The sequence below is a fragment of the Chelon labrosus genome (genome assembly GCF_963514085.1).
Source record: "Chelon labrosus genome assembly, chromosome: 14".
Taxonomy (NCBI): Eukaryota; Metazoa; Chordata; class Actinopteri; order Mugiliformes; family Mugilidae; genus Chelon; species Chelon labrosus.
The window spans coordinates 25,740,428-25,993,024 of record NC_140347.1 but is presented as its reverse complement, the minus strand read 5'-3'; the positions used below and the strand labels follow the sequence as shown (position 1 = coordinate 25,993,024).

Below are 252,597 nucleotides of genomic sequence, written 5' to 3'. Positions count from 1 at the left end.
AATCTAATGCTAATGTCATGAAACGACATTTTCATCATTTAAACAGAGAAGTGAACATAAAACAAAAGTAATCGCTTGTAATAGTTTAAAACAGATTTAAGTTTGGGAGACAACTTATTATAAAGTGACAACGTGTAGAACGAGCTAAAAGGCTAAAGACATAAATCAAAGGGTCACTAAGTTGATGAAAAGTCAGTCAAACAAGATTACAAGACAACAGGAAGGCAAACAAAGGGCAAATCTACCTCTTGTTGGTCACTTAAGATAAACATGCAATCAGTACAAGAAAATAAGAGATTGGTAATGATCTGACAGCGAGGCTCCTCTTCCTTGTTCAGGAGTTTCCAGAGAAAACCCGACCGGTGAGCTTCAAACATCCCGCGTTCCAGTGTCCAGACATGAGCCCTTCTCCGTCTGTCCCCTCCTCAGGTCTGCCGAGGTCACACAGAGTCATTAACACCAAATCAGCTGTTACATTCAACCGACTCACTCTGTCTTTCCTTCCTCTGTCTTTGGTCCAGTTGAGTTTGTGAAGGCGGCTGATATCAAAGTGATCGCCGCCTTGGGGGACTCTCTGACAGTAGGTCTATTTATTGTTCTGTTTTTTGTTTTATGTGGTGTAATCTCACAGAAATAGCTACAGCTGGATGGTTTATTCATCTTGCATAGATTTGGCATTGGCACACGGTACATTTGTGCAGTGAGGTTAAAACAAAGATGGACTAAGAGGATCGGGAATAAATCATATAGTGAAGACATGATTAACTAATACATGACTGCACCGATTAGTTAGATGGATAACCGGCAAGGGATTGTTAATCTGGTTACTTCACACTAAACTGGTGTGCCACAAAAATTATCTCTGTATCAGTTACATAACACTTTATTTACTCAGTGTCCACAGAGCACTTACTGTTCTAATAGAAGTCTGAAGCTGTATTTATGATCCAAACTGGTAAACGGATAAAAACCTTTATATTTTAAACACAAATCTGTTAATGCAGTTACATAAAAAGGTTTTATCTGATCGAAATCCAGCAAATTTGGTCACATATGTAAAGATCGTATGTTTTGTCCTTCCTTCTCAGACGGCCATAGGAGCTAATGCCACCACTGTCCTTGGGATTCCTATTGAGTTTCGCCACGTGTCATGGAGGTGACAGAAATCAAGTGTGAATCTGTCTCACTGATGATAATGGTGGTGTGGGATCCTACATCTAGACAGTACATAATACCTAATATAGAGTGGATTCCCTCTATAGATCAGACTATAGATCAGACCGTTAAAGGTTGTTTTGTGGGTGGTCCGCCTTGTAAATAACAGTTTTAAATTTACATTAAATCTAAATAAACATAAATAATAATTTCCTTTCTTTGCAGTATTGGAGGCTATGGGACATTTCAAGATGTCATCACTTTAGCAAGTAAGGTGTCACTGGTGTCATATTTGAGCTATTCCTTGTCATTATTGTTCAAAACAAACTCAACTGAAACACACGCTCTCTGTGCGTTTTAGATATTATCAAGCTGTTCAACCCCGCTCTGCTTGGTGCCGCTCCTGGGAAGACAGTCCACGGGATGCAGGCTCATATCAGTGAAACAGGCTTCAACCTGGCTGTGACTGGACACAACACCTTGTGAGAGCTCTCCACAGTGACCAGCGCCGTTTGTAATGACTGAGAAACAATGAAATAGTCGATTGTTTCAATTTAATGCATCCAGTAATGGCAGAAACTTTCTGTCTGACTTTTGGTTCTGTTTTGGCTTCAGGCTGATGCTGGTGTGAAATTGTGTTCTAAAAACCTTTCCTCTTGTATTTCTAATTGACATTTAGAACGACGTTATGCTTTCTTTTCCAGCAATCTCCCCAGCCAGACGAGACATTTGATCGACACACTGAGAGGCTATGAGGTGCGGTCACGCCACGCTTTCTCTGAAGTGTAACAACAGAGAGATGATAGAGTTAACAGGCATGTCTTTTTATGATCCTCCCTCTGTTTCGTCTTCCCTTAGGGTCTGAACTTTGAAGAGGACTGGAAGCTTTTGACTATCCTCATGGGCATGAATGACATCTGTGATTACTGCAAGGATAAGGTCTGTCCTCCCTTTTCTTTAGTTCAAAAGAGAAACTTTTGTCCTGCCACTGATAAATCATGCATCGTGTTCTTTCCAGGCTCTTTTCTCAGTGGACAACTTCATCCACTATATGGCTGTCTCACTGGAGATGCTCATGAACGAGGTAAAGTAAAACAACTGGAAACTAGACGTTTTTGCTCACAGCATGGTGCTGGAATTCACTCCCCGCTGTGCCGCAGGTTCCCCGTATGATCGTCAACGTGGTTCAGATCCTGCCCATGCAGACTCTGAGGGAGGTGCAGAAGCCCACCCCGGGGTGCCTGCTCCAGAGGTGAGGTGCTCTTTCTCAGAATCAACATCACAGGTTTCTCTGTGCTCATCTTAAATCTGTGATTTTGTGACATAAGAGCTGGAAGCCTCCAAGAAATTCTCCAGTGCACACACACACACACACACATAAATGGCAAGGGTTATAACATGCACAGAAAGGTTTTAGTTTTAGTCGCAAGTGTGAGGAAGCATTGCTGTGTATGAGGACTCGTCTGCATTACCAGCCCAAGTCATGTTGTTCCACACAATTGCCCCCATATTTTAATTTAAAGAAACAACAAAAATAATAAAAACTAAAATGAGAAAACCAACTCAAGTAAATTGAAAAATAATAATAAAAATACTCAAAGTACGCAGAATTCTGCTCTGGTGAGAATCTTTAAAGAATAAGTAGAACAAGCCTGCAGCAGATGCACCACTGAACATGTACTTGACTTGTGGTGACATGAGTCTTACAATGTTTTTTTATTCATGTGTACCATTCTTTCTTTCTTTCTTTTTTCTCTGAATCAGGTCTTTCTGCTCGTGCCTGATAGAGCCAGTAGCCAGGTCTCCTGAACTGCAGGAGCTGGTGGAGGTCAATCTGGAGTTCCAGGTGCCACTAACCTCTGTCACCTTTTAAGATCGTGTTTTCTATTCACGTCAGGCTGATTTATTATGTTATTTTTGAAATTTTAAAGGAAAATGGCAGATGAATGTTTTTCGTGTTAATCCACAGAAAAGACTGGAGAAGCTGCTGTCCGGCGACCGCTTCTTCAGGGACAACTTTGCCGTTGTTCTCCAGCCCTTCCTGAAATACGCCGACCCTCCCCGCCTCCCGGTAATCTATCTCGCTCCATAGGCCGCATCATATCACCGGGGCTTCGGCGTCTGCTTCCAGGGGATGAATCAGTGTGAAACATTGCACGGCGAGCTTGAATCATTAGGATCCCTGGTGTGACAGCTGCAGCTTTTGGCCTTAGAAGTCACATACATTTCAGCGTGTGTTTCGTCTCTTTGAGCAGAACGGGAAGATCGATATGACCTTCTTCACTCACGACTGCTTCCACTTCACCATAAAGGGACACGAGGAGCTGGCCAAGGGACTGTGGAACAACATGGTGAATAATGACTTTCAATCACTGTATTAAGTTTAAAGGCACGGTGCGATTAGTGGTCAACAAGCCATTCAAAATTATTTATTGTGTAGAGAATAGTAATGTTACATGACAAAAGAATGTATTATAATGACTTATATGAGATGAAAAGGTGTAGAACCCAAGAATAGCCAAGTGAAGGACGTTGGTGTATTTTATATTTCATTTTCTAAAGGAAGTGTGAACATATTTATAGCTACAGTATATATTGTTACACAAGCTGGAAGGGATCAGAAAAAACTCCACTTAAAGGGTGATTCTGGTATTTTTAAACCTGGGGCTCTTTTCCATCTGTTTGGGTCTAAATGATTAAATCAACAAAAATGTTTTGATTCTGTCCACAATTCCAACACATTTTAAGAGGACTGAGCGCAAATACCCCATTTAATTACACTGCATCTGTTTCACAGTTGCCAGTTTGTGTTCTCGTGCAGAACTGGACCAATTAAAGACTCTCTTCTCTTCTACCTAGTGCTCCTTCATGGAGCATAGGCCGTTGATCATAGTCCGCCAGAGTCTTCTATCCTGGGCCTTCTTTTCCAGTCAGGCCACACTGCTTGATGTCAGCCTCCAGGTCCCTGTGCCAGGTGTCTTTCTTTTGCCTTGGGGGTTCCATCTGAGGTCTCGTCATGTGATGCTGGAGTTGTGCTTTCAGAGTGTGTGGCTGATCCATCCCCACCTTCTTCTCTTGATCTCCTCTTCCACTGGTGGTAGACCGGCTCTCCACCAGAGATCTTTATTGCTTATGGTGTCTGACCAGCGGATGCTCATGATCCTCCTCAGGCATCTGTTGATGAACGTTTGTAACTTCATCATTGTGGTCTTTGTTGTCCTCCACGTCTCTGCTCTGTACAGTAGTACCAGCTTGATGTTAGAGCTGAAGAGTCTGAGCTTGGACCGCTGGCTGATTTCTTTAGAGCTCCAGATGTTCTTGAGTTGGATGAATGTGGCTCTTGCTTTGCTGACGTCTGCATCCGTGCTGCCGTGACTGTCTATGACACTGGGTAAGTATGTAAAGGCTCTAACTTCCTCAAGTGTTGCTCCCTCCAGGGTCACTGGATCTCCGTGAGTTGTGTTGACCATGAGGACTTTTGTTTTCCCTTTATGGATGGTGAGGCCTACTTGAGATGAGGTGTCTGCCAGCACACTTGTCTTCTCTTGCATTTTCTTTTGGTTGTGAGAGCAAAGCGAAAAGACTGCTGTAAAGACTACTATAGTTGATCAATCTATCGACTAGTAATCAATTCCTGGTTATCCTGGTTGGTTAATTAACAACTAAGGAATAAACTGTTACTTATACCGTTAATCTTTTCACATTTTCTCAGACATTGTTAGGAAACGGGTTCTGCAATTAGTTAGATAGGGTTGAGTATGATTTCATTGGTGCTGATTGCAACTGAAAATAGTCTGTGTACTTTTTGGTATTTCAAGTTTGGTTTTAGATTCTAAAATGAAAAGCAAAAACAAAAAATGCTGAAAAAGTAAATTTACTTTATATAAAAAAGAAAACAGAAAATGAACTAAATGAGAAAACAGATGTTATTTGAGTCATAGAAAACTGAACATTTTTGCAGGAGAAGAAGAAGTTGTTTACAGTCAATGAAACACTTTTCTGTTGGTCAAAATGGACCAAAGGCATGAATCTGGAACAATATTCAGATTTATGACAAGGTGTGTCACCTGACTTTATCTCTGAGCGTTTGTCTTCTGAATATGGAGAGGCACAAGATTTTCAAAACAAGAAGCATCTGTGCATTGATCCATGCCTGTGAGAGTGCTCTAAATTCCAGATGTAGACTACTTCCAGGTTCATTCATTCATCTTCTGTACCCGCTTATTCCTGTTAAGGGTCGCGGGGTCTGCTGGAGCCTATCCCAGCTGTCATCAGGCGAGAGGCAGGGGCACACCCTGGACAGGTCTCCAGTCTATTGCAGGGCTAACACAGAGAGACAGACATTCACACCTACGGCCAATTTAGAATCACCAATGAACCTAATGAGCATGTCTTTGGACAGTGGGAGGAAGCCGGAGAACAAAGAGAGAACCCACGCAGACACAGGGAGAACATGCAAACTCCACACAGAAAGGCCCAGTTGGCCCATGGATTCAAACCCGAGACCTTCTCGCTGTGAGGCATCAGTGCTAACCACCTCTCCACTGTGCCGCCCTTCTTCCAGGTTCATTGAAGGAAAATACGGCTGTTTACTGTTTACTAAATTATGTTAGTAGAAGGAAAATTAAGTCTAATATTAACTTTCCCTTTTTCATCACAAACTATGGAATAAAGGCAATTTTTATTTGCCAAATCAAGTCAATTTTCCAGTTTCCGTTTCTGGTTTAAAAGCAAACGGCAAACGGCAAAAACTGCACAAAGTGAAAATGCATGTGTACTATTATTATTATTATTATTAGAGCGTAACATTAATCAAAATCATTGTCTTACAGTTTTCTAAGTTCATATGTGTATAAACAACACCTTACTTGTTTCATGTGCACTAGACAACAGTGTTTCCATACTAGCCAATAACATCTTCTCCAGAGAGTCTTCACTGAAACACAGCTACCCAGACAACAACTACTCCTAGGCACCGACCACCAACAAAGATCAGACAAAAATCACTGCAACAGCACAAATACCGATGCTGCTGACTCCGGTGGACGTTCTCTGTTGAGATACTGGTGTATAGTGGTTGTGCTGCAGTGGTTGCCTGTGTCCTTTTAACAAAACATCCATTTAATTGGGCTACTTTTAAGGAATTCCCACATTCTTGGCGATAGGTTTTGGTTAATTTCAGCTGCCATAATTGGGGATGAACATAAATATTGGAGTGCATCGTTGCAGCCCTGGATGGATTGCAAATATGTTTGTCGCTATTAATTATTTAGACCCAGAAAGATCTGGAAAGAGGGTCCAGGTTGAAAACGCCTATTGATGCAACAAATGACTGTATGCTCCTTGCTCTGATCACAGTTCCAGCCTGAGGGAGGAAAGTTGATGGTGAGCAGTTTCTCTGACCCCATCAGTCTCATCTGTCCACCTGTGGTAAGACCAGTATCAGTAACGTTTCAGAATATGATGCTGAGTAAAAAATAGACACCTGCCAAGCTGGAAACCAAATAGATTGTAACATGAAATGGAAATCAGGCAGCTAGATAATCATACTTACTTAGCTGGTGCATTCAGGCAAAGCTCAGACTTCTGAGGTGTATTGATTTTTAACACGCCTCAGTGCAGTGGTTCTGATCACACCTTCTCAAAACAGTCCCTATTTGCACCCCCTTGTAATTATGTATGTAAATTAGATCAAAATAATAAAAATGTGAAGAATTTGCATTGTGTGACGGATCAATCACAATAAAAAAAAACGGTGTGCAGTGTGGTAGAAGATGAACATCATAATCAATGCCCCGTTCATCACTGTTAGCATTCTGTGTCCCATGTACAGGACCACCCGTATATCTTCACCCGCCCGAGTGGAGCCAGGTCCGGCCAGCCTGCCCTTCGGTGTGATGCTCCCTCACTGGCAGCCGTCTTCTTTCTGCTCTCGCTCCTTATGGCATCATCACATCTTGGATTTATGTAGCTTTCACCCTGCTGTTCTAACTCACTAGCTATCCGTTGGTTGTTACTGAGACAGGCGACGCGGTGGCCATGAGGAACTCTTGAGCCAATCTGCAACTTTCAATCCCTGTGGCCTCGAATTCCAGCATGAGGGAGGGACATACTGCGGATTTAACATGTGAAAAAGTGACAGCACAAATCTTTAGAGGCTGTTGGAGAAGATGGTGAGCAGCTTACTCTGGAGAAGATGGCTGCTGCTCTTCAGTAGGAAGTGTTGTATTGTTCTTTAGAGATTTATTTAATCATTCATATGCTGCGATGATATACCAGGTAATGGGAGGATGTTTTCTCACACAGTTATAATGTACTCTAATAGCGTACATGTATTTTTACTGAAAGGTTTGCAGGAGTCGTAATTAGCAAAGCATAAAGTTGTGACATTTATACATTCATACAGTACATAAAGTATTAAACTAATTAACTGCTAAGTGAGTGTCTCTCCTTTCCCTTGTACATCTGTCTGTTCTGGACACTCCTCAAATATTCAGATAAAGTTTTGTGATTTTACCAAAGACTCACATTCTCATTTACAACTAAATGCAGATTACATGTGGAGTGGCACTGGCAGGCCCCTCTAGAGAGCCTTGATCTGCTCAGTAAAAAGATTTAAAGATGGAAATTTGTCATTCGTATTATCCACTGCAGATTTCCCCAGACAGCTTTGACTTTTCAAACTGGAGAGGATTAAGTCTCAGATCTTCAGGCTGCTACTGCCCCACTTTCTCTTCTCCGTCATCCAGTACCTGCAGTGTTATGCATTGAGCTCTGGAAGAGGGAATGTAACCCAGCCCTGTGAATAAAACACTGGATATTGTACTTTACATGCTACTAAGTGGTGCGTTATTGTTATCCATACACACGACCATTCAGTGGAATGGTATATAATCGCCCTCAGTAGATATCGTTCCTATTTTGGTGCTTTATGGTTAAACAGAGCACACAGCACAGAATATATTGACTCTGTTTAATTAGTACAATCACAAAGGCAGGTGGAAGCTATATTCAGCTCATCTCAGGTTACCAGGGTTTGCTCAGAAATGCTAATTTACCCCTTGAATGGAAAAAGAAAACCATATGTATGTACTCAACATGGGATGTTTCAGCTGGATGAATTTCAATCAGTACCCGGCAGTCGGATTTCATAATGACCTGTATTCAAAGAAAACCCTCTTCATGTTTAAACAAAGCTGCGGCCAGTTTATGCAAGACAAATACGGAGCCGTCTCTGACGCAGATCGGTCTTTATTGTCTCCGTGAACGCATAATGAGATCTTTGGGATCTCGGTGGATGGCGCAGGATGAAATGTGAAACAGCAAACAGACCAGCACCCACCTTGGAAACCTCTTTGTCATTTGTTTTAATGAATGTGTTACTAACAAAGGAGAAAATGACCACAGGGCCCCGTGTGCATATGGGAGCAAACAGTGTTCAGATGTTCCATAGTGCATACATCTCCTTTTCATAAATAGTTATGTAATGATACTGTAAAGCTCGCTCAGTGGTGGATTTGTTTGATTTGAAGACCTTAAATGAAATTTCAGTGTATCATTTGGTTATATGTAACGCAGAATGCACATCCAGCTGATCAGTCTAGTTTGCAGATGTGACTGTGAGAAAAGTAAAGACCAGAGGGTCGTATAGACATTTGGTACAAGTTTGAAAGCTAGCAGCATTGTGAGGCTTTGAGCTGAACGTGCTAACATGCTAATGTCAACCAGGAATAATGTTCACAATCGTAGCTGTGTATGTTAGCATGTTTTAGCATGTTAGCCTTACCAGTAAAAGTACAAAGTCCAGCTCGGGCAGATGGTACACATTTGTTTTGCAGATATCTGGTTATGAATCAAGTACGGGGTAAATTAAAATGATAACACAATGGCTGTACTGTAAAGTAGAAAAGTCAGGACAACATGTTTGAAATTTATTCTAATGCAAGTGCGGAAAACTTCCTAGCAATCAGTCTAGTAGATGTTTAGAACAAATGTCAGTGTTGTGCTGAGAGAAGTGTCAGATGATTACCAAAGTCAGAAGGATTCATCCTCTGGAAACCATAAATGTCTGTACCAACATTTGAGTCAATCCTTCTGGTAGACGTTGGAATATCTGACAGACTGAGTTAAATCTCTGACCAGCTGGTAGACCTATATGAAAAGCCAGAGGATTCATCTTCTGGGAACATAAATGGAAATGAAAGAACATACAGTATAATCACAGTGCTTCTCAAGGTTGCTGAGATATTTCCGCCTTGGCCAAAATAGTGGACTGTCTGACAGACTGACCTTGTTATCTCTTAAAGTATTTAAGAAACTAGATCTATGGTTAGCATGGATTAAATCAGCTCTGTATTATACACTCACTTGTCATTCATTTGGTACATTTGTGAAAACAAATGCATTCTGAAAGAAGATTCCTGAATTAAATCTTAGCTTCATAAAGGTTATGGTGGAGAGAGCTGTTGATTGAGCTGTGTTTTAATTTTGGACGATGTGGTACTATTATTCTGACAATCCTGTTTTAGTGAAGCACTTTAATGATTCAGTCCATTTTAACAGCACCACAAACTCCATCGTCCTGCATGATCACACAGTTACATTAAAGAAAGAGTTCTTACAATATTCTCAGCATAGGAGAGTCATGAAGGGGGACTTAGTTCTGTCAGGACCACGTAGTGTTTGTTATTTTTAAGTTCAGTTTTCTGTCCTTTTTGTCACTGCCTGTTTTATTTTGTAGTCTGAGTCTTCTGAAGTCTGTTTTCCTGTCTAGTTCTGTCTGTGATTGCTTTCCCTGTCCTCATGTGTTTCACCTGTGTCTCATTGTCTCCCTCTCCCTCATGTATTTAAGCTGTGTTCCCCACTCCTTCTCTGTCAGATCGTCTTGTAGGTTTACCTTAAGCGTTCCAGCCAGTTTCTTCGAGTGATTTCTAGTTGTGACTTTAACTTATCAATATTACCTGAGTTATTTGCCTGCTGGACTACTGTACCTTAGCCTGTATCCTGATTTCCTGGTTTTGACCCTGCAACTGATTACACAACCTCTGAGCTTGCCTGATCCCTGACTCCTCCATTGTGTCCACCTGATCTGTACATGATAAGTGCTGGACCATTATATTAGAATCCATTTGTTTTCCCTAGCGCCCCTAATGTTTAAGCCCTGAGTGTACAAGAAAAGGTACTGTTGGATTGCCAAAGGAGGTGATCAAACCCACTGTCAGTGTCTTTGATCAAATTTGATGGCAGCTTAAATTGTGCAAAAAGTCAACATTGGAGGTCAGGAAACGACATTGGAGGTCAGGAAACGAATTCATTCACATTACTTGTATTCTGCACCCCTAATCTGTACACCATGATGTGTCCTAACACGGACTCTGTTGGAAGAATCCACCACTTCCAAAATGATCATGTCAGATATTTAGTTCTTGTTTTTTTTTTTTTTTTGCTGTTGTCAATATTAACGCATTTTTGCAGCTTCATTGATACGTAGGATGAATTGTCCATTGTAAAATGTGAAAATCTGCTGACATAATCAAAAAATGGCCACCGGCAGTGATAGCAGTCATTTTTAATAAGCTGTCACCTAGCAACACATTCAGGAAGATGAGAGACAGTAAATACAGTAAGAGTACTGCTTTGTCCTGAATGGGAGCAGAGCACCATGGAGACAGAACCTGCCTATTTATTCATGATCCAGCCTCTTTGTCAGATTTATGAATCCATTTTACAGACATGTAGAATTTCTTGTTTTATCTCTTATGTGTGTTTTGGGTTTCTGCACAATGGAGCTCGCTGGTGAGGTGTAACTTATCCAGTGGTAGGGTGAAAGCTTACACTTTAGTAGACTATAGCAGAAGCCAGTCCACGTCCACACCTGAGCCGCCCTGGACCTGTACACGCCCTGACAACCGCTGATCAGGTATAATAGCGCTACTTTGCCCCAGGATGATGTCATTTCCTCCCTCCACCTCGTCCTATAAAAGGTTGCCGTTGCGGCGAGGTCTTGGAGGAGAGATCAGGCAGTCGGTTCGCCGATGCAGCAGTGAATTTAGCTCTCCGGAAGGACCGAAAAGGCGGCGAAGTTTTGCTCAGAATGCGTCCGTGAAGCACCGACATCTGTTTTGAAAGGAGGAGAAATCTAACCTTCTGATACAAACCTCGCTATTTTTCTTTTGTTCCCGGGGAGCTTGAATGCGTTTCCAAACATGATCGGGAGAGGACTGTTCCTTCTGACAATGCTGTCCAGCTGCGGTAAGAAAAACGCCGCCGAAGTTGAGTGATTGCTTGGCAAGAGTGTTTTTGCTGAGAGAAATCTGCATGAAGAGATGTGACTGTCAGGGTTCAGCACCAAGGACAGCGACTAACGCGTCTTTAATTGCAGCGAAGGATGGAGTGAATTCACCTGCACCTTTGGCACATTTAGTCTCGTCTCTAAAACTGTTATAGTAACACAGAAAGAGATAAGAACCTTAAAGCTGCAGGGATTATATATATATATATATATATATATATATATATATATAAAACAAGACAAAGAAATAATGATACATCTTTTTCTTTTCTTGCTTTTCTCGCAGTTCTGTCATTGCCAGTGACTTCAAGTCAGCTGGAGAATGAGGACGTGAAGGTAAGCTCAGTCTTATTGTTTGTGCCATTGCCACTAGAAACAGCAGTGCACATGAGGACCCCTATACGTAATGTATATCTTCTAAATTTGACAGTCTGAGCGTCCCTGCTCCTTCTGCTTGTCACATTCCAAAGTCAAGCAGTGATTTAAAAATACTCAGTCCGAGCAATTTAACTCGTTTGAGATCCTTCTCCACTTTGGGGATCTGTGTTTGGCTTTGGTAAAATCAATAGATGTCAATTTGTGAGGAACGGAGAGCCTCAACCTACCCGATTTGGCAAGATCTATTTCAGAGAGAGATAGATGGAGAGAGAGAGATGGAGGGTGGTTTCTAGAAAATGATTTGGAGATAATATGGAGGGGAAATGTGGACAATGTGTAAAAAAGAAAAAAAAAAAGGACGCATGCTGTGGAATTTGACTGAGTCACTGAGTAATCCAATGGTCTGTCAGGCAGAAGCAGAGCATGAGTGAAAAAGATCCTCATCACAATCAAAGTCATCACTGGCTTGACACCAAAGGCACAACGGCAGCTGAAAGGATTTTGATCTCTCATCTAAAGAGTTTCTTTCAATTAGTGGGCACAAGAGAGACATCCAAAAAGCAGCAGAGGAATTTAAAGCTGGGTAAAAAATATTCCCATCACATGCTTAATTAAGTCAGATTATAGACAGTGTAATGTCACTTGCTTGATGCTTTTCACTCACTCCCTAAATCTGCCAGTTGAAGTGATTCAGTTATATAATTTATTATAATCATTTATTCTGACCATGACTTTGAAAAATTCAGGATGTCACGGTAAAGGTTTTTGAGCCTGGTTCTGCATCTACGGTGTGTGTCCACAGGTCATGAAATGCATCGTGGAGGCGTTGGCAGATGTGCTCTCAAGGCCACGCCTCATGCCTGTCAGTCAGGACTGTTTGGTCACACTGAAGACAGGTGAGGAAAGGAGACAGCTGGTCAACACTGGTAAAATGAATTGGCATGATATAGCCTCAGTTTAATATTGTTAACACAACTAATAGATCTGATGATGCATTTAGAAACAAAATATTTTATTGATATTCCTTTTATGTTTATTTTATAGGGAGCGTTTACAGCCTAAGCTAGATTTTGCTTCCCTTCACTAAATGGGCGTTCGCATAAATGCACACAGCTAGAAAATACTACAGAACAAGACTCAACTGTGGGGACGTCATAAAGCCTTGATACTCTCACAATTATGGATGAGTTGAATAACAGTAAATTTAATAAAACAGTCAAAGAGATCTTGCACTTAGTTTCTTAATGAACAATAAGATTTCTATGCTTTACATTTGAATCTAACATAAGATTTAGATATTTTATGAGAGAAACCTGTACAAAATAGTGCATTTGTAATACCTACAAAATAAAACATTTATGATTATACAATATAACCTCAACTCCAGCTGTTATATTAAAAAAAAAAGTTATATAATAGATAATGCTATTCTCTTTCATTAGTTTTGCACATACATTGCTCAGGAATGTATGTGCCAGGAATGTAATCTTTCCAATTTTAAACTCCTAAATTCCATTCATGTAACGGATAATCAGCCACTGTATAATGCCTTCTCATTGTCTCCAAGTGCTTACTCCAGAGGGACCATTTTTATGGATGGATGGAATTACGATACGATGCGATGCGATGCGATGCGATGCGATACGATACGATACGATATGAAATATATGGAATAATGGTACAGCAGAAATCCATGTGCTGGAGTACAGTTTGTACATATTCATGTGCAATATCTAATGTAAATGCTTTATTTCCCACATTCTCCACATTGCAAGGATTTTGGTAACATTGGTGTTATGTAATTAAGGCCGCTTCTGTAAAGTTTAAACAGTACAGTATGAGCAGCTTTACTTTGACCGTATTCACCTATCAACCCGCTACAAACCCAGCCTTCATCATAATGTTATTGATTGATTCAGTGATTGCTGGGTAAAAACAAAAAATAGTTAAAACAAGAAACTGCTGCAGATCAGTACATACAGCAGGGTCACCAGGATTCAGTGAAGACTATTTGGTTTCATAGTTAGTGTATTACCTTGGTGCTGTCCTTCTTGTAAAAAAAATAAAAAATCAATCAGAGCGTTGCTCATCGAGTTACTGAGTGGGGAGTGAGAGTGGGAAACTGTACACCACCACAGGGATGGAAACAGAGGAGAGAGGGAGTGAAGAGGAAAAGGGAAAGAAAGATCAAATAATGATACAAGAGCACGGTGCGGTCTCTTACTACTGCTGCTGCTGCTGCATACAGTTTGCAGTGCTGTTTGTGGGTCAGCAGAAAGTCCAGTGTTCACTGGTGCTGTTAAATCACTGAGGGAGTCTCTGTTGAGCCAAATGATTAATTGTCCTCTCTCTTTGAAAGCAGTAAATTTCAAGGCAATTAACTCTGATGACTCCACAAAGCAAATCGCTGAATACTATGAAAGAGTGAAGGGTAAAGACGTGTACCTGTGTTTTACCGCCGGCAGGATCGCTTTTCTGCCTTTTTAACTGTGCTTTAATTTAATTTTAATTTTCATCTGTAGCGACGTACCTACTGTATGTGCTCGCATTTTAAAGCGTGTCTCTATGTATGTGCAGATGACAGGCTTGTTACTATTCTTCGTCATCACAACTTTCTGAAGGAGCTGCAGGAGATCGCAGTGCAAGGTGAGTCACCAGATTACTAATGTTTGTTTTAGTGATGAATATGCTTGCTTTTGTCCAAAACAAGAAGGACGGGGCTGACAGAAAGCATGCGCTACTTTTGTTTTAATTTCAGGTGATCAAGAGAGAGCTGAGCTGCAGGAAGACGCTCATACACCTACCGCACCCATGCCTACCCTACAGACTACAGATGATGTTGCTGGTGAATTTTTTTTTTCCACTTGGATTTGTTTTGCTCCATTCTGAGGAATATCTATTCAAAATCTTAAAATGCACCAGGTGTCAAAATGATGTATTACCTCCATTATTTCAAATTTTATGTGTTCAGCAAAAGCAGTGCTGAGAAACGGAGAAAGTGTGCTGAGGTGAATTTTTAGTCATCCAATGTTTTCTGTGGACAGAATCAGGACATACATGAAGGCCCTCCACAGCACTGTTTTTTTATTTATTTTTTATTTTATTTTTTAAGTCAGTGTCAGATTCCTGGTATACCAGACTGTGGGTGTCAAGGAAGGAAAAAGTACAGCAATGGTAATTTTAAAATGGCAGAAGCAGAAAAATATGGAAGGCTAACATGCCGACCAACTCCATCAATCAAAAACACACAAATTTGACAGTTAGGACACAGATTGACTGCTGTAACAAACTGTAGTGCTTTTGTGTAAGCACCCTCTTTTAATGTCACTGGAAAATCAATTGCTTCTAGTGAATTGAATCCTACCCCTCCCTGTTTCCAGATCGATCCATGCTTGAGGCCCTGGGAGGCCCCGGAGAAAGATCCATCTTGTCGCAGAAGAAGAGAACAGGAAATGGGGATGAAAAAGAAGAAAAGGACGGGAGCATGGAGGACAATGAAGACGAGGGAATGCAAGTGAAGAGGGAAAATGACGAGAGCCAAGGAAGTCACGTCTCTGAATCTGGGGATGAGTGGAGGGAGAGCAAGGCTGAAAAGAGGGAGGAAGAAGAAGAGTATGATGAGAAGCGAGCGAACTCACAGGAGAATTCAGAGGAGGAACATGTGACTAAGGGTAAGACACACATCTCTGTCTGTTGTTTGTAATTCATCTGTTTTATAGTAAAATTACAAAAAGGAAAAAGATTAAATAATATGACAGGAAATATACAGGTGCCAGGTCAGGTCAGATTTATTTTTGCTCAGGACATCTTAGCAAATTAAAAGATATGAACATTGATTAAAAGTAGATATCTGAATCTCAGGATAGGAAGTACGCAGAATAATAAAAATAAAAAACTGCCTTGTAAATGAAACCGCCCGTCACTACAGGGCTGGCTAACTGATGGAAGTACTTCCATCTAGTTGATGAATTTCAGTTCCCCCCAGGGGAGTGAGGCTAATATGGCTGGCACACTGACAGCACACCAACAGGAATGATTAAGTATCTCTACCTTCTAAAATTCAAATGAGATGGTGCGTGTGGTTGCAGCTGCAATAATCTCAGAAATCACCCTCTGATCAATCAAGTCGTAGCTTTTTCTGTCTCTAGAACTTTCAGCAGATTAACAGCTATATTATTCTGACTACAATGAAATACGCACACCTATTCTACAAAGGGAGCTTCAGCCAAGTCATCTGATTTCTCCAGCCATGCTGTTAATTCCCATATAGCGGAGCTAGCACTACTGGGGGTAATGTTGCCAGCTGGCAAGAAATAGTTCATTACGAAAAGTGGAATCTTGCTGATGGTGGAGAAGACTGTTCCGTCAGTGGTCTGGTGGAGGTGGTTCAGTATTAAAAATAAACCTTCATTTTTCATATTTCCAGGTGATGTGTCTGAAGAAAAGAGAGATGCACCCAGAAGGAAATTAAAAGAGAAGAAGTCTGATGACGTGGAGGAGAAAGATAAGAGGTCTGACGTCTCATCTCACAAACATGGGGGCAAGGAGGAAGAAGGGGAGGAGATGAAGAGAGGGAGCAGGGAGAGCCTGAAGCAGTGGACCAAGAGGACCAAGTCTTTGCCACTGAAGAAGAAAGCAGTCGGAAAGGAGCAGGAGCAGGAAGTGCCTCATCATTCAAAAGAGGTCATGGAGGAAGAAGAGGGGGAAGAGAAGAAGAAAAGAGGCAAGAGTCCAGAAGAGAGGGAGCTGCAGATGATTGCTCGAAGGACACCAGAGGACAGGAGAGCATTGGAGGAAGAGGGAAGTGCCAGCAGAAAGTCAGAGGTGTGCTTTCCACTCCATTTAATAGCTACATTAACGTATTAACATTATTTTTGCCAAGAATGAAATGAGAAAATCAATATCACTCACATATCTGTTGGGTAAATACAGCACTCATGTTGTTCAGTTGTGCCTAGAATAATACAGGAGAAACGGGTATCCTCACGCTGTACAAAGGAAAACTTACCGACACCTCTGACGCTTAAAAAATTAAAGGATCAGTGTGTAGAATTTAGTGACATCTAGTGGTGAGGATTGCAACCAACTAAATACCATTCCCTCACCTCGCTCATTCCAGCGGAAGGAGCAATTACTATGCCGTCACATACATACACACAAAAAGAAGCCCACTCCAGAGCCGGTGTTTAGTTTGTCCATTCTGGGCCACTTTAGACACATGCCGGTGCGCCATAGAGAGAGGACCAGTTCCCTATGTAGATCTGAAGGACCCATTCTTAGCTAACAAGCTAACATTAGCACAGCAAATTATTGTTACATGTAATTATACACCAATGAAAACATTATTAAGAACACTATATGCTTTCTGCTAATAGATCCCACTAAGACCTACACAATGGTCCTTGAACATGTCACACATGTTGCTGCGTACAGACAAGAAATTGTTTTAACATTCGGGTTAGACAATATAAAACATGCTAACTGTTTAGTTTTAGAGCTGCTAATAGACATATTATGGACAGAACCAAGTTGGATGTTTCTACCTGTTTGATGTCTTTCTATTAAGCTAAGCTAAGCTAAGCTAGGATAGCTTCATAGTTAACACTCAGTCTAAATCAGACTGAGAAAGGAAAAATAGTATCTCGCCACTTGTTTACGTGTCCATAGGGCCATGAAGTCATGCATCTTCAAATCATAGCAGATTATTCATTATCATATTTGCTGAAACTGAGTCAGGTTTTTGTGTTTAACTGTGTGAAGTGAAAGAAAATCAAAACATTGCATCTGTTCATTGGCAGCATGTTCAAAGGAAGTTATTAACATCATGGCAGCCTAGATGGGCTCAAACTGTTACACATTTGTTATATGAGTGAGGCTATTCAAGACATAATGTGCCCTTGCTAATAGCTAGGAGAGCAAGATATGGAGGCTGCACATACATTCGATCATCTGCACTGCGGGTGTGATTTTCCTCACACTCTCTCCTCTCATTATACCTGCAGGAACCTGAGATTGAAAGCCTGGCAGCCATCGAGTCAGAGCTTGAAAATGTTGCCCAGAAACTCCACGAGATGCGGCGAGGCTGAGAGAGAGACTGCTACAAGCTTGACACCGCAACCTCCTCTGCCTCCTCATCCTCCTCCGCTTTACCAGCTGCCTGGTTTTCCTCAGATAGACCGTGTGAATGTGTGTCAAGGTTTTATCTTTTGCTTTTCTTCTTGAGGATGCCACACCACTGCAGCCCCCTTTCGTGACACTTGGCCCCTCACATAGACTAGCATACATTAGGTGCACATTGCAACTAGACGTGCATACTAACATACAGATGCACATGTTTTGTGCATCCTCACATGCATATAAAATGAGAAACACAGAAAGATTCCTAAAGAAATATTTCTGTCTCTAAAGAAAGACAGCTTTTTCTGGATTTTGTCTGACAATCATCGCTCCATATCTGCACATGTATATCGCCTGCTTTTCAGATTATGTTAACAATGCAGAAGGTTAAATCCAGGTATACACACACCAACAAGGTCATGTTGTACAGCAAAGGCATGTATACGTGTACAAAGCCATTTCTGGGATGCTTACTTATTTAGTAAAAGAAGATATACTGTAGATGCTTACCTATTGTTATAGATACAGCTGACTCCAGTCAAGCCAAGGCAATAAGTGGACATTTTTAGCAGATAAATGGCTGGGTTGTGATCTAAACCTGTTCTTCTGAGTTTATGTAAGAAAATAAATAAAATGAATAGTTTGTCTGGAAGTCTAAAGAATTGTTTTTGCCTGTAACACCAAATAAATCCTAGCATCAATGTAATAATGTCAGAATACTAACAAAATTTGACTTTTAATCATTCATTTAACTAGTGCAATCACTCTCATCACAGAAATTTAGGAGTAAAAAGCAGGTAAAGACAAATAAATCAGCAGAGTGAAAACTCATTCAGTACAGTTACTTACATTTTCTGCTACTGTACATATTTACTCATATAATCCATAGTGAACCAAGGAGGATAGTGAACAAATACACGTTGATTCCAGTTTGCACTTGTGTTTGTGGGCGATGAAGCTGACCATGTGAATCATCATGACACACAGGCTGTTGACACAGTATATTCAGTTCCAGCACACATTTTAACCCTTGATTATGGCATCAGCATTAATTATCAGCATCACTGCTACTATAACGATGAAAGATCTAGAGTAGAATCACGTGGAAGTCTACGGATACCAAAGCGATGAAAAAAAGGGACTTGGTATCTTTAAATAATGGCAACTTTTCTCTGAATAATAGTTATGGTATACCACTATATACGTATATATGTACTACTATACAACAACATATATGTAATCAAACCGATCCTGGAGTGGCAGGATGTAAGCCTTTATATGTATGGATGCAAGAATACAGTTAATGACAGACTCAGAGTTGGTGTGTAAACATGGCTGACACAATGTGAGGCTGTTTTTATTTTTCTTACATCTACAACAGTTTTGCACCATAAATACAGACTTTCTGTGCAAACTCCTAGGGTCAGTTTTTGAGATTCTAATTTCTCATTATAATGCCTCAGAGGATCTCTTTTTGGCAGAAATGGGTTTTTGGGTGTATTTGGACGGCGTTGTGTTGAGCGCTCTTCAAACGTGGATTGAAGTGAGTCAAGAACACAATGTGGGCAGAGAAAATGAAATTCGAAAGTTCGGCTTAATATAGCTGTAAAACTGAAACTGGTTAAAAATGAAAGTATCTGCATGTTCAAACACGCTAGAGATCATGAGAACAGCCTCAAAACGCCTGAACACCAGGAGGAATTCAATTAAAAAATCCCATGCCATTTGAAGTACATTACCAAAAAAAGAAGGAACAAATTAAATATATTTTACATGTTTTTTTACAGTTTACGATAATCAAGAGAATCACTAGACAATTCTTCCTGAGACATTGCTCAGACAATGGTTGCAGTTCTTACTGGATATATTACATTTAGAACTTTATAAAACTAAACGGTATGCTGTTCAGCCAGCTATTATAGCTATGACAGATGTGCCCCTTCAGTTATTCACACATTTTTCCTCTAAGAATCTACTTCACTGCTGCACATCTTGTAAAATATTCATTATGATGAAGTGGAAAGGGCACCAGATGGCGACATTAGACTGTATCAGGCCTCGCTTCCAAAGGTGAGTGCTGTCTTAGGGGAGCATTTGAAAGGCCACCACAGTCATTCTGTTCGTTGACGTTAAGGTTACATTTTTCCCACCTTGTCTTGAGTTGATAATCACAGAAAAACATGTAAGAACGATTTGCTACAACCCATATACTATTACATTTCAAATATGTTCTTTCAAATTACAATCATTTTGAAAAAGGCCTCCTGTCCCCTGTGTCATTCTAGTTGTCTGTTGCATATGAACTCATGGTTTTCTTGCAGAGCGTTGCAGCAGTTGCCTAAACCCTGATGAGTGTAGTCAATAGTCACAAACATGTGAGATGTGTATAAGGTGTGTGTACGGATAAATTGTGGAACATATTGTGTTTGTTATCACAGTTTATATCTGTTAGCATAAATATGAAGAAATGTCCTTCATGATTAGCTCATTTTCCATTTTTATTCACTTCAGATGCAGACCTGATATGGTAACTGTTTGACTTTGAGAGATATTTGATTTCATGATTACGTAACCCCTTTGAGATATTAAAAGTTAAAATTAGATAGTGATCTAACTTATGAGTCCTGTCTCTGTTAAATGTGCTTTCAAATGTCAGGTGAGGGACTAAATCACAGTCAGATAACATCCTGTATGTCTCAAAACTGAAGAGAAACCCACTAGAGAGCTCAGGTTTGTATAAAAATATAAGATTTTATTTCCAGCTACAAAGTGAAACATGTAACATTTTTGTCACACTTCTCAATAAAATAGTACAAAATACTGCTGACAAGAAAGAAAAAAAACACTAATGATACATTTTGAAGCACAGAACAAATTTGGCTTTTTAAATTAACTTAAACTGTACAAAAATATACACAATTTACACATCAACAATAAAAAAGGAATGAAATTGCAATTCTTCCAGTCTTCTATTTTTGTACAAAATAGACACTTTGTACCTATAGATGCTCGGTTTCTTCCATCTGACCTGAATCAGTAATAGTCAACACTTGCTTCTTCTTTTTTTTTATCTTTTCTCAGTGCCGTGGCAAAGCCCACTGTGTTCCTTATCTAACCCTAAACTCAGCATGCTGCTCGCTGTTGGGCGGAAACTCTGACCTTTCCTCCACTCTGTAAGCAGAGTGAACCGTGTATACACACACACACACAAGGCTGACATTTAGGTCTGCACTATCAAACACACACATGCACACATGCACACACAAGGACACATTCAGACCTGTTTGGACAGGGGAACACTGGCTTGCTGTGGTCTGCGTGCTCCCTATACAGCTGCTTAGAGTTTGCAGGTCTGGTCTCGGACTTGGAGGGTTGGGGGACTCATTAGACACCTCATTTACAGAGGAGGTCAAGGTCTAGATAAGGTATAAAAATGCATACAGTAAAATGGACGGTTTTGTTAAAAGGATTTCAAGGGATATGGGCGGAAACCTGACAGTAGGTCTGTCATAAAACAAAACAAAAAAAAAAAAAGAAAACAAGAAGTTATAGTGCAGGAATCTTGGAGCTGCTAGGCAACCCTCTGTCTGAGTCTATGTGGCTGACGTGCACCAGCCATACGAAACACACAGACACTAAGACAAGTGTCTGGACTACTTTTACAATGAGAAAATGACAAGATAAAACATTAAGAACATATATACTGAGCTGCAAAATGAGATGGAGTTCTGTTTGTTTTCAAGTTAAAAGCTCTGAGTGTCTTTCAGTGGCTCATGCCATGTCTCCCATCATCTTCTTGTAATACATGGACTCGAAGATGTCGTTCTCCCCGGGGCAGTTGTGGTGGCAGGCACAGGACTTGATGAACATCATGTGCTTCTTCATGACTTGTCCATCAGGGCATTTGAACTCCATGGGCAGGGTGGTGGTCCTGTGGGGGGTGCAGCAGCGGCCATCCAGGCAGACGCCGCAGAACTTAGGCCTGTAGGACTTGGTGGTGGTGCAGCCAGAGATCTCAAACTTCATGGGCTTGGAGAGTCTAGGAGTACGGATGCACTTTTTCCCTTTCTGCAGGAAAGCACATGAGAAACAACGTCAGCAGGCATTCTTTAGTAACTGTGTTCTGATATTGTATCGCTGGAGATCATGAGAGCGGTGCTGTTTAACTAGAACTCACCCTAATGCTTTGCTCCAGCTGGGACTCGCATGGTCGCACCATACACAGCCGGGTCTGTTTCTCTAGGCGGCATTCGCGGTTATCATTGGTGACCCTGGTAGAAATCCCAAGGCCGCAGGTCTTAGAGCAGGCGCTCCATTCAGTCGTCTGAACCAGGCAGTTCTCCCTCATCAAAGAAGGATCTGGGCCATAGGTCTCCTCCTCTCTGTATGCTGTAAACACAGAAGGAAAGACTGGATTAGAAATACTGATTACATCACTGAACTGTTAAACTGTAGTCTCCTTTAAATCTACACTATGATACAGAAGTAATTCTCTTACCAGCCAAAGCAGAGCCCACGAAGCTGTTTCTTTGGGGATAATCACACTCCCACTCCTCGCAGCACTTTCCTGGCACCTTGACACGTCTCGGCATGGGGCAGTCCGGGCTGGGCAGCCGGATGTCCATGGAGCAAAGGGGGACGCAGCCCACGGCTCCGTCCAGACAGGTACACTGGTACTTGCAGCTGCTCTGGAAAGTCTCTCCGCTCTTGTACACCATGCCGCTAAACACACAGGTGGCACCCTCTCGAGCTGTGGGACACAAATTGCAAGGGGAAAGGTCACGATTTGTTTCATCCTCTGATGGTATTTTAGTCTGTAGGGATATACGGTAAGCTCCCAAAGAAGCTATCAGGGGGCTCACCTGTGCACACTCCTATGCGTCTGTTGTTGGGGGCTCCGAAGTCACAGTAGAGGCCTTTGTGTGGGTCACAGACATCTTTCTCAGTGCAGAGCTCTCCCATCTGTTTGGCACAGACCCTGCAGCAGCCACAGCCGTCCAGCACCAGGCTATCTCCTGGTGGGCACTGAGGAGGGGTGGCAGGGCACGAACACTGGCCGTTGCACTCCTGACCAGCAGCCTGAGAAACACACACAGACGCAAGCTCCAGTAAATATCATGCCCACATTGTTCACTATAGTCACAAATCCAGCAGACTAAGCACACAATGTCTTTTAAGGTTAAAATTGATGTTGTTTAAAGTTTACATGATTAAAGATTGACTAAAACCTTCAGCAACACAAAAGTAAGTTTTGCTTACCATGTAAGAGAGCATGATGCACAGAAGAGGCAGCACAATCGTTTTCTTCATTCCAGCAGACATCTTTTCTTCCTTTTAGTTATAACTTTAGTTTCTTCCAAAAGCTTCGTGGAGAAAATCTTCCTTTAGTCTCAGAGTTTGAGCTTGAGAAACTTCTCTGATCAAGTTGATCTCTTGTCTCGTTTGCCTTGTAGAGTTTCAAACTGCCGCTCCGGTCACAGTCTTGTTTCTTTCTTGGTGAAAGCTAGAGTTTAGCTTCGGTAGAGGAGCTGATCTGAGTTCTGACTGCAGAGTTGAGCTCCCTTTATACTCGCTGGCCCTCGCAGCACGTCACTGGGGGCTGAATGGAGAGCCAGCCCTGGACAAACATGGACATACTTGGCATTCTTTCCTCGCTTCCTGACCCCCACTCCAGACATCCCACATTCCTGCCGTCTGAAGGCAAGGCTCTGCTGCTCGGCCAAACAACACCATCCCTCTCAGAGCAGCTTTCATCTGGAATGGGAGGTTAAGTCTGGCTAGAGGCCTGGGACCCCACACTGGGAATTCCTGAAGACTGACTTCACAAACAGACAGTCGTACGTATAAATATTAACTAAAAAAAAAAAAAGAAGAAGAAGAAGAAGAAGAAGAAAAAGGAAAAGTCGGCACAGTTCAAAAGAAAAGCCACAAAGACGTTTACATGAAGAGCAGCTAAAAACAACAGGTAGAAGCTCATAAAAATGCAAAAACATGCAGCGATTAAATCAACTGATTGATGTGTAACTGGCGGTTAAGACTTTAAGCCCACAACAGCATTCCTCAGCTTTGCCTTCAAAGACACACAAACACCCTGCACTTTAGTAAATTAACAGCCAGCGGTCTGGGAGAGGAAATTCATTAACTTGAGCCGGTTATCTGTCAAGGTGCTCGTTCCAGCGCTGCCGTCTTGTAACTTTGTCTTCTGTACCGCTGCGGTTATGTCTGGCACACTGCACTTGCATTTTTGTCCACTGACATCAGTGGGTGAACTGCAGGTTGGTGTATTGTTCATTGAAACACATTAAGGATGAGTTATGATCTAATTTACATGTATGGAGCATTTTGATCAAATTGTGTGAAGCAATAATTGAAGGATTATTATTTACTTACATTGCAAAATCATTTAAATGTTTATATGTAGATTTCTTACAAACTGCAACAGTAGCACTGCTGTAATATAAAAACACACCATTTCAAGGTAAAGTGTTGCAACAAAAACATATTATTAGATAAATGTACTTGAAATTGTTAAAGTGAAAGTAAATTGTCCTTAATGACTGATACAATCATAAACACATTACAGTTTTAGATTGTTAAGCAATAGTAGTTTAAGGTTTAAACAGCATTTTACTAACTGGTTGTGGTGTAGCTTGATTTATCTCTCTGTGTATAGAGTTTGGTAGTGCAGACCAGTGGTACCCAACCTAGGGTGCAAGTCCCCTCCAAAGGGACACAAGATAAATCTGAAGGGTCCTGACATGCTTAGTGAGCTAGAAGAGAAAGAAAAAAAATAAATAATAATAAGTACAAAGTTTCAACTGTAAATACTCAAGTTATGTATACATACTATACTATTTTTACGAACCAGTCAGAAATTCAAACTACTAGACTAATTTTCTCATCAGTACAATGGAGTTTATTCAGATTTTAAACAAATCATCAAAGTCCCTGCCGGTCAATGTTCAACAAACTCTATGTAAATGCACATGTGTGTCTGAAGAAATGTGCTGTTGAATACTAAAAGATGACCCAGATGGTCAGTTGACTGCGTTACCTGAGCTGGATAATCAGCCCAGCCAAGGTATGCAGGACAAGTTATTAAAGGAACAAAGGCTAATGTTCTCGTCTCAGGGGTACTTCCAGAAATGGATGTTTGTCGATTTTGAGCATTAGGCAGCTTTTCTTACTTCCCCTAGACATTTTTCAGAGGATTCTGTTGAAAACAAAGACGGGAGGTTTTCATTTCACATTTGACTGGACATTTTGACTCGGCTGGGTCTTAGTCAGGATAAATGATGATTAAAAATCCTGAGTCGACTTCAGCCAAAGTGCCCGACCCATGAAGGTGTGCAGATATAGCAGGAACAAAGCCTACATGCTCTCTGACTTCTCACCTGCCTAATGAGGTTTAGTCTGTGACGAACTTGAAAGGCCAGGTGTACCCTGTCCCTGGCCGGGCTTATTTTACTACATCAAACCCCAAAGAGGAGGATTGCAGGAAAAAGGCTAGACGGAGGTTTGTGTATTTTTTCAAAAAAAGAGAAAAAAAGGGGATCACACACCAGGCTAGACTCTTATGAAAGGCGGTCCTGCTCTTTCTCCAGCCAGCGAATCGGAAATGAAAAACTCCCAGAGAAACCTGGAGCAGAAGGAATGTGAGTGAGAAGCCAGCAGACTGGGCTCTTACTACAGAGGAAGCTTCCCCATATTAGGGCGTCTACTCTTTTCCTAATAAGGATATGTTCTCTCTGTATGCTGGCTCAGTACAGTAGGGACTCCTACTAGACCTTCTGACCACAGACGTGAGTGAAAGTGTAGCGTGTGTCTGTCAAAACAGACCAGGGAAAGTGTGTGTGAGTGTGTGTGAGTGTGTGTGTTGTCAGTCATTACTGCCCCAGGACCCAAACACGAGTTCCAGGATATCTAAAGGAAACAGCTTGATGGAGGAACGTGCTCCTGCCACAGTGCAAAACAACACTCAGACACTGTTATCTGACACGCAGAGCAATCTCGTTCCAGTCGGGCTGTTTATAAAGTCATTTTCTTTACTTCACAGGAAATTTTTTGCATGGTTTTAGTGAATTTCATCTGAAGATAAAGAAACATCCTGGGGGAATTTGCGTCCTTTGAGTAGTTTAACACAATGTGCCATTGATGACACATTTTGATATCTTTTAGCCACCACAGTAAATCAAATGTTATCGGTTATATAAAACAACTTCAGCAGTTTATCAGTGCTTTGTATCTGATTGACTATGACAAAAGAATCTGCAAGTGAATACCAAAAGATTTAAAATGTCCGACAGCAATTTAAGATGTTTGTCTGGGCGTTGTTATGGTAATGGTTGTTTTGCTTGTGAGTGAATGTTCACTGAGCTTGGCCTGTGAGCCTCAGGGTTTCCTGTGCTGAATATCAGCAGGCTCCCTGGCTGCATACCCACTGTTTTGCAGATCTGGATGTGTGGACGGGATGCCTGCGGTGGCCAAAGGAAACATATGGCTCTGTGTGTGGTAGGCTCAGATATGTCAAGGCTAAGTATAGACTGAGATATTTGTCTAAGACAGTTGCTGTGGGTTAAAATCAGTAATGGAACTGTGGTGATACAATGTCAGGGGAGTCTGTGCAGCTTTGTACTTGTTGGCAGCAGTGCTGTAAAACATATCTGTCTGACCTTGAACCGCTTTTACACACTGGAAAATGTATTGTTCAGTGTATTAAGTCTACACAGTGACATTTAAATGGGATTTTCGCATTGTTGTAGGAAACAAACAGCGCATTTACACGTCCCACATGCTGTATACACACAAATGGCTCTTTAGTTATGTAACTCTCCACTACGTTCACCAGCTTGTTTGTTTTTGCTTTTGTGTCTGTCTGCCATATGGTGCTGGGCTTGTTGTGTGTTTTTCCAAACTTTTTGGGATGAAAACAGCTTTCTGTTGCAGCTGAACGCAAATGGAGAGACTGAATCAAAACAGTACATTTACAGGGCAGAAAACCAAAACACTGAGCTGAAAGATGCTACCACGCCCCATAGAGAACTGAGCAACTATCCCGTTGAGCTTTTCTGTCGGGGGTCTTTCCTATGATTAGCCACTTTCATATGCACTCATTTCTGTGGTATATTGTTAATGTAACAGTACTAAAAGTAGCCACTTTATGACGATCCCTCCGAATAATGTCCCACCACTGAGAGATGGAAAATGTCACTCCTTGATTCCTGTATGCACTTCAGATGTCAAACAGTTTTCCAAACTTTTATCAACAATGTAAAAGTCTGAAACGTGTGAAAATTGCAATAGGATTGCAGTAATATCTTATGCAATCATAGTCTGTACAGGGCCAAGAGTGATCCTACTGTTTACAGAACACTGGCGTTAGTCTGAGTAATAAGGCTGACACCATATTTAAAAGTGGAAATGGTAGGCTTTGCTATTATTTTTAAGACTAAAGCCACACCAACAGAATAAAGTGATGTTCCTGATTTAGCTCTTAGGTCACACCTAAGGTCATGTGACTTGAACAGTAATTCCAGGTCAAGGCCTCCCTCCTATCCTGGTCCAGATTTATGCAACTTGCTGCCTTCTAGTTATAGCCTCATTACGTTAGCGCTGCTTTAATAGCTACTGTGTGACATCACCACAGAAGGCCACAGAAATCGTGTCAGCTAGGAGGAGATGACAAACTCAGTGGTGTCTGACCAGGCTACATTTTTATAGGCCTGCGTCAGCTCCCGACGACAACTCTTCCCTCATGTAGCGTCTCCTTCAGGCACTGAAAGTGGAAATTATTGCCAGTTTTCTTAAACACCTCATGTGTGCGCGCGTTCCATCACACCACGGTTGATGATATCATACCTGACGCCGACGTCACAGAGCAGGCCTCTGTGTGCTTTCGGGCATCTTCTCACCGTTTCCATGGTTGCCGTACACTGCCCACATTCAGCGCGGCTGCAGTCATACCTTCCCAGCACTTTGAAAGTTAAACAGGAAGATAAACAGCAAAATTAAAAGTCGCACCAAACATTCTGTTCTGAGGTTGCATTTTTTTTCCACACTAGGTCAGACTATAATTTCGCTGTGGACGTTTTTGGTACACGCAGTGCTTCTAAAATCGTCTGTCTTTCATTAACTTTTGTGTACTTTCCATAAGAAAAAAGTGTGTGAGGTTTGTGGATGCATTTGTCCAAGGCATGCAAAAGTACTTAGTGGACTTTATTTGTGCACTCTGTTCCCAGTTTATAAGGAACAACCAGTATATGCTAATGCAGTCTAGTACAACAGTCCTGCATTAAATCCTACTCAAAGGAATGTTTAAATCTGTTGATGTTGATCCACTTTATAGCTTCATTATGAGCATACTGTATATGTATATGTATATGTATATGTATATGTGAATGGAAACCCAGCGTGTTTTTCTCAAACTGGGTCCACATTTGAAGCTTTAGTTGTCTTACCTGCACTCAGCTCTCCATTAAACTGGATTCCATTAGTGGTAGCTGGCAGACTATTTGAGGAATGTTCCATGTCTTTAGCCTTCAAACAGACCATCTACGTATATACCACTGTATAAACTGAACACGAAACCAGGATCTCAAAATGATTTTCCTGCCTGCATATTTCTGCCCCTTTGAACTCTTTTGGCTGCCCGCTGAGAGGCAGTGAGAGTGGAAAAGTTGTACGCAACACGGCTGCAAACAGGAGAGAAAATACTGTTACTTTGTCATTTATTAAGATTTCAGACATTTTAAGTGTCTGAAATCTGTGTGCAAGCACAGTGCACATTTTTTTGTGCGTACGCCCACTAATAAGGAATGCAGAACAAGCGAACAACACTGCCAAGACAGTTGAATAAGTGCTCAACATTCCTGTGTCATCTGCTATATGAGTACTTCATCAACAGAGCAATCAGGCTAATGGAGATGTGTTGGGAAAGTAAATTGCTGCCTTCGTCTACACTTTGGAGCCTGTCTGCAAAAACACTCAAGGGGAACATTTTTAAATGTATTGGACGGTGATCTGTTGCCATTTAACAATGGAGAAGGGACGGGTCAATTACTGACAGATGAAAGACTTGGAAACTGATGGAAACTTTTTGAAGCCTGTCTATGAAGAGACAAGCTGTGGAAACTAATAATGGATCTGGAGCCTGGGATGATTTGTTCAGATTTAACAATGGGGTTGGTGGGCAGATGAACTGTCAGGATGGAAACTGTGTCTATTTAAAGCCCAGAGTGGTGGAAAATGTTCAGCCTGGAAACATGCATGAGACCCAATCTTTTTCAGGCACAGCCTGCACAAAATAGTTGGGTTTAAGATTACTTGGGGTAATGGGCCGAGGTATAATACGCTCACTGTTTGCTGCCAGAGGGCCGTACTTGAAAGGTGGATTACATTTTTGGTAAAATTTTCTCATAAATCATTGAGTTAGAAGAAAAGAAAGAAGGTGTATCACTTTCATCTCTTCCGAACAAAGCATTTTTGACTGGCCGTAAAAGAAGCTCACAGGTGGAAACTCGCAATAGACTGAGTGCCTGGGAACATTTGTACGGATATAACGAGGGGAACGGATGCATGGCTGAAACGTTAAAGGCAGAGAGAGAGAGTGGAAACTGCCTATTTAAATCCTGCGTTGCAGATATTGTTTAGACTAGAGACACTGATGAGAATTTCTGGACTGGGACTCTTTCAACAAACAACAGAAACTCATCTCAGCTGTAGATTTACTGCCACACACATGGATCTGGAAGTCAGGTGGTCTTCATCTAAACACAACTTACATGTGGGTCCAGGACAGCCTCTGTTCTGTTTCTGTGACCTCTCAGATGGAGGTCGAGGTGGGGGGTTTCTAATCTTAGACATCATGTCCATACCTCACACTGAACCATGATGGTCAGATGAAACCAAGCAGAGTTTTGTCTGCCTAACTTTAGTCCTTCCCATTCAGGCAGTTCTCCACCATGGTGAAGTCATCGGCATCAATCAAGAGCATCTTTTCACATCTGAAGATGCCCTGCGGTAAATAGCCCAGTGAACTCTCAGGGTCATGAAGTGTCTTTGACCCTAAAGGCGGTCTGCACTTTACAGATGCTGGTTCCTAAATATAGCACGGGTTCGGCCACACACATTGCCTCGGCTACAATAGGAGCATTTAACAGAAGCCCATTCAGGTTGATGATCTTCTTTTAAAAGAACAGTCTAACAAATAGCTTTTTTAGCTTCTTGCTCAGAGGTCAGTGAGGAGTTCTATCTTCCAAGAAGCTTAAAAAAAACTGAAAAAACCCCACTAAAGCCCAGTAATTAATGTCTTAATTCCCTATAAAGCTGAAAAGTAAAACAGCGATTTGATGTTTCACGTGACGTTTCAGTTCAAATTCATCATTCCTTACACCACAAAAGTCATTTGCTTTAGCTTTTGTCTATGGACCAAATTAATGAGACACATAGCAACTTTCAGCAGACCAGGCTTTCAGTTTCCTGCAGCTGTCTTCCAGTCTAAGCTAAGCTAGGCTAACTACCTCCTGTATCCACTTACTTAATGAACACACGAGAAGCCTGTCAGCCGTTACCAACAAAGAAATTTAAAAATGGAGAACCATGAGGAAATTACACAATAATTGCCATTCAACAGAAAAACGGTGGCCCACAACCAATCGCGTGGCAGCATTTAGAGCTGCAGCTTCCGTGCAAGGTGGTAGGTGAATTTTTGACAAGGCCAGCTGTGTGCACTGCAGCAGCTACGGTCAAAAGAAGTTTTTATTTTTGGTTGCATTCCTGTGGTTTTGACTGTGTGATCGTAACAAATTCAATATTGTTCACCAACAGCAGGAGGTGATGCACTGAGTGGAAGTGCATAAGGATGTTGGCCATATGTCGTTGAATGAAGAGTCTCAGTCATTCAGGGTATGGTCTATCCAAAAACAGAGCTAAAACAAAGACAAGTGACTTCTACAGTTTATTTTCATTTCAAAGTGACTTTTATCTTGACCACATCCTAACTTTTTTCAACCCGTCAGTTTGAAAAGACATAAATACATCATTTGTGAATAGTTTAAATTGAACGTCCCGTGGCTCTCACAGATGCAGCTGTGAATGTAAATACATATTCTGTATAGCTTTCTGAGGCCTCCGCTTCCCTGCAGGAGCGGCAGTTTCCCCCTATTAGCTTGGCACACGACTGCATACCTCAGCTAATTAGCTTCCTGTAAAAGCCTTGAATAAAAACATTGGCTTTAATCACACGCTGCTGCTTTGTCTCATTCGCTGCCAATGTAAATGTTCCTTCAAGCAGAGAAAAAAGCAGATATTTAGCTTTGTGGCTTTCTCCTTCCCCCCAACAGGTGTTTCACTCGGTGATGTGCAGCGATGCAGGTCAAGATGTTACCTTAACATTCCTCAACATCAAATAAGAGGAATGTTTTTGTATCATTAGACTTTCATTTAAATTTGTGTGAGAGCGCCCGAGATGTCAAACTGGTTTTCGGAGTGTGTGCTTAGTGTCTGTTTTACTGGATGGTTATTTACTGGCTGTCAGCGGGAGAACTGTGCTGGCATACAGATTCATATAAAGGTTAGTGGCTGCTTTTACAGTTTGTTTGTTTACTGTTAGAAAAAGAGTGTGCGTGCTATAGAGCTTGTTGACTAGTTTCAGATTATTTAGCGCAGCCTGCCAGCAACACAAATCTCCATTTACTGCAACTCAATCAAACATACTATTTTTTTTTTTTACAAGCTGTTTACCTGTTTGTAACTGCCTATTTATCTTATACACAAATAGATCTGCAACTTCTTATAAAACCTTATTCATTTAGATGGAAAGAAGCTTTAAATCGAAGAGGTTATTTCAGGATTCCCTCACAGCTTTAGCTCCAATTGTAGTCGATGCAGATAAATCTGATGTCCAAAGTTGCTTCTTGAAGCAGCTGTTGCAACCAGCCATTGTTAATTTTCAATTCAATTCAATTTTATTTATATAGCGTCAATAACAATACAAATCGTCTCAAGACGCTTTACAAAACCTGGCCTGACACCCCCAGAGCAAGCCTGAAGGTGACTGTGGCAAGGAAAAACTCCCTTTTAACAGGAAGAAACCTTGAGCAGAACCCAGCTCATATGGAGGGACCCATCTGCCTACGGTCAGCCGGGTACAGACAGAAGAAAGAGATTTTGCTGATTATGTCCTCACTTGTCCCCGTTGAATTTATCATTTAGTTAATAAAGCATTAAAACTATTTGTTTGTGTCACATGTCAGTTGTATTACTGGTTCCCATTGGTTGTTGCCTCAATTACATTGCCCCAAAGCTTTGATAAGTTCAACTCAGTACCCTCCTAATTCATACTGCCCAAGGTGTTTTTTTGTTCACCCAATGAAGTTCATTAACAGTACGTGCTGTCTTGGCGCCACAACGCTGGTAATGTCTTACTGTGTGTGTACACTTCTTCATAGTAAAGATGTACAGTACACAATCAAATTACCTTTGCACTTCCGTAAAGTTTGGACTCTTAAAGACTCTTATATAGTATATTTATATACAGCAGATTCTGAGATGACTTATGTATGGTTCAAGCTCCAAAAATGCTTATCCTACATTTCCCATAATACAAACTATATATTTTGTATTATATTTTGTTAGACCCTCCTTGCCTAGTCAGCGGCCATGCCTGTGTGATTTCACCGCCCAGGACTGTAGTGCAGGCTTTCTGTTATGAGTTTGTAGAAAACCCTGACATCATCGCTAAGATGATTATGACCCATCCTAAACAGAGTAGCACTGAATAATGACTTTTCCTTCTAAGGCTAGAAGGAACTGACCATGAAAGCTGACCTTTGTCTGCAAAATTGGCAGAGGGCCCCGTTAAATGGACATTTATCTTTGAGGTTAAGGTGTTGAATAAGAAGCTGTCAGAGCACAAGGCTATCGAGACTTTATCCTGTGTTTCTGTACACACTGTCCAAAGTCCTTACATAACACAGTATAGTAGTAACACTGTATGACTCAAATTCAGAAAGTACAGAGTATTTACTGTGGTTTAAATATAAAACCATCCCAGAGATTCTGCTTCCTATCCTGGCACTAAAAAAAAACTCTTTCAACAATCTTCCAGCCACAAACATTTTTATTAGGGAAGCGTGTGATGAGTGCCTCTCATCACTGCTGTGCTTTTGGCTTTACCAGTGAAACCTGGTCAAGCACTCTGGCACCGATGGAAAAAAAAAATCATCTGTGAGGTGTCTGGAGTGAAAGAACATTCAAAGTCAACAACAGATTTGTCCTTTGACTAATTATATTAGTGCTGAACGCTGCAGAAGGGAACACAGTTTTCAGATGACCAGTGTAAATGGACAAAAGGTGAAACACTAGTTGTATTTCATGAACGGCTGTGAAAATATTGCTTTTCAAGGCCTTTCCCTTTTGCTAAGCTGTCAGTGTAAACACAAATGTGCTCTCAGTGAATTTAAGGAATATAAAGGAATTGTGACTGGTTGTTTTTGGTGAACAAAAGAGACCAAACTGTTCCCAGCAAGCTTTTGACAGGATTGTGCTGTGCCTTATAGAAACGGTCTGGCCGGGGTTCCCATCTGCGCTAATTGTTTCCAGATATGCAGTTTCTGCACAGTGGCTAACGGGACCCCTCCCTGTCTGTCTGTGTGCCTGGAACGAAAGGCCTCTCCCCATATGTCTGCGAGCTGCAAGGTCAGACTGCAGCCTACACCCTCGCCCCGTGTCTGTCTGTTTGTCTGTCGGTCTGGTGGCAATCAGATCCTCTGTGATAGTCTATGTGAATACAAGCTAGAAGGTCACAGCTGGTCTGTTGTTATTCACTGTTTCTCTCCCTTTCGCTAAAAGCAGCTTCTGTGGCAGCCTGTCATGCTCTTTCAGTTATTACCAAGAGCATTTCTTGAATCCTATGATTTACCAAAAATTACTCTTTCTTGTGTGTGGTGCTAGTTAAAAAAACAAAACAAAAAAACAGGAAGTAAGTTCAGGTGCTGAATTCATGCACAAATTAAGAGGGTAGCGTGACATTAGCAGACAACGATATATAGAAAAAAAAAACAGCTGACTTCCATGCTGACTGTGTGCTCTTTACTTTGCAGCATGCCTGCCCACTGAAAACTGGCAGTGGAAAATATTACCCTGCCATCATCCCCTTCACAACAACACGGACTATTCCCCAGCTGGAACAGAGGATGGTGGATTCCTCAGCAAAGTGAGGAGGAAGTGATGACGCAGGATGGAGTTATCACTCAGCTAGCTGTCATGCCGGCAGCAGACAACCCAGGTTTCACATGTTTCTCCTACCTCAGCACAGACAGTTAGACACATGTTTTCCACTCTCCCCACGAGTGAATCAGGGCAACAACGCAAAAGTTATAAAATAGTGTGGTGGTGGTGAATAAGGGTTGAGTAAAATCTGCCTGGGGACTGTGAGCCTGAATGGTGCGCAATGACTGATGTTTAGTTCAGCTTTAAGCAAGTCCAAAGAAATAATCTTACATTTATTTGTTTTCTTGCTGAGAGCTAATCGAGGAGATACTAAAACTCATCAGCTTTTTGCATTGATTTAGTTTCTGAGTTTCTGATTTAGCCACCGTATGTCCTGAAAGCAGATATCTGGGCCAACGCTTCCTGTTACTTGCGTTGCCCATTGTATAAGATACTAGGATGGAGAAAGAGTTGAGAGACTACGTCTAGAACTGGACAGTTTATAACCACTATAATGGCTTTGTTTAAGGTATTTGTATTATTATTATTATTATTTTGTGATTAGTTTTCCTGGGTTTCTGTTTCCTGTTTTATTTTGTTAAGTTCTTGATTTCCTGTTATGTGTTACTCCCTGTGTTTTTCCTTCTGATTAGGTCATTGCTTTCTCCTTGTGCTATGTCTTGATTTGTTTCACCTGTGTCTCGTCTCCCCTCTGTTCCCTGTGTGTATATATAGCGCTGCCTTCCCCTTTGTTCCTTGTTGTGTCATACTGTTTCATTGCCAGGTTCATGTCTTGTTCTTGTCTCCATGGTGTTTTGATTTTTGTTTCTTGGATTTCCTGCCTTAGGCAGCGCCTTTAGTTTCCTTTTTTTTAAATTAAAGGAATTTTTGTTTACTCCTGCCTCGGCCCTTTATGTCCTGCATTTGGGTCCAACCACCATTACCTGCTACCTGACCTGACAGAAAATGTTTTTAGTATACAAACCAGAAACTTTGCCTACAGATTCTGCATATATTCAATGGAGATCAAGCAACATAAAACAATCTGATACAAAACCATAAAACAAGAGTTGCTGGTAGTTTTTTTTTTTTTTTTATTTATTTTTCAGTTGTACAGTGACATGATTCCCTTGATGATTCCCTTTGTCCAGTCTTTATGCTAAGCTAACCATCTGCTTGAGCTAGCTTCATTAGCCTTTTGCCATTTCTTTAACCCCTTTGACCATGGAAGTTCCTGAACTGTATATGTATGCGATAACATCACCAAGAAGCTGTCTAGTATTACAATGTCTAAAATAGACATTACGTAGGTTGTCTTTCATTTCTGTTGCATTGAATGTGTTAGCATTGCCACTGAGAACTTTTAAAGGTTGAATGCATCAATAGTTAATAATTCAATGTTTTAAGGCAATTATATAATCCAAAATCTGTAGGTTTCTATTAAGTGGAAGTGAAAATGTCCACTATGGCCTGGTGATGGGGACAGAGAGACTTACTCCAAACTTCCCCACGGCGTCTGTTAGCCATAGAGTTCTTTTTTGGTCTAACAGTTCTGCAGCTGGTAACAATTTTTCTTTCTTTTTTTTATCAGGTGGTAATTTAAAACAAATGACCTAGTGCTTCAGGGGTAAACTAAACATTAGCAAAAAGGTTTTCAAACACAGTATGCTAATATAATTTGAGAGTAAATGAATCTCGTTTTTTCGACAAACGACAGGCCATTGACAGCATCTTCCTGTAATGTCTGCTTGAAGGATTATAACTTTGTCATATTTACAAGTCTTAATCTACTTAAATGCTGCATCATTGTCCATATGTGTTACCCCCAAATGTGTCTCATGCATCACCAGCTGTGAGCTCATTGCTATTTCTCCAGCTGTTTTCAGTCATGGGTAAGGTATCCATCAGCAGCAGAGGCAGAGGAGGCGATGACGCATCAAGGAACTATAAGTCAGGTATCTGTCAAATCACTGGAAGCAAAAAAGATGTTTAACAACTGATGTAATGCATTTTGTCTACTACACAGAGACCCATCATCATTTATGACATCGTATTTATAGCAAATCTGTAACAGGAGTGCAGCTTGTTCGCTTGTTCCTCTTTCTGAGATCATTTATTTTCAGTCTCAACAAGCATTTGTTATCCAAAGTTAATATTTCTAAACCCAGGAAATAATACTAAAACTTAGCCTTAATCACTTTCTATTGAAAATTGCACAATTCGGAGTCTTCCATGATTAAACATGGAGGCCCGCTGGCTAAAGCAGAGCCTCTCGTGCTATATGGCAATACAGCATTTAAGGCTGGGGTCCCTTGTGAGGTCTCACTTACAGTATAATGATTGAAGGGTGCGACAGTTACGTAACTACGAGGTGTCGTGTGATGCTGTGTGAATATGAAGCCTTGTCCCAGCGAGGAGAGTCTTTACAGGGTACGTCTGACATGTAGGTGTTCGGTCGTAGCGTGTCAATGCGCCGCCTGTCTCAGGAGCTGGTTTCTCACCCTCACTGGTCCCGACACATTTTTCCTTTTACACTTTACACGCTCACCTTGCTTAATTGTCCCCAGAGTTTCTGAGCCGTTGTTCTCACCCAATCTGACTTCAGTTTTTAAGATTTTTTCCTCTTTCTGCATCTCCTCCACCTGTCTGGCTTCTCTTATTTCCACCGATAGCCACAAATCTCTTACTAGCTCTTTGTTTTATATCACACACATGCAGTGTTCTGTATTTTGTTACTCGGTATGTTTTGTCTGTACTTGAAAAATCGAAACCTTATGTGGCCCACTGACTTTCATTAAGCATGTGCAAACTGAAGGTTGTACCTGACTTACCCAGCCTTTTGAAAGTGAACTTTTGTGGTTGACTGTATTCCGTGTTACCTTTGCTTCTCACGGTAACTGTTCCCAGGTATGTTATTCTCCTGCCTTTTGGACATGTGGTTTGGTGTGCCTGGCAGGGCGGCGGGCCACTCTCCTGGCTCGGTGTGTTTATGCAGGTGCAGAACATTGAGGACACACCGCCCTGCAGAGTATTTTGAAGGTGCTTTTCAGAGTAGCTTACCCTGCAGTATTAGAAGGGGCCGCCTATATGTGGCATTTAGTGGGACAGCCCAGAAAAGGCATTTCCTCAGGTTACTGGAAACAGAGTTGTAAAGGGTTTGAAACGGAGTCAAACACATCAGTGCGTGAGAAACGTTTAAATGACAGGGGGGAAATGGATGCTCACAAATATGATGTGATATAACAGGCTTATCAGTTTTAAGAGAGCTGAGTATGCATTGCATCACCCATCCTGTTTTTGGGAACAAATGTCTCTCAAATGACATGCACACACAAAAAAAAAAAAAAACGTTGCTATGTTCCTTGAATGAGTTGAAACATAAACAAGGATAACAATCTCAGCAACCGGTCACTACTTTAAAGGATCAGTATGGAGAACAGAGTGACATCTAGCTGCGAGGTTGCAGATTGAAACAAGCAGAATACATTTCCCTCAACCCTCCCAATCCCAGTGTCTAGGAAGACCTACATGGGGTGCGATAGGGCAACCAAATCCAAGCTGACACTCTAGTGTAAAAAAGCGAAAGATCCTCTGTAGAGCTAGGGACTGGTTTGTATGTTTTTGGTCTACTGTAGAAACGTAGTGGTTCATGTCGGGCTGATTGGAAGAGGGTCATCTTCTTATGTAGATACGGAGGACTCATTGTAAGCTAGTAAAAACGTATTCTTAGTTACAGATAATTAGAGACAGATCCCTCTAAATGCTACATACGGGTCATTTAAAGGAGTCGCTTGATATTTTAAGAATTAGAAATGTAAAATGTCCTTTTACCCATTCATGAATACCCCGTTTTCAGTGTATTCATTTAAAGCATGTATTTATATTATCAGGTAATACATGTTCACAAATACCAGTTGACACGTCTATTGTAAATGGCTGTACTCACATGTCACATAGAGCTTGTCTGCCTTGGTGATATTCAGCGTTCTTTACAATGTTTCTCATTCACAAACACAATCACATAATACAAGGTGCTCACCTGCCAGAAACTTCAGGTCCAGTGTCTTGGCCATGGACACTTAAGCAAGTGGAGGGGCTGGCTATTGAACTGCCAGTCTTGCAATTAGTGAAAAACACAACTCTGCTACCCAAGCCACCACTGCCTATGCTTGGGTTTTTCTGAGTGGAGCTCTCACCCTTCTCTGCACACGTTTCCTTGGCTCAGCACTTTAAGTAAATTGCCATCTTTAAATTGCCTGTTGGTGTGAATGTAAATGGTTGTCCGTCTATAAATTATGTGTGAACCCTGTGACAGACTGGTGACCTGTCCGAGATCAACCACACCTGCCTGCTCAGCATGTGCTAGGATAGGCTTTAGCCCCATATATTGTATAAATACCTCTGGAGGTATTTATAAAAATAATGTTTATCCAATTAAGACTGAGCCGACCAGTCAACTGTTGAAATGACTGCCTCATTTACACTTAATATAGGAGAATGACCTTATTCATAATAAAATATGCAAATACAAGTCCTCTCATCTTTTGTGAAGTTGTCTAAATAAGGATAACAGAGTGTATTCAGTCTTAGAACCAGGATGGCAATGTGCCTGACAGTTTACTTACAGCAAGGACCCTTTTACAGTCACAACCGAGCTGGTCAGGATAATAGCATGGCCTCCTGATAATGGGGGTTACAGTTCACACAGCAAGAGAACATCAGTATAAGTAATGGCTGATTGTTTTGCAATGATTTCATTGTCGGGAAGCTGCAGGAAAGAAGAATTGCTTTGCTTTGCTCGGCTCACACTGTTTTGCAAGGTTTCCGGGATAATGAATTCCTCTGGTTTGGTCAGCCAACACTGAAAATGAGGATAAAGGGGGAGGAGGACTTAAAGAGGGAGACGGGAGACCTGAGGCGCTTGTCCAGTCAGCAGAGAAGGTGTTAACAAGCTCTCTGTATTGTGGATAATTGCAGATTATTGGTTAGATAAGTAGATTGACTGGAAGTGGATGTGTGGGAGTACAGAAATGCAAAACAACAAAGTAAAGTTCAGTTTCTTCATTTTTCTTTTGTTTTTAAATAGCTTGTCTCAGTAATAGAAGTATTCAGGAAAACTAGTATTTCAATCAGACACAGAAAATTACGAGAACAAATTTTGTTGGAAAAAAATGCATTTCATTGACTGAAACTGAAATTAAAAACCAGGCCTGTTGGCCACAGAAAGCTGATTTCAGTCCAGTAGGCATTTATCTGTTACTCTTCACATGAACAACCTACACCAGGGCTGGCTGGATTTACACAGACTCAGAATTTATATATTTTCTCTCTTCAGTATGTTCCACTTTGAAGCATGTGAACTTTGGCACTGGCTTAAAATGAGCACATGCTCAATGAGCCATACTGTTGCAGCACCGGTACAAACACAGATGCACACCTTAAAACACAGTAAGCACATACACACGCGGCACACTGCGCTTCCACATCGGAGTGAACTAGGTTGAGAAATTTGAAAGAAAACAAACAGGATTCCAGAGCGGTGCGCTGTGGCGTGAGGCTGCTGGACTGAAACACAAAGAGAGGCCTGTTTGCAGCATACAGGAGCATTCCAGCTAACAGAACAGGCTCTGGGACACTGTTGACCTAAGCTACTTTAGAATGTTTGTGCAATAGCTTTTGACCACTTGATTAAAAATATCGTTTGATGCTGTAGCGGCCGTGTCCTAGAGAAGGGCAGTTCAGACTGGTCTGAGCAGAGCAACATGTATCCGCATGAAGGCAGGGCTCTTATGAGAAGGTGAGCTCTGAGCCGTTTGACTGGAACACCGAGTGCCTCAGTCAAACCACTGAGGATGACGATCCATGCCGTCTGGCACGGGTTTTTGAATCATAATGTCAAAGTATCTCTTCAGAACTTAATCAGAGGTAATCACAAACAGCAAATTAATTATGATATCTTACATCTGTTTTGGGATAGAAGCCTCAATCTGGTTCAAACTTTGGTCCAAACACTCTCAGCAACTATAGATTGATTGTCAGTATTCGTGATCCAAATTTTGTATCCTAATGAATGACTTTTAATCCCGTGACTTACTCTCTTTTTAAAAATTTCAAGATGAACTACATTAAAGTGATATGGCACGGCGTTAAGTAAAAGGTTTGCAGAATACCTACAAAAATAATGATACTCCCATCAGCTTCAGCTCTGATTTGTGTATGATGCTAATTAGCGAATGTTAGCATGCTAAACTAAGATAGTGAACTTAGTAAGCATTTTAACTGCTAAACAGCTTGGTAGCATGATTATGTTGACATTAGCATTTAGCAGGGCTGCTAGTCTTGGTCTTGTTTCTTCCTAACAGAGAGAAAATTAAACTTGACTATTAATTAGTTATTAATTAATTATGACTTTAATGAGGACTGTCACTGATGACTGGTAGAATATGTTCTTAGCCTACTGCTGTAGAAAGATCCAAATTTTGCTCTGAGAATAAATATTTATATCCACTATATTAATATTTATATGGATTAGTTGCCAAAGCTTTCCAAAAGTCCTTTCACTGAAAGCAGAATTTTTTTCATTAATGTCTGTCATTACACAAAGGGTCCGGTTCCAATATGTACAGACCTTAAGTTTAGACAAGCAGGCTGATGAGAAGATTGAGATGGATCTTGGATTTGCCAAGAAAAATGCAGCGAATGTGACCTGCTCCCCTCTCCTTCAGCTAATGCCATAGAATTGCCCTTGAGCAATTTTCTGGACGTCCAAATTGCTCCAGTGGAGCTGCCCACTGGACCAACAGTAGAAGACTGTGGTCGCTCTGGTCAGCTGCCAGGTATGAATGTGTGTAACTTTGTACGTGTGAAGTAGGGTGTTGATGAAAGAAAGCATGTGTTCTTGGCAAATATTCCCGGGATAAATTGAGGCAAAAAGCAAATGTCTATACTGAGATCTAAAAGGAAAACGTTTGATGTGGAGGCAGATTTTGTGCCTTTGAGGGTCGGATTGAACCAGTCAGAAGAGAAACATGGGGATGGATTTAGCTCTTAGACTTTCTTGATCCTGTTTAGCTTGTTGTGTCTCTTTGTCTGAATTGAACGGCTGCTTGAACTCTGAAGTAAGATTAATAAAAGGTGCACAAAACTGCATGAATAAAATAAAATAAAAATCTTCTCGGTAGAGCCTCCCATGTGGGCCTATACTCGTGGTTTGTTAAACTTGTGAACATCTTCCAAATTTCTGCTGAGTTATGTGTCAAACTTATTACGCCACATTAATAAAGTTCATCTCATCAAGGTAATTTTATTTCAGTTAATCCAAGGTAACGTCTTTTCATCTTGTCATTCAGCACCATGTCATGTTGCCTTGTGAGTTGCCCAAGTTCATCTCAACAGTTTAATTAATCTCATTTAATTACATCAATTCAATTAATCTCATCTCACCAGTAAATAAGCATTTCTGAGCATAATCTCACTTCTCATCGTATCGTATCGTATCGTATCGCATCGCATCGCATCGTATCGTATCGTATCGTAAATGATGGTAGTGTAACTTTTTGTATTGTGTCGCAACTTATCGTATCGCAATTTATCGTATTGTAACATATATTGTAATTTATCATATCACATAATAACTCATGAATCGTTTTGTGCGGTATTGTATCGTATCGTATCGTATCGTATCGTGCCGTGTCGTGTCGTTAGTATCAGAGCTTTATTAAAATCAGCTGCAGCTATATCTTGACAGTTAAGGGGCAAATGCCAGACAGAGAAGCGGAAATAGTCTGAGAATCCCCCCGGTGTGGAAACATGACGAAGATATCACAACACTGTGAGTAAACCGAGGGCCTCCCTCCTTCGCGCTTTCCCTCTCGTGAGCTTTCCATCTACCTTCCCCGCCTTCCCCTGCCTCTCTTGCACGCTCATCCTCCCTCTGTCTCTCCCACAGACCGGTGGCTGTTCACATATCTGGTGTGTTTGTGACGGCAAGCTGTGTTTGCTGAGCACCTTTCACCCGACCACCACGGGCGCCCCACCCATCAACACCTCTTAACCTCTGACCCAAACAGCCCAACCTGCCTCAAACACACTCATGCACACACTTTTCACAACTCTTGCACTGTTAGTTTTGTCCTCCTCTGACGTCAAACACGTTTCAGTGCAGCTGATTAACAGGTATAATTCCCTCAGGGCTCAGGACCAGGATCTGTGAATGATGATTGTGAGTTCCTGCTCATATGGAGTTGTCTAGTCAAATAACTGCAATGAGATAGATGAAAAAAGTCTATGTATATATAGTATTAGTCTTACATCCATATTTGTGCACCAGTCGCATGTAAACAGCATTGGAATAGTAATCTTCCCAGACTTAAACTGTCATATTTAGTCATAAATGTTACATAATGCTCCAATAACATTTTCTGGTCTGTTCTCAAGCTAAACAGCCAAATGAGCTCGTTCATGCACGTAGCTTGCAGCTGGAAAAGACAACAAACAGAAAATGATGTGGATTCGGTTTCCTTATTGCCTAAAATTATGCACTTTGGATGGGAGACCGTCTCGCTTGCCCTGCTGCTATGTTTTTCCTACTTCATCCAGAATCTCTAACTGTGGTTCAACAGGAACTTCTAACCCAGAGCCAAATTCTTCCAGTCCCACCATGACATACACCCACAATTTATTACCCACTATTATAGAAACCGAGAGTCAAATACCTACCAAAGTCCTGATCCAGACTCTAATTCCTATGGTCCACCGTGGAGTTAAATCTTACCGCTGCATAATAATGACAAGAGCTGGAGTTTGGGAGGCCTCGCTACCAGTGTGTATCTGTGTTTGTGTGTATGTGTGTGTGGCCTGACCAGTGCCCACATCCTTCCAGGGCAACAACATGGCCACCTGGGATATATACATCCATTCCTCAATTGCAGCCCTGCCTTCCTCCCTCTTCCATCCTCCATCCTTCATTCCCACCAACGCCAAGGCAGATGGAGGTTATGACGTCTGTTGGGTGACACCAGATCGCTGTAGTTTGTCTTCCAGCATTCTTTCTCCTGGATACATTCCTTTGTCCAAACAGTCTCTGACATATATAGGAGATGATCTGCGCTGAGTAAACCAGGATGGTATTTAACTTGCTCACACAAGACGTAAAAAATGTTTAATGGGGAAGCTGGTGAAAGACTCCTCTACTTTCCCTTTGTTACAAATGAATAAATCAATGTGCTGTCAACTTGACCTGTAAACTCACTAAATCAGAGGTGTCTGCAGGATAAGTACCATACACAATGTTATGGCTCAAGATAAGATACAGCTCATGTATCTTATCATGTATACAGGTCAACATTCATAACGAAAGGCTAAGGATGTAATAACTGTAGCTGACTGCAAAGTGTAGGAGAACTGAGATCAGAGAAAGCTTAGGACTTTTTGTTGAATGCAAACTGGGAACAGTTTTTCACTCTGGAACCCACATATAATCATTAAAATATAATGGTATCCCTGTTATGCAGAGAAGTGGAACACAGGCCTGAGTAATTTTGCAGCTCAAGAAATTTCATCCTAGGAAATGGGAACAAGAGTGTTGAGCTATAAAGCAGCTCTGCTGTATTATAACAGGAGCTATAAAAACAGTCTTACACTGGAAAATTAGTCATGGGCCATCTATTGATTAATGGAAGGAAGTAATACTGTTTGTGTACTCATCAGCATGTTTAATGAATTCTTAAATATGCACAAAGTTCACCTGCAGGGCAGCACAAGAAGCTGTACATGTAAAAGTGATGTATTACTACTATAAAGTTGATATTTTGTAGGCCTGTCTACATGACATGGGTCAGCATTAACATTCATTTGAAGTCCTGTTTCTACCCAGCTGGAGAATATTAAGTTCAGTATTCACTCAAACCACCACATAATATACACAGATCAGACATAACATTATGACCACCTTCCTAATAATGTGCCTCCAAAACAGTTGTGACCCATCAGAGAATGGACATGGGTCTTCTGAGGGTGTCCTGTGGTGTCTGGCAACACAATGTTGTTAGTGGGGGCCTTTGGGTCCTATGGGTTGAGGGGAGGGGCCTCTATGGATCATCTTACAGATACTTGATCAGTTTGCAATCTAGTGAATTTGGAGGCCAGGTCAACACCTTGTGCTGTTCTTCATATTTTTTTTTTTAGTTGTTCCTAAACCGTTTTTGTGTGTGTGCCTGAGTCAGGCTGCATCCTGCTGGAGATGGCTGCTGCCATGAAGGAGTCATCATGTCATTGCTATGTTGCGGGGGTGCCTGGTCTGGTCTAGGTGGGTGGTACCGGTCCAAACGTTTCCCAGCAGAACACTGGATTGTCACAAGATGGCCAATGTTACTTACTTACTTCTCCTGTCATAATGTTATGCCTGATCGGTGTATAACGTTTTATGCAAATGCAGCAGGATGTAAAATCAAAATAAGTCTGTCTGCTATGAGCAACCCTTGTTAAAAAGTCAAGCAGCCTTTTTCACTGTTCTTAATGTAAAATATTTATTGTTGCATCTTTAAGTACAGTTAATCCAAACTGACAAACTCAGATTTGAAGTGGTATACGGGGACGGAAACAGAGATGGAACTTAAGTGGAAGTACCGGTGCTTAAAGTTATTAACTTTTAGTACAAGGTGCAATCCCAACATTTATGACTAAGAAAATAGGTCAGATAAATGTATAGTAAAAAGTATTGACACAAAAATAATTGTTAGTATAACACAAGTAAATGTAATCCATTACTTTCATCCCTCTACCTTACTCGACATTACATGAGGCATTAGTTAGGTTGCTAGTTCTTATTTGTAATAAAAACAAATATACAACATATTATATAACAAAAATATAATTTTGCTGTGTTTTGTAATCGAAATATATAGACAGAAAAAATTTACATCAAAGTTCCTTTAACATTCTTGTCCCTTTGATATCCACTGGTATGAATAGATTAGGACCTTTGGCAAATAAGAACATGCCGTGTGGTGTTTACTGGCTTCACATCATATTCCCTCTGGGTAGTGAAGTTCTTTGAGCATTTACCACAAGCTCCCAGGCCTCAGAAATATGCTATCTGCATTTACTTGATGTCAGTTATATGTTTGTTTTTCATTGCAATAGGCACAAACTGTTCTGCACAGGTGCCCTGAGGCTTTTCATCAGCTAAGCATTTTAACTTTGAAACAGCAAGTGAGTGCAGCGGTTTCCTCTTCGCGTGGAACATCCTGTCACATACCTGAGAGCTGCTTCCTCCTCAGAACAACATCAATATTTACCAGAATACACAGAAGCCTCTAAATCTAAAAAACCCTAACCCACTAGCAAGGTTTTCTGTTCTAGTGCCAGTTGTCATCCCATCAGTGCCAGCTGCACCTCATCTTTATTTATGACTTTTCACTTAATATTCCTGCACCACAGAGAAGACATTTTAGTAGCAAACACTCTGCATTCCTCCTGCTGGACTCCAAAGTAAAGTTTACATTCCTGGGCAGCTGGGAGGAATGCTGCCCTCTGCAGCTCTGGAGCCCCCATAGAAGAGGATGAGAGCTGGGATGCTCCGTAACAGTTAATTACCCAGACTTTTCTACTTTTAATTGTGTGTGCATTAATCCAGTGTGCAGGCTTGATAACGTTTATATGGTGGTGTAGTATTGATGTGTGACAAAATGTCTTATTTAGTATTTATAAAGCCAATAAGTGACTTTTGAACCTTCATGAAGCGGTTTACTTATGGTCATGATGGGTCAATAATCAGGATAATGTGTTCTATAGCACTGGAAATATGCCAGAACCCTTACACAAATACACGCAGAATCACAATGCTGTTTCTGTCCTGTGGGCTTTATCTAGCCCTAAAATCGGAAGGGCATGTGCAGCCATAGAAACAACACTGCCGTTATGCAGTAATGAAGAGGAGAGGAGAGGATGGTTTAAAATAAGATTCACTTATTTCACAAGGTTACCACCAACATGATTTCAGCTGGAGAAATGATGTGATACTATCCATGATGATAACTATTATTGGTTGCCCTGCACCCCATTGCAAGCATGGACTCATGGCCTCACTCAAGGACACTTCATGCACCGCATGCATGAGGAAAGGCTTGAAACTGAGCAGCCACTTTAAAGGACAGTCTGGACTTTGTTCTAAGCTCATTAACATGGATCAGACCTTACAAAAATCTCATTCAAGTAGAGATCAAAGGCATGACTGGCTGTAATAAAGGTTTGATTCAGATTTTATTCTGTTACTACATAATATGAGATGAGGTATTTTATTAATAGGATTATGTGTACGTGTGGACTCCCGCAAATTGTGTAACTTTTATAGGTAGATTTCCTAAAATTTGTATTATATTCACATTACATAGCCATAATAGCCAACAATAATGGCTTTGCTAGTGATATGTAATCGGCTCCATGGTTATGGTAAGTAATAAAACACTGCCCCCTGCTGGAAGCAACAACCACCTACCTTGATCTGATTCCAAAACAAAACACATCATATGCAAACACATCACACAATTAAGGAGGTGGATATTTCAAAAGGGGTCAGTTGAGAATAGTGAGGTCCAAAAAGGGTCTCTTTGGTCATTACATTTGTGATTCTGTGAAAACAAGCTTCTGTAGTAAAGTAAGAAAATAACCCCAGTTACCTAGGCAGGTCTTGAAAAAGATGTGATCAAGTTGTATTATGGGAATTGCAGAATCCAGTGTTTCTCTTGCAAGTCGCTCAACTTAATCCAAGTCCAACACTAAATTGCTGGACTGTCTCTTTAAGATTTGCAATTGATCTTGTAGAATTGTGTGGATATAAACTATTATTATTCAGCTCTATGAAATACTGTTGCTAAGACACATGTCATCCAGTATTTGAGTTTCTGTGATGAAAATGTCTCCTGCTCTCGGTTTCTTGGGAAAAAAAACAAGCAAATATGAAAAGTGCCTCCTTCTTTTAAAACCACATCTTTAGAAGAGCTTCGTTCAGCTCACGAATGGAAAGGAAAAATAATAACAACTTGTTATTTCCTCATTTTCTAGTGACGCACATACAATCTCGAATTCTGTGAGCTCAGTGTTTGCCCAGATGAGTAATTTCTCAATTTCTTCTCCATCACAACAGGCTAATTTAAACTGCTGTATGAAAGAGTGAAGCTTTCATTCAGCATCAGTTGGTCCAGTTCCTCTAAAGTTATACTGACAAAACAACTTCCTTAGACACATTATGTTGTTACAAAGGAGACGCATGCAGTTACTTCAACCTGCAAATTCAGCCTCTGTTCTCAAGGTCTACTGACCGCAAAGCAAACACCTTTGCTTCCCCTGAATTAACTTTGTACCCAGTCATACTTACCTCATCCTCCACAGCTGTGACATTTCTGTTAGGAAGGAAAATCCTGCTCAGCTCTTTGCACCCACCTGCCACTTTCTGTGTGTGTTACCAGCCCAAAATACTCCCTGTCCTACTGACGCTCACTTCAACTCATTCTGTGCCCGAGTGATGTATTTACAACACGGTGTCCAAGTATTCCTCATCCCTTACTCTGCCAGGGAAACTTTTGCCTCCTGCGTCACAACAGTCTGTTACCTCCACATCCCAGTCCAACTCTAACACTGGCCGTCCTGACATATTCAAACTAACTTCCATCTGCTCCCTGATCTCATCCTCTCTTGAACGCGATTTCCGTCTATAAAATAAAGGAGATGACAAACTGTACTCCTTTCAGGTCAGACTTCAAAGTAGTTTCTATACAAAAAAAACTCTCCCGAGGTGTACCGCAGGGATCTACTATGGGACCTCTTTGATTCATATGTTGTTCTCCTTATTGTTAAAAATTATAATTTGTTGTTGTTGACACTGTTATCTTCAACTTGACCCCAACAATTAACGACGCATTTACTAGGTTTTCCATCTCATACGTGTCAGTCTTATTTGGGAGAACTTAGACGGAACCTTATCAGTGAAAAATGCTGAGTTAATGCTGTTAGCAAGAAAAAGGAACAAATTCTTGCATTAAAATCAGATAAAATTGATGGTTTTCTTTCTTTCAAAAGTACATGCATGACAGCTCTGGCTCACCTTTGACTTGACATTTCCTTCAGACCTACAAAGTTCACTCTGGCTACAATCTGCCCTTACATTGTCCAAACATTTACTCTTCTATACTGTTGAACTCTTGACGACATGTCCCCAGTCTGCTGCTTCTACAAAACCATTTGAAGTGTTTAATCTCCAATGTTTACACTCCAGCTAACTCTGGACATGCAGAGGTCACTAGAGCCAGTGTATTTAAAGCCAAAACAAAATGATCGGTACAGTTACCTTTACTAATCCAACTAATGTTATGATATGGTAATTTTGCATCACACTGGATTGTAGTCTCCGCCTTGCAACCTACGATTGTGTCTGTCATTTAACTTTGAACATAGAGCAGAATATTGTTCTTGCAATAGAAACTGCAGTTGTGCTGTAGCACCATTGGAACAATGTAAGTCTAAACTCAAAGAAGTAACATGTCAAATTGATTGAATGAATTCAAATCTAAAACTTGTGGCATGAATCACACAATTCTAGTGTTTAGTAAAAAAAAACTGTGTCTCACTTCAGGTTCAGCAACATTCGAGTTATTTATTCAGCAAAAGGCAGTTAAATTTCAATAATAAAAACATACATGATCATAATTTTACATTTGGGTCAAATAGCTGTGGCACTAGTATTAGTGTTTGCTTTAACTTACAATGTTTGTCTATACTTACTGTATTTGTGCTTTGTATGAGTGGGTGTTGGTTTATGTTATGGATTCATCATCATTGTGAAACTACAAGCATTTAAGTAGGCAGCCACCGAAAAACGGTGACAATCGATTTCACAAGAATGATAAATCCACACAGTCCTGCTCTTATTTCATTTGGTATATTAAGCCTCTCCTGAGAGCTCCCCATGAATGACACCATGAATACTGACTAGCCACCATCAACCTCTAACAAGCTCTAATCTGAAAGAATAATAAAGACATCTGTGTTAATGGGTTTTAAATGAAGCGTATATGAGAAGGTTAAAACAAAACACAGCTCCCAGGAATTAAATGACCCTCGTCCCCGCTGTCTACTGTACATGCTGCACTTACATTCCTTGTTTGACAAGCAACACCATTCAATAAAAAGAATTTTCCAAAAAATACCAAATGACAAAAAAACAAAAACAAAAGAAACATCACCCATAACAAGCATCTCTTCCCCTTATTACTTGGAATGAAGGCCTGCTCCTGGAGTGTAATTTCATTTAGTAACCTAAGAGTTAGGAAGGGTGAGAACATGATTTGTCATCATAATACATGCATTTGATTAGAAATGTATCAATATTTTTGATTAATTACGGTGAAAATAAATGAACGAATGAAATGAACTTAAAATGGAGGAGATTAAAAAGGCTGTATTGTCACTCAGAGTACTGCATTTTAATAAGCTCGCCATGTTATTAATTTGCAGCCAATTTACATACTGCACTTGATTTGTACTTTAACTGTTGATAAACTTATAGCGTACGATTTTCCATATCTAACCTCATAAAAGGAAGCAGCTGCTGCAAAATGAAGGCTGCCACCAACTTGCGGCTTCATTGCACCCAAAAGTCTATACTTTATATTTATATTATCTAACATTCAGTTAGAGACGCTCAACATTGGCAGTAGTTATTCAGCGGCAATGACTGCCACTGAACACAACAACACTCCTTACTCCTTCATCTGACAAACAGGCGAGCAATAAAACGCTTCCTGTCAAAGTAAACGAAATCAGAGATGATTCAATTAAAGCTGATGATAACGATAAAGCTACCAGCACTAGATTTGCTTCACAGTGAAGGAGTCTGTAGTCCTGTCATAGAGGACCGCAGTATCTTTAAAATATAACTGAATTAAAAAAGACAGACAGTCTGGATGCCCCCCTCCCTCCCCCTTTTCATGAGGAGGGTGAGATAAGATGACAGAGGAGAAGAAGGACGGTGTTTTATCCTTTGTCCAGTTTGATGACCAAACAGGAGAGGAAGAGGAGGAGCAGGGGGAGGAGCAGGGGAGGAAGAAGCCCTCATTTTTTGACAGCACCCCAGATGATAAGTCCTACTACAACCATACCTACAGCCAAAATTATCATCAGGATGCATATCTTCTTCCGGGAGCTCCGCTAGAGGGAGGAACAAAAATGCACAAAAATGTTCTGTAAATAAATAAATGTAACATATCATCTGAATTTTAATGAAGGAACAGAATTGTTTTACTCAAATGCATTGACGTTTCAAAGTGACTCACAGTTGCAGCATGAGTCAGATCACCTTGTGATTCAGACTTTATTTTTATTATCATCATTATTTAATAAAGCAAACTGACTAATAAGGTGTTCACGTGGGATTAAGCCCGTGTCCCAGACATAAAGAGTCACACCCACATTCTGCTTTGTGAAAGATGCCTGGAGAGGCTAGTCTTCCTGAGACTGCTTTACTGTTTCAACAGTCACTCCTCTAAAATTTATACACCTTGTGCTCATTTTATCTTTCCTAGTGTATCTATATTTTCTCACAACTTTTCATACCCTGTCTTACCTGGTACTCTGCAGCACGTTGCAGCTGCTGTGTGGCATTCTGGACATTGACATCTGCATTCTCCACATTGGCTTCTATACTGTCTGGAGAGCACACAAAGAGCAGGGGAGCGGACATTTTACAACTATGCAAACTCAAATTTGCCTAGTATTAAATAACATGGGTGATGTATTGTTGACACAGATTGAAAAACAGACACTTGACTGGCCGATAACGATGCGTGAAGCAGCCCTTAAGGGACGTTGCATAAAACATCCACCTGAACAAATTATTGTCTCAGATATCTGCACCTGATCACACACTACCACCATCTCTTATGGGTATATACTATATGTAAGGGTGGCGATCTGAGAACACTACTCTGAAGTAGGCTGGGTACATAAAAGGTTCTTGTTCTTTGGTAAAATGAAAATTGCAGCAGGTGTTTCCATCATACCCTGAACACATGCTGACATTTTTAATCCCCTCAAAATAAAAATATGAATGTCGGCCAATTCCTGCCTGAAGAACAAGAGAATGTAATTAGCTAATATTGTCCTCATTAAGGATGTGGGCCCTTATTTCACCGACCAGCCACAAGAATGATATTTTACTGATGGAATTTATATGAACTTAACCATGGGTTAACTGTAGTGCATCACTACTGAGATAATATCCAGCTGCTTCAATGTACTTGAACTGAAAAATACTGACTTTACAAAGTACATCCATCATATTAAAGAGACAATGCCAAGCTATAATCAGCACTTTTCTCTGGAGAAGTCTTGAGTCGTAAATATAGTGAATAAAGGTGGGGTTGACTGATGTTTCATTGGTAATGGAGGAACAGACAGATAGTGTTCACTATGTGCAGGAGACAGATACTCACCTATCATGTCTCCCTGCTCGTGGACCATCATTCCCAGGTCTTTGAAGATGTCATTGATGTCTGTGATGTCAGACTAAATCGGTGAACATAGAGAGAGTCAGTCATTAATGTGACAGTTATGCACTGGTTCTAGAGGTGCACATCTGATGCTGATTCATACCTCCAACTGTCTGATGGATGACTCTCTCTCCTGGATCAGCCTCAGGTCATCTTCAGTAATAACCTCAGCCTGAGCCTGCGCCTGGGAATGGGAGTCCCTGTAGAAATACATGTACGTAGATGCAATAAGACAAACTCAAATAATAATTATTATAATAATGAGAACAGAAAGTGGACTTACTCATAAAGAACATTGTCAAAGCCGTCATCAGCCTGACCTCCCTGTAAAAAATATTTAACACTGATGAAGCAAAAGTACAGCAGTATTATTTAATTAATTATTAACAATAATTCAGTAATGTGTCATTGAATGTGAGCCCAGAAGCCAGCCCGAACTCCCTCAGCACACAAATTGTGGGGGAACACTGGTCTGGAGTTGCTCTGTTAGTAACTGATTATGCTACAGCAAATATGTGTTTGGCCAATCAAATCAGAAGAACAATTCATAATAAAAAAAACTGCACGATCACAAAGAACAAATAAAACCTGTAGCATTTTGCTAGGCAAGATTTGTTCCTTACCGACAATTTAAAGCAGTAAGTAACTGTTCCTGCTTATCACTGAGAGCACAGCAGATACAGATACTTTTCTGCGCTGTGAGATAAGCAGTGAGGGAACAGAGTTGCCAAGCAGGCAGGCTCTCCCATGGGAATCGGTGTCTAAAACAGTCACATTTGAGAGGCACTGCGTGAGCGGCACACTAATGCCAGAGCTTCTTGTGAAACTTGTAAACTCACATCTGTTGTCACAAATTTAACTGAGGAACGAAACAGAAACCAGTGCATTTCTATATTAAAACACAGAAGTACAGTGCTATAAGAAGACATCTTTATTTTTTCATTTTGTGGCAATAACAGCCAGAATCTACTGCAGATTTTTAATTGATCTTAAATCCAAGAGGAGACAAACAAGATTTTTTATTTTATTTATTTTAATTCTTATAAGAAAAAAAAAAAAGGCCACAAATTTTGATCACAGCACTTTCTTTTTGCTTATTTGACAGCAAGTACCCAGATGTTGATCTATCTGTGATAAGCCAAAGCTCTTTAGAGAAATGAACCGTGCTGTGCAATATGTTGCTGAAAGGAGAAAGTGAGTGAGCCTTGATTTACTGCACATACTTGTTTTGCTGGATTGTCAAGTACACACTCTTGTATTCATTTAACACATTTGCCTACACATGTTAACCAGGAATTTCAACCACTTCTTGGCAAGATCATTTACATTACTTTAAATAAACTTTGATCTGGCAATAGTATGTGACCAAAGCAAAGAGCCTTGACCTAGCATGCTATTTTTGAGAAAAGAGGTGTCCAAGAAAGTCTAGCAGATCATAAAAACTAGGACTGTTCACAGTTAAAACAATGTAATCATGATTAATCACTTTATATATCATAGTTAAATGCAAATTAATCACATTTTTTATTAATATATATCTATTTTAAATGTATGGATAAGTTTGTATTACTCTTATCAACGTCTGCCCAGAAAGAGACAATTTTGACAGCCCTAGTAAAAACTGATGATCTAACTTCAACTGGAATTGAATACAAGCAAATTTTCAAATGTTAAAAGGCTTGAATTCCCTTAACCTGCATAATGACCTGAGGCAAGCTGTGTTTTAAAAACATTATTCAATATGCTGTACGTATTCACTTTTATGGCACTCACAAATTTCTCCCTGGCCATTGGTTTATCACTCACTATCACACTCAGTACTCAGAGACATCTCATTTTATAACATTCTTATCATTTTAGTGCTGTAACCGCTGACCTGGTGACCTCATTAGCAGCTCACTGAGAGGTGAAGCAGGCAGTTACTCACCGACAGCCGGGAGCTGGCTCTGACTCTGGCCACAAACTCCCTCTCTTTGTTGGCTGCCTCCCGCTGCGTCTTCTGGAAACTGTTGAGAGCGGCGGAGAACTCATTCACCAGACGATCTTTCTGGATCTTTCTTTGCCGCTGAAACACACACAGAAAATAATATTACCAGAGAATCCACAAGTACACCTTACATCTATGGTCTGTGGCATTTAATCAGCATGGCGAGGAACATAAAAGAAAAAACAGCCCTTGAACTACATCTAAGGAAGAACTGGAGAACTCAGTACCTGATCAGGACCAACAGGAAGCGCACTGAATGCCTTGACCAGTCGATCTGTGTCCTTCGCTAACTGGCTGCCTTGCTGCCGTTTCTGTTGACTGGTGGCCAAACATAAATATACTTTTATTTAGTTAAATTAGATAGAATTACAAACATGACAACATTAAGAAGGGGGGAGAACCTTAAATAGTTTAAGTGGACATTATAACAGCAAAAGCCTGCAAAAATGTCATTTGCGAGTATAATCTGTCAGCACAAGATCTTTTAGTTTTTAGTCAGCCGTGGTCATGGGGTTTAAGGTGTTCTTCCCCTACATTTTTACTTAAATACTATATACACAAATCAATCTTCTATAACTCACAGTGTCTGTCGTAGCTGGCTGTTGTCTTGATCAGTACCCAGCAGAGACACTCCCCTTTGCAGCTCAGAGGCTGGAAAAGAAGTTCGAGTGAGAAAAACATGGTTTATTTGTACTGAATGTCTTCACCTGTCAACCATGAAAGTGGGTGTAATCTTAATGTTGCAGCTGATGATGAGTTATTATGGGTGTGTATGTAATTACTCAGTAGTGTGATCTTCTGGATATTGGAGCTGATGTTGTTAACCAAAACACTGGGCTCCTCTTGAATCCCAGCCTGGTAGGCCATGGTGAAAGCTGTGAGGACACACAACAACACAGTCTGTCATTTCATTCACTCATCAGTCACACTGAGATCTAATTACCAGAGTTACAGTGGTTAACTCACTGTTCTCATGACTGACATGTGAAAATGCCTTTTGTATTACGTATATTGCCCATACAGTATTTGCTCTTTGTGGCAGCTTTAACAGATGCTATAACATAAAATATAAGCTGTGACACAGTGATTTCAGTGATCCGCTCATCCCACAAATAATATACTGTTCGTATGCTTAAAACATTTTCTACACATTTCATGTCTGCAAATTTGTGATAAGACTGAATGATCTCATCTCTGCCAGTTATTTTATTCTAATAGTACACATCGGGAATGAAAAGCCTGACAGACAATCGATGCTTCAGTTGAGCCAAAAGCTGTTGTATGAAGTTGAGTTCACGGCAGTAGAGGTCAGTCGAGCCCTTCCACATCAAACACAAAAAAGTGTTTATTTTTAGACTGTCTTTTGTATACAGGGACATTGTCAGGTTACCAGTATTGAGAATCCCAAGAAAGAGTTATTGTAACCCAGGAACTTCTGCAGGTGGCAGAAGTTCATGTGAAAATACAAGGAAGTCCACTTACTGGAAATACACGTATATAAATCAGGATTCATATAAGGAAGTTCCGACTACAAACACTGAATGTTTGGGTAAATGTATTCTCTCATCAGCCTGTTAACAGCTATGATATGCAAGAAAAGCAGTTAGTAAGTAGAGATTTCAGATAAAGTAATAAATAAATGTCATAAATAAGGCAGTGCTATGAATTTTTTCAAGGAATTAAAAGATTCTTCAAACTGTTTTTGCAGTCTAAACATCCTTGAAGATTAAGCAAATTAATCTGCTGATGCATGACTACACAGTGACCTGCTCCGGTCCAGTAGGTGGCGCTAATGTGGAAGCCTATACAACAAAAACAATATTTAAAGCTACTATTATTATGATTTACATTTCTCTGCCGAAATAGGGTCCCTGAGTCAAAGCCTGTATAAAGACAGGAAGTAGTAGTAAAGCAGACCTGATGAGTTATTGTGAATAGTGTTACTGAATCAGAAACGTTCATTGCTGCAAGCTTCACCCCCAAATAGTTTGTTCATTTGGAAAGCGCTATCCCCGAGCAGGAACTTTTTGGGTGGTAAAATAATTACCTGGAACTTAATTTAGACCCTGGTCCTTGCTGCTGAGTACCTCCAAAAGTTCCTGGGTTAGTGTGGTGGACATGTGGCTGTTGTTAGAATAGAGTAGCTAATGGACAAAAGTCCTAAGGCTCCAGCTTCTGACAAGTTAACACATATGAAACTTGAGGTCTGTGAAGGGGAACTTCACAAGAGCTCATCTGAAAGGGCCAAATTAGGTCCAAAGTATGACTGTATGCTAACCCAAACCATTAAGAGCATCCCCACACAGACCTGAAACACACATGTCAACGTTTTTCTTTAGTGTATAATGCGTTTCCCATGTGTAGTCTCATTCAGTGTAGGGCTTAGACTAACGCAGGGTTGGGTCGGGAATTTTTACTGTAAGCCAGGCGAGCAGACTTCCTGTACAGATTCAAGGCGACTGAAACCATGAACGACATGCAAATAACCATCTGCTAAGAAACTCTCACACTGGGGGATTGTTTTCTACTTTTTACAATGTAGCGGTGAGTTTAGTTCCTCTCTCGCTTTAAACGGCCCAGTGTGCTTTGAGTATTTGTCGCTTCGCCAGCAAGAAAAATGCGGAAATCACAGTTTGTAATGGCAACAAGACGAACGCTTAAAGGGTCTACATCCACTTATAGACCACTCGTGTCTGTGTGGCTTCTGTCTGTTTTTATGTCAACTTTACAACACTGCTGACTCCAGCATGAAGCGGGTACAAAAGTCACGTAGTTACAATCAAAGCCGCAGAACAAATTTCAGGATGTTTCTGTCTCGCTTTCCGAGAGGTTCTCTCGCGTCGTTCGTTTCAAATGACAAAACTTCGCTGTTACATCGCGCCTCACGTCATAACTACTAGGTACTGTCAACACTGCCGAATATTTCATCTCAGTTTTGCAAAAGTTTTGACTTTACCTTTCTTGTGACTCGCAACCAGCGGCGTTGTGTTTCCTGGTTTTCTGCCACTCCCCCATCACATGATGTCGTCCTCGCTGAGGGGGGCGAGGTGATTGGTGGAAACTACCGTGTCATAAACGGCTCAGATGTCAATAACATACAAATTCAGTGACAAGAAGAATGACTAACCATGTCTAGGTTTAATAAAGACTGAAAACAGCTCTTCAACAGTAGCTTAACAGCGAAGTTTTGTCATGTTTCATCCAAATAGGTTAAATTAGTTATTCTTTACCTGTTACTTACTCTATCTAACTCAGTAGGCTAACAACGTACTAGTAACGTACTAGTCCATGGTCAGGTGAGCAGTCTGATGTCTGATGTATTAATACAAGTGATGCATCATTCATTCATTCATTCATTCATTCGTTTTCTGTAACCACTTGTCCTGTGAAGGGTCTCAGAGGGCTGGAGCCTCTTACAGCTGTCATCGGGCGAGAGGCGGGGTGCACCCTGGACAGGTCTCCAGTCTATCATAGGGATAACACAGAGAGACAGACAACGATTCACACTCACATGCACACCTACGGCCAATTTAGAATCACCAGTGAACCTAACCAGCATGTCTTTGGACAGTAGGAGGAAGCTGGAGTACCTGGAGAGAACCCATGCAGACACAGGGAGAACATGCAAACTCCACACTGAAAGGCCCATTCGGACAAGTTATGCATTCTCTAAGAAAATTTAGTTTTAGAATATATTTCTATTTGTGTTGGCCAATGACAGTTCTATGAACTAAAGACACAAAAAGTAAGTGCATTAAGCGACGATATAAGATACCACACAACGGCGATACCATACAATGCAATGCAAGTATGTTACGAAATGGTGCCACTAAGATACGATACGATAACTTGGATTACTTTTGATAGGTACTGGCCACTGCAGACAGGGAACACCCCACGACAGATGTAGTTTTGGAGATGCTCTTACCCGGTCATCTAGCCATTAAAATTCGGCCCTTGTCAAAGTCGCTCAAATCCTTCCACTTGCTCATTTTTGCTGCTTCTAACACATCATCTCTGAGGGCAAAATGTTCACTTGCAACCTAATGTATCCCACCCACTGACAGGTGCCACTATATTGACATAAACAGCGTTATTCATTGGACCTGTATATGATGCATATATGCATCTGCATCTATGATGTGCATGTGGAGTATTTTTTGGTATCTGTATGTACACATGTCCAATATTTGTGGAAAAAAGAACATTTGACTTTGAGTGGTGTCAGTTTGTGAGTCACAGACAGTGGAGGTTGGAGGTTCCTTGCACGGTGATGTATTGAGGTCAAATGGCGATGGAACCAAGAGAATTCTTTTAAGAAGCAGTGTAGTGTAACTGAAGTCCCTCAAGTGCTGTACATGAGAATTTCAATTTTATACAGCTTTCTACTTTGACTCTACATTGTCTTGCATTACAGCACATTAATAAGGACATTTAGATATCAGTATGTTTTTTCCAGTATTAACAATTGAAAACCTAGATATTCAGTTTCTCTGCTAGAATTTTATTCATGGAAGTGTAGAGGAAGCTGAAAAAAACTGAAAGCTGGAAAAAAAAGCATTTAAGGTTCACTCGATCATGTGAACTCAGTTTTTGACCTTTAACCTCGACTATGAGGCCCTGTTTACAACTTCAACATACTCACATGCTGTTGAGCAAGTGAAAACAAATATGCGCTGTTCCATAGCTAAACCACAGATGTGTTGCACTTGTGAGCACACTTGTGAATGCTTACGACAGTCTAAAATTCTATCAATTTGATGGTTACATAATGCTTCTTTCATGTATAAACAATGCAGCACACAATGTTACCAGAGGTGAGCCAACCAGCTACTGTAAAACACTCCAGTTCATGGCAGCACAACCTTTCACCCACTGCTGTCCATTACTTTGCACAGGCTGTCAGGATTATATTTATTGTGTGCCTTCAGTAAATGATGGTAAAAAGTGACTATTAAGCAGTCAGCCAAGTAGACCCTCAAAGGACTGAACCATATCAGCTTGTTCTAGATCGACCGACCTTTTGTTATGAAACCCACATGGAATATAGACAAATGTGAGTTAGCTGTGGCCCCACTATCTTGAGTGTTCAGTTGCAACATGAGGGTTCGATCCAGTGTTGTATTTGACCACTGAACTGAAAATCTTCTCTCAAACTCTGTTGACCATTGGAACTCAGATTATTTCTGGCTAACTGTCTGCAACAGTTCATGGGGTTTGCTAATAACTGTTTTAGTTATTGAGGTCTATGTACTCAAGTGATCTTATCTTTCTATCAGCGAGGGTCCAATGAACCACATGTCACATGGACTAATACAAATGTGTGTATGTTTGCTTGTGGAGGTCAGAACTTTTGAGCATGAGCAGAGAGCGTATTTAAGCCCTGTATCTGTGGGACAATCCTCAGTCCAGAGAATACGCTCTTGACTCCATCTTTCCCTGCAGTCCCAACGTCACAGTCATGCAGTGTCCAGCGGCCCTTGGCCTCATCCTGGCATGTGCAGTGTCTCTCAGCAGCGCTGCTGTGATTCTAGAAAATGGTCTGCCTATCCTGTGGGCACAAACAGCCAGCCAAGTGACTGAGCTGCCAATGCAGGACGGGATTGTGACTCCAGACCCCTGGCAGTATCTTCAACGTTTGAGCTTTTATCGTCTGATAATTGCTGCAACAGATCCCTTCATGGGATCCATGGGGACAAACGCAACAGACAGTCCACTGTGGGGACTGCCACTGCAGCTTGGATGGATGCTAACTTCAGGTAAATGATTTTCACTTGGTAAATTTAGGGCAAATATCCTCTTGCATATATAATACAAGTTTTTTTACTGTGAATCCTGGAGCCACTGAAACATGCAGTCCCAAACTGAATATAACTTCATAAAACCACCAGCTATCAAAGAATTTATCTGGACACCAACAAATGACGTGTTATTTCTGTAGGGCGTCTCGCTGACCCGACCGGTGCAACAGCTTGCGGTCTGCAAACAGGAGATCCTATGTGCGTTTCTACTGAGAGCTGGTGGAGCTGTAAGTAAACGACAAATATACATATACACACAGTAACAGATACAGAGAACATAAACAACCTCTTAATTTCTCTCCAGGTGTGAGCTACTTTGTCTCTGCTCTTCCCTTCCTGTCTGCTGCACAGCAGGGCTTCCTGGGAGCTGGAGTTCAGGTACTTGTGCAGTCTTAGCCAGAATAGTTACAGTTGTAACTATGGGGAGGATGACTATAATTATGATTTCAAACTGATCAGGTCCAGATGCAGGTGCCTCAAGGTGTACAGGACTACTGCACTACCTATGCTGACTGTGCAGCTCGCTACCCTCTTGCCATGGCTAAGTGGGATGCCTTTTTCCAGGTATTTAATCCAAGATTTTACTCACCATGATTAGGCCACATCTTGTCACGGAGAGCACTTCTCAGCATTGCATTTCACCAATTTAAATCAGCAAGGGAGTAGAAATTCTACGTTTTAATGGTCCATATTTGTGGTTTAAGGGTCTCAAGTCTTCAACTGAGTCTACCTTGCCTGAAAATGAGAAGAAAGACGCTATCCTTGGTCTCTACTGGGAAGCCCAGATGGCTTCAATTTATGCCTCTGCAGCATGCAACGCAAAGTATTACCTATCTATCTATCTATCTGTCTATCTATCTATCTATCTATCTATCTATCTATCTATCTATCTATCTATCTATCTATCTATCATCACCAGGAAAGGTTTAAGTGTATTAGTGTATTAACTAAAAATGCTGTGCTCTCCTTCAGGCAAAGCCACTACTCATCTACAGAGGTGTCATTTGCTAACAGCTGGTTGAACTCAGCTGAGTATGTGTCAGCTGCTCATTTCCACTCCAACTTGGAAAAATCTGCGATGTTCATGTCCCCCATGCCAAGTCGGATTTTGCAGGTACACACCTACAGCTTCATCCATCTGTTAATTAAACATATCACATTTCACAAAGTGTGCATGTATCTAGTTTATGTCCATTCTGTCTTTTAGGATGGCGACAGCGCTCCTCACATTGCCGATCTGAGTCAGGAAGAGAACCACACTCTGTCCATCTTCTCCTGGATAAAGAACGTGAACACTCTGCTCGGTAGGACACACACAAAATATATTATGATACTGTTGTTTTCTTATGGGGATGGTCATGGTCCTTCATGTCATCTATCAGGTGGAAGTTTGGTACGCATGTGGAAAAGCGCCATGTGTTCAGTAACCACAAGAGAGAAAGGCAGAGAACTCCTAGAGCAGCTTCTACTGAATCCCGGCTTCGCCACAAGCACTTTCCTCTCCATCATCACCGGAATGAGTACAAGCTGCTGAGACGAACACACTTAAGAAAGAGAAATAAAGAAAAATAGTAAAAGACAGCATCTCCTGGTTTTTTTTATATACTGAAAAGGAACATTTCTGTTTCACACTAAATAGTTTAAGTAAGAACTGTCTTTGGAGATTGTCAATAGTCATTCATGTGTCTTTGTTCTTTATTCACACTCATGTGAATATGCATCTCAATAAACAACTCTTCGCTTTTACTGTCATTATCAAACTCTTCGTTAAAGCTCTTCTGTCTTTAGTCTTTAATTTTAAGACAGTTAAATTAGACAGTTAAGTCAAGTATTATTTCCCCTTCTAGTTAATAGTTACTTTACAGATTTAAATTTGACATACTAAATATGGTATAACTTTATAAATGATGAAGTAGTTGTAGTGGTAGTAGTAAAGTTTATTAATAGTAAAGGTTATAGACCTTGAATTAATGGAATTTTTTTCTCATGACTCCTAACAGTCTGCTCACTGCACTGTAAAATTTAGCACCATGTTGATTTACATGGAAGGATGCCGTATGTTGTCCAGAGATGTACACTGGTCTAACAGCGCTCCCTGGTGGTAGTATGATATAAGTACTGTCATGTCATTTCTCAAACTATGATGAGATGATGTTATTTGAGATGCTGATTGCAACAGTTTGGACTAATTTCATTAGCTGAATACTGCTACAAACACTACATGATACTGGTTATTCAGTATTCCCGCTATAGTCCCTGGAGAGCATCCATACACCAGAGGTTTCCAGACAGCCTGAATGACAGCCATGTGTCTGGGGAAAATAATGTCTAATCTGCACAGTAGTATTTTTAGTTTATGCACATAGCATTGGGGTATTCTGGTAATAGATACTTAAATGGGAACAACAACACTCAAAGAAGTAGTCATTCATTCAAACTTTCCGTTTGTAGATTACTTGCAAGTGTACAAGAATCCTGGACGAGTCTTTATTTCAACACAAAATGTAACATTTACTTTAACAAAATACAACACACATCTTGTATCACTGCAGGTGATCAAATAACATCCATGACCCTTTTGAACGGAAGACACAAAGCGCGTTTATGCCCGCTGTAGAAAAACACAAAGTCACTCCTCTGTATGTTATTAACATAATGTTATCTATGTTAGCTCATGATTGTCAATGGAAAAGTAAATACAAATACAAAGTTACACTAACAAAACACAAATGCTGAATGTGACATCCTGTCAAGGCTTGCACACTATGTGTACTTTTATCGTGTTTCTATTCTTTTTTTTTTCATATATAGCTTATCTGTGGTCCTTGTCATGATCAGCTTGTTTTAAGAGAGCATTAAGTTAGTACCAAATTATCTGTACAAAACACATGTTACGCTGATGGTATTAGACGTTTCATCACTCAGACCAAATAAACATCAAATGTCTTCACACAGCTATACAAATCCAGAGTTTCCAGAATGTATTCTGGTTTTAACAGTATTAAAGTCTTCTCACATAAACTGTGGCTACTTCCAGACAGGACACGCCAGTAAATACTGCTTCCTCAAATGGAGGTTTGATAATACACGTTGAAATGGTTCACTTTCAGCAGTGGTTCCCAAACTGTGTGGTGGGTCCCTCTGTAGGAGCACAGAGGCATTGCAGGGAGATAGCCTGGGAGTGAAAAAGTGACAACCTTGCCACGTTCCCTGAACAGCAATTTTCCCATCACAGTGTAGCAAACTGGCTAGGCTAGCTTGTCAAACTACATTGAAATGACTAATTCTGATTTCAAATGGGCTTGTGTATACAGTGTACACGAGAAAAAATCCCCATGAACCATCCTCTCTTTTGGTATACACAACCTTGTAAGTGACGTCTTCAGAAAAGGTGGAGGTGCACGGTAAGTTAATGTACCGTAAATCCGTTGTATAGAGATTGTATAGAAAAGGCTGATATTCTCAAAGCCTTTGCCCTTACATTATAACTTTGCTTTTTCTACAAGTTACCAGGTATACATCTGGTATCCCTGCTTGAATGGAAGCCATTTTGTGTACTCAACTTCCTACATTGACCACTTTAATGTCACTAGGCTATTTTAGCTTTAGCTAAATTAGCTTTAAGATGTGATGTATGTAGCTATCGTGTTTTAAAGGTGTTTTCCTTTCATTTTTCTCTACTGAGACACAGCCATCAATTCAATGAGTTAGCACAAAATTAGCTGGCTAGCTAAAGTTGATAAAATCTGTTGAAATTGAAAGACATGAATTTTAAAAGATAGCCTGTTAAATGTAACAATGGAGAGCTTGATGTCTGAAATTCTGTTATTGTTCATTACTGAAATAATTGCGTTGGCCTTTAGCTCCAGATAAGATTGCAAGGCTATCAATATTCAAGTTAGCAAAAGATGCTAGCAGAAGATGAAGAGACAAGAAGAGAAGCATAAGTATCTCATCAACCTGTCAATCACATCCACTATGAGGTTTTAGTCATTAATACACTGGGTGAGCATGTGTGTCTGGCAGTTTAAGCACAGTCCAAGGTGTATTTTTCACTAGAACAACAAAACATGGTACACAATGTGTGTTGTTACGATAAGGGAGGAGGTTGGAATTTTTTTTTGTTTCTAAAGTGAGGGCTATGAGAGAAGAAGTTTGGAAACCACTCATTTAGATTAAAAATGATCCCCACAGCAACACTTTTATTCTAAGTACAGAAATGTTAAATCATTTGTAAAGTGTCGCACCGAGCACCATGGTATCCTAGTAACTGTAAGAATACAGAAAACAGACGTGGATTAAAAACGTCACCACCCTCCAGAAGGAATGACAGTCAAGCCGGTTTTATCGCACCATTTCCTCTTAGCACTGGACATAAATTTCACCAAGCTTGACAAAACCTGTGAAAGATGGCATAACTAACACTGAGTCTATCCAGATATCATAAAGGAATGTCACTGTAAAGTCTAAACACAAGGAGAGCTGGAAGGAGAATTTTAAACAAACGTTCGTCAAACTCACTCAGTTTCCCCCATTGGAGATCTTGAGCAGCTTCAGCAAATACTCGGGGAGAAACGCCTTCCAAATCACGCTCAAATAAATTTAAATCAGGGTGAAGACATCTGAGATTTTCAGACGTTTGGTTTAAAATAAACAGGTATTTCACATGCACATGTACTACACAGTATTCTCAATCTTTCTTTGGCTTCTTGCCGTCTGCTGAGGTAGAGAAAAGACTGGATGGTAGACCTGCTGTTAGCTGACTTACGGATGAGATCGCATGCTGATGGCATTTGCATCTGTTGAGTGTTGCTAGGCTATATGAGAGGTAGAGGGTCTCTGCGCCTCACACAGGAAACTGCCCTGAGTCTGCTAATGCACCGAAGTGTGTGTGAATGGAAGAAAGTGTCCGCACGTGTTTGTTTGATAGTATCTGAGAGTTTTCCGCTAATGCGTGAGTACGTCAAACGGTTAATGTATATGTACAAACATATATATTGTGTGTATGCGTGTTTCCAGGGTGTTGTTAAGCTTCTCCATAGGCTGAGGCCTTGTCTTTTAACAAGTCCAGACACACATGACAACTCCAGCTCCCTGCAGAGAGAGAGAGAGAGAGAGAGAAAGAGACAGAGAGAGAGAGACTGAAATCTTGTCCTTTAGCCATATATAGCCTTTTGTCTGTAGCCGCTCTCAAACATATAGGACATGACATATATACGCTGATGTATAATGAAACCTATCAAGAGTGGCTCTCAGCTGTGGTACCTTCAGGAGGCTGGGTCATCGGAGGCTTCAGGCAGTACATGTGGTATCCTCTGTCACAGTCATCACAGAACAGCAGCTGATCCTACATGAAAAACACACAGAAGTATCTTAAACTAAAATTCCTTGGTATCGTGCCTCCAGCTGCAAATTGCAGTTTACATCTTTATCTGTCTAGACTCATATAGCATACACAGTGAAGACTGTAGAGGAATTTATGATGTCTATTTGTGGAATGTTACGGTTTGACCCTGATATTGAATGTCATCATTTTGTCCGATTAGACATTTATATGAAAGTATGATTTTTAGTCATTTCTGAGCAATCTAATCATCCTTTGTGAAATTTGAAGACTCTATAGCCTCAAAGTGTTTCATCTCAAAACATGCTGTTCCCAAGCTGATTTATGGCCAAAGTGACATTTCCCTTTGGTCTTTGAACACTAAAATCGAATCATATCATCCATAACTCCTACTGGATCACTTTGTGCCAGATATAAAGAAATAGTTTGAAGGGGTTCCTGAGGTTTCAAATTCATTAGAATGGGACAGATGTGAGGCCACAGTGACTTTCACCTCTGACCTTTATCCTTCAAAATCTACTCAGCTGATTCTTGAGTCCTCATGGACCTTTGTACCAGTTTTGGAAACATAACGTCTCTGACCATGGCTGTCATTATAAAAGAAGAGCATATTATTTGGCATATTAAATTATAATTGGACAAATAAACTGAATTGCCATGCATTGCCACAATGTCCCACTGATGATATGGCATTGGCTTTCTGAGTTTTATTCATGGCAATATATTGTCTGTGACAGGCTGAAAACAGGTCGGTGAAAGGTCATGGCGTTAAAAGGGAAACATGTCAGCTTTGGCGGTCCAAGCTAATTCGAAGTGAACAATGACATTTGTGGAGCCGGAGAGGACAGAACAAGGCCTCCCTCTATGATACATACGTCGTTCTCTGAGGTTCCGCAGAGGCTGCAAGACTTGCACTCGATGCACTGCCACTGGTAAGTCCTCACCGCCTGCATCATGTTCTCTGTGAACTGCAGGCATGTCGGGTGGCCTGTGGAGGAACGTTGAGGAGGAATAAAAGAAGGAGGAAAGGAAAGAATGGATAGCCAGAAGAGTTTACAAACCAGTCATTTTAAGAGTAAATTTGGTCATTTCTGTCCTGTAGATTAAAATAATAATAATCAGATTAGCCCAATTTTAATGACCCACTTTAAATAAGAAATAATAAGATTTGACCCTTCACCCAGATTGCTATGTCTTTATAAGAGCCAGTGGTAAATGTTAACTGTAACAGCAATCCATAGTGTTGACAGTGAAAACAGCTGGATGAAATTTTCCATCAAAAGCAACCTAGCCACAAAAGACAAGTAAATATACAATATGTCGGGAAAAAAAAACGCAAGCAGCGGGAAAAAAAACAGTCAAGATATTTCATCATCTTCCTAAAAATCTACATCTGTGACAACACACAAATAAACACATATGCTGTATGTAAAAGTGTCCTCTAGCTGCCCGCATCAATAACAATCAGTTTATAGCCGCTGCTGACGTCTTTTGCAGCCTCCGCACAGCATCGCAGTGCCGTTATCTGTACGCTGGTATCAATGGGGTATCAATGAGCCATGAGTAAACCATAATCAAGGATAATCTGATTTGTATCTGGTCTGAGAAAGCAGCCAGATCCATTGATCACAATCCCTGTCAGCCTCTGATGGGTAATTAAAAACAAACCATTTAAAGCTGAGATGTTTAGGCTGCTGCCCGTCTCTCAAATTAAACTGAGGAATTACAGTCGGGAAGAAGTGTAAGTTGTTTTTTTATAGACATTAGCCTATTAGCTTAGCAGCAGCCAGTGAAATGAGCAATTAGTCTCAGTAACGATCTAATCCTTACAGACAAAGAGGGGCAACAGAGTGGCGATTGGCTCTTACCTCTTGGCTCCCTGTCCTCTTTAGCCATTGGGGTGACTCAAGAGTCCATGTGCATCCCTCCCCCTGCCATGTGTTTAATTTGCCATGGAAAACCCATTTTTATTCCTCATTCTGTGGTCCTCAGTGCTATCAACCTTTTCAGTCCAGCATGCCAGCATGTGGCAGTCTTGATTATTTGACGAATGTAAGGACGTTTTATTTGTTTTCTGTTTTGTTAATGAAAAATGGAGAATGTAGAATCCATGAGCATGGTAAAAAATTGTAGTGATTGTGACTATGGAAAGCAAGATTTTGAAGAAGTTGGCTTTAAGTATAAATATATCCTACATATCTTCCAAGAGTTAATAATAATCTAGTGACTTTTCAGAAGTGTCTTCAAGGTGAGCCAGTTTAGGCCACTGTATACCTTTAAAAGTCTTTCAGCGTTCCATTTATAAAAATAAGAATCTGAGAATGACTTTTATTGCCACGAGGTCCAACTAGTCAACAGGTCCCATTATCAGGTGTCAGCGACATCCTCATTGTCTGACAACAAAATGTCTTCCAGTTCTGCATCTTCAAAGCCATGAAACGTGGAGGCCTCGCTGTCTGACGCGCTGCCGAACAATTCTTCTAGAGCACTCAGCTTCCTCCCATCCTTCTTCTCTCCTCCTCTTCCAGCTACCATGAAAACATCAGCGTCAGAGCAACACAGACAAGGCCACACACAGTCTTGCAGCTGTTTTAACCGAAATGAATATTCTGCTCTCTTATTGCAGATGACTCAAGAAATGCTTTGCTGCGATATCCAGCAGATGTGGCTTTGGCTAGAGTGGGAAAAAAAGGAGGGAGAAAACAACAAAAATGCAGCCGAATGTGCCATAAGGTAATGCATGAGAACTGAGCAACAAAACAGTGAAGGCATGTCATCTAAAGGCAGAAGTCCTCACTGATGGACGAGGCTGACATGGAGAAGCATGCAGGATGGAAGCAAGCAGAAGACTGTATGAATTCTTTCTAAATGGATCATTGCAAAGAGTTCCAGCTGTTTGCTCTGAATTCTTATGGTCTGAAAGGCTCATTGACAACCCATTGAAAAGACACTGAAGCAACACGAAAGCTTAATTCAGTCCACACCGTAAATATCAAATGAAATCTATTTCATCAATTTAAGACCCAGGTTTGCTTTTTTTGTTTTTGACTGAACTGCGAACAATAAACTAAACTTATATCAAAGTCCAAAATTCTTTCCCCAAAGAAATGATGTGATTTTTAATATTTGATGTAGAGTCTTAAACTTTGTGGTCACTAGGTAAACACTTTAAGTCTATGGAGCAAAGATTAATATAAGAAGAAAGCAAGAAGAACACACGGACAAGATTGTGGATAAAAAGGAAGTAAAGGGAAACAAAAATGAGATGTGTAGTAGACACAAAGTAAAGTATGAGTCTAGCAGACAACACATTTCTGGAATAGTTTGACATTTTGGGAAATATGACTACTAACTTCCCTGCAGAGAGACAGATGAGGAGATTGATACAACTCTTGTGAGTTAAGGTGGAAGGTGGAGTTACAGCTGCAGGACAAATAGCTTAGCTTAAAGATGGAAAACAGGGGAAGCTGCTAGCCAGTTTTTTTCCCCTAAAGTCTGCTGGTGTCTCTATAGTTCATATCTTCTTCTGTACAAGACCCTCACAATGAAAACCAAACTAAACCAAAGCTATTGTTAGTTTTAAACAGAACAACGCAAACTGTTTCTTCCTGGTTCAAGTCTATTAGCTAAGCTAAGCTTCTGGTGGGTCAAACTGTCTGGTTAGCTTAGCTTAGCTGGTTTTAGATTTACTATTGAGACATATGAGTGGTATCGATCGTCTAATCTCACTCCTCGCAGGAAAGTGAACAAGTATTCTATGTCTTACTATTCATTTAATGATAGTGCTAACTTCTTGCTGTGTTATGGTTATTACAATATTTTAAAGTCCCCATGAAACAACTAGCAGAGTGCTACTTCAGGATATTTTCATGTTTTCCGTAAAAGCAGAGCTCAATGGGCCACCCCCCTCGAGAAAAGTCCTGTCAGCTGTGATTGGTCAGCTCTAATAGCCTTCGTTTCACTGGACGCAAAATGAATACACGCCCCCAAGTGCATGATGAGTCATCGTTTTGAAATAGACCTACAAATGGACTTGTCAATGTTGCCGCTGTATAGTTGATGTATAGTGCTTCATCATTAATGGTACACATCAAATTTGATTTCATGGGGACTTTAAATCCACTAAGTTGACATGACGAAGAACAATCTGTTATAAGTGATGTAAATGAATGCTTAGGGAAAAAAATCTGAGGCTTTAATTTAACCATTTACTTGTCTGTTTCAATAACTGGGGACTCACCAGAACGTCCACAGTCTGAGCAGGACACCAACTCCTCGGCCTGCCCCGTTTTCCTGTTGGAGTCTTGGTCTCCCAGGCAGAAGTCACAGTAGTCGTTGGGGATAATTGAGCCATCTGGGCCCTTCTGAGCTGTCACGGGAATAGACAAATAAGAACAAGACACATGAGCTGTGGCTTTCAGCTTGAGGTCAGCATAAACTTTGAGTTGGACAGGTTTACGCTTAGGATTGTGTAATTGCGTCTACTGGGGAGTATCTGTGAGGGAATACATTAATAGATTTCCGAGCAATCACTTTCAGTTGTTATGTCATTAAATACTAGCAAGTGCCTTACGTTTGTGATTGTCCGTGCTCTGTGGAGAAGATGGAGACATCTCTGTTTCTTTCTCCTCCTCACCCTCCTCCTCTGCCAGGTGAGTGTGGGTGTAATGGTAGCTCAGACCAGGCCGGTTCTTGTAGCGCTTTCCACAGACTACACACAAAACAACACAGATCCTTTAGACTCATGCAAAACCTTGAACACAGATGGATGTGAACATCAGTTTAAGACACAGATATCAGTTAGACAGATTATTACTATGAGGCTTTATCTGCATCGTATTTAAGTTAAACAAATTGAAATATAACACATACATGTAATTTATATGAACATAGACAGATTTTTAGATATTTCACAAGGACATAGAGTGAAACTAGACATAACTTATGTTAGCTTTACACTAATGATGCTTTTCTTTTTGTAATGAGAAATGCAACAAAAGGTTAGAAGATCAATAGTACTCAAAGCGTTTACATGGGTGATCTAGTCTAGCGTTGCTCTGTGTTCATGGTGGCGCTGTAGCCATTGTAGAAGTTCCTCATTAAGCAGCGTCCAGCACATTAATGCTGCAACCATATCTGTCTGTGCATCTTTGGTGTGACCAAAAAAGGCAGTATTTTTAAATTAAAAAAAATCGTAATTTAAAAAAAAGAAATAATTACGCCCAGTGTAAACACTTCTACAATGACTACATGTGAGGATCACATCACAGCTACAGAGTGATCTTTGAAACATGCATCCCTCAGTGTGCCATTAACTGAGCTGAAGCTTAAGCATCATTTGGTGCGTGCCTTGCAATGAGCCAACATGTAGGCGCATTGCATAGCGTTAGTGTCATGCAGTGCTTGCACTGAATTTAAGAAGGGAAGCCTGGACTAGCATAAAGCATTGAAAGCATTGCACATTTCCAAAAATTAGCATTCAGTCAGCCATTCGTACACCAGACACCCATTTGCAAAAGGTCATTCTGTTCACGGAGCCTCTAGAAAGACAAGATGAGGACAGGGTCAGATACCTTCTTCAGCCTTTTTTGAGTTATACTTTTGTTTGTATCTATCTGGAACAGAGAAGACACAAAAGCAAACAATAACGGAAAGACAGAACAAGACACAAAATGAGGATGACATTCATTTGTTCGAGGCTCAGTCAGCATGGAAATCGCTAGCCACAATCCCCACGGCAATCCATTCCTGGGAGATTTTGTCCAAGGACGTAAGTGGCATGCTAGTCAGGTCTGGATTAACAGCAAACTCTTTCTTCATGCTGCAGAGCACCGCTCTTAGGAACAGACAGTGAGAGGCCCATCATTGGAAGATGAAAGGAAATGACAAACTATTTTCTAAAGGTTTTATTTCAAAACAGACAGATCTGTTACAGGTCCGAGGTTCTCCTCTTGTAGAAAACACTGTGATTTTAGGTAAACCAAAGTGCAAACTAATAGCGCAGATCACAGGATGGCACGTGATGTGGTGTGCAAAGAATGAAGTCGCCTTTTCCCTTACTGTCACACACGTAAGGTTTGTCCTGGTCGTCGGTGTTGACAGGCTCTGTCCTTCTGCGACTCGATCCTCTGCTCTGAAAGGAAACACAGATTGAAACAGCACATTGTGTGCTAACATGCTAAACATACAGTACATGGTAACACTGACAATAAGGGTGTCTTTGTTGTTGAATGTTGTTGTTGAATGTTGTTGTTATGTAGCTGATGCTATTGTGTGTGAGTCTTCATTTGTGGGTATTACCTGGATGTTATTCTAAAAAAGCGAACTCTCTCACACTATCTGGTACTCACTTTGCCTCTGTTTCTGTTCTTTCTCTTTGGAGTGTCTAGTTCAAAGTCGTCATCATCTTGGAAACTGTCCCCGTTTTCCTCTGCCTCCAGTACTCTCTGCAGAGTGCAAACACACAGAAACACATCGGTCTAGATAAAAGTACCAACAGGCAGGAAGACTTTAGAAAGAGGTGAAGAAGAAAACTTTATGGTAAGGCTCTACTTACACTCCTCTGAAATGCAAACTCTGATTGTTAGGTTTGCATGAAAACAGAAGCAAAAACTTACAAACACGTTCAAAAAATACCTGTATTTCAAGCAGTGTCTCCTCCTCCTTATTGATGCTGGTTTTTTTCTCCAGCTGGTTGTCCCCCCTCAGGAGGGCCTCCAATGCTGTGGCCTCCCCTGGTGGCCCCTCACGTTTGGGAGCCAGCTCCGCTTCTGAAGAGACGAGGAGGACAGAAAGAAAAGAGCACTTGAGGTGGGTACGGGTTTGTGTGTCTGTGTGTTTCAGCGTATCATAAGTTTGCCTCAACCTGTGTGTTGTAAGTTTTTCTTCACAACACTACGAGCTTGTTGAAGCGGGCTTATCCTGCAGCTGAAGAGAAATAAGCTTCAAAGAGAAAGCATACTGATGAACTCGGGCTGCGGGACAACTTGTAAAGGAAAGCTCTTATGTTGCAGCATCACAAAGCCAGCAATTGTTTCACCCTGTAGTGCACTGCATGCTTCTTGATGAGCAAGAGAGTTTCATGAATTTCATGACAGAGATGTAGCAATGCGCAGATCTAACTTTAAACTATGCAAAAAAAAAGAAAGTATTTAAGTATTGAGTTACTGAATTTGACTGGACACAGGACACACCTGCTCAGTCAGTACTTTACTGTGCTGTTCTCTGGGTGCACCCTGAGGTGGTACATGAAACCATAGCAGCCTGAAACCGGGGGAAACACGTTGTTTTCATATGTGTCCATGTTTTCATATTGTTGTGACTGCCATGTGTCATTACTTTGTGCCTTATGCATTTGTCATTATCGTGTGAGCAAGTCTAATTAACTAACTTAAGACTGGATACGTTACTATGGCATCACAGCTCACCTGTCCAATGTGTTTTGGTTCAGTTCAAGGCAGCTGATGATATAGTAAAATGATGCCAGACTTCAACGAGGTGAATAAATAAGCTGGGTAAAAGCCATTTTATGAATAATGGTCACGTCCTAATGGCATAATTGCAACTTATCTCCCGATCCATTCGAGGAAAGGGGGAGTGCTTGTATTAAAAAGTAAATATTTATCCCTCTAATTACAAAGGAGATGTTTGGATTAGTTACGGAACATGACGTCAGCCCAGCTGTTACTTACACTTTCATCCATCTTTAAAAAACGAGAGACCCGAAGGCTTAAAATCACATTGGATACATTTAACTGGCAAGGAACTACAGAGCAAAATTAAAAAAAAACAATGGATTAAGTTACAGGTATTCCTGCAATTATAAAGGACATCCAATTCATTTTTGCAAAGTCTGCAAATCTGCACAACCACATAAGTCTTAACAGTTTTGGATGAGCGATCAGGCAATTTAGCAGAGATGGAAGTCCAACTAAATCTTCAGTATCAGTTTTGGTAAAAATGAAAAAGCAGATGATCAGATTGGAAACTAAGTAAAGCCACAGGTACATAAGAAAGAAAACAAACGAAACATAAAAAAAACACTGCTTCTACACTGAGCCTAAATTATTTCCCCCGTTCTTTATTTCTCGCCCCTTCCAATCTTGTTTTTCTGTCTTCCTCCGCCTCTATTCATTTCCGTAGAGATGAACTTGATGCAGCACCGACTCTCTGTCCTCCCCTTTGAACTCTAATACCTGGATGAAAATTGAATGAAAGCAGGGCTGTGATAAGAAAAGGAAGGAGTGAGCACGGCTACCGAGGCTGTAGGACGCATTAAACACAAAGCCGCGCTACCTCTGTGCCTCGCTCCTCTCATTCCTTTGTGTCTTTCTGTATACGCTTCCTGGACTTTTTCTTCATCCACCCCCACGTACACTGAATTCCACTTTAAATTGTTTCGCTCTCCTCTGGTTTCCCTCCTCTTATCCATCCTCCTTCGTCTGTTTATCGTCCTCAGGGCTCTTTGAGTTACCAGCAAAAACCCTCCTCTACTCATAGCTTCATACGAACATACACGCTCACGCGTATAATGCCGGTCTGAATTCACTGCTGACTTTCAAGTTCACTGATTTTACACATGAGTTCAGTTTGCTCATCCTCAAGAAAAGAACTGGCAGAAGCTTTCAAATGTTTGCTCTGGCCGTAGTCGTGTTATCAGAGTCATATGAGACTGGGGAATATTTAGCAAACATGTCATTTCTAAATGGAGTTGTGGTGTTTGAAAAAGCATACATGAAGACATGGATGATTTAATGAAAGATGCGTGCTCAAATAATAATCATTACTTTTCAAACCAGTTTCTTTTGAGGCCCGCAGTGGAGTTGACAAGAACATGACAAGAAATACTGCGAAAAGGTTTGATTTCCAAATGCATGCTTTAGAAATGCTTGCTTTTTGCACGCCTTTAAATGAAGGTTGCTTACAGCTTTTCAGTTCCAGCAGGAGTTTGCACCGAGTTAAGCAAAATGGCTCCAGAGAAAAGGAAAACTATGACTGCGACACAAACAACAAGACCTACAAAAACAAGGAAATCAATTCTGGTTTCGAATTCTTGTAAGCCTGTGACACAGCCCTGTGCGTATGCTCACACACAGAGACTGTTCAGGAAGCATTAAATAAACATAAAGCATTTGCAAAAGCCCGAGAGGGGAGAATTCACATTCCTCTGTCGTGTTGTGATAGATATCTGGGCCAAACTGCACAATTGGATACCTTAAAAACAAAACTGAAGAGTTCTTCTATTTCACTCTCAGCTGCAAAGGCTTTACAGTACTTGTTAACTGCTACAGTGTATCGCTAGTTTTCTTTCCCTTTTAGCACTTCGGTTGGTCAGTTATAGCTCTGGGGACTTCTTTTTTCTTTCTTTTTTTTTAAGAGAAAGACTCCCTGTCCTTTGCTTATAGTGCATCATTCTTAGCAGAACACTCTTGAGTATTATATTGCGTCTGGAAGACAGTGCGGGACAAACAATGGAGTGGAGTAGCAGAAACAAAGACTTGCCTTTATTTCTCCCCCTTATCAGGTTCCTGGGGCATTCCTTTGCTAAAATCCCCTTTAACACACACACAGTATGCATGCATGGATGCACATGCTCATAAAAAAAAAAAGCACACACTTCCACCTCATAAGACTCAGTTACATTGTAATGTCTCATGGACAAATGATTACAGAGGCCCAGTTAGGGTGCTTCTGGGCTGCAACGGGGAGCAAGAGTCATGTGTGGGGGTGTTTGTGTGCCTATGCATGTGTGCGTGTGTGTGTCTGCAGCATGAGAACAGTGAGAGCAGGCATTGATTCAGGGGAGAGAATGAACCTGGAGACCTGGTGAAAGAGAGTGGCTAAGCAGAGCCAGATGGTCAGCTAGAGAGCATTAAAGCCACCAGCTTTGTGCAGGAAACAGCAGCACAGACGGGACAAATAAACACATATATGTATTTAAGTAGTTCAAAACAAAAGCTGATTTGGTTGTATAACTGTGGGCCAGTACGGCTGCAGCCGTGAATCTGTCTGTGACTGCAGTTTGGCTTGTGTGCGTTGTTTGTCCTACCTAGTCGAAGCTCACACAGGCGGAGCTGGGGATCCAGGGGAGGGTGAAGTCGCCTCTTCTTTCTCCAGCAACGGGCAGGGTAGGTATACATTTGTCCTGCTGCCTGGCCTGGACACACACACGTGCACCCATACATATGCATACATACACACACACACGAAGGGAGACACACAGGCACAGAGGAGGAATTTTAACAACCACCGGCAGGCTTAAAACCTTAACAAACCTTGCATTGAGTCCCCTACACACACACACACACACAGAAGTACACACAGCGACCTTGTTTTCCTAACACTTAATATATCCTGATTCGCACTCAGGCTAATGGTCCATATATTCAGAGAAATCCTTCTCTTGTGCTTCCAGAGACAATTTATCACTCAAAGGCTGCCTGTGTTTTCAGGATTCTGCATGTTAGCTGGATAGCAACAACCAAAAGAAATCCTAACTAATGTTGGTTAATGATGTGAAAGTATACTTTACATTATTCCAAAGCATACTGTGATCTCTCCGCCTTTAATCATATTCCACCATTAGACTTGAGGGAAAGGGGATTTTTAAGTCTGCACGAGCAGAGGAAAATAAAATCAAGAGAGGGAGGGGGAGGGATAAACCCAGAATAAATGCATATAATGTAAGTTAGGTCTGCCACAAAGTATAGGGTGTGGCCTGAAGGGCTTTGCATACAAGATGGAGAGCAGGCTATTTGTGTCCAGCTTTGAGTAAAGAGCTGATTTGTTCCCTTTGGCCGTGCTGACGAACCAGATGTGCATAATGCATTCTGACTGCTGGGTTCAGGACAAATCAGCAAGTGGTAACTCATAAAATATAGAAACGATGGGCTGACTGCATGTTTTACTGAGGGAGGAGATCTATAATGTAATCCTTCATAGCTATCATAAATGTGTACTAGATGTTTTCTGTGACATGCTCATTTATTTCTGAGAGTTAGAGGAGAAGATTAATACCACTCTCATAACTGTGTTCTGACAGGTTAGAACTGATGCTGCTTAGCATGTCTTCAGAAGTGTCAGAGGTTAATATATTGTAATTAGTTGTACAGAGTTTTTCTTTGTAATCTTATAGTACGTCTGAAAATGGTGATCTCATGCATCTGTCTCATGTTACCACTGGCACAAAAGGCATTTTTGTGTGCTCAAGCTCCGTGTCAAAACCATCAGCTCACAGAATTCATTTGAAGGCAGCAATAGCTGTATAGGATACTACGGAGGGAGAGCAGCAGCGGAGAAAACAAAGGCCAAAGATTTTTTGCTTTGACGGATGATGAGGTAGATGGTGCACATTTGTCAGCACATTTGATCACTACCATGAGTATCGCGCCTTACCAGAGGAAATCAACAAGTAAGCGGTATTGTAATTAACCAAAAAGAATGAAATCATGAAAGATGCGCAGGCTTAGCAATAACATGTTTGCTCAATTTAGTTTTTAAAAGTCGTCTCCGTTTTGGCCTGTCCTGAGTTTCCAGACGTCTCTGTGTCAGGGGTCCTAAAATGTCACAGTGGTGTGGATATTAAGCATAATTGGAGCAGAGGATATACAAACACATATTAATGTGGATGTAGTCTAAACTAATCAACATGACTTCCTGGAGTTTTCTGACAATCTCATGATAACAAAATTGTCAAGGGAAAGGGAGTGGCTGTTTCTGGACACAAAATAGTACAGAAATAATCCTTAGTAAACACTAGAAGTCTTTTTACACTTTGTACAGATTAAATTAACAACACTGTATATATTGCATTAATTGTTGGATATTTTGTGTATTTTGGAGTAAGTCATCCCTTTATTTCCAGTCTTGATGCTAAGCTAAGCTAATTTGCAGTGGGCTGTAGCCTTATGTTTAACTTACTTACTATGTTGAACTTACTTTCTGTGAATTACTGTGAATTGTCTTAAGTCCAGAGCCAAAAAAGCTGCGCCCCCAAATACTGCTAATAAAAACAGGATTAGTACTGTTTTTAAGCCTTTGCTGTGACTCTCACCTGGCTGCCGATGGCGCTTTTCCATCCAGATGTAGCAGTTGTTCTGTGCCACACCAGTTTGCGAGTCCAAGAAGGGCATGCGCACGCTGCGCTCTGCGCAGAGTCGGGCATTGTAGTTGCGACAATGTTCGATGGCCTCCTTATAGAACTGGTCACCAAGCCTGACCCAAGACAGAGAAACAGACACACAAACAGTCAGGTCGACAGTCACACACAACAAGAATCAAAGACATTTCAATACAATGTATGAGCCTCATTAATATTTGCTTCTACGACAGCTGCCCCATCCCTTCAACATCTGAACTACACTATAAAAAAAATAGAATTAAAATAAAGTTACCCACAAGGAACTTTATAGTCTCATTTTTGTCATTAATTTGGGCGATTTAACCATGCTGCTCTGATTTCTGCATTTTGTGAGTTGAGTCATTCCCGCTGTTAGAGTCACATCAAATAAATGCTAAGGACATTTTTGGATGGTTAATGGCAAGAACATGTGTTGAGGTTGATCATTTGGTATCATCTGGAAATCAAGTATGAGCGACTCTTGAGCAACACACCATCTTTTTTGGCTCGGTTTGTTGTGTAAAGTCTGGCTTTGCTGCGTACATCAGATGCAGGACGAGGGCTGCCGAGCTGAAAAGGAATGTCTGAACAAGCTGAGCGAAGTGAGGACAACTGCGTAAAGCAAACTGCGATCAACCACAAGAATAGACGAAATGTTTCATCCTGTCAAACAGATAGATGAGCGAGCGTGCCAGATCGAAGTCGACCAAACAGATGGGCTACACACTGATGTGCACATTGACAAAGGACAGAGTATAAATCAGGAAGTGAGGCATCAATAACCTCCATAGTGTCAGGCTAGAGGCAGGAGTTCTGCAGCTTAAGTCATTAAACAGACAAGAACAAACCCAGATTAAGTAGTTGTAGCAGTTGGTACGTTCTACGGAATACTTTCTTGATGTTTTTGTGAGAAAGGTGTCTGCTTCTTGATTTTTAAAGCACAGATGTCTATCTGTCTGCCCATCTCCTTGCCTGGCCAAGCCGAGATTGGTGGTCTGTGGATACTCTGCACAGATATGTAAAGAATGCCAAGCTGGACAAAGACCAGCACTCTGGTCGCTCTGAGTCTCACAAAGATGTGCAGTGTTTGGAGACGGAGGGAGCAGAAAGTGGATGAAGGAGGACAAGGATGAGGGGGAAGGGAGAGGCGTGTAAGGCCGGAGTAGCAAGAGGGAGTGAGCCAGGTATTGCATGTAAAAGATGAAGAAGAAAGCAGGGATTACATGTGATTTGCAGGGAAAGAGAAAGAAGAAAGACTGATACTGTTGTATCAGGAGAGAGATCGGTATTGACTACGTATGCTGAATATTTTGCACTGCACAATAAATAATGATTTAATTTTCTCAGATCACCGCAGCTCTCACAAGTGATGTCTGACGAGATGAAAGGTTACAAAATAATGATATACTGAGTAAAAATACATTTTCAATCCCCGGTCTTTAAAAATGAAGTCAATGCCAAAGTGCCAGGTGCAGTTCCTGAAATGTCCACTTGAGGCTGCGTCCTAAAGCGAGTCAGTCTCCGTACAGAATAATGTTTTTTGTCTCTGTAGCTAATTTTCTTAACCATGACACATTTATGGGTGTAGATTTGTATATAACTTAATAGTTTAAGTTATTTCAAGTCCTAAAGTTAGGCATAATTAAAGGCATGGCAGCTCTGAGTGACTAGTTGTCATTTGCCTGCCTCACCCACCACCCACCTTGACCAGACCAGGCACCCCCACTCCATAGCAATGACACTGCACAGGATGCAGCCTGACACAGACACACACACAACAACTCAAAAAACATGAAGAACAGCACAAAGTGTTGACCTGGCCTCCAAATTCACTAAATCCCAAACTGATCAAGTATCTGTGGGATGATCCACAGAGGCCCCTCCCTTCAACCCATAGGACCCAAAGCCCCCCACTAACATCATTCTGTTGCCAGACAACACAGGACACCCTCAGAAGGTCCAAGTCCATTCTCTGGAGGTGTATGCTGTGATGGAAACCTGTGTCAATGTGTCTGGTGTTATATTACACTACAACTACCTTGGTCAATATGTTTAAGTAGTAGAAACATTTAATCTGATAAACGCTGGCATTAAAAACAACTTTGCACTAAGAGAGAGCTGCTTCTTTAAGGAAATGTTCAGCTATGATTCCAGAGCCACTGCTAACAACTAATATGTAGTCCAACACCCTATAAAACCACAAACAATTGTTTTTAAACTGCAGCTTTTGAGTGAATTTGTGTATTTGGCAGATTAAGAGGTGCTGTTGTGTGAACTTTTACCAGTGGACAGATCCAGGTTGGCTGTTTCCCAAGTTTCCAAGCAGAATAACGGTATTTTCATTAATGTCAAATTGCTCCTTTAGATATACATAACTTTTACTAAAACAACCTTTTTGAGACAATTAATAGAGACACTAGTGATGCTGCTTGTAACAATGATCAATTCACGAGTTAGTTATTACATTATAACTGCTGAAACAGCAGCACGGTTTACATGCGCAAAATAGTATTTCTGCTTCCACCTTGAGTGCCACATGTGCATGGGCTTAAATGCGTGTGGCAGCTGTTGGCTGAAGTTTTCAAGAAACTCACGGAAACAAAGAATGCAGCTGGTGCTTTTGGGGACACATGTTTTTACAGTATGAGACCGGCAGTCAGAGCGATCCGCTCAAAGCCAAATCTCCATGAGAGACTTCCTGTCACATAACTCACATTCCCAGAGGTAAAGCGTAATCTCTGCTGTCGCTTTTTTGTTGCCTGAACCTAAGTGTGTCTTTCTTCCGTTTCCCTCCCTCTGTGTATCGTCCCGTGTTGCCTGTATGTCTCTGTCCCGTCTCCGCCAACAAAACGGCCGTGTGACGTCCTGAGGCGGCTTACATAAGTTAGTGTTCGTGCCTGGCCTGTTTGCCCGCTGTGCATTTGTCTGAGTGCCGTATTCATTAGGTGAAAGTAAAGCGACAGCGTATGCCTCCAAGACCATCTGTCTGGGGGTTGTGTGTCCTGAGACATCCTCCCTGCCCCCAAAACCTGATTCTACCATCAGAGGTTGTGCTTTGCTCCTGTTTGTACCCACTACCACACTGGATGACTGATTCAAGTGACAGTACTTATGTAAGTTTTGCATGTTGGGGAACACATTCCTCCTAGACAACTGCTTCCTGGATACTGATGGAATCTGCATTTGTTTTGTGCTTGCCTCTGTGAACCATTATGATTGTCTCAGTTTCTCTCATACAAGCAAAGAGGACCGTTTTTGTGTCAGTGTTTCCTGGTGAAACACGCTCAAAGAGAGGAGAGGAGAGGAGAAGAAGACACTCTCATCATTTCAGTCCTGTCTTTTGTTCTGTGTTCAGACAGATCCCTCACAGGTGCCCATGAATGATTTATTACATACAGAGAGAGACATGTTGGACATAATTTAATTTCCACTGAACTTCAGGTGAGCAAATAGGGACGCATGCACTCCCCAGAAGAACCAGTTGAGTCCCCAAAAAAGAGCTTACGACCATCATGAATATTCAAACGTACACTTAATCCTTATCCGAGGAGAGTGCCGGCTCCATTAATCCGCCTTTGTGTTCAGATGTCTGCTGCCATTCCTCTCCATCAATCTAACTCTCATCTGCCACATATCTCTGTCACTCGTGCATTACCCACGGCACTTTCTCTTTCCCCTTGCTGAGTAGGATAATTAATCACTAAAAGAACTTATCGGCAGCATGATAAATCACTGCCATGCTCCTCTTCGCATTAGCGCTCATCTCCGCTACGCAGCTCACTTCCTGCTCTCAGCACTGAGACGGACCATGCCCGGTTTATGGCGATATTTTATTTTAGAGAGGAAATCATTTTTTGATTTAATCAGTTTTGATAATAATTTTAGCCATTTTTCACACACACAAAAGTTCTAGTTCCGCCTTCTCAGATGTGAGAGTCTCCATTTAGAATCAATCTTACACCGATTCACAACTATCACGAATCAGAAGGTAAATCTTCAGCTGTCGTCGGGCTCACTTTACAAAGCTCACCACTGTGCCGCCCATTTTAATGAGCTCAATGAGCAACATCTCATTTAATGGCTGACGTTATGGGACCCATCAGACCGGCACAGGCTCCAAGGTGGCTGACAGTCTCTTCAGGTGATGACATAATGAATTTTTGTCATTTGCACACACGGCACATTAACACTATCGTACTGTATGTGGTAATCTCCAAACAGCTTTAGGTGCGCTAAGTAATGTCATTTATATTCTCTAGGAGGAGGAGTGCGTCCGCCATGTTTGAAGGCATGTGTGTAGTGGCAAAAATTGTCGCTGAAGTTACTGGCATCATGGTTCCATATTAAAAGTGTTATTAGATGATTTTTTATAAAATTGTCACTTTTAGTTCCACACTAAACTGTCTTCAGGTGTTCTTACTAATTTCTTTGGGAACTTTAAGTAAGTTTAAGGAAGTTTACTTTGAGCTAAGATTTTTAGTCAATGAATATGATTATGAATAATGGTTTTGTAGCATTTCTTGTCGCGAATGTATTAGTTTACCTCACAGGAGAAAGGTTCTGAGATTTGCATGTGTTCTCTGTGCCTGCGTAGGTTTTCTCCAGCTGCTCCAACTTCCTCTTGCAGTCCAAAGACACGCTCATTAGATTAATGGCTGATTCCAAATTGGCCGTAGGTGTGCATGGGACTTCTAATGGTTGTCTCTTTTTGTTAGCCCTGTTATGGTCAGGATCAGACCCCGCCTCGGCCGTCTAAAGGATAAGCAGTAGTAATGGATGGATGATGCATGGACGGTAATTGAATCATCGCTTATGTGCTTATTATGCTACATTTGTTTCTGATGTTCTTGCATTGTATGCTCGCTTGGCCAGCTGCGCGATGTGGTTTACGTTTGCAGTATAGTGTCGAAAGTCTGAAATTGAAAAATCTGCGACGGCACTAATGAGCTGACATGTCACAGACTTTGGAGGCGCAGCATTCCCAGGCATGTAGAACAGTTCTGAGGTTGTTTGCATGACCTCATTCAGACCACTGAGCCAGAGGTAATGGAAAACAGTATAGTCTGTCACAATCCAGCAGTCACAATGACAAGTTCTCACAAAAGTCGAAGATCTGGCCACCATAACAAGCATCTGAAAGGAAAATTCTGCAGTAGTGTAAGAGAACGACCTCCAATGGGGAAAAAGACGGTAGGGAGGAGGTGAAGGTAAAAGGGCCTCAGAGGAAGCGAAGGGCAGGGCAACAGCATGTGGGTACTGATAGATGCTTTTGTGGCACTTTGTAGGCCGAGCAGAGGGTGAAGCCAAGAGGAGGGAGACCAAGGAGGACATGGAGGAGGAGGAGGAGGGGCCAAGGAGACGGAATGGGAGGGAAGAGGAGGGAAGAGGAGGGATCCGATATGTCCCGGGGCACACGTGTTCCCTTTCAAACCCTGTCACACTCATTTTCTCTCAAACACGCGGATGTGCGTATGCACGAGCGCACCCCCCACACACACACACACGCACACACACCCGTGCATGCACAAACACACGCACACACAAAGGGGTATGAAAGGGAAAGGTGCAGAGTGCAGTGAGCAGCTGAAGAGGAAAGGGTGTAGCAGAAGGGAAACCCTGATTCAGATGCTCTTGCTGTTGTTGATAGTCAGAGACGGCGTGAAGGAGGGGGAATCTGGAAGCGATAACTCAGGATTGGATCACCGGAGGAGAATGCGTCTATGAAGGATACCATACATGCATATATCTCCAATTTCCTAACACAAGTCACACACAGAAAGAGAAACATGTGCAACTTTTATGAGCAGTGGAGCTTTTTATAAAAAATGTTCCTGGCCATTTAATTCCCCGTGCCTGGAAACCATTCCCACACATTCCCATTCCCTGGAATAGACAAAGGCCAGGGTTCGCCCCTGTGCTGAGGGTGTAGTATAAATGTATGCAGTACGCCTAAACGCAGCCAGACAGACACCCCCCTCTACCTCCATCACTCACTCACGCTCCCTCTCACACGAACTGGGGGAGGGGCGCACGGCTCCGCACGTATGCAACACAATAAAAACATACAACCCCAAACACAATCCACTAGCCCTCATCCCTTTCGCATTTCCCCTAATCTCAGCCCTCAGCCTCTCTATCCTTGTGCAAACCCAACCACCCCGCTTCCCACCTGAGCTCATTAAAAATCCTAATCAAGAAGGCGAAAGGACACATAATACGCACATCTCTGCATATGAATTACCTATTTGAATACTTCTCATGTCAGCTCCTAATTAAGCCCCATCACAGCGACCCCGGGTTTCAATCACAAAGAAGTCTTTGTAAAAAAAAAAAAAGAGAGAGTTTTTAAAATCAGTCACGTAGATGTGCTAAACATGACTGAATATGCCAGATGTATTTACTGCCAGGTGCCTGTGGTTATAATTTATCTCTCAGAGCCGAGCGCTGGCAGGAGAGGCCGGCTAGATTACTACCACGTCCTTATTGAGCGGGCATGATTTACCAGCCACATCCAGAGGACAGATGAGAAGTTGGGCCTATTGTTTCAAACGCAGCAGACTCAAACAACTGCCTAAAAAGTAGACCACAACGGTTTTCTCTTGTATTTTATTAAGGGCTTAGGTGGAGCCTTCCCTCCAACATTGTATCCCCCTCCCTTTTTTTTTTTTTTTTTTTGTTTTTGCAGATATTAGATGGGGGTCTGCATGTGAAGGGCAGATGGGACTCCCTCCCTCTATCCCTTCTTTCTTTACATGTACCTCTCTCTCTCTCTCTTGCAACAGATGGACCCAGGAAAATTCTGGGACGCTGCTAATCGGCTGCTCTACATGCACAACTGCAGACACACAAAAGCAAACACATATATCTACATTCCCCGCTGCACTAATCTGTTTTGGTGGAAAACAGCAGCTTAAAGCCTTTTATCCACAGCACCATATATTTGGTTGTCAACAAAGAGTATCATGAGTCTGTTATATTCAATTTGACCTTTATTTTCTGTTCAATAAAATTATTCTTCACATTACTGGCTCTGTGTTAAAAAGGATGTACTACTGATGAGGGGTACACCTAGTTGAAAATATGTACTTACACTTAAAAAGCAGATACCACACAACATTATTACAATGCTGTTTCAAGCATGTCCTGTGTGCCACATTAATCCACACCATCAGATCAAATTAAAACTGAAGTTTCTCCATTCCCATCATAGCATGCTTTTATTTTGACCTCTTGCACAATAGATTTTGGGCAAACTGTCAAAACACTCTGCGCATTCCACATGACCAGCAGTAAACATCTGCTGTCAGCCAGCAAGGAAACAAACATGCATTCAGTATAATAGATTCAAATCAAAGTTGGGTTCATCACAATAATCTTCCATCACAATCCTCTCTCGCACAATAGATTTTGACCACACACAACCTCTTATTCTCATAGACTAAATGTTTACACCCAAAAAAAAATACATTCCATGCACATACTGAGGTTTGCGTTGTGCAACAACACACGATGATCGGATGTGCATTGTGTGCATGCAGCTGACAGTGTCGGAAAAGCTCGAGTGTCGCTGTAAAGCGTCCGTTCAGCGCAACTTGCATGAAATTATCTACGCAAATTTAGCAGTCGCTGGCGCTGACAAAGAGCCCAGCATGCAAACTTGTGTCAACCGTTTAACAAAAAGATAAGGAAATGTGGACAACTTTCTGTCAAGTGGAAGCCAAGTGCATGCGAGGGCTGCTTTTTTCTCTGCATATTGTGCATGAGTGCATGCTTTTATATCAGCATTACACAACCCAGCAAGCACTCAGCGGTACCTGAAGACAGAGACTGTCCGAGCGCACGGCAAAGGTGTTAAATGAGTGTTTCTCAGTTAAAAGCGCATTTAAACCCCGTGCATATATAAATCGCAGTCACCGTGTCCAACCAAACGATGCGAATGTTTAATTATAAAAAAAATTACTTACGATTTTAATGGATTATGAATGACAGTCGCCATTTTCCTGTAGGACTGTAACGTAATATTCCAAATCTCTGTGTAGTTTGGGACCCTTATGGAAAAAAAAAAAACACAACAGCCAATGCGGTCCAGTGCACCGTGCTCCCTACCAATGCAACACCAGCGGCAAGACATTAGGCGTGGCTTCAGATAAATCTGTCAAAATTAACGTCCCGGACCCCAGACTGTGATAATAACAAGAAATAAACCTAATTTAGCTTTATGTCAGTGAAAACAGCCAGTCTGAATTAACACAGCAAAGCGTTAGCTGCGCGATAATGTTTTTCATATGCTTTTGGTTTGTATGTTATGCCTATTTTGATATTAAACCACCCGTCTAAATTTCTATTTCTTCTCATTATTTTTAATCCGATGTAAAACATAATCCATTAAGTTCCGGGTGTACACATGTCGAGCAGGTAATTTAGTTTTTATTTGAATGTCCATCATTCGTCAGTAAAATAAACAGAATTTCCTACATTATTATTCCATCGTGAAAGCCAAGGAGAAAATAAACCAATGAATGTTTGAAACGTCACAAATTGTTGTCGGTAATCATCCAATGAACGTCATTCGGAGGCGGGACATCGTGGCAGGAAGTAACTTTACAACTGTTCGCTCCTGAGGGGATCAATATTGTAACGTTAGTGCCAGTTTATTAAGAAAAATGTTTTACCTTTAATCAAAGTGTTGTTTATTAACGTCTTACAAATTTAGTAATTGCATTACCCATGCTGAAAGCCCAGCGACAATACCAAACGTGCCCTGAAAGATGTGTAGCTAACATTAGCCAAAGTGAGCTAATGATAATTTGCTAACTTAGCTAAAAAAGTAAACACGCTGTGTCGCTGTGTGGATGAGCGACAACGTGGTGTGAGGATCCTTACGTCGGGGAACAGAAGAGATGAAGAAGTGGAACTGGCGAGAACGACCGTACAAGCGTCAAAGCTCAGGTCAACAACGCGGGCGGTACAGAGACAACAGACAGAGACCAACGCAGGATGAACAGTGGTACTTAGGTTAAATGAAGAATTGACATACAGGAGTAGTGTGTTTGATGTTAAACAAAGTGACATGTGCCCTACAGTGAAGTCTTTTACTGTTCACAGGTATGGACATAATGATGCAGGACCAACACATAGAAGATATGAAAATCAGTCTGCCTCTTCTTCTTCTTCTTCTTCATCTTCTTCTTCGCCCACACCTTCCTCATCCTCTTCTAAAGCCAGCAGTGCTGCACCAGGTTAGTACCAGACAACAAACTCTCTTTCGTGTTGACTTGAAAGTCTTCTTTCACTACTTAGTGTCATGTTCTTACCAGAATCACACACCTGAAGGCACCAACACACAAAGTAAACCTGGACTTGTGCTCTTGTTTGAAACCTTAATTTTCTTGTCTAGTTACAATGATTTGGAAGCCACTCACATTACACATAAACACTGGGAGCAATTTAAGGTCCGTTGTTTTGCTCAGTAACACCTCAGCAGGACAGAAAGGAAGATGAAACACAAGCTTTCATTTAACCTTTTGTTTCTTCTTGCCAGAGCTGCCGGGTTTTTACTTTGACCCAGAGAAAAACCGTTACTTCCGCCTGTTGCCCGGACACAACAACTGTAACCCGCTGACCACAGAACAGCTCCGGGAGAAAGACAGGGAGAAACAGAGAAACAAGATGCTGGCAGAGGATGAAACGCCAAGAAAAGTAAGTCTGTTACATATTTTTTCTTATATAAAAGAAATCTGAGTCTTTGCCGTAGTCCTTGAGATAAAAGCTTATCAGACGAGTTGCAGAAAGCATGTTGGCCATGGCAGCTGCCTGTCAGGTCATTGAAGCAGCTGCCATGGCCAACATGCTTTCATGCAGTCTGTGCCTTTTTTGTGAATGAATGAGGGAAAAACACGGTTATCCAGAAGATATCAGTTGTTCACGCTATTAAAAGAATGTGGCCACAAGCGACTAAACCACCTCTAAATGTGGTCTGAGTCATCTGGTCTCAAATGCGTCCTCCCGGGTGTGAACCCATTTGTGATCGGATCCCTGAGGACACATGTTACTACCAGGTCTGAACAGGGCCTGTGTGACGATTATATCAGTATATGTTGCCCGTTGTGCTTCACACATTTTATATTAATGAACTGGGGATGAGTCTCAGTCTTAGATAGATTTAACAGTTGTCTAATTGTGGGACATGTTTTCTCTTCATTTATAGAAAGCACCAAGAACAGGACTGAACTCTTCACTGTTGCTGCAGAGAAGACATCTTGGTCTGTTACCTGAGAACTCCTATTGCAGGTATTCTGTGTGTACACACAAACCTGGACATAAAGCTCTTATCCTTCTATCTTACACACATTTCAATATTACCCACAGCTGGGATGCATTACTGGAAACAATGGCCAGCCTCAGTGCTAATCAGTTCTGTATGTGTATAGTGAGTTGTCATCTGAGCTTTGCCGACCACTAATAATGACGCTAATCAGTTGTGGCATGGAATTCTAAATAGTCATAAAAACAAAAAAAGAGAAGAAACAAAAGTAAAAATGTAGTCAAAATATTGTTCTACCTGACAGTTTGAATTTTCCGAATTTAACTCGGATACATTATTTGTAATCATCCTACGGGCAAACATGACCACAAAAAAATAAATGAATGAATGAACGCTGTTAAGAGAACACATGGAAATTATTCTGTTTTAGTTACTATGGTCACATTGTGTCTCCAGGCTCGTCCATGAGGTAAAGGTCAGTGGAATGAGGCGCCACAAACTAGAGATCCAGAGCACGGACAACAGCAGCCCGAACACCGACAACTTCAGACTGATAGTGGTGAGAACACACACAAAACACCCCAGGGTTATGACTTCAATTCAGAATGTCCAAAAAAAAAAAAAAAAAAAAAATTATGTAACTAACTAATTTCTTAATCCCACTTCTTGTCTCTGTCAGGGGGATTCCGCATGTGAGCGAGTGTTCACGGTGAACGATGTCTCTCACGGCGGCTGCAAGTACGGCATCATGAACTTCAGCAGCAGCAGCCGGGGCTCCCTGTCTGTGGAAATGTGCGATAATCTCTACTTCACCAACCGTAAGGTGGGAGTGTTTCTCCAGGGCTGGGGCTCTAGCTTTCTAGAGTTCGGTTAAATATTTTAGTTTAAGTAATTATTTTGCAGTGTGGCTTAAAAAAAACCCAAAAACAAATGGATTTTAATGAATCTCCTCTGCCTTAATGTGTCTCAGGTGAACTCCATCTGCTGGGCTGCAGTCAACCACCCCGACTCTCACGTTCTGTATCCTTCTTCAGCTGAAGTAGAGTTCCAATGCTTTGCTGAGATTCCTGGTGAAAGAGCAACTGACCTTAAGTCACTTTCAACAGAAGCTGGTGATATGAAGCTACAAACTGATCCCTGACCCCTGTGGCTGCGGAACATGCTACAAATCAAACTTCACTTTGTAATTGGAGCGCTGAACGTTTTTTTATCGATCCACTGAAGCACGAACCACTCATATGTGTTTCACCGGTTCATTGTTAAATGGATGACGTCCTGTAAGGTCCGTGACCCCGTGAGCAATACACCGCCTCTTAGATATTGCAACGCTGTCACTCGTAGCAATAATTATCGGATCATTCATATTGTGTAATAATAAGACAGGAGGCGTACATTTTAGGCAGTAGATGTATCATTTCTCAGCTCCGTTTGGTGTATTCCTTGAAATACACTCTCATAGAACCACCCATCATATTCAGGTTTTCTAGTATTTTTAATATTTAGTGTTATATTTAGTACTAGTGTTTGCCTTAACTGAACTGACTTTCAGGCTGTGTCTGGTGGGAGCGGCAGACACCCCTGGCTGCGTCAGTTTACTTCCTGCTTCTCTCTTCAGCAACTCCAACCCAGGTTTGGATGACTTCTCGTGTTCAGTATTAGCATAGCCTTACGATCCGGTCCATCCTGGTCCACAGTAGTTTTGAAATGTTTTTTTACCAGAATAGATTAAAACTTCTGTTCTTATCCTTCATCCTCTTTCCTCAGATCAACCGGGGATGCTGTGTAGCTTTAAGATATCCACAGCCTGGTCTTGTGCCTGGTGTCTCAATCCTCAGTTTGACAAGACTTTCAGCACTGGTCAGTCATTCTTATTAATGCTACTCATCAGATACAAACATTTTAAACACATCAGTAACTATATATACTATACTATATGTGTGTGTGTGTGTGTGTATATATATATATGTTAAATGTATGTGCTGGCAGGCCTGTCTCGTAGGGTGATTATGAAGGATGCAGAGACGGGCCGAACACAAACGTACAGCGTCGGCAGCGACGTCCTGGCTCAGCAGTTTGCCCTCAGGGTGAGTCGTTTGTTACTTTAAAGTGATTCAAGCGCGTGTGAGTCGACCCAAATTGCTTTCACTTTATATGTATCCTGTGTCCCGCGAACGCAACCAAGCAAAAGGGTTTACTTCCATTTCCACAGGTTCCTGTCCTGTTTAACGGCTGCAGATCGGGGGAGATCTTCAGCATTGACCTCCGGCAGCGCGGCCGCAGGGATCAGAGCTGGAAGGCCAATCGTTTCCATCAGGAATCGGCCATCACCTCCGTACGCGTCCTACAGGATGAGAACTACCTGCTGGCTGCTGACATGCTGGGACAGGTCAGGTTATTTTATAGGTTAAGCAGTTGGCCTCTGATTACTACTATGTTACATATTTTTTTGACCCTGAGATGAGGGTATTGGAAAGATTTGGTAGCACCAGTGAACAATGTGGAAAAAGAATAAAGGAAAGGGTCATTTCAAAGGTTCAGTCAGGTAATAATTCAATATCATTCGGCCTTTCTGTTTAAGTGTCATATGAGAATCTTTGAGTGAAAGTTGTTAACCCAACATGCTCTAATATGAGGCTTTAGCTCACCTAAATTATCGTGGGACTCTTCACATCACAAGGTTAATATCATGCAAATATTTCATATTTGAGTTTTCCTTCTTCAGAGCTGCAGCATCTTCAGCCGTGTTTCTCCAACACATTTTCAGACTTTTCCTGTGCTGTAAATGGTGATCTGAAAACAGATGCAAATATGATTGGGGGGAAAAAAAGTCCCAAAACCATGAAACATTTGAATGGGTGAAACTTTATTTTGAAACTTAGGAGGATGCATATATGCACTCGTATGCCACTGCTCTTTCAGAGATGACTTGATAACACCAAGTTTCAGATTTGACCACACGGTTGTGAGCCCTTGAGTCTCGTGACTTTTGTCTGCAGCGTTCGGTCACTACTGTTTTGAAACTCTGACTAAAAAAAAAATTTAAAAAGCTGGGATCCCAGAGGTCTGGACTTTTACCCCTAATCTTTTGTTGAATCTTTGCTGAAGTCCTGTCCAGTTACGTGTGCATTTACCTGGTTAGGTCAGACTGGCATTGCTCCGCCAGTGACTGACACACAGTGGATACGCTAATAGGTTCTGTGCTGTATAGCTAATATATAAGCATATATTTACAGAGATTACAGAGAACATTTTTCAGACTTTCAAAACACAAGAAAAACATTCCAGTCTTGCATAAAAAAGGGAATATTACATCTCAAGCTTTCAGAGTTTCAAAATTATGACATGATCTTAATCCCATGAATGTCACAATTTTATTATTGAACTGTGTCTGTGTGCTTTCTGATTGATGTGCAGATCAAACTGTGGGATGTGCGACTGAGAAAGCCAGTGCAGGAGTACAAAGGGCATTACAACGAGCACGCCTACCTTCCCATCCACGTCAACGAGCGTGAAGGGCTATTGCTGGCAGGTAGGAGAGGAGGAAACGCTTTATCCATACTACAAAACTAAACTACTGTGAAGGAATTCCCCATTTACACTGACTGATCTGTCTCCTTTCCACAGTGGGTCAAGATTGCTACACAAGGTTATGGAGCCTAAACGACGGCCATTTACTTAGGACCATCCCGTCGCCCCACCCAGCTGCTAACGACTTGATCCCGAGCGTCGTCTTCTCCTCTAATATCGGCGGCGGCAGAGGGCTCCCCGGGCTGCTCATGGCTGTCAAACACGACCTCTACTACTTCCCATACAACACCGACTATCAGGAAGGAGGAGACCTGAATGCTGGCTTTTATGAAAATAACGAAAATGCCTCCTCGCCTAGATGACACTTTTTTTTTTCTTTTTTTTTTTTAAATAAGGGTTGGGTAAAGTTGTCGAGTGCAGTCCGTTTACAAGCAGCCGTACTCATCTTCCAGCTGGAAAGACGACCTCAGAAAGCTTTTCAAATCTCAGGGGAATGTTATTCTTGACAGTTTTGTTTGTGCCAAAACAAAATAGAAGTGCAGTATTCACGAGTTCCCGTAACTACTGTGCTTTTTGTTTTAATAGAAGTGCACTTACTTAAGACATGGTTTACCTTGATTTTTAATAAAAATTTAGGATTTTGCTTAATCAAGTTTGCAGAGGAAGACACTTTGTATTGTAAACCAACAAGACATTTTCTAATTGTTTAATCACACTGCTGTAAGATGGATTAAAGATGGTGATCTGCTGCATTTGCTTCTAAATGACTTTAATACATACTGTTTGAGCATACATGAACACAAGGTATTGATCGGTTCAATGTGACGTCTATATTCATTGATCGTCTCTCTCAGGCATATAAGCAGTAATATATGAGATATTTCTCTGATTAAAGGTCCGTCATTTGTTGACAACACAACCACAATTAACTCTCCCACAGTCAGTGAAAAATATCCTGTGCAGTCACATCTCACAGTGCCCAGGCGTTCAGTTGGAAGTGATATTTATCTGATAATTACCAGGTCACATATCCTGTTCCTGGTACAAGCAAACCTCAAACATATCTTGTTGCCGCAGCTCATTCAAAGCTGACGAGCCACGCTGCCTGAGTTGACCGAGTAAAGGATTACTCTTCTGTTTTGAGGGGCCAGCCTCAAACACGGCCTTTTCTGTCCAATATTGCTACTGTGAGCCAGCCACTCTGTAAAAGCAGTTCTGTTGCATTTAATCCCACCGCAGTCTGATTTGTTTCCATTTGCTGATTTGAACATTTAACAACAACGAGGCAATTTAAAAATGTCCCTGTTAGTGTAAACTTTTCCCCTTATACGTACTTAAAATCTAATCAGCTTTTAAAGCCAGCATTATTAAGGCTGCTCTTTTATCATCTGCCATTCAAGTGAATAAACAACCACAAAGGGTCAGTGGGTTATATACAGTGCTGCCTAAAAGTATTTTCACCCCTCAGAATTTTTTAATTTCCGACTCAAAACATAAGCGGATTGTCACAAAAGTCCTGGCAGTGGACAAAGAGAACCCAGTCAAATAAATTAAACAGAAATATTCTGCCTTGGTAGTTGAAAGTGAGCCTGTATTACATATCTGTGAGGTGCAAAAGCAAAGGCACCTCTAGGATTTCAAAGCCAAGTGCTTCCAGTCAATGTACTGAGACTCATGTGCTGATCAGTGCCCTGTTTTGTTTTAAAAAAAACAAAATTCGGGATTTGTCACAGTCTGATCTTCACAACACTGAAATGTTTGGGGAGGTGTAAGATGGCACAGGCAAAGGAGCTCCTTTCTGAGGACCTCTGAAGAAGAGTTGTTGCTCATCAGGCTAGAAATTTTAAAACCATCTCTAAAGTGTTTGGAACCAACAAATGCACAGTCAGACAGATAGTGAAAAAACCAAGGAGATTTAAGACGACTGTCACCCTCCATTGGAGTGGTCAACCAACAAAGATCACTCCAAAAGTAAGACACATAATAGTCTGAGAGGTCACAAAGGAACCCAGGGTCACTTCTGAGCAACTAAAGGCCTCTCTCACATTAGCTAATGTTAATGTTCATGAATCCACCATCAGGAGAACACTGAACAACCATGGTGTGCATGACAGAGTGGTAAAGACAAAGCCACTGCTCTCAAAAAAATATTTTGTGGACGGATGAGATCAAAGTAGAATAATTTGGTTTAAATGAAAGGCTCATGTCTGGAGAGGAAACAAAGCTGCACTCCAGCGTCCGAACCTCATCCCGTCCATGAAACATGTCCTTGTTTGGGACTGTTTTGCTGTATCTGGGCCAGGACAGCTTGTCACCATTAACAGACAATGAATTCTGAATTATACCAGCACATTCTAAAAGAAAATGTCAAGACAGCTGTCCATGAGCCGAATCTTGAGAGAAACTGGGTCATGAAGCAAGATGACGACCCAAAGCACACAAGTCGTTTTACGTAAGAATGGTTCAACAGGAACAAAAAGAATATTTTGTTATGACCAATTCAAAGTCCAGACCTTAATCCAGTGGAAATGTTGTGGAATCAGTTCATGTGAGAAAACCCACCAACATCTCAGAACCGAAACAATTGTGTGCTGAAGGATTGGGCTAAAATTGCTCCCAGCCGCTGTAGAAGACTGATCAGAAGTTACAGGAGACGTTTAGTTGCTGCTATTGCTGCACAAAGGGGGCCCCACCAGATACAGAAAACAAGGTTTCACTTACTTTTGCACCTCGCAGATATGATTCATTTTCTTAAATAAACAAATGCAAAAGCATTATATGTCAGTTTCACTTGTTTGACTGGGTTCTCTTTGTCTCCTGTCTGGACTTGTGAAAATCGCTGAGGTTTTGAGTCATTTTTAATCAGAAATGTAGAAAATGAGGCGTGCAAAGCACTTTAACACTGTAAGTAGTAATTACTAAGTAATTCTATAAATTGGAATGCATCTTGATGCTACAGTAATAATCTTTAATAACAAAAATAATAATCTTGAAGCCGAAGAGTGGCAAGAAAGCTAACGCTAGCAGGGCAAAATCTGAAAAACACCACTGTAGTGATGTTCAAATTTTGATACACGTTTTGGGGTCTCTATTTTTTTTCCTCTAAAGCCAGCTCCCAACGTTATATCTTATACCTAATAAGAAGAAGTACTGACTGGAATGAGTATAAAATCAGTCAGTATTTCTATATTTAAAGGGTTTACAGAAATAGCCCCAAATCAGAGAAAAGGTGCTAATAGTACTATGTCACACTGGGAGAGATTGTCGAAGGGTTGAAAGATTCATGTGCATCAATAAAATTTTGAAAGGATCTAAAGGGGCACGGGGAGATTTACCTGAAATCCATTGTGTTAGAGAATGTACAGTACTCACTTTTCTCATCTCTCTGAGTTTGTTTTGTCTCTCCTGTGTTCTTGATATTCAAGTCTGACTGGTATTCTTCACAGTGTCAGATGTAGCCATATTAAAATGAAATGGGATCGAGGAACTGAAGTGGTGTGAAACCAGCATAAAAAAAAAGCAATAAACGTGAGTCCAACGGTTTATGGAAATATCTTTTGTGATGTTAACTCCCTGTGTTGCAGCTGTGTCAACTCAACTTTCCATTGCGGGGAACCAAAGAGAGAGTACACCTTATCTTAACCTGCCACAGGCTAGACAGCCAGAATACGTGAAGGTTAATAGCTAGACTCAAAATGCTGTCACTTCCAGTTTTCCCAGAGCTTGACGTGTCAGTGATCAAGGACAGCCATTCCCACTATGACTCTATCTCCACTTCCTGCTAGAGTTCCCCGGGTTTTTGGTTGCAGCCGTTGCAGACCCTCACTGGGTGGTCCCAACCACGGGACGGCACGGAGCGCCGCTCCTGGGAGCACTCGTCGCACACGCCCTGGCCGCAGGAACGACAGTGGTGGATGGAGAGACGTGGGGTGAACTCCCTTTGGCACTCGCAGCAGGAGTGGATGTCCTGATCTGGGACCCAGTAGGCTGGGCGAGCAGCGTCCTTCACTAGGCCTGGTCACACAGGAAGAAAATGCAGTTAAAGTCCTGCTGAAGCAGCTAGCAGAGGGCTTTTGGCTTCCACGTGTTATGGGTAAAGACAGAGCTAGGGAGGATTCCCTCCCTTTCGAAATGGCCAGTCTGCAAAATTAGTATAATGGTCTAATATACCATCGGTAGAGCATGAGACTCTTAACCTCAGGGTCATGTGTTCCCTATTGAGACTATTGGCTAGAGGCACACAGATATAACGCTCACCAAGAGGTATGTCGATGGCACCCACTACAGCTCCAAAAGTGTTCTGAACAGCTTCGCCAACCTTCCTTGCTATCAAAGTGCTTCCCTCCTCCTCCAAGGCAGCATCCAACAACTCTGCAACAGTGAAACACATCAAGTCAGACACTTGCGGCACGATGTCAACACATCCAGGAAACTGGATGCATTTCTTTCCTGTTAACTTTGACAGAGGGGCAGAAATGTTTAAGCACACAATGACAGAATTGTGTTAATTCACACAGAGGGACTAATTTGCATACCAGTTGGGATTCCCCTGTTTTGGAAACATGCATCGCAGACTCTGACAGGTGCGAGGCCCCAGCCCCTCTCTGGGACCGGCCTGGTTTTGGAAGAGCAGGCGTCACAGAAACCCTCTCCGCAGGCACGGCAGTGGTGCTTGGTGTCGTTGGGCTGGAACTCCTCCCCACATTTATGGCATTTCTAAAACACACAGAATAAAGATAACACCAGAGATTCCTGACCGTTAACACACTGCAGATAACATAAATATTGTCGGCATGTTAGGTGTTTACGACATCGCCTGATCTGTGTTGAAAAAATGTTACCATCTTTGGGTTGGCACGGAAGGTTTGGTTTCTTTCCTTTGACGTTCAAGAGTACCATGAGTACTATGTTTCCTTGCTTGTTTCCTCTTTATACTTTTTGTTAAATCTGGATTACGTACCAGGATGAGGGAGTTGGGTTTCCAGTAGGTTGGAGCAATCTGGTCGGTGAGCCAAGACGTGACAGCTTTGGCAGGCTTGACGCTGAGTTCGGACACGGACTGAGAAATGTATTTGACTCCATCCAACAACCTCTGAGCAGCATTGTTGTTGTCTTTCAAAAAACCGTCCGACTGGAAAAAAGGCAAAAAAAATAAATAAATAACAGTTTAGTTATGTTTAAGTATGATTTAAAATTATGACTCAATACTGACCAACGTGCTAACAGAAATTCAATTACTCTAAATTACTAATTGATAGTAGACATGTAGCATCACTTTCCCCTAGCATTTAAACTTCTTTACAATGAATTTGTGGCTCAGTGCACTTTGATTTACAAGTTACAGAAAAAAAACTGCATTACTTCACTGTGCATCTGAATAACACCAACTTGTCGACAATACGTTGCCAGTACAGGTCACAGTGGAGGCGACTTAGAAGCGTCGTAATCTTGGCTTTCGACTTTGTTTAATTGGTTTAAGCAGAATCTCATTTAGGCTGTTCCACTGCGGCCTTACCCCAGGCCAGATGTGCTGGATCTCTGTTCTGACCACTGTTTCCACTGGGTCCTGGTTTCCATACCAGTACTGCCTGCTTCTGTAGATCACTGCACAGTTTGGACACTCAATCACATATCTGCACAAAGACAAAAAAAAAAGTGAAAAGAGTGAATAAGCAAATTAAATTTTCAACGTTGCAACGCTGCTCAATTTCTTTCAACTAACTCTAACTTGAATGTATTTTAATTATTAATGCCAGCAAGGAAGACATTTCCAGTCATCTTCAGAGGGTTTCTGTGGTGGCTGGACTCACCCAGACCAAGCATAGATGGCCAAGCCAAACCACGGTGAGTCAGACGAGGCCGTCGTTTTGGGAACCACTATTACCTCCTTTCCTCCCTCATAGCACGCCTGAAAAGTGCAGCAAAGAAGCTCAGAATCTTGACAAGCAAGCACGTATTCTGTTGTTCATGTATGTTTGTACTTGCCTTGCAAGTGTAGATGCGGTTGTCGTACTGTGCCGAGTAGCGGCAGCGATGTTTGGCTTCGTGATCAAGTCCTTCCTTTAGGTGATTCATGCTCCTCTTACAGCCTGATCTGAAAGTGGGAGCACACCATGTTAGAGACAAAGGCCAGACTCTATTTGTTTGTGATCTGTTGTATGTGTTATGTTATATAAGTGTGTAGTGATACCAATTCTACAAGAATCAGACTATATACAACATGGATTTTTCAACATGTTTTAACAGTGTTATTGGGTGTTGGACATTGGAGCATTGCAAATACACCCACTTGGCAGTTCAGTAGGTACACTAGTGAGAAGGAATGCAATATGATATAACAGTCCTGCACTAAATCCCCCTTCAGGACTGTTAAAATGATCAGTATATGTTGGAACAGTGTTAGGTGGTAATTCCACTGTCAAAATAACAGAAACATGTTATAATACAATGTAATAGTAGTACAACTGACTCCAAAATGAAAACACAATTAAATCAAATTTTGCCAATAAAGAAACCCGTTTCTACTTTTTGATACATGGAGCAGAGAGAAACATACCCGCAGCTGAGGCAGATGCTGGAGCAGGTAAAGTACTCGTCTGGAAAGAAGGAGTTACTGGTCATATGGTCGTCTGGAATCTCCCCACTGAAGCGCTCACTCAGGGCCTGAACGAAGGAGCCAGGAGTATATGAGGAGGGCAGACAGTGTTAGCTTAGAGGCTACAATGTCAGCACAGACACATTTGCGCTGTGGATAAGATTACAAAATGTCAAGTTACACAACCAGACAAACAAACACAGTTACACATATCCACCTGCAGAGCCTTGTAGATGACGCTGGCAGAACGCGGTGAGCGGGTGGTGTTGTTATCCAGCTGCTGCTCCAGGCTGCGCAGTAAACCGCTGAAGTCTGTGGGAGGGTTGTAGGTCCGAGTCCCACGGTACTGGATGGAGCTGAATGCTTCTGGAAACAGGCCCAGCTTCCTGAAACGCTCCTGGAGCAGCCGATCGGCCGATTCAGACGGTTTGTCTAAAAATGAACAGACCAGGACAGAGAATGAAGCAGAGGAGCATCTTTGACTAACACTGTGCCAGTCATGCTTCCTGAATTCCTATAAACGTAGTAGAGTAGTTGAAAAGATAAATGAGGTTGACACATCCAAAGTACCTGATCCTAGTAGCTTGGTATGAACAGTCTCATGGAAGATAATCACTGCGGGGCCCAGGGTGGACAACGGGACGTCCAAACCACAGCGGGTGGTAGTCGCCTTCAACTCCCTGCTGAAATGTTTCAAGTAGGCGTCTGATGCATCGCCAAGGAACTTGAAGAGATCGTCATGGAGACGGTCAGCATGTGTTCGGTAAATAACCACATCAGAAATAGCCAGGACCTTGAGGAGCAGGCGTGTTCGCTGACCCTGATTAGCTCCTGAAAAGGGTGTAATGAGGAAAGCCTGTTAATTGAACATAACAGACTCCTGTGCTTGTTTGTTTTATGATATTAAGCAAATAATTTTTCTTGTCCCATACCAGCCCCAAGCAGTCCCTCCGTGTCGAGGACTACGACCCAGTGCAGAGGGTCCATAGCTGCCCAGACACCAACTGTGCAGGACTCTTGCGTCGGAGAGGTCTTGAACACTTCTCTACCAAGAAAGAAAGTGTGGTTGAGGGTGTGGGATTTTCCTTCCCCGGTGTTTCCAAAGATGGAAACCACCTTGAGGAGCTCATCTGGTCTGCAGCCCAGTCTGTCGACGAAGTCCTCCTCATCCTTCACCTGAAAATCGGCACAAGATCAGCTCAATCGTCACATGTCTCTAATAAGGCTTAAAGATTTTTTATCCACCTACCTGCATCTCCTCCTTCTCGTCCACCAACAGGAAGCTGGCCACCCTCTCCAGCTTGGATTTCAGGATCTCCATCTCTGACTCCCCAGACATCAAATTGTTCTCCTGTGGGGTTTTGGCAGGAGGGTACGGTGTCAGAGGGTGCTTCCTCTTGTTGACTCCACTGTGGGTGCGTTTCTGGCAATCCAAGCACAGGTTGATCTTACAGCCCTGGCAGCGCACCACCGCTCTGAGTCTGACAGAGCAGCTGCTGTTCCCTTTACAGGAGTCGCAGAAAGGAACATGGCCCGGTGCGATCCGAACCCGGTCGTGATTCCTCATGCGCTCCTGGCGGTGGAGCTCCAGTTCACAGCGGGCACACTGCAAGCTGCCACATTCATCACATTCAAAGGCGGCCTCATCTGAACCCCCACAGGCGTAGCTTTCCTGACAGACTAGGACTGTGTTCATTCCTTTATCTACTGCTGGACCTTGACCACTCATATCAGACTTGACAGATCAGTCCGATACTCCTGCTGTTGATAACACGTAGGAGCTATGACTTAGTAAAACTGTGAGTAACTGGGATCGCAAACAAATGCAGAGGACACAATGTTTTGGCACTGTCAAGTAAATCTCTGAGACCAGATGTCATGTAACTTTTGTTTGTAGTCCTACAAACAGCCTACTAACTTCAATCTGTCAAATATACTATTAAACGTTCAAATGAGCACCTTTATACTGCTTGAGAATTTCCAGTGGAGGTTCAAGCACTCATCATTTTCAAATACACCTGTCTAGATAAGCAGTTAGCCTACTTTATGATTTGTTAACAGTTTGCTAGCTAGCATTAGCTGCCCTGTGTCTATTTCTATGCTAAATAATAATGTGTCAGTTTCTACATAAAAGTAACCCGGTGTGCTCGTCATATGGCCTAAAAACACACCCCACGAAACAACAATAATAAACAACCGTTAGCTTGTACTGGCCACACAAAGAGAAGCACTTCTGAATAAACAAACAACCTTCATTTCAGTCGACCGACCGCTAGCAGTCCGGCGGACGACTGACTCGTTAAGAAATGCTGCCTCGACAGTCTAAAACTAGACACGCACATTATCTAACGCCACACCGCCGACAGCCACATATAGCTAACGCTGGTCGGAAAGTCAGCTAGCTGGGATGTGTTGTGTCAGACCCTTTGAGATGTTGTTGCTTTTACATCAGCTGATCGGCTTGTTTTTATCCAGGGGTCAAAAGTCACAGGGACGTGATGCATTGTGGGAACTGGAGGATTTGAAGCTGGCATAAAAGACTATTTCTATAAGACGACGTGCTTTTATTAATAGTACATAGCATAATATTCATAGTAAATATACTAACGTATGCGGTTTATATGTTTTCTGAATGTGGTGTGACAAAAATACTTTATAACTTCAACAAGCGAAGCGGAAATATCGTCGAGATATCGACTATTGCCCACAATGCTTTGCTTCTTCCAGCTGCAATTGGGTTCACTTTGATTGCACACCAGCGTACGCCGAAGCTGTACAGTTAAGTTAAACGGAGACAGTGGGTGACACTGATATGTGTCTTCTTTATGTCTAATAACGTATATTGAATATTATATTACCAAGGGTTAGGTGTATTTTAATGCCTCCAGTGGATGTGATGAACGCAGTTCGTCGCCAACGTTTGCACTTTGCGCTTCATGTTTGTTAGCCACCCTTACTGAACCTAATAGGCAAGCTGGGACACCCTGGAGTCAAAAACAGTGCAACCAAATACGGGGATTGATTTTGGCATCACTTTGTAGTGTCTTTGGAATATCTAACTGTGTAGATATTAACACGTTTTTGTAGCCCATATTTAACGGTTGCAAGTTAGCGTCTTGAGTTTTCATTTCTACATTTTTCATCCTCTTTAAGAATGTATCAATTGTTGCTGTTGTCGCATACCGCAGTCTGACCTTGCGTATTGACAGCAGATTAGCTCGGTGCTAACAGTTAGCAAAGCTAACTATATCTCTGAGACTTCACTCAATGCGCATTTTTCTATTTTATTCGTCCCATTTTTTGTTCATTCAAGATGGAAGACGAAGCCTTCACTGACATCAGTGGTAAATCCGTATCTCTGGACTGTCAGAATCACTCCAGCTTTTGCAGAGAGTTTACTGTCAGCTCCCCTAAAGTGTCCATAGGGAAAGTGATGGTATGCACCTGCTGTGTGTGGCTTCTGGCGTACGCCGTTTTCTTCTTCACTGAGGTAAGACTGATGAGTCTTATTCATAAATATTGGCACGATCAAAATCACCTTAATATACTATAAAATCCTTATCCAAAACTTGCCATCGAAAAAAGCTGATGCCACCACAGCCGTTTTCACTGGCAACATAAGAAATATATCCTTTTTGGGAAGCAATTAGAGGGGGAAGGCAAAGGGAAACCTATACAGAAATCAGTACTCTACAAAATACAAGAAAATACACTTAAAATAAATCAGTTGATAAATAAAATGAAGAGAGAATTAAGTATGTTAGTAAGTAGGCAGGTGAAATAATACAAAGATAAATAAACACAGAACTGAACTGAAATAGACGTGCATTTTTGTCACATTTTATAAACTTAGAGGCCGCATTTTAATATTATTTTGATCCATATTAGACTTAGACAGACTTTATATATATATATCCACAAGAGAAATTGCTTGGTCACGGTTGCTCAGTTGCACATAAAAAACACTTTTGAGAATCCCTTGTAAAAAGAAAAATGGGTGAAGATAGTTTAAAAAATAAAAATACTTAAAATAATTGAAATAAATGTGAATACAAAATATGTACAATTATATTACAAATGTATCGATTCATTTATTGAGAGGATTATTTATTTATTTTTGTGATTTTGCAATTTTGTGCTCGATACAATGGTAGTATCAAAAACATTTCTAAACACAACTATTCCTATTCGATCTGTTTTTAATTACATTATTGTCACTTAACTATACTGTACACCCCAGAGAGGTCCAACAGTCACGTTATTGATAACTGATTTGACCACTCTCTTGCAGAACACAGCTGTTTTGTCCAGCGCTATAATCATCACCCTCGCCGGCATGATGCTTCACATCCACTTTGTGAAGGTAGACCACGAGTCCCTTCTGGTCATTGGATCCTTAGGCATCCAGCTGTCCTCCAGCTACGCCTCGGGCCGTGAGATCACCACATTCATTGAGATGAGCAAGATCAAAGATATTGTCATCAATGAAGCTATTTACATGGTGCATAAGTACATTCATGTCTGTTGGGTTAAAAAGTAATTTATTCTTACCATTAGTCTATAGTTGTTACATAGTGACATCTAATGCTTTCATTTCAGCATCAGATCATCTACTACCTTTGTGTCCTGTTGAAGGATCCTTCAGAGCCTAATGCGGTGTCAAGTGTTGTGCCATTGTTTCAGGTGAGGATGAAAGGTGTACCCATATCTCTGAGATCCTACGTGTTTCCCTCCTCTAAGAGAGCTGTTAATACGTTCAGTGTCATTCACAGGAACCCGTTTCTAATGAACATCCTTTCTTTGTCTTTCAGAGTTCAAAGCCAAGGCTGAACTGCTTGGTGAAAGTTTACAAAAGCTGTCAGGAAATTCTTTCAAAGTGCCAGTGACACACAAGTCAAGCAAGCAATGCTTCTGGTCACGCAGCATGTTTTAATTCTTCCAAGTAATTTTCTTTTGTATAGATAAAAGAAGGAAGTAGCTGTTTGATGTGACCGACATTGTATTTTTGTATTTTTCTTTTTTTTTTTTTCCTCATCTTAATGATTTCATGGATGGATGTGGATGGAGGATTAGAAAACTGAGCAAAAGCGGTGCCATGTTTTAAAGACCAACGTAAGTGTCAGGATGCTGTACTTAGCTGTGTAGATAGATAACTTAAAAATTAGCACTCGTTATAGACTACTTGTTAAACCCTAAAGAGCCAAGCCTTTTAACCTTTTTTTTTTACTGACATTGTATTCAAGCATAGAAAATATCTCTGTATTTAGATTTTAACTGACCAGTTGTGTGTATTTCTGTGTTTTATAAACATTCCCAAACAGTGTTTTTGATTAAAAGCTAAATATGATAAAACATAACACAAATAATGGTCTTGAATGACTTAACATCAGTAGTAGAGAACGGTTGCTTGCCTTTGAGGAGCTGTACTTAACTCTCCCCAGTAGGGGCCAGCAGTACACTTTTTGGGAAATCAAATTCATGAATCAGTTCTTACAATCATTTCAGATTGTACTGACAATTTGATCTGTAGTTTGTGCACTAGCAAACTGATTTCAAATTTACAATAAGAAAATCAGACAGCTTTAGAAGAGTTATAGAGAGGTGGACATAATATAAATGTGTAGTGTAAAGACTGCATGTACTTTTATATTCTTGTAAATAAACTTCTTCCTCAAACATATTTTCATTTCCTCATAACTAGATCATCATCTCTTAGAGGCAGTTTGTCATTTTTACCTCACGTGTCTGTCATGTTGCTGTTGATGTAGCAGACCTGTTCTCAGAAAGGTTATTAAAGGTTACCTCCCACATCAAAAGACGATAATGACAGTGTTCAGGATGAGTTTCAGAATGCACAAAAGTGACACTTTGAGCGTTTGTCTTATTAGAATTCATAATTAAGTGCCATAAAACATGAATGATAATCTGTGCATTATAGTCCAATTTTTTCAATCATCACATCTCTACCTCCAGGCTTCGTTTTTTTTTTCCCATTTATTCTAAACCTGAATGAACATCTGCAAATTCTACTCAGGCCTGTGTGCGTGAACTCAACGCTCTGCATGTCAGCTAAACAAGCAGAAGGGTGCGATTTTCACGGGGAGAAGCGTTACGCTCTTGTGAAGAGGAGCCCTCTGACGGGATAATAGTCCCTCCTGGAGGTGTGAAACAGCCAGAGCCAGGAGAAAACCTGGGAGCGACCAGGGGTGACACTTCGGGGCTTCTGAATAGACCTCATAAAGCAGCAGCAACCCCCCCAGAGATAGGGCAGAGAGCCAGAGGTGTGGACTCCTAATTACCCCCATTTATAGCAGGGCAGGAACTTTTTTGGGGGGGGTTAATCTAGTGTATTTTGTGGATCAAAATATTTAGCAAAGAACACTGAGCTCATGTTGCCTACTGTGTTTCTGTTGGCTTTAATCAAATGTGTGTGATTTATAGTTCTCAGTTATCTGATCATTATTATTATTATCTGAGTGATGGATGTGTAAAATCAGCTTACAGGGTTTTGGGTGTGAAAACTTCACAGTTTAGTGGGAGGGGAGGGATTGGAGACCCACTGAGGAGGGGGGTTACGCCTTTACCACCTGCAGTGCACACGTTCAGATTTACTCACCATCAAAGTTAAATGTAAATTTAAGTCTGGGAAGAAAGTTTATCTTTCAAAGTTGCTCATTGGAATACAACATTACACTTATAAAACAGTCCCGCACTAAATCTTAACTTCACAAAGTTTATATCGTTTATGTTGCAACAGTGTAAGAAAGTAGGTAATCTAGTTGTATGATCATTTTGGAGGATGTAGTCTGTGTTGCTGTTAAACTGGTTTGAATTATACACAGTTCAATGTCCCCGTATAACCACAGCCTCCAAAATGACAGCACAGTTGCATCAACAGCTCTCTCAGTTATTTCAAACAAATGCTGAATACCTCAATGTTAATGAAGCTATAATCTAGTGCAGGAGTGTTACATTAGAATACGTAAGTTTTCAACAGTGTATTTAATGGACTGGGAGCTGAGTGTAAAGCTGTGAAATCTAAGGCTAGCGAGTTAGCTTGAAACAGGAGGTTTATGTAACTTTCTGACAGAGCCAGGCTAGCTCTTTCCGGTCTTTAAGGTAAGCTAACCAACTGCTAGCTCCAGCTACACATCGACAATGTAGACATGTAAGTCTGTATGTGGCCTTAAAATGGGGTCATGTATACAATGTTCAAGAGAAAACTCTACATGAATAATCCCCTCAAATCAACGTGGTGACGTTCAGAAATGGCTGTAGGTGGTAGAGATATATAAGTTAATGCATGGTAATATGAGATTAGATTAGATAGATAGATTGATACTTTATTTATCCCGTGGGAAATTTGGTGTCCAGTATCTTCATCGCATCGCAAACAAACAGATATAAAGATTTTTAAGTTATATAATAATATGAATATATAATGCTGAGTAAAAAATATACAGTAGTGGCAGCAATGACCACATTCCAGTTTCCTCACAGGGAAGTGTTGTAGAGTCGTATGGCATGAGGGACAAATTACTTCCTCAACCTGTCCATGGACAGGCTTCTCTGCCTGACTATGGTGTCGTGTAGAGGGTGGTGGACATTGTTCATTATGCACCGGAGTTTGTTCAAGGTCCTTGCCTCTGCCACCGATGTCAGGGACTCCAGCTCGGCCCCTACCACAGAGCCCACCCTCTGTATCAGTTTGTCCAGCCACCCTTCTTCTTAGTGCTGCCTCCTCAGCACACCACAGCGTAGAAGGGGGCACTAGCAACGGTAGTCTGATGGAGTACAGAACATGTCCAGCAGCTTCCGGCATATATTAAACGAGTTTAGCCTCCCAAGGAAATAGAGACGGCTCTGTCCTTTTTTGCATACTGATTCTATGTTAGCTGACCAGTCCAGTTTGTGATCCAGATGTAGACCCAGGTACTTACAGGTCTGAACCACGTTTATACACTCCCCGTTGATGGGTACAGGCTGCAGGTGGAGCCTGGACCTCCATATTTTTATTATATGTCACAAGAAAATTTTAACATTCCCAATGGCTTCATCTTTTCAATACGCCTTTACATTTCCAACAACAAGTTACCCGGTTGTTAGCTTGCTAAACTGTTAGCCTTGATGGCTTCTTGAATCCAACAGTTGCCAAGCAGTGCTGTTCTCATGGCTTATGACTGATGTTAGCATTTGAATGGCAACCATTTTGTGTACACAACTTTCCACGTTGCAGTTCGATCTGAAGGCAGCATAGGTGTTCTCATCAAACTTTCAGCAAGAAAGCTAATAAATCTATTTCCCGCAAGATTTTTACAGGAAATATATACACGTGCCAGTACAGAAATGAACAGTTTGCATGAGTTAGTCTTTGGCTGCATACAAGGCCTTTAGTCATTGTGTTTGTATTGTTATTTTTATGTATTCACTTCCTGGCCGACAGGTGCTGAAAGAAGAAAAGCTTTATGGTAGGCTATTGTTTACTGTGTCAGTTTATCCAGTCAACCTACTGGTTCAAACAGGCAGGAGTAACATGATGTGAGTTCAGGTTTGAATCGCTGAAAAAAAAATAAAAATCCCTCCCTGCCTAACGTCAGCCAGGGTTTTACCGGTCACTTTTCTTCTCCGTCTATTGATGAGACTGTGCAGTACAGCGTGTCATGTGGAAGTGTTCCTGCGGGACGTGTATTCACACGTTTCCCTGACAGCCGTTGTGCCTATTGAAGATTTTATTCTGTCAGTGAAAGTTAAAAAGGGTTTGCTATCTGGGCTGGCAACAAAACTGCTGAAACTGGGGACTGCAACTGTAGAGCCTCATTGTTCAGTCTCCTAATGCTAGACATGCACACGATCACCTCTATGTCCAAACAAATATTTCCTTTTACAATGTGGATCCATTCACATGTTAATGCTGTTTTATATTTACTTTTAATACAATCAATTCCAATTAGAGATGAATAGGTGAAAGACAACGAAGAAAAAACGATTACTGAAAAACTGAACCTAATCTGCTGGGTAACAGCGGAACGGTTCACAGATTAGAATTTATCAGACTCTCTGGAAGAGCTTTTATCTCCGTGGAAAAAGTCGATGATAAGAAACCATGAGTCATTTCAAATCCTCTTCTAACCCCTCTTTGAACTGTACGCTGGTCTGTGGAATATTTAAGATACATATTTGGTAAGTATGCTACTTACGGGTGTCACAGGGGACCTTAAGAATAAACTGCTGGAAGAAAGAAAACACAGTAGAAGAATAGGTTCTTAATTCTTCTCAAAACATGATTAGTTTTGAATTTAACATACTGGCATTTGTCACCAGATAAAACAAATGTTGTAATTTTTTATATTAAGTCTCAGAAAACAGTTACAAAAACTTGGGGTGACATCAAGTACTACAACAAAACACCGTCAATGGCTTTGGTTCCCACCACCACCAAAGTCACCATGCTGATAGGGGGCTTGGAGCATTTGGTGAAGCTGACGGTATTCTCTTTTCAAAGAGCTAGCTCCATCCATGCACTAGCTTGTACTTTTTTATGCTCTCCTGTGAGAAATCTTTGAAAGAGGATTTCCTTGGCAAACAGAGCTCCAAATGTTCACTAGCAACTAACGAGTGAATTACTTTCGTCTCAGAAATATGTGTTGTTCAAGTCTCAGCTCAAAATACTTCACAGATCGTTCTTTCTGCCATGGTCGTATACTGCTGGTTTTTAGCCATGGTCCAAATGAGCTGTTTTGTTGCCTTTAGCTTTGAATGCAATCGGGATGCTGCTCCCTAAGCCCCCTATCAGAAGAGGACCTCCCAGCCATAACATGGACAAAACTTTGACAAAAACATATCCTTAGCAGCCATCCCAACATGGCTGGTAACAAAAACAGGGATTTTCAATCGCACACGTTCAAACCACGAGGTCTTATCCCCTAAAGACTTCATAATTGGCTGTATACGGCTTGTCTAGACACACAAAAACAGAAATAAGCTTCTAATTTTGTGGGCTTTTAGAAACAATGGCGTCACATATTCTGAAACAATGAATAAGTGGATTTTGCATGATATGTCTCCTTTAAATTGGGATGCACGTGGAATGAATGAATTAAATAAATAGTCCCAGCTATCAAAACTACTTAGACCAAAGTGGGTGCTTTTAACTGAGCTACCCTGGTATTTTTAAAAAGTGCTACTTAGAACAGAAAACATGTGATGTAAAGTCATTTGGAACAAAAATTGATTGACAAAGGGCCTGTGAGATAAATATACCTTGCAGGATTAAGGTTACCGGTACCCATTTTGCCATTCCCACCAATATTTTTATCATAAATTAATATTTTGCATTAATGGCTTTAAAGCTATTCATCTAATGTCTCAAAATAAAAAAAATAAACTTTTTGGTAGTGACGTACAGGAAGTTCAAAGACGTATTAGTAAAGTAATCCGTGAGCTCAGCTAAAAGTTTTCTTTGGACTTCTGCCACCAGAGTAATAAATAGTTTGTTTTGTTTTTTTCGTCAGGGGAAGATTTGCTCTTATTTGCTCAGAGACTAGTTTCCTCCTTGGACAGAAAAGTCCAGCACCTTGTTCTGTCCTCTTACAGCCTCCAGCATTGAACGATGAGACTGCCAGAATGTATTTACCCAGGATTTATAGCCTCAACCAGCCCGCCTTCTACTGCTGCTCACTAAAACTTTTAATCATACTGTTAACATGATCCAGTTAAAGCTTTTGGCACGGTAACAGCCCTCCTAAATCTGTGTGTCAGTTGAAATGCAAATTTTTTTTTTTCAAAAGCACAATGAAACAAATGAAACCGACTGTTCTCAGGCCACGCCCTTTCACTGTCACCTGGTGGATGTGAGGTAAGTGAGACGAACTTCTAGTCAGACCAGCTGGCAGCAGATAAGGGAGTAAGAAGCCTGCTCGACAGGTTAGTCCGGGGAGCTGACAGCAGTGAGCTACATGCAAACACAAATCCGTTTGTCTCCGCAGAAAGCCACTGTCACGAGCGCATTCGGGCAAGTGGCTGCTTTGTGTCTGTGAAGGCAGGCCCTGAAAACCGCCACATTCAAATCCCCAGCCCCCATTTGTTCTTTTATTGCTCTGAAAATAAATGATTTGACTGTCATTCTATTGTGTGTTTCTCCTCGTCACATTGCTCCCATATCAGTCATATACCATTGCTGTGCGATGACAGCTCCCCGGTTGCTTCACTGTCAGTGGTGCCGCTCTGTCTGTGACCAGTGACTCAGTCAGATTTACTGTGGTTCGCCTTCACATCTACAGGCAGTAAATAAAAATAAAAGGGCCCATTAATAAACAAATTACTTCAGAGAGTTCTAATTCATGAAGTTTTATGATATTGTATATTAAATCTATCAGAAGTAGCAGACTAAGCATACCAAGCTGTATGATGTTGATGATGTCATGTAATGATTAGGTAAAGTCTGGTGGTGATTCTGATCTTTAACATTTGTGTTCTAATTGTGAATCATCCCATCTCCGAAAACAACTGATGTCATGGCAGGCCTTGTTCCTTCGTGTATTGGTAATAGATAGACATGCTCAGATATGTGTGTCAACTAACTATGCCTGCTCTGTAATCAGCCGTCGCGGAGATAAGAATTATGAAGGCGCGATGCCACTTGCTCAAAAATACCCCCTCGGTGGCCACAAAGTGAGGGGGCATCCTTCACACGCAAAATTACATCACTGCTAAGAGACAGTGGGGGGGATTAGTGAGGACAAGTATGTGACGATGAAAGACTACTGAACTGGAGTGGTTCAGAAATCAGGATTTCAGTGAATGTTTTCCTTTACTGATTTAATGGAAGAAGGTTATGACCGTGTACTGTTGTTTCACAGGAAAAAAAATAAAAAGCTCTGCATTTACACATCCGGATTGAGGTCGAATTATTATCTCAGATTCCTTTGACGAAGAGATGTACTCTCTAGAAAAGTGTTTGTCCTGCAGGCTGCCTCATGATCTTATTCTTGGGAAGCCCTGCAGCAAGTTTCAGTTATGTTATAAGCACATGACGTGTACATAATGTCCAAAAGATTGTCACCTGTATATACAGGATGAGGCTTGGTAATTGGGGCATTCAGGACCAATTAATGAAAAAAATATATATATTACAAATAAACTTTAAGAAGAGAGGAAGATGGTCCGGCTGAGAATTTTGTGTCAGTGCTAATCAACAGCTTGAACTTCCTCTTGTTTTCTTAAGTTGTTGTCAACACGCTCGCTGTACTTTACTACTCTTGTGTTGACATTGAATAAATTAGCACTGTTTGCCTAATGTCACCACATCCACTTGTGTGGAGTCGCCGCTGTACCTTCTCTATTTGAGTTGCTTTCAGTGTTTTTCTCACTTACATAACATGACATGCTCTGAAATGTTATGCATTGTGCAGTGAAAAAAAATCTCCTTATTAAGTGTTTAACGGAGCAAAAACTCTTTTACAACAAGAATTGCTTTGAGAATTGAGTATTTTTTTTTCTTTCTTTCTTCATGAAAGTTTAATTCCATTGTGCAGATCTCTCAAATGTGATCTCAATGCGTCCTGGCAGTGTTCACACCTGTCTTTTACTCGATAGGATTCCCCACATCTGATCTTAAGGCAAGGTCTGGACAGGCTTAATATGAAGCGAGAGGCAGGAGTTGGTTAGTTTAGCTTAGCATAGCAAGATCTCAAACAGAAGGAAACAGCATTTTATTAATGCACTGTATCCTAATAAAGGCTACATTTACATATTTTTTTTCAACCCCAATTATAATCACCCTAATCTGACATTTTAGCTTAGTTGTTTATGCAGATCCTAAGCAAAATGAAATGTTATGTGCGTTTTCATGCCCCTAAATATCAATCCAAATGTAACTTTTTTGACATGCTCAAAGTGGTTCTGTTTGCTGTGGTACGTCAAATCTGGATGAAATACAAGAAGAAGCTTTATCCAAGCTTTATTGCCAATACTGAATTGAAAAAGAAGAAGATGAATGAGATGGGTCCAGATGGGTTCAACACAGATGCACACATCGACTCTGGCTTTGTTCATCTCTTCAAACATCTGCTTGAACACCTTGTTTTGCTCCTCCTGGATATTTTTCACATCACCTGATCTGTACTATATGTGAGGCTACATGCACAGACAGAATGTATTTATTCCAACCCGCAAGGAATGATCAGATGAAGAGTTTAGATGTTATCAGACATTATCACCCTCTCAGACTGACTGAATGTTCCTTTGGTTCAGGCCAGTCTGTTCTGATTGAGGTGTTTGCGTGAGACGTTTTTGTTCTGGTAATTAGCAGAGCACTAGTGTCCATTTAAATTTAGGCTACTCTCCATGAACAGAGATGGTTTACTCCTGTGACAGAGAGCACAACTTTGAAAGTAATGTATTTTAGTTGGCGGTGGGACGTGACCAGATTACAAAATAGTGTAATTCTTGAAAATCAATTGATTTGTGGAAGATAGTATGGACACAAATCCCAGCTTTAACTAAGTGTGGTATTCTAGTCAAGCAATAAGAAGAGACACCACCAGAGTCTGGAGGTAAGTGTCACAGTCACATAATTAGTCTTAATTAAAGGATTATTTTATAACTGTGCCCTGTGTCAGGAAAAAAATAAATAAATCCCTTTTGTCGCTATTTCACAATCTCCCTTAAGACAGTTCTGGATGTTCAGAACTCCTGATTCATATCAAAGTAAACCTATTGCTTTGTTCTTTCATAATAAAAGTGCCCCAGCCACGTAGACTCTATAGATGGTGACACAAACAGGCTGAGTAAGCCGATTTACTCCACAGTGAGTAATCGGACAGCAACCAGCCACTCTCGGTTGAACAAGTCCAGACACAGTTTATTGTCATCTGAGAAAGTTGACAGAAACATACAATATCTATTGCGCCCACTAGACCTCATCAAGTCAAATCAGTGAGTTTTAAAGTGTGGGGATGGTGTGTGCCAGGTGTGTACATGTATGTTTACCCTCATGCACGCTCACCTTGTTTTCATATTCTGACATTTCATTCGTGCAGATCCGTGCGCATGTGCGCGCCTACACGCGTACATGACAGTGTAATTGGTACAGCTAGAGCTGTGTTGGCTTGCATCATGCACTCACTCGCTTCGCTGTCACCGTGCGTGGATGTCACAACACCCCCTGCCTCCACCCCTCCCTCTCTTCTTCTCACCCCCCAGCGCCACTGTGAGAACACCTCACCCCCTTGATTCCCAGACGTGGACACACCCAGTGCACAGACTCACATCCAATCAAGTCACAGGCTTCCCGATACTCAGGATTCCCTCCTAAACAGGGATAACTGTCACTTTCCAAAACTGTGATTTCAAAAACACAGACATGGTAATATTCAATAACAGTCCTCTTTTTACCTGCGTGTCACAACCCCAGACCGCAACAGAAGATAAGGTGCAACGTGATAAACAGCAAGAAACCAGACTTAGTGTTGCAATATACAGTATAATATCTATCTGAGGAGCCAAAATTATACCACATCGGTTAATCTGAATCTGCTGTTTTAATCCACAACCGATGCGTATTTCACACTTAATCGTAATGACGCTGAGTCGCGCCGCTCCCCAACCAAGACACTCAAGACCTCTCACAGCACAGATAGACTCCTTTTAATTTAAATCAGAAGGAAGGCGTTAAGATCACTCATCCATACTCTCTATTCTGAAAGATAGTACAGTCATTTGTTGGCGGTCTTTGGGGGTGATTAGTCTGGCAGATGTGTCCTGCTGTGAGGGGCAGTATGTTGATAAGACCCCACAGACTTTGGTCTTGTGTTTCATCATGGGAGCAAGCTTGGAAACAATAAAGTGCAGCATCAAAGTATATAGTCTGCACAAATGATGAGCAAAAAAATGGCAAAGCACTTTCATGTGTGATGTGCATTATAATATGCACACAATATATATAGCAAGGATTTAATTCTAAATCAAATTTCTGTCTCTTTTTTTAGATAAAGAAACAGAAAGTCATGTATTGATTCTTCTTTGCATTTATTAGTTTGTATCATGTTCTTGCATGGCTGTTGAATTGCGAGTTTTCTATGTATGCTCCCTGTCACTTAATATAATCACTGTGGTGTTATAAAGTCAAGCAATAAATGTCACACTATATGAACGCGCTTAAAACAACTTGCAATACACGTTTCCCACTATAAAGTGAGCTATTGATTTCACTCCTTCTTCCCTGCTTTAGTATCCTTTGGTGACCTGAGCTGTGGAGGGCTGATAACATCCTGCGTCTTTGTGTGGTCATTGGGCCTTGGGACGAGGCCCGTTTGAAGTGGTAATCATCTGATCATTTGTCTCGTCTCAGAAGCTGCGCGTACCTCAGCTGTGCACCACTTTGATCAGGACCAGTCATTGACGGTCACTCTGAAGTCATTATGTGCCTGTTGACGACTGCAGATTAAGATACAGGTCTAAAGTGACCACGATCAGAACTGCGTCTGATAATGAGTTGAATGGCTCACCTGGAATGGCATTAAAGTGCTCCTATGCAAAAATCAGCAGTGGCTTCCGATTGCTCTCGGCGTTGTATGAGAACGTCGGGGGCTGTTTGCACTTCAGCGCCTGCTGTTTCTTATTCAACTTGTGCTGTTGACTGTGGGACAGGAGTAATCGTTGCTGCCTCTAGGCACACTCACGAGCTGGGACGATTCTTGCTGGCTTTGCTTACCATCGAAACTGACAGTTTATGTTTTGACAGAAACACTGGGAGGTTTTTTTTTATTTTGCCAGATGTTCCAATTATTGTCATTGACAGTTTTGTTGTTATAAAAATGAATTTTGAATGCAAGTTATTTTCAGGTGTGGGTCATTTCTAAGCACATCCAGTCATATTGTCATGTGTCATGTCATGGATTCTCAGAAATACACAATCACGTTACAGGGTGCGATACAACAATGACAACAAAATCACAACAGAAAGCTTTTTGTCTGTGAGAATTAGTTGCTGCGAGTGATGCCAAGTCCCAAAGCATAACTGCCAATTCAAATGGCCGAGGAGCAGCAATAATAATATGAGCCAGTAGGCTTTGTCCGTAGCCAGGCAGACCTGTTGGTGCACCTGCTGATTCCCAGGCCTCCTTGCCAGGCTTTGACTGAAACCCAACAAGAGCGAAACTGGCCCAGAGCCAGAGGAAGAGCTGGTTCACTACTTCTGACACAATCACTAGAAGCAGGGGATCCTGGGAGATGGACCTGCCCTGAGTGAAGAGATGAGAACGGTGGATGACTAACCATGAGAAGCGAACGAGAGCAACTCCTGGGAACCAAAAACCTGTCCAACATGGCCTTCATGATTGCTCAATAAGTCATTATAACTACGACTGCACAACCTGTAAATGTCTGTGTTTGCATCAGCCATGAGTGTTTGTTGTCACATGCAGTAGGGCTTGTCCATAACCACATTCGTTTTTTTAAAATTATTATTTTTTTAAACGAATGGCAAGGTTTTATTTGACTTCAGTGTAAGTGAGTTATAAATTAAAACTGACGTTCAAGTAGGTTTTTCAAAGGAGTCTCATGGCCTAGCTTGACCCAGGGCTGCTACCTTGTCTTCATCTGTCCTCACACAGTTATTAGATTTCAGAGTCCTTAGATTCCTGTCAGGGCTTCTGAACAACGGAGAACTTCAGGATATGTTTGTTTACTTTTAGATGTTCAGTTAATTAGATATTAAGTCTTGCTTTCCTAATTTGAGACGCAATGTATACTAGTCAGAACCGCAGTGCACTCAGTAAATTAATGGCTAAATCTGTGTACACGAAAACAGAACAGCAATACAGTCTGTTGCTGAAAGAAACACAAGCAGTCAGGTGATGTTGATGATCAAAAAGTAAATGTATAGATTTTGCATAAACATGCAAAAAAAGAGCTGCAGAATGTACAAGTGTTCACAAGAATCAAGTATATATGGCCTATAGACCAGACCAGTTAAAACAGACTGTATTAATAACTTTATTGGAGGTAAAATAGGTAATCATTTTTTTATGCTGGCCTCTTTTGCAACCAGTAACATCTGGTCATCAATGCGCAGATGCATTTTTGATATATCATTTTTTGAGTCCATGTGATGAGTTACAGGGAAGCACACTCTCTTTTAGCTCTGTTTTGGTCTCCACCAACTCTTAGAAAGGCAAACCTTTGTTTTTTTTTGTTTTTTTGTTTTTTGGAAGCACATTCAAATCAGGCAGCTTTCAATATTACAATATAGGACGTGAACCAGCATGCTACATGCACAGGTTTTCATTGTATTATTGTGAGTATCAGTGCTCTTTATGTGGAACACAGACTGGTCATGACTCACGTTTTAGCAACAGGATTTTCACACCAAAGCAAAGCAGCTAGTCACAGATTGGGCTGTGTGTCTGTTGCTTCCCTACATCACAAAGGGAGGACTTAGGAGGATTTCAAGAGAATTTAAGTTGTAAAGGTATGGGTAACAGCCAATCTCTTCACACAGTGTCTGCTCAAAACAAGCTGTTTTCTGACCGCATCTTCTGTCGGTGCGCTTAAGTAGTTGTCAAGATGACAAAACTTACATAACACAGTACTACTTGCTGACACTTATAAACACACTGATGCAGAAAGCATGGTGTTTAGACCCTAAATGCTCTGCTACTGTGTGTTTTATAGTTAGCTGAGAAATTTATCTGATGTTTGGTGCTGAGCAGGAACCTTACAGGTCACCTTTTAGCACTTCTAGATCCTCAAACGATGTGAGAGTTGGGAGTAAACCGAAACAGTAAAACTAAAACAATGACCTGAAAGACACAAAAATATTGGGTGGAACTAGGGGTAGCTGCAGAGTTAGGTACTGCTTGGTGGGATCTTCATTTGAAGAGAGGTCTCCTATCAGCCACAGTGAGTCATGTTTTGAAATATAAAGATGTTCTTATGAATATACTGTGTGATATTTATAACAGCAGCTTTAAACCCTTACATATGCCTGCTTCCCAGAATAAAGTTGTACCAACTGTTTCCAGTTGTCATGGCTGGAACCAACCCGTCCCTTAGAGACAAATCAAAGTTCATAGCGGGTCCACTTGTGTCCGATGACAAAACAACAGCTCCCTTCTGTGACCTCTCCGTACGAGGTCAGCAGACCCAGACGCAGGATGTCCCACTTCAACTCATTCATAGCAGACGTTCAAACAGAACCCTGACACATCACCACCGTGTGATGGACGACACACTGACTAATGCCAAACAGATTGCTGAGGTATCGGGGGGGGAGTGTGTGTTTTCTTATCCTCTCGCTCATTTGTGACTCATCCCCCATGCTCTGAGCTGTCAGGTCCCTGAATGTTTTGTAACCCCTCTCTGGTCCGTACTTCCCTGTCGAGTTCGCTTCAGTTTTCTGTGCAAACAACCCTCCATCCTTGTTCACCTTTCATTGGCTCAGGCCAAAAACAAACATGACAGACCTTTTTAAAAAGAAGTTTTCATAGTCACACCTTCCGGCCCAAAGCCAGCGATATTTTTAAGTTTAAAGAACAATGTCCTGTACTCCACTGTTGTGATAAACTATCCCGCCGCTGCTGTTTATTCTCAATCAGTGGATTTGACTCAATCACTCGCCGGTGAATGCCACGTCTCCCAGGCCATTCAGAAAAAAAAAAAAGACACAATCAGACACGGCAATCAGTCACAGCATGGCACTGCCAAACCTCATCAACAGCCATGTGGATTGCATTAGAACTGGTCGACCCAGTTCACAGCAAGAGGCTAAGGGTTACTTATCATATGTTTGGACACAGAGGTGGTTCAGGAAAAGTACCTGGTGTGGCGAGGAGGACCATTCAGGCACCCCACAGGGAACGGTGCTTTTTAAAATCTCTTCCTTCGGCGTAAATGAGTTGGGACTGTAAGACGTGATAAGTGGTTGTGAACGGCGCAGTCATAACGTTGCAGGCGAGCTGTTCTAAAAATATATGTCACACAGAAGCTTAAAGTTACACTTCATTTATTTGCATCACATCACGCCGCCATGTAAAACAGACACACAGGTTAGAGCAGAAGATGTTTTCAGATCAGTGACAATGACGTTAGAGTAGTAAGTTAATGATTTTAAATGTTGTGTCTTATCTAATATCTCATGTACATACATACACATTACAAAATGAACTGTTTTTACAAACAGAATACATATTAAGTTGACTTCCACAAGAAGCATAGTACAGTCTGGCCTCATTCACACTTTTATACACACCAGATATGAATACACTGGAGTGCAACATATGACTTTCATGTGCACAGTTTTTTTTTTAAGTGTGTTACTTTACACTTACATTCTCACAGAGGCTGTTTAACGTTCTCTGACTCTGTTCACACAGGGCTGCAGGGGAGATAAGGAGTGTATTGAGCATATAAACAAAGGGGGCGAATGAAAAAGCAAGGCTGATGATGGTGGTGGGAGGACATGCAGGGTGGGAGTCAAGACTCCTGCAGTGCCTGCTTTTACAAATGCAGATCAATAAGGAAGGGGAACAAAAAGCCTGCTCTCCTGCAGCCTTTCACCTCACACAGGAGCATTTTCAAACAAGTTCCTGTGCCAAATGAAAGATTAAGACAGCGCAATTACATTTGTCACCAGCAAATCCACGTGCTTTGTTCAATTACGCGCATCATATCATGACAGGTGATAGAATTATGATTAAAAATAAACTGCGCATTAGTCAGATGACTTACTCGAAGAGCAGAAAACACCCAGCCAAACCAGCCGGGGAGCTTCCACACACAGGTAAGAATGCAGCTCCTCACTCTGCAACCTGAACTTGCAGCTCCTGCATATAAATAGGCTGCAGCAGCCTGACAGCGAGAATACAGCAGAGAAGTGGCTAACGCCCGTCTGCTCAAACACTGTCCTGACACTTTCTGTTTCTCCTCACATTAAAGGCTGCACTTGGTAGCCCAAACACACCATGGAAATTCACAGCTTCTACATGATGGCCTGGCTTTCCTCTCCCCTTTTAGCAGCTTATATGGTCACCTCCTTTAAAGGCTCAATCCACTCAGTGTGCTGTGGAACAATGAAACATTTGAATACAGTGTAAACAACAGAGCTGTCCTGAATGAGACTGATAGAGTGTGAAACCAGACCCTGGCTAAAGATGACGCAGAGTCCTCTCTGCAATACTAACTTCCCAAAGCTCTCTGTACTCATGTCTTTGTGTCCCTCTCCCCATTTGGTATCCCAGACATAGGAAGCCAAACATTTAACAAGGAAGGATGATAAACTGATGGAATAAATGTTAAATAAATAATAAATTTTGTCCACAACCCACAGGGTCAACAATCAGATGAAGCAGAAGAACTTCTTCCAGCTGCACCTGGAGAAGGCTTTAGTGCGCCTGTCAGAAAACCTCCTCTTCTTGCTCTTGCGGGCTTTGTTCTTAATGGCAGCGAAAATGGCAGCGTCGAACGCCTCCTTCAGGTTCTTCTGCGTGAGTGATGAACACTCCACATAGTCCGCAGCTCTGATCTTCTCCGCCATGCTCCGGGCCCGTGAGCTCAGAACCGGCTTGACATTGGATTGGTCCAGGTTGATGAGGATGTTCACGTCCAGCAACAGGTCCGACTGAGTCCCCACGAGAATGATGGGCGAGGAGGGGTTGTAGGCCCGGATCTCTGGGACCCACTTGGTGGTGATGTTGTGAAACGACGTGGGGTTGACCATGCTGAAGCACAGGAGGAAGACATCGGTGTTGGGGTAGGACAGAGACCTGAATCCATCAAACTCTTCCTGCAAGGAACATGAAGGCATAACATGGGTACGTGACCAACAAGCCCTGTACAGGCGTGAAAAAAGAATGAGTGAAAGGGACTGAAACAGTAAAGTGTAAAGGAAAGATCATCTATTAACATTCAAAGTGAAACTAACTTATACTGAGTCACATATTAAGAAAGAATAGAGGCTGTGCATAGGTATCAGACATTTTGAATTTTGGTTAACATTATGTAAAGAATTTAAGACTCTAAAAAAAAAAAATAATCAACCTACATTAATTTTTTGATATCACTTATTATTAAAAACACAAACTAGTCATACCTGTCCAGCAGTGTCCACAAGCTGAACTTTGACTGGGGACCCTTCTACTTGGACCTGACCTGTTGGAAAGGAATCAGTCAGTTTCAATCAAGCGTTTACTTATTATCAAACTTTTAACTTAACTCAATATTAAGATAAACTTTCACAAAATACCATTGAAACAAAATTATGAGTTAAGTTTGAATCACTCACCGGAGAAGACATCAAAGCCAGTCTGTTTGTACTCCGTCGGGTATCCATTAGAGGTGTAGCTGACGATCATGCTTGTCTTCCCGACGGCTCCGTCTCCGACCAGCATACAGCTGATGACATCGGGATCCAGCTCGTCCTCCCGGGTCAGCCCGTAAGCGGAAGGGACTCGGGACTCGTGGTAAAAGTAATCCATGTGAGGTGGCATGTCGGGCAGAGCATTAAACCTCTGGCTGCAAACTCTCCTCCTGCCTGTTTCTGTGTTTGTGAGATAGGGAGTCGACTGAGTAGTAGGCTTGTCTCTTACATACTGTCGGGATGACTATCCTGCATTGACTGACGGGCGACATGTGCGGGGAGGGACGTATTAGGGCAACTTTCTGCTGGACAGGTTGTGATTTGCATAGACACTCCCACCGAGAAAAGAAAGAAAGACATAGATAGATAGATAGATAGATAGATAGATAGATAGATAGATATTACCAGACTATCCATATTTAAACTGAAGTTATTAATATTGTATTAAACTATTATAGTATATTTAAAGTATATTATTATTACCATCTCTTCAATCAAGATTTAACTGTATAATATCACAAATTCCTATTTTTTGTTTTTATAAAATAAAACATATTTAAAATTTATGTATATATATATATATATATATATATATATATATATATATATAATAACGTATTGCGACAAAAAACACGCACTGTAGGAGTTATTTATATTTTGCTCTGCGCCTTTATTCCCAGTGCATGTCACTTTTATTTTGGACGAACTGCGCCCCCTAGCGCTAAACGAAGCACAACACCCAAAGTAGTCACATGATTCCGTGTGTCACCTGATTTCCAGGGTGCACCGTGTTGTGCTGTCTGAAGCTAAGCTAGCTGCTTTGTCAGTGCGAATGATTGAAATGTTGTATTTCCTCACGTTTATGCTGCAGCGCATATGTTGTACATATTTATGCTCGATTTAGACGCACGTGTAGACAGGAAGTGAGTGAGTTTTTTCTCCGCTGGAAGTTGTGATAGCTAGCTAGCCGCTAGCCGTTTGGACATGACGCTCTAGGTTTTCGTCTGTTTGTTTATCTGGCTATCTTGAGAATATTTGAAGCTGTTGAAATAAGGTGGTTTGAGTTGAGTTGAATGCAAACATGGCTTCTATTCTCGACGAGTACGAGGACTCTCAGAACAGCAGGCAAAGTGCACAGCAGCACAGCCGTCTGTCAACTGCTAACATCGGGATAACGCACTCAGGTAGGTTCACCATTCTCTCATTAGCTACATGCACATCTGTTTAATTCATGCGTTATAAACATTGACTGAGGCGTCGTTTAGTTGACAGTGTGCTTTCACTGACACAAGTTTTGTTTCCTCACGTTAGGCTTTGTGAACGTGAGACTTGAGGAAGAGAAGCCGATATTCAACAAGCAGAGGATTGATTTTACACCCCCCGAGAAGATAAACCATCTCTCGGTCTGCAACAATCAGCTCTGCATGAGTCTGGGAAAGGACACTCTTCTGAGGCAAGTTAACACACTGCATTAATGGTCACTGGTGTTGTATTGGTTTGAGTGGATTAGCTCAAGTTAATGACTGTGACTAGTACTCATCTATTGTTGTCTATTAGGAGTTGTAATGTAGATGCTGATACTAATGTTTTCCGGTTCTGTTCTGTACAGGATTGACTTGGCCAAGCCAGATCAACCCAACCAGACGGAGTTAGGGAGGAAAGATGACAGTAAAGTGCACAAGCTGTTCCTGGACCCCACTGGTGAGAAAAGCTTCAATGGCTAGTCAGTTATTCCTCTGACACATTACTAGTAATTACCAGCATTTATATGAGACTTTCTGTGAGTTTGCCTCGTATCGTATTTTATATTATTATATTATAGGCTCTTACATCCATTGATTCCATTTTTTCTTTTATGCTTTGCATTATTTACCTTTAGTGGGTATTTTGAGCTTATTCAGTAGCATTCTGTAAATGCACGGGATTATTACTAGCTACATCACTACCATGATTTAGCCTGGATTAATGCAAAAATATACTGAATACTCATATCACATTTCTACTAATTGCACAACCAGTGCAACTACATTATTTATCAGATTACCGAAGCCGTGTCACTGTTGTGACGTATTAACAACAACAGCTATCTCCTCCTTCATATTTTCCAACTGCAGGCTCCCATCTGCTGATCAGCCTGAGCACCAGTGAGTGTCTGTACCTCAACAGGAACACGCAGAAGGTGCGCAGTCTGTCCCGCTGGAGAGGCCACCTCATTGAGAGCGTGGGCTGGAACAAGCTGCTGGGCAATGAGACCAGCACAGGACCCATCCTGGTTGGCACCAGCCAAGGCATCATCTTCGAGGCTGAGATCTCTGCAAACGAGGGCAGCTTGTTCAACAACAATCCTGATCAGTATTTCAAACAGGTCAGAAAAGTCTGGCTCAGTTATAGCAATGCAGTTGGTTTTGGACACATTTATGAATGTCATTAGACACTTTCTTCACCACTTTGAATAAAAGCCGGAAGCAATTCTGGTGTATATCAGATATCAGAGTTAGGGTATGTAAAATGTCTCAATGTTTTAAATAAGGGAGCTGTACAGTTTAACCAGGCATTTTTAAAACATTAACCATGAAATGGACATTGCTCACAATATGAAGTTCCTCTTGACATGTAACTAAACAACAGCATATTCTTTTTCTGAGGCAGGTCCACTTCCTGGAGGAGGATGGCAAGCCTGCCCCAGTATGCTGCTTAGAGGTGGAGCGGGGCCTTGAGAACAAGTACTTCATCATAGCCACCACCCGCAAACGCCTGTTCCAGTTTGTGGGTAAGGTGGCCGAGGGCTCGGAACAGCAAGGCTTCAGTTCCATCTTCAACCAGAACCAGGACCTGCTGCCTAGTTTCCAGGAGTTCCCAGCCAACATGGGATACAGCGAGATCACCTTTTACACCTCGAAGCTTCGGACGTCACCCAAGGCGTTTGCATGGATGATGGGTAATGGAGTTCTATATGGCCAGCTGGACTACGTCAGGCCTGATTCCCTGCTGAGTGACGTGAAGGTAAATGCCTGTTTGTGAGTGTGAAAGAAAGTTTGTAGTATTTATCTCAATAATAGTTATTCTGTCCTTTTCATATTCACCATTTTTGTCATTGTCTTTATGTTTTACATACTTTCTGCTTTTGTACAGGTATGGGAATTCACTTCGGACATTGACTTTAATCTCAACAAGCCCATCTCCATTGTGCTGACACAGTTCCACTTCCTGTTACTGCTTCATGACCGAGTTAAGGCCATCTGCACTCTGAATGGACAGGTGGTGTATGAGGATGTGTTCCCAGATAAATTTGGCACCCTTAAGAAGATGATCAAAGATCCAGCTGGTGGGTTGGTGTGGATCTACTCTGAGCGAGCAGTTTTCCGGTACCACATCCAGCGTGAGGCCAGGGACGTCTGGCAGATGTACATGAGCATGAATAAATTTGATCTGGCCAAGGAGTACTGCCGTGACCGGCCGGAGTGCATGGACATGGTGCTGGCCAAGGAGGCGGAGCACTGCTTCCAGAATAAGCGATACCTGGAGAGTGCCAAATGCTATGCGCTAACGCAGAACTATTTTGAAGAGATAGCGCTTAAGTTCATAGAAGCCAAACAAGAGGAGGCACTGAAGGAGTTCTTACTGAAGAAGCTAAACAATCTGAAACCGAGTGAGAGAACGCAGATCACCCTGCTGGTCACCTGGCTAGCAGAACTCTACTTGAACCGCCTTGGGCAGCTAGAGAGCGACGGCAACACCATCATTTTCCAGGAAACCCGTGATGAGTTCCGCCAGTTCATGAGCAGCTCCAAGCACAAGGAGTGCCTGTACAACAACCGCAGCACCATCTATGACCTGCTGGCCAGCCACGGCAACGTGGACGACATGGTTTATTTCTCAGTTGTCATGCAGGACTATGAAAGAGTGATATCCCACTACTGCCAGCATGACGACTTCAGTGATGCTCTGGATGTGCTCGCCAAGCACTGTGATGAGAAGCTCTTCTACAAGTTCTCCCCTGTCCTCATGCAGCATATCCCCAAAAAAGTGGTGGACGCATGGATTAAGATGGGCAAGAGGCTGGACCCTAAGAAGCTCATCCCAGCTCTGATGAACTACAGCCAAATGGGCAGCACGCAGCAGATCAGTGAAACCATCCGCTACATGGAGTTCTGTGTGTATGAGCTGAATGTGACAGAGGAGGCCATCCATAACTACCTGCTGTCGCTGTATGCGAAGTATAAGCCGGACTCTTTGTTGTTGTACTTGAAACAGGCAGGTACACACACCTCAGAGATCCACTATGACCTAAAGTATGCACTCAGGCTGTGTGCAGAGCATGGTTACCTCCAGGCCTGTGTCCTGGTATATAGGATTATGGAACTTTATGAGGAGGCAGTGGATCTTGCTTTACAAGTAAGTGATGTTGTGCTATCAGCGGTGCATTTGAATTCTACCAGAATTTGCCAAAAATAACATGTTTTATTGTCCATAGGTAGATGTCGACTTGGCTAAATCCTGTGCTGACCTGCCTGAGGATGACGAGGAATTGAGGAAGAAGCTGTGGCTGAAGATCGCCAGGCACGTGGTGCAGGAGGAGAAAGATGTGAAGAAGGCCATGAACTGTCTGTCCAGCTGCAACCTGCTCAAGATTGAAGACATCCTGCCTTTTTTCCCAGACTTTGTCACCATTGACCACTTTAAGGTCTGGAACAGAATGAATTCCTTTACTTTGTATTCTCAGTAAATTGAATCATGAGGTAAAAGTAGGTGTTAGTCCGTTACTGCCATGCATTAGGTTACCTCCAGCATTTCTTAATGATTGCCGTAGATTCTGAATCTAAACAGAAAGTAAGCTTAGTGTATTGTTGATATACAAACACAAATCATGCCTCAAATCAGTGTTCATTGTGGTTTCTCAGGAGGCCATCTGCAGCTCTCTGGAAGAGTACAACCAGCACATTGAAGAGCTGAAGCAGGAAATGGAGGAGGCCACAGAGAGCGCCAAACGTATCAGAGAAGACATCCAGGAAATGAGGAACAAGTACGGCGTAGTGGATTCCCAAGAGAAGTGTGCTGCTTGTGACTTCCCATTGCTCAACAGGCCCTTCTATCTGTTCCTTTGTGGTCACATGTTCCACTATGACTGCCTGTTCCAGGTAACTCGCAGAAAAATCTTTCCATACTGGTATTTTATACTATGAAGTAGTAGTTTGAAAATGTCAATACGTGCCACACACATTCTTTAATTTTCTATGTAGTGATCTTGTATTTCAGATTACTGCAAAAGATATTCAAAAAACATGGATAAACCATGACCTGGATGACTGACCATCTCCACAGGTATACTGCAAAAATATGAATATGAACACATGTGTCCTTTCTTCTCCCCCCCCCTCTAGGAAGTGACCCCTCACCTGTCAACCTACAAGCAAAATCGCCTGGAGGAGCTGCAGAAAAAGCTGGCTGCAACCACACTGTCCTCCAAATCTCGCCACCGTTCAGTGCCAAAGGACGAAGGAGACACTTCCAGTCTGGGAAAGGGCAGCGCCGGCACAAGCCGGGAGCAGTTAAAGTCGGACATTGATGACATCATTGCATCTGAGTGCGTGTACTGCGGCGAACTGATGATCAAAACCATCGACAAGCCTTTCATTGACCCTCAGAAATTTGAGGAGGAGAAATCCAGCTGGCTATGAAGACGGGTCTTCTCTCAGCGTGAAAGAGACATGAAAGGCCACCTTCTTTATGTCGGTGAAAGCGCGTCATCCATTGGAGTGGATACAATCATTCCCCTGAACGCCTGTTGGTTGTGCCTACTGCTGAAAGCTCTTTACAATACACTTATTTTGTTGTCACTATTTGGAGCTAATTTAATAAACTTTGCACTATCTAAAGAAAAACGGACATTGTGGACAATAGTCTACGTGATGTCAAATATTGCATACATGTGCCTGAACTGCACTATACTTATTTAATCCATTAACTGCATTATATTACGCACTTGTTTGGCTCATTGAAAACATAACATGCATTCAAACAGTATCTGTGACTGTAGCGCAGTTCCATCTATCCACATGTCTGTGTTCATCCAACAGTTAAATTGGGGAAAGTTGTTTCACAGACAAATAGAATTTAACTGTGGCCCATTAAAGCTTGTCAGTTTTGAGAGGCTGATTGTTCTGTTTGTTTTAAAGTGTAATAAATATTTAACAAATCATTTTTGTGTATCAAGGTTTCTCAGATCCCTGGTGGAGCTCATCTAGCACATGGACAGGAGAAGAAATATATGTAACAGTTGTTTTGGTGTAAATTGCAGTTTAAGTGGAAGGCCTAGGTTTAGGATTACTACCACTCCTATGCTCTTACTGTAATTTGCAGTACATCACATAATCATCAATATAAGTGTAAAAAATTGTTTGCATAACTATAAGTATGGACTTTTAACTTTTTTTCTGGGGGTTATGAAACATACAATTATTGAACAATTTCATAACAGTCTTAAGTTTTGTGTAGGTATCCAGCTGCCACATTTTTACCTAAAACGGAGTTTCCTTCTCGTGACGTAAGACGTAGCTCGGTAATCTTCGCAGTGAGCAGACACTACCAATCGACATCGGAAATTCATCGATGTATTTGTGTTATTTGTAGATTTACGGGCCAAAATGGCTCTCATACTGGCTGAGAATCTCTCTTTATTAGAGAAAGATGCAGTTAGGTGTTTTGTCACAGTCGTGTCTTCGGAGACATAAAAAGGCTAGCGGCCCTCTATCTGCGATTGATTATAACGCCTGCTCCTTGCTGTACCCTCGCCATGGCGTCGTGTCTCTCCTCTCTCAGTAACAGAAAGTGGCCGCCTCTCTGCTGTTGCTGCCGACTCAAAGCTCACAGACTCGCTCGGCGCCTCAAACCGCCATTTTGGAGTCAGAGAACCGAGAGTCGGCAGCAGCGACGAGAGAGACTCAAAGGGGGACACGGGGCCGAGGTGAGAGACTCCATGGTGGTTGTTATGGCGAAGGAGCAATGGGGAAGATGGCCGGGAGGGAGAAAGAATTAAAAGATGGGGATCATACGTTCACCAGGCAACCGAGTCCCTGCTCGTGTCCGCAAGAAGGGTACGAGAGGCGCGGGCGGAGGGCCTTGCTGTCGCTGCATCGCGACAAGCAAGCTAAAGAACTGCAATTAAACAGATATCATATCTTAATACATTGTTTAGGCAGGGAGGTGGTGGCCTTAAAGAGACAGAGCCGATTTGAATACTTCATATTAATGGTGTGCGAGGACCTCTGTCACAACGTTTACTATTTGATAAGCTAACTAGCTAGCTTTTTTGATAAAGCTACATTAGACACGAGATTGCAAGAAGGTAGTTGTCTTGTAACAAAGGCTACATGTTCAGGAATGCTACCTACGCTAACTGATACATTTGTTGAGGGTAACATAAATCAGAAGGCTGGCAAAGCGTGTGTGTGCCAGTACCTTGACCCTTTACTGTGACTGCTAGGAGGTAATGCTGCTTATGCTGACACAGAGAAGCAGCTAACGGTCGTTAGCCTGCAAGCTACATTCAGTCGAAGGTTAGCTAGCAGCGCCTCGCTAGCACTAGCTTGAATTTGCTAGCTAACTAGGCTAGGTTTGCTAGCTATATAGCAAATCATAACATAACGGCGAGATAGCAGAGGCATTTAAATATTATATAAAATAATAAGTCTAAATTTTTTTGTCATTTAAAATTGGTCATTTTATTGTTTGTCTTTTTTTGTGAGTCCCTGGTAATCCCTCAGACGAGGCTGTGAACTCTCAGAAAGTCAAGTGAAAATGTAACGATTATTTATTTATGAATAATTACTGTGCACAACTCATTTAAGATTAGCACTGACTAGCACTGTCAAAACAACCACCTGTTCACAAAGAAATGAAATAATATCAGAGTTAGTATAATAAAGAGTATAGTTCAGCTGTTTAGATGGATCAATTCTGTCCCTCCAGCTGATGTGAAATAGTATATAATTAGTATCATTCCTGAACACAAGAAAACTCACCTCAGAGACAGAGTCATTACAATTATGTTCCTTTCCATTAACAGGCTAGTTGTGCATTGGATTTACACAGTCTTGGATTTAAAATCACGACTCACACTGTTATTATAATCCAATAAACCAAACTCTCTCCTCCCATAAACAGTATTATTGCCATTTATATATCAGTGTGTGTGTAACTGTTTTTTTTTCTTCTGTAGGGGGTTTTGATTATAACCTTTGATTATTAATCTTGGAAACAAGAACAATGCCATCTTTTACTGAGAAGGTAGGTTCATTGCGTGTACTTTATTTTGCAGAAAGGTCTGTTTACTGGTACCTCATTGCATTCTAGTGTATTGAATGATGGTAGCCTTGTGTTTACAGTAAATGGACGTTTTCGTACGATGACAAAATGTTTGGAAAATTATTTTATCAAGAATGACTGCGTCACTGGAGTCTCGTTCAAAAGTTTTACTTGCGGCAAGGAGTCGATACATGCACTATAGCAAGTACAGAATCGACTGCCAATAGTTACAGTCACTTTCATACAGTACGACCTGCCCTAGACATGGTTACAGAGAGAGAGCCTTGTTAGAAATCAGCTAGTCATAACAAAGGAGATGCAGACTGGGTGCATCTGTGCCTTATCTGTGGGACCTTTCCCCTACTATTTAAAGCAAGATGAGAGTGAATATCCTTTTCAACATTTTAACAAGTTTATTTTTCTAACGCAAGATTTGAGATGTGGGCAGTGATTGATCCAGCCTAGAAGTAGTGAGTGTCCCCCTTGTCCTAGACTAGCTGGGAAAATCTGGATTGGGGAAATGAAGACAAAACTCAGCATCTGCTTATAAAACCTAATGAACAATTTACTGTTCCCTTAAGTTGTATGAAGCGTCATGCTTCGACTTCTTCCTGTGTGTTAGGTGGAGACCTCAAAGCAACACAGCTTTGCGTGTCCTATAGATTCACGTGCTTTCTATTTCTTCGATACTTACCTCTCCAGTAAAAGGTCCTGCTCTGCAGGGCAGAGGTCTCTGCTGCATGGCGTCGGGGCAGGGTGGCCGGCTGGAGCTTGGGCCATCAGGGATCTCTGGCCTGGCCAAACCTCTCTACCTGCAGCGCTTGGAAAGATCCCTAAAGTTGGACAGTTTTTTGCGCCAGACTGCCACTGTTTTCAACAGAGACATAACCAGGTACAGACAAAGGGGAGTTGAAGGTGGTCACACACCAAAGTGTATTTCAGAAATCTCCCATCTTATCTTGACCAAACTGTACTTTTGTGCCTTAATCAAAAATCAAATGTTTGTATATCTGATCTGCTATTTGGCAACTGTTTTACATTACACACATACAATATCTCTCTGACATTTACTGCTACACACATCCGAGAGAAGAATAGATATAGCACATACGTGATGCAAATACTGGCCTCACAGCTACACATTTATCTTGTTGTAGTGATGATAGCGATGACGGTGATGGTGCACTGGGGACAGGGCTGTCCCTGGAACCCTCCACTCAGCATACAGCTTTGACAGTGAAGAGTGAGTCATGTGAGCAAGGGGATGTGTTGACAGATGGCAAGCCCCCCAATGGAGTAATTCTACAAGGTAAAGGTAAGATACATACACTGTATATACAGAAAGACTTTTATTCATGTTGATCACATATTACTACATAGGTACACCCACACTGGTGTCATTTATCTTTTCATTCATATTTATGTGATGTCTTTCTCTCCCTCTAAATTTCGCAGACCAAAAGGCAGATAAAACAAGCCTCTACAATTTTTCCAAGCTGAAGAAGAATAGGAAATGGCTCAAGGTATTTACAATGACAAATATGCCACTGAACAGATAAAACAATTGCCTGATAAATTATTACTTAAAGATCATTAGTTGCAGCCATTCCATTAATGGTTTCCCTTCCCTTTGTTTAGACAATTTCACGGCTCCTTTTGTGCACACACTGCATTGTGTATTTCACACCATCAGCTTCCTTTGACCACATTCCTCCCATATCCTCCTGCAGAATATCCTGTTGAGCGACGACACCACCGACTCAGATACAGACTCTGATGACGATGACTTCAGCTTGTCTCGGGAGGAGCTCCATGACATGCTGAGGCTGCACCGTTTCACCAGGCAGCATCAGAGCAAGTTCTACTCCGACCGGGAGGTACAACCCACACACAAATAAAGGCAGTTTCTACTAATATTCAGAATATTAATGACATATGTTTCAATTGTGTCATCATTGTATCCATTCATGTGAATCATTCCTGCAGCTTCACCAATATCAGTACTACAGCACTGGACTCCTGTCTACTCATGACCCCTTCTATGAGCAACAGCGTCACCTGCTGGGCCCAAAGAAAAAGAAAATCAAAGATGAAAAGAAATTTAAGGGTAGGAAAAAATTGTCATTATGTAAGTTTGACAAAGGAAATATAACTATGTAATTGTTTTTTAATGGCGTTTTCTTTTAAGGCAAATTGAAAAAAGTCAAGAAGAAGAAGAAACGGGGGGAGGGTGACTTTCTAGATGAAGAGCGTGCTTATGTCACCAAGATCTTTGCTAAGTTTTCCCATGATGCTCCTCTGCCCGTGGTGAAGAAAAAACATCTCACTATTGAGCAGCTGAATGCACGGCGACGAAAGGTTTGGCTAACCATCGCAAAGAAGGAGATACCTAAGGTCAGTTTGCATAAAGAAATGTACAAAGCTTTATGCACATGCACTTTTCTTGCAGGTTTTGGGTAGTCGCATCAGTTTCAGGCTCATTTCACTTCTTAACATGTACTATCCTGTTTATATTTTGCAGTGTTTCAAGCAGAAGACCTCTGCAAAGAACCTGGTATTGACCAATGCAAAAAAGGTAAGTAAAGTTTACGACTGTGGTTCAGATGAATATTTAATGACACTGTAAAATCATTTTATCAGTGGTTGACTTGACTTGATGGTTTAGTCCTTCTTTATGACAAGAATGAAGTGTAAACTCTGTTGCGTTTGCCACAGCTGGCTCACCAGTGCATGCGAGAGGTCCGCCGCGCAGCTATCCAGGCTCAGAAGAACTGTAAGGAGACGTTACCCCGCGCCAGACGCCTTACCAAGGAGATGATGCTCTACTGGAAGAAGTATGACAAAGTGGAGAAGGAGCACCGCAAGAGGGCAGAGAAGGAGGCCCTGGAACAGCGTAAACTAGACGAAGAGATGAGAGAGGTAGGAAGTTGTCTATGGAGACCCTTAACGTGTGGTTTTAAAAATTTGAGATGGTGACAGATTTTCTGCATGTGCTATTTCTCTGTCTCTAACAGGCCAAGCGGCAGCAGCGTAAACTGAATTTCCTCATCACCCAGACGGAGCTATATGCGCATTTTATGAGTGGTAAAGCCAACGTGGGAGGTCCCGGAGGAGATACAGCTCAGGAGGAAATTCTGAGAAAGCTTGAAGACACTGCAGCTCAGAGACAGATAGACATTGGAGGAGGAGTAATGGTCAACATGGGACAGGAGGACTATGGTATGAATGCCCCAATCAAGCTTAATTTATTACTGGACCACTTAGTCATTGAAACACACTATTGATTATTTTCTCTGAGGAAATGATGAAGTATTGTCAAAGTGCATGTCATTATATTAATTGCTGAACTACTGAAAGGATGAAACAGGACATTTAGGGGGCAGTTTGTTAACTAAACATCTATATCCGTTACAGTCTTCTGTTTGTTCATGGTGTATTCTGCAATTCATTTGATTCATGTGATTAAATACATGATAGTACTTTGGTCAGAATTAGTCTTGTATATGGGGATGAAATATCAGATTGAATTAGAATCCAGCGGTTTCATGCACAACACGGTTCTTTGTAATTACAGATAGTGAATACTACAAATCCCAGGCCTTGAGGAATGCCAAAGAGGCCTACCAGATTCATCAAGAGAGAGTAAGTGGAGGCAGAGATGCACGTATACCACTCACACTACTCCATCTACACCGCGGGTAATCTCCAAATCTCTCCCTCCAGACTCGAATGTTTGACGAGGAGGCTAAAGACAGCCGCAGCGCATCTCTACACGCAGCCGTCGGCTCCGGGTTTGGAGAAAGCTACAGCCTTTCAAACCCGTCCATCCACGCAGGCGAAGAAATTCCTCAGCCAACCATCTTCAACGGAAAACTCAAGGGTTACCAACTGAAAGGCATGAACTGGCTGGCCAACCTCTACGAACAGGTACCCATATCGTTCTCTCACACCAAGGAGCTGTCTCATTTTCCAGGACAAAATGTAGTTTCTTTATATTCCAAGATTTTCTGTCATAAATTTGGATTATGATCATGTTTTGTGGCTAGGGGTGTGGATTGCTGAAAGGAGATTTAAGAATTTATGGTGTAAAGCCTCTTGAACAATACATTGCTCACTGATTTTTGGTCACGCTATGCATAACTTAAAACACACATTCTTATTTGGGGGATTCTTATTCGTTTGACCCTCATTGCTGGATGTTTATTTGGCATTTCAGTGATTCAGTAATAGTTTTTGAGTTATTGTTCACATATAAAGCTATTTCCTTTGTTTTCTTCTCATTTCTGCAGGGAATCAATGGAATCCTGGCAGATGAAATGGGACTGGGAAAGACCGTTCAAAGTATTGCCCTGCTGGCACACCTAGCGGAGGTGAGAGAGAGGACTGGGCCAAAAGGTTTCATGCACCACACACTTTTGAAACACTTTATGGAATATTCTACTATTGTCTTTGACTTACGAAAACACGTATTAGGCAGCCTTTTTTCGTGCACCTGCATCCTTTAAAGCGTCCCCAGCTTCTGGCTTTTTGCAGGTGCTGGAACGTTTCACTGAATGAGTCATGAGTAATTTCATAGCTGTGAATAGCTGATTTGCCAGCTCTTTAGATCTTTTGGTCTCTTAACTCCAAAGCTGTGAAAAAAGAATGGAATTCAGGGGAAATGTGATCTTTTCAGTCGACTAGCGCTGACAGGAAGATGCATGGCGCGTTCCTCCAGGGCTTCCTGTTATTGGGTGCTGCTTAGACATGCACGTACAAAGACCTCCTGTTGCAGCGGCTGACTGTGCATTCTCTTATTCTGTTCCGGCGCAGAGAGACAACATCTGGGGTCCATTCCTGATCATCTCTCCAGCATCCACGCTCAACAACTGGCATCAGGAGTTCACCCGCTTTGTGCCCAAATTCAAGGTGAGAATCGATAATACTACTGAGCGAGCAAACCAACATGAACATCTACTTGTTATATTTTTTTCTGCTCACCTCGTTGACCCACTCCAGTTTTAGTTCTGTTAACTACTGTAGAGCAAACAATGTGATGAGAGATGAAATCATCTCTCCATTAGGTGGCAGTATTGTAATATTGTTTAGGTAAAGGCATGACTGCTAAACTGTTCATACTTTTGCTCGGTAGCTGTTCTCAAAAAATCTTTTTGCATGCCTTCACTGGCCTTTGACAGACTGTGTGTAGGCTAAAAATCATTTATCAAACACATCAATATGCCAGCTATGCTTGAGTGCACACACACACACGCACCATAGTATGCATAACTCTCTGCTGCGCTCAACATGCCCATTTTCTCAGCTAGTCTGAAAATAAATCAATTCCAGTTTGTTTTGCTAATGAGGTGTGAAAAGACTCTATTACACAGTTTGAAGATAAGCTTCCTGAACACTCAAAGCAAGACTGACTGAAAACAATGGAATGCCAGCTTGTGTTGAGGGATGTAATGATGTGTAAATCTGTTCACATCACATTCTGCATCAACAAGTGTAGCAGTGATTCATACGTGATGCTATGCCTGGATGTTTCCTCTGAGAACGTCCCTGTAGCTCTTTTCGTTCATTACCCAGAGTTTTAGAAAACACTTAGCTTGAATACAGGTTAGGTGAAATATCACGGTGATTGCATGAAAATGTATTGGCTGAGATGACACAGATTTCTCTCTTAATCTGATCCAACTCATGTGTCCTTCAGGTGTTACCATACTGGGGAAACCCTCATGATCGCAAAGTGATTCGAAAATTTTGGAGCCAGGTAAAGATCAATTGATTATGTTTGGTCAATACTGACAGTGCACTTTTATTTCCATTGTCTTCTAGCCTGTAACTCTCCCTTGTAATCTTCTTTGGAATAGAAAACCCTTTACACACAAAATGCACCATTCCATGTGGTGATTACCAGCTACCAACTGGTGGTCCAGGATGTCAAGTATTTCCAGAGGGTCAAGTGGCAATACATGGTTCTGGATGAAGCCCAGGCACTGAAAAGCAGCACCAGGTAAAACATTTACTATAGTCCTGGATTCCCAAATATATGGTAATATTTATGCAGTGTTTGATGTCAGTTTTTTTTTTTTATTATCATAGCCTATTATTTATGAATGAAGACTACATTTGATTGCATTTTCCTACTGTCAGTTTGACAACTATTTTGAGCAAATAAATACACTGTTTAGGAGACTAAAGCTTGCTTTATGTTTCTGCAACAGATCTACAACATGTCTTATGCTGTGTGCTAATGTGTTGGCATTGTCCTGTAATTACGCTGCTAAAATGCTTGTCAGCGCCTAGTCAACTTGGTTGAGTTTCTTGTGCGTTTCAAACAGTGGTTACTGAAACTGAGCATCTTCTTTTGAAGCTAATAAATAACAGTTTCTTTTCATAGAATCAAGGAGAGAAGACAATTATGAGATGTTTTCTAGGAAATATATTTCGGACTGATCACAGTTGTTATGCTCACTGCGATATGTAGTGTGTATGTTAGGCTACGGCATAGGGTATAATATGGTGTAGATCTGACGCAGAAGCATAAATCTAGTTTTACTGACGATGAAATGCAGGCACTACTTTAATAAGTTAATTATAAGTTCATTTTGACCAAGAAAGAATTTAAAAAAGCAACTTTCTAGTGCCTGTGGTTATTTGGAAGAGTGTTTTTTCTGAGCATATAAGGCATGGTATGTTTGAGAAAGTATTTTCAGATTTGATAAGTGGACACACTTTGAAATAAATCAGCTAGAATATGCAGAACAAGGACAAACTTCTTTAAATCATTTCAGAAATCATCAAAAATATACTCGTCAGCCTCCACAGCTTCTTGAAACTTGCTGCTATTGGAGACCGGCCAAAATCCACTCAGAAAATGTTTTGAAAATGGTTTAATCTTGAAAACATACAGTCAAAACCCAGATGATGATTATGGTTTGACTGATTTGCATTAAATATTAAATACAGATGATAGATGCCTGTAGCCGTTACGCCACATCACATTTGCAATTTCTGCTTGTTTTCAGCGTTCGATGGAAAATCCTCCTGCAGTTCCAGTGCCGCAACAGACTACTGCTAACTGGGACGCCCATCCAGAACACAATGGCTGAGGTGTGCAACTGGCATGTGTGTGTTTGAGTGTTCACGTGTGACCAAATCAGACCTCTTAACGAATGCTTGTTATCCTCGTCTCTCAGCTGTGGGCCCTGCTGCACTTCATCATGCCTACACTTTTTGATTCCCATGAAGAGTTTAACGAGTGGTTCTCCAAGGACATAGAGAGCCATGCTGAAAACAAGTCTGCCATCGACGAGAGTGAGTACAAAAAAAAAAAAAAAGAGATCATGTAACCTGCCTGTTTTTTTCCCCCAGATTTTCCAGCTCACAGCACACCATAATTTTCATCTTATTTGCTCGGATATTATTTAATTTGTGTGCCAACACTGATCTTTTATTCCTGCTCACTGATGCACGTAATGTTCTGACGCTAAACGGGTTCAGTTCACACAGATTAAAATGAACAAGCTCCAATTTATTGCCACTTCCCGAGATGCATATATTGTTATATAGCTATAGAATACAAGACAGAGATCACTTTAAAAGTTAAGGCTGTTGTGGTCTTCCTCTTTGTTTATATAACTTCATCAGTGATCATCAGTCACTTAAACCCATTGCTGGTGGAATACTTCAGTTCGATGTTTTGTTTTTTATTCGTTGTTCAGACTTGTTCTCTCAGACCCAGCAGGAACAATCTGCATGTAAAGAGAAATATTTTTCTGCAACAAAATGTACTTGCTCGTTTGAAAAAGTCTGATCAGCAGTACCGGTAGCTGCGTTGTCTGAGTTGTCAGTTGCATCAGCCATGCTGGTGTTGCTGTTGTACCGAAACGCTGCACGTGGGCATCGTTAATGAGCCCATTCAAACATGTTCAGTACTGTAACTGTGATTGTTGTTTCTTTTTCAGACCAACTTTCCAGATTGCACATGATCCTTAAGCCCTTCATGTTACGCAGGATCAAGAAGGATGTGGAAAACGAGCTCTCAGACAAGGTAGGACAGCAGACTTTCTTTTCTGTTTTTCCAAAGGGTAAAAGGGCAGTACTATTCTCACTTGTTCGTTTGATTCATAAAAGTCAAAGAGTTACAGTATGAGTAGACTGTGTTTTTCATATAACAATTCTCAATTAAAAATGTACCATATCTTGTTAATGAGTAGCCATGCTTTTCTCATGTCCTTGTTAAACTTGCTCCCTTCCTCCATCTGTCTCCTTGTCCACCTCATTGACACACAAAGTGTTGTAATAAGCCCGTGAGTGATGCTTGTGCTGGCAGATCCTCCTGACAGATGTTTGGCTCGGGGTCTCCGGCTGTCACAGGCGGTGCACACATACTCACTCATACACTGTGGGAGTCTCGATACACAGAGTAGGAGGAATGGCAGAGTTCACCACTCCCCCACATCTGTCTTTTTTTCGCTTTTCTTTGCACCCACATGCACTCCTGCCAGCCCACTTCCTGTCCTTCTCCGCTGTTGTTGGATTCCCTTGTTTTGTCTGCATACTCAAGCCAATGCTAACCGGTGAAGTTCACTTACGGTTCATGGTTGGCTTTTATGGATTGTTGCCGATCACTTTCACTGCCTTTCTCAAAGCGTGACACCAGATAAAGCCAAAGATTTTGGTGTGTGTTTAAAGAATGTTGGTCAAGCTGGATGTGAAGTCCTTTCCCATGAATTCTCTTTGTTAAGCCCACATGAAAACACTGTGTTCTAGTGTGAGCGTAACAGGAACTAATTACTTTGCTTTGGTAGCTCACTCTTTTAGTCAAGTCATTCTTTTAGGCTTTTGTTAATTGGACATACTTGGTGTTTCCCTCTGCAGATTGAGATCCTGACCTACTGCCAGCTGACGTCCAGGCAGAGGTTGCTCTACAAGGCTCTGAGGAACAAGATCTCTATCGAGGATCTGCTGCAGTCCTCCATGGGCACGGCCCAGCAGTCCCACAGCACCACCTCCTCCCTCATGAACCTGGTCATGCAGTTTAGGAAGGTACTCGGAGCGGCCCAACTTTAACTTTCCTTTTGGTTTGCCAGTGTAGAAATAAAAAAAGACAACTAGATAGGAATTCAAACACGCATGATGTGTATGTTTGTGTGTAGGTGTGCAACCACCCCGACCTGTTTGAGCGTCAGGAGACACGCTCCCCTTTCCACATGTCCCTCAAGCCCTACATCATGTCTAAGTTCCTTTACCGCTGTGGCCTCCTCCACGCACACAATCAAGCCAAGAACAAGTAAGTCCTTCCACACGAACATTTCACACTTAATCTTCACAGTTATACCCCAAATCCAATGAAAACACATCTATTATGTCTATTTTCTGCTTTCATGGTTTTGAATAGGGTTTAAACTGACTGTGTAAAAGCTGTCAAATGTGTCTTTTTTTCCCTAAACAAATCTTTGTCCATGTGGACATTTGCTGTTTTGAGACCCCCAAAGGGCTATTATCGCAATTATAGCTTTAAACACTGGAATTTTTTGGATCAGATTATCATCCCTATCTTTTGCCATGTCTCATGTTTTGTGATCTAACCTGGTCTTTCTTTCCACATCCTCCTCAGATTACTTCAGATGCTGTTGTCTCCCTTCTCTCCAAATCACATCCAGCAGTCTCTTTTTCACAGGAAAGGTGAGCACAGATCAAACTTTGATCCCAGACCACATAAAGTTCTTGGGAGATCCAGGAATTTGGCATAGAAACCATATTTCCATATTTGATGTTTTTACCATTCCCTTCTTTTTCCTGTTTATTTCTACATGTTTTCTCTTTTTTCCTTTGAGTCTCATATTGATTATTCAGTATTTTATTTTTGCTGCTGTAGGAGACGACAAAGGAAGCTGCTTCTCCTTCTTACGCTTTATTGATGTGTCACCGGCTGAGATGTCCAACCTTATGCTGCGAGGCACCTTAGTGAGGTGGGAGTTACATTTTGCATCACTATATTTCTTGTCTCAATTAAGACTCCACTGAGACAAAAGATTTTGGTTTAAGCTAATCCGAGCATAGTCGACACGTGTTCAGGCTGACATGTTCTGCTGCAGCCTGTTGCCATGGCTGCCACGTCGCTATGGTTACTTACCTTATCTTAACTTACACTTGCGTCAGTAAATAAATAAATAATGATGGCCGAGTTGGACAAACAAAAATTTGATAACTCACATTGTAAAACAAGAAAACGTATATGCATGTATGTCATCGTCCCTTCTAGCACAGCCAGTGCACCGTCCCTCATAATGCACAGTGGTGGGACCTGTTGTGCTGCCACATCAGTTAGTTTCACATCTGCATTGTCCACAGCCTGAACCCTTGCTGACATGAAATCTCAGATGTAGCTCTATGACTAGATGGTGCAATGGGTATTAAATTTCCGTACAGCTTAAAACGAGAGTTACGTATGTAACTACGGTTCTATGAATCCTGGATGACCGCCAGAGGCGGTGCTTCAGCACTGAATGTCTCCATCTCGCGCATGCGCAGGTCGAGTGTTTATACCAACAGAGTCACCTGTGACCCCCGATGACACCGGCTAACCTATATCTTCCGGTGACATCAGAGGATCTGTTCCTGCAGAATCTTCTCGCGAAACCACAAGGATTCTGAGTGACAGAACGCTCTGGCGGTCATCCAGGATTCATAGAACCGTAGTTACATACGTAACTCTCGTTCTATTTCATCCTTACTGACCGCCAGAGGCGGTGCTTCAGCACTGGATGACCCATAACGACAAAGTCACGAGGAATGCCAATACATACCTCAATGAGAGGAGGCAGTAGAGGTGGGCAACAGGGCCACACCCAGCGGATGGGGAGTGGCCACATTCACCCGATAGAATCTGGAGAAGGTAGTTGGTGATGCCCACGATGCTGCATCACAGATGTCCTGCAGGGGCACGCCTCTCAGAGCCGCCCATGATGTAGAGACAGCCCTAGTAGAGTGGCACCTCACCCCAGATGGCGGGGGGCGACCACTGTGTCTATATGCCTGGGTAATGACATCCACAACCCAGTGCGACAATCGCTGTTTGGAGAGAGCGCAGCCTTTCCTAGGACCACCATGACAAAGGAACAGCTGTTCTGACCGTCTCATGCTTGCGGTCAAAGATACATAGGCTCTCAGAGCCCGCACAGGGCACAACAGTCCTAACCCGTCCTCCCCTGCAGGGGGAATAAACTGTGCCAGGTGGATAGGTCGGTTAAGGTTCGACGATGACAGAACCTTGGGAAGAAAAGCCGTATTCGGCCACAGAGTGACCCCCGAGCCATCTGAGTTCCATCTCAGACATGAATCACTCACAGAGAGAGCATGTAGCTCCCCAACACGCTTCGCTGAAGTGATGGCGAGGAGAAAAGCAGTCTTAGCAGACACCCACTTCAGCTCCGCCTGCGCCAGGGGCTCAAAAGGAGGCAGACACAAAGCGTCCAGCACCAGGGGCAGATCCCATGCTGGAGCTCTCTGTGCCTGTGGGGGTCTTAACCTCAAGGCTCCCTTTAGAAAAAGTGACACGAGTCTTTGGCCCCCCACGGTGTTGCCATCAACCCGGGCATGTCGAGAGGAAATGGCTGCCACGTATACCCTCAGAGTAGCCGGGGACCGTCCGCCATCCAAAAGTGACTGTAAAAACTCCAGAATTTTCGGAATTGTACAGTGCACGGGGTCCTCACCCCTGCTCGAACACCATACAGAAAACAGCCGCCACCTGTTCTCATACTGCAACCGGGTAGAAGGCGCCCTAGCATTCAGTATGGTATGTTGGACAGTGTCCGAACACCCTGTCAGCAGCGGGTCGGGCCCTGCAGTGGCCAAACCCAAAGCTGCAGGCGCTGAGGGTCGGGATGCCAAATCCGGCCCCCTAACTGAGACAGGAGATCCATCCTGTCGGGGAGACGCCAGGGTGAGCTGCGGCAGAGCCTGTGCAGCAGAGGAAACCATGTCCTCCCCGGCCAGAAGGGGGCTACCAACAGCAGCTTGTGGCCCTGCTGGAGGACCCTCTGCAGTACTTGAGGAATCAGAGGGATTGGTGGAAAGGCATAGAGAAGACTCTCCGGCCAATCGTGGGCGAGAGCATCCTGGCCCAGAGGGCTGGTCTCCCCTGTCAAGGAGAACCAGAGGGGGCAATGGGTCGACTCCTCTGTGGCAAAGAGGTCCACCTCTGCCCTGCCAAAAACGTCCCAGATGTTGAGCACCACCTCGGGATGAAGCCGCCACTCCCCTGGCGGAGGCTTGCCACGGGATAGGAAGTCTGCGGTCCGGTTCCGTTCTCCCGGCAAGTACATCGCCCTCATGCTGGCTAGGTGGGGAGCCGCCCACAACAGGAGGTCCCGGGTCACCTGCAACAGCCGTGCTGACCTGGTTCCCCCCTGGTGGTTTATGTGAGAGACGGCTGAGACATTGTCCGTCCGTACTAGCACATGCCTCGCTCTCAGGAACGGAAGAAAAGACTGCAGTGCCATGTGCACTGCCCGAAGCTCCAGCACGTTGATGTGCTCCGAGCGGTCCCGTGCAGGCCACAGCCCGCGAGCTGTCCGGTTCTGCCACACAGCACCCCACCCTGAGAGGGAGGCGTCCGTTGTGACAGTCTCCCGACGGGATGCAATAGAGCCCATGGGCATGCCCCGAAGGAGAAATGACCTCTCCCTCCATGGAGCCAGAGCAAGGAGGCAACGCCGTGACACCTTGAGTTTCCTGTGCCGGTGCCACTTGGCGTCCAAGTGAAAGCTGTTCAGCCACCTCTGAAGGGGACGCAGCGACAGCAACCCTAAGGGGACCACAGTGGCAGCAGCCGTCAGCTTGCCTAAGAGGCGCAAATACAGGACATAGCGCAAACAGCGGCCCTCCCGAAAGAGGAGAAGGAGGCGGATGATGTCGTCCACGCGCCGGGGAGATGGACAGGCCTTCATGGCAACGGCATCCAGAGTCATCCCCAGAAAGAGTGTACTCTGTGAGGGGACCAGGCAGCTCTTCAGAAAATTCACTCTGAGACCGAGCTGGGTCCCGTGTGAGAGGAGAATCGCCGTGTCCCGGGTCACTTGAGACCGGGATGGCGCGCAAATCAGCCAGTCGTCCAGATACGGCAGAATCTTCATGCCCCGCGACTGCAGGGGTGAGAGGGCTGCCGCCACACACCTGGTGAACACCCGTGGAGAAAGGGAGAGGCCGAACGGGAGCACCCTGAACTGAAAATGGCGGCCCTGGAAGGCAAACCGCAGAAAATGTCTGTGGTGTGGTGCTATGGGGACATGAAAGTACGCATCCTTCAGGTCTACCGAAGTAAACCACTCCCCTCTGGCAACGGTACACAGGACCTCTGCAGTGCTGAGCATGTGAAACCGCAAGACCTTGAGGAACCTGTTGAGTCCCCTCAAGTCGAGGACAGGGCGGAGTCCGCCGTCTTTCTTTTCGACAAGAAAGTAAGTCGAATAGAACCCCCCGGGTGATGACAGGGGGTCTACCGGCTCGATGGCACCCTTGTCCAGGAGGGCGGACAACTCCTGGTTGAGGGCGTGGGCTTTTGCCGGGTCGTGTATGATGGTCATCTTGACCCGGCCGAAGGCTGGGGGCCGGCGTCGGAACTGAAGTTTGTACCCGTGGGTTAAGGTGGAAATCACCCACGGGTCCGTGGTGGAAGCAGCCCAGTGGCTGAGCTGCTGCTGGGAAAAACAGCCGACGACCGGCCCCAGGCTCTCAGCGCCTGGTCCCCCGGCCTCTAGAGGCCCTGGGGGGACGACGGGCTGCATCGAAAGCCTGAGGTTGTCTAGAGGGCAGTCGTTCAGGGGCTCGAAAGCCCTGAGCCCCTCGTTGAACAGACTGTTGAGCCGGTCGCTGAGACCTAAGGTGGCCACTGGGGAAAGTCTGTGGCTGAGAGCGTCGCTGGGGGGCAGCTGAAGAACCCCCCGGCCTGCCGGGAGGAGGCATACTCCTGTGAAGCCCAGAGAGCTGCTGTCGAGTCTGTCTGGCCTGGACTGTGCGCTCAAGCGCCTCTAGAGCAGCCGACCCGAAAATCTCACCGGGTTCCACTGGGACACTGCGGAGGGTTCTCCGGCACGTCTCAGTGAGAGGCGACTGTGCCAGCCACACCTGGCGGCGAGCCTGGACGAGAGTGGACATCAAGCGCCCCAGTTCTCTGGACATCAGAGCAAAAGCCTGCAGAGACGCGTCACTGAAACTGTGGACAGACGCGTCCAGCGTAGCATCCTGCAGGGATGCAGAAAGAGCCAGCATCAGATGCGACAGGGAATTGCCGATGCGTCCCATACGTGCCGCTGCGTCATAAGCTTTAGAGAGCAGATCATCTGTAACCCGACACTGGGGGCGAGGACACCTGGCATCTGGCCTCAGAGCCTCATCAGGCGAAACGATGAGAGCCGCTATAGTCGGTTCAACCGCTGGCATGCGGGCCAAGCCAAACTTGGCTGCGTCCTGCATGGCAGCCAGGGTCCGGCCATCAGATGTTGCATGAGAGAGGACTCTAGTATCCCTCCAGCATGCGTGCAGCTCCCTCAGGTATTCGTCTGACGGAGGCACAGTAAAGGTGGCAGGGACTGGGCCCCGCCTGAAAAAAGCACTGGCAGGAGCCGGCTGAGCTTGTGGAACATCCAGCTGCAGGCGGGCCAGGGCCATACGAATGATGGCACCCATAGAGCTATCCTCAGACCCAGCAGCACAACTGTGGGTTGAGGAGCGGGAGCTCTCCCCAGAGCCATGCTTGGAGGTAATGTCCTGGGGAACCACGTCCGCCCCACAGTCAGCGAACTCAGTGGCTGATGCCGCCACGGAGAGCACATCATCCTCTGGATCGAACACGGCCGCAGGAGGAGCAGGAGCACCAACCTCCCCTGCACCAGTCCCAGACTGGATGGCTAGGAAGAGGGACTTCACCTGGTTCAACTCCTCAGTCAGCTGGTCCACCTTGGAGGCCAGTTTAGACTCCTTGGCCCCCCTCCCGGAGGAGGCACCCACGGTCTCAGCCCGCCGTCTAGGTCGCCTAGGCTGAGTTGGCATTCGCTGGGCTGGAGTCAACTGGTCCGGCCCCGGAACATGGCCCAGCAGGTGTTCAGCCTCAGCCAGTCTGGCAACCCGCACTGCCCGGGGCATGAAGCTACAGTTCATGCATGGATCCTCCGAAAGCCCCTCCCTCAGGTGTTCAAGGCCAAGGCACGAAGGACACATATCATGACCATCTTCAGGCTGCAGAGAAGCCAGACAGGCCGAGCAAGAGTGGTCACCAAACATGGTGACAACAACTGAGAAAACAACAGATGCTGGGAGAGGGAGCGAACGCACTGCCCTCACCAACAGGTGTTGCAACAAGGGCGACAGCACACGCCTATGCTGGGAGCGGGAGCGAGAGCACTACCTTCACCAGCAAGTCAGCTTGCTGTGCAAAAAAACAAAACAACCCAAGTAGGCCGAGCGAAAAACGCTGGTAAAACTACTTTTCCAAGGTAATAATATACACCTAAAGTGGGAGCGGGAGCGCACACACTGCCTTCACCACTACAGGGAACAACAACGAAAAACGGGCTACAACTTAGCGGATAACGGCGGTACAAATGTCGGGAGAGGGAGCGAGTACGCTGGCTTCACCAACAAATCAAACTACAACGAAAGACGGGTACAACCAACGGTGTACTGATACACAGGCAATAGGTCAAGCGGGCAACGCAGACCGCTAATGCCCGTAAATAATTACACAAATGTCGGGAGAGGGAGCGAGTACGCTGGCTTCACCAACAAATCAAACTACAACGAAAAACGGGTACAACCAACAGTGTACCGATACACAGCCAACAGGTCAAGCGGGCAACGCGACCGCTAATGCCCGAAAATAATAACACGAGCGTCGGGAGAGGGAGCGAGTATCACGCCGTCACCAACCTTATAACAAACGACTAAAACAAATACTCAAAGGGTGTCCGCGGTAAACCGCAACAAACCTCCCGTCTCAGCTCGTCGCAGCCTTTGGAGGGCGCAGCTCGCAGCTCCGACAACGTTGTCGCAAGGCTACCGGCGACGAAGCAGCAGTGAAGTACACGCTTAGTTCAGCTAGAACTTACTGACATACGTCTACCTGCAAAAGCGAGAAGATGAAAAGGAACAGATCCTCTGATGTCACCGGAAGATATAGGTTAGCCGGTGTCATCGGGGGTCACAGGTGACTCTGTTGGTATAAACACTCGACCTGCGCATGCGCGAGATGGAGACATTCAGTGCTGAAGCACCGCCTCTGGCGGTCAGTAAGGATGAAATAGAACTCATTTTACACCCTGGTGTACGTCCAGCTGGTACGACCGGCCTCTGCAATGGATTTACATAGAGCCTTGAATGTAGCCTACGTGAGAGGCTTAGACTGTTGTGAGCATTTACATTTGTGCAGTGTAAAATGCCAGTTGGTGGCTAGTCATCTGTGTCGGATTTCTCTGTGTGCTTCCAGCAATGATGACTGGAAGTGATCAGCTCGTGTTCTAGCTAATAAATGTTGAACAACTCTTCGTTTAAGTCGCTGAAATGCACAAAAAAGAGTAGATGGCCTCATCAGAGTCAGAAGGAGGGTGAATTTTCTGACCTTGTCCAGCCACTCAGAGATGTGGACAAGGACCAACTGTTGTGTCACTGCACATGTAAAATTTCTTGGGAGGTGGATGTCACGGATCCGATGCTGAACCATAAATCGATCTTTATTCTGTAGTCATTTCTCCTTTATAGAGAAAGTGACATTGAGTCACTAATAGTGATTCATTCATTCATTCATTTTCTATACCCAGTTATTCCTGTTAAGGGTCGCGGGGGTCTGCTGGAGCCTATCCCAGCTGTCATTGGGCGAGAGGCAGGGGTACACCCTGGACAGGTCCACTAATAGTGATGATGGTGTGAATTTGAAAAGATATCCATGAAAGTTCTTTTTGTAATTTCCATTCTCCTTTCCCATAATCCTCTATAGGTGGTTAGCCCTTTTTCTGTCCCTGAAAGCTGCATACCGGCTCCACTATCAACGCCTTTTTGACCATGAAGAAGAGGGTCAGGAGAAAGCCAGAGAAAGCCAGGGGGACAGAGGGACGTTGCAGCCTGGGATTCAGTGTTTGTCTCGAAAGGACCTTATTTTGTGGCTCAACAGACCCATCACCTTCCCCAACACATACACCAGTCCTGTCCTGCAGGTAAGAAACATTCACACCCAATTATGCGATCTATCCACTGGATAATCTTGAGCAGCCATCTGCAGTGTACATTAGTGCATGACAGAAGTGTGAAACACCAGTAGGGAGGCATGTGCTGCTGACGAAGCTGAAATTTTCCCCAGAGCATCGGTCAGTGTTTGGCCACACATCGTGCTCTCTGCCCCGGGCTTCGTCTCCCTCCTCTGGGATACAGTGTGGAACCTAATCCCCTTGTAGGCCTGTGACCCAATAACGCTGACATCCCTCTCAGTATAAGTCTCTAGGGCTTGCACACACCAGCAGTTATCACCATGTGACATGTGGTAGAGAGCTCAAAGAATCATCAAATAAGATCTTAAGATTCATAAATTAGGATTATTTAATTTAAAGGAGACAAAAGGTCATATTAGATTGCAAAACTTTTTTTTTATGTGGATTTGTCGAGCCTCACCGCGTGTAAGATTTGGGATAAGGTGGTTTCCCTTTGTTTTTTCAAATCAAAAGCTTCCTGGAGTTTAGCTTGTCTGTAATGTTTTCAGTTTGGTATCTTGGTAGGGGATAAATGTAGCTCACCACAGTTCCTCTCAGCTGCACTCAAATGTTTTCATGTGTTGGATTCTACAGCCCAGAACTACAGGGTCACAATGAGACATTTTGTATTATTTGGCAGTATGGAAATCTAATTGTAGTTGTACAGTGCCATATGTACGTGCCAGTTCAAAAAAAAAAAGAGCTCCTGCTGATACACTAGATTGTTTCAGTCATTCTACACTAAAACACATCTGATGGAATATATGGCAGCAATGTATCACATTACCACCCTCCACCAATTCTAACTTAACTTGTTGGGTGGAAAATGCTGTCAGGGTAATTCCATCCTCTTCTTACTCTGCTGGCCTCATCAGCCTGAGTCAGGCTGCTGCCCGGCATCTTAGGTTCCCCCCTGGAGTGGCTTAAGGAAGGAGCAGAAAAATATGAGCAAGAAACAGAAAGTTGCAGACACCAGGAGAGACAGACACCATATCTGCTCTATGCGCTAGAGCTTTTTGAAAACATTCGCACCCACAGTTTTCGCTGACTTCTTTCAGATCCTCATTTTTCTTTTGAAGCTGTGTGATGCTGGCACTTAATGCCACATCTCTCTGCTTGGCTCATTTCTGGCTGTGTGCTTGACAGTGTGGTCAGTGTTGCGTTCAGCTTCCCTGCTGCTCCTGCTGAGGGATTGAGAGAAACAGGAAACTCACCCTGCTATTCTCTGACTTTTACCCATATAGCCACATCGGTCTCTCTCTGTCCAAATATAACAAAACCAGTCTAAGTTGTGTCTCTTATCTATTTAAATAGAGTATAAATGTACATTTACCTTACATTCCTCTGCTTTTGTGTGTTTTATAAATTTGACATTTTTATTTTTTCATCATTGGTCTTAAAGCTACTTGAGCACACACTGAATGACACAGTACACCGCTCAAACATTAAGAGGCATTCATTCAACTTTTCCTTTTGGCGACACAATTTCTTAATTTTAATTTTCTTCTCTCACACAAAATAACCTTCTGATCTATTATTTGATCTGCCATTAGATGGCACTGTGTAACCATCAATGTCACACATATACACACACACACACACACACACACACACACACACCAAAATACTTTGTACATTCAGTACACATCATCATATTTCTTAAATAATCTTTCCAGCGGTAACCTTTGCTCTTAATGGATGTATATGATTCACATCAGGTCTTGCCCAAATCTAAGATTACATGACCAGGAAATATGACAGATGCATTTTAAATCACATAAGCTGCAGTAATCATACATTTTACATAACAATTTAAGCATTTAGTTGAAATGTTGTATAACATTTTGGGAATATCGCCAGTTTAAATTAAATATACCACCAGAGCAGTTTATAACACACATGAGCCCTATACTCAGTGACCTCGGTGTGCTCCAGTTTGTTTGCTTCTGGTTTGCATTGCCTCTTTTTGAGGTTTTGAGTTTTTTTAAGCATTTCCTGTACTTCTTTGGTTTTGTCTTTTGTCCTCATGACCTTGCTGCAATTCAAAGCAATTTTGGAGTAAGATTTAATGCCTGTTGGGTTTTAAAATGTTTTACCAGTCACTCTTTGGGCAGTTTAATGATACAGGACTAGAGTGTTGATATGGTTGAGTGTTTGTGTGTCTTTCAGGATTTGGTTTTCACAGCCTCCAGGCCCGGCATATTGGGACACACAGACGTGAAGATCCACAGCAGAAACTCTGCCACCTCCACTCTGCGACCCAGCCAGCCCACACTGCCACCCAAGTTCCTGCTAGCCGCCAGTCCCAGGGTACGTATAGGAGAACAACGAATGGCCAAAACAAAGACAACGTGTGCGCTTGTGTGGACAGTCGGTGTTGTGTGTTTTCAACAATGAGAAGCTCTTATCTGTGCGGTGTGTGTATGGTTGGGATGGGGGGGTGACCACTGTGCCTTCCAGCTGCACTTAAAACAAACAGAGACTCTAAAATAGAGCTTCTTGCACAGGTTGTTCACCAGTTATCAAGCTTCCTCTTGATCCCGTCCTGTACTCAAACACACACACACACACACACACACGTAGAAGCTGCTGATTCAGTGACACCAGCATGCATGCAGTAACATCCCTGTATGTGCAGTAAACACATATAAAAATATAGATGCCTTCCATTTTATTAAAGAAACCCTGCTCATGTCAACACTATATAAACACTACTTGCGACTTGATATTCATCTCACAATGCTATCTTTCGTTTCCTAGGTGACAGCAGTACCCATGGAGCGCTATTGTGACGACCGCAGCGCTGAGTACGAGTGGCGGGTGACTCGTGGCGGAGGGGGCATGATCTACAAACAGTGCTTTCTGTATGGCTCCCCTGAACTTGCATCAGATTGGAGCACGAGGGCTAATGCCTTCCACCCGCAAAGCCCTGGGGGTGTGATGGCCCTTTACCCTCGCAACGGATGGTCCTTCATAAAGATACCTGGTAAGGCCTGTGTGTATGTGTGTAAGCTTTTTATTGTGTATTATTGCTGTGGTGTCTTTATCGATCAGGTGTGCAGCTTCACTGTAGCTCACCCTAGTGAATAACTAATTGGAGAGCCAATAAATGTCCAGCGAAGTCTATTAGTAAATAGACTTGGATGTGATTAGTGTTGAGCAGCAGGCTGCATTGCTTTGGAAAAAGACTGTACTTTCCTAAACAAAAGCCTCATAATGTTAATTATAGCAAACCAGAGCTTTTATCCAGTTTTGGTATGAAATGAGAAATCAGGGCCCATGGGATAATCCACTGACGTCGGTCTGGGGGTCAGCAAGTTCAAGGCGGGTACATCACCTTCTTCTGTCTTACCTGCCCGTCAGCCAAGTTGTTAACTCTCTCACAATCGAATGGAACAGCTGACATAAAGCACTTCTCCAGAGGTTCACTCACATAGACACGTACCACCGATTTCTATCAAGGTGTGAATACGTGATTGTGTGTGTTTTTGTCGGCCTAACGACACTTTATCAGATGAGCTCGGTTTGTCGAGCGAGGGGTCAGCTGGAGTAGAAGGGAGACGTGATTTGCTGCCAGGGTTCAGATGACTGATGAATGTGCAGGGCGACAGAGGCCATTACCTTTTTACAGACAACATGTCCGTTCTCACTGACCTGCACAACCCCTCTGCGTCTGATAAACTGTCTGTGTCACCGATTGTGATGACTGCTCTCCTTTTGTTTTATAAGGTTCCCGGCACAGAAAATGGACACATGTGTTGTTGTTTGATAAGCTTGCAGCTCACCAAATTCCATGACTTTTAGTGTTTTTGCGTTACGTTTCATTTGCTAATATGAAATCCTTTAAATCCTCTCAAAGGAGATACCTGAATTGGAGTTTTATACTGCTTGATTTTTTTTCTTTTACCCATCTTCGTATACATGTGCTTGTGAGAGCGTTTGAGTATAAAAGTGAGAAACAAAACAAGTATTTGTGTCTGTGTGAGAACAGTCTGAAAGCTCTTGTGAAGTTATACGGAGGCAGACAAAGCGAGGAAGTTTAGCTACTGGTCATTGTTCGAGTGCTCAGTTAGGTAACACTAATAGATGGTCTGTCTGTGTGTGTGTGTGTGTGAGCGAGCGAGCGAGTGTGTGTATATGTGTGTTGTTTGTGTACCATCGAGCCCATTCAGGGAACTGTGCAGCGCACACACGGGGCCTGAGGTGTCTCTCACCTCTGCGCACACACTCTCCCACGCTCGGTGGCGTTGCCTTTCCTCAAACACAGACCGAGGACAAACTTCACCTCTTTCTCCCTCGCTAACAGACAGGACCGTGCGCTGTTCTGAAATCAGTATCTGGCTGCGGTCTCTCAGTCCGTCTGGTCTCCCACTTCTTTCTCAGCCTCGGTAGGAAGGAAGTGACCCAACACTCCGGCACCCGTCCTCCGCTGAACACATTGTTGCCACATCAAGGCTCAGATATGTACAGTAGCCCAGCTGAAGTTTCCCACCCTCCCTCTCCTCCGCACTCCCAGCCCCACACCTTTAGAACAAATGGCAGAGCTGAATAACTGTTTGTTTTGAGCGCCATGGCGTGAGTACGCTGCCCGCTGATATCGACAGAGGAATCTAATCAGAGGACTTATTAGGAATCAGGCCACAGAGGAGGAAAAAACAATTGAGCCTGCGACGTTTTGGGCCTCAGATTTTTTTGTTTTTGATGTTAATATGGTGGCAGAAGATCTCTGATGGAAATATGGTTTTCATTCAAAAAAAAAAGTTAATACTGATGTTAATGTTGATGCTGCTGCACCTCTTTGAGACCACATTAGTGTTGATCATAGAGAAATATGAGATGCAAAATGGAAATTTAAATCATCTTTATTGGCCAAGTATATGCACTCACCAGCCACTTCATTAGGTGCACTAGTGCAAATAAATACATTCTAAAACAGTCCTACAACTAAATCTCCATTTGTGACTGTTACAATAAAACGGTGTAGGAAAGGTGGTGATTCAACTGTATGATCATTTGAGAGGATGTAATTTGTGTTGCTGTTAAAGTGGACTGAAATGACAAAAAAAAGGTTTAATTGGGTAGACTAGTCAAAAGAGCTAGTGTACCTAATGAAGTGGCCGGTGAGCGTATAAACTAAATTTATTCTCTGTATATAACCCATCCATTTGTACACACACAGAGTAGGTAGTGCTCTGCAGCCATACACGATGCCCGAGGAGCAGTTTTAGGGGTTAGGATTTAGAGGGGATGTAAACCAGTGACCCACAGTCTTCTTCTCTAAGCACTAGTCCCCCATACTGAGCCCAGTCTTAGTCTCCAGGCTGCGATGGAAGAAGATAGCTTTGACTATAATTACAGAGACATTCTGGTCATGTTTGTTTGCCAAATTGATTCTGGAAATTGGTTCTGCGGCCACCTCTCTTTTGCTCTCTGGAAACGCATAGCAGCAACTTACCTTATATTCAAATGGCGACACATTTCAAGTTAAGTTGGAAATAGTTTTTTCAGTGTGTCACAGAAATAACTTTCCTCGCTGTCTGTGTGGCCCCTGCCTCTCTAACGGTAATTAGAAGGAACCATTCCACAAAATGACGGGCTTCTCACTATAGCACTGACACTTGACTTTTTTCTGGCTTTATTGTGTCCTGGGAACTGACTGTCACGGGAGAACTTGGCATTTACAAGCCCGCTTTTTAATGATGTATCAAGGTGCACATTTGTGTCCATGTGTCAATACGACTATGAGAGAGAGCCAGCGATGCAGGTCAGTTCTGGCCCTGCAGCTCACATTAGGCTGTGGGAAATGCGCTCCTGCCTTCCTGTCCCTTCAAAGAAACTCTGCTCTCCAGCAAAATGGCAGGAAGCTTCCCCGGGCTCTTCGATAGACGGGCACAAAACAACACACTGCCTCTCCACATCACCGGCTTACTCTGCCCTGCTCAATCTGCATTAAATTGGCACCGGTAACTGTCTGTGGAATTTAGATTCTTTTTTTTTTTTGGCCAGTAAAGAAAAACAAAACAAAACTGTCAGCCAAGTGTGTAAAAGAACGGAGATTTCCTGGGCTAAGTTATGCTATTAATGCATCTAAAAGGAGGGGGAAAAAAATGTACTTAATACTACTCAAAATCCAAAATAGACTGAAGGGGGAGACATTAGCCACTTTATTCTTCTATGGTGAGATCTTTGAACATGGAAGCCAAGTAATGTCTATCCCACTCTGTCCTTATCCAGCTAGCTCTCATCTGTGGTGCGTCTTGAGTCAGCGTTGGCCAAGGCTAACTAGCAGTGATCTGTCTTAATGACAGAGTTCACAGTGGGCCGCTGTGGTGTGGTGACGTTCCCCTGTGAAACTCTGAGCCCTCATCAGACTGTCTGTCTCTTCCCTTACTTAACAACTCCTAGAGAACCAACACAAGGGCTTCTCTTGCATGTTTGAGGGGAGAAAGTCACGTGCAGACATGTCCCACATATACTGTATATACATCAGTGCAGTCCATCACTCACAGGGTCTGTCACGCAGACACATTTTTTGGGAATACATGTTTGTTCGTTTGGCTTCCCTCCAGATCTTCAGAGCCGAGATAGAGTTTTCTAGGAGCAGACAGATTTTGGGGTAGACTCTGTACAACTTCACCGTGCTCTAATGAGGAGCTAAATCCTCCTCAGTCTCTTCTCACCCGGCTTCCAAATCCTCCCACTGGCATCTGGCTCTTAGCTATCCTGATGCTGTCACAGTGAGAAAATTAAGTTTAAGTCTGATTTTTGTCAATATGTGCAGAAGCAGCAAAGTAGCGTCAGGCTAATATTTCCTTCATGAACAAGTGTTGCTCATTGACTTATTGATTGCACAGTGTAATGTGTCATTATACAGTGAGGGGCTGATGCTCGGTTCGATCGTTGATTCGACCTGTTCTGTGGCCCCCCATCTGTCTCTCTTTCTCACATAACCGTCCATCCATCTTCCTTTACCAGGTCTTGCTCTGCAGTCACGCTGTCGTTCGTCTTCTCTTTTTTTTAAGTCGCATCTGTCTTGCTTCCCTCCCTGTTGAGGGCAGCTCCATACTTGGCTTTGGTAGAAGCAGCAGCACAGGGGAAGGGGACAGGGCAGGACAGAAGATTGTAGTGGCGTATTAATGAAATTAGCACCATAGTTGGTTTGGGAGTATCAGGCGCCAGGCACCAGGGCTGGGCCAGGGTTAATTAGCTGGCAGCAGGCCTCTAATTGGGTCAGGACCATGTCAGGCCCCTGGCTCTGGCCCTACAGGGATTGGATTACAACGTCGGGGGACAGACAGTAGGGGGAGGGCGAGAGGGTACGTAGGGGGGAGTTTGTAGTCGTTGAGGAGGGAAGGAAGGAGAGGGTGCTGGAGGGTGCAGTGAATGTGATAGAAAGGGGGAGAGAGGAGGGACAGGGGAGTGTAGTTTAATCTGCCAGCAGGCGGTAAGGATAGGAGGAGATGGGGAGGGCTGGCTGGGTGAATACCGCTGTTAGGCTGGATTGGATTGAAGCGGGTGGTGGTGGTGGGGTGCTATGAAAAGGGGGGCAGGGCAGGTGGTGAGGCTTGATATGTGTATCCATAGTAACGGCAGAGTGGTGTGACACCACATGGGATTTGCTTGTGTTTTGGGGTGTGGCCTTAACACAGTCCTCATCCTTGTCAGTTGGTGATTTTAAAGTCGCCTCGTGTCCATTTCAGTGAATTTTAATCCAAATTTGAATTTACCAGTCACATATTTGGAGAGAGTTGTTCCTGTACATCTTGTCTTTGCTGAAGATGATGAAAGGTTCCTTTTGTTTGCCTACATAATGATGCTATTCATTTACTAAATCTTGAAAGTGCGCAGTGTTTTCTTTTTTCTTTTTCTTTTTCTTTTTTTTTTTTAGATGTATAGACCCATTTATTTTAATCCCTCTAAATCCTCCATAATTCATGTTACATGCATGGTTACAAGATCCACTTTGCTCACTTTTATGACCAATGGTCATGCATTTCTCTGCAGCCACATGTAGCTTATAATGTAAGCCATAAGTGTTATATTGGAATGAGACAGACCACCAAAGCCTTTCCAAATCGCAATTATTCATTTTTTGGCTTCCCTTTATGGGGGGAAAGCAATATTTAGAAACTGGGATTTTCTGTATGCAGCACTAAATGTTTTGAACTCGGCCACCTCTCTTTCTCTAAGCCACATTGCTGGGCTTTAGTGAAGTTAGGATGGTTGCAAGGGTGGGATTTATTTAGTCTTTCTATTTTTCCCCGCTCTCTTTTGATAGTTTGTCCTTTTCGTGTGTACTGATGATTTCCCAGTAGGTTTAGTGCCACTGACCACTAAGATGATGATTAGATGATGCCTAAATCACCAGTGTAGTGAATGTCAGAAGGTTGCTTCCTTAACAAGCAGAGCAGCTTCTCTATTAATGTTCTCCTTTATAATCCAGACGTAAACAAAAGGATTACCCTGACTGACACATCTCTACATACTAAAATGAGAGTATCCGTCTGTGTAATAAGGGATTTTCAGATTCAAAGTCCATGCCCTTTAAGAATTGGTCTAAATACATGCAACTTTTAGTCACGTTTAGCCTCAAAAATCCTCAGATAGGGACTTTAACCCATCTTCAAACATGACATCGGAGTGTGGAGGCTTATATATAATCTGCTCAGCAGAAACAGATCAATGGCTGAGGTTGAGCAGCATTGCCTTATATGAGCACTTGCAACGTTGCCAAGCGGTGGTTAGCGTCTGGGTGGTTGGCAGGGCGGCCGACAGCGTTACTTGGTACCCTTGACTGAGCCGCGGCCCTGGTTAGACTGGCACCTGTGGTGAGGAGGCCCCCGTCTGATCTAAACCACAACATCGCCGCCGTCACCACCAGTCAAATACCGCATCGCTACAGCCGGAGCCACCACAGACCCCCTTCAATCTCCCCCTGTCCCTCTCTGTCTGGACCTTTTTCCTTGTCAAATCAGCTCAGTCTCTCCTCCTTTTACTTTGTCTGTTCAATTTTTGACACCAAGGCCAATTATAAACCTTTGATGGTAGAATACAGTCTTTATGTCAGTGCACTAGGCTCTTCGTGAACACCAATTTGAGCAACAGCAATTTATAAATGTAGAGTTGAAGTCCGCTTCAGATTTAGTTTATTGTCCTGGTATTGGTGGGTGCCTGCTCACTATAATGGCTTCATTAGACACTCTTTCTTTCACCTGACAAGCCAGAAGTTTGACACATCAGCTGTCCGGAGGAAACCAAACAAATAATAAGGGATATATATTAGCTCGACTCAAAACTAATCCTGGTCTGTGGTGTGCGTGTGACCAGGACTGAATGTATTTGACAGGCTGACACCTCTCCACAGTGACCTGAAGGTGAGTTCTCCAATACCTCCCCAGAGCTTTTCACCTATTCATCTGTTCTATTAGTTCCTCTTTAACACCTCTAGAGGGCCTGACCTTTTTAGGGGGCTATACTAAAAGGTCACAGGTCAGGGTTCAGCCGGAGTACATATTAGCATAGAATGGTAGTGCTCAAAAGTCGAGGAAGATCCATTTGGTTTTGTGGGTTTTGTTGGACGATGAACTTCATTGTGATGCTTGTGTTTTTTCCATTTGTATTTTTCAAATATGTGACAGGACAATGTTATATGAATGGATCATCGCAGGCTCAGTTTAAAGTTTTGCGCCGTGTGTTATGAATGAATGGAAAGTGATTTTAACGTGGTTGGTTACGTTACATTGACAAAGAAAGGAAATAAGACTGGGAAATATTTATAAGCTTGAGATTTCACCGCACAAAAGGGCTCTGGAACAAGTGTCCAACTCGAGTGCAAGACGGCCAAGCCTCATTCTCCCATAGGGACTCTCTTGTAACCCCGGGTCGACCCTGTCACCTGACCCTGGACCTGGCCTTAGGTCCTCCCCACTTAGGGCCATGACCTTTCGGTCAAACACCATAGTGTGCTTGTCACCGGGTCGATGACAGCCCCGGTCTTTTTCTCATTCTACCATTGTGCCAGATGACGTTAATTCCTCATCAGCTGGACACTGAGGGAACCACTTCAACAACAGACCCACAATTGGATTGCCCCCCAGATTGCTCTCATTGGTCAGAGAACACCTGATGTGGCGTCGGCAGCAACGTGACCAAGACCAACTGCCAGGCCTATTTGTTCATCTTTTGTGCCATTGTGTGAAGTCGAGTCTAAATCACTTTTTCGCACAATTTCTCTTTCTCTCTGGCTCGCTCTCGCTCTCTGCCACTCTCTCTGCTCTCATCAGCAGTGCAGTCAATAAGGGCACATGCCTTATTTAAACAATCACCAGATTAGGGGCAGATTTAAGAGGGTTCATCCCCAGGCTGATCCACTCTGGTGAAAGGCTCTTTATTCCAGTCTTATTGGAGACTTGTATTGATTTGGGAAGAGTGAATAATCTATATATGATTGCTTGTTAACTCACTAAATATTTGCAATAAGGAAAACATGCATCTTTGGTGATTTTGACACAACCATCAGGAAATTATTTTTAAATGCTGGACATTCTAACTGTGTAAACGGAGAGTAACAGAGAGAACGCCTGTCTCTTGCTGTCCCAGGTGGTTTTATTTCTTTGTCTTCTCCTCTTTCAGATAAGGAAAGCCTGATCACAGAAAGTGGCAAGCTCCACACCTTGGATATCCTGTTGAGTCGGTTAAAGGCCCAGGGACACAGAGTCCTCATCTACTCACAAATGACACGCATGATAGACCTGCTTGAGGTATAAATACACACACACACAAACATGTCTAAAAGTGAGAGTCTTTGTTACTCCTTATGATTTATTCCCATTTATTCTCATAACTCTTGTCCTTTCCTCATACTAGTATTTCCTCCATTAAATGTCCATTAAATAAACATCTTTGTCTTTGCATATAACTGCGTTGTTCCGGCTAAGTAGTTTAACTGGTTCTCTTTCACTGGTTAAGGATTGAGCTCCAGTACCTCTAATCAGCCTGTCTGTTCCTCGTTAGTGTACTCATTAGACGGCTAATTAACAGGTCAGGACTAATTAGAGGGGTCTCATCTGCAGGGAGGCAGCCAGATGGGAGAGAAGACTGGAAGTAGTGAAGAAAGAGGGGAGGTGTGGGGGGGGGAGAGGGGGGAGATGGGAGTGGCAAAACTGAAGACAAAGGTCACTGAAGTGAAGACGATGGGAGCAAATAAATGAACATGAACACAAAGTTGGTTTGATCCTCAATGAGCTCAAAGCCAGAAATAAAAAGACGACTGGGGAACTCTGGAACTCTTATCTGCAAGAGAAAAGTGCTGTGAGCTGCTTGTTTGGGCAAATTAACATATCTGAATTTGGATATTATAAAAACTGGAGCTGTCGGATCGAAGTTGAAAAAAATCACTACACATAAATGAGACTCACTGGACAGTTCATTGGGGACACTAGTGAAAGCAAATGCATTCTATTATAACAAATCTTGCACTGAACTCCCCTTCATGTCATAATGCTCTGTTTAAGTTGAAACAGTGTCAGAAAGGTGGTGAGTCAACAGTATGATAATATCAGTATGTAGTTTGCGGTGCTGTTAAACTTGAATTGTTTCTGTTATTTAGCCTAGTCCACTGATTAAAATAGGGTTGTCAAGATAACAGAAACATGTGTCAGTACAACACGATATAATTTAATAGTACAACAAATCGCAGCATCCAAAATGAATCGACAGCTATCTGAAGTTATTTTAAATGAATGCTGAATACCATAGCCTTCATGAAGTCAATATTTAGTGCAGGATTATTACATTAGACTGCATTTGTTTCCACCTAATGAACTGGCAAATGAGTGTATTCTCTTTGTTTTAAGCTTCTGGTTTAGCTATCTGAATAGAGGCTATTAACTGAATTAAGATAAAAATCAGCATTACTGCACTCTCCACAGGAAAACAATGGCACAAAGCAGTTCGGACGGTGCTCATGTGTTGACAACCTTGGTGCAGTACTCTATTGTTGCATCCATATTTGTTGCAAACATCACTATGGAGCCAAAAGCCTCTGGCATGATGTCATTGGGAATTCCTTCCCTATTCACACAGTGCAGGGCTGTTTCCACAGCCAAATCTTTTGATGGCAGATGGACCCGGCCCAGGTGGTTAAGGACTGTCTTCCTGTGTGTCTGGAGAGCAGTGGGAATGCCTTGTGTTTGAGGCCATAGGAAAAAAAACAGTGGTGAGAATGCTCAAGATTGCTTAGATAATGCAGGCTGGGCGTTCTGTTTTAATATTCTTCTCACTGGCTGTCCCACCTTTTATTTGTCCCTTCCAGCTATGATTTCCTGGTCTAATGAGGCAATATTACCGTGCTTTGTGGATCACAGAGGTGATTGTATGTAAGTGACCTCATAATGTAATGGTAGGCGGATGGGTTAAGGGGGTGTGACAGCATCTCCCCAACTAATGGGCTAAAGACGACCATGGGTGAAATCATACATTCACCCAATCTGGCTTCAGTTTTCCGCCACCATATTATCTTTCTTATTGGTTGGGGGGGGCGACTGTGCAGATGGAGTTGATTTCCTGAAAATGAGACTGTGACTAAGAGAAAGAGCAGAGGAGAGGCTGATGCTAATCTCCGTCATTAACATCATTGTTTTTGTCGCCGGTCGGCTGCCGGTTCTTCTGGTGACATCACGTGGTTGGGTGATGAATCGTCAAGGTCCGGGTGGCCTAACGAAAAAATAACACCGTTTGCTTTCTCTGGCAGCCGCTGATAGCGGAGCAGGACCGCCAAGTCATTGCCTCCCTACTTGAGCTGTGTGATTCTGTCTGCTTAGACGGGACTCTGCCGTACTGAAAGTCTGTGGTTTGGATTACAGTGTTGAGGGGAATGCCCACACTGACTTTTTGGTACTCCTGGCAGAAACTCAGGAGAAGATTTAATGAAGGAATTAAATTGCCTGTAAACTACCCTGAAGTGAGATACAGTGACTCATTATTCAATATAGACCATGGACTCTTTGTAATCCATTTATGATACATTCTGAGTATTAATTTATATATTTCTGCTACACCGTAATTTCAGTACAACAGAAAATATGGAACTTGGGACTACCAATGCTCCAGTTTTGGTCCTATTGTTCCAGCACATCCCACAGAAACTCGATCGATTTGGGATCTGGGGAGTTCGCAGGCCAGGTCAACACTGTTTTTTTAATGTTTTTTTTTTTTTTTTTAAACAGTTCTAAGTAGTTTTTTTTTTTGTGTGGGCGGCCACGTTGTCCTACTGGCAATAACTGCTTTGGCTGGGGAGTGTGGTTGCTATGGGGTCCAGTGGGGTTAGCAACAACGTTTATGTGGGTGGTACGTGTCTATCAATTTTCCGGCAGGACATTGCATTGTAATGAGATGAACAGTGTTCTTCATTTCACCTGTCAGTGGATTTAATGTTCTGGCCGATGCTGCTGCTATAAAACATACAGACCTGTGGACCCTGACACATCAAACCAGCATCAAAGGACTAGCAGCAACAAGGGCCACCTGCGGTGTTGCCTCATGTTCCCTGTGCCTGGGCCAAAAACTCAACACACCTCGAAGACTACAGCCAGTGACCAACTAGCTCATATGTTCTGTGTCTGTGTGAGAGGAAATGGCTTAACTTACCAGCAGGTCGCAGTAGTCTATACTCATCATTCAAACAGGGAAACTGGAAGAGCTACAGCTATCGTGCAGAGCTGGCCTCTCTTGAATCATACTCGTCAGTCAGTCCACAGTTTATTTATTCTAGATGATCATGTCAGATTAGATAAAGATGAACAAGAACAGCATCAGTTCAACTTAGGTATTTGTCCAAAAAGCCACCACAGGGGTCCAACTAGTGTCAGCAGTGTGGGAATCACTTTAAAAACAAGCATCACAGACACTCACAGATGGACCGTCTTTGGCCGACGGCTGCTCGTCAGCTTGGACCGTTGCAGCCCTATGTTCAGCTCTGCAAAGTCCAGATCAGTTCTTATAAAGACTTCTGAAACAGAGCAACATAAACTGTTCATTGGCTAAATTTTCCTTTCCTTTAAGTAGTAGTTATTGCAGTTATTGAGTTGGCAGCATGCTGTGTGACCACGTACAGTGTGTTCCTAATTTGAGAACTGCAATAAATGCTGACTATGCTTTTTTTTTTTCGTGACCATGGGGCCTCAGTATTGGCTGGCCGCTGGTCCTTGTTTGTTCTGAGAGATGGTTTTCATGCACCTTCGAATGCCAACTCCAAAGACTTTGCAATTTGAGCAGAGACAGAAATATTAACCAGGAAACAGGAAATTTTGGCATTTTTTTTAAAGTACATTTCTGTTTTCCCCCGTGTTTCTCCTTCCATATATCACTTAATGGAAATGATGAATCACACCGGCTAAATATAATTCATAATGGACTGATGACAGTTTGTTAGTTGAAACAATAAACATTTTGTCCAGTCAGGTTGACCTGAACCTATACCTTGATTTATAACATATGCAATGGAACTCATTAGAAAAATGAGTGAAAAACTACAGAAATATAGCAATGTCACTTATGATTAGGCAGACTGAAACAGAGTTTGAGAGATAATTGCCAGCTGTTGAGTTTTAGCTTTCACTGCGGCAGTACACCGCTACATCGGTGGCTTGTGCTATGGACTCGCCAGCTTTCAAAAAGCAAACCACAAAAAGGTAGCAGAGGTTTTGACATCCCAGGTAATAATTTTCTAAAACTTAGATTCTGATGATTTAGATTTGGAAGATTACGAAGACTTGAGTATGGCTTTCCTTGGAGCAACAATATCTGCAACATTGTGCTGGCAAAGTATCTAAACCAAATTCAACAGGGTTAGAAGCATTTTGGCGAGCACTGGTCTAATGGTCCCTAATGCAGTGTTCACTCAGAGCAGATGGGGCTGCTGGGAACAGAGCCAGACACTCCGAGAGAGGAGGGCAGGCCCTGCCGGGACTGAGGCCCCCGGGTGTCATGACAGGGGTTTGGAGGGGGTCACTGAAAACATAGTGTCAAATCATCAGTATCATTGGTAATGACTGTGTGAGGTGTGTTGAGATGTGCCCCTGTGATTGTGGCCGGATCATTGGTTCAGGGGCACTGACATGTTTCATTGAGGAGGTCGGGGGTTCAGGCCAGTACTTAAAGAGAGATCAGCGTGTCACCTCATCACTGCTGTTGCTCTCACTTTCGAGCTCCTCCCATCAAACCCACACACAAACACACACAGCGTAGCAGACTTTTGGGGGGGATAGAATGTCGATTTTTGCATTTCCCAGTGTCTCTCTGGGCTGTAATTTGACAGCCCACATAAGAAATGTGGGATTTTGATTTTCTGGATACAGATTTGCTGTCACTGAGAAATTCTTCTTATTTTTTACCCGTGGTATTTAACAAGTAAACCTGCAGGGTTTATGTGCTCCACAGAGAAAGACTAAAATAGAACTGCATATTTGAGAACTTATTAAATCCAGTGTTTTTTGGGGATTGTTCCCTAAGCAGAGGCCAAACAAAGAGTTTGAGATTTGAATTTCAAATCATTTGGATCTCAAAAACTGGGATTGTTGGTTTCACAATTCAGTTCTAATGGTGATCCAGGGAGTGCAAAACCATTAACTGAAACAACCTGTTCATTCATTTAATGCAGGAAGCTCCGTTTTATTCACTGAAGTTGTTTCAAAAGGAAAAAATATGTATTGCGTTATTTGTCTGACTGATTGTACGAGACATCTTGGGAGACAGTCCTCCAAGCTGGGACAGCACTGACTTTTCTGCTCTGACGGGATAAATGGGGAGCCACATACATTATTCATTAATTTTCTTCTGTTGTTTTGTCTCATCTTTCCAGGAGTACATGGTTTATCGTAAGCACACCTACATGCGCCTCGATGGATCCTCCAAGATTTCTGAACGCAGAGACATGGTGGCTGACTTCCAGAGCCGGTGGGTGAAAATTTAATACGGTCCAGGGTGTGAATGTGTGGGTGTGAAATCGAGCAATTGTTCTCTGCCAGTAACTGACTACAAATCTGTGTTTATGTGTTACAGCAATCAGAGATCAGTTTAATCTTACATCTGTATGTCCAAATGTGAGAGTGTGCGTGTATATGAATCCACATGCTCTGGTTTGCATTAGTGCATAACTCTCAGGCGCCAGCTTTATTCTAGTGCTTGTTGCTGGGAGAGCTTGAGGTTTATTGAAGCAGCTTTATTATGCAGGACCGTTCCTATGCAGGAGTTCTCCTTTTAAAGTTGGAACAGGCTATCGTGCCAGGCTTAAGCTTATGTCTTGACATTTTTGTTCTTAACTTACGTTGTAACTTAATTTTATGCCCATATATTTGAATCATATTTATTTGGACTGGACTATAACTGCAGTTGTAATTCTGTACTCCCCCCCCCCCCCCCCCCCCCCCCCCCCTCTCTCTCTCTCTCTCTCTCTCTCTCTCTCTCTCTCTCTCTCTCTCTCTCTCTCTCTCTCTCTCTCTCCCTCCCTCTCTCTCTCTCCCTCCTTCACCCCTCTCCCACTGCTCTCCACAGAACGGATATCTTTGTATTTCTGCTGAGTACAAGGGCCGGAGGGCTGGGTATTAACCTGACCGCTGCTGACACTGTGAGTCGCTGACACAGTCTTGAAAAACACTTTAGAGTTTGATTCTGTATCAGTAAACAGCACCAACTTTTTCTAAATATATTTAAGGCCGGTGCTTATCTTTTGATACGTTAGAAAATAGATTATTTTGGATATTACAGCATTAATGATATGTTAAGATAATGGCAAGATAGCGTTAAAGTATGTTAAATAAATAAATTAGGATGAACATACATGTATGATATTATCTGTGTTTCTCAGACTAGTCTCCCTTTGTGTCCCTATGGCCCCGTTCAAATGATATTGATGATATTGTGTAAGTGACTGCTTATACAGGACATCTGTCATGTTAGAAGGCAGCTCACTTGGGATAACACATCGTTGTAATCATTCTCAGAAATGAAAGAGAAGGGACTTTCCCTTTCATAAATTGATTCAGCATCAGAGGATAACTGACATGTTTTTTTATAATCTTTTTCTCCCTCCCAGGTGATCTTCTATGACAGCGACTGGAACCCCACAGTAGACCAGCAGGCCATGGACAGGGCTCACAGGCTGGGTCAGACCAAGCAGGTCACCGTCTATCGCCTCATCTGTCAGGGTACCATCGAGGAGAGGATCCTGCAACGGGCCAAGGAGAAAAGCGAGGTCTGAAACATGTGCACTCAATCATGCGACACACAAAACTGCAGAAGTTCTAAAATGTGTAACATTTATGTGCAACAGTTTTGATTCAGTTTTATAGCACGGATAAACAAGTGTTAGTTTAGTTCTCAACTATCATAATATACAATTCTCACATCTGTCTCAGTTTGGAGAATATAAACTATTCTTTCATTATACTCTCATTCGGAATCAACTTCAGACTTGATGATTAATTTTGTATTGTTCTTGTGTAACAAGATCCAAAGGGTGGTGATCTCTGGAGGCAACTTCAAACCAGACACACTGAAACCTAAAGAGGTGGTCAGCCTGCTTTTGGATGACGATGAGCTGGAGAAGAAGCGTGAGTGTTTGGACATGAACAGACAATTCATGTTCACAGTTATATTCAGCACAAACACTTGCTGTGTATAGGGAAGGGTGAAAGGGTGGAAAAAATGCTTTGTGTGTGTCCCTGTAGTGCGCCAAAGACAGGAGGAGAAGAGGCAACAAGAGGAGTGCAGCAAGGTGAAGGAGCGCAAGCGCAAGAGGGAAAAGTATGCTGAGAAGGTACAGTACAACATGATCAGCTGAAACCTCAGCACTTGTGTAAATCTGAAGTTGCCTTTATGGTAGAGGATGACAAAGAGTGGCTAGAATAAAACAACAAAGAATGAAAGTTGCACATTAAAGAGCATACAAACCCAACATTTGGCATTCTGAGGGTGTATGTTCATCATACTATAACAAAAAAAATAGACTCCTGTAACAAACATTGGATTGTCACTAAAATTAAAAAAATTCATCCTCTTGTGAGCATGCCTTCATCATAAAAGCTGAACGCTGTGTGCCATATCTTGTGTGCACATTTGTCATTTTAGCCCAAATTGAAAGCTCCAACACTGTCCAAAATGGAAACTGTTAATCCTGTGGGGAGCATGAATGTACCCATAAACTTGGATTTTGATGTTTCTCATGTTTGACACAGTTATTATATCGTATATACAGTATCTTGACCGGATGGTGGAACCAGAGGAAAGGTCCAAGAGGACACCAAAAACATTAAGGCTTATCCTCAGGGGATCTCATATATCCCCAGCAAATTTCATAGAAGTCAGATCACTTGTTTGAGATATCTGTCAAGGGCTAAAGTCAGGTTAGATGAAAGGTCAGGGGTTCACCACCTACGATCATTAAATATCATCCACCAGGGACCCTATATATCCATACTGGATTTCATGGCAATCTGGTCAGTAGTTTAATCTGGCTCGGGACTTGATGAGCGAGAGGACATGCCGACCGACTGACCACCAACACAATGATTCTTAGGCCTTGAAAATAAATAAAAAATGTGCTATATTAAACTAGTGGTTCAGGTTGCCTAAAAAAAAACAAACAGAAAAACGTCCCCCCAGCGAAACTGATTTATTGGTAACAATGTTATGGTACCTACTAATAAATGGAGCCAGGCTGAATTTAATTGAAATAAACAAGCTGTTTAGGTTAGGACGATAGTCTTGATAGCAACAGACATTTACTTATGGGACTTGAATCTTAAATTTCCCATTCCATGTTGTCCCACCAACTTCCTCTGCTTACTTTTTTTGCACCTATCCTTCAGAAGAAGAACGAGGAGTCGGAGAACAAGAGGAAAAAGGAAGTGAACCTGGTCATCTCCCATGCACCCTCAGCCGACAACTCTAACATGTCTGCAGATGGAGATGACTCGTTCATAAGCGTTGAGATGGACTCAGCCATGCCCAGTCCGTTCAGTGAGGTGAGGGAATCCAGGGGAAAACAGAGGGGATGAAGTGTGTGTGTGTGTGACTGAGAAAGACTTCCTTTTGTGAAAGTGAAAGTGAATGGATGAGATTTCTGTTACAGTGGCTGTTTCTTTGGCCTTCGTCCACAAAATCACTTTCTTACTTTGCGTCTTGTCCTTTTAAATTCCCTTACCGCTTCCTTTTCTCATCCTTTGTCTCCTCTTAATATCTTTTTGTTATTGATCCCTCTCCTTCCATTTGGATCCTTCTTTTCTACTTTATCTCTTTCCCCTTTTCTACTTTTAATGTATCCCTCATCCCTCTGTAATTTCTTTCTTCCAACACTCCATGCATTCCAACTGTTTCGTCTCCTCCTTTCCTTCCTTGCTTTACTCTTTGTTCCTGGCTCCATACCTCTCCACTGTACCGGCCCGGTTCCTGATCCTCTGCTGACCCCTAGTCTGTGTATATGTCTGTGTGTGCTCCTATGCGTGGGCAGATCTCCTTGAGCAGCGAGCTCCAGCCCGGTTCGTTACCCCCGGATGCCGATGCGGATGAGAGCAGCAGCGACATGCTGGTCATCGTGGATGATCCGGTGTCTTCTGCTCCTCAGTCTCGTGCCACCAACTCCCCTGCCTCTGTATCGGGATCAGTCTCTGACAACATGAATGGTGAGAGTTTTGGCAACATTCATGGAATAATCATCGACCAATATGGTGTATGATGGAGGTACTTTACCTAAGAACTGTGCTGGAAGTCTTTGAAAATTACATATTGGTGTTCCTGGAAATTTGCTGAAGATTAAGACCCAGTTGTACTTAGTAATTGCAATCTGTAAAATCTGTTGTGAAACTTTTTAGAGTTGTGTGATGCTGATTCCAGTATTTGGTATTGATCTGATACTGTGCTCATGTAGTTGTAAAACGGCTCAGTTACAACCACACCATATACCACTCTATGGCATTATGCCAAGTCTATACTCATTGAAGCTGGGGTAACAATATGTAACCAACATTAGCCGCATAGGTACGCATAGTCTGGCTGTTACTAGGGTTTTCTGGCTTATAGAAGTTTTGCTGACTGTTATATTATATTACACATTATATTACACATGTACATATATAACATTACGGCATGCCCCCCTAAGGGGGGGGGGGGTGGAGGGGTCTGCTCCCCCATGGAAGACATTCAGTTGCAGCTCAACCCATCTGTAAAAAGACTCGGCAAGAGACTGGCTGCGTGCTAATAGCGTCTTGGGCATAGTGCTGCAGTTATCAAGCAGAAGTTAGATGTGGGAATGTTTGGGTCGGAATTTGAGCTCTGCAACAATCTCACTGCTCACCATTCTTTGGTATCACATGGAAATCCTGCTATGATGAAAGAAGTCATTAATTTTACTTAAACATCCTTCTTCTTCTAATAGAGGGTCACCTTGCACCCTTTTTGTGGTCAGTGCATTGTCTTATCCATTCAGTCTACCACCTGTCTCACAGACATTATCAAAATACCCATATTTAATGTTTTGGCCATACGTATCTTATCTGTGCAGCTGCCCTTTATTTGACAAGTTCCAAACTTGGCAAATAAAACCTAACAGGTGTTATCTGTGACGGCCTTTATTATCGTGTTAGATTGTTGCTAGAAAAACAAATCAGCGTGACATACATGAAGGTCATTACTGCACAGAGAGGTCTGGCTTGTTCCTGCTATCATGACTTGTTTTAATAGGCTCAAGTCCATTTAGACAAACCTCATAACCTCATACCTCATAAGTCATGCGCAGCAGATTCTTTTTCTTTTTGTTTTTAGATTTATGAGGGGCTTATTCTGCCTGGGATTGGATGCATTGAGTCAGTGTGTTCTGTACTCTGGAATCCAGATAGATAGTGAATGTATGGTGTTGTTGCCTCTATATCCGTACTTTGGATTTGCTGCAATAAGGTAATCCCTCCTAAATACACGCTGCTGCACTGAAACCCATTTGGGATTTTTGCTCTCATGCTAAGAGGCTCCAGCCAGTAAGATTATTGATGGCCCCTGATTTCCAGGTCCTGTGAGCTGGGAAAAAGTTGGTTCCTTCAGGGATGCAGATGATGTTATAATGAAAGGTTGGGAAGACAAGATGGGAGGTCAATAATGAAGGGGCAATTGGTGAGTTTAGACAAGTAAGTGAAAAGGGAAGAGAAGTTGAAAGAGGGTAGGAGTGAGGGATTTAATGAAAGGTTTTCATGCGTGCCTTGGCGTTAGTGATGGGATGGGCCCGTCTCCTTCCAGAGAAAGGTTGTGTACCTCAGCATTTGCGGCGAAACATGCAAAAAAAAAAAAAAGGAAATGGGGATATGGGGAGTCAGAGAAAGAGGAGAAGGCACTGGAGGATTAGTAGCATTACCACAGAGGCAAACACGGGCTCTGATTCTGGAAACGGTATGGAAAATGAGAGCGGTAGTTTTTGTCTGAACCTGTACTTACAGTAATGAGCAGTAATGATTAATGTGAAAAAAAAAAAAGCCTATATTGCTGTGAAATTACCACAGTAGCGTTAGTCCAGGCCAATCCAAACAACGTCTCTCTTACAGTGCTGTGTTTTACTGCTTTTAAACTTTCTTTCTGTCTGAAGAAAATAAAAAAGCATCTGTTCAGATTATTCTTTTTCCTTTCTTTGTGCTCAGGTGTTTCAGCCTCGGACACAATCAGCCCCGGCAGAGGCAGGTCCGGTCGGAGTCGTGGACGGCCTAAAGGATCCGGAGGCGGGGCAAAGTCCGGGGGGAAAGGTCGCGGCCGCAAGTCGACGGCGGGTAGCGCGGCAGCTATGGCAGGAGCGATGGCTGGTGCGGCAGCTGCTTCAGCAGCAGCTTATGCTGCTTATGGCTACAGTGTTGCTAAAGGTTAGTAAATATTACACAGACACAACTGCTCACCCAGAAATGTGCTATATTATTTACATGACAATCATCCCTTATTAGCTGTTGGTCTTAATAGGATAACACTTTTGACCAGTTACAAGTACAGACTGAGGATTTGTTAGTGAACTCACAGGAACAGTGTTTGTGACAACTATTCAAACGTAGCTCTTTGTGTCTCTCTTGGTCTCATTGTTCTCAAAGCTTCCTGCTCAGTGGTTTAGATTTTTGTTGGTGACACCAGATAGATATTTCTAAATTAGGATCTTTGATTGATTTTAATAGCACAATCATCTTATATAGATGTCACACAGACCACAGTCAGTCATTCATTCATTCATTCATCTTCTATACCCGTTTAGTCCTGTTAAGGGTCACGGGGGTCTGCTGGAGCCTATCCCAGCTGTCATCGGGCGAGAGGCAGGGGTACACCCTGGACAGGTCACCAGTCCATCACAGGGCTAACACAGAGAGACAGACAACCATTCACACTCACATTCACACCTACGGCCAATTTAGAATGACCAATTAACCTAATGAGCATGTCTTTGGACGGTGGGAGGAAGCTGGAGTACCTGGAGAGAACCCACGCAGACACAGGGAGAACGTGCAAACTCCACACAGAAAGGCCAGCTGGCCCATGGATTCGAACCGGTGACCTTCTTGCTGTGAGGCATCAGTGCTAACAACCTCGCCACTGTGCCGCCACAGTCAGTCTTATGTTAGAATTGTTCATCAGCTCAAATAACCAGTTCCACCTTTCATATAACATACGTTGACTGTTTTATATAAATATAGATGAACTCTCTGTGACGTAGCCCATGAGACTCCTGAAGAGCAGTTTCAGAGCTTGTTGTGGGTTCCTCTGGCCATTGGCATCTTTCCAGTGCTTGTCTCCTCCTATCTCCTGGCTTATTCAAAATATGGTCAAAGAGCCTGTGTGGAGCTAAGGTGGCCGGGCGATGCCTTGGCAGACTGCTAGCAACCTGAGAAGGCTCCCACCTGAAGCTGCTCTAATTATGCATAACTTTCAGCCTTGATATGATTTAAAAGTCACTTCTATAAAGAAAGTTGTTTAAAATTCACCTACAGTACAAGTGTCATGAATGAGGAAACTATCTATAGAGAGCAAAACCATTTTTTTAACTGGCAGCTATTTCCAGGAAAATCCATGGGATTCTCCTCAGTTGTCTGAGTGATGCTTCCACCTGGCAGTGGTCCTGCAATATATTAACCTGATGACTGTTCTGTATGAACATACGGAGCAGCCAAGGAATATGAAGCTGTACATCTCAACACTGCTGTAAAGGTGGACATTCTAACATGGGTTATCTATCTTGATTGACTCGCTTTTGGAAACAGCTTCAAACTGCACCTTTAAGTAGCTGCATTAATTTAATGTTTTTGGCACGTCTGCTTTGGCTTCATTTTCAGCCCCGAAGGCTTACGCTTGCTTCATACTACGTACTCTGTTTGAATTAGTCCTTTAATGTGTTTTGTGTTCATCCTGGAAAACAGACAAAACTAGGTGACCCTTGTTTTGAGTGTGCTGTCACTTGACACTGTTTCACCACGATGCATTGCGGTGGCCTTGGAGGAGATGCTCACAGCTTGAAGTGATTAGATCAAATTGTGCGGAGGCGGAGATGCGTCATTATGAATACAACAGAAAAAAAGAGAAAGGAAAATAACATTTAGCTGTCTGTTTACGAGTTTAATTGAATGTGATGGTTTGATTGTTGTACATCTGTGCTTGCATTGCATCATTTCCTTTTGGGATAAATCAGTTTTGTAAAGCTACTTCTAAAAACGTCCCGAGAGAGTTATTATGCAGTATTCGGTTGGGACACACTGTTGCGCTAGTAACCATGTCCTTTTCCTTCCCTCCTTTCAGCTGGCCTCTCTGCGTCCAGCCCCCTGCAGCCTTCCCTGGGCCGGTCTGGAACCAGCCCTGCCTTCAACCCCAGCAGAAGCTCCTCTCCCCAGGCCAAAGGAGGCACCTCCACCCCTAGCCCCCACAAACAGCTGGCCCACAGCCACCACCACAGCAGCCACGGTGCAGTCAGGAAGGGCAAGGGCCCTGGCGGTCCTGGGGCGCGATGATGCATTCAAAAACACGAATGTGCCCTCTCACACACACACACACACACACAGATAACTGACCTACTCTTCACTGTGACCCCTACAGACGCCCTTTGCCTAAACCAATAAATAAATAGAGTACAGTATTTATAGTAGCTGAGGCTCACTACCTGGAGGACCACTCTGTCTGCTGGCTCAGCACTTAACAAGAAACTCTTGACTCATTTCACACACATTCAAACGCAGTAATCTGAAGGTACAGTCTTTACCAGCCTCTGCATCTCTTGGTCCAGTTTAGTTGTATGTAGTGTCCCGGTCGCTGGACAGAATCTGCCTTGAATATTTTTGTTTTGCATTAAGACAGGAGTATTTCCAAGTGCTTTTTCGAGAAGACAAACTGTCTATTGGTGACGAGAATCTCTTCTGATTCGCTGCCAGGCGGTGACATGACAGCAAAGAAGCGACACGCGCAGCTTAAAGGGCTTTTCAATTTCGTCGTGTCCGCCGGGGCAGCGAGGCAAAGGAGTTTCTGTCAATCGCACTGAGCCACGTCTTCCTTTTTGTGGTGTTATTGATTCTCATAGATGTACATTAGGTTATTTAATTGTTCTGTAGGTAATGCTCAGTGCAAACCGGCGGATGGTTCTGCAATTCACGGAGCTTAATGTGAACCCACACCTTACTCACCCACACTTTACCAAACAATATGTCGACGGCTTTTGTACTAAAGCTCTTATTTTTGTAATAAAGCATACCCAAACCAACCTGGCAGGTCTGAAGGATTTTGAAAAGATTTTGTCCATAAAATGAATTCCGCTACAGATGGAAAAGGAGATCGATTATATTTTTTGTGTAAACTATATTCCAAAATGAGGGTTGACGCTGCAATGCTGCTAACGGTAAATTTATTAATTGACTATTTATTTGAGTTATGTTTAAAAAAAACAAAACAAAATGGGCAGTTGCTTATAATTGCGCCAATATTCACCTGTAAAACTGTAAATTGTGAATTCTGAAGCCATCTATATTTTTTTCCGAATTTGTTTTCTGTGATGAGAAGTCTGTGGTTCTCTTTGATGTCATTGATGTTTTAGGAGACGCAAAAGAAAAAAGAAAAAGGTTTGCATCAGTGTCCTGAGTTTGAGCTCTACTACACCGTTTATAGGTTTGTTTTCTTTGTGTTTATAGTGTTACTGAAATATGATGTTCTATATTGATGTACATAATGATGACATTTCCTCTGGCTTTTCCCTCATTTGCCTGTCTATTTTTATAGGTCATGTGTACATATGAAGAAATGCATCGGCCATTTTATTAACGAGAGGAATCGTGAAAATAAAAAGGAGTGCTAAATAAGAGCAGCTTTGGTACATGTTTGTGTTTATTACATCTTCTGGGATGCCTTAAATGTACTGAAGCGAGGGCAGAACGGGAAGAGAAATGCGCAGCCTCATATTCCTTGGCTGCTCCGTGCGTTCATACAGAACGGTCATCAGGTTAATATATTGCAGGACCACTGCCAGGTGGAAGCATCACTCAGACGACTGAGGAGAATCCCGTGGCTTTCCCTGGAAATAAATTTGTCTTCACGCAGCACCGGGGTGAGAAAACGGTTCATGTTACTTTATTCGATTTCTCACGGGTGATTCAGCGGCTATGCGGTGCACATGTTTTGCATTTGCAATAAATCTCCGTGAAGCTGAGACGTAACAGCTTTTATTAGAAGTTTTGAATAACCCTTGGCTTTGTTTGAAACCATAATTTTAGTTTTAGTTACCTCTCTGCTTTTCTTTGAACTTTTATTCAGTTCAATTGAAACTGCAGACCCTTCACAGGACCCTGATCCTGAAACCCCCAGAGTGAGCACTAAGGTATCATGTGGTACAGGGGAATAAAGCAGAACATTTTAGGTAGGAATGGAGAACTGTAAGTGATGAACACTGGGCAGGTTGGTGAGGAATGGGACCAGAGGCCATAGATAAGAGACATGCAGCTACAGGTTAGAGATACGAAAACCTGAAAAATAAAGTCTTGTTCCTTTAGACACAGCTTCTCACCCTCTCCTGACATGGATAGAAGTGATTTCCATCATTCACTTTCATTCAAATCAGTAGGAAATCTGGAAACTGTTTATAGTTGGATTTTCAATACATTAACAATTTTTAATAGTTTAACTCACATTTTGAGACAATATATCGATCAGGCATAACACCTTCCTAATATTGTGTAGGTCTCCCTTGTGCCTCCAAATCAGTTGTGACTCATCGGTGAATGGACATGGGCCTTCTGAGGGTGTCCTGTGGTGTCTGGCAACAGAATGTTGTTAGTGGGGGCCTTTGAGGGGAGGGGCCTCTGTGGATCATCCCACAGATACTTGATCAGTTTGGGATCTAGTGAATTTGGAGGCCAGGTCAACACCTTGTGCTGTTCTTCGTGTTTTTTTTAGTTGTTCCTAAAGCGTTTTTGTGTGTGTCTGTGTCAGGCTGCATCCTGCTGGGGATGACTGCTGCCATCAAGGAGTGTCATTGCTATGGGGTGGTGGTGCCTGATCTGGTCTAGGTGGGTGGTACATGTCTAAGTAACATCCACATGAATGAATCCAACAGTTTTCCAGCAGAACACTGAATTGTCACAAGATGGTCAATGTTATTCACTTCTCCTGTCAGTGGTTTTAATGTTGTGGCTGATCGTTGTATATGGCAGGCACATATTGGAACTAACCCATCTAAATTACAATTACTACAAAATACAGCATGCTATCCTTCACATTCAAAGATAAAGTTGTATTTCTAAGGTGTCCTTTTGCATCTGCGGGTTACATTAGGGTTCCTCAGAAATTATATCTGAAAAGTATAAATGATGCCTGGGCTAGAATTCAGTAGGGATTGTCTGTCCACACAGCCAAGAGTCAACGTGGGCCGTCTCTGCTGCTCCATCTCTGTCCGTATGTTTTCAGGCTCTGGTGCAGAACCACTTGAGATTTCATCTCGATGAGCAGCAGCTCGTTCTTCCTGGTACTCTCCGACATGACCACGGAGCACAGACTTGTAAACACAGGACTTCCAGGTCTGGGCTTGTTCCCGGCCCAGCTGTTATATAAGCCAGTCCACCTAGATAACACTCTTGACTCACGTCCAAGGTACAAGCTGCTCCAACCAACGTCTGGGAGTGTTCAACATGCTGTATATTTGTACATATGCTCGAGAAAAACAAAAAACAGCTTCAGTTACTGGGAGACTTTTGCAAACCAGTCACACTTGGAAAACGGCCTCATGGAACACAGCTTGTACTGGCTGGTTCTCAGTAAGCTTGCTTCATGGAACAATCCCCAGGCCATGTATGCATGACGTATGGGATGTGTACTCGTGTTCAGTTCTCCCTCATCTCAAGTTATAACCCTTGGCTTAGAAATGTGTTGTCTAGGGTTTCAGGAGTGATCTGTCACTTTCAGATAGCTTAATTTTATTTTAAGGGCTTTGCAGTGAAAGTATTTACAGTAACGCTTCAGTCAGTCTTGGGAATTATTTACATCCCATAATGGGCTTGGCCATCACTGGTTATGTGCTTTGATTACTTCATAGGTTTTCATAAGGCCAGGATATTCCCAGCCACAGAAACTGTGGATTTCATTTCCATCACTTAAAGACCATGTTGGCCAGAATCAACTTCAGCTCATTAGTTGACGATCACAACTAAAAACACAAACAAGAATTCTCTTCAACTTTTATTGGCATTTCACACTTGATGGAAAGTTGATACAAGCACCTTTTGAAAACATCACAGCAGCCATCTGGTGAAACGCATTTGGATTTTTACTCCCAAAGGTAACCGCTTGATGTACCATATGGACAAACCGGACGGAAGATGAACTGTGCAAATGGTCGGTGTGCCTTTTAAAGCAAACCGTATAGATGTTTACAGTCAACATTATGGTACACAATAAATAGATTTTAAAGTGGCTTATGACATGGGAACATGCTTTAAAACAAAAACTAATGCCCTTTCATCACTTTAGTAGCATTCATCTGATGTATTGTAAACTGAACATAAACAGACAAGCCTCTCGTCTGAGTGTATTCATCCACCATCAGCTAGTGAAACAAAGGGTACGAGCTACTGTGCTGCCAACAGGTAGGACACAACAGTCAGCGCTGCGGTCTCGATGGAGAACAGGTGGTGGTCTTCCACGTGGGGGCAGCTGCTCCTCATGAACTGGGTCAGTCGGAGCAGGTACTCCAGGTTGTGGCCCGTCTTCCCTCTGCACATCGCGATCTGGGCGCCAATCGCCTCCGGGCTGGCCGGCCCCAGGTAGAGGGGGTTGTCGGTGGTGGCGATGTACACCAGCGCCTGGACGGGAGACTTGTCCTCCCCCTCGGGGAAGAAATCCACCATCTTGGTGACATAGCCACCGCAGACCGTCTCGCGCACATCGAGGTACTTCAGGGACTCCTCCACCTGCGAGCCTGTCACCTCGAACGCCACACCCCAAGTGCTCTCCTGTGAGAAGAAAAGAAAAAAAAAAAAAAAGCTTGTTAAACTACTGTTTAGTAGGGGGTAAACTGGATTTCCACAAGCCTGGAAAGTCCACAGCTGCAGTCAGCCAATAGGAAGATAATATTTCCACTTACGTCATCGTCTTCGATCAGCGTCACCACTCTTCCGGGCTGCAGAGAGGGGAAGAGAAACAGGTCACGTCACGGGCAACGCCTAACACAGTCTGAGCCGAGCACATACTGCCATCACAGCATCACAGCAGCTGGTCTGCCAACTAACTAATGAAGTAACCAAACACGTCACACATCTTACCGACTCGTCATTCCCGCGATGGAAGTTGTCTCCATGCCAGAAACGTCTCTTGTAGCCGTTAATGTAGCCGACCTCGCTCCTCTTGTACTTGAAGTCAGGCTTCCACACCAGTGACCCGTACCCGAAGATCCACAGGCTGGCCTTCCCGGCGATGATATCTTGAGGTTTCATTTTGATCGGTAGTGTTGACGTTTAGATGAATCGATGGTTTTAACTTGATTTTCAAACCGGTATTCCTAGCTAAGGTGACTAGCTAGCTAGAGTTAGCTTCCTCCGGTCCAGGAGCAGAGGTACCGGTTGGCTCGCCGGTATACCGCGGACGGTATTGGAGCCCAACTGCTTAGCAGTTGCGAAGATGGAATTTCGCGGTTGATTTTGCATTGCCTGATGCATTGCCATTGCATTAGAAGTGCCGCATTACGCCTTAAAAATCCATGGCCGCCGCCTTGGCCTTCAAGTTAATTGGGCGAAAAAAATCAAAAACTGTCTCGGCCAGCTGCTGCGCCGACCGGTGACAGTATAAATTTAAAAAATAACTAATTGAAAGATCGAGGTTTTAGAAAAATTACCGTTTTAAACGCGTCGTGTTTCGTGGTGCCTCAGCCCGGCCGCCGCTCTCATCTGACGCGTTTCCTCGATAACATGGCGCTCCGCCGCTCATACATTTATACAGTCCGGTGCATGGGGGCGTGTCTATTCTAGCGGTTTTAACCAATCATATATAAAGGAGACTTGCCCTCCAACACATTTTAACCAAACAGATTTCGGTGCGCCGTAGAGGGCGGGATTTGAAACCAAACTCGTTGTATTATTGGTCAAGATTTGATTTGAGAGCCGCCTCCCTATTTTAATATGATTGGTTGATGGACTGTCACTCAAACTGACTCGATTTCTGATTGGTAGCCTACTTTGTCACTCCCTTTAGTGATTCCGGCTTGATCTGGCTGATGCAACTTCCCACAGCGTTTCAGGGCCACGGCAGAAACCAAGCAACATACCAAGACGTTGCATCAGACGTGATTTAGGAGAGAATCCCAAGGGAGCCGAGTGTTTTATATCTCAGTGTTTGCCACAAAGAATTCAAATCAACAGTTTAAACATATATCGAAGTTTGACAACAAAGGAAAAACAAATATTTCTATCTGATAAGATATGTCCTTCCACAGGACTACTGGAAAACAACCTTGACGTGTGAGGGAGTTAATTATCCTCCAGTGGGAATGTTTACACCAGGCACAACATGTGCAAACTGTAATCTAGTCCCACAGTGCAAAGATCCAATGCCAAGAGAGAGGTCACCGAGCAGTGAGGACACAGTGGCCTCACTTCACGCTGGCCCTCTGGAACCAGGAGAGAAACCTGAAGAAACATGAAGGTATTTTCAAACATGAACTCTCTCTCTACATCAAGCAGAACCACAGTTTGGATATTTTTTGACACTTTAATCTAGCAAGGAGGGTCAATTTACCACGCCACATGTAAATTGCCTGCTACCAGAAGGCCCTTCTGTTGTAATCAGGAATTCTACTCTTGACGAATGAGTCCAGCTTTGTAAACACACACAAGCACACTGGTTCCTTTATATACACAATGTGCTCGACAAACATCCTACTTTGGCAGCCAAGTGCACGGCCATGAGGAATGGCAGTTTTCCTAGATCCTAAGGGTTAGACTGGATTCTTCTGGTGTAATCTAATCTAACCCTTCTAGTCTAGAAGACACGCTTCTAAAATACCCCCCAAAAATAAAAAAACAAAAGCCCAAAAAAGAAAATAAAGGTTAAAAGTGAATGAGAAGTTCCAAAATGGCAGCCAGGGTGAGACGGAGAGATGGACAGACAGTTGTGGTCAAATGTGTAAAAATGCCCACCACTCCTTGTGGATCTGATAATAGCATAGGCTCAACTGTGCTCAATACATAGATTATCTATAAATAGCTGGTATTATCTGTCTTGATAAGAGGCCAGAGAACTGTATCAGCTCTTCATCAATCTAAAGCACAGCACAGTCCATGCCTTCAAGCGACCCCGTGTCATGCACCAGGTCCCATCTCATGATGTCTTGGCCTCTGGTGTCCATCCACTCATAAAACCCACTGCTACAGTGTCCTAAGGCTACTCTTGCCGCCACATACTGAAGAGTTGACTTACAGCACTATATATACTGTAACTAATTTTGTGCACCGCTTCATGTTTCGACATGTAGATTTACCAAATATTAACTTGTCTTGGCTGTCATTATCTGAGCCCCTGACTAGTATAGGAGCTTATGTAGTTACTTGTGTGGAATTGGGGCTGTTATCTACATACATTTAAGCCTTTTTGTTGCAGCTGTATGTGAGGCATGCAGAAAAACGAGTCGCCGCTGTGGTTAAAGAACAGGGCCATCCTGCATATATCACTCCTGCAGCACCGGTTGTTTTTGAGTATGATGCAAGCAAGCCCTGGTAAGTCAGGAGCTCGAGGCCTGGTTACTGGGACAGGTCGGGTCTAAAAGTACGTCCTGCCACAGAGGACTTCATATGCAAGGATACGTCTAGAAAACAAGTTCGATTTTGCTAAAGTTATGTCTCAAATCATATAATTTTTCATAATGTATAGCTGCATGACTTAGATACTGCAAATGTAGTCCTGTTTCATGCATTCATTAAACTATGGCCTGCTGTTAAATGAAGTTAAACCTGAGGGTATTCAGGGTTTTTGTTTTGGCATGCATGGATCAATTGTTTCCTGTGTGGGGGGGTTTTACTGACACCTAGTGTTAATTAATAAGACAACTACAAGTAAGGGTTAGGGCAGGCCTTCTGGAGATTGAACAGGCATGTTCAAAAAAGCATTAGTCACTTATATAAAGCCAAATAAGGAAATAAAGCTGCCAAATATGTGGTTAAGTTTTAGACTCTTGAGTTTGATGCACAGTCACGTCTACAGTCCTTGGGAGGGGGAAAAAAAGAAAGTGGAGGTTGGACTAGAATTCAAAAACTCCTGTGCTTATCACATCAGTTCATGAGTTTTTTTCCGCTTTTCCCAGATTGGGAATAAATAGTTACGATTGTGGTGGTTGTCCCCGCTCTCGCTTGTTTGGAGGTTGTTTCCTGGATACCCGAGTCATCTGTGCAAAAAGCGAGCGCAGAACCGAGAAAAGCGATGCGTGAGAAAAGCAGTCGGCCCGCACCGGCATGTTCTGCATTTTTTAATCAGGGGAGGAAACAGGAACTGATGTCACTAGGTCACAAACAGGATGCTGTGATTATAACACAATGAAAATGCTCGGCTGTGTTACGGACAGCCAGAGGCCAAAGAGCAGAGCCCTAGCATGTGCGATCAAGTGTGAATGAGGGTGTGTGTCTGCGTATAGGTGTGAGTATGATGATGGTGGGAAACTCCTCTCGTGCTATCAGGCTAGGTTGGGTAACATGCAGAAATCTTGAGGTGGTGGTGGGGGGGTTCTTTAACCAGGCGATTAATCATTGTGATAACATGTATGTTTTTCCTGAGCCAGGCCGGAAGCTTTCTGCTCCAAACCTTTTCTTTTTTTTTTTCTTTTTTTTTTTAAATGCACGCACACACAAGCCTTTAGATGAGGATGCCTAGGTCAACAGGCTGACAGGATGTGTGCGAGGGAAAAACCTTCCAGATTCTCAGCCGAGTGTTGATTGCTGCTGATTAGGGGGTGTTGACTGTTGCAGGATTTCTGTTAATTGGAGGCAGGAGACGTTTTCATAACGCGAATGAAGCATTGCCAGGACAAAAAATAATAAAAACAATTCAAACACACAACGGCGCTGTCTTGTTTGAAGCCATATGGAAAAGTGGCAATTTTCCAAGGGCAAAGGGTCACGAGACTGATCGGATCGCTCTGGCAAGTCAAATTTTCTATAATAGAGATCTTTTTTTAATTTATGTGAATTCCTTGTAGCTCCGCTGGCTCCCATCTGGTTTCGCCCTCCCCTCTGCCGACGGCCCCGGTGCCAGGTCCTCTCCCTAGCTTTGTTTTGCAGGAGTGGGTGGTACAGGGCCGGGCATTGAAATATTGCTCTTAACCCTGAAGGGGAGGCAAGCAGTTGGGGAGCCTGCGAGTGCCTGAGTGTATTTTTTATGGGAGGAGGTCTGTGGGTCATGCACACGGGCCGAGAGGCCTGGCATATGCTGCTGTTTTTATGGCACTACAGACTCGCTCCGTGCTCCCCCACGGCATCTGTTTGGTTGGCTGTGAGTGCGCACGGATGCGTGTGCGAGCATTATGAGGGGGCTGGGGGGTGGGGGGTGGTGGTGGGGGGGGGGGTGTTCCCCTTTGCCCTGCGCCTGGCTTTGTTTCACCATTTCCAGCTTGAGGGGGTGGTATCCGTGGAAACGGATTTGAATTTCAAGCCAATTTAGGGCCGGAGAGAGAACGAGGGGTGGGGCTGCTGGAGCCTAGAGCGCTTCCAGGAATTACTCGAGGTAGTGATGCTACAGTCGAGGGGGGCTTTATGTCTCCAGTGTCCAAAACATTACACATGATGATGATGTTGTGTTCGGCAGCAGGGGAGCAGCTGAATTTCATATTCAGAGATGTGCTCACAATTTAAGAAATCCATCTCTGTAATCTGGATCCAAATCGAGCACTTTGAGCTCAGCTGCAGTTTTAAAATAAATAAATAAATACAAGACACATTTGATCATCATTTGCAGTCATTATTTAAAAACACCTCAAAAATAATTCTCTTTTCCATTTACTGACAAACAGTTTCCAAGGAAGTTTTATTCTTCAGAAGTTTGGTCCTTATAAATATGCATTATATACAAAATAATATTATAAAACATATAAAGAGCAGTGTGTCATATTTAAATTAAACTCTGGAAATAATCATTTTAAAAAATTACATTATTGGTTCTGTACTTTTGAAATTTATTATAGGCAGGCAGTGGTGTGACAGTCTTTTCTCCTTGTTTCGAGTCTCTTTGTTTTCCTCATGTCGGGTTGCATAAAAAAAACAAAAAAAAAAAACACTTTTCTATGCGCACTTTTCATTTCTCTTGGATCTTGCTGGCACTGACTATTGCGCTCCTGTGGTTTTCTCTTCCAAGTCCCTGTTGATTAAAAAATATTTCCCCCCCCACTCACTTTTTTTTCAGTAGTGCAAATGATCCAAGAACAAACAAGGGCACAAAATTTAGCATTCAAACCCGCTCTCTTTAAGGCTTCTAGTGAAATGGGGCAGCATACAATCTTCACCCTTGCATCCACGAGTCCAACCGGTCGTTTTTTTTTGTTTTGTTTTTTTTCCACATGATTGACAGCTGAAGATTTCGTTTCAGACATTCATAATTCTCAGCGTTGGTGAGGTTGGATTGTGACCGCGGGTGAGTTCACTCATCTCGACCCTGAGTCTTGCATAGCAGGCGAAACTGGCAGGAGTGAGTGTGTGTGTGTGTGTGTGTGTGTGTGTTGGAGGGGGTTGGGGGTTCCCGAGGGGTCTAATCTTAGGCACCTTTTATACTGATTGGTTGGCTGTCAAAGTCATCATGATTATCACACAAGGCCGGGTCAGATACGAGGGGCAACGATCCACCTTCGCCTCCTTTTACTGTCCAAGATGGCCGAGATTATAAATAAAAATATTTCACCGATGCTCTGTCAGTCTTCACACCTTGAGTCTATTCGCCAGTCCGTTTAAACATTGTCACAACTGAGAGAGGTCCTTCACTGTACATGTTTTGCATACAAACACTCGGTCAACATAAAGTTTCTCAGTTCTGTCCGGAGCAGAGGTTTCCGCCCTCTCCAGTTCTCAAGTGTTCCAGAGCAGCAGTGAACGTCTAAAACAATCTCCAGTCTCTTCTCAGCATTTGTAAACAATCCAGAATATTATATTCTGCCTCGATTGTGTCTTTTTTTTTCCTCGCTCCCTTGCCTTCTGACCCCTCACAGTTTATACCTATACGGGAGAAAAAGAGGAAGAAATTGGAGTGAAACAATGCTGCCGTTTGGACGATGTAAATACAGTAAAACCCCAAGACGAATAAGATTTCTCTGTGCTATTTGAGCCCCACCATTATATTTAGCTTGGAAATAAAAATCTTAAGAACCCCTCAAAATGCCACAGGAGTAAAACATCGCACCTCTGAGACCAAGCAGAGCCAAACATGTGTGAGGAATCATCATAAGTTTAGACTTTAGGTCATTGTATGGCCAAGATAAAGAATAGCTGACATAATTTACAGAGTAATAATGCATATGACTGGGCTTTCCCCAGCATATGTCCAAATACCAGACTAGAGTACACAAATGTCATCTTGCTCAGTCAAAGATGTTGGTGCGCTAGTGAGGGATGGCGCACGAAGGAAGATCGGGCTCAAATGGGCTTAGAAAATGCTGATGAACTTTTTCTGGGCTTACCTCGGTTGCTATGACGCATTCCCTCCTCTCCTCTGCTATAACGAATACCGACTGGTACATGGAGTCTCTTGAGGAACATATCGTAGATATCCTACACTCTGGTTTTTCACTGCAAACACAAATCACACTTTGTGTTAACCCAAACCAGAAGCACATGGCAGAGCTATGATTCAGGGGTAAACAGAAACTGCAGCAAAGAAGACAGGGCAGTTTGTAGCAAAGCAGTTGCTATATACACATAAACAAAATGAAGAATGATGCTTAGTTTCTATCAAAAACACATTTCTTTTGTTCAGCCAGCCATTTCATGACATTCAATCAGCGAGAACTGTCATCAACAGCTATTTGTACTCAGCAGAGCTTTACACAGACACTTCTGTATGGATTAAATAAATAGAAATTTTGTAGTGCTTAAAAACGCATTTGCACAGCCCAGATAGGAGTATAATAGAGAACAGCTGAAGGTTAAATATGCATGATTAAAAGCGTGGGTCCTCTTACCTGTACATTCTACTCAAGGGCATTTTATCTTCTAAACACTTGTCGTAAATAAGACTTTTATCCTCTTGTGATTTTTCATCTTTGAACTCCTTTGATTTAGAGTTGTAAGAGTCCAAGTGATAGTTTTTATGGATAAAGTTTGATTTCTCTGAATCACAGTCTACCTCCAGGCTGATTTTCTGGTTGGTGTTTTTCAGCTGGGACGCTGGGATCAGGTTATCTCGCTGAACATTGGAGAAGTTGTTCATAGTCTCTGTTTCTCCCCTCTGCCTTTGGGACTGCCTGTGGATGTGCCGCAGAGCCAGGCCCACCATGCACAGCAGCACAAGCAGCGCCACCAGCCCCACAGCCAGGGAAACCGCCGCCCACTGGAAGCCATCTTGAATGTCTGCAGGTGAGGTCACGGCAGCGAAGAAATCACACCGTGGTCCAGTGTAGCCAGAGTTGCAGATGCAGGTCGCCGGGGGCTTCCCTGGGCCCCCTCCTCCAGTGCATATACCGTTGAGGCAGGGTCGAAGGGAACACTCGTCCAAGATTCTGTCGCAGTTGCGCCCACCGTAGCCCGCCGGACAGGAGCAGGTGTAGTCGTTGATACGATCTAGGCAGGTGCCTCCGTTAAGGCAGGGATTACCAGCACATTCGTTGATGTTGATTTCGCAGTGGAGGCCAATGAATCCTGCGCGGCAGCTACACATACGCTGGCCCCCATGGATCACACACAGACCACCTACAGAGGAGGAGGCGGTCAGTAAGTATCAACAAATACAACAAGAGCATCTGAAGTGAAACATTTCGACGTCAAGGAATTTCAGAATCAGAAGGAATAGGATCTCCTTAAACCCTCCCAAGAGGCCGCTGGAGTTCACACATCTCCATCAAACCTACAGTGTGACCGCAGCGTTGCGTATTGTTCTGCCAGCGCAGAACAATCCCAGAGCCCTCTGTGTTTACAAGAGGACAGAAATTGAACTGCGCTGGATATTTGTCCCCTTTCATCAACAACCTCAGCAAGCTGTGGTGACATTTACAAGCTGCGGCTCTGAGCTGCTGAGTGTTTATATGGAGGACAATAGACACCAAGTTCCCACCAATTCCTGTTGTTCCACACTGCTTCCAGTTGCAGGAATTTGAAGGGGGGAGAAAGAGCGAGGGGAAGTTCAGAAAGGAGAGGGGAGGGGGGCAAAGACAAGAGGAAGACTGTACCATTAGCGCAGGGAAGCGACGTGCACTTGTCCACTCTCTTCTCGCAGTTGAGTCCGGTGTAGCCGCGGGGACACTCGCACATGTAGCTGCGGCCATTGTCCTTCTCCCAGCACTTGCCACTGTGGAAGCAGGGGGAGTCCGCGCACGTCAGCAGGCCGTGCTCACAGTGGGAGCCCTCGAAACCTGGGGGACACGTGCACATGTAGCCATTCTCCAGATTCTTAGGAAATGGAAAGAGAAAGCAAAAATGAGTCAGCATATCAAAAGAAAAAAGAAAAAGGACGTGAATCATAAACTCATAAAAACCTCGACAAGTATCATTTAGACTACTTACCGTGCATATTCCTCCATTCCTGCAGGGGTTGCTGTCACACTCCTGCATCTCCAGCTCACAGTTGACTCCCGTGAAACCTGGCAAGCAAGTACAGGTGTAGCTTCCCTCGCCCGTGTTCATGCAGGTGGCGCCGTTCACACACGGACGGTGATGGGTGCAGAAGTTCAAGTCTGGGGGAGAGAAGAGTGTTTGTTTACAGGCTGCCTGCAGGAGAGGGGGGGGGGGAAGAAACGATCTCCCCGCAGATGTGTATAAAGCTATGAATAGAACACTTAAGAGGAAACCTAATTTACTAATGCTTTCAAGCTGATTCAAATGAAAACAAGTAATTTGAGAGCATCTTTTAAAAAGGAGCAGCAGCAGTGGTTCAAGTTGTCAGGTGTACCTTGGTCACATAATAGGCCTCCCCAGCCCTCCTGGCAGTAACACTGCCATGGCTGCTGGCAGGTACCATGCTTACAGGCCGGGTACTTCTTACACTCGTCACAGAATGTGCCTTGCCAGCCATCTCTGCATCTGAAGAACAACAAAAATATGTTGATTATTCACGTTTTCCTCGTATTGTAGGTATCCTAATAAGATAACTGAACACGACATTTGAAATGGGTCAAGTTAATTTGACATCAGTTTACTCTATAGTGCTTTAACTGTAATTAATCATGCATCAGCAGTTTTATCACTACCTTATTACATAATTACATATCGTTTCTTGAAAGCAATAAACGATATCATGACGAAATCATTTTTCTTATAGTTCCCGTAAATATCTGTTTCTCAGCACAGTGTGCTCCAGCTCTGAGACTGTGGGACTTCAGATGCACTTTTAAGGTTATTTTCTTTCGCTTGGTGAGCAGAGACATGGGAGCAGCTTTGCTGTGTTTGGTGTCTACAGGGTTTAACCTCAGTTTGGGTCGGTTTTAGCGGTGGGAAAGAAGGATTGCGTCTAAAAAGAGGGCAAAGTGAAAAATCGGGCGGAATTTCTGTGTGTGCGAATGATCCTTGCTGGTGAGTGAGTGAGTGAATGAGACAGGGTAGTGACATGATGGGATCATGGGAAGCAGAGAAGCCAGTGAGTGATGCAAAGAATGGAGACGGAACTCGTACTGACGTTTTGTGGGTTTGGTGAACTTCAACCTCTCTCCGTGAATTGCACAGACACACAAATAGCTGCAACAGTTCGTTAGGTACATTCCAGTATAACAGTCCTGCAATAAATCCTCCTTCATGGCTGTTACAATGTTCAGTTTATGTTGAAACAGCATCAGAAAGGTGGTAATTCAACTGTACCATCATTTTGTATATAGTTTGTGGTGCTGTTAAACTGGATTGAATTAAACACAGAAGTGTTTCTGTTATTTAGCCTAGTCCACTGACTAAAATGGGCTTGCCAACATAAAAGAAACGTGTCAGTCAATACAATAGTAAAACAAACCACCAGCCTCCAAAATGGAAACACAGTTGAATCAACAGCTCTCTCAAACAAATGCTAAATACCATAACTATCATGAAGCTAAGATTTATGCACGACTGCATATGTTTTCACTAGTGTACCTAATGAACTGGCAAATGAGTGTAATGTTCTCAGAGAGACGCAGCTTTTGCATGCCAGCTCCCACTGCTCCCACATGTGTTCCTTACAGCACAAAAGCCCACACCTATTTTCAACACTTTGCAGTTATTAATACTTACACACACTCGCCAGGGTTGGAGCAGTTTCCATAACTCTCGCTGCAGCCTTCCAGACAGATAGCTACAGAAAACAAAAGGGAGAAACGCAAACATTAAAATGAGTCTGCTGCTCTTTTTGCTAGTGTACCACATTGTTAAAGCACAACTGTTACTTTGTCAGACAATTTTCAAATAAGTATCAGACAAGCTCCCACGATATAATAATAACTACCAAGGCTACAAAGGCATACATTTTTCTTGAAATAGCCAGCTCCTAGGCCAGTGTGTCGAAGTACACTAGAGTCTCAACTTTCCTCATTTGATCTAAACCTGTCTGCCACACCCCCCAGCTGCCGCCGGCTGAGAGTTTGTTTGTCCTGCTTTAAGTGTACCGGTCTTTCATGACACTGATTCGCGGGACCACATATCAGGCGACTTGACAGTAAGCGGCCGGTTTAGTCCAGAACAGATGCTCGCTCTCAATAGCAGACAGCTGTCACTATTGTTGTTTGTGGTCTGCCAGAACCATATTTGCAGCTGCCACCGCCGCGCGCCAAACAATGGAGGGGACTAAACATCGGTGGCGCGTGGCGGATAATAATGCCGCGATTAACCTTGGCGCGTGCAGTCGCTCGGGCTCCTCCTATCAGTGCCCGCGCGCCCCACCCTCCGCCTGCGGATTATGTTACCGGGCACGCGCGGTACAGTATTTTCTGAAACTTAAAAAAAAAAAAAAAAATATATTTTATTCTTTTTTTTTTTTTTTTAGAGCTCTTTGTTCTCATTTGACCACCGCTTTCTATCAACACAAACAGAAGGTAAACGGTCACCTGTGTAAAATAATATGAGTACCAACAAGAAACAGCTTGTGTTAATTAGCCATTTGTTAATTAGCATTGTTTTGACTGCTAGCTTTCTACGTTTCTGAGCTGAAATCAGCTTTTTTCTGCATTAACCTGCCTAAAACTACCACCTTCTGAAATGTATCAAAATACTAAAACCCAAACGACCAGGCTTGTTTAAAATTATGTATGGGAGTGTTAGAGAGAAGGGAAATTATGGTGTCTGAGAGATGCTTAATCTGTCTTTCTCCTGTATATTTTCTGTAGTCACTGGCGATTGATGTGCCTGTAATTGCAACACGTGAGCCCATCTGGTTAGAATTTGGCGCCACGGTCAAAATAGCACATGCCAATTTCTCTTTCACCGCCAAGTGACAAGGATGACAGATCCACCGTCACCCATGTGGTCACACATCCAGCACATGGTAGCTATTACTCTCTCTGGTGCCTCCTTCCAATCTACTCTTTGATTAATTTGTTTTCGGTGAAAGGGGGCCCTCAGTATTGTGGAGCCAAATGGCGTTGGGCCTCCTCCTAGACTTAATTCAGAGCTTTCTAGATCATGGGAGTGTTGGTCTACGATTTGGCCAAGTGGGTTTGCACAAGTATGATGTGCTTGTTGTCACGCTAAACTGTCAGTTACCAAAACCATCCTCACAAACCCACAACCAATTAGACATCAGAATTATATGATTACAAATTACACAGGGAAAATAGCTTTGAAAAACACACACCAAAATTGCCTGTCAAACTTGCCAGACATGATTAGGTCATGTCTACTAAACATCATGCAGCCTCAGTGATGATAACCTATGGCTTAAGCATCAAACATTTGAATATGTGAGATCTGTGAACTTGTACATGCTGAAAAGTCCTTTCTGTTTTTAGGTGCAAACCATGATAATGAAGGACAGAGGTCATAAGTCACAGTGGAGACAGAGTCATCAGTTCCGTGGACATGAGATAACATTTGTTTTAAGGTAAGAGCTGTCCACCAAATCTTGCATGCCCTCATATTAAAAAATACATTGCCGTAGTCAAACTCACAACCAAAACAGGAGCTTAAACAATTACAGACACTGAAGCAAAAATGTTTGTCAGGCTACTCATAGACAGTGAGCGACTGCTTACGTTCTTCGCAGTATTTCCCCTTCCAGCCAGGCAGACAGGATAACTGCCCATCTCGGGTGCAGGTGTAGTGGCCAAATCTGTCGTTCCTAGGCGTGCATTTTTTGGAACAGCTTTCCCCGTAGTAGCTTTCGTTGCAGATAAACCGGTATGAATATCTCAGCTCTGTCTGCTTTCCTGTCTGTGTATCCTGAGACCAGTCAGTTCCTACTCCCAGCTGTCTTTGGATGGCGAAGAAGCCAATCAGAAAGTCTTGGTTTTTGGCATCTGCAAGGTCAAGAAGGAAAACAAGGAGGAAGTCAGAATTAATAGGGGACGGCTAAGGTTAAAGTTTGCTCAAGTTCTGGGATGATTATGGTTTTATGTCTAGAACTGCATCATAAATAACTTGCCGGTTCAAAAGTCATTCACTTTCGCTTTAATAATCTGCCCAGCACCAAGCTGCATCCCTTATCAAATCCCATACAGCTTAGATGAAAGATAAACTCAGGTTGAAATTTCCTCTTTTCTTTCCGTCAGCAAAAACATTCCCAGGCCCAGTCCTCTCTTCCAAAGGGCGGAACAGAGTAAGGTGTAAAATACAGGAAGATGTAGTCAGGGGTTTTTGGCAGGCACTGTGAATTCTCACCAAAGCCCACAGCTCTTTCCCACGCCAAAAATAAACCAGAGGAAGTTCAATTGTATTGGGTATAAGAATGAAAAAGGTGTTCTGAAGTTCATAACAAAGGAATGAATAGGCGTGAAAATGGTCTGAAATTATGAACAATTAACAGGAAAATGCTGAGTGACTAAGTTGCAAATTAAGAACTCAAATTTTGCTTTTTGTGCAAAATGGTAAGCTGACTGGAGAGCTCCATGTGTCGAATGTACAGACAGAGCTCCCTCCTGTGGTAAAAAGATGTTGCACTTACCTACAGGTAGATTTCCATAAGGTGAATGCCAGGCTTCAATTATTAATGAAAACGACCCCTAAAGAGAAAAGACATGCACTTAATAAGCATCATATATGTTTTTTTGTTGTTTTAACAGAACTGAATTTTAGTGGGTAGATCTTGTTTGTTTTGGTTGTATTTGAGAGGCTGCTGCATGTTGAGAAGAGGATTTTCAATTACGCTTGCATGCAGACATGTGTGTTACAGTGATCACTGCATGGCCTTCTGGATTTTGAAATGAACGACGTCGCAGCAGCCCAATCTGTTTGTCGCCAGAGTATTACCTAATGATATGGATTAGATGAGCTGACCAATAACCGGTGCGCTCCCAAAATGCATAGCAGTTCCTTGAAAACAACATAATAGAGGGTGGCCGTAATAAAAACAAACAAATAAAGTGGATGTGCCGCTCCACGCCCTTACCGGCCATCCAAAGTTGAACGGTATTTGAATCGGTCTAGGTAAAGTGCCACTGTCCTTGGCGCTGAAAGAGTTTGTCCCCAGCACTGGTGTCATTGTACTTCCAAAGATGCAGTCACCTGGCGAGACCACAGCTTGATAGTTCTTCAAGCAAACTCTAAAATAAGTCCTGCAGTTGGGTTTGCACGCGTTTCCGTTTGCCAGCAAACCTCTGTGGTTTTTAAATTCGTGGAGGTCCAGCTCAAAAACTCCGGATCCAAATACCTAAAAAGAGAAGGAAATATTATTTAATGGAACGGAGTGCGGTTACATTTTGCGCATTCTGAAAAAGCTGGGCATAGAATAAAAAAAAAAAATACATAAAACAAGCTCTTCTCCGTGTGTTTTCTCCCAGGTCTCAGGACCACCGGGAGAGATCACCGGGGGAGATGTATATCCACCTTCATACCTGTGATATTAACGTGGTGCTGAATGCGACGGTAAAGGTGAACCAGGCTGCCATCCTTCTCGTTTCTCCAGGGCAGCCGCGTCACCAGCCAATAACGCAGCAAAACCTTCTTATTCCGAAGTATTTACACCGAGGTAAACAAATGGAGAAAAGGAAAATCTCTAAAACACATATAAATCCTCCACTCCAGGGGAGTTCTCAGTAGATCCTTGTTGCTGTGCGTCAAAAGCGTCCAGAGGAAGCGTTTCCAATCTCCAAGTTATCCAAAGGTGAGGGAAGACCAATATCCAGAGCCGTGCGTCTTTCTGTCAGCAGGCGTCCCCTCCTTGCATGGTACTGTACTCCACAATGGTCACTCCGCTGTGTGTGCGCGACTCAGAGCTTGTTTTGGTGCTGAACTCGGTGCGTCAGTGCGCCACGGATGTTCATCACTCGTCTTATTACTAGTGAATGAACCGTAGTGTGTCTCCTCCCAGATATATAGACTGCGCTGCTCATTACATAAACTGTCACTCACCCGACTGACACCGCCCACTTTACATATTCAACCCCCTTCCCTTCCACCCCAACAACAATTATCCAGATTTAATACGCGCTGGCACTGTGATGACTGACCACCATGGATACTGGGCGATTATTAACAAGCCACAACATCTGTTGACTGTCGCACGTCGCACAATATGCCGGGCACACATTTGCACATTAGGCACAGAGAGAAAGACAATGCAGGAGAGCCGAAACTTGGGGAAAGAAATAAGAAATTCAATTACTTTTTTGCTCCCTGTACCGTTTTGCCCTCGGTTCCACTCAATCGCACGCCTAATTAGCTCTTACTACAGCGCTGGAGCCTTGCGCACTGTCACCCTTCACTCTCTGTGGGGTCATATGCGCGCGTCTCCCTCGGGATGTACCACAAACAATGAAAGCAGAAATGGGATTAAAGGAGGTGGTTTTAATCGTTGTTGAATTTCACTTTCTTTAAGATTTATTTATTTTTTTACGCATTTTGGAACCAAACACGACCTATAACATATCAAACACCTCAACCCAAATTTAACTCTCAAAATGTCATTTCTTTAATGAAAAATCATGTTCAACGCCAATAAAATAAATAAACTGGCAAGAGTGTACCCACAAATTCGCAGGCCTACGGTGTGTTTAAGTTCACAATATTTAAATTTCGGGTTTATTTCATCTCGTTGGTGGCGTGTGCCCCTTCATGCCCACCCATGCATTTTACGGTTAATGGCAGCGTGCCTCCTATTGTTGCGGCGCGTGTCCCTCTCTCGCCCTCATGCGGGTGTAAAGTGCGGGACGGGAGACATAACTATTCAGCTGTATGCAAATGAGCTCTCTCTCCCTCTCTCGGCCTCTCCCTCTTTCCCCCTCTGTACACGCTATCACCTGCATCCGTACAAATGGTTTATTCTACTCGTGGCCTTCAAGGGCTGAACCTGAATTTTCCGAGACTGAGGCAAAATATTTAATTCTCCACTCTTGAATCCACGTGACGCGGAAAAATAACTTTACGAAGTCTCGAATAATGAAGGAAGCCGCGAACGCCCATAAAACGCGCAAAAGTGTTAATTAAACACTTCCCTCAAATGAATACATTGGATTTGACTCATAAATGAATATCAACCCGAATGAATCCCCAGAGGAATCAAAAGAAATTCCACATGAGCAGTTTGAATCGTAGAAATATTTGGCAAATCAACGCGTTTCCTCAGCGTTTCCCCCCCATGCGCACTGGTTTGTTTTTGATAATCTGATTGGTTGTATTTGTTATTCGATCGCCCGTGTCTCTCTCATTTACCATCTGGTGGGAGACTGGCAGCCCGACGCACCGTTTTCTATCGTCTGTTCACGGAGGGGACAAGCCAGTTTTCTCCAACCTGTTCATCTAAATTCTCTTTGGCATCAGTTGCGCGTTTATGAAAGGGAATTACAGTAATCGTGTAGTAACGTTATTTCCCCATGTTGTGAAGGCTGGGGAATATCACAAAACCTCTATGCAGTACCATTTACCCACATTAAGAGCCCACATCTATAAACACAGTGTAGACATGTTTAGGTAACTATTTTTTTCTGCTAATAATACTTAAAAGCTATAATGACATGGATCTTTTCATAATTTTCATGAGTGCTTTGGTATCACTGACTCATTTTTGGGTTGGATTTTGATAACTGTTAAATTGATATGCTAGAATTTGTTATCTAAAGGAACAATTCCTCTTATAAAACATTCAATCTCTCTGCTTTTTCCTCTTTATGGTGAACATTATCGCTGAGTTAAAAAATGATACATGGTGTAAAACTGATTTGTTTTTTTTTTGTTGTTTCTTTTGAAGGGGTATCATGGTTATCCTTTTTCTGTGAACTCTCCTTGATCCCTGCAGGTTTGCGTTTCATCTGTTGTTTTTGTATGATAGCTGTGCACTGCTGAGAGTGAAAATGGAGAGCATCTATATTTATTCAGTGTTTATATGAGGCAGACATGGCGGATAGGTTGAATGCTTGTCATATTGACACACCTGTTGTGTCTGCAATGGGTCCACAGAGACACAATGGCATTGGCTTTTCGAGTCGTGCGCCGCACAGCTCTTTCCTGCGTCTGTGTGCCCTCAGCTGCTACTTCTGTTACATGTTGACATTACTACGTTGATGACTCTTTGTGGTTTAATGAGGTGAAATCTTAGATCGAAAATTGGACGTTGCTGTATTCATCTGCACTTTATGTGCTTGGATTTGGTTTTGGGTGGATGGATTCAAATTGTGATTCCAGGGTTGCCGTGAATATTCTGCCAATAATGGCTTCTAATCGTGATTATTATGTTACTTATCTCTTTTTATTGCCATATGTCTCCAGTCCAGCTAACATGACAGCCATAAAAAGTGTGACAAAGGCAGTTTATAATAGGTTTAACAGGTGAGCACAGCTGATAACACAAAACTATGAAAAAAAGAGGATGACATGTGGGCCGTATGTTCCTTTTCACACAGCTGAAAGAAACCAGTGATACTTTATCATAATGCTGTCAGTGTCAGATGGCCCTCGCTTTTATTATAGTGCTTGCACTAAACACACATCTCACATATTGATTTACCTGCAAATGGCCTTTTCACTCTTAGTGAACAATATGCTTTGTCTAAAAACATTAACGGTTTAGGGGAAAGGAGTTGTAAAGTATTTGTGGAAAATCTAACACAAGGAAACTGTAAAGCACGGTTTATGAAGTTATAACACTTCTACAGTCAGACACATTTCCAATAGAGGAGCTGTGGCTGAGTAGAGCTGCTGTCAACAAATGCTTTCTGCGGTTTTATTTATAACATGCCTCGCTGAAAAAGCATTGTATTCTTGCGCTCTTATGCAATGCCAGGCAGCAACTGGAGCCTGCAACAAACCAACTGCTTTGGTGCGACTCATACCAAAGCTATTTGGACCTTTTCTCTAAACCACAAGCTGGGACCTCGCATATATTAAGATGTTGCATCAAAGCTCTTTGCTCTTTAGCGCTCTCCTTTTCAGCGACACAGCAGGGTCGGACTGACCAGACTTCAGTTCATGCTCAAGTCTTCCTCCAACAGCTTTGATGTTTCCGTGTGTGTGTGTGGCTTTGAGCTTGTATGTGGGTGTCATGGAAGTTGAGGAAAGCATATAGGCTCATGTCTCCTCCGCTTCCCCTTGCACTCCCTCTACTCTTGGGGGAGAAAACCCATGGGCTTTTTCTTTGGTGCACATCAGTTTTTTCCAAATACTCGTCAGATGCCTTTTTAGTTGTTTGTGGATTTGAGGGACACCACAGAGAGAGCCGCAGTTCCTGTTCTCCCCGTTCTGGCCAGTTCTCATGAATAAACTGTGATCTGACAAGGAAGTGTAAACAGGTTGATCGGTCAGAGAGCGGACACGAGTATATCTATTGTTGTCAATGGAATGTGAAGAATGCCGTATTAAAACTGAAACAAGGCTGCCGCCATGACGTCAGCCTGTTCTTTTGTTACATGCATTTTATGAGTCATCGGAAAATGAAATTCACACTATGTGAGTGCATCTGTAATTTTAATTAAAATAATAATATAAAAGCCAACTTATAATAAATTCAGTTTTATTTATTTAAATAGTCCCAAATCATAAATGTAGTTAATTTGTGCACAGCATGCCAATGTGATATTTTTCAGACCCTTCATTATGACAAGAAACACTAAAACTAACTTGAGGTAATATTCAAACACAGCAGTCCTAAAACTAATAGGAGCAATACCAGTCTCAAATGATAAATATTTAGAATCGTCTGCCCTAGAAATGAGTAGTGGGTTTAGCTGGTAGTGAGTGGAGGAGGAATGTAATAGGTTTCAAAGCCAGCATGAGCTTAGACAAAGATATATGGGTAATAATCTTTATATTTGTGAGTACGGGAACATGTGTGGGAAATATTATGCTGTGTGCATTTGACAGTACTGGTTCTGTAGAATCAACTAAAGATGGAAAATCTACATATTTTGGTTCTCATATCTGATTTTCTAAAATGTCTAACCTTATTTCTAAAGAGATAAAAATACTGTGTTTTCTTGTATTGAAATAATATCAAAAAATGTGTTCATTTCAGCCATTGCTTGTTAGTATTCTTCATCTTCTTTATTGCAAAAAACTCCTTTTCATATAGATGTAGTAAGTCATAAAATATTTTAGACTGCAGACTTTGAGGAGAAGACAGGAACAGATACAGTAACACCTGCTATCATTTATAGTCTTGACAGCTATACATGTCTTAACTCCAAACCTGCCTTGGACACATGTTACAGAAAAGTAACATTAGCAGAAGTGCATCAGGTGAAACACATTTAGGCCTCACATTATGGGTATATGACAGCAGACTGAGTTGGTGTTAAATACTACATGTGTACCAGGTTGGTTATATTTATTTGATCCTGCTAAGCGGGCTGATAGGCCAGCTGTTATATTGATCAGGAGGCTCCGGGCATATTTGCTGTCTTCAAGCTCATGTTTGAAGTCCAGCTGGGCTTTATCGTAAATGTATTATAAATCTTGATTTAAGTGAAAGGAGGCCAATATGTTGTAGCAGATTGACAATGACGACTGCAGTAACACCAGAAGAGGAAGGTGGATTTACGACCTGCTCTTTGGAGGCCAGGTTAATTTCCCGGCTGTGCGCTGGATCCCTCTGAGTTGCACCTCAAAGAGGTCCTTTAAGGAAGTTGCCGGTGACCTGCATAAAAAAGAAAGTCAGAGAAAATCAGCTGTCACTTTTGAGGCTCTCTGGATTCTCATTTTCCCCAGGTGCATATGAAGACAATGACCTGCAGAGGTGAACCAGTTATGATTAGTTGGCTTCTTTGATGAAAGCCAAATTAAATTGTAAAGCATAAAACATAGTTGTTTATTATGGATACAAACTTATGAAAACTCATCATTTTAGTTTCCTAACAGTAAAATAACAATAATCTCAGTTCAACCAGATTCTATCTATCAATCCTGTCATTTTGTACCAGGAAACTGAAATAAACTGCAGTGGACGCATGGATAAATTTGTTAATAGAAATAAGGGTGTTTATATGACCTGGCACAATCTAAAACAAGAAACAGTCCTCACGTTCTTTAATTTCCTATGACATTTGGACTTCACAGGAGCACGCTGCCCCTTAAAGACGATCTGTCCACCTCTATAACTTTCCCCGTCATGTTCTGTTTTGGAACTTTCTTTTCCTTTCTCTGACTCTTTGCTGTTTACTACAAACAGAACTGTACCTGCACTGACCTGGCATTTGGACGAGTACAATCACAACATGAACCAACTGGGTTGTTTAGCTGTGATGCAAACTACAGGACGTGTTGCATCGTCATCGTCCTCAAAACTCACCCTTTCTGAGAACACCGTGAAATGAGGGAGGGGAGTCGAGTTCACCTTTACCTAATTCACGTGGGATGCAAATGAAGCTTTTTTTAAATAGTTTAAAGGACAATAATGACCATCTAAGAATGAGATGAAGCTTAGTTGAGGCAGTCAAGTCATAGTATATATATGTGCTGGATTGGATTTCAGCATAAATGAAAAGATGCTTTACAGGAAATCAAACTTGCACATGCATAATTGTAGTGATTAGAACAGTTTGGCGGAAAGAATGTTCAAAACAGAGAATCAAACTCATATTTTTCCTCTGTAAGTTGTTCAAAATGGTCTCATAGTGTTTTGGAAGACTTGTCGTCAATGATATTTAGGTGGAGATTTTAGTATGAGACCTTGGACAGGTGGACGGACACACACATGCTGTGATTGCTGGCACGGTTTCAGAGCATTTAGATTGCATAGGTTTGCTGCCTTCAGCACACTTTTAGTGTTGTAGCCATGGAAACACAGGCTATATATGCTAAATATAGTGACAGCAGCTCCTGAAGTTGATAAAAGCAGAGGATATCATTCACCACAAAGCAAGAGCCATTATTGTCCATTCAGACGAGTGAAAGGACTCTCACCACTCAAAATGAATTTATGAACATGTAGTCCAGTATCAAGGCCGTAGATTAGTGAGAAATCCTGCAGTTAAATAACTGGAATAAAAGTGTAAATTATATAGTTAATAACAAACTTGGCAGCTGTCACTATTTGATTTCGCTGTTATTATTTTTTAAACATAGCTGTAATATCATTGGTGTGCATTTATTAGTATTTTTCTATGTAGTTTTACAACAGTTCATCTTTCAACCATTTAAAAATCAAACCACCCATGAGATGAGCAGTGAGCGGGAGAATCCACTACATAAATCCCTCCTCGGGCGCGAACGTCCCAACGGATTGGTGCCACAAATGCAAGTGTTTTGGAGCGAGAGTGAAGTGGGTGTACGCAGTCTCTCCAAAGCCTTAACCACAATGAGATTAGTGTCAGTCGGCAGCATTAATCCCAATAGTCTCCCAGCAGCAGCAGCAGCAGCATCAAGCTGGCCCACCGTTAGCCGAGCAAAACACAGAGGGGAGGCTGAAGGGAGTGGGCTGTAGGGACTTAACCAAATAATGGATTAATCAGATACAGCTAGGCGAGGAGACGTCTCTCTGCATAATGTGTAAAGCAAAACAAATGCTAGGATATCTGCAATACAATGGTGTCACATAGAGTAGCCTGAGTGATATTATGGAGGTGGGTGCCTTGGTAAAATGTTTATAATTCTAGGGTGTGACCCTAAAATAGGCTTAACTAATCCCATTGACACAAGAAATGCTTCCAACACCCAGAAGTAGTGATTCTGAGATGTGTGTCCTGTTGGCAGTTCTATTGATATTATGCCTTATGTGTGTCTGTTTGTGCCTGTATCATCCTACAGTTGATTGATCGAATAACAACCAGATTTGTTATTTAGGGGGCTTTCACCTATATTTCATTTGTAATTGTTAATTGCATTTAATCCTGGTTTGTTTCGTGTTCACAGAGCAATTGAGACAACAAAGTTGAGTCAAAGTTCTGACACATCCTCAATACCATGGGCTTGCTAACAGTTTTGTGATTGGACATTCATTTGCAGGATGGCTGGATTTCAGTTAATCGGAAAATAATTTAATCAAAAATGGAGCATCGGCAGTGAATGTGGACTCTGGTGTTTATTGCTGTTCTGTGGTTCATGTGTTTGAGAAAACCTTTATTGAGTTTGGTGTATGAACAACATGTTCATTTAGATAAAGCACTGATATGCTGAGAAGGTGCTCTGGTGCTGCCAGACACCTCCAAAAGTAGATGCGCTCTGGAGACATAGAACAACTTACACCTGACAGTTTCTCTCACAGAGATGCATCACATAAACTGCTTGGAGCCTGGCTGACTTTCCTGAGCTTGGGTGATTTGTTCAATCGCTGTGTTCACACCAGTCTAAACAAACCGACCTGCCAAGGAAACACTCCCTATTTTGATTTTGGAGCAACATACTTATGTGAAACTACCGCGAGTGACAGAATAAATTGAATATCTTTTGGTTTAGGATTGTGGGTCAAATAATGCAAGCCTAATACATACATCTGCTAGAGCTGTGGGAAAAAAATGCATTTTGTACCATTTGTGCACACAACTGATAAACTGAACGATACATACCCTAGCCTAAATATCACCCCTAGAGACACTGTTGCCAGTTGATAATGATTAATTCATTTCATTTCATTTACAATTTAAAAAGACATTAGTTCAGTGAAGATGCATGGCTTCCAAAAATCAAAAGTACACTTTTAAATTATGCTCAAATATGAGTACCGTCTGTTATTATTGGATCACTGAAAGTTTAAATTCTTGAGAAAAGCTTTGGCCGGTGAACAGCAGTTTACTAACACACCTATCTATTTTTTCAGAGATTAAACTTGTGCTGCTTTGTTGGCAAAGCATTGGCTCTTTGGCCCCTCCATGCTGCAAAAACTCTGCTCTACCCACTGATTCCTCACTAGAGACATCTCCGGGCTCCCGTCCCCTCCCTTCCCCTCCGACGTTGGTACGATCCAAAAAGCCGGCGGTTTGTTTGCTTGGGAAAGGAGAATATCCTCTGAGGTCAAGTCAAACAGGATGTGCTAGAGTGTGGTCCTTCGCTCCTATTGGCTCTTTGTAATAACGCTCACAGTGGGGCTAACACACACACACACACACACACATACAAACACAAATGACCATGTGCACATCTGAAATGCCATACCTAACAAACACAAACTTAGTTTTGTGAAATGCATGTCTGACAAGCTGACAGTTGTATTTACCTTAAAAGAGGACGTTGTGATTAAAGCAGAGTGCACTGAAGAGGCTTGTTTGAATAAGACGTTGCGTTGGGAAAATGTCATACACTTAAACTAATAAACAGAAACTGCTGCAGATGAAGACACCACTTAGTGAAAGCTGGAGCTAGACAGCGCAATCAGAGGAAGTGCTGCATCAGCAACCGGTCATGGCTTACTTGAAGTCACAGGTTTTTTTTTTTGTTCTAACCTCCAGAGATATTCAACAACCCTGTAAATGTTTGTAAGCCCAGTGTATCTAAGCAAACAGAATTTATATATTCTATGACGCATCCCCTGTAATTGCCACAAAATAATTTCCCCTCTTCAGGATGAGTGCCAGCAGCAAATTGCAATTGTTGTTTATTTTTGGCAACTGTGCGACCTGTAGTTTTTGTCAAACAGCTGCACAGTGGACAAATTTAGCTGAAGTAGCGCATTTTCAATAAGGTTTGTCTGTGTCAGTGTACTTTACTTGACGCCTAAATCTTCTAGTTATACTCAAAGTCTGATCAAAGCCACAGAACTCAGGCCCTAATGACTTTGATTTGAGCTAAAATGTGAGTTTCAGTGTGGTTTTAGGAGTTTGGGTCGTGTTATGTAACTTTCAACTTTAGTGAGATATTTTATCTTCATAAGGGACTTTGTCAAATTCATTCAGTAGTCACATAAACAAACACACGTACAAATAAAGGAATGAATAAACAGCCATAAGAACAAACAGAAGGAGGCAAATCTGGAGCCATTATAACTAGTGTAATGACCCTGATGTCACATTGTGTTTACATTTGCAAAAACGGATCTGACTTAGGATAAATTGTTTATGGATGTTAACGCTCGTCTTACATCTTATATTTTTTAAATTGGTTTTTTAATGGAAACTGACCTACTGTGGGACCAGTTTTGTTTGTATATACAGTTTGTCTTCATCAATGTTTTAACAGTCATAAAAAATAGTTACAAATAATTACCACGGTGCTGTTACAAGAACAAAACTGTTTTAAGTTACAGTGCTGAAGCGTGATCATATGTGCACGTTACTCACAATATAGTACTGTTATCTACCCGGTGCCTGGGACAGTCAGTCTGGAGCCAAACATAGGGAGCGCCTGAAGGCAAAATAGTGGTCACGTGGTGCCTGTCAGTGGACTGTCTGCAAATGAGATGGTGTGATGTGCAAATGATCAAATGTAAGTTTACAGTAATCTGATTACATAAGAAGGCGTGGATGAAATGTAATACAATGCAATCAGTGTTAGACACGCTGTATTTTATTTATTTATGTGTATTTATGTATGCAGATAATACTTTAGTATTAGATTCATTTACATCGTAAATCAATATTCATTCATTCATTCATTCATTCATTCATTCAATCATTCATTCATCTTCTGTATCCGCTTGTCCTGTGAAGGGTCGCAGGGGGCTGGAGCCTATCCCAGCTGTCATCGGGCGAGAGGCGGGTTACACCATGGACATGTCGGCAGTCCATCGCAGGACCGTAAATCAATATTTTAGGATAATAATTGAATTAATAATTTACTAACTTACTCTTATACAAATGATTTTTAGTCAAGGCTGTTAAGTATGAAAGCACACATAAACAGTATACACCATCTGCAGTACAGAACAGAAAATATATTATATACAAATAAAATATATTAGTATTTGCAAACATTATCGTTATCGTTAATTTAGCTGTAGAGAGAAAGATACTGAGGTCTGAAACAAATGCAACAGGCTGTCCTACAAGACAGTTTTGTGAGGTTTTGAGTGTGACTGTGTCTTATGACGTTCCTGTATGTTGTCATTTAGCTCAGGTAAAGTGGAGATGACTCATTCACCGCCCTTTTTTTCCTCCATCTCCAGTTCCACATCTACTCTATTATGTTGGAGTTCAACAAATGAGGTCACTACGTCACTGAAAAATTAATCTTATCATTTAAAGGTTACGGGCATTTTTAGGAACAGAAGTATTGGGTTGAAAAGTATGCATTTAACTGACATCACATGTGGATAGGATAACAAAGTTTACACAGTGAGTTTCCCCAAGTGCACAGCATGGAAATTTGTCCTCCTTTGGAGACAAAAAAAGGATGTTGAAAATTAGCTATGTGTCTATTAGAACATCATAATAGGAGACCAATGGCTTGGAAATTGAATCAATTAGGAAGAAGAGGGCAGAGGAAATGACCTCAGGGTCAGTGAACCTCACCTCTCAGCCACAGGAAGGGCTCTGTCACTATGCTGTCCAGTGGACCTGGCAACCTGGTTCTCTTATATCTCCTAAAGGCAACACATTTTCTGTCATTTATTGACTTTATTGACAGGTACAGTACCATCCAGTCTTTCTTATATCCTGGAGATCACCCTTTTCCACATACAGCACTTGTATTCATACATATTAGAATGAGATTCAGATTTCACCACGTGACCTTCAGAGACATGCTTGTGTCATTATGTTGCAATACAAAACCATAGTACAACACTTTATGTGGAACTGTCACTGTAAAGGAGAATGAAAGAGTGAAATAAGGGTGGACTCATCAGCAGGGAGAACCACCGGCTGGGTGTCTGGTCTGCTGTTGAGGGACATAACAGCTCCACTTAGCACTGATTAGCTCAGGGCCTTTCCTGACCTGAGTAAGCGAGGAAGGCTGGGCAGAAAGATCTGAGGGGCAATCACACTGGGCAAATAACAAAAAGCCCTGCTGTTGCTGCTGCAGCAAATGTTTCCTTGATTGAGGTTGAGTGGCCAAAAGCAGAGCTGAGGAGTAGAGGATGAGATGAAGGAAGTATGCAAGAAAACCTCCTGAGCAGGAGGATGAGAGTGATGATATTTCTGTTTATCTGCGGAGATGGTTGTGGGGTATTTTTGGATGGCTGCTGTTTTTTCCTCCGTAAATTCCAGGTTCCGGCTGTTTTTCCTTCTCCTTGTTCCCAGCCTGTGAATGCAGGGCCGCTTCCTCTCCCTCCTTCCTATTCTGAGCCCCTGATTGCATGGAGGTGGGGGTGGTTAACAGGATAGTGTGTATACATGTGTGTGAGAGCAGGAGGGAGTTGTATGTGTGTGTGTTGCAAATCTGGGGGAAGGAATGTTGCAATATGTATTTTTTCTGTCACTCGGTTGTAAGTAATGAAAGCGTGTGTGTCTTGGGTGTTGGGTGTGGAGGATGTAACCATTAAAGAGATCAGCGTGTCAACTGTTCCCCAAGTGCTGCTTTCTCCGATCCAGCTGGCGATGGGAGGTGTGTGTGTGTGTGTGCGCGCATGTGTATGTGTGTGTGTGTGTGTGTATGCACTCTATGCCCTACACGCTCCTCTCAGCAAGGAACAGACAGATGGGTCTTTGCTTTGGCCAATGTTGTCTGAGTCTGGCTTCTGATCTAACTGTACAGTCATGTTGCAGGCCAAATTACTCTGCATCTTCCCCTGTAAATTAACCCACTTTTAACTAAATAACAAAGAGCCGCAGTCATCCCAGAGGAAAACGTATACAACACAAGGTCTGGATCTATACATGTCATTTATGATCAACATCAAGCCTCTACAGCATAATCTTATGTGGTTGCATGTCGGGCATTAAACATCACATAAACAACATGAGTTTGTGCTGTTGCATTTGGTTGCTAAGCAGTCACACATGTTGATCCAACATTGATCTTGGTGAGGCCTTTTATTTGACATCTTGGAACAGGGTTTCCTATCTGTCATTGTCTTGCTTTAATCCTTTTTTTTATAAAGTCCGCTTTTTTTGGAAATGTTAAAAAATGAGGGGGGATATTTGTACTTGGCTAGAAGGTCAAAGAACATATTGGACTATTTTGTGATTTGCTTCTATTTGGAATTGTTAATATGTTTAAATTTCATGTGTTGTCCAGCTATTGCTGTGTGATCTTGGTTGCTTGATGTTATCGTAAACACTTGAAAAAAGAAAAGACGTGAACAGAAACACATTTCTCATCCAAAGCTGTAACCATGTTGGGATGTTTTAAAACCATAGAAACAAAGATATAGTTCTCCTTTACATAGTCCAAACATAGCATTACATGACTCACGTTGTTTGAAACAACGCAGGACAAAGTACAGCTGAATTTGTGTTTGAGTTTCAGGGAAATTAAACTGAAGTGCAACTGAAAAAGGAAGAGGTACAAGTGCGCTCTCATTGATGTCACTATCAAACTTTTTTTCACTTCTTGATGTGTTTGTGAATGCTATATTTAGTCATGCTGTGCTTTATTCATGGTTTCCATTGTTCTTTCACATCTGTTTCCTGTTTAATTAATTGATTTTCAAAAGTAAGTAATTAATACAGTATATACAATATAAGTACTGCTGTACTTTAAAAATGCTAATATATAACGCCTTAATACCTTTAAAGAGAAGTTTGTCAATGTGATTATGCTTCCATTCAAATGTTTGCATACTGAATATGAAGCTTGCATAAAGACAGAAAGTAGGAGTAGACAACCAGTTGCTGTCCAAACACCACCAGTACCTCTAAAGCTAATTCATCAACATGTAGGATATTATTTGTTTAGTAACAGTCAGGCTCAGTTTAACCTCTTGCTTGTTTGTTGCACAAAAAACGTCTGGCAAAATGTCCTTGGAAACAGTTTGGAAAGGGCAGGCAATTTCAAAAAAATACTCGAGGTGATTGGATAAACCATCTGTCCATCACATGCTTACTTCAATCAATCAAATTAACAAATCACATGACTTAGTGGGAGAAATCTGAAGAGGAACTACAACAAACTGTGTAGTTAGCTACACACTGTGTAGTTAGTTGTGGTAGAGTATTCCTGCAATCTCTGTCCGTACAATTTGCTCCTAAAAGGCACTCATACGATACGTTCACATTACAAGTGACAAAGTTACAAAACAGACAAGCATTTTTGCCAAGTCGTTTTGTTGCCCAAATGATTGTTGATGTTGTGACGTCATCATCCATCTAAAACTGTCCATACTGAATTGTTGCCACCCTCTGCCAAACTGTGTCCTTCTTGATAATGTTGCAGTAAATGAAATGGACAGGGTTTATAGCACTGCTAAATGTCTAACTCCAGCAAGTTTTTCAGACAGAACATGGAGATAGAAAGAAGCAAAATCGGTGAAACAAACACAATCGGTTGGTGATTCACCGCGTCATTGGATTGCTGAAAAGATTTGAGGCTGGATTGCAATGACAGGAATTGACCTTTGGCTAAGCCCCGCCCCCCTTAGTTACTGTTGCTACGTCCGACATTCTCTTCTGGGCTGTGGTTTTCTGGTTATCTATAAGGCTCTGGTATCAATATCAAGGAGCAACACTGTTCATGCAAAGCTGGGTACGTCTCTATTCACTTGTATAATCGTTATTACGAAGCAAACGGACTAACGTTACACACGTATAACGTTGTATTTCTTCAGCGTGTGCTAGCGTATCAACAACTATGCAACTTAAGCTGTAACGGTGATGTTTTGGTTAACTCCACAGGGTTTTGCGCGCACATCATTGGGCTTATCCATACCCTGGATGCTGTATATATACCGACAGTATAGCCTGCCGAGACCCAAAATATGAGACGCCTGCGTTAAAGTCAATGGAGCGCTGTGAAAAAGTGTCGGACCCCTGTGTGAGCTCTCTTGGCTGTGATTGGTCAATCTACATTCTAGGGCGGGGCTTAGCCAAAGGTCAATTGTATAGCTCCATATTGCTGGCATCTAACAAAGATTCCTTCTAGCCCATTGCTTTTTTATTGGTAGTGTGATCGCACCATCTGCGTCACACCTAAAACACCCCCATAGCTGACAGTAGGTTGAAGTACTAGTTGATCTCTTAAGAATCCAACTGCTTTGTAAGGTAACTAACTTCCCCCTGAAGTATTTGCGTTAAGCTAAGTCAAACAAATGCAGGCCCTACTTTTGTATTTAAGTGAGAGATTTGAGAATGATAACGATCTTCTCATCTAATTTGAGCGAGAAAGCAGATAAGTAAGTATTTTCCAAAATGTCGATCTATTCTTCATTGTTTCTAGTAGACTCAGCCTCATTAACAGCAGATGCAATAGGTCAAAGGGGAAGATAGAAAGATATGTGTGTGTGTGTGTGTGTCCTCTGGTATTCTGGATGAACAGCTCAGTGTTGACATAAAAACAATGGCACACTGCAGACTGCTCCTGTGTTTATTGCACAACAATTCACTTTAACCTCCGCCATATTGGATTTTTCCTCTGTCTGTAGTTTTTAGCTTAGAGACTAAGCAATGTTGTTTAATGTGAAGTGTAAACACACTGACATGCACATGAACACAAAAACGCAAGGTGTGTAAAGCACTGCATCAGCCTTGCTTCACCGTGGGGGAGTCTCCCGCTTATCTTCTGCTTTCTTCAAACTGCTCTTGAGTGTTTTACACAGTCTAATTTATCAGATTTATAGTTTGATGAGTCTCTCCAGCACTTCTAAAAAGGATGATTTCCCCTAAGACTAGACTAGACAATAACAGTGTTTCCCCAGTTCTGCTTTTACAATTATTTGGCGTTCATGTTCAGAAAAGTGCACGGTAAATTTGTAACTATATTGTTTGTATCTTTCCCATCTATCTCACACAATAAATCTTATATTTTCTATTTGTCTGCTTACTCTCAGGGACTTTCAGGGATATGTGGGCCGACAGCTGAGACATTTGAACTCTTTCATTCCACTTCTATCTAGACAGAAGATAAACGCTGTAACATTTGCTGGGGATTATGAAAAATGTTTCTTCCAGAGGCAGGCAAGAGCTTTCTGTTTCAAAACATATATTCTTATCCCCTCTCCCTATCGGACTGTTGTCTGGAATTTCCAGCTGAAAGCAAAGTGATAGGGGTGGTGTTATCTGTGTTTAGACTATAAATGTTTTTGAGGGATATATTTTGGAGTGTAGCAAAACGCTAGTGTGCAAGTGTGTTTTGCATTGAATGTAAGTGTGCATGGACACCAGAGGCACAGTGTCAGGTTGGAAATGGATAATTGGGCAACTCATCACTGCTACAGTTTGTTTTACAGGGATAGAAGGAATTTGTCTTTTCCTGGACTCATACATCAATATGGCAGATGTTTCCTAAAGGATGGATCACAAGGCCTTTCAAATAGATTCACAAACTACCTTAATTGCTGTTTGTTTTGTCCCCCCCCCCCCACTCTCAGTCTTGCGTCAAACATCTGAGGAGCATTTTCAAGAACAAAAAGGAACTCATATTGCCGCTGTGAATTTGGCTCTCGGACACACAGGGGTATTGTTTCCAAGCTTTTATCCAGCCACATTTGATCTCCATTCCCATCCACGGCCCAAAATGCGCTCGGCCTGCTCAAGCTGTGTCATTTTTAACTGAATGCTGAATCTCATTCATGAGGCTCATGGTGTTTTTCCATGCCTGAGATGGGTATTGGGTGCTGATAGGATATCAAGCACACCTAAGTGCTTCCTTTTCCTCCCTCTCTTTATTTTCTTTCCTCTTCTCATCGGCCTCTGCCGCTCTATCTGGCCCCCCACACATGCTCTGTGTCACGTCCTGTAGTGAACAACAGCCCTACCTTCCCTGGAAGGCACGATGATCCCTGCCAGAGATCAATCCTCTGCGTGTGTGGAGAAATGATTGAAAGCTCGGAGAAAGATTTAGTGTGAGCATATTTTGGAAGACAACAAAATTAGTCATGTTCTGTCCCCCCAGACTCATTTTTCTCTCTCTCAACACTTAACTACAAAGACACATTTAAAGATACACTTACTTACTGTTTTTCTTTCTTTCTTTCTTTCCCATCCTGCAGTAATTGTGTGTGTTTAAACTGATGAAAAAGATGCCTCTCATTTCAACTGTCTGTTTATTGACCAGCAGCCATCTTTCAGCCCCCATCATCATCATCAGGTAAAACCGTGTTTGTTGGTGTTGTCTTAGTAGCAACATGGGTTTCCAAGAGTCATCAAGGCACTGCTAAAAAGGATCAAGATGGCCTTGTGTTTTAAAATACCCACAACTCGCAAAAACAAATTGTTTTATCACATAAGATTTAAAAGAGATGAGGAGAAGCTGAAATGTTCAAATTGCAATATTTGTTTAACGTTTCTCTTTGAGGTTGTGCAGTCAGGGTGATCAAGTACATTTTCCCTAGCTTCCTTTTTTTTGGTAAAAATCTTGCCAAAAGCTATTTCTGCTGTGAGACACAAGCTGCGAGGGCTTGCCAAGGACGTACGAGCAGTACAACCTTCATCCTGACTGGCATCTTGGTTTTAGGGAAGGGGAGGAATGACCTCATTTTTGAGTGACTCAACTTTTGTCTTAAGTAATAAACTGTGCACCAGAATCTCAGTTATTGTAGGACAGTAATTGTATAATGTCCCGAATGATGCAGTGATGCATGTGACTGACCAGCATTGCTTTACATGACATCACAGGGAAGAAGTTAGCTCACTGCACAGTGAAAAGTATACTAATTTGATTATACATTAGTTTTAAGTGTAGTTTATAGTTGCTGCCAGGCCCTGGCCCCCTTCATGGCAGTGGTGATTCATGTGATTGAGGAGAGTGTGGGAGGGGAAGTGGGGTGGAAGGGAAGGAAGAGAACCAGGAAGTCGGGGGGAAAAGCTGGTCTATCAACGAGGCCTGATAATGGAGACCCACAGGAAACTGCTGAGGAGGATTTTCCACGATGTCGCACAGGAGCCCTGGCACTAGAGTCGACTAACGCACACACATATATATGCATTTTTTTACCCCCTCCCCCACCTCCTCTAATCCCACAAAAAGGGCCACCCACCAACTGTAAAGCAGCAATGTCCCCTCAGCAAAAAAAGTAGCCTTGCATCAACTCTCAATCAATGTTTTAAGTTGATCGGCAGATCTGTCAGCATGTCCTCCTTATCTCCCATTCTGGCTGCACCTGCTCTGGCGGGGCATTGTGCCAGCTCCCATCCCAGGCTTGTCATTGGCTCTCAGGACCACAGGGCATGTTGGCCAATAAACAAGATGAAAAGCGAGTGTACACAGAGATAGACATAGCCCTCATAATCTGAAAACTTAAAACCCAGGATGCCTAAGCTGAGCTTCACTGCAGTGTCTGGACTAACATCAAAACACATCCTTCAAATATCACACGTAGCCAATAAGCACACACAGAGAAAGGTGTCCAAGAGGAACTTGGCTCCCCTCCCGATCAGCCTGAAAGGACAGCGAGGAGGCATGTGTGTGTGTCGAACATGTTTGTCCCATACTCGGACAGGGAGGGGTCCTTGTTTTCCTTCTGCTCTTCCCTTTGGTTACACTGTTGTTTCCCAGGCCCCCCCCCTGTATACAACACATCCCATTAGGAAGGCTGCTGCTGAGACCTCCTTCACACTCGCAAACACACACACACACACCCACACACACACACACAGACCCAGGAGGAAAATCAGTGCTGAGAAGACCTTGCCTCTCTTCCTATGGTGCAGTCATTAGGGAAATGGAGAAGCAGTTCCATCAGCGGACTCCTGCTGCTAACAACATCTTCAGGCCCTCTGACACTGTTTAGTTGCTGCGGCTGTTTTATCCAACCAGTGGCCACGATTAGAGCATCAGCCACAGTACATGTTCCCTTCATTAACATAAACAGCTGCTTTTGAATATCTGCCAGATGGAGATTACTGTTACAATTCCCCAGTCATTAACTTATTGATATTTAATGTCTGTTTTGATGGATGGGACATTTTTCCTTTTATTCTCTCATCAGCTGTCATGCTCAAATTTTAGCCCTTGGGGGGTCTTGTGATCATTTGTGTATTTTTTTTTTTAGTTTTTTTTTGCTGTGTGTACTGCTTGACGTGGTGTGTGACCCGTACCCTGTTTGAGAAGCTCACCATTCTCAGGACGTCCTGTCGCGTAGCCCCCCTCCCCCTTGAAAAAGAAAAACACACACACAGACACAAACAGACACAAACATGTACACACATACTTCATCTGTGTGACCCCCCCTCGCCTCTCACAGCTCCTGCTCCTTATCTTAAGCGTCCAGGCAGCTGCGTGTTTGTCTGTGTGTGTGTGTGTGTGGAAAAGGGGAGAAAGATGGTGTGTGGATGTGTGTGTGTGTGTGTGTGTGTGTGTGTGTGTGTGTGTGTGTGTGAAAACACCCTTGTGTGTAACACAGAGAAATAGGTGTGAAGTACAGTCACAGAGGTTGCCTTTCAAGTTCTCCTTCCCTCTGTGACGGTGGTCAATAGTCGGAGATGGGAGGGAGCAGGATTAACAGCTGCGCTGGCCTGCAGTGTGTCGGCCAAAGATGAAGGCAGGACTGTGAATCGCTCCAAACAAACGTCTGCTCCAGCGAGTAGCATCATGACCTAAGCATCCTTGGTGGAACAGTCCAGCACAATTTTACAGACAAACTGAAAAAAAAATGGACTTCTGCCCCGAATTCAAAAAAAGAAAAAACAAAAACAGAGTTGAAACATCTCGAAGAACACCCAACAAGCCCAGGTCGGCTTTGTGTTTTCTTGGACATACCATGTCCTGCATGACCAAAAACCTTCACAGACAATCAACAAGGAGATTTACAGACTTGAACATACTGAATATATTAGGAGAATATTTGAAAGAAACTTCTGGATCACAGAAGTAGTTCAATTTTATGATTAATGATCATTACAAGGGAATTCATTTTAGTACCTTTCCAAGCCGTTATTTATTTATTTATTAAATTAGCCATACTAAATGTTCTAAAAGTAATAAATATCACTAACACTAACAGAAATTATCTTTCTCATATGCTCTCTGGACAGTGTTATCCATTGTCAACTTGAGATTGACGTGATCTGATACCTTTTCACTATTGGCAGCACTGAGCCTGAGTGGGCTGAGGCAGAGTGTGCAGGAGCCAGAGCAAGCAATAAGAGAGACAGAGAGGCAAACAATAAGCTGTGGAAGTCACTGTTTTTTTGTAACAACACTGACAATTTTTATGATTTGAGTCAATCCTTGATTTTGTATTTGACCGAGAGAAATCCACAAAAATAATTTCTTTTCTGCAGAGAGACATTTTGTCAGTGTCTTCGTGTAAATGACCTTCATTCTGGCAGGTATTTAGCTTTGGGTTTTAGTCGGGTTTTGTACCTGCTCCATATACACATGGGTTTAATCGGGTAATAAATGGCTTTGCACTAAAGAGCTGGCAGTGTAAAGTCCGTTTGATGTCCAGTTCTCTTAAATCTCCTCTGAGTTATGTCTAGATAAGATCAGGGCTGCAGTGTGTGCATAAAAAGCTGTGGCTATGCCAGCTGCACTATGAGATTGTATTTAGACATGATGGTGCTTTGATCTAAAAGCTAATACTGTCATGCTTAAATGCTAAAGTGCTGATGTTTAAGAGGTAGAATGCCCACCATGTTTACCATCCTAGTGTTAGAATACCAATAATAATTCTAATACAGCAGTGGTAAATATTCTCCTAGGTTAAGGCAGTGGGGTTTTCAGACTGATTTCCATTACTGTTGCACAGCTGTTCAGTTAGTAAGCCTATAAAAGGAATGTTTTCGATTTCATACAGTCAGGCCAGACACAATCTAATGTCCATTTGTTTCAGTGCTCTCCCAGAGATGTACAGTGACATTTTGTTAGCTCTTAAAATATCCAGCATATTGTTACACTTCATATTTCAGAAATGAGGAGGACCTGAAGAGATGGAACCATCTAAAACAAGTGCTGAGAGAAACTGTGCAGATGGTTTCTCTCAGGATTAAGTCAAAGCAGGGAGTTCCTGCAGCGTATTCCTATCTCTGTATATGTTGTGCACTTAAAACATGCGCTCCATTTGTTTAATGGGAGATAGCTTCAGAATGGATTTCTGGGGCCTTGACACAGATCAGGTGGCTAAAGTTTTGCTGTTGAAATGAGGTAGAAAGGCAGTCGTTGCTGCTGTTGGGTTCTAAATGAAATGGAACTGTGAAGCTCCAGTGTGATATACTGTGATGTTGGCTCACACTATACTCTGTTTATGCCTGTTTGTCCTTCTCTGCACGCATCTGTAGTTATTTCTCCATCTCTGTTTCTCTGTTTCGTGGATTGTTTGGGTTTGCAAAGCTTTGATTTTATAAATCGGTGATTTTGATATTTTCTTCTAAAGCTGCAAAGCTCACTGCATGTAGGGGTGTTGTTTGCGTTTCTCTCCGAGTGTTGTTTTTGGAATTGTTGTAGGTTTGTGTTGGGTTTCGGGGTCGCTGGTCTGTGTTATCTGTCACTTTGCTGTGATTTGGGATTGTTTGTGTGTGTTTTTGTCGTGATTATTATGGGATGCAGCTTGCTGCTGAGCCACTTCCTGTTTATTGCCCTCATCCTGGCCCCGGGATCATCACTGACATCACAAGGTTGTTTACAATGTGGGAACCAAGGTAAGCTATCTTTACCAGGAGTGTGAAGCCATCTCTTCACCTTTGACCTCATAAAATCCGACCGTGGTATTTTTTTATATTAAAGCATTGCTGTGGGAGGGTGGAAGAGCAAAGATTCAGCGGAAATATTTTGCAGGTTTTTACAAATGCAACCCACATGCCCATGTACATTATAACAGCTGATTTACACATTAATCTGCTTCTTTCATTGTTGATCAGAAAGCAATCCCCTTTCTCCATTCGCTCCATTTGAAAATGTTACATTTTGTTCCAGAACAATAAAATTTATGTTTCTGGTGGTGACGTTTATACTGTATTTTCGGTTTTCTTCTAAATTATTTGTTGAAAGCTTGTAACTGCTTAGGGAGCCTCCTAGCTGTAGTGAAACCAGGCTTGTAAATAGGATTCTGATGGAAGTCAGTCACTTTTGGACTTTGTAAGAGCATTCTCTAGATATTTGGTGGGAGGAAGAAAAATATTAAATATTACTTTTTGGCATGAACTATAAGCTTTTGCAGCCTGGCGTAGCTTGACACAATTCTTATCAGAATATGAGTCTGGTAACACAGCATTTGGATTTTATTATGGAAAGGGTTTCAGGCCATATAGAGAAAAAAATACCTCTGCATGCAACTGGATAATGCAACCACTCAGAGCTTTTTTTGTCAACTTCATTTCCATGGTGTTCAGATGTATGACATGTATGACTGTCACTGTTTCCCTCCAGTTGATAACTGCATAAAGCCTGACCAAACAATTTGATTGGCAGATCTTTGACAGAGCATAATTGGTCCCCAACAGAGCAACTCCAGTTTTGGCTTAGTTGACCAACTTACAGAAATAATAGGAAATACGCATTTTTTTGTTCTTTTATGACTGAGATTCTCGTGTCATGTCTCACATCTGTATCGATCCCACCGATTAAGTAACAAAATATAATATATTCATCAGTGAACTTCAGAGCTTTGATGTGCTTCGTTTGGAAATTTGGATAGTCAGTGAAGCAGTCCCCTTGTTTTCAGTCTCACAGATAAGCCTTAATATTTATGGTATAGATGTGAGAAAGGTATCGCTCTTCTCAAAGAACTCTTAACACTGAGTTATTGTGTTGATGCAAAATGAATAAGTATCTTAGTTAAAAATACTTGAAAACAAAAGTCTGTTCGGTGTTGTAAAAGTAAAGATGATCATGCTTTAGATAAACGAGCGAAAGTTTGGCAGGGTAGGCTCCAGTAAGTCAATGGTAAAGGGTGGAGACCGTTTGCTGCCTCAGTTCCAACCAGGCCAGGAGCTGTGCTGCCAACTTCTGTTAAAACTAGGGATGCACCGAATATTCGGCCACCGAAAATTTTCGGCCGAAACTGGCCCAAAAGCGCATTTTCAGTTTTCGGCCAAAAGACTTTTATCGCTGAAACAACACGGCCGAAACAGGATGTTGTGATGACGCAAGCAACAACCGCAGCCAGCCCGGGCATGTCTGCCGTGTGGACGTATTTCAATATATAAAGTATTATATAAATATATAAAGACCCACTGATAGCGATTTGCAAAATGTGTGATGCTGAAATTTCAAGAGGCGTGCATCTGCAAAGTCGGGTTTAATTTATCACCTGAAATCCAAACATCCAAGCAAGGAAGTTTCCCAGTGATGGTGCCGGTGCCCATTACGTCGATCACGATCGACCTGTAGATCGCGAAGGCTGTGCGGGTAGATCGCGTGCCATTGGAAAATAAAAATAGTCTAATCATTTATCTGCTGCACCTCCAAAACAAACAGCAACCACAGCCGTGCACAGCTTCAATTAAGACTTTCTTAAAGGGACAGCGCTATTTTTCTAAAGGTGCAGTGCACCATTTTTTTTTTTAATAAAAATAAAAACAAATATGCTCAGTCTAACCGCACAGTGGATCGATGCTGATTTCCAGCAAAACATTTTATTTTGAATTTTATTTTATTTTATATTGTGCATTGTTGGAATGTGCTAAATAAATATTTTCATAATTTTGTAATTGAGTTCAAACATAACAGAGGAGTGGGGCAGATACAGCAGCCCCCAATTTTCCTCCTCTCACACCTTAAATGTCCTGCTTTCATTCCACGACCCACACTCCCTAAGATTGCAGCCAGCTTTCAATCCCTTGGTACAGCCTGATCTCGTCCACCTCTACCGTTCACCCTGTTGAACAGGGAGGGACAGCAAATCCTGATTTGGCTGATTAATTGTTTAGTTATGTGGGTGTGTTTGATAAGGATGCAGAACTGCCCTTTCAGTACCGGTCATCCTTGATTCTCAAGATTCAGTGTTCAACAAATCAAAATACCAAGTCATCCTCTCACGTTTCTTGACTGTGCTGCCCTTATTACCCCTATTATTGTCCCAATCAGCATGTTTCGTTGTCTGGCTCTGAAGCGTAGCTTTCAAGTGATGGGCGTGAAATTCACAGCAGCTTTTGTTTAGCTCACCATGGAAAAATAAATTCAGAGATATGGTTTTTGATGACAGTAAATCACACTTATACAAATGTAACCACACATACCAGATCTACTTACCTTCTTTCCTGTAGTACAGAGCGTGGGATGGAAAACAACACCTCATTCCTCATAAGTCACTCTAAATTTCTTCCAGTCATATTTTTAATCTTAGTGTATAATACATACTAGGCTGCCAAATCATCCCTGGGAGAGCCGTGAAGATGCAGTGCCACGTTTTCTCTGGGTGCTTTGTAATCTTTCTACAAGTTCAGCACTGATTTTACTGAGGTTTTATGCAAACACTCCAGGTTCACAAGGGCATAAAATGGTTATTGTGTGCGGCAAGCTTAATATGCTGCACTAGGGATATATCGTTACTGGCAAGGCCATTAAAGCTGCGCAACCGCATAGTTTTGTGGCTGCTGTAAAGGAGTTATTGTACGTTTTACCCTGAAGGTAGATCTTCTATGCCGTATATTATATCTCATACTGACTCATTGGAGGACAAGTGATCAATGCATTGTTAAGATATAGACCTTTTGCGACAGTTGAAGCAGGACCTTAAAGATCCCAGGCATGTTTAAAAGCCCTGAGCTGCACTGGAAGCATATAGCAAAAAGCATAAAGCAAACAATGCTGTCCCTGAAAATAAAATGTGTTACAGTCTAATTAATTTTAGCGTAATATACAGAATGTTTGAGGTATTTTTCGTGTAGTTGTTTGTGTTCTCTTAAAGGATGATACTGCCTTATTGCTAACTGTGCCTTATTCCTATAGTTTGACCGTCATCGCTAATAAGTTTGATGAGAATGTATGCACTAATTCCACCCGTGTTACTTAGATGTGAGGCTTGCTTCAGTAATGTTTAATGTTTAGTAATGTTTAAATTCAAAGTTTAAAGTTTGGCCAAGGTCTTCTACGTTCACATTAGAACGTTCATTTTGTTATCATTATGATTTAGTTCTCCTGACAGAGAAGAAAACATGTCCAAAGCTATTTTCCCCGCTTATTTCCAAACCTTTCTTTCTAGCAGTATTTAGCGGTTAATAGCTCTCCAGGAGGCCCCTCCTTGCCAAGGTTCTGCCAGTTTGCGCCTACCGCAGCGTCACGAGCCCAACATTCACACCAGTCAATGAGCAGCTAGCTACTTTGCTAAGGCTCTTTCAGCTCTGCTTCCCTAATGTGGCTCTTTCAGGCCTATTATGGAAGTAAAACTTTGCGTGCCAATATCACATCTTCTCTAACAACAGCTGATAAGTCTGATTAGTTTTTATACAAAGAGCGGGAAGGGGCAACAATGTAATAATGAGCAGGGGAGTAAAGAGAAACAGGCCTGGGGATTGAAGGGGGCGGCCCTGTGACAATGCAAGAAGTTGAAATTGTAGTTTACTACAGTTCACCTGGCAGAGTGAGCACTCCGACTGTATTCCCAGCTCCATGAAGTGACTGGCTGTTGGGACGCGTGATTTTAAAGCCACGCCTCCTCCCTTCTCCATCTAACTAATCAGCTTCAGGAGTCGTAGCTTATATCGCCATGGCTACAAATGCTCCCGGTAGCATAGGTTTCCTCTCTCCTCTTACCTTCCCTTACATCCCCCTCTCTCTCTCTCTTTTTCTCTCTCTCCCTCCCCGCTGTCGGCCTTATACCTCCAAGCCTGGGAGCGGAATTCTGGGAACATTTTTCCATGTGAAACAGCGAGGGTCAGTGCAGGGGTGTGACGCCACGGCATTGTTCCCGCTGCGAGGAGAGGAACCGTGCGCAGTGAGGCCAATTCCTGTCCGCTCCAAAAAAACAGCCACTTTCTCACACTGCTTTCCTTCCTCCGCCAGACAGCTCAAAACAATCCCAGAGTGTTTGTGGGTACGAGGTTCGACAACGTAGGCCACAGAACGGGAGGACAGAGGGAGCGAGAGACAAAAAAAAAAAAAAAGAAATTAAAAGAGGAGGATGTCTTTTTTTTCTGTTGGTTTATCCAGACTGTTTATGGGCCATTGAAAACAAACAAAGGGGGAAAAAAAGATCCCACTGTGCCCAACTGACACTCACTCAAACAAACGGCAGGCTGACATTATATCACTCTAAGTGGGCTTGAGCAGCCGGCTGTTGGCCCGCCTGCCTGCTTCTCAGCATAATCTGTTTTGTTGTAAAAACAATGAAACATTCTTGTCATAAAAAGTGATTGCTTTCAACCATAAGGTTTTGTGTATTTTTTTTCTGTCACCCACATTCTCATTAAAAATCATTCGTGCGCATTCAGCTGTTTCCTCGGGGCAAACTGATCACATTTGATGCGTGTTGGAGAGTTTGTGCATGCAATGATATTTAAGTGAATCTTTGCAGATTCATTTTTATTTTTTTTTTTGGTGGTGGCCTCTTTGACTTGTGGCCAAACCCATTTTGCCCCGTATCTCCAAAGGAGTTCCTGAAGAGCCAAACTAGTGGCTATAATCATATCTTAGAAATGTTTCCACGGCCCCGAACTAAATGACAGAGGCCTGTTTCTGCAAACCAAAAGCTACTATTAAAGTTGCTGGGATGACACACTGACAAAAGGATGTGCTTCTGTTATCACATATAATTAGTTATTTCCTCTGATTTTGTAAATTGCAGCATTGTTTTTTTTTTTTCATTCTTCCACAAAGACTCAGTGAAGTCAGGAAGACTTCTGTCCCAGTTTAGATCAGAATGAGCAGTTGTCTTTGGTTGCAGCCCTCCTCAGGTCAGAAGTTTAATAAGTTCCAAATGCGCGTCTCTGTCTGTGCATATTTAATAGGGGAAGCAGCCTCGTATACATGCACCTACTGGCACTGCATCAGAGTATCCTCTTCCTCTCCATTCTCGTCTTTATCCCCAACCGTCCCCTCTCATAACCCCTTGAGAGTTGTATTGGCCCCATTGTTTTATTCCGCCATGCAATCTGCACGTATGGACACCTCACACGCTACGCTTCCTTTTTGCCTCAACATACTTCATGCACTGCACAGAGCTCTTACCGAGCATCCTGGTCCCAAACTCTGTATTCTATATATGCGTTTTTGTAGACTAGGAGGAAACATGATAGGACGGATGAGCCATTGAAATCCCTCCTACGTAAAACAGGAGACATTCCTATTTTGGTTCTCCTTTTAGTACTTTATTTAAGGTTTATTTGACCATTTAATTGTGCTCCTGTTTACGTTTTGGATTTTTTCTCCCCCCTCCAGTGTTTTTTTCCCTTTTCTGTTTTGACCGAAATGGAAATTGAGAGCATGCAAGAGGAGAGAAAATAGCAGCGGCTGCTCTCTAGAGTTTCCTGCCTGTTGTCAGACTCGTCTGCGTGCGTGCCCTGTCCTCCGTCCTCCTTGGCCTGCTTGTCCTCCCCACCCCGCCCTTGCTGTCTGAGGATGCATGTGTGTGCGTGGGCTGGATGTCTGGGAAAGCCTCTGACACAGCTGAGGGAGGAGATGAGCAACAGGCCTAATATAGTATGCAAGTGTGTGTGTGTGTATTTGTATATGTGAGTGCGCGAGTGTGATGTGTATCATTAAGGAAGCACCTGTCCCGTGTGACCGTCAGTTCTGTTGCATTTATCTGACCCCTCTCACATCAGGTGGCTTCCTGGTTTGCGTCAGATGCTGCTCCCCAAGGCCTTCAGGTATTGGTCGATGTAAGCTCCTCCTGTTCCTTTGCTGGTGCTCATTGATCTTTAGAGGGCTGTTGCCTACCTCACACTTCTTCCAGGCGCAGACTGTTGTTTTTCATTCGAGCCTCATACTGAAATTACGGCATAAATGGAACATGGCTGCATTTATGTTAATAGTAGATTCTCTAGTGGTCAAATATGTTCAGCAAAATACTGCAACATAACATTATGACCAGTGACAGGAGAAGTAAATAACACTGACCATCTTGACACAAAACAGTGTAAAGCTATGAAACTTTTTCACCTGGCATTCGTGTGGATGTGACATGTACCACCCACTTAGACCACACCAGGCACCCCCACCCCATAGCAATGACACTCCTTGATGGCAGCAGCCATCCCCAGCAGGATGCAGCCTGACACAGACACAAAAACGCTTTAGGAACAACTAAAAAAAACATGAAGAACAGCACAAGGTGTTGACCTGGCCTCCAAATTCACTAGATCCCAAACTGATCAAATATCTGTGGGATGATCCACAGAGGCCCCTCCCCTCAACCCATAGGACCCAAAGGCCCCCACTAACAACATTCTGTTGCCAGACACCACAGGACACCCTCGGACGAACAATGTTAATTCATCATTTCCCTTGATTTCAGGTGTGATCAATGTCAACCTATCATCTGGCTATCACACACCTGCAGTTCACTTGTTTGTACTTTAGTCTGACACGTTGGCGAAACATGGTGGCATCAGCCATGTAAAGCTGTTAGGCAGATGAAAGGATTTGTTTCAGTGAGGTGGCTGGACTCACATTGAGATAGAGATGAGGACTATAGTGTAAGGATATCAGACATCCAGATGGAGCATGGAGTTGAGTCACATTTCTTTCATGTGAAAATGAGCCATTGAGGATGTTTGTAAATGTGACCAGTATCCTCTGAGGCACCTTCCTCTGAGTATTTTTTAGTTATGTCCAAAACCTTGATTAGACCCAGAGCATGCTGGGAACATTACAGCACATATCTCAAGGTCCTCAAGGTGGAGATGGAAAATTTTCCCAAGGAGAGGGAATATGGTTTTGGATGGTTTTGCTTAGCCTGCTGCTAGAAAATAAATGGCTAAATAGCAATAGAGAAATACTTCACAATCTCTGCAGTCTTTATTTAACACTTAAGGCACGGCAGAGACTTAATGGAACCCTTTAATTTGCATCGAATGTCTCATCATTGTGTTGATTACTATGCTGTCTGGCTCTTTCCTATAATAGTCCTCTTTCAGATTCCTTGTACTGCTACTGTCGTATTCCCTGCTGTCACCTTTCCTCCTCTTTTCCTCCCATCCTGTGTCTGTCTTATTGTCACAGACACAGTGATCCATGAAAGCCGTCACAGTTCTTTAAATTAGTTCTGCTTACAGCCAATCTACCCTGTTTTTTAACCTCCATCCAGCAAGGTTTTGAACTGTGTTTGTTTACCAGCAGGAGTCTTTTCCTTGATCCCTTCAAAGGAGGCCTACTGTATTCTCTGATCCAAACCCAGGACGAGACCAGCTGGGTTACTGCGCACATCGTTTGGGGAATTAGATGTTGGTGGGAGGACAGAAACAGCAAACAGCCTCAGCTAACCTCTGCAACCTCCTAGTCCTCCTTTCGTCCTCTATCCAACGTAAACCCATCAGACACAGTCAGATGCTTGTGTGACAGTATTTCCTCCGTAAACAGACGGATGATCTGCACAATAATGTGTTATGTTACTGAGCCATATGATGACATTTTCTGGTCTTTTTCTCAAGCATGCTCAAACAGTGTTGCGCAAATCAGTGTTAACAAAATCCATTTCCTTGAAGAGGGACTAGTTCTTTGAAAAGACATTTTAGGGTGTGGTAAAGGTTGCCTTGGTTGAACAAACCTGAAAACTGTGGCAAAGTATTTATGTTCTTGTACACTTAAGTTGTACACAGACCTTCAAACCCTTAGTTATGTACCATTTTCATTATTTTTTTATGCCGTCAAGGTCAGATGAGGAGACAGCAGCAGATGTGAGAAAGTCAGTATTAATGACCATTCAGTTGAAAAAGACTTTTTTCTTCATTGTCCTTGCCTGGACAAGGACAAGGACAAATCCACCCCTTCACCAACGAGCGATATATAAAAGTCTCTTATGACAATGTATTTGGACAATAACTATTCACTGACAATCCCACATAGCGAAATTATTCGTACCCGTATTCCTTAAGAGTATCCTGACCACCCTCCTGTCTTGATAAATGGACCAGAGGACAGCTAACCTAAGTGCATTTATGAGTGTCAGTAATTGAATATGGCTTAAAGGAAGTGATTCAATTACTTTTGTGTGTGACACAGCTTGCCCTCTCTTTTCTCTCAGTCTAATGGTATGGTGCCTGTAAAGAAAGCCATCTGAATAGTCCACTGTCATTACACTTATGGAAGGCAGTGGGATCTATATTTGGGGACCACAGTAGGCTTTTCAATAGCCTAAAGTGCCCTCAATTTGGGCTTTCCTTTTAAATTTAAGTAAAAGCTAATGTCTTGTGTGCATTGATCACAACATATTGACACATTCTCCGTTTTTATTACCCTCATACTACTGCTCTGAAAAAACTCAAGGTTTTGTTGGCATGGTTGTCGCTCACTGAGGATGCCGACCCATTAACTGATACAACAGAAATATACAGCATTTTCCTCAGCAGCAGATTGAATACACAGACAAGGATTTAAAATCTAAAGTGGACTTTAGTTTTGTCTATCAAGGAAAGTTGCAGAAGAAAAATATATTACAAAATACAGTATATGTTCGTTTTATACTTTAAAATAGCTGTTCATGCACTGTGTGGGAAACTTGTAATAGGATAATATAATACTGTGTTCATCCTTTACAGTTATGGCTGTAACACAACAAGCTGGCGTTGGGTTATTTGAAGGTGTTGAGCCGTCAGTGAGCACCTGTGACCCTGGTTTTTGTGGTGTGTCCCACACAGTTGGTGATAGTTAAGCCCTCTTTCTCCGACCGAGTGTTGCAGTGTTGCAATACAACATGATTCAGGAGAGGATGTATGGCAGTTTGTAACGTTTTCTGGCTTGCTTACATCCCAGCTAACCTTAGCTTTCCCCTTTGAAAGACAAACACAGACTTCTGCCACCTACTGGTCCGAAGAGTTATTTCCTGTCACACAGGAACAGAACACGTGCCAGCTGGCCTTTGGTTGGAGTCTTTACGATGTGTTCAAGTGCAACTTTTTGGTCCAAATTCAGGCGACGTGAGGCGGTGTCACAGTTGGCTTTGTTGCAACCATTTGTTTTTTAGAAATGGTGTACAAAACTTAGACAGAGTGGCTCCAGGTTAAATGAATAGTGCAGCATTTGGGGAAATTGTCTTATTTGAGTTATTTGAGTTCTTACCAGCAGTAGGACAAAATCAAAACCATTCCCACATCTGTCCTTTATAATGATAGCAGGAGTTTCCCCCTGTAAACTTTAAACACTTTAAACTAGCTTCTCCTAAAGCTCACTAAGTTAAACATGGTATTTCATTTGCTATTCAAAAAAAAAGAAAGTACAAACAACAGATTTGTGTTTTTACAGTGGGTTAGGTACCAAACGATTCCTTTGCACCTTTTTTCCACTGCTTCCAGTCTTTATGCTAAGATAAGCTAACCGTTTTCAGCCTGTTGACTGTAGCTTCACATTCATCCTACAGTGGTATCAGTCTTGACATGAAAACATTTAAGCACGTTTCATACTCCACTGTACAGCCTGGTCAAATTTAAGTAACACACCAAGTCTTGTCACGTGGCAAAGGCCTAACCATCATCATTTCACTTTAAAATGACATCTGAAAAGCTTAAAATCTGTATACATGACACAGCAAATGTGCCTGAATTGGTGTGCTACTGCTACTCACTCTTTATATTTCACTTTTATTTATTGCTAGAGCGGTACAGGGCACAAAATATGTGCAGTGTAATAATGCTGGCCCCAGGACGCTTGGTATAGCAGATAAGCAGACAGGAGAGTACGACATTTTCGCCAGAACAGCCCGAGCAGAGCCTTATCACATCTAGATAGATGCTGATGTTGTCACAGTCTGGTTTGTAACAAAGACTCACTAAATCTCCCTTTACAATCACAGATGCCTTTGTCAACATGTTGTTTTCTGTTTCCAATCAACGACACGGACGCGGTACACAACAAAGCAGGTCGCTTCCTTCTTGTAAACTGGCCTGTTTTCCAGCACTTTGTACAGCATTCAGGCTCCTGTCCATGCTGTTATCGAGCAGGTGTTTCAACCCTTCCCCCAAACTCCTCCTCCTTTGACCTCCCACGACACACCGACTGAAACAAGTAACTGTCAAAGGTGGTTGGTTTCCTTATGGTGCCCCATCCCCCTAACGCTGAAGGAAAAATAATGAGCCTGATTGACTTGGGGGGTCATTTTTGTGCAATTTCCTTTTTAATGGGCAATGGTTTGATGCCATTTGTTTGGTAAATGGCATGTGCCCTTAATGGTCTCTCTGTGAATGGACGCTCCCCCTTTCTCTCAAGTCCCAAGTGATCTTCAGATCCTGAGAAGGCTTAAGTTAAAAAAAAAGTCTAATTTAAAGCTGAATACCCAAATGGGATGACAGCAAATGTTGTGACTGCTAATTGCGTGTATGTGTGTGTGTGTGTGAAGCTGGTTTTGGATCAGGTTTAAATTCAAGCTTATTAGGTAGTCATCCCTGCATCTGATGCCTTGCATTGTTTGAGGTTAGCCTTGTTTTAATTTCAGATGAAGTGACATATGGGCCACTTTTAATCAATCAGTTAACCAACAGAACTTGAACGAAGTCAAGATTTCTGTCGCTTGTGTCTGCATACTTTTTTTGTGTTGTTGTTTTCTGTGACTTTTAGTACATGGGTGTGTTTACATGTGTGAGCTTGGTCATGGAGGTTTTTCTTCATCAGAGGCTTGGTTCCCAGGGATATTTACCCCCTGAGGCAGAGGAGTGACACTGGCCAGAGTGTGATTTGGTGGGAGAAACACAACCTCTACATCATACAGTGGAACACATGGCCTTTCATACGCACAGCCATCTGGGCAAGGCAAACGTCAATTACATCCAATTCACCTCATGTCACTCATAGCATAGTATCATTAAAAAATGATGTATACGGTATTGGAGACAAATGAGCAATACATTTCTTTTCAGCTTACCTGCAGAGGATGAAAGACACCTAAACTAACACCAATAAAAAAACATGAAAATGTAACGACGATAGCCTCACTTAGATGAATGACGTGTCAGTCTTCAGCCTTAGCTTTCTACCTCAGTAGAAGCACCGCATGTGCTGATGTATTGGCTCAATTATCTTGAAAGAATCCAGCTGTGAGAAACAAATATTTCACCAGTTTCGTGATGTCAGAATTATGTATGCAGAGGTTTCCTACAGTGTTCTGGAAAGTGTACATCTTGAGGAGCTAAAACTTCTCGAGTTGTTGAGACCTGACGTTGCTCCTATTCATGGATAATTTGCCGACATAGATTAATTTAAAATGAAATCAAACACACTTGTTTTCATTGAGGGCTTGTGGAATGAAAGCCACTGAGGAGCAGTTTCCCTATAAACGGCCCAGGGAGTTTTTAACAGGAAAGTGATGTCATCTGAACTCCACAGACTTTAAACAGTCTGGGGTATTTTTCAATCTGAATATAAATCTTTATTTACTAGTTCTGCATTTCATCTATATGCCATTTAACTTCTTTTTACACCATTTTTAAAAAAGATATTCTTCATTCTGCCTTTTCATTGAAAACAATAATGACTGAAAAGTGAAACTATCTGAAATAGAAGAGAATTTATTGGTAAAGTACTACTACTTGACTATGTAGACCACCTTCCAAAAACAATGTCTGCTCATGTTTACATAGATAAATACATATCAGGAAAGGCCAGAGATTCCAAAATAAACCCAGAATTCAAAATACAGTAATTGGGTAAAACTACAAAAAATGTACACGATTCTGTGTAGCGTCATGTTATTTCCACACACTGAGTAGGGTAAACCCTCCATGCCATAGGTTTCCTGAAGAGCTGTTGTGAAGCTCTGTGTGTTAGCTCTGGTTGTCGCCATCTTGGCAGTGCCTAACTCTGCCTAACTCTAGGCTAATAAAAATATAGACGAGGAGGTGGAGGTGGTTAGGTGACAGAGTCCCTCTACAGTTGCTATGGAGAGTTGCTAAATCATTTATCACTGTAAGAATGTTTATTTCTCCTGTAAAGTTGGAGTCTATGGCGATTGACTTGCGTTTGGAGCCAGCCACAAGTGGCCAGGAACTATAGTTTTTGGCAGTGTCACGTTGCTTTATTTTTCATTCATAGATGTTGCCACTTAGTATTTTTCTTTCTTGTTAATTCTCTTGTGACCCACCCACTTGAAATCCTCCACATCACATAATATATCATGTCTGTCCCATTTAATTATTAAAATATACCTTTTGTCATATCACTTTTAGTTTGATACGTACAAGATCTATGCGGATACATGTACATAGTGTACAGTCTTCAGGCTCTAGTCCCAAAGCACAAACGAAACAAAGTTCAATCATTATCACTCAAGATCATTCCCCTACTTCTTTCAGCAACAGTTTCAACATCACAGCTACCATCCTGCACCGACTTGCACCGCGTCTGGCATAAGACTCACGTCAGCATTGTTTCTATCTAATTGATCATAGATCAGTGTCAGGGTACTTTCCTTACTCCCTGCTACGTTACAGCCCTTCACATGCAGTGCAGTATGGACACTTTTCTTATCTCTTGGCCTGCATGTGCGATCTTGTTTTGGAGACTTCTTATCTTAGCCTCCCATACATGTACAGGACAGATCTGCAATCTCCACACAGCTTGAGGGATTTTGTGGCGTTCTGGGTATTTCTCTGAGGAGGAATTCAATCAAACGCATGAACAGCTCTGTGTGCGCTCTGTCCCTTTGAGCGTTATTTATTTAATTCTAGTTTTGCTCCAAGAATACACTATAAAACATCCACAAACCAAGCGCATAGATATACATACAAGGCACCTGCATTAGCCCATAAACATGAGGATTTGGAAGACTTTCTGTGATATTGAATTTCTGTGCTCAGAGACATTAAAACATGGGAAGATTTGAAAAGATTGTCGTCCATAATTTTTGTTGGGCTTTGATTTTTCCGTGCAAGATTTTCTAGGCTTGCAGAATGTCACAGCAGCAGCCAGAATGAAAAAGTGTAAATGGATCGTGTGTGGCAGCAAACCCTCGTCATTCCCACAGAGCTGCCTCTGGGCTGAATCAACCGAAGTCAAAGCGATTAGTCCCCTTCCTGTCTCCCAGTATAGCTTTCTTTATAGCAGTATATCACACACTAATGTCTTCTAAGCGTTTTGGACCCTTCTAGCCCCTTTTGAGCTGATGCCGAGACGTCACAAACAACCCATGGCCATGTTTTACTCTTTGTTTCTTACGTGTGAGATCGTGAGGAGGTCTTCAGACATTCCAGAGGCTGGAAGAATGACAGCTCGCCTGGTGATTGTCTGGATCTGGGTTTTGGGTGAAAGTGGGAGAAAAACATAGCAGGCCAAAGATCAACAACGGCGAGGCTTTTAAAAATTCTCATTAGAAGGTTAGAGAAAGAAAAAAAAATGGTTTGTGAAAATTCACAGTCAATATAAATATTTATGGTGCATTTAAGTCACAGAAATGTTTGAGATAAAGGAAGACGGCTTCTAGGAAAAAATGCACTCATGTTGAATGTGCTCTCGCTTTTCTGACAGTAAGTGCTACTACAAATACACAACGTGCCGCTCTGTGTAGAGTGCTTTAGAACAATGAAACCATCAATTTTAAAAAGCCTTTTCAGCTTGAATCTAATTATCGCCCGCCAAAATATTTCACATTCTTGGAGAAATATACAAGGAATTTCCTTGTAGGCAAGCGCAGCTGCCAAGATCTCTAGGAAGGAGTCCGCTTAAATATTCATATCGTATTTATGCCACATTCAACGTCTCTATCCAAACAACAAAACAAGATTCTGGAACAGACCTGCAGTATTGTGTCTGAACATTGAAAGCCACTGAAAAAATGACCAATGATTTCCAGTCGATTACTCTGGTTTCCTGATTACAAAAATAAATAAATAAATAAAAAGCTCTGGCTCAGAATTCTTTAAAGATGCCGTAGTCTGCTTTGTGAGTTGAGCTCAGCTGCCGTCAGTTGAAATTGGCCGTATGGACACATGTTTATTGCGAACACTCCAAATAGTTTACATTGTCCCTTATCGAAATATGGCATGCACATTTCAGAAACGCTCTCGTAAACTGTTCTCTGCCACTCGCGTTCCCTCGTGAATTGTTGTTCTTATCTTCCTGACACCATGCCCCTGAAACAAACAGACCCTGGCACAATGAGATTTAAAAAAAAAAAATAATTAGAGTGGAAACAAAATGTGATCTTTGGTTGCCCTTGAAAGCTGTGTGTATGTTTTAGGTTTTGTGTATAGTATTGCACTTTTGGAGCATACATTACGTTGTGTGCATGTGTCCGTGTATGTCTTCCTGTGTACTGTACACCATCCTCTGCTGGCAGGAGCAGAAGAGCTCAACCTGTTGATGGTGATGACAACACAACAAGTCAAAGGGGAGTTTATTTTTCCAATATTTTATCGTAAATACAGCTCGGGGCTGCAGAGGAAAGCACAATGTTCGTACTTAGAAAGTGAAAACACAGACGGGCACCTAGGAGCAAGAGGTGGGGAGGGGGTGTCAAGCGTGAAAATGTTCTGCTCCATCAAACAGGAGCAAGCGAAGCAACTGAGAGTTCAGTGCTTTTGGCCACGCTACAGCTCCTGTGATTAGATTTCAGCTTATTGGGCATTTCTTAGCTACTCTGTGAGGTGGATTAAAGTCACAACAGTATACACACATTGTAAAAGTTTTCCGTTAAACACCTTTTATGGGGCTTCTCCTAACTGAATGATTTTCGCGGAAACATTCTTTTCTGAATGTGGTAGCATGTCTGAAAGGCCTGCTTCTCTACTTCAGGTGGCTCTCCTTCTGTTTTAACCATTAGTCTAGAAATCTGGTAGAGCACAATAAGTGTATGGGGACTCCATTATTGTCTATACATGCCAACATATGCAGACAATAATGGAGTAAGTTTATATGGCGCTTTCCCAGCGCCTTGAAGCTCTTTACATTGTAAAAACAGGGGGAACTCACACATGGAAAGCTCAGCACAAAGCAGTTCAGGTGGCTTATAGAGCTAGACACAGGGTTGTTTGATCCCACAATGCTGACGTCTGGAAATCATAAGGCTTTTAAAGTTGTTACAGCGCCCGTTAATGTTCTGCAATGGATGACCCAAGGTCGGCAATTTCTTTTTGGGCAAAGTGGGAAATTGTAGTTTTGTTAAGTTTAATGGTCAAACAGTAAGAGACGTCTGCTTCCTGTCCCTCTGAACTTTTAAAATGAAATACACTCACTTGACTTTTACACCCTCCACCGAAGCAGTATCTGAGGTGTTACCTGTGCCTGACCTGACTCACCTGCCCAGCTGTAATATGATGCGCCAGGACGCCACTCAGCTCTCATCACTTGTTGAGCAACCTGGAAAGAGACGCGGCAACTCAGGCTTCGAAAGCCTTAAAGTCTTAAATAACAAGCTGAACAAGGAAAAATGGTTTGCATGTAGAAAGCCTCGAGAGGTCAATCTGTCATAGAAGGGAACGAGGAACATTTGGAGAAGGACCAGTCGATGTGCTTGTTTTCAGTCCATGTGTTTGAGATTTGAAAAAAAAAAAAAGTCTTTTAATATTCCTCATTTCCACCTCTCTTGCCTGCCAAAACAACACACACATTTTTATCTTGTAAGCAGCATGTGAGTTCAGTGCTGGGTTCACAACTCTGGTACAGACTATTAATGTTCCCCAGAAGATGAAGCCGACTAATGTTAGTGATCATCTGATCTTTTATCTAGCTGAAACATGAAATGGACATTTATAGATTTAAGAGGAATATCTTGACAACCACTAAATGATTTGCATGACATTTGGTGCACACGCTCATATCCCCCCTCAGGATCATTTGCAATTATTCTATCAGTCATTCAACTTTGAATTTGAAGCCAACATTTGAAATGTTGCAATGCTCAGTGCATTTTACTGACTGGAGTGAATAAATCTGGCTGTGTAGTACTGACAGAAGTTGATGGTATAGGATAGGTATTATACAAGGTATTATAATAGGTAATAGGTCACCAGCTGGAAATAAAACTAGTCAGCATGAGAGAATAACGGACAGATGGTTTTGCATGAGGCCCGGTTTTCCAATTTGGCAACTTATAATTATTCTTTTATATCAGTTAGTACTGGCCTGGTTTCATTCTGTCAGGAGGTGAGAATGATTTTAGTACACAAAGTAATGACCATGCACCAACAACAGGCGCCTCTAGAAGCTGAAGCAGCTGATCAGTCATGTAAGATAAATGTTGTCGACCTCAGAATAACTTTGGAAAAGGAGCTTCCATCTCCCATTAGGCCTATTCATTTTCTTTGAATTTTGCATTGCCATCACTCATTTTTAATAAGTTACTAAAAAATGTGCAAATGTTTCCACTACAACACTGTGATCTGGAGTGAAGAAAGTGAAGACCGGCTGATCAGAATGATTTACAGAAGGCCAGTGGTGGCTTGTATATTCGCAGTCCCAGCTGTTACTATTTCCCTTTTTGAATGTCGACTACAGTTGACTTACACCTACCCGTATGGAGAATTATTTTCTCTCACACAGGTAAAGAATGTATGTGCTAGTTGGTCTTTGGGTGCAGTCCTCGGGTTGTGTTCAAGTGCAACATTTTGGTCCAGAATCATCGCTTCTAGTTCTTTGATGTCCGTTTGTGGTGGCCATAAAGTCTTGTCCTTTAATACGATTCAAATGAAATGTGTTCCTCACACAAAGATGCTATCTTAGAACTTTAGTTGTTTCCTAATTACAACAACAGATGTCTTACCAAAGAGTTACTAAAGAGAAAAAGTTGGAACAGTAACTCCTGTTGTGTTGTTTTATATTAGATGCATTTAAGCCTCAAACAGAAAACATGCTCCCAAGTGTTTTCCGTCGGTCATGACCCAGGCAAACTAGCAGCATTAAAAGCTTTTTCCGAAGCCAGTGTGATTAGCGCATACTCCCACTTTCTTAGAACTGCTTCTCAGGTACTTTCCTTACCCACGGTCGGGCGTTTTCAGAGGCGGGTAAATAGAAAGCAGATGCTGGCTCAAATACAGGAAGCATTTTAAAGGTTTAGATCTAACCATTTGTGACACACTGTGTCGATGCAGCAGGCCAGACGGGCCAGCTGTATGCTCTTGTTGCGGAATGATAAAGGGTGTTGTCGGTGACATTGCTTATATCTTCACCTGTGTCCAATATATATAGGATGAAGTTTTTGATGAGAGCCTCCTGCTACAAACAAGATGTGACCAAATCCAGGCCAACGAACAAAATGAGTCACGACTGAATGATTGGTTTGGCTGGAAGGGATTACTGTGGGTATAGTTTAAGTTATTAAAATTTGCACACAAGGGTTTTGTAAAGTTTATTAAAGTCCTCCTCCAGGGGCAATGCTTTTGTCGGAAATAGTGTTATTTCCTTTTGGGTGGGATACAGTGTGTGTGAATGTGTGTGTGCATGAGAGAGATGTCTGTAATGTCTGTTTGTGTATGCAGCTTTGTTTGCCGCTACGAAAGTGTGTATTTGACCATGCTTTTATGTTCGTTTTTCTTGAGTGAAGAGGTCGGATTACAATTTGGGTGTTCTTCACTGGCCACTGAGAGCAGTGCTCATCAAACAGAGATACACATTGTTCTCATTTAGCTTTGCATGGGAGAGTACAGGCTTGGCAGAAAGCAGCAGAGGCCCCTTCTGTTGATGCAAAAAGGTCATTTAATATAATGCGAGTGACGTTTAACTGGAAACAGTTGACGAAAGGCTTACCGTTGTATGTAACCGGTGAGTCCAATAAAAAATAAGCCAAAAACGTTTTTCTCCTCAAATGTATGTACTTTGCAATAGTCTGCATACTTAATTGTTTGAGTTTATTACCGATGATCTAATCTCAGAAACAGTTGGTTTTCAATATTTATTCATCTGTGTTTGCGTCATGGATGATTGAAAAGATGTGTCCTGTTTTTTCATCACTTTATCAGTGACGGCAGCATCATGCTGAATTTTACTAGGTGTTAGTCAACCTTTTAGGAAATATATTATGCGCCGTTTGTGATGTTGATGAATTTACAGCTGTCACAAAAATGATAGTAAAACAAGAATATGACAACAATGAAATTTCACATGAAAATGATTGTAATAATATCTAACAGCTGGAGACTGTGTGGCTTATTTATTGAGGTAGAAAACGTGACTTTAGGCAACTTTAGGCTTTTTATGTCTTTCTCTATAAACTGCTGCAGTGTCAGATCAAGGCAAAAATACTAATAACTAACAGCTAAGTGTATAATATACCATTCACTTTAACAATGAATTTTAAAAGTGACTGGGGGATGTGTGACCAAAAAACAAAACAAACAAAAAACTGTTACATCCAGTTTCTTGTATGGATCAAGTTCAAAAAAAGCTTTCCTTACACACCTCCTACTTGGTAGATACCAAATGAGACCTGTGAGGCCACCAACCAGTCACTCAAAGTGCCCACGTCCTTATTTATGCACAACTTTATACATTGATAAGTGCAGTTACAAAACAAACCCCAGTACATTTGTCATGAATGAGGAAATTAGCTAACCTGGAAGCCAGAATAACTCCCCCACCCACATATTTTTGTGGCAGAATTTTGGTTGAGGGTTGCTTCATTGGGAACTGATTATGCTCTGGCAAAGATCTGCCAGATAAAGACCAAAACCATTTATAGTGCCAAGCTGAAAACCTGTTTATTTCTGCTGAATAGTTTTGACATTTTAACATGTAGGTCTATGGGGATTAATTTGGAGCCAGCCTCAAGAGGCCATTCAGTAAACTGGTTTTTGTACTTCTTAACTAACTTCATTTTTCAGGGCTGGATGTTGCTACTTCTTAAATACCTTCTTATTGTCAAGCTGTTAAAGTGATGGAAGCTTTTTGTCCACAAAAACTGTAGTCTCAAGCTGAATTCATTCATTCATTCAGTCATTCATCTTCTGTAACCGCTTCTACCTGTGAAGGGTCGCGGGGTCTGCTGGAGCCTATTCCAGGTCGCCAGTCCATCACAGGGCTAACCTCAAGCTGAATCTATAATTCAAACCTTTATCAAACTTTGGGAAGCTCCAGTGTGTCCATTTCATTTGTAACTGCCTTTTAGCACTTCTACTCCCTCTTTATTCATGTCCCATTCATCCATCGTTTGTGTTCACGTACCATGAAAGCTGAAACTGTAATTTAGAATAGAAGAAAATTGCATGTTTTAGCTACCCAGTGGCGTTTCTGGCCAGTAGTAGTGCTATGGAGCAGTCTTTTTAGTTGTTTTGTTTTAGGCTTTTATGTTAATTCAGCACATTTGTTTGACCTCATGGATACCCAAATATAACTTTATCGTGCCATTATTAGCATTTAGAAAAACGTGTTCAAGGCTGACTGTGCCCGCGTCTCTACAAGTTACTACAGGACAGTGCCTCCATGCCACGCTGTGAATTTGACTAGGAGGCAATCAAACAGTCTGAACACCAGCGACAGTTGTGGTGAAGGTGACCATTTGTATCAATATGCTTTTGGTTTTAGGACACGAAATACTGGATATTTTGTCTGCACCTATGTGTTTGGAAATTCATCCCCTACCTTGATCCTTACCTAAATGTTGTGCTGCTGCATTTAGCCAGGACAAGAAGTGTTGAGTGTTTGCCAGTATGCAGAGAAGTGGGCCATTAAATTGGTTGCTGACAGTGGCGGGCACTACAGGGCCACTGAGTGCAATTGAGTGGAAAAGCTGGTTCATGCAATACCATGTTTGTGGTTTGCTGACAGGTGAGAACAGCAGGAGTTTAGCTCTCACTTGGGGCTTGATTCTTTTAATGGGTATCACAGTGCTACACCTGTTCCAACAGTGGAAAATGGCTACGACAAGGTGTGTGAGAATTACTGACTGACATGCACTCTTATGTTTGTGCTTCAGCAGTTGTTGAGGCATGTATTAAAACATGACAGTCCAAGAAGTATGTTGTTTTTAGTGCTTTAAACATCTTTGCAAATACTTCAAGCACATTTCTTTTTTTTTTTTCTTGAGGAGATTAGAGGAGATTGATACCACTCTCATATCAGCATGATAAGGATGAAACTACGGCCAGTAGAAAGTTTGTTTAGCTTAGCCCTACGATTGTGTAAAGTTCAGATGAACAGTATTACATATCAGTTATGCTTTATGCATGTTGGTAGACAGATTTTATTCACTGGACAGAAGCAGTCTTTTACTTCTGTGTCCAGTCTATATGATAAGCAGCTGCAGCTTTACTTTGAGAATGTTCCTGATCTTTTCATCTAACTCTCAGCAAGAAAGCATATTTTCCATAAAAAAATACTTACTTGGACTAGCCAAAAGACAGGTTCTTCCCAGTCAAAATCATATCTCACCGTCGTAAAGATTTCTCTTTGCCCTTGCTGTCCAGAGGGCAGAATCCAATCTCTGCCTGTTTACTGCTTAGTCCTGCCCCAAATGCCCACCTGTCAGCTGCTGATGAAAGAAGTAGCCTTCACTGCAGTGTGCAAATTTTACACCCCATGCACAGCTTAATAGCCGTTTCCCCTGTTTCCAGTCTTAGCACAAAGCTAAACTAACTGCCAGCAGCAGCTTCATACAGTATTTAAAGCAAGCAGTGTGGAACTTTTGTTTTCCCCTTCTGGCAGTGACACCCATTACATACTGCCGACAAGTGCGTGCAACATATGCCTGCTAGGGGTTGTACAGACTAGTTGACTAGTCAGTTTGTTGACAACACTGCTGTATCATGAGGCTTTAAGCATCAAGTGGACTAGTCACTGATCACGTGACAATAACAACATGAGCCCAGTGGGTCACTGCAGCAAACTAGCATCAGTTCATCACGTGTGTGGAAGTACTTCATTAAAGATGAAGCTCATACTACCATGGCAAGCAAATAATGTAAGTCAGTCCTGAAATACAACAAAAGTACTACTGCAATGCAACCCCCCCCCCCCACTATCCCATTTTATAAAACACTGTGGAGTATTCATTCGTTCATTCATTCATTCATTCATCTTCAGTAACCGCTTGTCCCGTGAAGGGCTGCGGGGGGGCTGGAGCCTATCCCAGCTGTCATTGGGCGAGAGGCGGGGTACACCCTGGACAGGTCTCCAGAGGTCTCCAGAGGTCTCCAGAGTAAGACTTACTTTGTACTGTGTTTTTATTAGCGACGTAATCAGCAACTAGCCTGTGTCGACTTGACTTTCACCACATACCAGTCAACTATAAAAACTCTGAAGACGTGCAAACCCTAATGCCTATGATTTTTACAACTCTAATCCCTCCGCCTTTGTATCTGGAGTGTTACATAATTTTCTTGATTCAATTCCATTCTTCCTGATGAAACATAGAACCTTGGTTACATTCATAACCCTAATTTTTCAGCCATACCTTTCAATGGTTGCACTCCTCTTCAGCTATCAGTTTTTGCTGGTTGATATAGAGTGTGTCACAACTGATGTGCCAGTCTGTGCTAGTTACGTGGCCATAAACACTACATTTAAAACACATGTGCACATTGAAATGCCGATAGATTTAACAGGTGCTGATTAGCTTAAACAGGCTTGTGTGAACTCCACACAGCAGCACATGACAAAGGTATTGATCTCCCAGTGTAATTTAGAACTGCTCAAACCAAACTCGGAATCCAAGCAGAGTTAAATCTGCTTTGACAGACTAGTGATGCTGGCCAATAGGGTGGAGAAGTGATGGCAGAGGGGAATTTTGTTGAGACACGAAAGAGGGTACAGAAAGTTGTTGGTGAAAGCATAGAGGTAGCTATCCAAGACACATTGTCTTCCATCATCGCCGCACATTCTGTGCCACAGTAATATAAACATGGTCTTGCCAATAAATGTCACTTTGGGTTTTGCTGCACATGTTCTAAGGAGTGCCCAAAAATTGATAGGTAGGTTATTTTTTGTTGAGGAACTGGCAGACAACATTTGGCACTCCACACCCACAATAGCACAATCTGCCCTATCCCAGTAAACCACAGAGAGGTCACAGAGAGGGCACGGAGGGCCAAAAGACACAGGCTGCTTTCTCACTTATCATCTTCGCAATACACCCACCATTTTCCGTTTCAGTGTGATTTAAAGCCATTGTGTGGGAATGAGCGTTTACTGGTTGCAATAATGTCATTAGATGATTTGCAGCTCGAGTACGAGTATGGCGTAGTCCCTCAAGCTCCCATTCCTGCAATGTGGAACTGTTGTGCTTGGATTCACAGGGGAGCTGTTTACTGTGGCACCACTCATTCTAGCCATTGTTTCTGCGCTCTTAATGACAGACTCCGCCACAATGGAAATCAAAATGGAGACTCTGTGCCAATGTGATATGCATGCAAACTGCAAGTTCATGGGGGCAGAGGTGAGGAGTGGGCCTCGAAGACCAATCAGAAAAGTAATAAAGGCCAAGCTGAACACATTCAGAAGGCTTTGGTGCATTATTACAAGTTACATATTGTACAAATATTATGACGTTTCATTTATTTATAGATCCCAAAATATTATTCCGCTGTTTTATTTCATTAAATTTGTGGTAACAGATGTCTAGTTTCTTCCATTGAGTGATGACCATAATTAGCCCTGATGTCTGGATTGTCCACGTAATCTGCTCTGTACGGTCTCTGGGATATTTACACGGCCTTATAAGTGAATCAGTCAGCACGTGTAAATTAATGAGGCATGCTGTGCACAATTTTGTGGTTTCCTCACAGATGTAGACAATCCAGAGAGATTACAAATGACAATTTGTCATAGATTATGATTGAGGCCTTTTCCTTGCAAAAACATAACTGTCATATCTGTATATAGCCTTAAAGTGTGAGGCAGGTTGTCAAACTTGGAACATGCCTTTGTATTATTGTGTTTAACAGTTGAGCTGCTGCAGTGACAATTAACTTTTCACTCCAGTTTACATGCTGTCACTCAGTGTACGGAGTAATAACTACATTTCAATCACAGTCTTATTTGCCTGTCATGCCAAGGCCAAGTAATTCAGTCTGAAGTGCGACGGTCTGTGTGGAGTTCCGTTATTTTAAGGCTCTTAAAAACACTGGTCTGACAGGCAGGTTTTCCCTGTAGGGCTTGTCAGTTACCGGGCCCAATCATATTCTCCAGCTGCTGATGGAGCGCTAAAGTTTACAGAAAACAAGTGGTGATTTTGTAAGACTGGTCCCAGTCACCCTCCGTCCTGTGTTTCCTGCTTGGTTTTCATGCAGAGTTTTAAGACAGGCAGAGCGGAGGGAGGCACAGCTCGGGAGGAGGTGCAAATGCTAGCCGGCTAGATAAAGGCTTGTGCCAAGGCTTGAACAAATAAACAAGGGGATGATTATTTCAGCACACACGACTTGGCTACTTCTGAGTGAATTAAGAGTGCCCCAGCTCACAGTGTCGATAAGCCAAACCCCTGCCGCTCTCGGCCCTTGTTTTCTTAACTAATGCCCTTCTCGCTCTCTCTCCTTGGGCCTATTTAATCAGTTTAAGATCTGTGTTGGATCTACTCACCATTCAGGAATGAAAACGTCAAAGCAAATTATCTGAGTGGGCCAATTCACACGTCCCATGTGTGTTTTCGGACCAGATCATTGTGTTGGAACTTGGTGCTAATCGGCTATGCTGTCATTGTGTTTGCTTGTACCCGGTCTTGCTACATGACCAGACAACATGCTGATTTGAACATTTAAAGTTAAGAGGACCTTTCCCTTTTCCCATCTACAGTAAGTTTAGTAGATTTACAGACAGTTTCTACATTTTTCAGCCAAATCTTTACTCTCTGTGAATGTAACACTACCTTTAAACTTACTTCGGGAAAATTGAATAAGAATTTACTTCACGAAATGACACATTGCAGCCATGCCTTTCTTGCACAATATAAATAATGACAACAGCAAACAACTGCTCCTCGAAATAATCCAATTAATCTTCCTCTTTTTGGCCCGGCTCCTCTTATTTTGAGTCTCGTTCCAAGGGGATGGTTTGCAGATGTTTCCTTGCCGAGACTCATCAGTGAATTTCTCTGTTCCACTGGGGTTTGGATTACAACTCTTTTTTTTTTTTTGGTTTTTCTCATTGTAAGATGGAACTGAAGGTAGATAAAAGAAGGAGTGTTATTCTATGATTAGAGCTGGAGCAGCTCCTTAATGACCCCCCCCATTACTCCCCACTCCCTCCAGATCAGTCATCGGTCGTCTGGTCTCTCTGGCCAGCATCACGTAGACCGCAGACCTCTGGTCCCCATTACTCTCCCCACCCCCCACCCCCATACAGTATCTCTGAGTTCTATGGTTAAAGGACCCGGCGGGTTCCGTTTCGCATTAGTTTTGGCCTGGTATCTGGCTTCTGCAGTGTGTTTGTGGCGCTGCCCTGCAGCACTCCGTGATGATTGAGCAGCACTGAGTTTCCACTGCTTTGATGCCCAAAAAGGTCTCCTGATACAGAAAAGATAGACTGTGACATTTATTACTAACCCTTTGAGAGCTGTTTTCTTTACTCTGAGACAGAGGGAGAAACAAATACAGGCTGGTGCTCAGGTTACTGTGTCTTTGAATATGTTAAAGTATTAACAAGTGAGCTAAATTTGTGTGTATCCCTGAGCGTCTTGATATCATGGCCCAAGACACTGAGTCAGAGGAAGTCAAACTCGGGGGAAATGAGTGTGTTAGTCAGGTCCTGTTCCTGTCGGTGATGTTGTCATCATGACCGCCAAATAGAAGCAAGTACGGACATGGATATGACATCATTACTATTACACATCCACACCTTGACAGGATCTGGATCCATATCTGGATTTGGATGTAGACACATTATCCCCATAATACGGATTTGTCACATGAACATCTCTTGGCTATTCCAAACATATCAGTTATTGATGTCGCAGCAAGGAGGTTTCAGAGATAATCTGTGTGAGACAAGCGCCTTATCAGCTGCTTTTGATGTACTGTACATGTCTGATTGTTGTTGAAGTGGAAAACCTCTATGTGTGTGGTATCAAGGGCTGGAGATGACTTCAGTTTTTTCCTCTGTGTTGTTGCGTGTCTATCTTTCTTTTATATCACCACATGAGGTTCTGACTGGAAGTCAGGTGATTTTTCTGTTTCCAGGAACACACCACCAGCATGAATACATATTATGTCTCAGTGTTTCAGACATTATATTCTTTTTGTGTATTTTTTCTTATTTCAGCACTGCAAATTGTTGAAAGATTTTAGCACAAATACAATGGATTCTTGCCCGAATACTGTAATTTCACAGATCATATGAGGGAGCACATGGTATCAATTCATGGTTTGCCTGATATGCAAATGAGAGAGAGATACTACAGTTTGCCTCGGACCACTTTTTCTGACATGCCTCCAACTGAACAAGTAGGACCAGCCAGTATTCACAAATGTGCATATTCTAATTGTTCAATTACATAACAACAGTGTCTGTGATTGTTGTGAGTACTGGCTATGTCTCTGTTGGTCAAAATAGTCGAGCAACCAATCAGAGCGCACTCACTATCTTTTTCCATCCTTGGAAATCTGCTGAGTGACAGTGGCCATGGCAACAGACCGGCTCTCTGTGGCTCCCTTGCACCCCTGCTGCGCAGCGTTTGATGGCAGTTAAACGTGTTGTGGAGTAATTGGGTTGTGGACCGGATGAGATATGTCCCCTAAGGTGTGACAGAATGTGAGAAATGGAGCAGGTGGTGGAAGCCCAGAGGCTCTCCCATACCCATCGCAACATTCAGCCAATGGTTGTTTCCTTACCAGGTGCAAATCGCTCCACTCTGTCATCCTGTCTGTGTGACAGCATGGACTGTGAACACGTCTGGAAAATTAAATAAACTTATACAGTTGGATACGGGTGTGAAAATGTACTGTGGTACAATGTATCATAATACAAAAATGTGACAACTTACATGATGGAGCTGAAAGACAGGTCACATCAGTAACTTAAAGGATAATTCCAGTGTTTATGAAACTGGGCCTTATCATTGCACCTTTTTGGGTGTAAATGATTGATAGGGATAAAATGTTTGGAATCAATCCAGTATTGAATGTTAACATTATAACTGACAACTGCAAAACACCTGCGTGTAATAAAATAGTGCTTTTGTAATAATATCTAACAGTTGTCCACAGTCTGCTTAAACAGTTTGTTTTTGCACCTGACAAACTCAGACTATTATTATGAGTATCTGACAACATGATGGATGGGATTCCTACAGAGATAGGTATGTAACTAAAGTCCAGTAGAAGTCTCGCTCAAGTTCTCTCTGAAATCTTTCGTAAGGTCAGTGTTGCAGAAAGCATCAGTGTAAACCTGATAATTAAGCTGTGTTTTTGTCCAAAGTATCCAGAACCTTAGCTTCAGGAACATTTTTCAAGGAACTAAAAGTTTGTTCAAACCTTTGGTGACTATACAAGCACCTGCTCTACTCCATGCCAGCAGGATTCTGTAATGCAGAAGACTAGACGAAAACAATAACTCCATATAAAGCACAGACTCTGAAACAACTGTAAACATGGAGAGAAACTGAGATGATGTTAATCAAGAGTTCCTGCTTTGCAAATGGGATCATTTGTTGTTAAAGAAAATAGAAGTAGCAGAGTGTATTCAATATAATTTCTGTGGAACTAAATTTAGAAGCTATTTCCTACACTGAGTGCCTTTAAAGGTCTCTGGGGAAAGTTCCTGTGGCAGAAATGTTGCTTCAAAGAGAAGCATCTGGTAATTGGTTACTATTATCTAAAAGCAGACAATAGTTCATCTCTGTGCTGATTTTGTTTGCAGCAATAGGCCTCTATAAAATGTCACATAAATGAATACCCATGAACACGGTTGGATTTCAGAGGTTCAGTAACTCCAGAAACCTAAAATCAGTTTGCATAGCAATACTTAAAAAAGTAAATTATGTTTAGTTTGTAAACTGTTGGTTTGTCTCTTGAGCTGGAGACAGCACAATCTCAGCTCAAAGTATTAATTTACGAGTTTGGTCTCCAGCTTTTGAGCAGCAGATGGAGTTTGCTCAGTTTCATGGAAGCTCACTCTTCACATTCGTTTGAATATTTCTCGTAATTCTTGTCCATTTTTGCTTGAAACCTGAAAACACAGTATTTGCACATAGATTTCGGAAAAGTTACTAATATAAAAATGTATTCTGTGAACTCTGGACTGTGAACAGACTGTGCTGTTTTACTCCTACTGCTTGAACTCGAACATGCTGCAATTGCAGCTTGTTTCATTACATCTGATACATGATCACAAGCCACTCTTGGCATCTTCCATGCAATGCACATGTCAAACTTATCAGCCCCTGCTATTCCCAAATTGCACTCCTGATCCAACTCAACTTACTGGAGTGATCCAACTGGATCTGCATTTCCTATGTCCTGGCAAGTGAAGAGTGCTGTAACTGAGTAGCATAAGCCTATCGGCGTGTGCAGAGACGACATCAGACGCATGCCATGTGAAAGGAATGAGCTGTCACATTACACTTGTACCAACATCCATTGAACAGAACCAAGGCCATGCCAAACATGATCAGGTGTCGCAGTGGCAGTAGAGACCGTCCAGGTGCATGACGTCACAGGATATCACAGCCCAGAAGGGTGATGCCAGCCGGGCTGCTATGTGGCACGGCAGGCAGGATGGCAGGGCCAAGATAATATATATACCGATCAGCCACAATATTAAAACCACTGACAGAAGAAGTTAATAACATTGAGCATCGTGTAACAATCCAATGTTATGCTTGGAAAGTTTTGAACCTGGCATTCATGTGGATGTTACTTAGACACCACCCACCTAAATCAGACCAGGCACCTCCACCCTATAGCAATGACACTCCTTGATGGCAGCAGCCATCCCCAGCAGGATGCAGCCTGACACAGACACACACACAAAAATGGTTTAGGAACAACTAAAAAAAACATGAAGAACAGCACAAGGTGCTGACCTGGCCTCCAGATTCTAAAGGATCTGCAGGTGTTTCACTGTAGTATGAGACTGCTTCATTTCCTTGAGTGAAGCATAGAAAGATCTCTTCCTTTACTGCTGACGTGACATGTTATGGCAGAAAATGTGTTTCAGATCAGCGGGAACCATCAGTGGATTACAGGAAATGTCTGAATGGCTGTGGGATGTAGAAAAAAAATGCAGTTGACAAAATCATGCTTATCTTCTCGAATCCTTTTTATTAAATTTTTATTAGTGATATTGGAGACTATTAACGTTCATGAAAATGAATACATTGAAGAAGGGAGCTTTGCTTACAGTGTATGTGCGCCCTGTAATGTAGGGCCAGTGTAGCATTTGCTTAACTGTAATGGCTGACAAGCCAAAATTCTGGAGGACTTGCATGTTGTTAGAAGAAGGAAACAACATCTTACCCTCTTACACTATGCAGAATAAAGGTCAATGGAAGCAGTGGATCATTGTGACATATTTTCCTCATGCAGTCACACTATATGGCACAGGTGTAGACACGTGTAAGCAGGCATACAAAGCCTTTACTTGAGCCGTTGGAGCCATGAAGCCAAAATGATAAACAAAAGACCCCCCAGTTCCTGTGCCTGGCAACATAAATCTAGTGAGTCCAGAACACTAGGGAAGTATGTTTAAATCACCAGTGAAGTGGTGTGGTTCATTCTGAGAGAAAAATGCATTTCCATAATACGCTAAAGAATAAACATAACTACCGGGCTGAGTGGGATACAATGGTGTGAAATTGTACCCTGGTGGAGGACATCTAGCCGGCATAGCAACAACACAGCGCAGTGTGCCAGTCAGAGGGATTAAGTTGTTTTGAAGCCACAGTTGATTGTACGGCAGATAGTGAGAGGGAGGGAGCGGACCCATACAGCCAGATAATGGTGTGAGATAGCCTCCCACAAAGCTGCATAGCCAAGGGCCCGGCTATACTGGGAAGTGTGTTTGTAGTTGTGTGTACTTTGTTCGTGTGAGTGTGCGCCGGCTTACGTTCGAGCCTCCATCTGTTTGTATACACATGGTAATCCGAATCAACTGCGAAACCTGAGCAGGCTCGCCCACCACATGTTTAATTATTCAAGGTGCTTTGGCTGAAAACTCAATCACCTGGAGGATCCGTTCTACCGCCACGCGCACCGCCACTCGCCGCTTCCCTGAAAGGGGGTGGGAGGGTGGGGTAGTGGAGAAAGAGACCACTGGAAAGGAAAGAAGATACCACACTTGTTCTCTGTGGTATGTTCACCTAAACAGTCCGAATTAATTATCCAAAGATGGTGTATAATACCTAAGGAGCTGTTTGTAAATCTCCAAAGCTCTCGTTGCTATGTGGAGGAATTATCGGACCTGCAGAGAGATTGCGTGGGGATTACATTACAGAGCATCACCTCTGTCATTGTTTTCAATTTTGTTTCTGTTTTCTTAACAACTTTCCAGTGGTTCCTCTAGAAATAGGTGTGGTCCTAATGGTTTGAATGTTAACTTCCAATGTCTTCCTAATCCCCCATGGTTCTCCAGCAGCTGCCTTGATTTCATCCAACCTAATTTGCAGGGGAGAGAAAATTGTGGGCATTCGACCATCTGGTCCTACGCCTATCCCCCAAAATAGTCCTTTCCTGTCCAGTCAGAGGTCTCAATTTTATTAACCGCATTGGGCAAAAGACACATGGAAATGAACCCTCTCCCTAAGTATACCACAGGGGCAAAAGCCCTGGCTCTCTGTGGGGGAAGTCAAGCCATGAAAACAATGATTTGTGGGTGTTGTCGCAGTGAAAGGCGTCTTACCAGGGAGCAGAGTTGCTCTATAAGCCTCCAACTGGCAGGGAATTACTTGGTTCAGTAGAGCAGGATGCAGGGGCTGTTCAGCATCACAGTGCCATCAAGGCCGGCAGGATCATGATGCCTCACAAGGGCCAAAAAGACCTAGAGCTACTTATTCTGGTTTCTGCCTGTCCTGCCAGCTCCCACCATGGTTTTGATGAAATTCAGCGGTGAACTTTTCCAGGAGAACTTAGGATAAGTGTTTTACTTTACAGCATTATAATATCATCCATCCCTGGCTGTTCAAGGTTTTCTCATTTTTCTTCAGACAGCATCCCAAGGGCATGGACAAAATAAGGGCCTATAACCATTAGTTAATAATTTCATAGAACCAGTGTGCATGACGCAATTACGTATTGCTCATAAGAGACATACCTTAAAAAATATTAAATTATTTGATGGCAATTAAACGGAACCTCATGTGTTTGAATGGGCCCCTCAACCCCCGAGGCAGCAACACAAACATTGGTGAGCCTATGATTATCTGGCCAGCTTAATGAATATTCACACTCAGCAGACTCACTGTGAGGCTGAGATAGCAGCTGGGGCCCGGGGCCTGGGGCCCAGACAGCCTATGGCTGCTCGTTGGAATGGCCGCCATTCAACTGGATGATGAGATGGCCACTACAGCCAAGCTCCCCAACTGTTGCCAGAGTAGGATGACAAGGGCAAGACGGAGAAAAGGCTTGACATTTCAGGGTCATTAAGCAAAAAAAATAAAAATAAAAAATCCCAGTAAAGAAAAAGCAGAGGCTGATCTTTTAGTCATCTTTAACACAGGGTTTACATTTGACAGCAGTGACCACAGAAAAGTATGAATTTTATGTCGCCATTAAATCACTGCCTTGCCTTTTTAATGTACTATATTCTATGAAGCCGTTCTATGAATATAGACATATACAACTTTCAGATGACTTAAAACCAAACTATATAACAAAACAAAACAAAATAGAAGAACACAAAAAAGAAACATAGTTGAACCCATTTCTTTTCTAAATTTATTTCTACACTAAAATTATAATAGCAAACCTTAGTCTGACTGCAATTCATGATTAGTATACAAGTTGATGCATAGAAACATTGCATACAGCAGAGAAATATAATATAATTGTAGCAATAACAACATTTCATTCTAACATAATAACCTTTTTAGCTTTTGGTTCTGCCTGCGCATCTTTTGTGATTGATATGACTTTATGTATAATTTTTGTATCTTGCCTTCTTTTATATTATTGTGAATATCAAAAACAAACACACTGATGTTTAGTTTTGTTATTTTATTACTTTTTAATCTACCTTTATGGACCACAGGGTGCTTACAAATGAGCCAACAAATTGTAACCTGCAAATTAATTTTACATTTTTTGGACACATATAATTTGATCTTCTGGATCATCTCCTCTCTGATAAAGGTTAATTGAAGTTGAAATACATCATTGTGTTGACAAAACAGAGTTATAAAACCTTACTGTGTCCCATTATTTTATTTTATCGTTTGCCACTGTCACTTGTTCAGTCAAATAATGAGCAGCGATGCAGACATAATGAAACACCTGCCATGTCTCTCACAATAACAACATAAAACGGTACAACCGAACCAACAACAGTGATTACCCTGGGCTTTGATTGCAACCTGGAAAAACACACAGGTGTGTTTAACTGCACACTCAAGTCATAAAACAGCGGCCGATCTCTGCTGCTCATAATGGACTTCTGTATATGTTTTGTCAGATAGTCCTCCATTAAACAGTTACTGCCCATATGTTCCTCTTTGAGCAAGATATTGCTTGTCCCTTTTCTTGATTGTGTTTTTCTATACTGAGTGTTTTGTCGGCCACCTTAGAAGGAACACAAGGTCAAGCAAAATAAAGCTTTTATAAGTAGAAGTTTCATCCAAGTAGTTGTCTGTATTTCTCAATAAGTGGATAAATGGATTAAAAGCAGCTGATGTCATATGTTTTGTTTGAGATCACCAGATTTGTGAATTACTTTCATATAGAGTTACACTAAAACCAGAGTTCATAGTTCCCCTTTTGGTGCTTGGAAAGTAACATTCAAATATATCTGTGAGCTGCTGAGTTAAACTACTGTAGTGGTTAAAGTGGTTCAGCGGTTTATACCATTGCATAGTTGGATGATGTTTTCTTTGGGTCTGATAGTTTCTCTGGTTCCCCACACTCCAAAAACATGCAGGTTAGTGGAATTAGAACCCAAATGTGAATATGTCTATGTCTGTCGTCTAAGTTCAGTGACACACCCAGCCAACAGTCAGCCTTCGGCCAAAATCTAGACTCTCGTGAGCATCCATGGCCTATTCTTTTGTGGTGTGTCTGTCACTGCTGTCATTAGTTGGACCCCGTTTAGGACCTTTCGGGCAACTGAGCCTAAACGGGAAGTGAGGAAAGTAAGTAAGCAACTATATGGTCATCTGGAATAAAGAAGCATATAGTGCCTTCAAATGAAAATTGTGAGCTTGTGAACATCACCGATGCAAGGCAACCTTGGACTGTACAAGCAACCTAGGCAAGCTAATGACCAGGTAATTTAATGTATGCAAAGGCATAATGAAAGGCAGAGGCTGTTGGGAATATCAACATCATTTGTGCTATCATTTCCTTCAGACATATAAAATTATAAACAAAACTTGATATGACTGAATAGCAATATACATACTTACCATCCGCTTCTGCCATTTCATCACAGAATGTGTCACAACTTGTGAATTCAAACCTTAACGAAAATTTCCCCTTTCGCACTTGTGAGCAACACAAAAGAGAACCATCCATTCTGACTTTTTTCTTTTAAACACGGCAAACATGACCTCATTTGAAGACATCAGAAAACCAACATGGACGTTTGCTCGCCAGCCCTCGCTCTGTAGATCTACTACCACCTACTAGTCTGAAGAGTTTTTTCCACTCGTGCACATGCAGAACGTACACGCCACCTGGCCATTTGCTAAAACCTGTGGTGTGTTCAAGTGTCAGTTTTTGCGTCGTCAGGCAAAGCCATAGTCAGACTTTGTCACTTCTAGTTTCTTAACAAATTAGTGATTTTTCCAGATCTTGATTTTTCCTACCTTGTGACACTGAATAGGATCAGTGGTGCAGACGAAGGATTGATGGATGGTATTATAACTGACTTGTTAATAAGATGTGTTTAGACATTTAAATGATAACGCTGTTCGCTAATTTTGAAACTGCCTTGGATGCGTAAGGGTGTCTGGTTTACTTGAATATACTAAAAGCTCAATTTGCTGTAGGTAGTCACCTATTTTGTGCTTCTTTGAGGCTTGCCTTGGCTGTGACTATTTCCGTGTGTGGTAAATGGCAGAACAAACACTCAGCTAAAGCTTTTTTGGGGGGTAATTTGTCTCTGTTGTTGTCACACCTTTCTGTTCATCACTGTAACTAAAGCGTTTCTGGTTTCCCATCTGCATCTAATGATGTGATTCTGTGCCACACTACCAAACAAAGCAATAAATATCCCTCCGTTGTTTGATCCCTGAGAAAAGGAAGAGGCTTTGATCCTTCTTCCTGTTCCTCACAGCTAGTCGCACAGAATCTGTTTTTTCCTCACTGATGGAGATTTAGTTGTGTAGAGGTAACCTACAGTGCATCAGCACGGAAAAACAACTCCAGTGTCCCACATATCATGTCTGATGGATGCCTCTTAAAAATCAAATATAATTGTGAAGGGACATAAACGGCCTCAGCTAAAATTACACGTTTAATTATGTCTTAAAAATGCACGTCTTAGCTGACCTGCAGCAAACACGAGGTGGTTCACTTGACAGACCAATGCAAAGGGTCAAATAACAGTTGGAATAACCAGGTCGCCAGGTCATACAGAGCAGCCTGTAATGAACAACCCTGAGGATGTGTGTAAAAGTCCAAGTCCTATCCAATTACAGTGCATTCATACAGTATAGTAATGCAACATACATACACACACACGTGTGCACACCCTTGCAGACAAACAAGAGCTCATCCCAGAGGAGCAGTAAAGGATCAGAGAGCAGAGACAAGAGGATATCCATTAGGAAGTCTCTGTAATTGGGGTGCAGTGGGAGGCAAAGACTCATGCAGAGCAGCAAAGCAGAAAACACGAGTTTTCAAACTGAATTAGAACTCGTTTCCACACAAATAAGGCTCGCCACATATCCCATACCTCCAGGCCCAGCTTGTAACCATAACACAGATGTTGCCTTTTTATTCCGCCTCACACAACTGGGGCTCATCGGTGATAAAGACAGACGTGTGAGAGTGACAGCACGTAAACTGACTCATCCTGAGCTGTCGTGTTATCCAGCTCAGCTGTTACCAGTGTCTTTTCTTTGGCTGCTGTTGCTGCTGCACTGGTACTTGACTTTTTGAAAGGGGAAAAAGACATTTAAGTAGAAAAAAAAGAGTATTTGAAGAGCTACACTGATTCCAAATCATACTGTTAACCATTAGCAGTGCACAGGGTGGTCCAGGAGGGGTTCGGTGTATTGTTATAAAACATTACAGTGTCTCTTCCATTCTCTGACAGGTCATGGCATGGTATTTCCAGGGCAGCATAGGTTGCACACTCTCTACTTTTTCTTTTTATTTGTCTTTTTCCACCTCTTCCTATCACTCCTTGTCTTGTTTCCTTCTTTTTTTCCCTTCTATCAATTCATACCTCTCTTTGTTCATTTAACTCTGGCGGCCGTTATTCTCTTTTCCGCCTCCTTTATCGCTCCCCTGTCCTCTCTCCATCCATCCATCCTCCCTGCTGTTTGACAGGGCGTGTGTGTTGTTTTTATCCGAGTGACATCGGGTCTCTTCCCAGGGCACGTCCCGGGAACAGCGAGTTCAGCCTGATGGCTCCCATGGGTCCTGCCCCTTTGTGAGCCTCCATGTTCCCTCTGTAAATTACAACCTGTCCAACACACACAACACACATGGGCATATGCACCCACCAACCCAAGTACACGCAGTCAAACATACACACCCAGTCTTAGAGCACATTGTTGTGTAGCAGAGTATGCATGTGAGCAGCACGTCTATACTGTATGTATAGACATGCATACACATGCGTATCAGTAGAGTTCACTTTGCCGCTGGAGGACCGTGTGGGCTATGTACGTGCATGTTCACACACACAGACACACACATGCACACCCACACACGCTCACACAGTGTATGTTTATTCAGGTATATCCTTCCTGACTTTGCCAGTAAACCTGTAGTAGTCATGTGTTATCTCTCCACCTTTATGAGAGAATGAGAAAGAAAGAAAGAAAGAAAGAAAGAAAGAGAGAAAAAAAGAAAGGAAAATATCACTACTTTCTTCTTAAATGTCTGCCTGTATATGTCTGTGAGATTGTCTGAATAAATGTTACTATGTGAGAGAAAATGAAAGATACAGAGCGTGCGTCAGGTCACTGACATGAAAGAGAAAGCAGTCTTTATGGAGTCAAAGGGAAACAAATCGAAAGAGAGACTATTTGGCCAGAGACAGACAGAGATGATGGACTGATAGAGGGACTGCCACAGGCTCTGAGATAAAAGCGTTGTAATTAATAGGTTGTAAAAGCAGATGAGCATGGAGGATGGAGGATGTCAGTGTCACACACACATGCACTTAGCTCCCCATTAGAAATAAATGCAGCCATTCTACGGTAAAGGTGGAGTCTCCTTGATTTTATCACAGAAACATTCCCGTGACAGGAGAAGAGGATCCAGTGTGAATGAGAATCAAACATCCTACAACTCAAAATCCTGTTCCTGATTGTTTCTTAATAACAATCAGAAACAGACTCAGACGTTACATAATCTTTGGAACTTGAACAGCAGTCATAAAGAAGGATCACTTGTCTACGCTGAGGCTGTGTATTAGCCTAGATTTAAATCCTTGCCAATATACAAACACACAAGGCACACACAAATAGACAGGACAGAGGGCCTGCAGTTTATCTGTGGTGCTGTCACAGTATTTTACGTCTGTACTTTGACCTTGGCAGCTTTACTACTGCTTGGTAAATATACACATATAGTCTATAGCCTGCACCTCACTACCCACTTATTTTACTCCCCATTATAATCCCCTAGCAACACACAGAACTCCATCTATTAGTCTGTTTGTACATATTTTTATCTCTTTGCTGAATATTTCCGGTATTGTTTCTAAAGCTGAACCGCAATTTATTATAATATATGGCTAAGCGACATCCTTCTTCACAGTCACGTGCACTTCCACTCTTTGTCATTTCCGTTCAGTAATACTTTTATTCAGAAACGCTGTGACAGCAGGGGAGAATGGTGCTTATTTCCCGACACTGTTTTATCTTTGTACTCATTGTCCCTTAGAATGCTTTGCTTTCTGTTTATCAAGACAGTTATTTGTTTCCATTTGTTTCTGACGAAGCGCGAGATTGTTCTCGTCTGAGCTGTGGAGTTCCTCAGTGATCAGTCCTGGGACCCTTCCAGTTCCCTTTCATGTGCTATTTTATTTATCACATTGTTGTTACTATGCTGATGATGTCCACTTCTATGCAGTTGTAAAATCCGTCCATTTTGCTTATTTATATTGATAGCTTAATAGTAATGTATTGAATGGCAATGTGAAAACACTGTGACAAAATGAATGATTTAAAAGAGTTATTGCCTTTATTGCTTTACATATCTCTACAACGAGATGCAGATCCTCATCTGCCTGGGCAAAAACACAGTTCATTTTTTATTATAGAGATTCTTTCAGCTTAGGCCATTTTGGCAAGTTTTCCTGCCAAAATACCCCAAAAACTCAATTTGTGCAAGTTGTGCACTTGTTCAGTTAAGAAACAATCTCTATTAGAGAGTTAGCAAAAATCATTCATTGTGTCCAATCATACTGTACTTTTTAATTTCTTGAAACGGCTGCACGGTTGCGAGCTAAAAATCTGCAGTGTTCCATATCGCTCCATTGCTTTCTTTCTACTCTAACTCCCTGTCAGGTTTGGAAATGAATTCAAATGCCTACATCCTAAAAAGCGTTATACCACTTGGCTCCATCATGTATAAGTTAATGCTCCTTAATAGTCCTCTCCAAATGTCTTCTTAAAACCTAAATATGTTTTACTTATGTTTGCTTTCCATGAGTTGTTTTTTAATACTTTTTGGTTGTCTTTTCTTGTCTGTGAAGCACTTATGAAATGTTCTGATTATATTTTGTGCACTAACTTTGCTTAAACTTTCCCTGACTTTTTGTTGTGATGCTTCTTTACAGTCCCATTGTCTCAAACACCATATTTTTCTGAAAGAGTCGGCCTCTTGGTGGTCCCAGTGGACTTCAGTCAACAAAAGCAATGCTAATGCTGCCTCAACTATTGTTCATCTATGTCGGAATCAGCCACACTTTGCATGTTGAAAAGGTCAGTTTTAAACGTTTTCATCAGCTTCTCCTTTCAGTCTCATGTTTCTCCTCCGTCCGGACTGTCACACCTCTCACACAAACATTTGTACACACCTCAGTGATGACACTTGATAGGTACCTGCGTGTCTGAGGCATACAACCCTGTTTTTCTCCTGCACCGCCCCCTTATAGATCATAAAGGCGAGCTTAACAATCACCAAGTAACCACAACAGGTAGACAGCACATTATTTACTGTGTTTGTGTGAGGCCAAAAGAGTGGGATTTAGAAAAGTGATGGCGGGGGTCGAAGGAGGAAAATGATACTGCAGTAATCTACTTCTCCTTTCACCTCCCTCCTTTATTTTCTTTCAGGTGCCGCTCTTTTTTTCCCCCCTCCCGCCTTTTAAGCATCTCCCGCTCATACCACACATGCTGGTGTCCGTTTCTTTCCGTTACCTTTCTTTCGTTCCCCCCTTCCTTCCTTCTTTTGAACACTATTTGATGTTTTATGTACTTTCAGAAGCGGTGAAAACACGTTACCGGCTTCGTTGCCTCCTTTTCTTAAATATCCCAGCTGTCATGCCATTACCTTATAAACAATATATTAGCTTTTAAAGAAAATAATGGAAATTGCTGTTTATTTGACCACACATTTTTATTGTATTTAACGATGTTTAAAGAGTCATGAGCTGAATTCATTATGTAAAGCTTTAACTGTGATGAAAACACAGAACTGGAAGTGGAGTGTTAAGGCCTGCACTTGAGACCATTGTTATGCAAGAATTATTTTTTTCCCTTTTACACATCTTTCCTTTCCAGCATCTTTGTGAGCCTCACGCCATTCTCTTTACCCATAATGCCGATGTCAAAACATATTTTTGACATATCTCTCTGTTTCCATAGTAACAGACTGTAGCGCTCGAGGATAGCTGACTTGAAAAATCATAGAGCTGCACATTAGTGCATGTGCTTGTTCTCTTTAATGTCTCTCCACTGTGCTCTCTTTTCTCAACCCTTACTCTATCATTGATTACATCTCTATCTATCTATCTATCTATCTATCTATCTATCTATCTATCTATCTATGGGCCATGATCCTTCCCTCTGTCACTTACACCCCATTTGCTGCATTACAGGAAGACTTTGTGATTGTCATTGACCCCTGCTGGTCACCTCCTGAACAGCATATTTCTGTAAATTATGCAATGTCAATTACTTCCGTCATAATAGAAACCATTCAAATAGTCCTGCCTTAAACCGTTAATGTCTTCCAAATGTGTTATTTTTGGGTGTGACATATGATATCAATCACCTGGTTAGAGATGTTAACGCATGGATATATGGGTATGTTTCCAAAAGCTAATGTTTCATCAAGTTTCAGCCTAAAAAGAGGAATACATGCTGGCTGGTCCTTTGTCCAGCTCTGCTTTCAGCGCCATCCATCCCTCCCTCTCTCTTCGGCCCACTCAAACTCCTACGCACCGCTTATCTACCTCTCACCTACATCCTCCTCTCTTCTTTTGCCTCTCTTTCTGTTAACACGCACACTTCTCGAAACCCCTCTGAGCAGCCAATCATTGATGCTTCTACGCCAACATCCAGAACAACAGTTTCCACTAACTTTATATCTATGAGGGGCTCAAAAACAGAGACAAAAACAGAGGTTTACTTGGTGAATGTTCTTCTTGTTCGGTGTCATTTGGATTTAGGATCTAGGTTGGCTGCAGGATAAACCACAAACTGCAGGTGACAGTATCGGTTCAGTATTTTCACGAAAACAATACGGAAATGAAAAAAATTAGAAAATGAGAAATGAGAAAAACTGTGAAATATCTGCCTAATTTGTGCACAAAAATACATTTATGTATATGCAGAGAGATGTTTAAAGTTCTAATTGAGACCTTTAAAAATGCATTTGTTTCTTCTTCTAGATATCACCCACCACTCGCACCACTTGAGATGTTAACTGTATGCATAAATCCATATTATTTGCATGCGGACACACACATGCACTCACACACACATGCTCTTAGGGTAAGACAGTGGAGTAGCTCCCATTTACACACGACTGTAAATTACCCAACACTTCTCAATCAATTATTCATAATCCTTAATTAATTATGAAACAATCAGTAATCCAACACCAGTCCACTCGGCTTGTGGTTGCCTAGTAACCGTGACCCATATTAAATGCCACCATTGTTGCCCGTAACCAGAGCACCAATTTTTTTTTCCCCATAGGGCTTTAGACCTGAGGGCATTATAGCGGAGAGTAAATAACGTGTGTGTGTGTGTGTACATGCCAAATGAATGCTTGTGTCTGCCGTTGCGGCCATATCATACTGGTTACTTTGAAGGCTGATCACATACCGTAAACAAGCGAGGATGCTTAATAATGCAGTATTTTGGCTTGTGCCTGGGAGTGAGTTTGTGGCCTGTTAGAGACCACTAATGGGACACGCCATGGGGAGCACGAGCAAAGAGCACGGCGCTCACAGCCAGACAATGATGCTATAACACGCCTATGGGGACACATAACCGCACAGTGCACTACTTTGTCGGCACTTGTTCTGGAACTGCATCAGCAAGTTTCCATATGAGACTCTGGAGGCCTGACTGAATGATTTATAAAAGAGTTTTGGGGTGTTGAGTGGCCATTTTTAGGACTAGAGTGTACAGTATATCACTTTCCCTGCACTCTACTGCAAAAGCACATTGACTGTTCTCTCTCTCTCTCCTCTCTTTATCTCTCCTCTCTCTTATTATGTATACCCCATTGATGGCTCTTGTCCTGTCCTATTAACTTGGACAAGAACTTTTTAAACACAACTTCCATGTCCTACTTCCACTACCGGAGATAAACACAGCCTGTAAATATAGAACCAGTGTTTTTCGCTCCTCAAACCATGTCAGTGACATGTGAAAATATCCTTCGATCTGGGGAACATCCTGCCACCAGTGAGAAACCTAGTGTGTTTGTTTATGCTTGTGCCTTCTCCTTCAAGAGGTAGCCGTCTTTCCTTTCCACCACGTGAATCTGTGTGGGCCCGGGTGGGAGGTAAAAGGACACAAAGGTGAAAGCCGTAAGGAAAAAGTATATGGCACACTGAACGAGAGCTCGAGAACCAGAGAGGAAAAACTGAATGAAAGAAAAGTGTGAAGAATGGAGGGAGGGAGGGCGGGTTGAGGTAAGGGGGAAGCAGTCAGCACCGTGTGACCAGACGGCGTGTTCCTTCCTCGCCAGCCTGAGAACCAGGAAGTAGAACTGCTTGTTCCTGCATTATTGGGACTAACAGGAAATGCAGAGGTCTTCAGAATGGCTAAAGTGTGTATGTGATTGTGTACATAGTGGCTTGTTATTGTCACACACAGTAGTCATTATTGTTCTGAAGAGGTCAGTGCACCTTATAAATATGAATTAAAGCCGCGTTAATTATTATTTTCATATAAACAACTGATTAGTTGACTAAGTGCATATTGACGGGGCATTTGTGGCAACAAACCCATGGAGAATAATCACCAAATCTGCAGTTCCTGTCAGCTCTGAGGAGCTTTTTCATGTTTCAGCCCATTGTTTGGTTTTATGGCCTGCGACTTTACAGTTTTGATTGAGTCTCTCGGGTCTCATCAGCATAAATATCCAGGCACCGCGGGCCTCTGTTTACCACAACCAAAGTTCTGATAAACCAAATATCCACTACCTGCCCTGGATCAGAGAGTGGGCAAAGTAATTAACTAAATGGCTAAAACAGCAAACAATCATTAGTTAAGGTCCCGATATCGTCTTCAGGAGTTGGTGGAGCCTAAAAATGGAGCAAAAATAGAACAAAGGTTCCACCTAAATTGACCCAACTGTAACTGAATGTCAATTCACATCAACAGTGGCAATTTGTCACTTATGTTTCTACAGCGCACAAGTTGCCAAAAATGTCCATGTACACATTAAAGATCTGATGAATTCCTGTGGTTACAGCTAAATAGTTTGAGGCACTTTTTTTACGAGTTCATAACTAATGAATTAGCTTCAATTAGCTTCATAATATTTAACACAGGTTCTTTGTCAAAGTCCAATTCTGCTGTCATTCAGCTAGCTATAGTCTTTTCTCTTTCTGAACTCGATTGCTACCATGTTTTCCTAATGTCATATTTTAGTATAATAGTTTAATATAATAGTCAAGGGATAGTGGCTCCAGAATATTAGCCATTACAGACAGGAAAATGAGGGATTCACGTTCACAAGTTTGATGTCTGCTTCAGTTTCAAACCAAAAGCTTTTGTATCGTTCAACATGTCATCATCTCAAATCCAGCCAGCCCGGTTCCCACTGAGCCTCCCTACTTTGATGAAAGTGTAGAAATTAGGATGAAACATGTCATTGGGGATCCATTGCTTGAGGCTACGCCAAGCACGTTTCAACTGTCAGTCTCTGTGTGGATCCAAGGTCTGCTCTGATTGTTGCTCTACTCCTGGGCTGGGTCTTTTTGTCTCTGCATACATGGCAGTTCTTCAACACATTTCCAGCTGAATAAATGGATGAGATCTATAAGGGGATGTTAGATCAGTGGATATGGCCCGCGAATGTGGGCTTCTAGCAAGCCAAGAGATCATCAAAATAATCACTGTTGCCTGTGCAAACAGTATGCAGGTGCTCAGGCACAACACAAGATGAGACAGGGCCCCCCACGCCAGCTCGCAAGGGCCAGGGAGCAGCAGGTTGCCTTGGGAACCCTCGGCTCCCTCTTTCTTGTCATTACTCCTTTGCACACTCCTCCTTTTTAATCTGCACCATGCTTTCAGTGACAACACCCATCCCCCTTGATATATACACACAATACATGCGTGCACACACTCACATATAAAGAAGCTCTGACACACATGTGGCCAGGCAGAAATATGGGAAGAAGCACACGCACATGAACATGAACATGATCAGGCCCATAAAGAAAAAAACATGCTTTTATATCCATCACTGAGCCTGTAAACCTTTTATCAGTTTGTCTGGGGCTGCACATAATTTAGAGTTCTGGCAAAAATGACACAAAATTATTGCAATTCACATATTTAATAATCATATACGAATACAGAACACACCTTTAGAAATGCATTTTTTTTTATTCTTAAACATTTCCCCTTCTTTAGTCATATCTCTCTATTGTTTTGTATACTAAGAGGCAAACCCACCATTCTCTTCCCAGCTCTCAACCTTAGCCTTCATTATCGCATAATCAAAGCCTTCTTGAACAACCCCCAACCCCTGAGGTCTCAAGAACCCCCCCCTCAACACACACACACACACACACACCCATTTTTGTGAAGGCGCACATTTACTTATGTATACATAATATATACAACACTCAGGTCGCCGACTGAGGATGTGACCCGTGTTTAGTGCAAAGCTCGTACTAGCCATTCAAGAGCAGAGGGAAGGCGGGGTGAAATGATGTTGGCGACCTCCGGCTGAGCGCCCTGGCTCATCACCAAGTGAAATCACTGCACCCGAGCTCCTCAAGCTCAAATTGTTCTCATAGTAAATCTTCACAAAGTAATGAATAGCAACCTGTTATTGTTCCAAGGTATGGCAGTAAATCAAAGCACCAGTGTAAGATTCGGGCAAAATATGTGTTTTTCTTTTGATAGAAATGTTCATTTTATGTACCATGAATGTAAGCTCGGCATATTACGGTGATATATCAGCAGTGCTCTGTAGACTTTGGTACGGCGTGTTGTGTTTAGGTGAATTTGCGGCTTGTCTGCGGTATGTCAAGAAATATTGAATGTGTTTGTGATTTACTTGGCTTCAGGCGAACACAGCGCTCAGGCCTGTATGGGCGATGTGCTCGACACTGGATCTCTACTGCCTCTCAGTGGACAGTGGCTGGCTCGGATGAAGACTTCTTTAATTTCACATCTGGAACTGAGAATTAACTACTAGAACTTCTGAAAGTGACAGTGACCAAATTAGTCTATTAATTCATTGTTATTTAACGAAGATCTGGTTCCAGCTTCTTATACATGAATTGCTGCTATCCCATAGCTCATGTGACTCTGAACTTAATACTTAAATATCTTTAGACCGTCGTATAATCATAGTGAGTGACGACAAAATTCAACCTTTGTTTTTTCATTGAAATATTGCTGTTTAAGTGCACCAATTTCTCAAACCTGTCCATTACAATTACAATACAGAAGATTTTCATGTGTCAGCGAGGGCTCACACTTGAGCTAAAACTGAGAATCTGCTTGAAAACTTTTATATTTTAAAAATGGGAAATGTTTGCAATGAACCTACTTTTGTGGAAATGTGGTTATCTTCACTCAGTATCCCAAGTCTCAAATGTCCTGCTCGATTATGTCTTTGGGAGGTGCCACCTGTAGTCTAAACTCCTTCAGGGAGTTGGCTAGGTCAAGACACGACACTCCTGGTTATCTGGCTGACACTGAACACATGCCTATACACACACACACACATACACACTCATACACATCCAGTCATTTTGGGTCATGGGAACGCGACGGTGCGCTCACCCTGTGTTTATTCTGTATGGTTTCCTATTTGAATGTGTCCTTCTCACGGGACTGTTAATGGCTTCCCCTTTCCCAGGGCAGGGCAGTGCGATCAGACCTTATCCAGGTCATGCCAGGAGGGCAGGAGGTACCAGGAAGAATGAGCTAAGTCCCAGACCCTATGTACTCCTCAAGGACTCCCTTTTCCAAAGTTTACCCAGGAATTGAAAGAGCAGACTTGTCTCAGGAAATATGAGCTGTGATTCTTGAGAGATTGAGCGTTTGTTGGAGAGCATTTTGTAGCTTGTTGTTGTTGGCATTATTGTAGAAAGCTTGGCAGGCTATTAAAAAGGAACGCCTTTTGGAATTTATGGATGCAGGATGGGAGTGAATCTAGAGACACATTTTGAATTGGTAAATGAAATAAAGCCCTTTATTTATAGACATATCCGGTTTAGTTCAGCCTGTTGCAGATGCATGCTGAATAATTTTAGTTCACTTCACAGCCTACTTAAGATTTATTGACTAAAGGATTGCCGTGGTGAAAGGCCTTA

At 42.3% G+C, this 252,597-nt stretch overlaps 13 protein-coding genes across 23 annotated transcripts; 6 read left to right on the top strand and 7 right to left on the bottom strand.

Annotated features, from left to right (window-relative positions):
* The first annotated feature begins 12,449 nt into the window (after window positions 1-12,449).
* chga (chromogranin A) lies at window positions 12,450-18,942 on the top strand. The gene is made up of 6 exons (XM_084560935.1): window positions 12,450-12,720; window positions 14,402-14,470; window positions 14,583-14,669; window positions 15,205-15,495; window positions 16,251-16,648; window positions 17,827-18,942. Exons 1-6 carry the CDS (start codon window positions 12,630-12,632, stop codon window positions 17,908-17,910), a joined length of 1,020 nt encoding a protein of 339 aa, XP_084417061.1. The 5' UTR covers window positions 12,450-12,629; the 3' UTR covers window positions 17,911-18,942.
* Window positions 18,943-20,672: 1,730 nt separating this feature from the next.
* On the bottom strand, window positions 20,673-23,497 carry ccn2a (cellular communication network factor 2a). The gene is made up of 5 exons (XM_084560917.1): window positions 23,201-23,497; window positions 22,804-23,020; window positions 22,440-22,691; window positions 22,119-22,330; window positions 20,673-22,009 (listed from the first exon to the last, which is right to left on the bottom strand). The coding sequence occupies exons 1-5, from the start codon at window positions 23,261-23,263 to the stop codon at window positions 21,713-21,715; spliced, it is 1,041 nt and encodes a 346-aa protein (XP_084417043.1). The 5' UTR covers window positions 23,264-23,497; the 3' UTR covers window positions 20,673-21,712.
* Window positions 23,498-48,642: 25,145 nt separating this feature from the next.
* On the bottom strand, window positions 48,643-57,211 carry stx7l (syntaxin 7-like). Of its 4 annotated transcripts, none has more exons than XM_084560001.1 (11): window positions 56,637-57,211; window positions 54,463-54,555; window positions 54,262-54,331; window positions 53,908-53,998; window positions 53,621-53,758; window positions 51,977-52,017; window positions 51,797-51,893; window positions 51,637-51,709; window positions 50,769-50,851; window positions 50,305-50,353; window positions 48,643-49,462 (listed from the first exon to the last, which is right to left on the bottom strand). In XM_084560001.1, the coding sequence occupies exons 2-11, from the start codon at window positions 54,545-54,547 to the stop codon at window positions 49,455-49,457; spliced, it is 735 nt and encodes a 244-aa protein (XP_084416127.1). In that variant the 5' UTR covers window positions 54,548-54,555; window positions 56,637-57,211; the 3' UTR covers window positions 48,643-49,454. The 4 variants fall into 4 exon arrangements, with proteins under 4 accessions (XP_084416127.1, XP_084416126.1, XP_084416125.1 ...); XM_084560000.1 differs by having other exon boundaries at window positions 48,644-49,462; window positions 50,309-50,353; XM_084559999.1 differs by lacking the exon at window positions 56,637-57,211 and adding an exon at window positions 55,728-55,783 and having other exon boundaries at window positions 48,644-50,353.
* Window positions 57,212-57,796: 585 nt separating this feature from the next.
* On the top strand, window positions 57,797-61,279 carry LOC311499139 (protein LEG1 homolog). Its single transcript, XM_084560011.1, has 7 exons — window positions 57,797-59,439; window positions 59,622-59,708; window positions 59,786-59,859; window positions 59,941-60,045; window positions 60,186-60,304; window positions 60,454-60,595; window positions 60,689-61,279. The coding sequence occupies exons 1-7, from the start codon at window positions 59,142-59,144 to the stop codon at window positions 61,013-61,015; spliced, it is 1,152 nt and encodes a 383-aa protein (XP_084416137.1). The 5' UTR covers window positions 57,797-59,141; the 3' UTR covers window positions 61,016-61,279.
* A 530-nt stretch (window positions 61,280-61,809) lies between these two features.
* dpf3 (double PHD fingers 3) lies at window positions 61,810-85,153 on the bottom strand. Of its 3 annotated transcripts, XM_084560828.1 has the most exons (12): window positions 84,908-85,153; window positions 76,878-77,038; window positions 74,874-74,981; window positions 71,462-71,595; window positions 71,176-71,271; window positions 70,886-70,958; window positions 70,399-70,440; window positions 69,399-69,536; window positions 69,066-69,194; window positions 65,701-65,813; window positions 64,747-64,828; window positions 61,810-64,575 (listed from the first exon to the last, which is right to left on the bottom strand). In XM_084560828.1, exons 1-12 carry the CDS (start codon window positions 85,072-85,074, stop codon window positions 64,508-64,510), a joined length of 1,311 nt encoding a protein of 436 aa, XP_084416954.1. In that variant the 5' UTR covers window positions 85,075-85,153; the 3' UTR covers window positions 61,810-64,507. The 3 variants fall into 3 exon arrangements, with proteins under 3 accessions (XP_084416954.1, XP_084416955.1, XP_084416956.1); XM_084560829.1 differs by lacking the exon at window positions 70,399-70,440; XM_084560830.1 differs by lacking the exons at window positions 61,810-64,575; window positions 64,747-64,828; window positions 65,701-65,813 and adding an exon at window positions 65,822-67,353.
* A 372-nt stretch (window positions 85,154-85,525) lies between these two features.
* wdr21 (WD repeat domain 21) lies at window positions 85,526-91,485 on the top strand. The gene is made up of 13 exons (XM_084559682.1): window positions 85,526-85,950; window positions 86,049-86,182; window positions 86,485-86,642; window positions 87,151-87,233; window positions 87,664-87,766; window positions 87,887-88,030; window positions 88,178-88,227; window positions 88,757-88,836; window positions 88,972-89,064; window positions 89,194-89,291; window positions 89,417-89,593; window positions 90,622-90,736; window positions 90,832-91,485. The coding sequence occupies exons 1-13, from the start codon at window positions 85,844-85,846 to the stop codon at window positions 91,095-91,097; spliced, it is 1,608 nt and encodes a 535-aa protein (XP_084415808.1). The 5' UTR covers window positions 85,526-85,843; the 3' UTR covers window positions 91,098-91,485.
* Window positions 91,486-91,625: 140 nt separating this feature from the next.
* Window positions 91,626-99,913, bottom strand: zfyve1 (zinc finger, FYVE domain containing 1). Its single transcript, XM_084559681.1, has 12 exons — window positions 98,580-99,913; window positions 98,263-98,506; window positions 97,901-98,161; window positions 97,548-97,762; window positions 97,292-97,398; window positions 96,721-96,829; window positions 96,546-96,643; window positions 96,251-96,368; window positions 95,696-95,866; window positions 95,271-95,451; window positions 94,993-95,106; window positions 91,626-94,749 (listed from the first exon to the last, which is right to left on the bottom strand). Exons 1-12 carry the CDS (start codon window positions 99,057-99,059, stop codon window positions 94,517-94,519), a joined length of 2,331 nt encoding a protein of 776 aa, XP_084415807.1. The 5' UTR covers window positions 99,060-99,913; the 3' UTR covers window positions 91,626-94,516.
* Window positions 99,906-103,011, top strand: pigh (phosphatidylinositol glycan anchor biosynthesis, class H). 2 transcript variants are annotated; one of them, XM_084559684.1, is made up of 5 exons: window positions 100,084-100,108; window positions 100,644-100,820; window positions 101,622-101,831; window positions 101,930-102,013; window positions 102,142-103,011. In XM_084559684.1, exons 2-5 carry the CDS (start codon window positions 100,644-100,646, stop codon window positions 102,214-102,216), a joined length of 546 nt encoding a protein of 181 aa, XP_084415810.1. In that variant the 5' UTR covers window positions 100,084-100,108; the 3' UTR covers window positions 102,217-103,011. The 2 variants fall into 2 exon arrangements, with proteins under 2 accessions (XP_084415809.1, XP_084415810.1); XM_084559683.1 differs by having other exon boundaries at window positions 99,906-100,820.
* A 13,316-nt stretch (window positions 103,012-116,327) lies between these two features.
* On the bottom strand, window positions 116,328-118,939 carry rhov (ras homolog family member V). The gene is made up of 3 exons (XM_084560041.1): window positions 118,611-118,939; window positions 118,419-118,477; window positions 116,328-118,112 (listed from the first exon to the last, which is right to left on the bottom strand). The coding sequence occupies exons 1-3, from the start codon at window positions 118,813-118,815 to the stop codon at window positions 117,666-117,668; spliced, it is 711 nt and encodes a 236-aa protein (XP_084416167.1). The 5' UTR covers window positions 118,816-118,939; the 3' UTR covers window positions 116,328-117,665.
* Window positions 118,940-119,448: 509 nt separating this feature from the next.
* Window positions 119,449-125,045, top strand: vps18 (VPS18 core subunit of CORVET and HOPS complexes). The gene is made up of 9 exons (XM_084560774.1): window positions 119,449-119,869; window positions 119,997-120,138; window positions 120,295-120,386; window positions 120,800-121,050; window positions 121,335-121,688; window positions 121,818-123,080; window positions 123,160-123,369; window positions 123,587-123,823; window positions 124,067-125,045. Exons 1-9 carry the CDS (start codon window positions 119,767-119,769, stop codon window positions 124,361-124,363), a joined length of 2,949 nt encoding a protein of 982 aa, XP_084416900.1. The 5' UTR covers window positions 119,449-119,766; the 3' UTR covers window positions 124,364-125,045.
* Window positions 125,046-125,541: 496 nt separating this feature from the next.
* Window positions 125,542-169,568, top strand: ino80 (INO80 complex ATPase subunit). 5 transcript variants are annotated; one of them, XR_014699450.1, is made up of 38 exons: window positions 125,542-125,649; window positions 126,904-126,971; window positions 127,692-127,881; window positions 128,147-128,304; window positions 128,445-128,512; window positions 128,720-128,866; window positions 128,976-129,096; window positions 129,178-129,383; window positions 129,511-129,564; window positions 129,705-129,908; window positions 130,004-130,208; window positions 130,564-130,631; window positions 130,713-130,916; window positions 131,279-131,359; window positions 131,802-131,897; window positions 132,685-132,744; window positions 132,845-132,987; window positions 134,003-134,087; window positions 134,174-134,291; window positions 134,942-135,027; window positions 135,858-136,025; window positions 136,136-136,269; window positions 136,597-136,664; window positions 136,858-136,951; window positions 143,974-144,190; window positions 146,390-146,530; window positions 146,981-147,206; window positions 154,853-154,980; window positions 160,080-160,174; window positions 160,772-160,844; window positions 161,313-161,471; window positions 161,727-161,829; window positions 161,947-162,035; window positions 163,087-163,242; window positions 163,728-163,899; window positions 165,898-166,113; window positions 168,023-169,375; window positions 169,487-169,568. XR_014699450.1 is itself a non-coding variant. In XM_084560499.1 (37 exons), the coding sequence occupies exons 3-37, from the start codon at window positions 127,730-127,732 to the stop codon at window positions 168,229-168,231; spliced, it is 4,698 nt and encodes a 1,565-aa protein (XP_084416625.1). In that variant the 5' UTR covers window positions 125,542-125,649; window positions 126,904-126,971; window positions 127,692-127,729; the 3' UTR covers window positions 168,232-169,568. The 5 variants fall into 5 exon arrangements, 4 of the variants coding, with proteins under 4 accessions (XP_084416625.1, XP_084416624.1, XP_084416622.1 ...); XM_084560499.1 differs by having other exon boundaries at window positions 128,147-128,298; window positions 168,023-169,568; XM_084560498.1 differs by having other exon boundaries at window positions 163,090-163,242; window positions 168,023-169,568.
* A 2,353-nt stretch (window positions 169,569-171,921) lies between these two features.
* Window positions 171,922-173,665, bottom strand: chac1 (ChaC, cation transport regulator homolog 1 (E. coli)). Its single transcript, XM_084560560.1, has 3 exons — window positions 173,017-173,665; window positions 172,839-172,874; window positions 171,922-172,707 (listed from the first exon to the last, which is right to left on the bottom strand). Exons 1-3 carry the CDS (start codon window positions 173,185-173,187, stop codon window positions 172,324-172,326), a joined length of 591 nt encoding a protein of 196 aa, XP_084416686.1. The 5' UTR covers window positions 173,188-173,665; the 3' UTR covers window positions 171,922-172,323.
* A 4,116-nt stretch (window positions 173,666-177,781) lies between these two features.
* dll4 (delta-like 4) lies at window positions 177,782-187,431 on the bottom strand. The gene is made up of 11 exons (XM_084560109.1): window positions 186,873-187,431; window positions 186,428-186,688; window positions 185,984-186,041; window positions 185,076-185,339; window positions 183,124-183,184; window positions 181,820-181,950; window positions 181,435-181,604; window positions 181,101-181,320; window positions 179,898-180,624; window positions 179,397-179,505; window positions 177,782-178,935 (listed from the first exon to the last, which is right to left on the bottom strand). Exons 1-11 carry the CDS (start codon window positions 186,924-186,926, stop codon window positions 178,930-178,932), a joined length of 2,061 nt encoding a protein of 686 aa, XP_084416235.1. The 5' UTR covers window positions 186,927-187,431; the 3' UTR covers window positions 177,782-178,929.
* Between the last annotated feature and the right edge of the window lie 65,166 nt (window positions 187,432-252,597).

Bases quoted from the DNA above. Each gene is read 5' to 3' on its own strand.
- rhov (XM_084560041.1), bottom strand. From the start codon at position 118,815: ATGCCACCTCACATGGATTACTTTTACCACGAGTCCCGAGTCCCTTCC. The intron at 118,478-118,610 runs GTGAGTGATTCA...CCTTTCCAACAG, and splicing joins TGGCTTTGATGTCTTCTCCG to GTCAGGTCCAAGTAGAAGGG. The intron at 118,113-118,418 runs GTATGACTAGTT...TGTTCCTTGCAG, and splicing joins TTGTGGACACTGCTGGACAG to GAAGAGTTTGATGGATTCAG.
- pigh (XM_084559683.1), top strand. From the start codon at position 100,644: ATGGAAGACGAAGCCTTCACTGACATCAGTGGTAAATCCGTATCTCTG. The intron at 100,821-101,621 runs GTAAGACTGATG...ACTCTCTTGCAG, and splicing joins CCGTTTTCTTCTTCACTGAG to AACACAGCTGTTTTGTCCAG. The intron at 102,014-102,141 runs GTGAGGATGAAA...TTTGTCTTTCAG, and splicing joins GTGTTGTGCCATTGTTTCAG to AGTTCAAAGCCAAGGCTGAA.
- ino80 (XM_084560496.1), top strand. From the start codon at position 127,730: ATGGCGTCGGGGCAGGGTGGCCGGCTGGAGCTTGGGCCATCAGGGATC. The intron at 128,305-128,444 runs GTAAGATACATA...TAAATTTCGCAG, and splicing joins AGTAATTCTACAAGGTAAAG to ACCAAAAGGCAGATAAAACA. The intron at 130,632-130,712 runs GTAAGTGGAGGC...CTCTCCCTCCAG, and splicing joins ACCAGATTCATCAAGAGAGA to ACTCGAATGTTTGACGAGGA.
- chga (XM_084560935.1), top strand. From the start codon at position 12,630: ATGAAATGCATCGTGGAGGCGTTGGCAGATGTGCTCTCAAGGCCACGC. The intron at 14,670-15,204 runs GTGAATTTTTTT...CCCTGTTTCCAG, and splicing joins GACTACAGATGATGTTGCTG to ATCGATCCATGCTTGAGGCC. The intron at 16,649-17,826 runs GTGTGCTTTCCA...TTATACCTGCAG, and splicing joins GTGCCAGCAGAAAGTCAGAG to GAACCTGAGATTGAAAGCCT.
- LOC311499139 (XM_084560011.1), top strand. From the start codon at position 59,142: ATGCAGTGTCCAGCGGCCCTTGGCCTCATCCTGGCATGTGCAGTGTCT. The intron at 59,709-59,785 runs GTAAGTAAACGA...ATTTCTCTCCAG, and splicing joins TACTGAGAGCTGGTGGAGCT to GTGTGAGCTACTTTGTCTCT. The intron at 60,305-60,453 runs GTATTACCTATC...GCTCTCCTTCAG, and splicing joins TCTGCAGCATGCAACGCAAA to GCAAAGCCACTACTCATCTA.
- dpf3 (XM_084560828.1), bottom strand. From the start codon at position 85,074: ATGTCTTGCCGCTGGTGTTGCATTGGTAGGGAGCACGGTGCACTGGAC. The intron at 77,039-84,907 runs GTAAGTAATTTT...GTCTTGGGTCAG, and splicing joins ATTCATAATCCATTAAAATC to GCTTGGTGACCAGTTCTATA. The intron at 70,959-71,175 runs GTGAGTACCAGA...GTTTCCTTTCAG, and splicing joins AGAACAGAAACAGAGGCAAA to AGCAGAGGATCGAGTCGCAG.
- dll4 (XM_084560109.1), bottom strand. From the start codon at position 186,926: ATGGCAGCCTGGTTCACCTTTACCGTCGCATTCAGCACCACGTTAATA. The intron at 186,042-186,427 runs GTAAGGGCGTGG...TTTTCTCTTTAG, and splicing joins CGTTCAACTTTGGATGGCCG to GGGTCGTTTTCATTAATAAT. The intron at 180,625-181,100 runs GTACAGTCTTCC...CCTCCTCTGTAG, and splicing joins GTCGCTTCCCTGCGCTAATG to GTGGTCTGTGTGTGATCCAT.
- zfyve1 (XM_084559681.1), bottom strand. From the start codon at position 99,059: ATGAGTGGTCAAGGTCCAGCAGTAGATAAAGGAATGAACACAGTCCTA. The intron at 98,507-98,579 runs GTAGGTGGATAA...GCCGATTTTCAG, and splicing joins ACGAGAAGGAGGAGATGCAG to GTGAAGGATGAGGAGGACTT. The intron at 95,452-95,695 runs GTACGTAATCCA...TGTGTGTTTTAG, and splicing joins AACCCAACTCCCTCATCCTG to AAATGCCATAAATGTGGGGA.
- wdr21 (XM_084559682.1), top strand. From the start codon at position 85,844: ATGAAGAAGTGGAACTGGCGAGAACGACCGTACAAGCGTCAAAGCTCA. The intron at 87,234-87,663 runs GTATTCTGTGTG...TTGTGTCTCCAG, and splicing joins CCTGAGAACTCCTATTGCAG to GCTCGTCCATGAGGTAAAGG. The intron at 90,737-90,831 runs GTAGGAGAGGAG...TCCTTTCCACAG, and splicing joins TGAAGGGCTATTGCTGGCAG to TGGGTCAAGATTGCTACACA.
- stx7l (XM_084559998.1), bottom strand. From the start codon at position 54,547: ATGGCCTACCAGGCTGGGATTCAAGAGGAGCCCAGTGTTTTGGTTAAC. The intron at 51,894-51,976 runs GTAAGTCCACTT...GTATTTCTACAG, and splicing joins TTTGACAATGTTCTTTATGA to GGACTCCCATTCCCAGGCGC. The intron at 50,852-51,636 runs GTGAGTATCTGT...TGTGCTCTCCAG, and splicing joins CGAGCAGGGAGACATGATAG to ACAGTATAGAAGCCAATGTG.
- ccn2a (XM_084560917.1), bottom strand. From the start codon at position 23,263: ATGTCTGCTGGAATGAAGAAAACGATTGTGCTGCCTCTTCTGTGCATC. The intron at 22,692-22,803 runs GTGAGCCCCCTG...TGTGTCCCACAG, and splicing joins ACGCATAGGAGTGTGCACAG to CTCGAGAGGGTGCCACCTGT. The intron at 22,010-22,118 runs GTGAGTTCTAGT...GCTTTCCTGCAG, and splicing joins AGCTGGAGCAAAGCATTAGG to AAAGGGAAAAAGTGCATCCG.
- chac1 (XM_084560560.1), bottom strand. From the start codon at position 173,187: ATGAAACCTCAAGATATCATCGCCGGGAAGGCCAGCCTGTGGATCTTC. The intron at 172,875-173,016 runs GTAAGATGTGTG...CCCTCTCTGCAG, and splicing joins ATCGCGGGAATGACGAGTCG to CCCGGAAGAGTGGTGACGCT. The intron at 172,708-172,838 runs GTAAGTGGAAAT...TTCTTCTCACAG, and splicing joins CGCTGATCGAAGACGATGAC to GAGAGCACTTGGGGTGTGGC.
- vps18 (XM_084560774.1), top strand. From the start codon at position 119,767: ATGGCTTCTATTCTCGACGAGTACGAGGACTCTCAGAACAGCAGGCAA. The intron at 120,387-120,799 runs GTGAGAAAAGCT...TTCCAACTGCAG, and splicing joins GCTGTTCCTGGACCCCACTG to GCTCCCATCTGCTGATCAGC. The intron at 123,081-123,159 runs GTAAGTGATGTT...TATTGTCCATAG, and splicing joins CAGTGGATCTTGCTTTACAA to GTAGATGTCGACTTGGCTAA.